The 237,463-nt window shown below is 35.8% G+C and overlaps 11 protein-coding genes across 13 annotated transcripts; 5 read left to right on the top strand and 6 right to left on the bottom strand.

Moving 5' to 3' along the window:
- Nucleotides 1-4,524: 4,524 nt before the first annotated feature.
- On the bottom strand, nucleotides 4,525-11,809 carry LOC137922362 (P2R1A-PPP2R2A-interacting phosphatase regulator 1). Of its 2 annotated transcripts, none has more exons than XM_068765346.1 (4): nucleotides 11,495-11,809; nucleotides 6,972-7,068; nucleotides 6,193-6,377; nucleotides 4,525-5,517 (listed from the first exon to the last, which is right to left on the bottom strand). In XM_068765346.1, the coding sequence occupies exons 1-4, from the start codon at nucleotides 11,599-11,601 to the stop codon at nucleotides 5,208-5,210; spliced, it is 699 nt and encodes a 232-aa protein (XP_068621447.1). In that variant the 5' UTR covers nucleotides 11,602-11,809; the 3' UTR covers nucleotides 4,525-5,207. The 2 variants fall into 2 exon arrangements, with proteins under 2 accessions (XP_068621447.1, XP_068621446.1); XM_068765345.1 differs by having other exon boundaries at nucleotides 6,972-7,071.
- A 413-nt stretch (nucleotides 11,810-12,222) lies between these two features.
- Nucleotides 12,223-16,892, top strand: Mppe (Metallophosphoesterase). Its single transcript, XM_068765378.1, has 6 exons — nucleotides 12,223-12,313; nucleotides 12,392-12,607; nucleotides 12,892-13,054; nucleotides 13,816-14,052; nucleotides 15,344-15,566; nucleotides 16,699-16,892. Exons 1-6 carry the CDS (start codon nucleotides 12,294-12,296, stop codon nucleotides 16,887-16,889), a joined length of 1,050 nt encoding a protein of 349 aa, XP_068621479.1. The 5' UTR covers nucleotides 12,223-12,293; the 3' UTR covers nucleotides 16,890-16,892.
- Nucleotides 16,893-19,988: 3,096 nt separating this feature from the next.
- Nucleotides 19,989-21,755, bottom strand: LOC137922292 (uncharacterized). Its single transcript, XM_068765265.1, has one exon. It carries the CDS (start codon nucleotides 21,551-21,553, stop codon nucleotides 20,231-20,233), a length of 1,323 nt encoding a protein of 440 aa, XP_068621366.1. The 5' UTR covers nucleotides 21,554-21,755; the 3' UTR covers nucleotides 19,989-20,230.
- A 9,818-nt stretch (nucleotides 21,756-31,573) lies between these two features.
- On the top strand, nucleotides 31,574-40,736 carry LOC137921990 (golgin subfamily A member 6-like protein 24). The gene is made up of 9 exons (XM_068764800.1): nucleotides 31,574-31,702; nucleotides 33,685-33,811; nucleotides 35,122-35,235; nucleotides 36,072-36,141; nucleotides 37,120-37,240; nucleotides 38,181-38,829; nucleotides 39,405-39,450; nucleotides 40,067-40,131; nucleotides 40,273-40,736. Exons 1-9 carry the CDS (start codon nucleotides 31,574-31,576, stop codon nucleotides 40,734-40,736), a joined length of 1,785 nt encoding a protein of 594 aa, XP_068620901.1.
- A 478-nt stretch (nucleotides 40,737-41,214) lies between these two features.
- Nucleotides 41,215-73,414, bottom strand: LOC137922348 (uncharacterized). Its single transcript, XM_068765332.1, has 6 exons — nucleotides 73,322-73,414; nucleotides 55,737-55,848; nucleotides 45,915-46,112; nucleotides 43,726-43,968; nucleotides 42,384-42,587; nucleotides 41,215-41,417 (listed from the first exon to the last, which is right to left on the bottom strand). The coding sequence occupies exons 1-6, from the start codon at nucleotides 73,330-73,332 to the stop codon at nucleotides 41,274-41,276; spliced, it is 912 nt and encodes a 303-aa protein (XP_068621433.1). The 5' UTR covers nucleotides 73,333-73,414; the 3' UTR covers nucleotides 41,215-41,273.
- Nucleotides 73,415-78,523: 5,109 nt separating this feature from the next.
- Nucleotides 78,524-79,352, bottom strand: LOC137921992 (uncharacterized). The gene has a single exon (XM_068764803.1). The coding sequence runs from the start codon at nucleotides 79,292-79,294 to the stop codon at nucleotides 78,524-78,526; it is 771 nt and encodes a 256-aa protein (XP_068620904.1). The 5' UTR covers nucleotides 79,295-79,352.
- A 417-nt stretch (nucleotides 79,353-79,769) lies between these two features.
- Nucleotides 79,770-96,422, top strand: LOC137922266 (TBC1 domain family member 20). The gene is made up of 9 exons (XM_068765229.1): nucleotides 79,770-79,975; nucleotides 80,130-80,258; nucleotides 80,970-81,076; nucleotides 82,188-82,325; nucleotides 83,310-83,512; nucleotides 84,036-84,252; nucleotides 85,388-85,497; nucleotides 87,261-87,461; nucleotides 96,358-96,422. Exons 1-9 carry the CDS (start codon nucleotides 79,825-79,827, stop codon nucleotides 96,392-96,394), a joined length of 1,293 nt encoding a protein of 430 aa, XP_068621330.1. The 5' UTR covers nucleotides 79,770-79,824; the 3' UTR covers nucleotides 96,395-96,422.
- A 3,585-nt stretch (nucleotides 96,423-100,007) lies between these two features.
- On the bottom strand, nucleotides 100,008-109,154 carry LOC137922311 (lysosomal phospholipase A and acyltransferase-like). Of its 2 annotated transcripts, XM_068765291.1 has the most exons (8): nucleotides 109,081-109,154; nucleotides 108,764-108,998; nucleotides 107,886-108,260; nucleotides 107,002-107,229; nucleotides 103,988-104,159; nucleotides 102,341-102,463; nucleotides 101,297-101,530; nucleotides 100,008-100,221 (listed from the first exon to the last, which is right to left on the bottom strand). In XM_068765291.1, exons 2-7 carry the CDS (start codon nucleotides 108,840-108,842, stop codon nucleotides 101,302-101,304), a joined length of 1,206 nt encoding a protein of 401 aa, XP_068621392.1. In that variant the 5' UTR covers nucleotides 108,843-108,998; nucleotides 109,081-109,154; the 3' UTR covers nucleotides 100,008-100,221; nucleotides 101,297-101,301. The 2 variants fall into 2 exon arrangements, with proteins under 2 accessions (XP_068621392.1, XP_068621391.1); XM_068765290.1 differs by having other exon boundaries at nucleotides 108,764-109,083.
- A 59-nt stretch (nucleotides 109,155-109,213) lies between these two features.
- Nucleotides 109,214-114,100, top strand: LOC137921993 (uncharacterized). Its single transcript, XM_068764804.1, has 7 exons — nucleotides 109,214-109,235; nucleotides 109,586-109,698; nucleotides 109,769-109,883; nucleotides 109,962-110,047; nucleotides 112,100-112,250; nucleotides 112,980-113,104; nucleotides 113,969-114,100. The coding sequence occupies exons 1-7, from the start codon at nucleotides 109,214-109,216 to the stop codon at nucleotides 114,098-114,100; spliced, it is 744 nt and encodes a 247-aa protein (XP_068620905.1).
- Nucleotides 114,101-117,737: 3,637 nt separating this feature from the next.
- LOC137921994 (cilia- and flagella-associated protein 43) lies at nucleotides 117,738-157,990 on the bottom strand. The gene is given in 32 exon segments (XM_068764805.1): nucleotides 117,738-117,879; nucleotides 118,696-118,832; nucleotides 120,183-120,335; nucleotides 121,139-121,282; nucleotides 122,331-122,444; nucleotides 123,497-123,655; nucleotides 124,133-124,238; nucleotides 126,063-126,188; nucleotides 127,723-127,917; nucleotides 128,342-128,469; nucleotides 130,733-130,906; nucleotides 131,804-131,971; nucleotides 133,259-133,377; nucleotides 134,238-134,358; nucleotides 136,963-137,236; nucleotides 137,986-137,991; nucleotides 138,397-138,515; nucleotides 139,692-139,838; nucleotides 141,574-141,785; nucleotides 142,568-142,813; nucleotides 143,527-143,680; nucleotides 145,072-145,235; nucleotides 147,482-147,617; nucleotides 149,070-149,321; nucleotides 150,446-150,548; nucleotides 150,621-150,808; nucleotides 150,883-151,011; nucleotides 151,913-152,123; nucleotides 153,130-153,292; nucleotides 154,941-155,039; nucleotides 156,497-156,660; nucleotides 157,929-157,990. Coding segments are annotated over 32 exon segments (4,815 nt in total).
- Nucleotides 157,991-158,304: 314 nt separating this feature from the next.
- On the top strand, nucleotides 158,305-227,036 carry tweek (transmembrane protein KIAA1109 homolog tweek). Its single transcript, XM_068765465.1, has 56 exons — nucleotides 158,305-158,393; nucleotides 158,488-158,717; nucleotides 161,553-161,696; nucleotides 162,841-167,973; nucleotides 169,397-169,542; nucleotides 169,619-170,103; nucleotides 171,422-171,602; nucleotides 172,419-172,580; nucleotides 173,518-173,643; nucleotides 174,586-174,685; nucleotides 175,527-175,583; nucleotides 178,861-178,953; nucleotides 179,531-179,676; nucleotides 181,651-181,831; nucleotides 182,429-182,620; nucleotides 183,088-183,299; nucleotides 183,959-184,088; nucleotides 184,827-185,033; nucleotides 186,246-186,471; nucleotides 187,687-187,818; nucleotides 188,233-188,400; nucleotides 189,207-189,384; nucleotides 190,251-190,508; nucleotides 191,542-191,688; nucleotides 192,138-192,416; nucleotides 193,013-193,135; nucleotides 194,688-194,831; nucleotides 195,943-196,042; nucleotides 197,059-197,318; nucleotides 197,559-197,663; nucleotides 198,884-198,991; nucleotides 199,901-200,057; nucleotides 200,790-200,906; nucleotides 201,787-201,872; nucleotides 202,791-203,014; nucleotides 203,889-204,023; nucleotides 204,687-204,826; nucleotides 205,743-205,890; nucleotides 207,096-207,263; nucleotides 207,695-207,887; nucleotides 209,714-209,942; nucleotides 210,790-210,997; nucleotides 214,084-214,343; nucleotides 215,218-215,389; nucleotides 216,200-216,279; nucleotides 217,378-217,483; nucleotides 219,234-219,391; nucleotides 220,520-220,676; nucleotides 220,808-221,010; nucleotides 221,465-221,593; nucleotides 222,094-222,252; nucleotides 222,549-222,743; nucleotides 223,898-224,113; nucleotides 224,777-224,907; nucleotides 225,291-225,400; nucleotides 226,850-227,036. Coding segments are annotated over exons 1-56 (14,223 nt in total). The 5' UTR covers nucleotides 158,305-158,391.
- The last annotated feature ends 10,427 nt before the right edge of the window (nucleotides 227,037-237,463 follow it).

A 237,463-nucleotide genomic window follows, 5' to 3' on the forward strand; every position in this document is an offset into this window, starting at 1 on the left:
TCCATAAGAGCATTATGGAGATTGGCGTTCCGGCGAACGACTACCCACATTGGAAAAAAATACACTTTGAGGGTAGGCCTGTGTTTCAAAAGCGGAGACGAAGTAGGCAATTGTATTGGAAACATACAATATTTTTAATAGCAACATTATCGCTAATATGTCGATTATCAAAACATTTCTCTCCCGTAACATATTTGGAAAGAAAAGGCTGCTTTTTATTCAACTCCACAAATTCCAGAGGTAACAAAAACTTCGCTTTTCAGATGGTAATGGGAGAACGTAATATGGAAGTCGTTTCACACTTGGGAACCTCAATTCGGACTGGCATATATAATTTTTAATATCAAATTTAGCGTGCTCTATTTTTACCAGTGTCCTGATGCAAGGGTCCTCGAAGGAGGACCTCGGCGAGGCGTGACACTTCGTTTTTAGCATTCTGACTAAAAGGTGCCCGAAATAGCCATAATGTTGGCACTGGCAGAAGTGGTTAATATTCAATAACGCAGGGATGTTCAACATGCGGCCCGCGTTAAACATGCTTATGTCAAATATTTCTAAAAATAAATTTATTTTACCGATTATCTCTCATCAATAAATTGTCATAAAATTAATTATAATAAAAGCGGTAGTACGAGGGCCAAACTGAAAGTTTTTAGAACTGGCAACTTAAAAGCATTATATTAAAAAAATAAGTTTAAATATTGAAAATAGAACTCTTTACCAATAATATTGAGTATACATTTCATTCATTTGTCATTTGTTTTACGATTTGGCGGCAAATTGAAAATTGTCTGTGCACGTCAGAATGAATTTAAGCCGAGAAAATTTTCGTGCAATGATTTTTTATGACTTTCGATGTCATATAAGTCAACAAGAAAGTTATGATAGACTTCGATTGGCTTTTCACGATGAAGCCCCATCTCGTGCCACAGTTTACAACTGGTTTAATGAATTCAAACGTGGTCGAACTAATCTCACCGATGATTTGCGTGAGGGACGGCCTTTTACAGCGACGACTGAAGACAATATCAGTGTTGTGCGGCGTATGATAGAGACTGACAAAAGAGTGACCTATCAGCAGATTCGGTCAAGTCTAGGCATAGGTATGAGTCAAATGCACAAAATCCTCCATGAACATTTAGCGGTCAGGAAGCTTTGTGCCCGCTGGATACCGCATAATTTGACCGAGGCTCAAAAACTCCGCCGTGTTGATTGGTGCCGAGAAATGATCCAAAAATTTAACGGAGGTGACTCAAATGCTGTGTTCGACATACTAACGGGTGACGAAAGCTGGATTTACTGTTATTATCCGGAAACCAAAAGACAGTCTGCTCACTTCGGTGTTTCCTTCCGAAAAGTTGCCAACTAAAGTGAAGAGAGGTCGAAGTGTTGGAAAAAAGATGGTGGCCTCGTCCTTCGGAAAGACAGGTCATTACGCGACAGTTGTCTTAGAGGATCAGAAAACGGTTAATGCAGAGTGGTACACTAACAACTGTTTGCCACTTGTCTTGGAAAAAGTTCGAGAGAAACGACCTCGCAGCAGGATCCTCCTTCATCACGACAATGCCTCGTCGCACATCGCCAGGCAAACGATCGACTATTTGGCGACCTCAGACGTGGAATTACTGGGTCACCCGCCGTATAGCCCCGACCTCGCACCCTGCGATTTTTATTTATTCCCGAAAATAAAAGAAAAACTTCGAGGAAAACATTTTATGGACGCCGAAGAAGCAGTGGCTGCGTTTCAAAACGCCGTCGAAGAGACCCCTAAGGCCGAGTGGGCAAGGTGCTTTTCTCAATGGTTCCATCGAATGCGATGTATTGATGTAAATGGACGCTATTTTGAAAAGTTATAATAAAACTAATAACTTGCTAGAATGCTTAGTTTTTGATTTTCTAAGAACTTTCAGTTTGACCCTCGTACATACTAAACCGAAACAATTTATTAAAATGATCATTGATCAAGACTAAGCAATGCAAGATTAGAAAGTTGCAGATGTAGATACCCCTCCCCCCCCCCCAAGAATGAAAATTAATGGTTTGTATTTTGCATTAAAATTTGTACGTTAAATATCTAATTTCTCACTTTATTTCTAAATATTATTAACAAGTGTTAGATTATGTGCGGCAATAAAAAAAAATAAAAGAAATAAAAAAAATTAATTGACCCGTTGAATAAAAAGGTTGCTCACCCCTGCAGTAATGCATATCTATAGTTATTGAATTTTGTCGTCTCCTTTAGTTTATAAGTCCTATAGGCTTGCTTTTAACTGATTACTAATTATATATGTATTGTCTTATTGTCGTCTTGTTGCTATATATATGTTTGTATGTAGTGGTCACTTCGAAATAATGGCCTATAACAATATTATCTAGAAGATTCCGTAGAACAAGCCTAAACTCCCTCGGAAAAAACTTACAAAAGGTCACATAAACACCTGGTCTGAACCAAAACAATCTTCACAAATGCAAATTGACGACCAAAAAACATTTTTTTTTCTTCTCTATATTCTTCTTTTTATATTCTCCTACTGAAATACATTTCAGGCTGTATAACATATAAGGTAGCGAAGCCTAACTTTACAATAGAATAACAAATCAAGTACGGCCTTCACTTGATAGAGAATCCAGAAAATATGTTCACAGCTGCATTACACCAGAAATATGTCGGGATACGTAGGGTTACAATTATATGGATTGATATACATGACAATGATATGAACTGATGCCAGAAATATATGCTGAAGCAGTGAACATTCAACACTTCATCACCCTTTGCATCTGTTTAGAGATATAGTGATGGCAGAAGTGACAGTTACCTTCTGAGAAATTGTAATATATATATATATATATATATATATATATATATATATTACCATTTTCCACCTTGGTATCTAAAGTGGTCCACGTTATAAAAAAGGAGGTTCACAATTCGTAAAATATTTTTTCCATACTGAAGAATTTGTTATTAATTCTCAGCAATTTGTTATTTGACAAAACTTGCATATTCCATATTTAGGGCCGTTCATTTTCACAGTTAAATATAATCTTTAAATTTTTGTCGAGTTTTGGTATATATATTGTACTAATACATTATAAATGAAGTTGCAGGGATTCCAACATCATTTTAAAATTGGTTTACGAGAGAAAAAGTCTAAAATCCTTCGCATCACACCAATTAACACAGTTAACTTTTTACTTATCCGGAGATTTATCTATTCTTAAATATCTCGTGTGCGTTGTCTTACCGACGTTTCTTAGACAGTAAAGAGCACTTCAGCGATCTCTGGTGAACGCACCGCTTAACGAACTTTAGTGGTCGCAAAAGTGCTAGTCAGCTCCTGAGGAACGGCAATAAAAAATAAACTATCCGAAGATCTATCTATTCAAAGACAACTCATGTGCGTCTTTTTAATCGCCTCTTCCCTAGTCTCAGGCGATGACAAGCACTTTTCCAACCACTATGACAGCTCCGGTTGAAACATATTTCCATAGCACCACTAAATATCCTTTACAGCTCAGGTACCTCGCACATCTCTGGAGCCGCAGCTTCAAGATCTCATTCAATATTCTTGTAATTTTACTAGCTTCAACTACCCTCAAACCGAACGACAATAATGTTCGGTTACAAATATAAAGATACAACTCTACCCGTTTAAATAGCTTCTTATAAGGTTAGTACTATAGTGCTACCGATACAGCTGTAACGCGCCTTAGGTATATGCGCGGGGAGACAGCAGGGGGGAGGAGATATGTTACGAGTGACAAGCCCAGTTGAACTGCCCGCCATCTCTGGGATTTTTCATCTAAGCGACATACGAACTTTTCTAATCTAGTCCTACCGAAACCTCTGTACCGCGCCTTAGGTATTAACGCAACGAGACGGGGGGGGGGGGAGTGGCTGTAGGTCCGCATAAATTTATCGCAACTGGTACGACACTAAAGAGCTATGACTCTATAACTCTATCATATTAAATTGTTTGCATAGACATCTTCGTTTCAGAAATGAATGGTCCAAAGCTGGACATAGTGGGCTTATCGACATAGGTCTAACCTGCGGATACATAATCTCTCAGGTAAGAGGAGTAACTTAATATCGGAGTGTATAAAGTATATCTACAATAGTAGTATAGAAAAAAATCATTGCAACACTAAATTTTACATAAAACATATGTAAATATACTAAATGTTGCCATTTCATGTCAAGACGAAAACGTCACATTAACATGTTCCAGTTATTATTATTTGCAAAGCTGAGAAAAAAAAATAGAAGAAGTGTCATAAAAAATATTAAATAACATAAATTGTTCTCATGCATTCATCACCTACAATCTACCGTGAATATGATAATAAATTTAAGAATTATCCAATTTGAAAATGTCAATGTGGCAACACTTCATAAATATCAGGAAAAAATATTGCTTTAATGTCAAAATTCATTTGTACTGTTATCAACCAAACTTTTTTGAGAAAAAAAAAATAATTGTTTTTTTTAAACTGGCTACAAATTTAATCTGTAATAAATATAAACATTTATTACACATCTAACAGAATTTCATTAAGTTCTAGGCGTTACGTACAAAAGAATACCTTAGGAGGATACTGGCCACGTGTATGTCTTATAAAGTGTTGCCACAAAAAAAAATTCCCTGCATCTACAGACGTTCCAAATTCGAATAACATAGTAGACTGAACAACAAACACGGGATGATAATTAAATTAAACGCTACAAATGTCTTATAAGCTAGGTTCTATGTACAGCCGACGCGGGGACCGGTCGTGTATATACAATATAAAGTTTTGGATGCTTTGGCTATCGACGGAGCGGACGCCCCGTAACTAGGTCTACGTTATCCAAGTCCTACTAGGAACTCATTGTCGTAGGCACGCACCGACTGAACTGAACCTTCGGCGCACGGCACACGGTCCAAATTTGCTTGCCGGGGCACGATTTCCATTCGCAGGCGGCTAGTAAAAAAAAACCGTAAGCCATCGAGCACTTGTCGATCACTTCGGTATTCAGTAAAATTATGGAAGCCCACATTCGAAAACCTCTAAAAACCCGCCTAGTTATATCGTTGTGCTATAAAATTCATACAAACATTATTATAGAGTTTACACACTATCCGGGATATAATGAGGTCTATAATTACGTGCATACGCGGAGGTATATCGCGGATGTAATCGTGTCCCCGGAGCGTGAGCTATTAGCTGGGGTTCGGCGACTTGTGGTTCTCGGGCTCTAGCGACTCGAGCATGGGCTGCGCGCGTGGGGACACGGGTCGGAAGGTACACTCGAGGGAGTCGGAGTCAGGCGTGCCTGGTGTTGAAGGTGTGAGGCGACCGGCGCACATGCGCTTCGAGTGAGGAGTCTCCGCGTCGTCGCAGCGCCTCTTGCCGGCGAGCACCGTGGGCCTGCTCACCGGGCTCAAGGTGGCCGCTCGGATCGCGATGGGTGATAGACTTCGTCGCGTCGTGTACTTTCGAGTCGGCGACGGCGACACCACCGGCGAGAACCTGCAACAAACGTACATGGTAAAGAACGTAATCATCATTTAACATCCACTAGACATAAACCTGCTCTGACCATAAGCGGTCTGTACCCAATGTTCTTCCAGCATGCAGTATAAGAAATAATACGCCAGCCTTTATTATATTAAAAACTATTTTACTCAGCAAATATGTGACATCCCATTGTTTAAAAACAGATGTGGCGAAAAGCCATGCCACATACCACTAACCTTATAAGTACATATGACTTATTTCACAACACTAGACTTTCTAGACCGAAAACTGTGTAAAGTGCTCTCAATAATCTAATGAAAAATTATATTAACACCTGAGTAATTCTAACACTTGAACAAACACATAAACATACTTCACATACGCATACAAACAATAAGGAATAATATTGTTTTACTTTTTAATTTTCATATTTTTTATGCAGAATATTCGTTTTATGAAGAATAGAGAAGCTGATGGCTATAACAATTTATAACTAGTTGCCAATGGCATACTTAATTTATACACCCTATAATTTAAATTAAATTAATAAATAAAATGAGTACATATGGCAAAAAAAAATGCAACACCCTACTAATAAAGGAAAAAAAATATGCTACATTGACTTGGCACGTGAGCATGTATGGCGAAAAGCTTGGCCACGCCTCTTACCTAAAAGCCACTACTAACCTGGCGAGCCGCGTGGGGGAATGCGCCATGCCGGCGACCAGGGTTAGGTCCTCGCAGGACTGGCCCATCTGCATGGCGCAGTGCACCTCGCGCTCGTGGGCCACCTCGCGCGTATTGCTCACGTCGGCGCATTCCTCGGCGCGCAGCTGGCTCACGCGTGGCGTCATACGCCGACCCCATACGCTCTGCGACACATATACACCATATTAAGTTACAAGTAACATCTTTGACACAGCCTTAAACAATAAAGTCAAGTTCAATATATTTGTGTTAATATCATGTACATGTATAATAATTATAAGAAACTAAAAAAATAGGATGTCCATAGAGTATTTACAAGGAAAGGGTATACCAAAGTTTTGACTGCAAAAACTCCAATTCATTTATCCACAAAACATAATTGGACTACTATTTATAAAATTCAAAAAATATATTAAAGTTAAATTGATGGTAAAAGCTTATTATTCAATAAACGATTATTTAAATGACAACAATCCTTGGCAGTGATGTCGCTTAATTATTTTGATTTCATTTAAACTATATCTGATAAAGTGTACATGTATAAATCTGTATCATTAAACATTATCAAAAGATGTTTTGTTGTGGAGTCTCCTTGCGAAGCAGAGTAATCAAAAATAAAATAGATTAAATAAATAATAAACTGATGATCAATAAGAGGTCTGTTATTTTATCATTATCTACATTATTAAAAATGTCCCTAAAAGTTAGGTTGTCACCCGCAACCTACTCGCTACAATGTTTCATACATTTATACTAACAGACAAGTTGATGGGGGCTGAAAGTGGGCTTGAACTACCGCTGTGTCTCCGCGTGCGCGACAGGTTGCTGTTTGAGAACATGCTGAAGAACGACGTACTCCTGGAACAACATACTTTTCAATTTAACTTGCAACAGGATATTTTTTATTACTTAGTCAAGTTATTACATAAGACAAGATTGATAAATGGTATGATTTGTTATAGATGTAAAAGCTTTAGACGAGTGAAGAATACACCTATTTACAATCACCCTTAAAGTGATTGATCTGACATATATTACATTACTTATATTCTTCTACAAGATTGTGGCATGCCTATAACTTCTGGCAGAAAAAAGTCTGCAGGGATGAATATGAAACAATAATTCATTTTAAAGTCACAGTCCAAAAAAAAAACCCAAGAAGTTGTGGCTGGAATGTGTAAAGGAAGATTTCAGGAGTATGGAAAGGTAGACATCTTAGCAAACAATGGCGAAGGATAGAGCGAGATGGATGAGAATCATGGAGGCGCCACAGGAGGAATAAGATGCCATAATCCAAATAATGAAAATTTTTTTTCTCAATTTAATATTATTATGTTTTCTTAAACCTGGAAATTTTGATTAGTCAACCATAGATTACACATCTTTAAAGATTTTACATCTATAACCAATCATCCTGTATATATCTAAAATTAAACATTACAATGTCAGCATGCATTATGAAAAGTGATACATAACATAAAACTGGAAAAAAATTACCTAATATTACTAATTATTATATATTTTTAATAAACACATTCATTGCATTAGATCTGAAAGATCCCTCGAATTTTGTTTTATTGCAACAAACAAAAACATTGTCATACCATGCAAGGCCATGTTCAGAGTTCCTCATGTATGATTGAATATGATTCAATAGCATAATAAAGTTATATAAGGGACTTATCAGATCTCATATGCAGTACAGAAAATTTTAGTTATTTTGTATTCTTCTAGAAACAACAAGCAAGCTTGTTTCAGTCATAAGTTGTCCACTGGTAGACATAGGCCTCTCTCTTAGATAACCTAACTTAAAACCTACTTCACATTTCTAAGATCTCATTGCAGACTGCCTAAAAACCAACCACAATCCAGTTGTCCTTCCCCTTGGAGGGCATGATAAACTGATCATACACTTCAGGTGGTGAACAAAAATATTATTATTACCATCACACATAACAAAGATAAAATGCTGTGAAAGATTGTATATTACAAAAAAATAGCACTTTATTATCTATGTCATTTATTTTTATCTAGGCTACACCATTTAACATCACATAGATCTCTGTCAAACTTTATAAGACAATACAGAAAACAAATGCATAATCTTAGGCATTTTAAAATTTAGAATCTTTAAATCTTTAAATTTAAAATGTCATTTCTGTCATCATAAGTTACAGAAAAACTGATCTATTTTTACAACTCTGGCATTGAAAATTTATTTATACTAGATGGCAAAAGGTTGTTGATAACAAAGGTGAATATATTGTTGATAAGTTATAAAAACTTGAAATGTAGTCGTGTGAATTTAACTTAAGAAAGTGACATTACTTTTCGGCCCCCCTAATACATCTAAATATATGGAACTTGGTTGTCTTATTTATATGATTGATATTGTTAAGAACGAGCTACACAGCCCTCTAAAATAATAAACACGGAACCCTAGGAACAAGAAATAAACACTCGTGACCTTTATTATTGATGATATGAGTTATTTATAGATATGGAAAATATCCAGTCTCCCTATTACAATAACTTGGTTCAATATTTTCACTGTTCGTGGCTGCAAGACCCTAGTAATTTTCAAACATTTGTATGCATATATGCATTGTAAAATGCCTCCTAGAATTATCATTACTCATATTTACTACAATCATTTTATATATTACAAAATTATATAGAGTTTACATTAATCTAAAATTATATATGTTAAAAACAATCCTTCAGTTTACAATTATTAAACTAAAATTAACATACACTTCAAGGTCAAACAAAAATCCCTTCTTTTAATTCTACCAAAATGCTTACTTTCCTTTTTGAGAACAACCTACATGTCATTGTTAAGTATATTATATATTTTAAAAAATATATAGCAATCAATAAGGAATGGACATAGTTCATAAGCCTGCTATTTTTACCCTAACCATTACCATAGCCATGAACAGTGGAGCCACCTAGGACTAAGAAACCAACTTGTATTGTGGTTCATCATTCATGGGGAATATACCATAGTTACTATGCTTAGGGATGGCGATAGCAGTATTATGTTAAGGTATGCAGAGTATGCTACCCTTCATCTTGAAACTGATTCCTATGTCACCTTACACAACCCTCACACAAGAAAATGGGCTGTGCCTATGATAATCCATACCCATATATCAAGTAGTATAGTATTACGTTACAACTATTCCTATTGTCAATGTATAAACATTACCTAAAATAAGTTTAAGGTTAAAGAAGGTGACAAACACTATTAAAGTTATTACTTGCTTGCAAAATATAAATATTTGTGTGACCGGAAAGTAATGTCGCTTTCTTAAGATAAATTCACATGACTACATTTTAACAAGTTTTTATTTCTAATTAACAATATATTCACCTTTGTTATCAGAAACCTTTTGCCATCTAGTATACAAGTTTTCAATTGTGGAGCTGTAAAAATCAATCGTTTCTTCTGTTAAATGAGTTAACAGATACTATATTACTTTCCGGTCCCCCTAATATATGTCTGTAAAAACTAGCAGAAATGTGAATGTCTACAACACTATCATAGATATATTTCTACAATGAAAAAGAAACATAAAAATTGGTTAAGTGTTATACAAGTTATAGCTTTAAAAAAAAAACGAATTTCATGATAAATGCCGGCTCAGGGCATAGTCTACAGCATAAAGTGCATGCAAACAATGTATCAAACTACTACACTAAACTTTTTCCACTAGCTTTTATAACCCTTGCCTTTAAATTACAAATATATATTCTCAATAGGTTTATATGGTAGAGAGAGATGAATGATAATCTTGGAAATGAATATAATGCCGTCATTTTAAGTTGCTAACTATTTTTACCACTATTTCATTCTCTAAATCACAGAGATGCTTGAAATTTTATCGTCTTCTTTGTTGTACAACAATTATTTAAGTTTTTGACTAATTTTCATCATTATAACAATCATATAATACAAAACATGTCAATAAACTATCAGATACATTACTTAATATAAATTTGCTATTTTATATATAAAATGATTACAATGTGTTACTTTATATAAAGTAAACATAAAAATAGGCCTTATAAGCTAATTGATACTGACTAATTATTTGAAAGCATACACAATAAAATCTTAAAAAAAAGTTGCTAACAAGTTATTCAAACAAAAATATGTATAATATTAAGTTTCATGTAGTTTTATGTTGCGCAGAAAAGACTCTGTTTCAAATAAACACTGAAAATGCATATTTTAATATTAAAAGATCATAACATTATGCTTTATGGACAATGATTATACCTGATGTAATATTTACAGCCAGTTATTCTCATGAAGAACATCAAATGATCAAAATCAAATGATCCTGTTAAAGTCTATGGTTAAGCAATAGCACTCATAAAACTATACTAAACAAAATAAAGCTTACAATAAATGATCAGAACTTTTGGATTTTTTTAAAACATAAAAAAACTAATTAAAAATAGTAATAATTGGTATAGTTCATTATTGCCTTAGAGCATGATTAGTTTAGTTAATAAACTAATCTTACTAATTTAGAATTTACACCTTAAAATATACTGATTATATGTAATTTTAATTGTATATCAACAATTAAGTAACTTAAAATTTATTAAGATATTTGTAACTCAGATTATAATAAAATTCTGATATTAATTTAAAACCTAAAAAATTTTAATTGTACTGGTAGAACATAAAAATATAAAAAAAATATAAAAGAAAAACTAAAAATTTTATTATTAACTTAAAACATTTCAATTAAGAGATAAGTGCACATAATTACCAATTAACAGACCAATTACTTCATTGCACTGTGAACTTTGAAATTTATTGGTAATGTAATAAATGAATGTGTAATTTGGATATATAGAAATCCTTAGTTAACATGCAACTATAATATTTTTATTGAAACTTACACAAAAAAAACTGATACAATGCAGTATAACATGTACACTCAAGAACATAAAATCTCTGCATTAAAAGCAGCCATAAAATATTGACTGTTTAGAAATAGAAATGAAAACTGTTTTGCAATTCAAAACACTGACAGACAGACAATACCCCTCATAAATCTGAATACAAAGAAAATTTTCATGAATACACTGAAGTCGTAAGTACGCAAACTCGGTTCTAGCGGAATATTACGTCCTAAAATTTGAACGACGCGCAAACATAACACTAAATACGGGCAAAGCATCTATTAGCGACCTGAGCAGCTGTCAGAAATAGTCAGCGAAATGACCGACTACCATCCCGTGGGAGTCGAGTCTACTTTACCTGGGCGCTGTGTTCGTTGTGGGCGATGTGACTGCGGTTGAGGGCGCCTCATTGATGAGAGGTGCGCTGCTGCACCTTTTCAATATGTTAGGTGCATCCACATCCATTATCTAGAGACAACATTCATTCACTGACGTATTGCCTAGGCATATACATACGGCTTGCCGACACGATTCAATATCTACTGTTTATGTAACACTGTAAGTGCACTTCAAAAAAGTCTAATATACAAACTACACTACCATTACGACTACGAACATATAAAATATAACGCGTAAATAAAATTATAACATAAAATAAAATTAAAATACGCTACTCGGGAAGCTAAAAAGAGGCTCGAAGCTGACCTGTCAAACCGCCGCAATAATAACGTTCAAAAATGTTTGTGTAAATTAATGTTGTTGGTCTAATTTCATTGAAAATATATTTATAAAAACTAAATATGTTTGTAATGATACTTTCTCTTAATTACAAACAGATTTTATATTTAAATGAAATAGAATAAAGCTTGCTAAAAGTTTATTACGTTCCGTAATAAGTAAATCAAAAGATTCGTATTATATTATATATCTATAAATATTGTTTCAATAATATAAATAACAAACGCTGCGTTTAACTCATATAAATGTATATATAAATATAAATATTTTTAGGATCCGTCGTAAAATATTCGTTGTCAGAAACGGAATATTCAAAACTTGTAGATTTTGTGTTTGTTATCGTATAGTTTTATCTTAATACTTCAAACTCTAAAAAATATCTTAATTTCGTGTATTAAACAAATAGTTATAATAACAAAATGATTATTAGGAGACGAAGGTATGAATATACTTATATAATGGGTGTGGTAAATTACATTTTAATAGAAATAATTGAATTTTTTTTCCAACGTTTTAGTGTGATGATTAAGTATTTCTTAGCGTTTGTCTTGGGCGCTGTTTTGTACAATGAATGGTTCGTTTACGCGATGCAACCTTATTACTGGCACAACATTAAGTGTCCCCAAGAAGATACGTCTTGCACCAAGATAATGTTCATCGCAGATCCACAAATACAGGGCGAAATGGCGAAACCACCACCCTTGAGTTATCTTTTTAATTGGGACAGTGATAGGTTTGTATAAGCTCATTTTTTTATATTTCATAAATTAAACTATTTTATTAATACGTTAAACACTAATGACATCTATCCTAAGTATACTAACCATATAAAAGATCGCCCGAGTAGTATTGAATCAAAAGTTCTAGAAAACAATTTTCGAAATTACTGCTAAAATTATTATTAACATATAAATAATAATGTTGTAATTTTGGTGTACATAATATAATTAATCACCTATTACATCTACGCAATAGATTTACTAAATGGTTTTTGCATATATTTAAGCCAAATTTCAGGTTCTTGAGATCAACATTCACAGTTGCATTGAAGCACTTCCAGCCTGATGTCCTTGTTTACCTTGGTGACCTGATGGATGAGGGATCTATTGCGACAATGGTGCAATTCCATTATTATGTTAAACGTCTGTCCAATATATTTGATGTGTCTTATCCTGTTACAGTAAGTTGATACATTAAAAAAAGTTTTAGTTCTGTCAAAAATAACTACTTGATAAAATAAAAATGGTAATAACATGATACCTATTTTCATTGGTACAATGTATTACAATTTTAAATACACTTTTATAATATTGGGACATAAACATCCTTCTAGTAAAAGCATGTGGGTTCTTTTCTCTCTAAAAAAAGTTTCCCTCGCAGGTTTTTTTTACTGTTTTTGCACAGTAAGCATGTTATAAACCATGATTTTTGTGGAAGCTTTGATAGGATGAATGTATAGCTCATTTCTAATCAAGCTTTAAAGCCTTTGGTTAACTATTAATAATACATTTCATATCAAGGTCAAAAATTGTTAAATAAGTCACAAAATATTAGTATTATTGAACATATTCTTTCTTCCACAATCATTTGAAGGACTTAGCTCTTAGCTTTCAAGATTTTACCCCTATTTTCAATCATGATCTTAAATATGTTACATTCATTAATTTTTTCTATTGCAATTCAACAGGCTATTAACTTCTGGCAGTTCTAAGTCTGCAGGAATATATAGTAATATAGTATATTTCTGTTTCTTTCTATACTATCATTACATTATGTATTATTTCTAACAATATTTAGTTCAGGATAAATGTATCATACATATATGGACAGCAAATGAACTATACATTCACCTCTTTGTTTCTCTTCTTAAAGTATTAGTAAAATTTATTTCTATTTCTTAAGTCATTGCCAGTTCATTAGTCTCTTCTATTTTGTTTATAGCAAGTATGGCTACCCGGAGACAATGATATTGGAGGTGAAAATGAACCGATCAGAAAAGACAAACTTGAGGAATTTGAAAAAGTGTTTGATCAACCCGCAGTAATCAATTTCAAGAATATATCATTTTACAAAGTGAATGGCATCACTCACTCTTTTCCGCATTCAACTGAAAATGATAATTATAAGATTGTTGTCTCACATTACCCTACTTTATGGAGGTCTCCCTTTGGTAAACAGGTATGTTGTTATAACCACAAACTTATTTTTTAATTATTAACCATTATTTTTTAATCCCAATCACAAGACCATTGACCCTGTTAAGATTTACAGAAAATTATGGATACAGGCTGCTTCCAACCTGTCTCTTTAGTGATTAGGACTATGTCCAGAAGTGGATGTCTTATGGCTAACATAATCATGATGATTTGTGGATCAACAGTATGTACTATACATATGCAAATATATATATATATATATATATATATATATATATATAAATATTTGCGTGTGTGTGTGTGTACATAACAGACTTTGTTGCACAGGCATCACAAATCTGCTACCTTCATAGTAGGTGAATCAGGAATTTTAGCACTGAGACACTATTCATAGCCATTGTGATATCAGTCAGCTAAGCATGGTGTTGAATAACTACTGAATAGTTTATTTATTCTTCAAAATCAATTTCATCACCTCTAAAACAATGCCTGTCTGATAAAACACACTTTTGCCAACTCTTTTTTCAGTTTGTGTAATATTCGGAATAGTATTTTTCTAGTATAGCTTTCAAGACCTTCATTGATTTTATTTCATTTCCTCATTCGTGTCATAAGGGCGTCCCCTGCATTGGCCTTTTGAAATTGTTGAACAACCAGAAGTTGCGCGGAGCCAAATCAGGCAAATACAGTGGTTGCAGTATGATATGAGTCGAATTTTTGACGCTTTTTCAAAAAAAATAAGCGATATTTGTACTAATCGAAACTTGGTGCATTCAAAAACATCTTTCAAAACGGTTTAGGCTGAGCCAAATGATATTCTAACTTTTGACAAACGGATACTTGGCAAATGTTGTAGACAGTCCTAAAATCTAGGAAAAGTTTTACCCGCATGCATTAGAAAGGCGGGTCACCTTACTTTTTGATCACACTAGTATTTATGACATCAAATTTAATTAACGATTTCTAGGTTATTGTAAATAGAGGGAGAAAATTAATATAAAAAACAATTATGTGGGAGAAATAGCATCAGTAACCTTAGATTAAGGGATTTATCATGGGATGCTACACTGTTATAGAGAGTTTAGTTTGTTACACTAACATCATCAAGCTACCCCCATTGTAACTACACAGAATAAACTTTGCTTAGTCAGTATCTCTCAATATCCTGGAACTGGTTCATCAGATATGAGTCTGCTGATGCCATTATATTTAGGTCAAGAATGTGTAGTGACACTCTGACCAGCTGTGGGAAGTAGTGACAAGAGGTAACAAGTACAAAGATAAAAACTATATTTTATGTAATTTAATTTCAGGTTAACGAAGCGATCCAGCCTAATGTTTATTTCTGTGCACATGAGCACAAGTCAAAATACATGATCAAAGACAAGGATTGGAGGAATGTAGCCGCAAGAATTTTGAAGCCCGGAGACTCTGTTTTAAGCATTGAGAAGAGTAAGGGTGATATTTACGAGATATATGTACCAACATGTTCATACAGAATGGGAACAGACTCTATAGGTTACGGAGCAGCAATCGGTGAGTTTTTATTAAAGTAATACTATTAAATTACAATTTCTTTAGTTTATTATATATATATATATATATATATATATATATAAATATATATATTTATATATATATAAATATAATCTGTGACAGACATTAAATACAAGATAATGTACTAACATAAAAATATAGTACATAAGAATTAGTGGTCTTATGTAATATCTTGCATACAACCTCTATATTGATTGGAATAGATTTGTATTTTAATTGAGAAGTCTTGATTGATATGCAAAAATAATATAAATAAATAGGTACTAATGTAACATTGACTGATAGTTTAAAACACACAGACACACACACACATATATATAGCTTAAATAAAATATATAATAACTAGGTGCACTCAAGAACATAATTTTTCTTAAATATACCTAATTTACCAGTTTCCACAACAATTTAATGTGCAGTTTTTTAATCTATAGAATACATACAGACACACATGAATATATACAGAGTATACATACACTAAATTCTAAAATACATAATTTGTTTTTTCAAATGAGACAGCAAACTACACCAAATTATATGCAGGGTTCTTAATCTGCTCTGCCCCCTCCATAATTCATTAGCGTAAGGTTGATGTGATCTAGATGAAGGTTTAAAAAGAAATTTAAATACCTTATAACTATCTATGAAATTTATAAACCTAATATGTATGTTCTGAATGTTCTGTTTCTAAATTTTTAAATTAAAAATAAACCTTCCATCAAGAAAATTTGATATAATACTGTTCAATGTTAAAATTTAAAAAAAAATTGTTTTCCCACTGATAATATGTAGCCAGCCAAGTTTCATCATTTTGACTTTTTTTTTTAATTATACAAGTCTATTTCTATTGTTTAAGTTATTACGAGTCAATTAGGGGACTCTGTGAGTCTAAGCTAGTATTCAGGTGAGCAGCAGTTCTCCTGGACCTAACTTGGTACTGCCCCCATTACCATCTGATGTCCCTTGTATTGTTCAATTGTTTTTATTCTAGAGGATATTGATGCTTACGCAATCTCTCTCTAAGAATTAGATTTTATCTCTTGCTTAGCTTGCACATTAATCAGCAATAAGCTATCTGCTTTATTTATAATTATATTGTAAACATTTGTTACAGTTGAAAACAATCAGCTAATGCGGTACACCGTGTTCTGGTCTCCGAGGAGATTCCCATACTTATATGTGTATGCTGCATTTCTTATAATCATTGTTATTTACACATTCATTTATTGTTTGGGAAAAATGATATATACATGTTCTTCGGTTCCAAAAACCAGCTCAACGGTTCCACTGTTACAAATAATTTAACAAGTTTACATGGAATATGATGATTATATATATTAGCATATATATCTTGAAATTTCTACTTGACAAAAAAATTTAATATATCATTTTTACTTTTTAATTAGAGCAGTGGTAGCACAGTGGTAGAGGAATGAAACTTGTAATCATAGGTCACTGGTTCATTTCTCGAACAATCTTATATAATTCACACTTTGTCCATTAATTATATAGGATTGCCACTGCCTCACAAATAAGTTTCCAGACGATTGGCAGCAGTGTTATCTGCCTGCCATATCACACTGCAATCGCCAACGCGCCTGCCAAGCGTCGCGATTATGATATATCCCCTATTGATATTTTTAGGGGAGTCTTGTAGTGGTCTAACAGCTGATATGATGATGAATATTCACTGGATTATTTTGATCACTTCCCTACAAAATCATTTTTAAGAGCCCACTATAAACAAAATTGAGATTTTTTTGCTTGTTTGTGATACCTTTAAAAATATGTCTCCTGCAGAATAACTTTTAAGAACATGTTAAAAAATTTTTATCACGAACTTTTATAAATATACTCAACTAATAGTATGGTACTGGAATTCATTCCTAAGCTTTATAATCACTTTTAACAACCCTTTACATTGTAATACGAAATTTTTACAAATTTTTGATAATAAAAAATTTAAATTAATTTCAATAGTATAGTACTAATTTTATGCAGACAATACGTAAGACTGTGTAAATAACAATAGGAAGGCATTATTATTTTTATATTATAAATAAAAAAAAGATACAGTAATAATTAACTTTGTTTATAACTGTCAAAGAAAATATTAAAAAATAAAATTTTTGAATTTCAAACTTATGATTTTACATTCCATGTTCATGTTTATATATGACGACAAAATCAAAGCTATAATTATCAGAATTTTGTTTATAACTTGAATAAAAAAAATTACTCAAGCCATACATATATAATATTTTTTATCTGTAACTGTCTGAAATTTTCAGAGATTATTGTATTAACCATTGTAATAACAGTAATTAATTTTTAACATATATTAACATTCCTTATGTAAATTATAGGTTATTTAATTATTTATTATATTTCAATGACAAAACAAAACATGATAATTCCATGATGTGCAATTAAATTCTATCATTTGTGTTAAAAAAATATGTGTTCTGATGAATTAACTAAAAATGAATGAATTAAATTGAAATAACTGTAAAAGGTTATAATGTTTTTTTTACTTTAAATATAATTAACGCAAATACGTTCTGATTAGATCTGACGAAAATATGTTGTCATCAAACCGTTTAGGAAAATCATGTTTTAAAAAATATTGCGTATTATAAACATGAAATGGAACTCTTTTTGTTCTGATTTTGTTTATTCCATATTTAAAAATATATCTCTCGATTCGAGTTCTAAAAATATAGAAACTACAATTAAATTTTTTATTTAAATTTTCGATTCCTTTTAAAACTTTATTCGGCCATATTTTTTATCACTGACATTACAAAATCAACGCCATCATAACACCATTATTGACAACACCGTTAGGATCAGGTCGCCATTGATTTACTGACATTAAATAAGCGCGGCATAATACAAAATATAATTATTAAAGAAAAAGTGTAACAAATATTTTGAAATATCATATTAAACAAAAAGTGTAACAAATATTTTGAAATATCATTATTTGCTTCAAACTTTCAACTTCAGAGGCTATTTACTACAGGAATAAGCATGATTTGTATCACAACAGCCTATATGACTACGTAATTTTTTGCCTTTTTTTTACATAAACTGGATTTATCATGTTTTGTACTGCCATTTCTCATATAATTTAAATAATTTTGCTTCTAAAAATGTTTAAGTAAGGTTTGTTTGGTCATGTATATTTTCGACATGAATTATATTTTAAAATTAATGCCTTATTAAAGTTCCTTATTTTAAGGTCATTGTATCAGATTGTTTTAGGCAAATAAAATAAATTTTCTAATATCATCGCAATATAATAAATTAGCTATGTATATTAAAAAAAAATACTTTTATGATATATTTACTTACACTGACAATAACAATACATGAACTATAAAATTGTATTTCTATTCTATGTTGTATATTGGTTTTGATAACATACTAAATTCTTGCAAATCAATGTATATCATAAGTAAAGATTTATTCACCTCAACTAGTATAAAGTTGATACCAAATTTACAGAGTGATTTGTTTATAGGAGTAAAAGCTTTAAAGGGTGTGAATGTATTTATCAAAATAAAATTTTTATACCTATTCACAATCATCCTGTATAAAATGATCACTCATAAATATGTTACATTAATATTTGTTTTACTTTTGGTATGCTTTAGACCAATAATAACAGGTAATAAACTATATTATTATTTATATTAACCTTAATTAATTTTAAAATGTAACTACGAATTTTGAAAAAGATTTAGGTTACTGTATAATTTTTATGTTATTTATTAATTCTGAAACCATTGATTTTTAGATAAGGTTTAGGATACATTAAGTAACAGCAAATCAGCTATACATTAACCACTTTAAAGCTTTTAAACTTACAACCAATCAAGCTATATACAGTGTCAAATTGAAATATCAACACATAGATAGCATACAATGTCTAATACTCCTTTTATTAAAAAGAAATTACACTAGCCAGTAAATGTTATAATCAGTGGTACAATAATAAAGAAATGTATTTTTGTGTATATATTATAATTTTAGGTTACTAATATTTTTCTTGCCAGTAGGACCAATTTTAATAGCAGTCAAGTTTACTACGAGCTATGATTATCTGTAATTTTTATAACGTTTTTTACTTTTAATGTACAATAAAATATTTACAACTTGCCAGGTATCTTATCAACTTAGATTAATAAAATATATTAATAGCAATATACCATAGAATCTTTTAATTTAATTGATGTTTATACATAAGTTATCACTCAGAGTGGCAGTGTGCCCACATTACTTGTGCAACTGATGGCATTTGGGGCAGACCTTTCTAGTGGTGACCATGAGACGGTAGACATGGTGTGGGTAGGATCCAACCAGGTGTACCTACAGCATAGTTAAGGTCACAGGAAGTCATTAGTTGTGGGCAGGAATGGTCATCATAGCAATATTTGTGAGGAAGCTTATACTTTACAGTTGGCATCTAATGGCTAAAAAGAAGGTAATATAATTCGTAAAAATAATCCAGAGAGATTAATAGTTAACTTTTATTTGTTACATGAATTAACAGAACAAACAATGTTTGTACAAACTCAATGATATTTTTTTTGTAACAATAACAAATTAAACATAATAAATTATTTTCAAGTTTGTTTCCTTCAAATCTTAATCCCGTTTCTCTTTAAATATACACTGAGTCCCAAGGTTACGAGCATATATGCATTTAATATAACAAATGTAGTGGCGGATGATACAAATAAAGTTCTAATTGATAAGTTTATAAATCCAGTCAACAAGTTGGCAACTATGAAATATATTAAGCCATTCTGGTTAATAGCTGAAAGTATATAGGGTATGTTAAAACTGAGTCCTCTTTCTTTATCTTGATATAGAATCTCAAAGAAGTATAAAACCATTACAACAGTTATTAGTATAGCATCCAAATAGATACAAAAGCCTGCATTAGCTAAAGTTCTGGATGTTGGTCTATAATAGTTGACAACATACAAACTACTCCACAGAACAAACGAAGTTATTGCAAACTGTAACAAAACCTTGTATCTATACAGAGAATTATTATTCAGCACTGATCTTACATGAACAGCAAATAAGTAGAGGGACACATAGCCCATGCTTGACCCAATCCCCTCGCGATTGGCATCAATTAAGGTTATTCTATCTTTGTCACTAAACACCCATTCCTGCAAACCATAATAGAGAAGGTATTCATGAAATATTAATGTCAAACAGCACAATAACAATGGCCTTTTAGAGTAATAAAGAATTATAGATGAAATTAGTTTACAAACAGCCAGTGTGAAAAAAAAATTCCAATGAACACCATATTCTGTTACATGTTCATGATAATCTAATTGTTTCACAGAGAAATATCTAACAAGCCCAAGTGAAATTAGTACAGAGACAAATTTTGAATTGCCTTTTATAATGGATGTGCAACTATCCTTATCAACGTCTTTGTGAACCAGTCCACTCATGAATATGAAGAGCCCCACTCCAGTGTCCATAAGACTGTAACCATATTTCTCTGTCTTAGCTAGATACCTCGGAAAGTCCTGGAAGTCCACAGCTAGAATACAAAACACTGTAATTAGATAAGTCAGACCTCGCATGCAGGTTATAGACTGAATTTTCACGGTTCCAAAGTTGTTATGCTTTGTGATTGCTTTCCGAATGTCTTCAATGCCATGTGTACATATGAGTTCACACATGATGAAGGAAAATACTATTAAATTCCATAAATATAAATGATCAACGAAAACCGTGTGCGCCGTTATCATTGATAGCACTATCGAAACATATTCGTAAGCGTATTGCTCGAGTTCGCCGTATGGTGTCCGAATTGAACACAATAACGCGGTCTGCACTGTAAAAAATACGCGAAAAAACGTATGGAGAACTGTTGTTCCATGGTTATCTTCCATGAAGGACTCGTGATATTTCTTGTACGTCGTGGCGTTCATTTTTCAACAATACATGAAGATACTTGAACAAAATTTTAAACGAAAATTTTAATTGACCATTTAGTTGACGTTATATTTTTGTTATAAAGTTTCAGTCATGACTGCACTAGAGAAAGTAATCGATTTTAATCTATATTCACATCTTTTACAAATTAACTCATTATAATACAGTTAAATATTTAACAAATATGATTAATTCACACGAAACAATTGAAGTTACAATTGTTTATATTTTTTAAGCGAAACGTCATGTTGGAATTGACAGTGACTTTTAACTTACAGATAACACATATCATAATTAATTACATGAAATAATAAAAAAAACATTTTGATAGCTTATAACTATTAACTAGTTTATGTAATTATGGAATTAATATAATATAACATAAAAGTACAAATAATTAACATTAAATAAGGAAATTCTTAATTACAGATAAAATAACATAATTTTGCATTTATGTGTAACATCAAAGAGACAGGTGATGTTAAAAATGGAAACATCAAGACCTAACATTTACAATTAATAAGTATCGCGATTTTTTTGTTACATTTAAAATCGCCTATGTTCAAATTAAAGTAATGGAAAATTACGTTGTAAAATTTGCTTTGGACTTACATCGCATAAAGTTGATACAATTTACGTAAAATAGGTAACCGGTAATATGTTTCAAGAAAATATCACAGATATATCACAAAATATGAAAAAGAAATCTTCGAACATCTTTGATCGGTTTGCGAAACATTTTTTTAAAAATAAATCTAACAATAATACATTTGTGTACAATATAGAAGCCTCTGGTTCTCAAGATAACAACAAAACAATAATTCCTTTAGAGCAATTGACAAAATGTAAGTTTACAAATAATTCTAACAACACAACGTTCGTGTACAACGTGCGACCTTGCAAAATACCTCGTGAAAGGACGAGAGTAATTGTTATCAGGGACGATAGAGAATATTTTCTACATCAGTACGCTAAATTAATTGGCACACCTTTAAGACCCGACAGGACTATTAATCTTGACCTGAAGAAACTTATTCGTAAAAAACGTTTTCGAGGAAGATCATATTCAGAACCGGTTAGTTCACTAGAATTACCTAATTATTAATAAAATTTTAACTCTTTTTTTAATTCTGTATATATATATAGCAATGATAATATTTTTTTACAGAAAAGCTTAAATTTTGTTTCATGCCATTTTTCGGACACGTTTGTTATATCTGCAAATGTATCGAAATACCCGCTAACTGCTTCGACAATAATATATTTAAATCATCTAGGGGTCGTTCATAAAATACGTTACGTGAAATTTCCTTTTTCTTCACCCCATCACCCCTTGTTGTAGCATCACTTTACATTTTCTGCGTCCCTCTAGAAATATTATATTATAAAAGCTAGAAAATGTCGTGCAATCACAGAATGTTTTAATAATTTTTGTTTACTTAATAATATCGAAAATTAAATAAATTATTGAATATCATAAAAAAAAAACAATTTCATTATTGAACGTATGTCCAAAGACTTCCTAAATATTTTGAGACACCTAAAATTGGCATTAAAATATCTTGTATATTCATGAACGGTCCCTTATGATGCTTTGGAATTTTCATCTATAAAATAATTATGACAATATAGCAAAAAAGCCGTTTATTATATTTTGTTTGCTGATTATATTTAAAAAAATACTAAACTAAACGGATATTAGTAATATATTTTCAGCACCCATAAATATAATTTTTTTTTAAGAAAACGAGTAGGCAATGATAATCACGCAAAACAGTCCGTCACTGGCAAAAAACTCGCACTAAACTTGCAATAGTTGTACTTTTCTTGGGTGGGGGATGGAAAAAAGGAAATGAGATTGTGTTATTAGAATCGTCATCATCATAGTCTCCTCCGAAGATCATCACGATGACCGGTGTTGCACTGCCAGCATCCAGCTACCAACATGGTCTCATGGATCTACCCACGTCGCGTCTACCGGCTTCTGGTAGCCACTTGAGAACCTTTCGGCATCAACTGCCGTCGGCTACACGAGAAATGTGCCGTGCCTCCTGCAACTTCAGACGAGAATTTATTTGAACAACGTTGGTGACTTGTATTTCTGTGGATTTCCTTATTTCTGATTTGATCTACGAGCATAGCTGTCTCCATTGCTCTCTGGGTGCTGGTGTTGGACTGCGTATCGGATCAAACTATTGTAATACATTAGAAGTAAATTAACAGCGTGATTGGATTAGGATTCCTACTTAATAATAGATTAGGGTTGCCACTAAAATATTAATTAATTTCAGGTGAATCCCAAAACTGAAGCTCGCTTATTGTACTGGCCAGACCAATTGACATTGATAAAGAAATGTTTGTGCAAAGAGGACAATTGCATTTGCACAGGATGCAGGCTAGCTCCCTGCGCGCCTGTACCTTATGGTGCGTGCTTTTAATTTATATATTTTTCATATAAGAATGTCGGATGCAGCTAAAACGCCGGTTTTATTCCACCGTAAATAGAAGGTTTGCTGGTTTGCTGGTTTTCTTCTTCCATTTCTTCTCTCGTAGGTAATTCATAAAATTTGACCGGACTGGTCCAAGTTCCGGTACTCTGAGGAGTTTTGGAGTGGAAATGATAAATACTTTTTGTGTGACATACAAAGTAAAATTTACTAACCATTCGAAGGTATTTCGTGAACGTTTAAGTCCGCTAAAGCGATCAGGACAGCTTCTCAATCCTGGCCTAATCTATATTAAAAAACATATTATGAAAAATCTGATATATATAAAGATAAAATTCATTTATTCAACATTGGAACTTTTAACAGAACTCTTATAGATCGCCAAATTATATTTTGATCAATTTTGCTTCGCAAAGTGTTATATTTTTGGAAATGAAGGATGAATAAACACTACAATAACACATCTTTTAATAGTTTAACAATACAGATTTTAACATATACACTTTATAAGATGTATCCTAAATGAAATCAAAATAATCACGCGACATCATTGCGTAGGATTATTGTCATTTAAATATTCGTGTATTGAATAATATCTTTTCTATCAATTGTCCTCTTTTTTTCTATTTTTTTTAAATTATTGAAATTAAAATTAAAAAAATATTCTCTTATATGTTTTCTGTAAATTCAATTGTAATATGCGGTTTGAATTTTACAAATGGTAGTCCAATAATGTTTTGCAGGAATATTATTAAATAATCTGATTTTGTTTATTACAAATGAATTAGTCTTTTTGCAGTCGAAATTTTGTAAATACACTATGGACTTACCCAATTTTTTTATTTTTTTTTTGTAATTATTGTAAACGTATAAAAGTATGCTAGATTCTGTACAAGATAAATAAAAATTACGAACAATTACAAAAATAAATTGTAAATATCTAGTTGCCCAAACAGACAAGTAATAGAGATACAGTCCTTGCGTAGTTTCAGAACTTTTATAATTTAACAGAGAGATCTTTAGCGTTTAAAATTCCAAAGCATTGTATTAAATTTTACAGCGACAAAACAAAACAAATTGCCAGCCGGCACGCTTATCGGCAGTCTTGAATCGGCATTGAGCGAAGCGGTTGACGCGTACAAGATAACTTTAGAAGACGAAACCAGTAAGTAACGTTTAGCATTTTGGTAATGTGACTACGTTATCGCCTATTGTAGCCAGCTATATTCCAGCTATATTGACTATACAGCGTAAAAGGTGGTAGATCGATTTAGAAAGTTCCGTAGAATCAAAATCACTAATATAGCTCGAAGAATTGCTTGCAGTGGCAATGAGTAAGATACAAAGCGTGTACTGATAGCGGTTGGGACTGAAAAGTTCTCGAATCTACTACGAGGTGGATCGAAGACATAGTTGACGAAAAGGGAAGTCGCTTGATGCGTACAGTTCAGGTCAGGTCATCTAGGCGTCTATCGGCTGACATGAAGGTCATAGGTTCCTCTTAAAATATTCCTTTTAAATGGCCTCCGTTTTGACGGCATCTCGTACTCCCCCTGTCTTGTGTACACAGTGGTATAATAACAATAATCTCCTATTTATATCCTCATTTTTCTCCCATCTTGATTTCAATAATTCTTTCTTCTTTTATTCCTCATATATTCTTTCATTTCTTTTTATTCTTTGTTCCTTTCACACTTTATTTCACTGTCGTTGCTTTCCCTCGACGATTTTACAGGTATTACGTTGCATCTGCATTACCTTTTTTTTTGGCCCCCGCTATTGGGGGCCTCTCGTACCCCTAACTTATTAGGATCAGGGACTTTATTATTCAATAAATTTTTCTATCTTCCATTCTTTACTTTCGTCCTTGACAATATCTTACGTTTTGCTCTTTTATACCTTCTTTCTTTCCTCACCTTTCTTCCATCATCTTTTTACTCTAAGGTGGCTAGGTACATTTATTTTATCTGCACTACTTTCCTCTCTATATGAACTTAACAAGAAAACACTCTAAAAAAATGTCGCATCATCTATCCTGTATGTCACTTTTAAATTGAAGGATGCCATCACAATGATACTAATTTTTATTCTCGTTTCTTTTAAATTGAACTCCTTATATAGTCTAAAGTACATAATAACAGACAACTTTGAGCGGTGGTAGCTCAGCGGTATGGACTGAGATTTGCGATAGTTAGCCACGGGTTAGATTTCTGATATACAGTCTTATATAACTCACACTTTGTGTATTAATTATATAGGATTGCCAATTGTTACAAACATTTTTCTCGAGGATGAACAGCAGCGCCCTCTACTCATAATACCAAACTGAGAACGCACACCCGCCTGCCATGCGTGGCGATCGATATATCTCCTTACAGAGATCTTTAAATAAGACCTGTACCTTGCATTAGGCGTTTAACGACTTAATAATGTTAAGAAATAATTAGGGCTGTAATTAATATTTTTTTTCCCAGTGGACCTCAAGTGCGCTGAATTCTGCGGAGCGCGATGTCTCTCTTTCAAGTATGGAGAACCTCTATCTGAACCTATGGAGTAAGTTTTTGTTTTTTTTTTCTAATATTATAAGCCATAGTTCGTGTGTCGTGATATTTACGACACACGTACTCGTGCGTGCATTACACGGATGAGACTCAAGATGCGATCGTATGATTCATCGATGTGGTGAGTATGGCGAACATTGCATGCTAAACAGATGGCTGCAGGTGCCTTGAGGTTGTAGAGTCGAGACCTTCGGCAAGGTCCTCGAAAGGCTCTGAATATAGGCCTTTTCCAATCAGTCTCATTGGAAATGTTGGTAGAGGCCCATGTCCTGTTTAAGACGTTCTATGTCCGGCTTGTTTCATACGAAATGCTTTTATTGACATATATATGGCAAGTTATACACCAGCGATGATAATATAATAAAGGATTCCCATAGTATTGTAACGTGATTGTCACATTGTGGTGATGTTTGTCAATGCGGAGTTCTGTTGGGTCTATCAATTGATGATTGTTGTCTTTGCTCAAAATGTGTCGTCGATCGGGATTCCCCGTTAGCTATTGGGGACTGTGTATAACTTTAACCCTTTCGTTACTAGCGCCGGAGTTAGCCGGCGTCCACTAGACGACCCGTGTGTACCAGCGCCGCAGTTAGACGGCATCCACCTTGTAAGCTGGGATTATGTGTGGATCCGTGTTATAAGATTTATTACAGCCAAATTAATTACTAAGAATTACTCTAACTTCTATTTTTAATTAATTTACCAGTAAAATGTTTAAATATGTAACACAAATGAGAAGATTCGAACATCAGCTTATCGCCATACAATGTGCGCACTTTGCGGCGCACATGCTCGGTTCAGGAGCGTTAATTAGGCAGAAAGGACTGCTGTAAGGCAAGGGTTAAATGTGGCAACAGTTTAGCATTGTTACTGTAATTCAGGGGTGTCAAACTCAAAAGTTTACTTGGGTCGAAGAAACTAATATTGTTATTTTGATATGTACATTGTAATATACATATATAAATTGAATTATTAACGTCCTAATAGTTGACATTTTATGTTGATACTATCTTAACTATTCGGGAGAAAATTTATCGGATTTTACTTTTAAAAATTAACCTAACGGATGTCTATGTGGTCTGCGGGCCTTTTTGGTTTCGTTTTTACATAATCACAGTGTGATTTTTATTTAAATTAATTGTAACGTAATTATTCTTAGGGCGAAATTATCAATGATAATAGAAAAGCACAGTGAAGTACTTAAGAAAAATAGAATACAGAGGCAGATCAAGTTCGAAGAGGAACACGCCGATGACTTTGAGATACGCGAGCCGGAGGAACCGAAAACGAAGGTAATTGAATTGAGGTATCTCTTTTATAAGGACCCCAAAGCTAGTACACAACCTACTAATAGCGAAGGCTTTATACTAATACTAGCAGATCCCGCAAACGTTGTTTTGCAAAAAAAAAATTAAGGGTTGATAGTAGAAGGGTGAAAATTAAGGGTTGTATGTATTTTTGTATGCTGTATCATAATAAAATAAAAACCAAAAAATTTATCTAAAAAATAAAAATTAGGGGTGGACCACCCTTACCACTTAGGGGTATGGAAAATAGATAGTAGCCGATTCTCAGACCTACTGAAGACGTATATAAAATTTGGTAAAAATCGGTCAAGTCGTTTCAGAGGAGTTCAAGTTCGAACACCGTGACACGAGAATTTTATATATTAGATTGATTTAAAACACCACGTAAGCTCATAGCGCTTTTGTGAAAATGTTATATATGTCGTGGGAAAATCATGTTACATTTTAAAAAGTGTGACGTCAGCTATGTTGATATAAAATTTCACTCATGTTTGATTTATATATGTCTATGTATGTTTATGAATGTCTATGTTCGTTTGTTTGTAAATATGTATTTTTTGTACACGTAAACTACCCATTATTAGTACTTTTACCTTTTCCATACTATGGTTGCCTGTAAGAGATTGCCTTGTATGATAAGACCGCCCGTTGTATTTTTTTGTATATTATTGTAAAACCTATTAAATGTATCTTAACGTGTACAATAAAGAATATTAAAATAAAATTATATCAATGCTTCGTCGAGTCCCTTTGAACCTTTGGGTTAAATTGCACCATTTTATGAAATGAGAATCTAACCTAAATAAAAATATAAATATTTTTTATCCCAGGACAAAAAAGCTAAAGTCCAAGTGCACATGATTAATGAAATAGAAATAACGGGTCGCGTGAAATTAAATGGAGGAGAGAGAGGTGAAAAGAGAACAGAAGATACGGGAAAGAACGCAGAAGTAATTGACATAGTTAAAGAGGAATTAGTCTAAATTGTTATAAATTTGTAAGTATATTTTAAAATGTTACATCGGTTTATCATGTAATTTCTTCATTAAAAATTAAACTAAATCAACAAAATATAAAATCTTGATTAAATTCATCATTCTGTGTATCAAAGGATGTTCACAACTGGACACAGTTCTTCACCATAGATTACCAATGGTACCGTTTACAAAGCCTGAATTATGTTTTCCCATTGCCTCAATATGCTCATATGTTCATTTTGTGAAGAATCATTTTATTTCATAATTTTTAATTGAAATTAATCAACTTTTTTTTAATAACCTCTGGTTTCTTACAAGTATATTTGTACTAAACAACCACAGTTGACTAATTTATATCATAGCATTGTTAGCCTTTGCAATGTGTTACAGTACCCGGCGATAAATATTGCACATCGACCTTTGGAAAGAGACAGTCCGCTAATTTGTAGAGCGTTATATGTCGCCCGAAATAAGACTGACAAAACGTCACATATGTAGTGTGTGACAGAGATAGTGCTCTACGAACCTGAAATTAGCCGATTGTCTTATCGCAGGGTATTGTATGTAACCGATAGAAAGATATATATATATATATATATATATATATATATATATGGTCATAAAAATTACATGACATGGGTACTATACATATAGTTAATTACGCAAAAGTGGTTAGAACTTTAGCACATATAAGTACCGAACCGAAAAATTAACTAAGACGTTTTTCCGTGTTACCAGCATTATAATTTTTTATGTTGCCAAACTTTCATTTAATTAATATAAAGAAAATCTAATAATTTGTTTCATGAGAACTCATGTGGTTTTCGATTACAAATAGTAAATAAAAGTGTAAATAATATTATTTATTATTTACACTTTTATTTATTTATCTAACACTTATGATGAATGATAAACGATTTATGGCCAAAATCAATTTCTACTATTTAACCATTTGGGCAGTGCAGAGATAAATTGATGACGGTAAGTGAAACAAGAAAATATCATAAAATACCAAAAAAAAAAGTAAAATCAAGTTGAGAAAGAAAATAATCACTAAAATGAAAAAACATTAAATAAATATATTAATGTCTGTTACTTATTATAATTACATAAATAAATATACCATAATATTATATATTTAAAAATCTACATAAAACTTATAAGTACATGTTATTTTTAATGTTGCCATAAAACTTGCACTTTTAATTAACTACGCTTAAATTTTTGTAATAGTCGTAAATTATTTTCAGATTTCTTCAAGAAAAATATAATTATTAATGATTATGAAGCATAAATGCCTTCCAAATTGCTAGTAGCGGTACATGTCATCTTCATAATTATTGGTTGGAAAAAAAAATATCTCGATTTCGATTAGAATCGATTAATATTCTAGGAAAATCGATTAGTTACATCAAAATAACATCGTGATGTTTTTAATTTATTGTATTCGTATTGAAAATATGCTTGATAGTTAATAAATATAAATGAAATTATTTTTATTTTTATTTAAACGCGACCTTAGTAGCTATATTCAGCATTTTTTATACTCGTATTCAGCGGTAAGAGCGGATTACCAGTTTCAGTTGCAAGAAAGAATCGAGAAGATTCCATTGTGTTACTAGTGAGCAATAAAGAAAAGTCGTCAGAGCTTTCTAGACCTTTCTGTGCGAGGGTTAAGGAGCTATAATACGAGCAAACAAATAAATGGTATCATTGAAATAATTTAAATATAACAAAAAAGAAAGAAAACTGAGATGTACTGTGATAATTTTATAAGTCCACTAAAAATAAAATGTAATATAAAATCTGAAATATGTACTTTGCATAAACCCATAAAAATAAAAGAAAATGTGAATGTGAAAGATAAGAAAAGGAATGAAAGATACCATGAAGAGAAAAAAGAGTAATGAATAGCAGATATTAGAAAGGATGAGAGAGAAGCATGAAAATAATAATATTCAGTGAAAGATTATTAATTGCATTGTAGGAGCCACTGTCAGCGGCGCATCAAAAAGGGAAATTCCACAGAAACAAATTCTTATATACAGCGGTATAAATATGGGCGAAGCTCAAATAAAATACACATTTCTACTTCGGCCATAGTGCTGTTATTATCTCAAGGCTTACTGGCCCTAGGAAGAATCCCACAGTATAAATAGCCTCTGCCGTGGTAGGAAAGAACGAGATATCCTGAGAAACGGGAGCCATACTTCGCAAGTTCCTTTGATATGATCCACCTACATGTATACCTGGATAAACCAGTCAACTATAGACGAAATCGTTTTAATGCGCGAGCGAGTAAAAATTTTATTAAAATTTTTTAACTTAATATAAGAGAAGCCGCGATCTTGGTTTTTAGTTCAACACCATTAGTATGTATTTTATTATTTATAGGTGTTACTTTCAAATATAAATAACTTCATAAATATACTCCTTTGTAAATCTGTATGTCATTTATGTTAAAATAAACATGACATTGAGTCATCGCAAATAATTTCAAAACAGCTAAAACACCACAGGACGACCCCAAATCATAAAACAAAACAAATCAATAGATATTAATGTAATTGAAAACAAAATTCCATCTCCAATATTTTACAGACAAAACTAACAGGTGAATAAAACAAATAATTTAAAACAATTATAAATGTGTAATTATTTATTAATGTAGCAATTTAATTTACTAGTTTCATATTCGAGTAAATACCAGTTTTTAAATACAATATGGAGGAAGAACATGACGACGTGTCGATGCAAGATACAAAAGAGAACAAACATGCGGACGCGATGCAAAAATTAATGTCACAGGCGAGACGGCGTAAGATCAAAGAGAGCTATTTGAATGCGAAAGAGGTGAAAATTTATTTATTTTATTTATAAATAATAATAATAAATAAATAAAAACTACACACCCTTGAGTATCGTCATCGAGTTGCCAGCTTATTAGTTTCCTATAGGATACACTTTGGAGACTGCTCGAAGGCACTTTTCGAACTAATTGAGCCATCTCCATTCCTTTATAGAACTACTAGGCGCAGGCAAAAGTTTCATCCATACGTTGTTGACATACCCAAAAGTCGAACTAAACGGTTTGACAGCTCGTTTTTGGTGAGAATCGCCAAGATTTGGAACGACCTACCTGGGTCTGTTTTTCCTGATGAGTTAAACTCTGGAGCCTTTAAGAGTAGAGTGAACAGGTTTCTTTTGGATGGGCGTGTACCACCTTCGTCTTCATCTACACTTTCCATCAGGTGAGATGGAAGACAAACGCCTATTCCATTACATCTGTATATAAAAAAATATTTCAGAATTTATTGAGTCTATAGAATATAAGTAAGTTAACAAAATTTACTTAAAGGCTATATTGGTTATGGATTAGTATGTCATACAATTTAACAATGACACTATTTTTTTTTAAAAAAGTCGCTTAGTATAGAAACTTACTAAACCCTTAATAGCCTAGAGTTTCAATTTTGATACCAATCTTTTAAACCGAATGTTCACATTACTATTAGTTTTTTATAGGTTGGCTGTACGTATTTTACTGTTGTATAATATTCTTTCTGACGAAATTAAAAAAAAATCTATTTTTCCCTTCATCTAGACCCTCAAGCAAACACAGTACAGTAATACCCCGCTTTACGCGACCCCGTTATACGCGGTTTCACTATAAAAAAAAAATGTCTCGAATTACGCGAAAGAATGGGTATAAATATAATGTAGTCATCAACTTCTCTATGGACGCGGGATCCCAATCCCCAACAGTGTTGGGTGTTATGAACGTATTTTACAAGAACGTAAACAAAACGTTACCCAAAAGACAATAGATGTATTTTTCCGTAAAAATAAGAGTATGTATTGCATAAAGTGTTCCTAGAATTAAAGTGATTGATAAAAATGATTTGTATTTTTTTGTAATAATTTTGGACTATGTTTAATCATAAATCCCGTTATACGCGAATTTCAGTTAACGCGATTTCTTTTGGAACGTATCCCTCGCGTAAAACGGGGTGTTACTGTAATATTAAAAAAAAATCACTTTCGTAAATCAGGCTACTAAGGGTTAAGATAATTTTAATAGTAACGATTATTTGCCGTTCACTCTTTGTGTAGGTATATCCAGTGGTGACAGAAACCACTTTTGTACACATCACATCATATAGGCTAAGTTTTTAAGATGGTCGAAAGTCGCTGGGTATAGGCCCCTTTAAACACGTTTTATAGTAAACATATCATCAGGCCCTTACCTTTAATATTTTTTCCACGGGCTTCATTATTTGCATTCACCATCTCAGTGTCATTTATTCATTCTTTTTTTATACATCACAAACTCTTTCATTCTTTTTCTTTCCTATCAACATTACATCACAGATTTTATCTCTTTTTAAGGTTTTTTAATTACTATTTATTTATTCCTTATGGTCTCTCTTATGACCTTCTTGCGTTAGTAAGAAAAGGACCAATATTTAGCAACTTCCGCACATGCAGTGGTTGTCTTGCAAGAAAGTGCACCGCCCGCCAGCCCGCTGATAAATGCGCGTGCGGCAAACAATGAGAATTACACAACCGCCACCGTCAAATCACTCAACACGTGTTTCACCCCTCCACGGGGCATCTTCAGGAGTTATGTTACACCGATTAGTGCCAAACACAGAGTCAATTCTTCTTGCGTTACTCCAGGGAGGTTCGATGATAAAGTAATATTGGTAACCGCTTAAAATCCAACAGACTGGCATGTCGTTTAAAAATCGCAGATCTTCAAAATACAAGCAAAGACGGTTTGAAAATTATTATTGTAACATTTTTATTCAAAAATATATGTTTTTACGTTTTAGGTGTTTCTAGGCGAACCAGATTTAGACCTGGAATGGCATGCGGCTCCGTACCTTAAAAAATGTTACTGCCCCGTTGAACCCTGCATCTGTCAGTCGCATCTGTTGAAGGCGGGCAATTTGCCTCAAAGTAAGATGTATACAAAACTATCGCATGATTAGAGTTAATTATAAATACACCAATACCTCGCTTTGCGTCGTTTTGCGTTTTTTTCGAAGTTGCGTCGCTGCTTAATTAGTACCAATTTTCACTGTGCGTCGTTAGATTTTCGAGATTGCATTGTTTTGGGTTCGAGTCATTAATTTTTTTTAATTTCCTTTTTTTTCTAAAAGATGGTAACACTTTTGTTTCTAATTGCGCCATACCATCAAAACTCGGGGATTTCCTTTCTAACTAAAAATGAACGCAATTTGAATACAGTTTTATTTTCACTTTGTTTTGCTAATTTTAAGAGTTCAGTTTCATTTAAGTAGATTGTTGTAATGTAGTATATTGTACTTTTTATTAAAAGAGAATAATAAATTTATATAAATTTTTACGTGTTGTTTCTAGTTACAAAAAAGGTAAATATTATTCCAATTTATTTATTGACAGAGTTATATTATTTTTGTTTTTTAAATGTTTACTTTGTTCAATTTTCTTTTAAAAAAGTAGTATTTTCGTAACCCTGGAACCTATCTTCGATCTTTACATGGCTTGCTATAGAAAATCTTAATTTCTTTGCGGCGTTTCAATGTGCGTCGTGTTTTTTTTGGAACGTAACCACGACGCAAAGTGAGGTATTGGTGTATATACAAATTCAATTAAAAACAGCAACGGGTTCGGCATCCGGGCTTACACTTAGTATTTACATATAAGTGCAACAACCATGGAGTTTTATAAATAAAGAAGAAGTATTAGTAATAATATAGAGAGAGAGAGAGAGAGAGAGAGAGAGAGAGATTGTATGCATGAAAAACATGTTTTTGCTGTCCTCTCTTTCTCCCTTACCATGATGAAGCAGGAACTATTTATACAATCTATAATATTTCATTGAATATTATTGTCATACCCCTCTCTCATCTTTCTTAATATCTTAAATTCATTTTTCCTTTTTTCACTTTACAATGTCATGCATTTCTTTTCTTATCTTACCTTTCTTTCCATCTCACTTTCATCGTCTTCTCTGTGGGATCCAAAATTTACATTTTCTTTTATCTATTTTTGTTTTTACATTTATTTGCCTTACCTAATACAATTAGTGAAGGAATTGCTCTAATGAATAATTTTTTTTTTAGAAGTGGTCGCCCATACGCCAATTGACATATTAACTTGAAGTTTCCGAAATTCAATTTAATTTGTGATAATTAACATTTACGATCGCGTTAATTCCGGAAATTGAGACTGGAACAATGATTCTTTAATGATAATAAATTGAAGACATTTAATTTTATATTCAGAGCCATGCAGCCGCAGAGGTCTACCGGAGAAGATTCCAACAACGAATCTGGTGCCGCGGCTGGCGGCGGCGGTGAAGGCCGATATTGAAATCACCAAGCAATTGGAGAAAAAATGTAAGAAACTATGTTTGCGGACAACGCAAGACCGGTCATCGTGGCGATCATCAGAAGAGGCTTTGGGCTGATGATGGTGGTGATAATCATCTAGTGATCACAGTGTGGACAGACAAACATGTTAAGGTTGTTAAAAGCTGGCGGCTTCTAATCGGTCCTTTTGGAAATCAAAGTCATACAGCTGATAACTAAAGAACGTTATAAGCAGGCCCGGAAAATTAGCTCGATCTAAACTAGAATCAAATTGAGACATATAGCTAAGATATTTCCCGAAAATTCCACGTGAAATAGTCGGGTTTTTGTATCATTGCAGCGAGTCAAGCAAATAAGACTTCGTACATAACGTGCTGTCGGTTGAAGTCCGCTGGTAAAGAATTGTGTAGCTTCTAGTGTTAAAGCTACATTCAATAACAGCTCATATTGCTTCGCTGAGAATACTTTTTTCTCCTTTTTGCACTGGGATTTTCTCCTAATTGCACTGTCTTAGGTGCACGGGAACTATTTTTAAAAACATTTCTTTTAATCATATCATGTGTTGTCATCTGTTTTTTCTTCTCAATGTCATTTATTTTTTCATATTTTATTGTCCAAATTCTTTCATTAATTTATATTTTTTCTAATCCTTTCATTCATCACCTACCTTCACCGACTTCTCAGAGCACTTACAGGTTTACATTATGTTCTGTTTTGCTTAATTTTTATTTACATTCTTTAACAATATGTTTTTTAATTTCTCATTTTTTTCTATATTTATTTTGACAAGTCTTATACCGATTTTTTTGGCTTGTGTTGTACTGGAAACTATACTTAACTAATGCTCTTTGGTCTACCTGCAGTGGAAGAGCGTGGAGCGGAGTTCTGCGCCTCAAACTGCAGGGCATTCCTTCATCCAGTTAAGGAAGGCGGGTGAGTTTGATGTTAAAGCTAGCTTTAAACTTGTTTTTATCAATATTTCTTTCAATGTTGTCCTCCTTGGGTTGTTTCCCTTCATTTGAGGGTTGTGACCATGACCAATCCGGCGCTACAAGCATCCAGTGACTTCTTGCAACTTTTACAATAGCGTCGGTTCCCTCAAGGGGGTGTCTACCTATGCCCGCGTCTACTGGCTTGTGTTCGCCACTCGACGAATCTTTTGGCTCCAATGGCCATCGGTTGCATGAGCTAGGTGCCTTGCCCACTGCCACTTTAGATATGCAATTCTTTGTTACCAACTAACGTAAGCTTAATCTTAAGATAACTTTTATTAATGATTGTAATGATCTGACCCACAGACGTAAAAGCGAAATTTCGAGAGAAAGTTGACATTGGGATTTTTAGATTAAATATTCGTAATGATATGTGACTTGTGTCCTGCCCGTGCCATTTAGTATAAAACTACATTTTTTTTAATGACACTCATTTTTAAGGGCCTCGGGCATTTCGTTCGCCCTACTTTGTTTAAGGCAGTGACGTTACAGTTTGGGGTTAAAATATTTTTTCGAATTTTGTATATATATTTTTAATCTTTCTCTACGATATCTTTTTCTCTTTCCTTGCATTCTTCACATTTTCTTTCATTCATTCCTTTCTAATCTGCTTTTACATATCACCTTTTCTCTCTCATTCCTATTCCTGGTACCATTTGGTTTTTTACACCTTTTTTAAATTTTTTTCTTTAATTAATATCTTTAATTAACAACTTTTTAACTTTTTTTCTCTTACTTTTATTTATTTCATTAGAAATTTGAAAGGAATCATGCCTGCTTGAACAGCTGTATGAATATGCCATGACGCAAAAGCTGTTCACGTCAGCTATTTAGCTAAATAAATAGAAGACTGTTTCTTTTTTGGCATTTTTATTTTTCAGCAACTAACACCGATTATGACAACTTTTTCTTCTTTCAGTTACCACGCAGAGAGGAAGAAGCTTATAGAGAAGTACATAAAGGACAATAGACTCGAGAAAAAAATGAGGCATTTCATGAAAGTCAAGGAGGACATTAGATCCGGCAAAATATCTTCTACGGTAATATATACCTTTGGCGAAAATATTATATATTACTACATATGATATTACTGCTAATCATTTTAAGTAAGGATTTGCACCAGATACGTGTGATGGAAGAAAGGGTCTTCCTTGATAACAACCTGGTACCCAATAGTAATATAACAAGGAAAATAAATGAAATGAGTAAAAATTGCAATCCTGAGTCGTTTGCTTGTAAGAAATCAAGCCATAATGTGAATGGATCACCTTATTAAAGTCATCAGATGTCATTGGATGCAAGCGAATGAGAGATTTATAATAAGACATCTACTAGGGAGGTTTTTAGGAGACTGTCTCTTGAAGTTAAAAGCAAAACTCGAGTGCTGAAAACAGACTGTGATCCTGTACATCCTTCTTTAACCAATGCTAGAACTAGATTTATTTATTTAACCAATCACAATCGCTTCTTAACTACTAATCACGCGATTCGTTTGTGTAAGAGCGAGGGAAGGTGTGTGCGACAGAGAAAGGTATATATAAATATGAATGCTCCTAGTTTTGTAGATATAATCTATGCAACTGGTTGTTGCCGTCTCACTGCTAAAATGCTGATGATGAATGATGATGCCCTTGTCAGAGCAGTTGTGTTTACGGAGTTAGTCGAAGGAGGTTTTATTATTTTTTTTACAGGCCGTATTACCTGTATTAGCAGTTTATACTTGATAAAGGAAGATGCTTGACGGCTTACTTATTCTGTATCATCAGTATTTGTATATGCCAAACAGTAGTGCTTAAGTAAGTATTACAGTTTTAGTGTGAGTGCGCTTTTATCGAGTGACGGACATATGTATTGCGCAGCTAGCTCCACATAAATATGCTGCACTGCATTCATGTAATATGCTTACCTACCAACAGATATTTACTCTTCCTTTTACACCATATACCAGTACAAAACATTGACTAATATTTTATATTTCAGCCTCAGCTTTATTTACTTAACGTCGATAAAAAGGAAGAAGAAAAAGAAATCAATAAAGTGGAATCAAAACTTGTGTGTGCTAACGAGGGAGTAAATGATGTGTGTGTTAACGAGGAAGGAAAAGATGTGTGTAGCAAGGAGGAAGAAAAAGTTGTACATACTAGCGAAGAGGAAAAAGTTGTACATGCTCAAGAAGAAGAAAAAGTACATGCACACGGAGAGGAAAAAGTACCTGCTCACGAAGAAGAAAAAGTACATGCTCACGGAGAAGAAACAGTACATGCTCACGGAGAAGAAACAGTACCTGCTCACGAAGAAGCAAAAGTACCTGCTCACGAAGAAGAAAAAGTACATGCTCACGAAGAAGAAAAAGTACATGCCCACGAAGGAGAAAAAGTACATGCCCACGAAGAAGAAAAAGTACATGCCCACGAAGAAGAAAAAGTACATGCTCATGAAGAAGAAAAAGTACATGCCCACGAAGAAGATAAAGTACATGCCCACGAAGAAGATAAAGTACATGCCCACGAAGAAGAAAAAGTACATGCCCACGGAGAAGAAAAAGTGGTACACACTAACGGAGAAGAAAAAAATGTGCCTATTCACGAAGAACAGAAACATGTGCACATACCGGTTCACGAAAATCAAGGTAAGAAAATTGTTGAAGCCGTTATAAATTCGTTAATAACGTTCGATATTCAAAAAACGGTTGCTCAGTCGATGGCATTGCGGGGAGCTAACTTATCTGCCTAACTACGACGCCAAACCGATCTTCTGTTTGCCTCAGCCTACGCAAAAGGTCAAAGTTTTTGTTTATTGCTTAACACCTGTCACAGTATACACGCAATTCCTTTACATTTTCTTGTGTAGTATGTTGTATTAGTTTAATACAACCGTAAGAGACTTTAAGACATAAATTAAGAATATTTTGTATCTGTCTCTGAAGACTACTGTCAAAAGTTATTGGTCGAATTCTGAAAAAAAAAAATCTAGAGTGATCACATTATACAGGTTGATAGGAAATAGGTGTTAAAGCTGTACAGCTTTTTGCTTACAAATGAACTGTATTTTTACGCTTTAAATCTTTTACATCTATAACCAAACACTCTTTATAATCTAGGGATATTTTTATTGGATCTGGTCGTGAACCTTCCGATGTTAATCGATGTAATATTTTAGAAAATGCACCAACGGCGTTACTAACCTGTGAAGAGTGTGTTACAGAGGGCGAAGAGTACAAAACCGGGTATCCACCGTCATTGGACGAAAGGTAATCATTTTATTTAACTACGGAACGGGGGTGGTTTATGACTTGTAGTGGGAGTGCTTCGGCTGACATGATGTCGATGAATTACAGAATATGACAAAAGTATGAGAAGAATACAGAATAGAGAAAGAGAAAAAAAAGAGAGCGCAATTTGAAAGAAACTACAATCAAATTGGACTCCCTTATAATGGTATCTTTTAACTTAAAAGCAATAGCAACCAACCAAGTCAAGGTTTGTCCTCCTCGGAATCCCTTGAGTGGGAATGCTAAATGCCCCATAACGAGTGTCTGACATAACAGTCCTAGCCGATGTGCCTTCTCGGAGGCCTCTGGTATTACATTGAGTGCCTCCTTAGCGACCTAAAAGCTCGACGGCTGCCTAATTCGGTAATATTGCGAGCGATAGTTCCCGAGCCAAGTGTTTTCGGCTTCCTGAAGCCAATATTTTTTTACAATAATGTACATCCATACCGAAAAAAAAATCACATCAGTTTATTTTATCTATAAAAATGTTAGCATTACAATCATTATTTTCTGATTTTATTATAGGGTTTTTATTCATAAATGATTAAAAAAGATTTATTTAAATTACAATGAAATATTATTATTTTTGTTATAGCCCCGATGGACAAGTGATAAGAATAAAAATCAATCCTTGCCTCTGCAATGAACCAGATCCTCAAGGTAATTTTTTAATTTAATATATGCTGTTAATTTTATTTATTTATATATTTAATATTGGGTTGATGCCGTATTTTTAGTTGTGATAGACTTTAATAGTATTATTAATACAGTAAAGTAATAAAGACAAGTGTATGTTTTAAGATATAATAGAAGAAATAAATTATCCTTACGAGCCAAAACCAAAGAAAGAAAAGGCAGGTACAGTACCACACACAGACACGTATACCAAACTTCCTCAAAAGGCACACGAAGGAGAAGGTAAGGATGTACACCTACTAGATGAAACAAAAGGGGTCGTCAAACCGGAACATACAGATTTAGACCATAAAGAGATGGAACTAAAACATGAAACCAGTCAACAAGAACACGATAAGAAAACCCCAACAACAGACCAACAAGTGAATGTGTTAGATAAGTCATATGCGCCGAGAATAGAGACATATGTGAAAATACCGACAAAAGATGGAGAAATGAAAGTCGATTATGAGAAGAACAGCTGTCTTTGCAAAGGAAGGGAATGCCGTCCAAGATGTAAACATCGGAAACAGCCGTGCAAATTTAACAAAGATGGACCTATAGGTCGCCAATATTATTCTCTGATATGATTTATCCAGTCCAGTCCACTTTAAATACCAAAAAAGCTGAAAAATATTTAAATAAAACGCAATATAAAGTACAACTCGTTTTATTTATCTTATCCTACATGAAAGACTAGCTTAAAACTAATTTGTAACTTAACAACGAATATTTTATTGTACAAGTTAATATAAATATGTGTTTTGTTTTCTAATTTATTATCTGTTTCAAATGGTCTGTAAATATTGTATTATCTTTGACAATAGCACCTGAAGAATTAAGTGATCGCCGCCATCTTGGAATAATTTTAATAAATAATGCTCATGTTTTCATATTTGATTTCGTGTAGTCAGAAGTTTTTATGAGTTAAAATAGTGTCAAGGGGTTATTAAAAATGGCGCGAAACTACATTGCGTTAATGACATTAGACGTGTAATCGATATTTCTTTATCGATTCAAAATTAATCGATTAGACAATCGATTGGGAAAATTCCCAATCGATAATCGATATTACAATTTACATTGTTTTTTGACTCCAATGACTAAGCGAATTAACTTTTGATGCGTTAAAAGTCAAATTCGTAAGGACGCTGTGGACGTCTTTGAGTCAACGGGATGTTGACTTCTTCAGCAGAGCGGAACACTTGCTGCTGGGGTCTTGGCGCAGGTCGCTGTTGTTGCGGGGCCACGGTGCGTTGTGTCTGTTCCTCCTGTTGATATATTTATTCATTATATCTATTTTGGATCACATATATCACTTAAATATGTCAATACAAGTATTTTGAAAGCCCAGTTAGATAGAAAGTGAAATCAAATAATGTTCCACTATTAAGAGTAACTGAGAAAATTCCGGAACAAATTTAGATGGATTTTAATACTACTAATACAAAAATCGCACAATGTTTTGTAATAAAATATTCTACAGCAGTGTTTCCCATCGTTTCACCCACGCCTTACAGTTGGGCAATTTGATTATTAAGGTGGACAATTTGAAAATAGAATCGACAAGAGTTTAACCCTTTCGCATTAATAGAACAATTATGTATATTATATAGCGGGGCGTAAGAATATTAAAAAAGCTATGGTGGAACATGGCACAAAAAGGTTGGATAACACTGTCCTACAGTATAAAAAAAAACTTTTATAATAAAACTGTCAGGGTATCAACTTTTTGATCTGAGAACAGAATTAACCCCCTGCTGTATTATAAACAATATAAAAGGTGACTTTTAGATTTACTTTTTAGGATATACATATCATTTGCGGCCATTTTGTTTTCGTAATGTCTTTTAGTTTCGAATTTGCAGTGGATAAACATGCGAGCTCTTTGGTATATTTTTCTTCCAGTTCATTGTTGATTTAAAACAATGTATTATAGTGGTATGTATCTTAATACATAGTATTAATTTTGTACATAGTGTATTATGCAGAACAGGAAGTTCGTCTACAAGATGGACGAACGTTGGATGCAAGATGTTTAGTTTTGGAAATCTAGGTGATGAAGAGGGTGGCACTCGACGGTGATGATTGGAATGCAACAGGTTAATAGCTTCTAGCAGTATAATGACTGTTGGAACTATTAGAACATTTTAATAAAGTATTTTGTATTTTTTAAATTAAATTTGAAAGAGAAATCAATTGATAATTTAATCTTATATATATTAGTTGTTACTGACCTCTTCTTCTTCCTCCTGTTCGTATCTGTCGTCCCTGTAAACCTCAGCAGGGTAGAAACGGTCGGAGTATTTGAGTGAAACATTAGGTTTACGGTCGACCTCCTCCTGATTGATGGGCCGGTAGAGGTAGTCGTTCACGAAGTGGTATTTCGAAGACCTCTGGCAAATGTTCTCTTGGGTCGCAGGCATGCAGATCAAGTGAACCTTGAAACGTGAAATTGATAAAACATGTGTTCAGGTTGATTTGATATTAAATCAGACGACACTTAGCATTTCTCAGGTTACTTTATTATAATAGAAGCGCGTTTCCAATCCAAAGGTGCTTGATAGGTTTGACTTTTTGATGCATAGACAAATGATTTTTTGTTTTTTTTTTTAAGTATCGAATGCCTTGAAATTCGATTTTAGCAACTAACCGAGATGACTTTTCAAATATGAAACGTAAAAAAATTATAGCAATTGTAATTTGTTGCTATTCGCAAATATATATATATATATATATATATATGTGTGTGTAGATATATATATATATGTATATCTGCCGTCTCCTTCGTGTCTCTCATCTTCATCCAAAGGTTGTCTGGTTCAAATTTACTTGAATGATAAGACCGCCTCTTGTACCTCTATAAAAAGTGTTTCTATTTTTTGTTAGTTATTATCTACAATATGATGATATATGATCTACAATAAAGTGTAAATAAATAAATTAATAATTAAGTATAAATAAATATGTGTCTATCTGTACTCAATAGATACAAAAACCATACATGTGAACGCCATAAAAATTTTGACAAATTATTAGATATATTGTTGTGGTATAAAAACTGCCTTATTAGTTCAGATTTTTAAACAGATTAAATATAGTATAATACATTAATTATTTACAGTGTATGTAATAAAAATGGCTTCACCTATTACGACGATTAAAGCTTGTAATTGGGCTTTTAAATTTGGGCAGCGAAATACCGTCAGGGTACCTTTCAGGGGTAGCTTTTTTATGGTCCCCTATCTTGTTTGAACAGGGACTATTTATTTCTAATGATTTATTCGTATAATTTTTTATTATTATCATTCTCCACTTTCATGTATCATATTATATTTCGTACTGTTTCTTTAGTTCTACAATTTTCCCAGTCTTTCTCTTTCATTCATCATTAGCCATACATCCATCCTCAACCACTACATTCTAGGTTTTCTTACAATTTTATTTATGTCACAATTTACTTTTTTTATTAACATTACATTACGGTAGCTTGCGTCTTCCAGTGCGGGTTCTATCCTTTGAGATGATGATAATATATTTTCACATTTCTCACAAGAATTGTACAGAGTTGATCCTTACCTGGTGGAAAGTGAAACCATCCGGACAGATCCAGGAATGCTTCACGTTCTCCTGGCAGTAGTGGAACACCTCGCAGTTGAGCTCCTCGTCCGCATAGTATCCTGTTTGTTTGCCGACACAGTTGAACTTGGACTGTTGCAGCAGTTCCGAGAGCCGATCGGGCTCCTCCTTCTCTTCTTCTTCTTCCTCTTCTACTTCTTGAACTTGCTGCTGTTGGTACTTTACTGGACGTTGTTCTTGTTGCTACCAAAAATTAATTAAAATTATTACAAATTATGTTTTTTTTATAAATATTTTATTATTCATGTTTATAATGTATCTCCTATTACGCTAGTATAGTTCTTCTGTGTCTCCTATAGATATATTTGAAGGAGGCATGTCTTGCAATGGGCTTCTATGAGTTGAAACGACTACCCGAGAAAAAAAAATTAAATATGATATATTCGTACATAAAAACATTCTTGACATATGTATATATATATATAATTGGTTGAGGTTTATGATTGCAGCTATTTCTTGATGAGATCTATAGCAATCGATATGAGCTCGCACGATATTGTGGTCTATTCCAATCATACTTTCGTCATATATCAGTCAGGAATGTATGTGGTTAATACATACAACTGTATTATCATACTTTCTCTAAAAACCTACTAGATGGCGCTAGTCATTGAGGTTCATATACGTAGTACTGTTTTACCGACGTTTTATTTTCTTTAAAACCACTATGTCTGCATGTATAAATAATTATATATCACAAAAATTGTGTTTCTATCTTTCTGTTTCTATCCTTGAAGGGTAGCCTAACATTGTCTGCAATATGAAACTGTATACAGTACCCGGCGATAAATATTGCACATCGACCTTTAGAAAGAGACAGTTGGCTAATTTCGGCTTCGTAGAGCGTTATCTTTGTCGCACGAAATATAAAGACTGACAAAACGTCACATAGGTAGTGTGGGACAGAGATAGTGCTCTACGAAGCCGAATTTAACCGATTGTCTCTTTCCAAAGGTCGATGTGCAATATTTGTCGCCGGGTAATGTATGTATGTACGGTCTAAGATTTTAGTGAAAATTTATTAGTTACACATAACTGGAATGTCTGGAGATTTAATTTTTATTGTAAGAAACCAGGAAGCTTACATTGTATGAGATAATGGAGAATATTTGTTTTTTTTTAATAGAAAAGAAATTTAAATACGTAACAAGAACATGACATTGTATCGCAATATTACAATGGAATCGATTCTATTTTATACGTGTAATCGATTTGTAAATGCAAATATCAGAATCGCGTGCAATTTTTATTTGTTTCGTGTGAAATAATCCGTGTCACAATTGTTTACAACTTGTAGGCAATGTGTAAAAAAAATTACACTTTATAATCTGTTCCGACTACCGACCGTTTCAGTGAAAGTTGAACGAATCGATTGGAACCGATATCAATTTCATTTTTTTTTTATTCGACACTATTCGATTTATTTTTAATCTGTTTATCATTTCGATCTTGATTCATATGATATAGTTTTTTGCAGATCTATCGCAACTATAGATAATTATAAATTATATTTATTTCAATAATTAAATTTGCATTTAACAAGCTAGCTGCGTTCGCAAAGATTTTTTACGTTCTCCTATGATACTGGGTTCTTTATACCCGAAAATAAACCCACTAAAGATGCGATACAAGGTCATTACAGCCTTGTATATTTTAATTGACCGAATATGATTTTTTTTTCTAGTAAAAACTTAACCGTATTTATTTTTCTCTCTGCTATTAGATCGCTTAGTATAGACCAAGTGTAGAAATTATGATAGGACGATAGTGTACCGATTTTTAGTCTTTTTAAGATCCGGCCATGGCTTCCTCCTGATCATATACTTTGATATCTAGGAGCCTTTTGTAACATATGACAAAAGTTAATAAGGGTCATGTAACTATTATTAATGAAGCAGTAGAAGATTGAGATTTGCAATCGTTTGCACACTTTGTGCATTAATTATATAGGATTGTAACTGCTCACAAATAAATGACTAAAGAATTGACAGCAGCGTCCATCGCGAACCATAATACCACACTACGATCTCGATTGTGGTATATTCCCCCATAGATATCTTTAGGGAAGTACCCATGTCTTGTAGTACTCGAAAACGAAACGACTAGGTAACTATTGCAGCTAAACTCACCTTCCTGTGTGGGGCTCTGGGTGGAGCTCTCTGCTCCTCGTACTGTGGTCTGTTGGAGACGACGACGTACTCCTGTTCCTGTGGTCTCTGCTGGTAGCCGGCCAGCTCGGCGAGAGATGGTGTTGGTCTGAATCCGCTCGGCAATGCGTTGGAGAAAGCTGCTGGGGTGTATGCTCGAGGTCGAAGGTTGCGCGTCTCCTAGAAAAAATTAAAAAGGAAATTTATTAGAATTGACTTAAAAAGTTATAGTAAATTAAGATCGCTAAACACTAGGGTTAAAGATAAGTTTGGAAAGGTTTTCGAGTGTTGACCACAAGTTGGTAGACGCGGCGTAGATATGCCCTTCACTAGGTGGACCTGGATGCATGTAGCGCAGGATCATCGTGGCGTTCTTGAGGGGAGGGGGGAGACCTATGCCTTGCAGTGGGCGTCTGTCGCCTGAACAGAAGAAGAAGAACCCTAGTGGTAATTTGCTAAGCTGGATGAATATATTTTTGATTTGGTTTACTTAATTTGACTTTACTGGCATTTACAAATTCCGCTAATTGGGATATTAATTCAAGTCTTGTTTAGTTAATATGCTCTAAGGCATGGATGCCGGTCTAATACTGGTGGCCCGCCGACAGCAAAAATAATACTCTCGTACATTCGAAAAATATTGAATTCTATTCCGGAATAAAACCATCAGTTCATGATTTGCCCGAGTGGCCCCTAGTCTTAATAAGTCTGTGCAACCATGCTTTAAGGACTATCACTAGAATTTTAACAAATTATATCACAATTATTTTTTATCGCCTTGGATTTAGGGAGGCTATCGGAGTATAAGAATTAAATCGTAATCTTTAAAAAATGTATTTTTTTTTTAAATATAAAAGTTGTGAGATATATTAGACCAGCATTTTCTTAGTTTTAAATCGAAAATTAAGAAAATATTTATGAATAAATGAAGTATTAGGGGGAACGGAAAGTAATGCCGTTTCTGTCGACATATTTTACATAAAAACCGATTGGTTTGTTACCGCTCCGACATTGAACATTTGTGTACTGGATGGCAAAATGTTGTTGATATTGTTGATGAGAAATAAAAACTTGTTAAAAATGTAATTGTGTGAATTTAACTTAAGAAAGCGACATTACTTTTCGGTCCCCCTGATACATATAAATGTATAGAACTTGGTTGACTTATTTATGTAATCGATATTGTTACAAAGCACGAGTTACAGAACCCTCTAAACAATAAACACGAAACCCTAGGATCAAGAAATGCCGTAAACACTCGTGACCTTGAAGTTATTTGTAGATTTTTGTGTACGGTTCTCTGACATTCTAACCGAGTACTATCTCGAACTTACTAGAACCTCCTCCGTTGTATAAATAGGTGTACTCCCCATGTCATACAGTTAAGTGTTGTTTTTCGAGATATAAGATTAAAATCTACGATCAGTGATATAAAGTGATTATTTGGTAAGTTATTTGGACAGTGATTTCTTGAGTTCGGAAGTTAAGTTTGGACTGAACGAAAGTATACTATGTATTAAAGTAGGGTGACCATCTGATTTGTGAATATAGGACTCCTTGTGAACCAGTGGCGTTTTATTACGAGTCAGAATCCACAGGAAGTAACAATATTATAATGTAGATATTAAACTGAACATAGTTTCTAGCCGACTCAACAGATCAGGACTCCGTGCCTGTGGTATTTACTACTGCGATGATTTAAAAGTGCATGTAAATGCCTACCTAAACAAAGATATTTCTAATTTGAATATATCTACAAGAATACAGGAACTTTTATTGTTTTAAGTTTCATGGAATCATTAGTTAGCCAATTTAGTCACCTTGACCGAATCGTGTTGAGTGTGGGCGTAATGCTAATCCTACCCACGTGTACCTGACAATAGGTGCATTGTTAATCAAGTCGTGCAATATAAAACTAGATTTTGTTTTACGAAATCATTTCTATTATCATTCAACTTATTTGTTTCGCTATCCGCGATCTTGAACGCAATCTCGCGCAAAATCGATTTTCGCTCGAATCGATTTTATTAGTGGAGTATTTTATAAAGTACAATTAAACCTATTTATATGTTGAATATTGCAATATTGTTGATAAATTATGGTGATATATATCTCTTATAAATCACCCACAGCTGGGACCCAAGGTTAGATGATAAAAGATGTAAAACCTTTTAAGTGATCGATAACTTACTACACTAAATACTACCACTACTCCGCTGGCTCAGTGACTCAAAGTGGGTCTTGGCCTCCGAACTTCCACTTTCCTCTATCTTGCGCCATCGTCTGCCATTGGTTGACATTCAATTCGCGCAAGTCTGCCTCAACGCGATCGATCCAGCGATACCTGGGTCTACCCACTGGTCTTCGACCCCTCGGTTTTTCCAGGTACGCTACCTTCACGCTCTGATCCGATCCCATTCGCTCCAAGTGACCAAGCCAGCGGATTCGTTGAGCTTTATATTCTTAAAATTATTCTTAACTTTGAAATATATTTATTTATTTAATATTCTTTCTTGTATACTCTAGGATACAATTAAATAGTTTCATAATAATAAACAAAAGAGTACAATGGTCGGTCTTTCACACAAGGTAATCTCTTACAAACAACTATAGTATGTAAAAGGTAGAAGTATAGATAATGGGTAGTTAACGTGTACATAACTTACATATATACAAACATACATACATATTACGGTATAATATATATTACATGTATAATACAAAAATTTATAAAAATATCAAATAATTTGGATCGTATTTGCCTTAGAAAGAATAAAGAAATAGAAAGGAAAATAAATAAACTAAAAAATAAATAATCATAAGTTCTAGTTAATAGTTTTTAACCGTTTTCTTAAAAACAGGTTTATTCATTATTTACTTTTTTTTACTATTGGAATACGACAGGACAATAACCTCTGGCAGTAGTCTGCAAATACAGATAAAAAAATAATTAATTTTAATATTGTAATCTGTATTTTAATTTTCTTTAACTACATTATCATTACGCTATTATATATAAAATTATTGATTTTCAAATAGAGTGTACCATACACTAATTGACAGCAAATTTTTACATCTATAACCAATCATCCCGTATAATGTTTACTAATTAAAACATCTGAGAGGCTTGGATTTGGTTGTTTAATCAGTAAGAGAATTTATTAGATATTTTGCAGTAAATCTAAATTGCCTAGGTCTTACGAAAATTCTTCCATCTTAATTTTAAAACTTGCAACATTTTCAGATTAGGTTTGGCTAATAGCTATCGTGGCAATGTTAATGAAAAATTGCTTTTTTAAAAGTTTTTTATCTGTACTCCTATATTCTATTCTCAATTTAAATCTAATTGTGTCTCTTTTTTTAAAGAATCTATTATTTCATATATAAGGAGGATCGGAAAGTTATGTCGTTTCTACGCATGTCGATATTTTATTGTCATTTGGTAGTTCATTACATATACGAAAGACGATTTATACCAGATCGCAAAAGGTTGTCGATAACGAAGGTGAATATATTGTAGATTAGAAATAAAAACTTGTTAGAAATGAAGTCGTGTAAATTTCATTTAAGAAAGCGACATTACTTTCCGGTATCCTTAATATATTATTATTCACTTAGATCATATAAAAAAGGGAAGAGCCCAATTTGAATGAAATAAGAAACAGATTGATCTCTATAATAACATCTGTCAAAGCTACGAATGTTCAGACGCCTCGTGATATATGAATAGCATACAAACTTAGACTTGTTATTGTGATCTTAGAGCATATTGGAATCTCGAAGGTTCTTTAATCAAAAACATTTCTCTTTTCAAGGTTTTTCTTTCCTTTAATATCTTCTAGCATTGCCGGGTAAAGATCCCGTATAGCTTCTTGCCATAGTTGACAGTACGTCTAAACGTTTATGAAGCGAATATAAAAGCAAATCATACGAAGAAATAAAGTAATTCATATATTTAATATTTATCTTCCTAACTTGTGAAATAACATCTAAAATATCTAATAAGTTCATTATTCTCTATGCAGCACCCGGCGATAAATATTGCACATCGACTTTTGGAAAGAGCCAAGCGGCTAATTTCGGCTTCGTAGACTAAGTCTGTCCCACTCTACCTATGTGACGTTTTGACGGTCGTTATATTTCGTGCGAAAGAGATAACGTTCTACAAAGCCAATATTAGTTGATAGTCTCTTTCCAAAGGTCGATGTGCAATATTTATCGCCGGGTATTGTACTTTTGTTTGGCGGTCATAAAAAGTTTATACGGTTTATTTATATGCTAAATAATAACTGTAAATTTCGTATTACATTTAAATTAAATGAAAGTTAACATCAATTAACATTATTTAGCAAAGGCTTCGTGTTGTGAATGTAATACGCTATTTATGTAATTAAAGGCAATCGATGAAGTATTTCCCGCCATCCGATCGTGTTCGAATTACGAACACGTATTGTCATTTGAAAAAAGAACATCGCGAACACGTTCGTGCGTTACCGTTCCATTATTCAACATTTTTTTTTGCTTTTCAATTCAAAACAATTAGATGTTGCATTATGATTACCGGATATAATTACCTGCCAGTTTTAATCAATCAATTATAGATTTTTTTAATGTACAATTAGGTGCATTGTGTTAAAAGAGGTAAGTTTAATTAAACTATTTTGTATAGTGAAATCTAAAAAACATTGGCCTATAAAATAATTCCTAAAAAATAATGGCAACATTTATATTGATGAATAATTACATTGATATGTAAATCATAGTTATAAAATTATATACAGAGTATGATATATTCGTACTTTTTCTATTTTTGATATTTTCAACCTTTAAAGCCTTTAAAGTATAGGCCTTCGTCAAAGAACGACATAATGAACGGTCTTGTGTTACTTGCATCAAAATTCCCAACTATATCGGTCCATCTAGGGAGGAGCTACCCACGTCGTGTTACTTAGGATCTTGCAGTTCTAAGTGAGAAAAGGACCCAATATTTAGCCACTTCCGCACATGCAATGGTAGTCGTGCAACAAAGTGCACCGCCCGCCAGCCAACTACACAACTGCCACCGTAAAATCACCCAACACGTGTTTCACCTCTCCACGGGGCATCTTCAGGAATTCTGTTACACCGATTAGTGTCAAACACAGAGACACTGCATGTGCGGAAGTGACTAAATATTGGTCCTTTTCTTACTTAGGATGGACTTCCGCAAGGTAACGCCTGATTCCATTAAATCTTCCAATTCTAACTGCTACTTTAGACGAATAATTCTTTCAGCTACAATGGTAATTCTCCTCATTCCTAATCCATTGCACCCTGGGTGACCTTGAGCCTTTATATAAGGCGTATCAGAAGAGATCACGTATCGATTCCATATATCTTCTTCTCCAATAATAATTTATTTTGTTGGAATTGTTTAATATAAAGTCTACTATGAGAAATAAATGTGTTTTAAAATTATACAGCGTGACTGTTTAAATATATATATTTAAAATTAACTTTATCAAGATCAGATTGGAATAATGTTTTTAATGTACCATAACGTCGACAACACGCGGTCGTTGGCCCGGCGGTTTGCGTACGTACGGTGAACTTGGGACGGCGGCAAGTGAAAGTGGAAAGGCGATACAATGTTTTTTTTTTTATTTCGCGCCAGTTTTTGCCACGATTTGTCTATAGCTCAAGAAACTTTGATATATCGTTGCCATTCTTTAGAAAGTAAAAATTGTTTTCATTCTTTACAGTATTATGTTTAATTTATAACAAAATTACGATTTCAAACCGTAGATCCGTACAGAAATAACTCTAGAGCAAGTATAAAGTTACAGGCAAGTTGAGCACCCGGCGATAAATATTGCACATCGGCATTTAGAAAGAAACAATCGGTTAATTTCGGCTTCGTAGAGCGTTATCTCTGTCGCACGAAATACAACGACTGATAAAACGTCAATAGATAGTGTGGGACAGAGATAGTGCTCTACGTAGCCAAAAATAACCGATTGTCTCTTTCTAAAGATCGATGTGCAATATTTATAGCCGGGTACTGTATAAAGTTTGTGAAGTGGAGACCACAGGCCGCTTCCAACCAGTCCTATTAAATTCCGAAAAGAGTCCTATATCTATAAATATACGTGATATGTTGGCGATGATTCGAAACAGTTTGTCCAATCCGTAACATATGTTCAACTGAGTCACACATCCATAAAATAGTTACGTATGTAGTTTCATTTCGCACAAACACACTTTCCCTAAATAAACATTCACTTGTATGTATTTAAATAAGATTACTATTAAGCTAATGGGTACTTCGAAGTTTATACTGTACTTAAACAGGCGAATGTGTTAACCCGAGGTCCTCTCGCTTTGCACAACGGTGTATACATATTTGTATTTCTGTGGACATAGACGTAATGTTATTTTAAATATTTAATATAGCAAGTGTGACAGTTATACAAGGAAATTAATGTTTCACTATCTTCTTTTGCAAATTCTAAGCAATTGTTGGGATTTGATAGAGATAGAATATTGACAGAAAAGTCCATCTGGTAGAAACTAACGTAAATATATTTTAAGTGATTTCTTTTAGATTTACGTCTGATGTATTATTACATTAAGATCATGGGTTCGATTTAGACATTAAATATATAGGACAGAGTTCCCCAAACTTTTTTGTGTCGTAGACCCCTTGCCATGTTTTTCCGTGTTGGGTAGATCCCCTACTTACCTGATATTGATTTCCTGTAAATTTCTAACTGTAGTGAAGTTTAGTGTTAAAAACTTTAAGCAAAAACACATGTTAATCTATACATTTAATATTTGAATTTAAATTAAAACTACTCAAAATAGAATTTTGTATCTACTATAACAACTAAACCAATCTATTATACCAACATCCTACAACTTACACAATTTTATAAACATATATAATAATTTTTTTGCTTTATAGGTACTTTTATAAATAATGTAAATGTTTTGATATTATAAGATAGTATGTAGATAGATAGTATATGTTTTGATAATATAAGATAGTCCACTGTCGTGGACCCCCATTTTCATTTCATGGACCCCCAATTTTTTTTTCGCTGACGTAGACCCCTTGCAGGTTGTCATAGACCCCTAGGGGTCGATATAGACCACTTTGGGAATCACTGATATAGGTAATCCTATCCTGCTAACATTCATTTTTCCAGAGGATTGGCAGCAGCGTCCTCTGCATACCATAATACCACAACGTGATCGCCAACTCGCGTGCTAAACGTGGCGATTATGGCGATATCTTTGGGGAAGGTCTGTGCCTTGTAATGGGCAGAAACTACGACGAATTTATTATAGGACATTAAGTTTAATTGTGCTCTATTTACGGAATCCATTGAAGTGATGGCGGGTGGAAAATGAAGAAAATGCATGAAACGAATCTTGAACTCAAAGTTAACTCCGAAAGGATATACCCGGGGCTGACTAACCTGCAGCTCAAGAGGAACATACGCCTCTTTGAAGGATATTTGTGGCTCTTGAAAAATGTACCAGAGTTCCCTTTTCATTTTATGGCACCCGAGCAGTACTAACTAACTGAACATTTGAAACAATTACTGAGAAGCTCTGTCAATAGTTCAACAGATTATAAATAATTATCAAGAAGTAAAATAGACGTATTTATTTTTTAATATCTATTACAATATACATTCTTTGTACTTTTATTTATATGCTGTATGAGTGATATAATTTCAGCATTTTAATATCTTTTTTCATTAATTTCACTGCTTGATAACCCCTGATATATAAAATGAGTCGATGTGAAGTATGGTGTAATAATAAAAATTAATTCATATATACAAAATGATTCGGGAATTTGTATATATAAGGTGGTTGAGCTTTTGACTTGTGACACTTGAGATATATTAAAAAACAAAATGTAGATTTGCAACGCTTTAAATCAACTGTCAAAACTTGGCTGTACAGGTTGGATTCCTTTGCCTTTCATCTGTCAGAGCGTATGACTGCAAATAAGGTGTTAGATTCAAATTGGTATTCACCGTCAGGTTGACAGAGAACGAGCGAAATACTTTCGACTGATTAAATCTTACGTGTTTATCGATTTTAGATTAGATGTGAAAGTGAATGTACCCGCGTAAAGTTTTATAGTCTGTGGAACGCATTATATTTAGACATACGCACATCTAGAACAACGGTTATAATGTACGGAGCACTTTTAGTCAAGTAATTGTAATATTTCTAAATTTAACTAGTTTCACATACACTTACCACATATTTACACAGTTACATACCACCAAATTCAAATATATTCCTAAAAAGAAATATCACGGCGCTTTGGAAATCTCGTCGCGTCATCACTGAGACATATTTATCTGCTACAAAAATAGATGAAGTCAAGATATCATCTTAGGTCTTAACTATAGACAGCAGTGGTAGCTTAGCGTTAGAGGACTAAGAAATGCAATTGTAGATCACAGGTTCAATCCCTGTGAAACTGTCTTATATAATTCACACATTGTGAATTATTTATAAAGGATTGTAGAGAATGGCAGCAACGTCCTCTGCGTATATACCACACTGCGATCGCCAATTTACCTGCCAAGCATAGCGAGTACGGTATATCCTACCATAGATATCTTTAGGAGAGACTTGTGTCTTATAAGCAGATAAATTTTCACAGGTGCCTCTTATAAATAGAACCTTTACTTTCACAAAAAGTTGACGACCCTTGTCGCGTCTCCCGTGGACCCCTGGATTACTTAGGAACTAATGATATAATAGGAAACAAGACGAAAGAGTACGAAGTTCCGTGTGAACCTCTCTTAACAAAATACACAAACGAGATAGCACGACTGTGATGTTTGGTCATTTCTAAACGTGACGTTCGACGACGATGTATTGGGAATATTTCAAGCGCTTCTATTTCTGAACGTTAAATCCATTCTAAAACTTTTCTCTTTAATACTACTGTAATCAAAAAGTGAGGTGAAATTGTCAATAAAACTCCCAGGCATTAGGACGACAGATAATTTTTTCCTAGGTTGGTAGAACTGTTATTTGCCAAGCGTCTGTTTGTCAAAAGATTTATTTATCTGTAACTTACACGTGTTTTAGTCAAACGCGTCAAGTCTAGATTGAGCCAAAACCAATATCTAAAAAAAAGCGTTAAAAATTCTACAGATATTGTTCCACCGTATTCGCCTGTCTTGGCTCCCTGCGACTTCTCTTCATTTTTCATTCAGCAAACTCAAAACGCCATTGCGAGGATGTCGTTGACACGATTGAGAAGATAAAAACCGATTCGAAGGTCTTCAAGGCTATATCGAAAAAAAACTATTCAGATTGTTTCGAAGACTGGAAAAAGCGTTGCCAAAAATTCATTTTATCGTACGAGAATCACTTTGAGGGTGATGAAATCGATTTGGAAGAATAAATAGAGAATCTACATTTTATAAAAAAATAATCATACTTTTTGGTCACAGTAGTATATGACGTAAATGACGATATTAATAACCTAATATTATATTACGATAATAGCTTAAAGGTATTTCATATTTCTTGATTCAAACCCGAGGGTACTTCAATAAGGTCACGTCGACAAACCAACAGGCATTACAGGTTTTCCTATATATGACTAAGATTTGTGCAATCGATGAAAATCTATGACGAAAGTTCTTTATTAGGATATTACCATTTATAATAATCTAAATAAATCTCCTGAAATGTCATCGATTAGGCCCATTATCGTCTGAAACACAGTGGGTTTGCGATGTCGATGTAGTGATAAGATAATTGTGATTATAGAAAACCTACCTCCTGATCCAATGACAGTTCATCTCCGTCAACACCTGCGTCTGGTACGCCATCTTCACTGTCTTCAGACGCAACTGCTGCCACCAGCATCACACCAACTAAAATACTCCACCTGGAACAAATGAAAAAATATTACTTTACTTCTATCAAGGTATGTTAAGCAATACTAGGCAACGAAAAATTTTAGTTTTTTGTCGTTTTAATATATACAAGATATGAATCTAGTCAAACGTTATCTATATATAATATTATTAAAAAAGTATATTATTCTGTCCAAGAATACTATACTGATGTTAATGCGTGGAATTAAATTTTATTGATGCTCACTCAGGAAGCTAATTATTATCGCGGACTCTTTATAAAACTGTATTTGTAAAGAGCAACTGTTGAGTTTCTAGCCGGCTCTCAGCAACACTGCCTTCCGAGCCGGTGGTAGCTTCCTGTAGGTACAACAATGCCGACATTTTATGTTGATTGACGATTCGAAAGTGCTTGTAACAGCCTATTCGAATAAAGAATGTTTTTAATTTTATTTTGAAAGATATTTCCACTTATGTATTGATTCATCATGATATCTTTTGAACTATGATTGATATTGAGTGTTATCTTTGTCGTACGAAATATAACGACTGGCAAAACGTCACATAGGTAGTGTTGGACAGAGATAGTGCTCTACGAAGCCGAAATTAGCCGATTGTCTGTTTCAAAGGCCGATGTGCAATATTTATTTTCGGGTACTGTAAAAAATTATTTACGAAAATTACTAGGATTTTTACAAGATTTTTTTTATTTAATTGACATTACGATACAACAAAATTGGATTTAAACAATCATAATTTATTTAAGTGTGAAACCATTCACATAATAGTATAGTTCATAATAATAGGTAATCAAACTGTCAAAATATCTTCGTTGCATTCTCTATACGTATTTCGAATGCTTCTGGAATGTTCCAAGTTATTAGTCATTAATGCAGTACTATGCGAATGTTTAGGTTTACGCAATAGTATCATACTCATAAAGTAAGCATCTTACAGTACATATTTGCATTGAATACCCGCGTTCCACTTAAAAGCTCTCAATTACAGATAATAAAATTTATTCGCTTTGCCTGTGATCCAGTTCACATACGCAGCACACTTCCTTATTCATAGACAACGTCGTAGTTATTTTTTTATAAATCGAACACTATCGATAACATTACTGACTTTAAAAAAAAAGGTTCCTCAATATTTAAAAATATTCTAAACACAGATTAATAACAACAGTAAACGAATTAAATTTCAGACACTATTTATTATCTGTGCCATTTCATGTTGTAAGGTAATTAATAATGTTGCTCAATAAAAAACGATTCGAAGATTTCAGAGCAGCTTTTTAAACGAAGATCAATTATTGAATTGGCCTTAATAAAATTATTATCAAAATGGCGTATTACATAATGGCGGCAATTTCACCAAAATGGTCGCCGTAACTCACATACAGGGCCGTTACGTAAACTGTCATGTGGTAAGTAATGCAATCGGTTTAATTTGACGATCTTGTAACTGGTTATGTACTTTATACACTTATTGGTGCAAGGGTGTGGACGGTCCGCTTTTTATCAGGTCACACTGCCGCAGTAAAAAGTTGCCAGCTCTAAAAATTCATGAATAGATCTCAACTACCGCAGATTTGTAATGATACAAAATGAAATAATCCTTATTTATATTACTAAGCATGTTTATTTAGTTAGTTTAAAATTCTGATTACTATATATTAAAGTTAAATATTATTTATTATCTGTACCTGCAGACTGTACAGCCCGAATTTTTCGACCAGTTACATTTCATATAAAAAATAAATTACTGGAAATAGTTCTAAAACCTTTTCGTTGACAAATAAAAAAACTACACAAGCTTTTACATGTATAAATAATAACACTGTATAAACTTTTATACTCGTATATATATACATTTATAGCTTTATAATATATTTAATTACATCTATATTTACGGTTGGTTGTGCCCGCGACTTCAGCTGCGCAGAATTTAACAAAAAAAGTTATTTAGTTTATTTTTTTCTTTAAAGAATTTTTTAAAATTCAAATCAGTAGCCCAAGTTACTCGTCTAAACACCAGCTACCTGCCAGTATTAGTCTCTCAAAATAGGTCTAGACATTCAGATTCAGATTTCAGAGATAAACCGGAACAAACAGAAATAAATTTTCAAAAATGTAATTTTGGTGTATGTACCCTATATTCATATGCATGTAGTAAATAGCGGTTATTTTCATATTACACACAGACAATCAAATTTTATTTATTAACAAAGATAAAAAGATTGAATTGTGAAAGAGTTCACAAAAAAAACAATTATTGCCGGCTCTTTTTAGTCCAGCGCTCTTTTGTAAATCTCATAGATTAAAAGTAATGTGAATAATATGAAACATAATTCCGGCAAAGTACATCGAGTGTTCTTAATTAAGAAGCGAGAAAATACATTACGAAACTGTGAAAGTGTAGCACCGAACACGACGACGGGATGTTACGTGTTGCAATTTCGGCGAAGTTCAAACCGTAAAATGTAATATTTACTTTTACAACATCTCGGTACGTTGCTATAGATACGAACAGGTAAATCTAGTTTTATTTACGTGTTAAGATCTATTATGGAATGTTATAACGAAGCTGGTAACACCTGTTATCAAACTATGGAAGTTACGAGTTCATTTTATTTATTGAATGCCGAAGTCATTCTCTGTGAGTACTATGTGTATATATATATATATATATATATATATATGACAGCTTTCCAACCTTCGCTTTGAATGCGCAACGATTCCTGTTCATCCTAATATCGAGGGGGATCACGTTCCGAAGAAGAATAGATTGTATTGAGGAGTGAGTAAAAACGGTAAATCGGGGAGAAATTAAAAAAAATCTTAATACAACGCACTATTATACCATTGCAGCCTTTTGTATGTGAAAAATATTACTCAATTTTATTTTGTTACTTTGTAAATATATAGGTATGTACATAAAGAGATATCCTTTCTATTTATTAATCGTTATTATTTTATATGTAAAAAGAATTATAGTTAAATATGACAATTCATTGAGAATATCCTTTCTAAACATAATAATTTAAATATAATGTTAAGAAAGGATAATAATAATACATAATAATTTAAATTATCTCTTTGGTTAATTTCATTTTTTTGAAAATGAGTTTTAAATTGAAACATAATATTTTCTGATTTTAAGGATTTTTTCATAAATATTTATGACAAACAAAATTTGACAGCTACTTCTTTTGTATTTTGACAAGTTTGACAACAGGTATGTGAAATTAAAAAAAAGTTTTTTTTTTAATTTATTTGTTGTGACGTATACAAAAAAAGAGAGCGGATAATGTTTTTATATAATCTGTCGGTTGTATGAATAATAGCGACGCATTATTACAACACATTCATCATTTTTATTATGGTAATATTACTTAAGTAAAATTGATGTAAGAAATGTAATATTATTAAAAAGAAAAATTTATGTTACGCAAAATGCGTTTAAAAATAAATGATATTTTACCTATGCTTCCTAACGGAACCATCGAGACGTGAAATAGAATCTTGCGTATCCATTTCGCGCGCTTTTCATTTCGCTGCATAAAATGCACAGATAAAAAATATCTGGGCCGTGACAATGTTGCCGGTTGATGTTGTGCTAATACCTAGTTGTGTTGAACACACCATTTCGCAAGCGCACTCCGTAACTCTTTAAAGAATTTTTCTAATTTTCAGTAAGTGAGGAAACATTGTTAATAATTATTGTTCAACCGTGCGAGAATAATTTCTAATTTTAGCTAAATGTTATTTTTTGATATTGATGTAGATTAATCGCCATTTTAGCATAATAAATTCCATTTTAAAAAAAAACTTGAACAATTCAGTTTTTACAAAAACTGGATTCTACCAATATTTTTGGAATTGTACAAAAAATTTAATATTGTATATATTTTAGTTCTGAACTAAATTATAATAAAAACATGTTAGTATTTCTCGAAGATTCGCTCGCCTATGGTACGGCAATCAAAATGCTGAATGTTTACTAAATGACAACCTATATCGTGGTCGCCTGGTCAAATACACACAAGTACACCCTCCTGAGCAACGGTAGAATTGGCGGCGGTGTCCTATCCAGTAAAACATTGTAATTTCTAGTGTCAAGGCTTCCGTGGGAATCCCCAAAAACAGTTATTCATACACGGTGATTATTAATAGGTAGCTTTGAGGTGAAAAATAATAACTAGCATATACTGGCCAATTACCTTCATTCACGCCTTTAAAGTTTTTACACCTATTTCCAATCAATCTGTATAAGAGTTAAAAGAAAAAAAAAATGCGTGCACAACGCTCTGCAGCGACCGATCTTTTTCGTAACTTGCGTCCACGAAAAAAAGTCTCAATCTTAAATATTTTACTTTCATTTTAACTTTTTCTGTCTTTTATTAATATAAGCATACAAAATAATGGTTTTCTCTTTGACCTTAAAGCGGAAAGACAAGATATTTTCCTTTGAATGAACATAATCGGTCACGACTTCTAACCGTACTCGAAGGTGAAGCTATCACTTTCAAACGATACATAAACGAAGAGTACGTACATACACATGCAGCGATCACGCTCCGTGTTACTGGCCACTATAAAGATGATACTTTTGTGTCAAATTTTGAAATTCGAATTCAAATTCGAACGCTATAAATTCGGATGTCGTCAGTATTGTAGCGACTGTCGTTGGGTTCGGACCTAATTGTAAATAATTTTTGTATACATGTAAATATATCATTTCGATCCCATTTCTTACATTACATTTTTGTCGCCTTTCAGAAACGAATACGTGCTTGGATAGTCATCTAAATCTATCACCACCAGCAAAAAGCGTAACTCACGATTAGTAAGGAACAGATACGTGATCAGGCATCGACATCGATGCCTGATCATCGACATCGATGCCTGATCAGGTACATACATAGGGTAGTAGTAGTAGTAGTACAGTAGATACAGTAGTAGTAAGTAGTAGTAGTAGATACAGTTACATAACTCGAATGATCGCTTGTCTGAAGTATTCAAAAGACCAAAAGATTCTGAAGTGGCGTGGGTCGGACGTGGGTGGACGACATGATATAGTTCACGGGAAGTCCCCGGATGTCGGCAGCGCTAGACCGGTCATCGTGGCTATCTTTGGAAACCTATGCCTTGTAGTGGACGTCTTTTGTGGGTAGATGAAGAAAAAAACACGCGTTCATTGTTTGAACGAAAACGACAATCGTCATTGTTCACGTCGTGGGATAGCGTATTGCGTTCCGTTTCATTATCATTTGACGCGAATCGTGGTCAAGTTCTCTCCGATTAATTGCATCTGTCGAAACTTCACGGTTTGAATCATTAATTTTTACTTTACCATTTGACAATCGCGCGGTTATTGTTTGCGTTTAGCAATATCCATTATTTATATAAATGTTTATATTTCTTATAAGAAAAGTAATAAAATATAATGAGAGAATATTTCATACTTTAGTCTCCCGTTGATATCTATATTGTTATTGATTATAGGTATAATACCTTTAACGGCTTTAGCAAAAAGCTTCCAAGTGTTCACACCTTCTTTCAATCTTCGCGATTTCTCTGAAACTCTATTTGACAAGAATGTGACAAGTCAGACTTCTGGCAGTTCAGTGTGCAAGGATAGATAGTAAAAAATAATTAATGTAAGTACTTTCATTACTATTCTTTATTATCTGTGTGTTATTATGTATATATAGTTATGGACTCTGAGATTTTACCATGCACCTACGGATGCCAAACTTGTACGTTTGGCCTAAAAACTAGGAACAGAATACAAACCACTCAGAGAAGAATGGAGAGAAGCTACTTGGATATCAAATTAAAAGACAAAACAAGGAATACAGCCATCAGCAAAAAAACGTGTATAACTGATGCGTATACCTATTCCCTCCAAAGAAAGTGAAGCTGGGCAGGTCAGGTGGCGAGGTTCGCTGATAACAGGTGGACACAAAAGGTTTTAGAATGAACGGGACCACGAGGTACAGAGAGGCAGACCTAATGCCAGATGGGCAGAAGAGATCGTGGCTGCGGCAGGTCACGGGTGGTTCCAAGTTGCCAAAGATAGAGTAAAATGGAAAGCTTTGGAGGAGGCTTTTACCCTGAGGGGGTCCATACAAAGTTAACACAAAATCATCCAATTATTATTTAAAATTACTAATTTTTAAGTTATTTGTTTGGTATGAAATAAAGCTTTTTCATTGATGTTTTAATAAGATGTACATTCATTTCTTTAAAGGTTTTATATATAAATCGCCAATTATACTGTATAAAGAGGATAGTAAGGAAAGAGCCGAAATTAGTCTATTGTCTCTTTCCAAAGGTCGATATGCAATATATTCGGTATTTATTTAAAACAATGTTTATTATTTAGAAATATATCACCAATCTATTTACCGATTGTGAGTTCAATGCTATTGTTTTTAACACATTTGGCGGTCAAAATGTATTGTCTATTTGTGATTATATTGCCAATCGCCGGGACATTTGAATTATTAAGGATACTGTACATTTGTTTAATGTTCTACCATGATTGGTGCTACCATATCCAACATACAAAAAATGTTTGATGAAGTTTTAAAGAAAAAGCAAACCTTTTGAATGCTAAGCAATATTTAATAGAACACATAACTGCGGGACACATATATATACTTCATAATGTCAAATAAAACACTCTTATTCAGACAAATATTAATTGATTTTGATACAATACCCGGCGATAAATATTGCACATCGACCTTTGGAAAGAGACAATCGGCTAATTTCGGCTTCGTAGAGCGTTATCTCTGTCGCACGAAATACAACGACTGACAAAACGTCACATAGGTAGTGTGGGACAGAGATAGTGCTCTACGAAACCGAAATTAGCCGATTGTCTCTTTCTAAAGGTCGATGAGCAATATTTATCACCGGGTACTGTAATTATTTTCGTAAGATTTTTCTTTAAGATGGATTCAAGCAGTGATATATAGTATTGTGGGGCCTCCCCCACATCTAGGTACTATACTAGGCACATCTAGGTGAACAAAGACACACTGAAACTGCATCACGGTTTTCAACAAAAAATAAGGGAGCGCTTTTTCGCAAACAGTTAAAACAAACATTATATATGTAGTTTTGTGTGAGAAAAAAATTTAGTAAAGCAAAACTTTTATAAATAAATGTGTAATTAATAAAGGATCAAGAAATGTAAGGTATCATCGATATACTCAAGATCACGGAAAGTCAAGATCGCAACAAAAAGTCGGTAATGATCTCCATTTTTGGAGAGGGCTTACCTTGCAGTGGGCGTCCATAAGCCTGCATGATGAAGGAATCGAAGACAGCTCAATTTTTTTTCTTTACATGGTATTTTGTTGGTTAATATAGACAGATGATGAACCATTAATAAATCACCAAAATTGTATATTTGACTTTTGAATGCCATTACCGTTGCCATAAGTTGTTACGTGTAATCGCGTGCCCGTGCAAATTACCTGCCGTGATTTCACTTGAGATGTTTGCGTAACTTCCTCCGAGTATGAATCTAATCCGAGTATGAATCCGAGTATGAACTTCTAATTAAAGTAGTAATAACTACAGCTGAGCACATACGAATATCTTTTCAATGTCGATTATAAGAGGAACTCCCATCCAAATTATTTCCAATTTTTAAAAATCGTGTCTCTAATAGAAACCTTGGCCATATAGTCTCAAGTGCTACAATGTTTGAACGTAAAAAAACTATAGATGTACATTATCCGGCGATAAATATTGAACATCGACATTTTGAAAGAGACAATCGGCTAATTTCGGCTTCGTAGAGCACTATCTCTGTTCCACACTACCTATGTGATATTATATCAGTCGTTGTATTTCGTGCGACAGAGATAACGCTCTACGAAGCCGAAATTAGCCGATTGTCTCTTTCAAAATGTCGATGTTCAATATTTATCGCCGGATACAGTACGATCAGCTGCGCTTGTTAATTTAAAAATGGAAAAGTTGCCGGGAATTTCCCATTTCAAGACATCGATTTAAGATTTGTATTTGGAATTGTTTTATCAATTTATAACATGTTTAAACAGGCAATTAGCTAAGATAGCATTAAACTATCAGTAGATGGCAGCGTGTATACACCTATTTTCCTCTTCCTTTCTATAACCTCGTATCTAATTCGATACGATCCGGTGCCCGATGTACTACAAATGTATTATTAAATAATTACATAGACGTTTAATAGTTGTTGCAACTTTTCCGATCTGGTATAATAAATGTAACAGCTCAAGTTGATTTACCCGTGAAAGCCTTCGAGCTTCGAGCTCGTGGTATAACCAGAGCTTCTTTAGCGCTATTCAACTGCCTGTAAATATCAACAGCCATTATTTTACTCATGTGTGTATCCTTCATTGAAGGTATTTAATAATTAAATGAAAAAAAATCTAATTAGGTACCTGATTCTTAAAAAAATTACATTTTTATGTGACAAACTCATATCTTCACTCCGTTGAATATGGATACCATTGCTTATTAACTTGGTAGTTGACTTCACAATGTTTAGTTTAATAAATGTATCGTGCACTATTTAATGTAACAAATGTTTGTGGACCAAAAAAAAAAATTCCGAGGGTAGTTTCAATTTTGTAACTTTCTGATCGTAATATAGTCTCCTAATCACTACAATGCAATGAAGGGCGATAATTGAAGTAATACTAAATGTTATCTAACTCTAATAAAATGCTATCGTTGTAGAATATATAAATGCATAGTAAATATTGTTGAGAAACATGCATAAATAAACATAGTATTTTTCTGCAACAATATGTTCATAAGTGGCCCGACGAAAAAACAGATATCAAGGTTGCGAAAAATCGTTGGATGCGGGCTGCGGATGACTGGTGATGGCGGTGATGATTAGCGAAGGTCTATATGCATTGCAGTAAGAGTCTATCATCTGACATGATGATGACCATGTTTATGCTTAAGCAAATATACTTGCAAATAAATTTCATCAAAGAATAGATGAAAAAGCGGTGAAAATTAATGTTTAGGTTTACATTTTAATTTAATAAAAATATAAAAAACCAAGGTCATACTTGAATGCTCGGAGAGAACTATGTCAAGTTGACAAACACCGAGACAAAACATTTGTCTATTATTTACAGTTAACTTTCGTTCACACTTCGTCACTGCCCTTATTTGTCAAGATGGCCGCCTTGACAGCTGTCCTGTCAAAAGACGCGCGAACGGATTGCGCAATGGCGAATTGATCGCATAATTGTGAATTAGATTCACACATGTACTCGAATCGTGCGTGTTTACATTTGATATGGTTGAATTGCGCAAATATGTCATTTTAAAACAAAATATACGGTGGTCTTGTAACTGAAACTGACTTAGATACAAACTGTGTGAATCGAAAAAGTCAATTAGTATCATAGTAAGGCATTATACACACTGCCTGTATGACATTTTGTCAGTTGTTGTATTTTGTGTGATAGAGTTAACGCTCAACAAAGCCGAAATTGGCCGATTGTCTCTTTCCCAAAGGTCGATGTGCAATATTTATCGCCGGGTACGTACATGACAATTTTCTCCAAATCTATAAGAAACTAGTAAAGTGAACGATATAATCACAAATATGAAAGGACACGACAAAATATATCTATCGATAGATAACAACAAGACTTCTAATATAAAACCAATAAAAGATACTCTTAAAAAAATTGACTAAAAATAAATAGACTATAATAATACGGTTATTTTTAATCTGTACGAAATGAAATGTGATTTGCCAATAAAATGATAAAGTAAATAAATACCAAATAGGTTTTGCCTATTTTTAAGGTTGGTTTAAAACAAATGTCTATTTATTACAGAACAAAGATAAAATAGGGTTTAAATTTAAAGTTTTGATAATTATCTGTGAAGATAAATTACGTAAGTTGCCAGTTTGATTGATCCAAATAAAAAATTGACGAATTTATATATGTTTTTTATTTATCAGGGCGCAGGGAAAAATATTTACAATCTCAACGTGCTGGTAAATACGCAAAACGGGTTACGAGACTGCGTAGTCTATGTTACGTAATACACCTGCACTGTGAGAAAATACAGAATACAGACAACTATATGCCACGTCTGAACATACCGACGCTTAGATATAAGTTTAGTATTAATTTTGATAGACACTACATCTTAAGACATGAAAGGAATGTTAATGATACGATTTCTAATGTATTTAATAGAAAATCTTCGGTTTCATTATAAAATTTTCTAATTCGAGAAATTTGTTTTTAATGCCCTCTCATTTACAAGCAATGCAAGTCATCGATGACACATCATCTTTTACATTTGGGTAAAACAAAATACTTGTGGGTGGACACGTATATTATTTTTTTGTACAGATAACCTTATAGAGTTGTTTTTGTATGTAGTTGTCACAGATAATATTAATAAGCTTGTAAAATATGAATTAGATTTCAGACTTCATCACCAACTTAGGCAGTAGACGCCCACCATAAGGTTCACCAAATCGCCTGGATGTCGGCCTTCTGCTGCCAGCATCCAGTGACTTTCCGCGACCTTGACCAGATCATTGGTTCACCAAGTGGCCGACATGTTTTGTGTTAATAACGTCGCCAATGCTCACAAATAATAAATAAAGAAACACTGTGTGTTTGGCACTAATCGGTGTAACATAACTCCTGAAGATGCCCCGTGGAAGGGTGAAACACGTGTTGAGTGATTTAACGGTGGCAGTTGTGTAATTCGCATTGTTTGCCGCATACGCATTTATCAGTGGGCATGTGCGGAAGTGGCTAAATATTGGTCCTTTTCTTACTTAGGATGGTTCCGCAAGGTAACGCCTGATTCCATTAAATGAAGAATTCGTGAGGATGCCAGCTTAGTGAAGTACGTGACATCTACTTACATTGTCAGAGTGCTCTATCATGTACTTAGAGTAGATTTGTAGGTATTCCAACATTCTTTTCAGAGGCACATTTTGGGCGCCAATTGTTTCAAGACTACCCACAAATTCGTATGAACTTTATACGTCGGACGTCGCCTCAAGGTAGTATGTCAACCTCCATACGTATCCTATATATGTATTTAAATAAACCTTAGATGAATTTTAAATTTGAATATCTTCAATATTTTCACTCTTACAGTCTTGTATTTATATTTAATCCACTTCATAGACGCCCACAGTAAAACATAGGCTTGCTCCAAAGATATCTATGGCGGGTTATGCCATAATTTCCAACCCTTGGCGGGCGTGTTGGCGATCGCAGTTTGGTTTGATAATACGCAGAGGACGCTGTTGTCCATCCTCTGGAAACTTGTTCCTGAGCAGTGGCAATCCTATATGATTAATGCACAAAGAGTGAATGATTAAAGATTGTATTTTGAAAATCGAATCTGCGACCTAACATACCAAGTCTCAGTTCTCTTTCGTTGAGATATCGCTGCTCATTTGTTGTAATATATATATATGATACAGTATAAAAAATAATACGTATTTTCTAGAAAGATCGATGTAAACCAACTTTAAGATATAACGCTCTTTATAGGTAAACATTTTATTATTATATACATTCTTGGTCAGTTTCAGATAGCACTTTAAATTCTTTGACGTCGACCAGATAGAATTTTAAATATCTCGAACCAAACATTCGCAGTTAAAACTATTTATTATATCTATAAAATGAAATAACTGAAACAAATTCCTGTTGCTACTTTTGTATATATTTCATAAGTAAAATATTTTGATATTAAATATCGAACAATTTAACGTGTCTTAAAATCAAAATATACAGGGTAATGGGTTATATGACTACAAGCTTTACCCACTTCGGTACGAGCGTCGTCTATAGCAGACGGCAACAGGTAGATGCCCACAGTAGGCTTTTACCTGCCGCGATACTGGGCGCGTCTTACTCTTTAACACTTGTAATGAGAGTGTTTTACATTACAAACTAGTACAGATATGCATTACGTTCACTTAAGGATATTTAAACTGTAACTGCAGAGATAGGTTAAAATTTCTTGGTCGACGAATAAAGTCGACGCTCGGCCGTGCGCGTTCATATTACGGCCGTCGACTATATTCGACGCTCGACTGTGTGTATGGTTTACAGGCTATGTGTATAGCTCAATCAACAGCCAAAAGATTTAAATCCTTTACGCTTATTTCCAATCATCCTGTATAAAGCGATCACTCTGAATTATGTTACCATACCATACCATATATTTTTCTATCATAACTTTATTTTTTAATATCTGTAATCTTTGATTTATACACCCACCGCTTAAAGATTTCACACATAAATCAATCTGTATATGATAAATATACATTCGTTTTTGTAATTAGAGAAATCGGAGAATTTTTTTACATACATAAGTGCTTTCCATACCAATCCAACACATAAACAACAGGTAAATATGGATACGAATATACGATCTCTGTAATAATTTTGAACCCGCACCTCTCACTTAGTAAGTAACGTAATAGATAATAAACAGTGTCTTAAGATTCACTAACAAACGCCATTAGAAACTATAATCGATTATGCAAACCTCCGACCTACCGCAACAAGATGGACCCGCGTACGGAACTAACACTACTTGGTCATTACAATTTCGTTTTGCGCAACAGAACCACTGTGAAAGCGTCTCTGCCCCCAGTTAAACGGCTTACTATATCAGCTGTCAAAACATGTAATGACAATGCTACTTAAGTAAGCTGCGAAAAAATCCAATTAAATCCTCTGTTGGGAATAAATACATTTAAAAAACTTTGAAGTTAAACGGTTTTTTGATACCCATATTGTGGTGGTTGTGGAAAAATATGTACCTAGTCCGCCATATTGGAACGGCGTCCATCTTGAATTTTAAATTTCGACATAATCATCGTATTTTACTAGTGTAGCCCTTTCAATTGATACTCATATTGAGGGGGTTAAGGAAAAATATGTAATCCGCCATTTTGTATCGGCGGCCATCTTAGATTTATAATGTTATTAATTTTATTATATTGTATTGTCATCTAAATTAAATGTGTGTACCAAATTTCAGATCAATCTGACTACAGGAAGGTGATTAAATTTCAATTTCTAATTTTGACCTAAACCAAACCGTTAAAAAAACTAAATAAAACCGTTTAAAAAACGAAATTACTTTCCGAACAACCCAATAGATTTTAAACTAAATTGAATAAGAACCTTCCAAGTGGTGCCGATCACGGTAAAACTAAATTCAGTTAAATTTAATATACGAGTACGAGTAATAAATAATTCAGTAAGGAGGTTATAACTTAAAACGACTAAAGAGGTCAAAACTCAGGCGTATGAAACACGCCTTCATTTAGATTGTAGAGAATTCGATTTTCAAATATTTGTGGCCAAACATGGTACATGAATTATGAAATTAAAGCACAAATAATATTATCAAAATTTTCGTTATCAAATTTGTGACGTCATCATCACCATTTCAACTACAAGACATCTACTGCTGGATATAGAAAATAGACATAATCTATTCAAAGGTTAATTAATGTAACATATTTCAGAGTGATGAGCGTAAATAGGTGATCATTATCTGCTCCGTTTTTAAAAAAATCGCCCACGATGCTTGCCTTTATGACGGCTCCACAGTACAGATTTTTCACCACTGAGATCAAAATTCAAATTCAAAAGACCTAACCACGTGAGCCTATGTGAAAATCTTAATATACCTCTGTTCAACTGACCGGACCTTATTAGAAAAAAATCTACGGTAGAATCTTTTGGTGAGTTGACCCGGCACATTGTCCTAAATCTCAAGGCATTTAACGGTCTGTAGCGCTTGGGCAGCGACTTGAAATAAAATAATGTACCAATTAATTGAGTGAAACTTCCAAATTGTATTGTTTATATGTATAAATCTAAGATGTATTCAGCCATAAGAAAAATTGAAAATAATGATAAAACGCTGTCTTGACTCGTGGCTGGGAGAAGAAAGATCCGTATCAAATAGCGGCAACTCTCTGCCAACTGCAAAAGTCTGCGCTTAGTAAAAGCGAAAAAAAATTAAAAAAAAAACACTAGCGATGCAAACTAGAATTATAAAAAAACTAATATAATCTCACCTATACATTCAATCACACTGTATGCGATCGTATATTTAACTTTATGTCAACACTATTATAGCTTATTTATTATTCCGAAAGTAAAATAAATTAATAGCTATTATTAAAAAAAGAAAGTCGCTCCGATTTTATAAATTATTAGCAAAACCAATTCAAATTTTAAATTATTATTAAAAGTCTCTAGACATTAATCGGCAGTCGTAAAAAAACAGGATTTATAAATGAAGTTCTCGGAACATAAATAACAATGACACATTAAAATTTAAAAATAGAATACGAAGCCGTTCTCTTTGTAAACAATCTGGATGTTTTTTTATAGGACCTAAAAATAAAATCGATTCTTACCTGCCAGTATGATTCGAGATAAGATTTGATTAATCGATATTTTAAGCTCATAATTCATTTTTAATTCAATGTAGATACGTGTAAATTGTTTTTTTAATACAACTATTGTAAGCATTCGAAAAAATTATTAAGGTCGCGAATGCGTATAGTGTTAGACTAGTCATTGTTGCGATCCTTGCGGTAGGTCAAGACTTGCAGTGGGCGTCTATAACCTAATTTGATGATGAAGATAAAAAATGAAAAATAAAGTCAAGGAAATCGAATTTATTGGTAAACAGAATCTGTATTTGAAAAACTTATCTCCTTCTGTCACTATTTAATACTATTTGTTGGTTATCATTTAAAGTGTTGGCTCCCAAAGTGGTCCAGGTGGACCACTGGAAAGACCCGAGGCGGTCTAGTTTACGTAACACAAAAAGGGGAGGTTTGCAATTAGTAAGCGAAGGGAGGGGGGGTACATATGGGTTCCCATTAAAAAACAGCTGTTTCATCATGGCCAGATATGATTCAGTACGAGTTGGAATGGCATATCAATGAAGAAATTGGCCCATGAAGGAATTGTAGGTTATGTTCTAAATGTTGTCATCAAGTCATCACTGTTCTCAAAAATGGTGTGAAACCACATTTACACAACCACACCAGAAAGAGATCGGACGGGGTGTCACATTTCGAATATTCCATCTGAATATCCATGCCAGTTTAATCGTGAAATTTCTCATTTACATCTAAGTGTCAAAGTAGCTTTAATATATACGATCATTACAATCAGTTAGTTCATAACGCGCCTCCTACTGAGAAGAAGTAATTAAGAACTCTGTGGATTTTATAATTTTTGTTTTAAATTATTGTATAACAAAAAAATCCCTTAAAATTAGAACAATTCATTTTCAAACATCTTGTTAAATATGCTGTGAAATAGAGTACCCAATATATCTTTGGAAAGAGACAGTCTGCTAATTTCGACTTCGTAGAGCACTATCTCTGTCCCACGCTATCTATGTAGCGTTTTGTTAGTCGTTGTATTTCGTGCGACAGAGATAACGCTCCACGAAGCCGAAATTACCTGATTGTCTCTTTCCAAAACTCGATGTGCAATATTTATCGCCGGTTACTGTAATATGGTTTTTGGTATAATCTGTGCTTAATAAACGATGCATTCGATAATGAAGAAGTAAAATGTTTGCTCGACTTATGTTTATTTAAATCATCGCTAGTATAAAAACATTTAAAACAAAATTGACAAAATGATAAACATTACATGATTTTAAAGTAACAATTTTGTAACATTGTTAAGGATTTATTTTTTATTTTTAAATCGATTTTACTGTTACAAGTACATTAAAATTAGGTCTGTAGATAAAATCGGAATCGAATTTAGTGATCACGTGATAAGTAAAGTATCGTTTCAGGTTTGGCATTTTAATAGATTTCGTATGATCACAGATTATATTAGACATTCATTATAAGACAACAACCATTTACAAATATTAAAAGTAATTATTTGTAAGTGTCCTTATTTTTTTAACTAAATCATCTAGAAAAAAAAAACAACAGTAACAATCGATAGGAAATGCGTGCCAGATTAGTATGAACAATTGGTTATCGATTTTAATTATTCCAATCTATCGAATAATCGATAATTACTTGATGTATATTCAATAGCTCTGTAATATGTTGATTATCGTACCTATTCCACTGTTACATATCTTATCGATACATTTTTTGTAAAAATAATAGATATTACATATACAATTGAAAAGTCGAAGTAGAAAAGCCTTATTAATGGCCGCTGGAGCCTTAAGGTTCTAGAGGTGAACCACGGACAAGACCAGAGTAGTGTTTAAACAAGGTAGGCATACGAACTTGTTAAGGTTTTGGAAATCTATGGGAAAGATCTATACCCAGCTGTGGGCATATGTCTCTTTTGAAGCGATCTCGAGAGTTCACACGAGAATTTTTACCTGTTTATTTTTAGAAAAGTTTTTGGTCTTTAAAATTTGTCACCATTTCAACCGCAGGATGCCCACAGATGGACTTGTAGAGATCTGTAATAGCGTCTTCGACGTTAACAAGTTTGTCTGTCCACTTTGCGAGCGGAGATCCACTTTAGAACCATAAGGCTTTAGCGGACAATTGTGGACTCTACGTGTATTGCTTCCTGCTACGTCTTGACAATTTCCTGAACTATGCCGGGTAAACCTCGTTAGTCAATGGACCTTATAGTTTCATCTCGTTGAGAAAAACTGTACTTAGCCCTCTCCATAGCTTGTTAAGCGACTGCAAGCTTGCCAATGAGGACTAGTAATAGCCCAGAGTTCAGTGCCGTATGTCTTTGGTAGAGTTTCCTCTTCAAGGCACCGAGGAATATTGGAGGAAAATATATGGTCATTAATATTTTTCATTGGTCATTATTTTACTAAACAAAACAATCCTTAATTATATTTAATTAAAACAATTTTTTAATTGATTAAGTATGTTCACTGTTTTAATACATAACTATAATTGTTCTATTTACTTGCAATATTCTTATAATCATATCTTTATCACTTAGAAAGTCTTTATATTTTCTATTATGTAATATTTTTTATCTAATGCAATTAAAAACTAACACACAAGGAGAAAGTGAAGTACGTATGATAATATATATTTTTTTCGCTAATTATCATCTTAGTAATAACAAATTTTATGTATATCATTGCTAATTTACTAATTAAATAAATATTTATGATAATACATTAAAAATAGTAATTTTAAGTGTTAAAAAAATAATAGCTCGTCGATTTTTGTTTTAAAAGGAATTTTTTAATATATTTGTTACTAATTTTATTGTTATAATGTTTATTTTAAAATTACTTGATTTTTGAGGAACATAATAATGTATTTAAAATAATCAATATTCTTAAAATTCGGTTTCCGGTTTTAGAAACTTTTATGTTACTTCAATTCATTCAAGCGTTGCAATAAATACCTGATAATTATTTAAATGCAAGACAATTAATTAATTATATATAATAATAATAGAATTATATTTACCTTATTCTCATTTTGATTAAATCACTTATATCCGTGTATTATAGTGACACAGCGAATGTCAAAAATGCGCGGGAAACGCCGGAACGCGAACTGCCGAGCGAGACGACTGCGCGGTTGGAGCTTTCTCCGCTCTTTATAACTTGTGTCGGCGCCAGTTCCACGATGGGGGGTTAAAGAAATGCAACCGTTTGGCAACATTACGCGAAACAGACGAATTGGATAAAATTTCGAATGGATAATTAAAATATACAATATATTCTTTTACTACTCATTTTCTTATTATTTAATTATACATCTGAAGACTATATGTTCTGTGACAAAATTTTGGAGGGAAATACATTTGTTTGTTTTTTTTTTAATTCAAATTCCATAACGGCAAAAGTAATCAATCTTAATATAAACAAAATTAACGACCAATAAAAATTAATTACTGTTTATAGAAAGTTATTTAAAACGAAAACATTAACGGTTCTGATGAATATATTAAAAAGTTAATTGTTTAGTTAATATTCAATTTTACATTATAAAGATAGATAAAAAATAGGAAATTAAAACTGCTAAAATTTATTTCGGCTGCCAATGAAGTGTGAAGTCGCTTCCGAATAGATCGTTTCGCCGCCGTCGATCAAGTCGAAAGTGACAATAAAGCAATTCAAATAATGACAATGCAAGTGCTTTAGATACTAATTTTTTCAAACGTTGTTTGTACAGAATTATTTGAGACCTGTAGCAAATAGAGCAAATGTAAAATGTTACATGATTTTTTTTATTAATTATATAATATTTCGTTGAAAGTTATGTACATTATTAAGATATTTTTTTTATTTTTAAATTGGTTTTACTATTACATGTACACTGAATCAGGTCTCTAAATAAAAACGAAATCGAAAGACAGAGATCAGATAATTACTTGCCACGTTGCACCATATTTAACATTCCTCCAATAAATTCTTTATTGTTCAGGTAGAAAAGTATCTGATATTAACTAAATTCGACAAATATTTTTATTTCAGATACAAGATTTGCGTAATTAAAAAAAGTAAAGTAATAAAGTAAAAAATTATTTTCGTAAGGTAGCTGCTTGTTAGCGGCATTTATTTGAACATGGGATTGTTCTAGAAATATTCGCGAGTATAAAAGCTTTTTAATTGGAAGAATAACTGTCCTGACAGTCTTTGACAGTTTTTTAATGTCTCAGCCATGAATAATCAAATGGAACCTTATATTAAAAAAAAGATTTACACTATGTTGATACACCATATTTAATAATATTATTTAATATTTCATACACATTATGATGGGTTTTATACACAACATTGTTATTTATTTTTACTGGTGCATCAATAAATAATTTTGAGGTTATACAAATAAAAACAAAAACCAATATCATAAATTTAATCACATCGCTGAAATTCAATGTGCATTTAACAAATTTTCAAAGTGTTTAACCTTCGTTAATTTGCTACGGATAAAGTGAACTATATGATTCATGTAGGTAATAAATACAAAAACAAATTTATATACTGTTTGCTTTTATTTAAACCATTATATCCTTATTTGTATGTTTTTATGGTCATAAATAAGTGAAATATAAAATGAGAATAAAATAAGACAATATTAAAACCTAACTTATGTTACGACTAAACAAATAAAAAATAATAGTCTGTTGGTTGAAGAATTTATCGATGAGAAGAATAAAACCCACAGCTTTTTTGTCTCAAAACACAACGCCATCTTTAGGTTGTCATATTTTTACAACAGATAATATAACACAATAATAAAAACCTTTATGGTTTGTTCTCTAAAATTAAAAAGAGTACATTTCGAAGTTTAAGTATATTGGCTGATCTCATGTTTCCAGGTCGACCTGACTTTTAACAAATTAAAAAAAAAGTAATGACAGTTGTGAAGAATAAATATAAAGGCGATGTCTCCTGGTCAAAATTATTCTGGTACTATCCAAGATTTTATCTAAATAGAAATACTTATGCCCTACGACGTTAGGTCACAATCTGGTTGTCAATGACGTCCAGCGTATATTCAAACTCTTCCTTCTTGCATTGTATCAATCACAACCGAGGGTCGTGACTCTTTTTGGAAAGTTTGTCGCGTATTGTATTACGTCATCTGCGCTGATCTTCGACGGAGTATATTACTTCGACTAATGAGGTATCAGGCGTGATTCAAACCTGATCATACAGTCCATCTTCTCCTGTGATCAAAAGTTTTAAGTAACATAAGTTCTATCCTTAAAAAACTTGGCAGTAATCAGTGTTTGTGTTTCTATAGTCCAAGCGGACTCTTATACAATCTTTTAATCCCGTATTTAGAAGCAATTTGTTCATAGAACACTTGGCTAAATGGTTATACGGATAAAATAGCACATAGATAAGATGGATCCTGCATGAATAGAGACGTAAATTTGGGCGAGTCACAAGACCAAAACAAACACGATCAATCAAAAAAGAATGTAGCTACGCAGAAGAAGTTCTGCCAATGTAATTAGTTGTTTTATACCATCTTTAAATAATTGCATATATTTTTTTAAACACCTAGTCTAAAGCGTTACAATGATAGAGCCAGTGACTTCTGTGTTCGTTTATGTATATTCTATCACGCGTATGAATATGAATATAGTTATAATTGTCTAAAATATGTAATAAATAACTACAATATAATGTCTATATTAGATATACCCTGTATATTAATGTGTATGTACGTATATCCAATTTCAACCACTTCCAAGTCGATCCAATAGTTGCCTGAAAGGAATCGTCGTGTGCGACAAAATCACCATTTATACTTCATCTTTTGCCTATTTGACCTATTTCTTTTTATTTCCTCTGTTTATGTATAATATTTATAATATTAATAAATGAACATACAGTACCCGACGATAAATATTGCACATCGAGCTTTGGAAAGAGACAATCGGTTAATTTCGACTTCGTAGAGCACTGTCTCTGTCCCACACTATCTATATAACGTTTTGTCAGTCGTTGTATTTCGTGCGACAGAGATAACGCTCCACGAAGCCGAAATTAGCCGATTGTCTCTTTCCAAAGGTCGATGTGCAATATTTGTAGCCGGGTACTGTACTTTCTTTGTTTTCCATCCACAGTTCTACAATATATGTTTATTATTTTAAAACTAGCTTACCTTTATCAACTTATTTATTATTAATTCTTATTTTCTGAATATTTATCCCGCACATGATTTACGTTTTTAATATCACAGCTATTTTATCATTGTTTAAGTAGGTTACCTTAAATATCTTTAAAGTGATTAAGTTTTAAATACTAGGTTGAACACAATGATTGTTACATGACTTATTTAATGGAATTGGGAGGTCGCCAAGCTTTTACGTCGGTTATGTGGACACTACGTGGAATAACTAAGTGTAAAGAAATCTGAGAGGATACATTCGATCATAGCATTTCAATTCTATGATGCTTCACAGTGTAGTCTCAGCTTTAAATCTATATTTAAATTTTTTTAACTCGTCTTCTTTCTTGGAGACCTCTGGTTCCTCCTTCCATGTGTGAGGAGTGGACATTACATTTAGGATAAATGGGTTTTTCAGGTTATTTAATTTTTATTTACATACATCCCCCTTCCTTCCTTCACAATATCTTTTATGTCTTCCTTATCAGTATCTACTTCAATTCGCTAATGACAATTTAAAATTACATATATACATTTTTATGACTCATTTTTATATGAGAGTAAAAAATCATTCTTTTTTAAAATGTTCATTATTTTGAACTTACTTAACTCAAAATGAAGTAAGAAAAGGACTAATATTTAGCCTTTTCCGCACATGCAGTGGTAGTCGTGCAACACAGTGCACCGCCCGCCAGCCCGCTGATAAATGCGTATGCGGCAAACATTTGTTCTATAACAGTTTAGTGGAATAAAAATGAAAGAATTTCATATTACGAGTTTATTATTATATTCTGTGGTATTATTTTTTTAAATCCTATATTCCATAGACATTAGCATTCGTGCCTTTGATTTTACAATTCCATTTTTTTAATTTCCGAATTTTAAAGCTTTTTCTTTGTTTACTAAGTCTTTTAAAGCATTTCTTTACTTAAATATTAGGTTCTTAAATCATTGAAACTCACTGCCCCACTAACACTAGGTCCCATTCCTGAAGGGACTGCTAGTGCCGTGTTGAAGCCATTGCGTTTTGAGATGCCTGAGGTCTTGGTTCCAGTTCTCGTATACGACTATTTCGTATTTTATAGACGCCTCTATATATCCCAAGTATCTAAGGCATCCACGCTAATCACTTTTGGGTCAAATTTCCTTCTTGTTTATTGCTTATTAGGATATTATTGCAAAGATAACAATTTTAAAAAGAAAACGAAAGGTAAAATCCTTAAGTCATCATTGGATTGCCCGTGCCCTCTCTTTTAGAGGAGGAACATTACAAGGTTAATAAAAGTGAAGGTAACTTTAACAATTAAATCACAATTTCAAGCCGCGAGTCAAACCGATTATTATCGTTAACACGTTTCCTGCTTCATTAATTAAGGTACACTGATGTAAACATGAACAGCGTCAAATGTTCAAAACAATTTTAATTTTATAGAATGTGTTTATACGCGTCCAACGCGAGGAGGTGATCCACCATTCGAGCACGTTGGCGAAGAAGATCATAGCCAAGGTTGATCGAAGAAAGTGTATTCACATATGTACAAAGATTATTTACAACTGACGCAACAGAAGCTACCATATTAATAATGGCGTCCGAATTTAAATCAGCGTTCGAATTAACGTCTAAGAATGATTCAACATAAAAGTATTTTGAAATGACGATAACAATTTAATTCACGTACCCTCATAAATTTAAAATCCTTTGGTCACGTTATGCGAAAGAAGGACGACGCTGTCAAATGACTTGTATTTCAGGTCAGAATTATTGGCTGAAGATTTAGAAATCTCTCAGCTTTTAGTTGGAAGGTTTAGGAGAGTGTCCTCATGGAATCGCCCCTTAATCACTGTCACAATGCCCTTAATCACCACACGAAACTTTCAAAAGTGCCGTGCATTTATCTCATTGTGTATCCACTGTTCTGTGTAGAGCATACGACTAAAATTTGATTACCAAAAGCAAACAATTTAAAAATTAGGACTTTTTTTAATAATAAAAGAAATTTCAACTTTTTTAATGTTTATTACAAAAAAGAATATGTTTTATGCACTTCTGTTGTCTACAAACGTAACTTTTTTTGTAAAATACGTCGATGGTTCGTTTTGTATGTTTTCTAATTTGTACAAACAGGTGCAACATGGACAAAAATATAATCGCAAAAATCTCGCCAGTTTTGACTTGATATTGTTTGGTATATTTAAGTTATTATCACTTAAATAAAATTTCTCCTGTCTGTCATCATAATGACTCGTGTCGGCTTCGTATCTCTTGAAACTTTTGTTAGAATTAGAGTTCCTCAGCTTTTCCCCTGAATTTTTCGAGACCGCTTTTAATGTTTGCTCCCATGAATTAATAGGCAACAGATATTCTTCGATGTTTAAACTGTGTTTTGATGGTGATTGTGAATGCACCATAAGTGTGGCTAAATTTATCATCGATGAACTATCCGGTTGATGTAGACCGTCTCCTGGTATGACATTCTCAGTTTCTTTCTTCAGAGCTCGTGTTAAATAAAGCTTCATTCTTAATACTGTAATATCAGAATCACTTGGCCATGACACCACATCAGATGATAAGTTTTTATTTGTTTTGTATCTTTGCTTCTTATTTTTCTTATTAAGGGTACACGGTTTTACTTTACATAAACCTGAATCTAAGCTCTTTACCAAATTTGCCGAAATAGTACTACCTTTTTTCGATGCTAAATCAAAAGCCACTTGTCGGACATTTATATTTCCGTTAGCCTTTTGAATATCTATAATATCCTCAATTTGTCTTATTTTTGAACTTTCCGTTACGGCATCTAAATCCATTTGTGGTAAGACGTGCAAAGCATTTACAATTTTATCTTTTTTAATTACTTTAGCATAATTTTACCTAATCCAGATGGTTACTGCTGTCATTGTCATTTTGATTACAGTTGAAATATTTTTTAAAAATTAATGCGTAAACTTTATAATAACAGACGTAAAGAGTTTAGTCTTTAAAAAAAACATTTTAATTATTCATTAACCAATGCGTAAAACGGGACATTTTATATTGTCATTAACGGAGCGTTCCAATACCTTATCTTTTTATGCAAAATTTTGAATATATTGTAAAGAGATTTAATTTTATCACAGAAAGTTAATCTAAACATAATATACGCTTAAAATAACTAAACAAACTATATAATTTATGTTAAGAATTTCTTTTTATATATATAGAAATAATGAACTGTTTTACATTGTGCATATTGTATAGTTCGTGTCATTATTGTAAAAAGTTTAAAACGGAACGTCATCACGTTCTCTGTAAGAGGATGGTGTAATGTTTTCGGTCGAATAAATTTTAATTTTCTACAATGGAAGTTAAAAATCCCGACTCTGACTTAGGCGACAGTTGTAATTTTAATGGCAATTGTTCTCCGCCTGCGAAGAATCACACAATTAACTTGAATAATGCCAAAAATATTGATGACATATCTACGCCTTCAGAGTTGAAATTCGACGAAGGTATTGTAAACAATCATTTTTTTTTATTTCAACAACAAGATTGGTTAGCTGTTTATACATTTCTGCTTATTGTCATGTACTTACCAATCCTTAGGTTGTTTACTCTTAAAGTGAAAGTCGCAAATGTTTTAATTTCACTCCATATATGTTCAAGATTTCGAATTCGAGGATCCCGATGTGACTATAAAACGAAAACAAATGGAAAAATGCCTTGAAAATCCCGATCTGGTTAACATAGATGAATGGGAAAAGTTTGCAAAAAGTAAAGGAGGATTAATATCAGGTAGGTGGATTCTAATTTTATAATTTAACATTCATTCTATTTAGTCAGTTATTAAGTAATTCCTTTTCATAAAATATAATTGATTTTGGCACTAACATATGATACTAATCATATTCTAATTAAACATCCCTTTAGATTTTCAAAACCTTTTTACCACAGACAAAATTAACCTGTCTATTTTAATGATTAGGAAAGTGTTTACTCTATATATAAAGTGATTTCAACTGATTGTCATTTGTTTCACCATAATTTCAATATCTAATATTGGATGTATGCCTCTCTCATAGATTTACTGTACTGGTTGTTATAGTTTCTATAGATATATATTAAGATCTGCACAGATTAGTACAGATATATTAGTGTACTACTTTCTAAAATAAATTATATCACTAATTAGGTGAAATCAGGTAGCGCTGATTTTAGCCTGTTGTTGATTTATGGGACATCCCATAAACACTTTCTTAGATACTAATTTTTGTGTATGAATGAAATTTGAATGTTCAAATGCCAGTACAGCACAGCAGCAGCAGCAGTGACAGTCCTGTCCATAAATGGATTTTCCGACTTCATCAAACACTGAGTTTCATGGCAATGCTTAGTGAGAGCAGCAAGGGCACTAGGATTAAACTGAGCATGACCAGGACCACTCTGACATGAGTGCATGAATGTAAAGTAGATTCAGCAGAATCCATAATATTATTTGTGTTACAGATCACTATAGAAGAAGAATCTGGCCACTGCTGGTTGGTGTGACAAGAGATGAGATGACTGACCCTCCTTCTCTCCATGAGTTATCTACTCATGTTGAATATAACCAAGTGTGTAGTATTTGCTTTATTATATGGTCTGTGTAAACAGGGTGCTCAGATTAAGAGCTTTAAAAAGATGAATGTATAGCTTGTTTATTGAATTATTTTATGGTATAATCTTCCAAATATATATCCTATATATTATGTGCAAAGGCATAATTTAATTCACCAGTGACTAATCACTAGTTTATCAATTAAAAAGTTAATTTACAAAAGAAAATATGTCATCCATTTTTTTGACCTTGTTACTTTTTTTTCTCTCCTTGACAGCTGTCATCTAAGAATTAAAAATTAAAATAAAAACTAAGGTTATAGAACATTCAGCCTCATTCCACATAATATATTAATAGTTTCAAAAATAATAAACGACTTAATGGTAATATATTAAGAACAAGAATTTTAAAAAATTGAATTACTACATATTAAAATTAATTATTCTTATTATCTATCCATGTAGAGTTTGTACTGCCAGAAGTATTAGACCTGTGGTATTGTTATAGAAAAAATTAATTAATGTAACTATTTTAGAGTGATCACATGAAAATGCTATACATTCATCTCTTTATAACCAATTACCCTGGCAATATTGTGGCTTAGTAGTTAGGCCTGCTGTTTATGGTCATGGGTTTGATTCTTGGAATATACACTAAGTGATATATATTTATTAAATAAGCATACTTGCTGCACAATTGTTCTGTTTGTACTGATTTGAAATCTTATCCAGGCTATTTTCAAAAGCATCCATTGTAGGCGCCAAAACAATCAAAGCCTATTCCACTCTGTTACTGCAAGGGTAATCATAAAATGATAGGTGTTTTATAATTATTATATACATAATGATCTGTCATTGATGGCCGGGTAAGTTGATAGATGAGGTATGGCAAGGCTCCATACTAGATGGTCTGAAAACATTGTTAAGGTTGTGGGATGTTGCTGAATGCAGGTAATGCAAGGCTGGTTACCCTTGGAGGGAAGGTCTATTGATTGCAGTAGCTGTCTATTGACTGATATGATGATGATAATGATAGCCAGGCTTTTGTAATGTTATCTTTTGAAATAAAACAAATCAAAGGCTACACTATTTTGCAGAATTAGGAATAAAAGGAAATTAAATTTTCAGGTAGTCCTAGATGTTAACCGTTCCTTGAAGCGGTTTCCTCCTGGTATACCATATGAGCAGAGAGTAGCGCTACAGGATCAGTTGACTGTCCTCATATTGCGTGTCATTATCAAATATCCTCACTTGAAGTATTATCAGGTAAGTCGGTGTTAATGAATTGGTTATAACGTCTTGTCCAATGGTAAAAGGTTTCATTTCTTTGTTCGCTATTTTATTTTAAAAAAAGCCATTGTAAATGTTGAAAAATATAGTTGAATCATAGAATAATAATATCATAAGCACTGGTAGAGGATTGAGACATGTGATAGTAGGTCGCGGATTTGATTATATATTTATGTATATTTCACAATTTGTGCATTAATTATTGATTGTCTGTGCTTACAAACAAGCTTCCAGTGGATGGGTTGCACCTTCCTCTGTGTACCATAATACCAAACTGCGATCGCCAATCCACCTGCCACACATAGCGATTATGGTATATCTCCCATAGATATGTTCAGGCGAAGCCTATGATTAAATATTTATGGATAAACTCTGGTTTCTCTATTATTTGATTACATTTATTGATGCTTTTCTCATACATGATATAATCAACAAAGATGTGTTTATCTTGTGCACATGTATATGTCTAAAGGCCAAACTTTTTAATTGATTAATTAACCCAGGATTTCCTACATTAACCTTAGAAATCCCTTGCAAAGTAAAAGGTTATAGTGTCTCCAGGCTTACCTTTCGAAATGACAATCAGTTCCATAAGTGTCGGCCAAAACAAAATTGTAATCTATCTTGTTTATATACCAAGTTATTATAGGGATACCGAAAGCTCTATACCATGCCTTATGAAAGTGCAGAGAAGTGGGGATCGACGTAAAAAGTGCATGTTTAACGCTCAAGGTCAATATCTATCTCCCAATATTCATATTGCCACACTTTTACATAGATTGGTACAGCAGTTTCAGTAGTATTTCATAAAGATTTTTTATTTGTAATATTAATCAAGCATTTAAAAATAGTATTAAGAACTGCCTTTATCCTTCTAATATCTCTTTAACAAATAAATTTTTAAATTGGCAACATTTCTTCAACAATTTAGTGGAATTTATAGGTAAATAAAATTTACAGGGCTACCATGATGTAGCGATCACTCTACTGCTGGTCTGTGGAGATCGCGCCTCCTTCCCTCTGCTGTGCCGTCTCTCGTATGGACCCAAGGCTCCGCTGGCACCGTTCATGCAGACCACCATGCAGCCAACTCAGCACCTGCTGAACTACATGTTGCCCGTCATACGACGAGCGGATGACAAGCTAGCAGACTGCTTGGACAAGTCAGTGGTCATTTGTAACAGTTTAAACAAAACCGGATATAGCTATGCCACATCTTAGCCTTTCTAAAATTCTATAGGGGTATGCCCCCCTATGTAACATATATAATTTTTATAATGGTGCGTGTCAACTCTGCTGCTAAGCAGTTTATGTTGTTTGCGGGTTTGTGGTCTCCATTTCAAAACCTTAAAGCTTGGAAGTGATTAATGAATGTGATGTAAACGAATGCTGTGAAAATGATTAAAAAATATCAAGTATGAAAAAGGGAGAAATTGAGGAATTGTGAAGGATGAGAGAGATAGAGAGAGAATAGGGTTATTTATATCCCTATCCCAAAAATAAGAAGGGAGAACGAGAGGCCTTCAATAATGAGGGCTATTTAAAAAAAACCTTAAGGCTTTAACAGCTATATGTCCTGCGTGTTATACTGTCCACTGCCACTAACCAGCTAATCCATTAGGCTTTCTTTATTACTTCTTCTTTTATTTATTTTCTAGCAATTATATGTTTCTGTTTATCATGAAGGGCGGGCGTTGGCACTATGTTCGCGCTGCCGTGGTACCTGACGTGGTTTGGGCACAGTCTCAATCGGTACTCGGATGTGGTGCGCCTGTACGACTACTTCCTTTGCGCTCCGCCCCTGTTCCCCGTGTACGTCACCGCAGCCCTAGTCCTGCACAGGGCGCCCGAGGTGTTCAACTGCGAAGTCGACATGGCCATGATGCACTGCCTCCTCTCCAGGGTAATTTGAATTTAATTATTATATATGAAGTCGGTTCTATTAAAGACTGGATAAGTTAATTATTTGTATAGTAACAAGATGTAACTTGTAATTAAATAATAAATTGTAGAGTTCTCTTTTATTATATATTGCACAAATAATTCTACATAAAATTAATTAAAAGTAGTATTTCATGTTTATTGTGTAGAACCGTGAAGTGAGGATATGTTTGTTTGAACGGAAATTGGGATTCATTTAATTATACATATGCTACTGTGATCAATATGTAAATTTATATTGTCATTTAAAACTCTCGGACATTAGGAAAGCAGGTAATTTTTATCTTAGGTTTTGGGACTGCCTATAACATTTGCCAAGCGTCTGTTTGTCAAAAGTTGAAATATCATTAAACACAAAGTATTTTAAAGTAAGTTCTGTGTCTCAAACACATAGTCTATATTGGTCAATGTAATATTGCGTTGGTTCTTTGCAAGTTTTTTTTTTTCAAAAATTCGAAACTTTTGGTTATGTACCAAACTAAAAAGTCCAATGTTGGGTTGATGTTTTGACACAATTGAGGAGATAAAAACCAAATCGAAGGTCTTGAAGACAATACCAGTAAAAGAATATTCCGACTGTTTCAAACATTGGAAAAAACGTCGGCAAAAGTGCTTTTTATCAGAAGGGCACTATTTTGAAGTGGATGAAACTGATTTGGAAGAATAAATAATTTATATATTTTATATAAAAAATCACCTTATATATCACACTGCACAAGAAAGCAAAGGTAGCTGTTAAAATCAGTTTAACTGTCGAATAACAGATGGCGTCACTTATATCAAAAGTAATCTTTTTGAAAATGTATGTTATATTACTTGTAGGTAAGACATAAGCTTTTCTTTTAAAGTTATTAAGGGGCCCGGAAATAATGTCAATTTTTTTAAAATTAAATTCACACGACTACATTTTTAACAAGTTTTTATTTCTAATCAACAATATATTCACCTTCGTAATCAATATCATTTTGCCATCTAGTATGAAAATTTTCAATGCCGGAGCTGTAAAAATCTATCGGTTTTTCTGTAAAATATGTACACAAAAATTACTTTCCAATTTCTCTAATAAATATATATTAAATTACTCAAATATATTTCAGTTACCAGATGACTTGCCATTTGAAGAGATTCTGGTGACAGCGAAAAGGCTTTACGAAGAAAACGACCCGACAGATCTGGAAGGTGAAGTCGCAGCCTTAGAGAGAAGAGAGTGAGTTTGATTTTTATAATAATTAAACATTATTTAAAGTAAACACTCATGTATGTCTTGAGAAGAACGAAGAAGACTCCAGCTAGATGGAAATAAGAATTATATTGACTTTGATAATGATATCCGTCAATATAAAACCTATGTGGGTTCGAAACACACTTTAATATTAGAAAAACCCAACTAAACTCAAATGGATTTATTTTTTGTGGTCACTTTTACAATATTCTTAATAAATTATTTAAACCATTTCATTTCCCAAGCTTGATATCCCAGCAGTAGCGGGTAGGATGGAATGCAAACATATATTTCACACAAAATTAATTATATATTTGCCGTTGCTTACAAATGGATTTCCAGAGGATGGGTAACAGCATCCTCTGCTTACCATAATACCACACTAACAGTTATGGTATATCCCTTCATAGATACCATCGGAGGCCTATGCCCTACAGTGAGCTTATATGGAACAAACATAATAATTCCCAAGCTTAATTATCACTATATTTGTCTCATGTTATATTAGAGATATATCAGAGTGTAATATCACTAATTAGAAGTACTATATGTAGTTGCACAAAAAAGAGTTGCTAATTTAAAGAAGCCAAGAGAAAGCCATTATAAGCAATTTTTATTTGTACTCCCCCATGGTGGGTAGACGGATATTTTGAAAGAAAATTTTTTGACATTACTATTATTTCCACACTCTTTTTTATCCATTTCAATGTAACGAATAAATGAATATTTAAATGACAAGAGTCCTTGGCAGCGATGTCGTCCGATTATTTAGATTTCATTTAAGCTATATCTGATAGTGACTATTAAAAGATGAGTGGTTGTGGAGTTTATTCCTGCTTCTTCTCCACAATTATAATATATATATATATATATATATATATACCATAGCGTAAAGGGTTTTGGGTAAGGCCTACTACATACATATACATATACAGCTTGTTGATGAAATGACAGGAGCGTTGATAGTCCACTGCAAGGATGTAGGCGTCATAAAAGAAGATATAACATGTTATCAAAAAAGTAATTTTGAGATCGGGAGAAACATTTTCAAAATACTGAATTCGATGTATTACGGTACTGGAAAATAATGTCAAAAAAATCTATTCATTTTTACCAGCATTGAAAATTTGTATACAAGATGGCAATAGACTGTTGATTACGAAGGTGAATATATTGTTGATTAGAAATAAAAACTTGTTAAAGATGTAGTCGTGTGAATTTACTTTAAGAAAAGGACATTATTTTAGCCTCCCTGATAGGCGGCGATGACAAACAGGCGTTCATATCCCTTTGTAAAGAGGCCAAAAGGGCGATAGAAAGAAATAAAACAAACAGAGCATAAAAAGATAAATAGATTAAAAATGTAAATAGAAACAAAACTGTGATAGAAATAATTATGTATGTGTAAAAAAAAATGTAAATAAAAAAATATAAATCAAAAAATGTAAAAAGAAAAAGGGAAGAATGATAGACGAACAGAGCAAAAGGGTAAGAAAGAAGAAATGTGGTATAAAAGAATGGAAGCAGAGAACGGAAATAAAAAAAAACTAAGTGAAAAAAATAAATTGCCCAAAAAAGACCCTGTCCCACCACAAGATAGGGGTACGAGAGGCCCCCAATAGCGGGGGTCATAAAGAAAGAAAGAAAGATAAATGACATTATTTTCAGGTCCTTCTAATACTTCTATACTATGTACATAACAATCTTTAATTGCATGTAATGATAATAAAATCAATATCTTATTGCAGAGAGGAACAGCGTCGACTTGACGAGGAACGCATGCGTCAGCGGCGTGTGGAGCGTGCGGGCCGGAATCGAGCTGCGACCGGAGCTCTGGCGCGCTTCCGGCGACTGCTCCCGCGGAGTCCATTCGCGCGGGGCGCCGCCCTCGCAGCTGCGGCGGCCCTGCTCGCTGTCTACGCTTACTACCGCCCCGATCTCTTCAGCAGGTAGCGCCGTGGCTATACACTAGTGTTGTTCGCGTTCTAACACGACAAGCAGAGACTGTTCGCAACCGTTACATATAGACCGCGATAAGCCTGCACATCACTAGTGTTGTTCCCATTGGTACAGCTTTAACACCGGTCTTTATCGTTCAATGTTTCACTAGTGGTACGTTTACCTTCTGGGCTTACATTAATCACTTCATTTACTTCCACCACCAGACTGTAGGGTGTATTCAATATTGTGTTCCAAATTAGGGACACCATAGCCAAGAGACAAGATATGTTTCCAAGCTATCATGGATGTAGTGTTGCACAGATAATACTGTGTAATGTCTATGGGCGTGTATTCGCTATAAACTAAAAGCCTTGTCCCTTCACTATAAAGCTTAAAACTCGCAACTAGTGATGTACCGACAGCTGTCAGTCATCCGTCACTTTGACAGATGGTCGCTGTCAGTAGTATTTGCAAGATACTAGCTTGAACAGAAGCATACAGCTGTATTGAAGCAAGAAAGAGAAGACTGCCTATCTATTTATACTTTGGAGCTACGTTATAAATTCTGTCATCGATTCATCAGCGTTATGGTCACAAAAATAATTATTTCCCTACATTCGGAAAGAAGAATGTGCAATGTCATGTTTTAAACTCACGATCGCTGTCAAATCGATTGTAAATTTGACAAATTAGCTGTTTGTATTATTGAAAGGACGGCATACGAACGAAATATATTGATTTTTAATTTCATAAAAACAGGGTGTCCCATAAATCAACGTCAAGTCAACGTATGATGGGATTGGTGGTAGGAAATCACAGAAAATTAAAAGAAATAATATCTAACCAACTTAATTTTAAAATGAAGGCAACGTTTTTTTATTGTGAAGTTTGACGTTTTTTGATAGTGGGTAACAAGTTTTTACATTTATCTATTATTTTTTAATTTTATATTACCGTGATTAATCCTTGTGCAGTAGATAAAAACATTTTTATTATCTATCTGTTATAAATCTTTGAGTAAATTGAAGCCTATCCCTGGTTATAAAAAATTTTATGTAAATTAAAACCAAAATAAACATGTATTTGGACTAAATCAAATATACAACGTATTGTTTCGCAAATTTCTTGAAAAGTGCCTATAAACCTATTTATATAAGTAATTGTTGATTTGAGCAGTCATAGCCCAACGGTTGAGGACTGAGACTTGGAATTGTAGGAACACAGGTTCGATTCCCGTGATACAATCTCATATAATTCACACTATGCATTAATTATATAAGATTACGACTGCTTATAAACAAGTTTACATAAGATGGATAGCGTCCTCTGCGTACCATAATACCTCACTGCGATCGCCAATCCACCTGCCAAGCTTGGCGATTATGGTATATCCATAGATATGTATGGAGGAGATCTTTTCCTTTTGCAAACGACAGATAAAAATCATTCTATGAAATTATAATAACTGGTCACAATTAAAAAAAATAAGTTTAGCGTATTTGTCCAATAACTAAATTTCGGCTTGACGTTGATTCATAGAACATCCTGTATATGTTCAATTGATTATACAATTGGACTATATATAACGAATAGCTCTGCGTTATCTCTCAGGGCTTACACGGATAATATGTTAAGTTGTACTAAATCATACACTATATGTGGTATATAAGTATATATATGCTTCTATCGGATAACATATAGCACTGCCATTGCCTGCTTTTAAGTGTACGGAATGATATATATATATGAAATGATTTAGATGTAAATGTTTACATATGGGCATATTGAAATGTATGCATTGATATACAGGTGACCCTCCTATAACGCGGTAGTTAGATTCATACAAAATGCCATGTTGTGTGAAATTTGTTATATGAGACATGGAGCTAGTACGAAAAAAGGGGGAATAAGTTCCAAAAACGATATTAAAAACTAATATTAATTATAAAACTGATAATAACTTATAAAGCTTTGTTTATAAGTATGGTTAAAGTCTTATATACATTTCCGCAAGGCTGTATCATTAGGACAGCGAGCCTTACTGTGGGTACAGAAGTACATATAATGTTGTATGTACAAAGTATTTGCAGTTTCTTTATTATGTTTTAGCGAAATCGTGTTATAGGGTACCGCGTTGTAGGGAGGTTTATATATGGACTATATAGTCTAGATAGATAGATATAGAATAGATGAACTTATTTCCAGTTCTTAATATCTATGCTTTTCCAAGAACTGGATGGTGGTAGAACTACGTTATTTTATAAAAATTAGAACTAGCTCGTAAAGGAGGTGTTGAACAAATCGTCCGGCTTGGTTAGTCCAACTTCTAGAAAGAGATCACTTCCTAAATTCAATTTGTCGAAAAAACCGCAATGTCTGAAGATGAAGGTTTTGACCTATGTGTGTTGCTGGTGATGATATACGAATCAAAGACGTAGTTGCTGAAGGTAGACCTCATGTGGTTTAATATCACACAGACATGATGATGGTTAATATTTTTGAGAGGAAACTTTTTTTTAATCGTTAATAGTGGAAGCGCCCTTTTATCCGTATTTTCGGGATTGTTTCAAAAATAAATAAATTGTTAAAAAAAATACAGAAGTACTGACCCTGATCTCTTCAAAAACTTAAAGGTCGCCCTCCTGAACCTCCTCAACCTTTAAGTAAAATGTCAGTATGTTAATGTAAATCTCTTATATATATGTAAAATATAGATAAAAATATTTTTTAATAGTCTGTATTTTTTTAACTTGTAGGTAGTTGTAAAATATTTTTTTTTTCATCTTTATTTAACTTAAATTTATTTTGATAATTTTAATCTTACTCACTTAACCAATGCAGTCTTAATATATTGTTACGTACTGTAGGTTCTGATTTGAAATGAAACACCACTGGTTCACAAGGAGTCCTTTATTTACAAATCAGATGGTCACCCTACTTTAACACAAAGTATACTTTCGCTTACTCCAAACTTCGCTTTCAAATCGCTCAAGAAATCACTGTCCAGATAATTTACCAAATAGTCACGTTGTCTCACTGATCGTAGATCTTAATTTTATAACTCGAAAAACAACACTGAACTGTCGACATGTGGAGTACACCTATTTATGCTACGGAGAAAGCTCTAGTAAGTTCGAGATAGTACACGGTTAGAATTTCAGAGAACCGTACACAAAGATCTATAAATAACTTCAAGGTCACGCGTGTTCATGTCACTACTACAACTTAGGGTTCAGTGTTTATTGTTTAAAGGGTTTTATAACTCGTGCTTTGTAACAATATTAAACTGTTGCCCATAATAATTATTAATATATATACGAAGTACTGCCACCATCTGTACATGTGCATTTTAATATACAAAATACATGTCTATCAATGTAAATTTTTAAAAATATGTAGTAGGTATTTCCTGCAATGTGACATTTGAAATAAGTTCACCTATTCAAATCACTGGTTACATTCATTTTGTATAAAAATATATTGCTTTATAATAATATTACTCGATAATTCAATTGCGGCTTGCATATATGTTGAATGTATTCAATTTGAACATGTGTCAACATATATATGTATTTAGTAATAAATTATATGTGTACCATATATATTGGATGTATGAAGAAAAATCAATTTAAACCAGTTTATATGTATATATATATATAAAGATGTACATATAAATATACATATAAACTACTTTCAAATTGCCCCTCTTAATAATGAAATTGTCTCCCTGTCGGGCGTAGGCTTCTTGTTGAGAAACACTGATTTAAATTATTCACATGTATATATCTGTGTATATTTCAATGTATGTATGTATATATATAGTTGATGGGTGATTTTGTATGATTTTATATGTAATGAATTTCAACGATTCCATTGTCGAGTTTAATGCAGTCATATATGTTATATTTACATATATATATGTTACCTTAGTTGTATATTAGACGATTTTACGAATGTACTTTAATCATATAATTAAGTTTTTATTAAAATAGATAATAACTTTAAAATGGAGGCTGTAATTATTAATGAAAAAAAAGTTTTTTTTTAATTCGAGTTTTTTTAAATAACAATTTAGATTTTATATCACAGGTGTCGGCAAATACATACATTATTTAAATTATTTTTATTGTAAATAAATACGAGACGTAAAAATAAATCAGAGTAAATAGGCAAAGATGAAGTACAATAGACGGTCTTATCAGTCGAGTCAATTTCTACAAATGACCATTGTATGGAAATAGAAGAAGTAGCGGATAGTCGAAGTGTAAATGGAATAAATATAATTTTACCTTTATAAACATATGTATGTCCCAAAAATGAACGACAAACCGAAAAGGTGATACAAACAGATAAGCAGAAAATTAAAAAAAAATACATAGCGTTTTACTTTAAAAATGATAGGCATTTTAAAAAATGTGCCTAATATAAAAGTCCAAGCAACTTTTCAAGACATACAAAGAACACTTAGAAATATAATTTTTGTATAGTTTGGAAGCTAATTTTACTTTGAACAATCATTGAATGTTTATATTTGTAAGAACGCTTTGCGTATAATCTTTTTATTTTTATCTGTACTTTATCTATGTTTATTTAGAGAAAAAAAAAGTTAACTTTGGCTGTCTTTTATGAAAAGAATTGACAAGGTGTATTGGTACTCATAGATTGCAAACATTTAAACTCATATCCGTTACATATATATATATATATATATATCCGTTATATATATATATATATATATATATATGTAACGGATAGTTACGGAAAAATTGGTTCAATGAGAATAATTAATAAGCAAAAAAATACTTCTCAGATATTTTAAAAATAGATAACACGTTCCATATATATGTTATATATTTCATCCCCCCCCCCTAAGTGGACCTTCGATATAGTAAAGGTCACTGGATGAGGACAGCGCAATCAATACTAGTCATATAATATCTTTGAGGGAGGCCTTTCCTTGCATGATGGTGTGGAATGCTCCGCCATTTTTAATCTCAGATTCTCTGATTTTAACTGTGTTTATGTTAAAAGTAATCAAAAGTTCCAAAAACACTATGTTTTGCCGATTCCTGTGCATACTAACGCATTCTTACTAATATATCTTTCAAATATATCAAAATAATAGTAAATTTTTAATTTGTATAGAGATAAAACATTAAAATATGAATTCATCATAGAATTATTCATTATTGTTCAGTATATATGGACTATTACATCAAATTGTTGATGCATTTAAGAAGATATGTTTTAAAATGTATGCAATGAAATATTTACGTTTTGAAAGCAGGCAGTGTGTTGGGTAAATAGCATATAGTCATAGCATATAGCATATATAAACTGCTATGCTTATTTTGATTTAACATCTGTGCGGTAGGTGTATTCGAATAACTGATGTATTTCTCGTTTTGTTAAATATGTGATATTAGCTCCCTTACTCATTAGTTATAAGTTAAGTATTTATTTTTTTAACTTATTAAAATCATTCCCCTTTTCGTTGTTATAAAATTTCCCTTTAACTTATTGGTTCCTAGATATTCGTAAATTATGAAAAAAGAAATTATGGAAAATGTCCTCCATAAGCCGACACTTTAAATTTGTCCGGATAATCGACTTAACATATACAAAATATTTAAAATAAATCGTCTTAAATATGCTAATTTATAATCGCCTCTGATAATAAAAAGTGCCAATAAATAATAAACAAACATATTCAATGTTGAAATTAAAAATAGAATTGACTTGGCTGAATAAACATTACCTTTGATTACCTTTGGCTTTATTTAAAAAAAAATTGTAAAATGTCAATCTTTTTTTTTGTTTAATGGATATCCCTAGAATTCAATGTATTAATGTAATCAATAATGAATATGGAATTATTTATTTTGCAATAATTAATATAATCTGGTTTTGTTGTTTCATGAAATATAATTTTTAATTTGTCATCTATTTTGACAGTATAAAGCTATTTTTTAATTTTTGTTGCATGAACTGTGTATCATCAAATAGGACTGGTAATGGAACTGGGGAAACTTATTTGAATCTCCCCAAACTGAATGTTTATGTTATACGGACATTGGATATGCATGGGTGTCCATGTGTGAATGTCTTAAATATAACTTAATTTTAAGCATTTATTACATGTAGGCGATGATGTTATAACTATATCTAGCTAAACCTAGAAGTAACTAGATTTAGTGGTTATGTTTGCACAAGTTTTTTCTAAATCAATATATGTTTGAAGTAACTATGGTAATTTCTTCACAATGTCTTATCCTTTTTGTACAACACATTTTTTTTCCTAAAAATATGATTTAATGGTTTGAAAAAGTTTTCATGACATGAATAATTATATGCAATGATTTCTTTTTATGATAAATATATACAGATAATATTTTATTTGGTATCATGGTATAAAAAAATCAAATTTTTCTTTAAAAAAATTTCAATAAATATTTTCTATTTACTGAAAACAAAGATTCAATATGGCAGATAAAATTTAGAAATATATAAGTGAATTAAAAAAAAATAAGTTACCAGCGCAGTACTGTTGAATGTTTCTGATCTTTATAATTGAATTTATTTTTAAAACATCAAAAATGTATGTATGTACCTAAATTATAAAATTAAAATTATGTTTTATAATACACAGGATATGCGACTTAATATTGGAATACACTTGATAATTAAATAATATTAATTATTATTTATGTTTGATCTTAGTATAAAGCATTTTTAAATGATTTAAAATCTTATTTAAAATCTTATTTCGTAGAGCGTTATCTCTGTCGCACGAAATACGACTGACAAAACGTCACATAGGTAGTGTGGGACAGAGATAGTGCTCTACGAAGCCAAAATCAGTCGATTGACTCTTTCCAAAGGTCGATGTGCAATATTTATCGCCGGGTACTGTACATATAGGTTATATGTCGTTTCACAATTGTTTATAATAATCATTTTTTCTTGTAAATATCTTACAATTTTTAAATTTGGATTTATTGTAAAAAAGAACTACAATTTTATTTTGCAATCAATTTAGTTTATGTTAAAATATATCTTGTTTCGATGTGCACTAGGGCAGACGCTTTTGCCCTCCAAAGTTCTGTATTACCCTCAGGCAAAACTGGCTCTTCGACACCAACTTTTATAACCCGTCCCTGGAGTACCAGCCTGTCACCCTTTGGTCCTGTTCTTCATATTTTTTTTGAGGGCATATCACCCGTCCATCTCCTTCATTGTAGATCAATGTCAGGACGTTGCTTACTTTTGTTCTTTCAGTGTACTCTCTGTTTATTTGTATTTTAGTTTTATCTCTAGAATACTGGATACATTTTTTCACGACTTGCTGATATATTGCCAGTTGTTCTATGGGAGTTTCGCAGCCATGCATGTATCATAAGTGATGCCCAGTTCTTAAATTTTAATTTTTTACCTTTAGTGTCCAGTATATCATCCATCCAGTAGAAATTATTTTGGCTAGTTTTTTAGACTACTCAACAAGTAAAAATTAATACAAAATAAATCATCTTCTATAAGGATAGTTTATTTATTTGCGCACAAAAATAATAATCAAAGTGTTAGCTGCCTATAAAGAAAGAGAAAAACTTTTTACTGTCACATTGCTAGACTATTCATTGGCGATAAAACGACTATATAGCAAGCAGTATGGATAAGTTTTTCACTGTTGTCACGTCGGAGTTATATTAATATAACAAATATTTACATTTCCATCTCATTTAATTATACCTTGTTTAATAATTGAAATTTTTTTCATAATTATTAAATTCTTAAATAAGTATTTTTAGTTTCTTATAAGAGCGTAGTAATGTCACTTTAACTAAAATGGTAGAAAATATAATTTCTACTATTTTGGTAGTTTAATGACAAAAAAAATATGACTGACTTCATAATTTTTTTTAATTTGTACAAGTTTATATTAAAATAAAAATTGGAATTTTTATTACTCGATGTTGATAGAGCAAAAATGAATCGATTTCATTTTCGATCGTGTACAGCACTACATTAGGTAGTTATCAGAATGAATGAGTCATTAAGGTGTGATACGTTACACAATTACAAAGTTTGTCTTTTATACTACTGTTTAGATTATAGTTCGTTTGCGTTAAGAATCTAATAAATCATTGTTCGCCGGCCTAACCAGGCCCTATTCTCATTAAAAAATTAATGTCACAGTGACCATTTGAAGATATACTTTTGAACACATTATATAGAGTAGAATATTTATAGTGATCGTGTAATTCATAAGAAGCAGATGATCTCAGTTTGATAGATCCTGAAATTAAATTCAATTCACCTGTAATAACATAATTTTAACGCTACAAAGGATCCCACGGACAACAGTTTTCTGAGGTCACTTAAATACAGTAGTAGAGCCTTTTTCATGATATATTGTCACTTAAAAATCCTTTACACTAATTGAAACGATTTCATTAGTTACGGGCGTGTGTAGGCGCTGCGGACAATAAATACAAACATTCATTGTCCGCGAGCCTGGACAAGTTCTGCGTACTTAACGCTTGGGATCTATAGGTCAAAATCTAATCCACTCCACAGCATATATATATATATATAGGCGAACATAGAAAATTTCTAATTTTAAAATTTACACGAAATATAAAGTAATTTTTTTTAATTCGTTTCGACTAGATTGTTGATTTCACTGTTTTTTATGTGATTTTTTAAAATTTGTTAATTATATATTAATTATTATTATTCTATTTCGGAGATTAATTCAAAAATTATAAAAATTGTTCCCGCAATTTTTGAGTTTCAAATACAAATTTGTTTGATATATTTTAAATTGGAAACATTTTTTGTATTTACCTTAAGTTTTCTTTTTTATTTTTAATGTGGAAAATTCAAATTAGTTTGTAATATTTTCAGAAAACACGCAGACGGCTCGGATTTCGAAGGGTTCTAGGCAAAATAAAACAAATTATCCGAATGAACATTTTTATTTCTTTTATTTTTTTTATTTGCTACACAACGACTTAGATCACAGATATAATGAAGGTATATTATAATATTTAACACAGTATAATAATCTTTATGTAATTTTTAATCTATTATATATATTACAGTTTACATATTGGAGTAAAGAATTTCATATAAGTTTTTATACTTGATTTTCTTATTTATCTAAATATTTAATTTTATAATGAAATTTCAATTTAAGTTTATAATTTTTTGAGCAAATTTAACTAATTCCCGATCCATACTAATAAAAGACATTGACATTGAAAACGTTTAAAAAATATGAGTTTAATTAAAAAAATAAAGTTGTGACCATATTAAAAACAATAACCACCTTAAATATAATGAATACAGACTATACATGTCACAACACAACTGGTCGAACCATCATGGACAGAACCCGGCGATAAATATTGCACATCGACCTTCGGAAAGAAACAATCGGCTAATTACGGCATCGTAGAGCGTTATCTCTGTCGCACGAAATACAACAACTGACAAAACGTCACATAGGTAGTGTGGGACAGAGATAGTGCTCTATGAAGTAGACTGTCTCTTTCCAAAGGTGGATGTGAAATATTTATCGCAGAGTACTGTATTGTCTATGGTCGAACATGGCTATCACAGCCGAAGACAATCGTTTAAGTTTAGGGATTCCCCGAGCGCGTGTAAAAATGAAATTCATTGGATTGTGTAATGCAAGAGTGAAGTCAATATTTGTGTGAGAGATGTAAGATGCTACGGGAGTTTTGCTACGTGCGAACGTCTTCTCCAGCTTTTTAGGTTTTTAAGTTCACGGGACCCTACAGCTCCGTGAACTCGGCTCTGGTGAAGCTGTAAAAGCCTTCTGGCTAACAACAACATCAACAGTGAATAAGTATAGAAGTTCATAGTGAAAAAAAATATATATTACATGCAATCCTCTTCTTTATTGACCTCTTAAAATAGAATTAAATATACCTGCACATGGGCGATGTTTTCATATACAATTTACTGTCAAATTATTTTCAAAATGTGTATTTTACTTATAATTAAGAACAAAGATATATGTGGACGCCAACCTTCGTTTTTATTACAGAAGGGTAGCTGCAGTTTCTTCCGCCATTTTTCCAGCGCTAACGCTTTTCCAAATGGTCACAATTTTAACCAGGTAATAGAAACCAACTATGTCGAGGTTCAGGTCTTTCGGGTCTCGTGTCGGATTACTAAACAAATGACAGACCAAGTCCTCGAAAAGGCCATTGAACCTGGTTTTACTCTAAAGCGTTCTTCATCTAAGAGAATGGCGATCATCCGGAGCCCTATAGATTCGCCATTTTAAGACATCTCAGGCTGGGCACCGTCGTATTTGCCACGTAAAACCAGAGTAATATGCAAATGCCATAAGAACAGCAGAGAAAGTATAGTCCAAAAACAGGATGTCTTAAAAGGGAGTTCAATTTTATTCTTTTTAATTTCAAATCTTGCATTTTTGGTATTCGCCTTTAGTCTATTTAGTAATGATATGTATAAATAAATTAGTAAATATACTAGTTGTGTTACGGGTATTCGTAGAGAGAGCATTAAAAAGAGTATTATAGCCGCCATTTTAGTGACGTCATCACAAATCACGCGCTCCAGACAAAAACAATATAAAAATTGAGGCGTCATTTCTAAATTTAAAATTTTAATATTTTTTTATTTAGTGTCAAATAGCAACACCTTCCAGCCATAATAAAAAACCCTATTATTCATATGTCATAATAATAAATTATTTAAATAGATCACCTATTAATAATAATGTTTTTGGCGGCCATGTTTTTTTTCGATGACGTAATATTATAAATAATCATATATAGAGTATTAATGTATAAGCGAATCTCGTCTAATATCTATTAAGTTTTTGTTTTAATATTAAATAAATAATATCATATGTTGAGAATTAAAAAGATATCTCTTTTCTTTAAAGTAATATTGACTGGATTTTTTTAATAAATGAATAACTGACTGTACTGATTTTTTTAAGAAAGGAAAAACGAATTGTACATGTTTGGTGACTTTTTTTTGGATTTTAAAGCCTTAACGAACTCTGAGCTAAAGGTTGAGAATCTGGCGCACTATTATGCAGATTTTCCCAAAAATCAACGTCAACGGTAATAAAAATCGTCAGCCAATCACAAGTCGAGAAATATTGTATCAGTAGTACAGTACCCAGCGATAAATATTGCACATCGACCTTTGTAAAGAGAGATTCGGCTTCGTAGAGCACTATCTCTGTCCCACAGTACCTATGTGACGTTTTTTCAGTCGTCGTATTTCGTGCGACAGAGATAACGTTCTACGAAGACGAAAATAGCCGATTGTCTCTTTCCAAAGGTCGATTGTGCAATATTTATCGCCGGGTACAGTATATAGAATTATATTTTTACGGAATTCCCCTTTTCGATGCGTTGCTGACGATGATGTAACATAGCTCTTATAAGTGTACCTGTTTGCCAAGTGTTGCCATCTCGTACAATCATTAATGAAATGTAATTTTTTTTCGTAATCGCAAACGAGAATAATCATTTTACTTTGTGTAAAAAATAACTTTTATACATATTGTTCTTGTTTGGAAGAGTTAATTAATAAAATACTACTAAGTTAAAGGTTTCTAACGTATTGAGCATATTTAAAATAAATACTCACTGTTCACAATAAATATTATTAATATAATGGCAAGAAAATTATTCAAATTTTATTTTAGATTTTTATGAACGATTTCTATTTTAAATCGTATCGATTTTCATCTCGATTTCTCGGCAGCGCATGTCACTTTAATGATTTTGAATTTTCAAAACAATTTTGCAATTTCGGAATGTTAGATATATCCATGTTAACATTTACGTTCTATATATTTCAAATAAATCCACCTTAGTAAGAAAAGGACCAATATTTAGCCACTTTCGCAAATGCAGTGGTAGTCATGCAGATTCTCTATCTGTGTTTGACACTGGTCGGTGTAACATAACTACTGAGGATACCCCGTGGAGGGGTGAAACACGTGTTGAGTGATTTAACGGTGGCAGTTGTATAATTCGCATTGTTTGCCGAATACGCATTTATCAGCGGGCTGGCGGGCGGTGCACATTGTTGCACGAAATATTGGTCCTTTTCTTACTTAGGATGGACTTCCGCAAGGTAACGCCTGATTTCATTAAATATTTAAAATCCACCTTATTTTAATCAAGGAATAATGAGTATATATAAAAATTATATATTTCAGCTATGTAATAGATGTAGGAAAAAATTCGAAACACATAGTATATAGACGCCATTTTGTTATATGACCGTTTGCCACGGTGTAGGTAGTTACCTAAAATCATTGCTGAAGAGTAGTTTAGGCAGTCCTCGTTTTGATGATAAGCTTTATTGTATTTCATACAATTACAAAACGTATCGATTTTTTTAAAGTGTCATTATAATCAGCCAGACACAAATAACACAACCAAAAAGAGTTTTTACACTTGTAGTCTATACAAACTATTTGCGATAAAACTTTTTTCGTGACCTTTAAATATATATATATACATATATATATATATTTATATATATGAGCATTGTGTTACGAGAGAGCGTCAAGATAGAGAGCATTTGAATTTCAAGTTAACTGACTCAACTTAACTTGGTCTTAAATAATACTTAACTACTAATACAAACCGGTGCATCGAACAACTATCGACGCAGGCTTGCATTTGATCTATTACAGCTAGTGTTACCGTAACCTCTTATCGGAAGAACGAAGGAAGCCCGATTCTGCAACAATCGAATGAAATATGTAAAGAAATTGAAAAGTATGTTTCAATTGTAATAATAAAGTGGTCTGTCTATCAATAAGAAAATAATATTATATATTAGAAAACCTTAAGTTTTATTTTATTGGACCTGGAATGAGATGAGTCTGAGCAATCTCTCTACAACCTCACACGCAAAAGTATAGCGCGAGGCAATGGACTGCTAGCGCCATCTTGTGTCACCGTCCGATACAACAGCGTCTTCAACGCCATCTTGTGTCGAGTTTCGTTTCAGAAACGGTGTAATAAATTAAATTTATGCGCCATAATTTAAATTCTTATACGATATATAGCGACAGACATGTGATAAATACAAGAAATAAAAATAAACTAGTAACGTATTTTCATGAGTCTGATTGTACCTATATATAATAAAGTTCCACGAGATATCTTAGACCCTATCTGAACATTCAAAATAAAATTGAATTATTAGATCAATCTTATTACAGCTTTCAATAATTTTTAGTAAATGGAAATGTGTGGAACATGGTATGTTGACTCATTTATATGATTGAACAACATCAGACTCTGCTCAATTAGAATTCCGAGTAAATTTAGGTCATTAGTTATATTGTTAAAATAATTATCAATTCAAAGGTGCGTGTAAAAGCCTATTGGAATTAATATAATGACGGGTTAGTTGCGCCATCTAGTACAAGAAAATGGAACGTTCCTTCCGGAAGTAAACGAGAATGGAACTGGCGATCGTAAGTTCCTACTAAAGTAAAACGTCAGAATCACCGTGCAGCCAGTTTGATTTTGACAGTTCAAGATTCAACATGGCGCGTAACGATCGGTGAAGACGGATCGCTTACGCCCTACCAAAATCCGATTTAATCCGCGTTAATTTACATTGTTTTGTGTAATTTATTATCGGAATTTGATTAAAGCCTTATTAGTGTGAAATCTAAGGTTTTATTTCGGAGTTTATGTTTAACTACGCCCAGATTAACTGTACAAGATGGATGAATCCGACGGTGGATCCGTAACGGATCCCAACCGTCGACAAATTCAATTTGATTAAATTGTATACATACATGCATTAGAATGCGAGAACAGTCTGCACGTACTCGATGACGCGCGGGTCGTGCAGGATCTTTAGGTGTTCTGCGTTAGGCAGCGGCAGGCTCTTGACGACGCGACCGAGGTTGCGCGTGCGTTTGGCCCAGTGCGCGCATGCGCTCAGCGAGCGGAGGTTGACTGTACCGTCTCCGTCGCCCGTGCGCAATGTAGGATACCCGTCCAGCCACGTGCCCGCCTTGTACACCAGCCTATGAACACAATACGAAATAATCCACCTTATCGATGATTTAGTCAATAATTTTTGGGAGAGACATATTTCTTACAGTGGGTGATTATTGGCTCACATGATGATGTGCTAACGAAAGCCTGAATATGGCTGGCCTGATAGGACTTGACCATTGAGTCTATGGCAATAGAACCTGTTTGCTAACTTGTGTCATATGTACTCACAGTCCAGCGAGAATCTATGCCAAGGTTTCTTGAGAACTGAAACTCTCTGGAGAGCCCTCGATCTTCGGTACCTCAAACGAAGTTTTAGGTCAAGCGTTCTTTAAACACTGTCCATTCGAGTCCGCAGATTCTGTTACACCTTGTTACAGTGTTTATAGTCTCTTAAACGTGGTAAAACTTAGACGTGGTCCCTTATGACAGGCCTCATAAGAGAGCTCAAGGTCAGAGAGCTATAGAGAAAGCTATGCTTGGAGTTTCGCTATGAGATCGAATCAGAAATAAAGAGATCCTCAAAGGAACTAAGATCACCGACGTAGCTCGAAGGATTGTTTGTCTGGGTGGCAGTGGGCGTGGCGATGGCGGGCCGAAAGGTTATCCACGAGCTGGTAGACTTGGCCTTGGTAGGCCTTCAACTAGGTGGACCGACGACATAGTTGAGGTTACGGGAAGTCACTGGATACCGGCTGCCCAGGACCAGTCTTCGTGGCGATCTTGGGAGAAAACCCGTAACTTGCAATGGACGTCCATCGATTAACATGATAATAAGGGTGACGGATTCGGGGAAGTCCCTTCACCATATACTTGTATGGCATATAAAAATCACTTACTGTTCGACGGTCGATATGTTGTAGCCATAGATGCAATGCACCTCCACGCCTGGAGCGCTGAAGTCCTGCGCGTACTTCTCCACGTCCTTACGCATCTCCCACGCGTTGGGCAGTTCCATGTCACTGCGAAACCAGATCCTATTACGTTTGTGAATCCCACTTGTATCATTTTACCTAAATCCTTTTATTATACCCAATTATTGTCATAAATATTTTGATGTATGTGTTATTTTAATATTACGCGTGTTATATTTATCTATTCTTTGAAGAATATATTCTTGACCAGCTCTAGGAATCCCCCGATATATGTTAAGTAAAAAAAGGTTTCGACGAAACTAGATATACGGCCAAGACATTGACTCTATGGCACAAGTGGCGTCCAATAAATTATCAATTTTTTTTAAAGGTTTGGCGGTACTTCATCTCTGAACAGCTCCTTAATCTTTACACTGCCCAAGTTACATCCTGCATGGAGTACTGCAGTCACATCTTGGACGGTGCAGCCGAAATCATCTGAAAGCTTTGGACTCAGTTGACCGTAGAGATCGTAGGTTAATTAACAACGAAAAGCTCTCAAATAGCAGACTACACACCCTTGAGCATCGTCGTCGAGTTGCCAGCTTATCGGTTTTTTATAGGATACACTTTGGAGGGTGCTAGAAGGCTCTTTTCGAACTAATTTAGCTATCTCCATTCTTTATCGGACTACTAGGCGCAGGCAAAAGTTTCATCCATTCGTTGTTGACATACCCAAAAGTCGAACTAAACGGTTTGACAGCTCGTTTTGGTGAGAGTCGCCAAGATTTGGAATGACCTGCTTGGGTTTATTTTTCCTGAGGAGTTGAACTCTGGAGTCTTTAAGAGTAGAGTGAACAGGTTTCTTTTGGATGAGCGTGTACCACCTTCGTCTTCATCTACACTTTCCATCAGATGAGATGGAAGACAAACGCCTATTCCATTACAACTGTATGAAAACGATATACAAGGCATAAGTTTTAAAGCTTTTTGCTAACAGATCAGCTATGAATTACTTTTAAAACTAAAACGGATATGAGCCAAGAGGCTGATAGGTAAGGATGCTTTGATGAGCTCTAAGCTTCAGAGTTTGGAGTATCGAAGAAAAGTTGCCAGTTTATCGGTGTTCACCAAACTGCATTTTGAAGAATGTTCAGCGGAATTATCCAAAAATTTCCCATCTTTCTTCCATCTGACATCAAGACGTAAGAATTGACATCGGCACACATGGTTGAAATTCCTTATACCCACATTAAGCGTTTCGGTAATACTTTTATAGTGCGAACAGCCAAGATGTAGACCAACCTACCAGCATCATTATTTCCAGACAATTATGACCCAGGAGTCTTCCAGATAACGAGTGAATAGGTTTATTCTAAGCAAACATATACCATCGTAGACCTCGTCATCGTTTAACATCAGACGAGATGGTCAAATGCATCGCTCGATAAAGGATTTTAAAAAACCTTATTTTTATATACATAGCTTTGTATTAACTTTAAATTCCTAGTATATTCCATGTATATTCCAATCTCCTACGGTCTTTGCTCCAAGATATACCTGAATTTTTCACTTTGTCGAAGATTTGATAAGAGCAAGTATTGAAAACGTGTAATACGCAGATGTACTCACGTGAACAGCTTCTCCAGGTGGCTGATGGTGTAGTTGAACTTGTCAGTCTGGACTAATACGTCGCCAGGCTTCCAGAACAGCGGCGAAGGCAGCAGCCATGCCAGCGAAGGACACGTGATCTGTTCAGCACGCATCGTGCTCTCGCGTAGCATTAAGGAGCCCAGGTCGTCGCCTAAGGTCGTGATGAGATGATAAAATAGCATAACATACTACTGTGATCAAAAACGTAAGATGAAATTGTCATTTATTACTACTCTAGCATTAGTAAGTGAGTATTTTTTTGCTAGCTTGGTAGGAATATCTATAACATTTGCCAGGCGTCTGTCTGTCAAAAGTTGGAATATCATTTGGCTCAGCCCTTACCGTTTTGAAGGATGTTTTTTTTCTAAAAAGGGTCAAGTCTCGATTGGTATTAAAATCGATAAATTTTTCGAAAAAAAAAATCGTTAAAAATCCTACTTTTATCAATTCGATAAAACTAAAGATAATACCTTGTGTCTCAACGTTGATTCAGAACAAACTCTAGGCTTTATGACGTAGTATATCCAGGTGTTCGTGGAAAGTGTAACGCGATACGACAAAGGGGGGGGGGGGTGTATAAAAATGAATATAGCACGAAAACTACTTCACTGATTTCACACATCTTATTAAAAAAATAATTTTAAAAGCTGCTAAAAACAATGACGTGTATCAAAAATCATTACAATAAACAATTTTATTTATTAAATTTCATATTAATTATTTACAACAAAGAAGTGCCGCAGTGGAAAAACGTACCAAGTGAAACAGAGGTATTCTAGCAATAGAGGACTATAGACTTGTGATCGTATGTGTGCATTAATTATATAGGAAAGTGATTCCCAAAGTGGTCTATATCGACCCCTAGCGGTCTATGACAAACTGCAATGGGTCTACGTCAGCGAAATTTGGGGGTCCATGGAATGAAAATGGGGGTCTACGATAGTGGATCTCAACACATACACTGATAGTACCTATTATACTATCTTATAATATCAAAACATTTATATTATTTATAAAAGTACCTATGAAGTAAAAAATTATTAATATGTTACGTATATTGTACATAACAGATACAAAATTTTATTTTGAGTAGTTTTAATTTAAATTCAATTAATAAATGTATAAATTAACATGTGTTTTTACTTTAAGTTTTTAACACTAAACTTCACTACAGTTAGAAATTTACAGGAAATAAATATCAGGTAAGTAGAGGGTCTACCCAACACGGAAAAACATGGCAAGGGGTCTACGACACAAAAAAGTTTGGGGAACTCTGATATATGGTTACCACTGATAGCAAACGTATTTCCAGAAGAAAGCCTGCAGCGTCCTCTGCGCACCATAATACTATTTCAATCGCCAATCCGTCTGCCAAACGTGGCGATTACGGTATATCGCCCCATAGATATCTCTAGGGAAGGCTTATGCCTTGCAGTGTGCATCTAAATATATAGCCAACTAGTCTATAATAATTAAAGTCCATAACATACAATGTTTTGTCTCTTTCTTATCTTAACTGCAGTAATACATACTTAATTGATATCGTAAAATTCATAAGTCTGTTATAGTTGAATCATTAACTATGATATGTATTATATATAAACATAAATAAATGTACCAGCCCTAAATTTTGGAATAATAAATATAATTATATATTAATGCAACAACTAACAGAACAATGTTAGTATTGTTCGCTAGAAAAACCGCCCACCGCGAAGAAACCGTAGATAGAGTTCGACCACAGTGTGACTTGCATATATACGACTTATTCATGCGCGTGCGCAGTAAACAAAACACGATTCACCATCGATCGTTTATTTTGAATGCTATTCCACTCTTGAATATCTATGTGGACCATGATTATTTAAATAACTTTGTACATATAGTGGAAAGGCGAGTGAACTAGAAACTCAATGGGTTTTTCTTTGTAATAACTCTCTCTTCTCTGTTCAGCTGATAGACGCCCACTAGACATGGGCTTCCTCCAGAAATTTTTATGGATATACCATAATTGCCAAACTTCACAGGCGGGTTGAAGATCGCAGTGTGGTATTATGGTAAACAGAGGCGTCACCCAAAGATTTATATAGAGATACTAGCTGATCCCGAAAACGTTGTTTTGCAAAAAAAAATTTAAAGTTTTTAATTAACAAATAAAAAATAAGGGTTGATCGTAGAGAGGTGAAAATTTAGGATTGTATGTATTTTTGTATGCTATATCATAATAAAATAAAAACCAATTTGCCTTAAAAAAAAAATTAGTGGTGAACAACTCTTATCACTTAGGGGTATGCAAAATAGATAGTAGCCGATTCTCAGACCTACTGAATACGCATATAAAATTTGGTAAAAATCGGTCAATCTGTTTGGGAGGAGTACGGTAACTAACATTGTGACATGGAAATTTTATATATTAGATGAGGAGATGTATCATAATCGCCACACACACAGGCGGACTAGCGATCACAGTATAGTACTATGGTACGCAGAGGAGCGTTCTCTAATAAATTTAGTGGGAATAAAGTTTGGGAGTCGTCATAGTTGTTCCATAAAAGCCCACTGCAGGGCATATGTCTCCGAAGATATCTATGGAGAGATTTACCATAACCACTAGTGTGGTATTATGGTACGCAGAGGACGCTGCTATCTATCCTCTAAAAATTTGTGAGCATTGGTAATCATATATAATTAATGCACAAAGTGAATTATATAACATTGCATTCCGGAATCGAACATGCGACCAAGGATTGCAAGTCTGTCCTCTACCACTGCGATAAGAGCAATTTATTGCCAAACTCACTTGAAAAAACTTTACTTTACCTGGTGATTTCTTTTTATTTTTGTTAAAATTTTAAATTCATTATATATCATATATTTAATGACTATTATATAGACATTACATGGGTGTTTTGTAAACCCGTACACGGTTAGGTATTAATATTAGATTTAGTATATTAAAAACATATATAAAAAAACTGATTGGATCAACTCACCTATAGCGAAAACCTTGAGCGCCTTCACAGCACCGCCCCAGGGTGTAGACAGAGAGATCAGTCGCCGGATGTACTGGTCCTTCCAGCTCTGCTTCTGCAGCCTAAGGAAGTGCAACGCCATAGAGCCTCCCATGCTGTGCACGAGGAGAGTCACCGCACTATTGTTATTCTTCACATATGTTTCTTCGACCAGTGTTTTTAACTTTACAAAAAATTCACCATTTTCATCTGAATCAAAGATAATTAAATAAGCAGTTGCTTCTTGCAATAACTTACACCACTATATTTATATGTTTGTGCTTTTTTCAACACTGAACTATTGTTAAAAACGATCTCCAGTATGAGAGGCCCCAACAGCTAACAACAAAGCAGGCCATGAAAAAAAATAACACAACTGACTGCAGGTCTACCATTACTAGTTTATTGTAATTATTGTAAACATACAAAATATTAACATTAATATATGTATAACAAAGAATATTAAATAAATAAAACTATAGGTTTTCTATATATATAGGTTAACTATAGGTTTAATATAATCAACCATTATTATCATCCTGTATATAGTTTTGTGTTCAGTTTTGAATTTCACTTTATTTTATATCTTCTTCACATAACTTACTAACTAGATACATATGTAAATTGTTCATAGGTTTTTTAAAATGTTTCAAATATTTCCAGAATAAACTATGAAATATATATGATTGGTTTCTTAATAAAATTAACCTAGAATAGGAACAAAAATGTTGAACAAACAATAATACAGACCAAAATAATGATAAAAATGCAAGTAAATTAATAAAATAATGACATAAGATAGCATTTTAACAATTTTATAGTGATGTATGCCTTGAATTATTTATTACAAAAATGAATATACTCACTTGGTGCTTTCCTAAAGTCATAAGGTGCTCCCCTTAAAGATACATTTCTCACATAACCCATTTTCACAAGGGCATCCCCTATTGTATTGAAATATGCTCCTGTACTATCATGTGATGGATCAAGCCACTCAACAGGCTCTGGATTCCCCCATCCTGGAACCCTTATCTCCACACCTTCTGGATTTCTGGTTGTCCTTGTGACATTGTCATACTCAAGTCTCGTATTGTCCACCCAACAATCAATGACAAACGGCACCAGTAACTCCAAATTCAACCAAATGTTGAAGAAGCCGGTTGAAGTTTTAGCACAGATATAATGCACTACATTGGTTTTATTTAACCTTGCTTCTAGTTGGCTTCCTCCGTCTCCAGGAACTGTAGACAGAAGATGTCTAATCTACAGTTGTTATTATAATTCAAAACTACTTAAATCTAACTTTACAAGGAAAAATTAAAACACTCTTCTATGTCTATGATACATATAAGGTCCACACCATCATCATTTTAGCTGAAGGAGATATACAGTGGACTTCAAATAGGGTTTAGCTTCCATTTTTTATCCCTAAAAACTTAATTCAACCAATTTATAAGCCACTGAATATAATTTTTCCCAATATTTTATTCATAACATTAAATTAGGTGGTTTAAAAATAACAGTATTTATTAATTCCATCTTAAAATCGTCAATTTATATAAATAAACAAAAGAGAGTTAATAAAATAAAATTTAAGCAAATTAAGTAATAAAATTGACCCACAAATATTCTCAATATTTCCTAATTAGCAATGAGAAATCGGATCTTTCTAGAAAACGAAACTTCTTTTAGACAATACATGTATTCTTATAAACAACAAAAAGGAATACATACAAGTACTCACTTAAAATAACTGGCGATAATCCCAAAGAGTTTCTCGCAAGAAAGCTAAATATTAATCCTAGTGCGAGTATTAATTTCATATTTATATAACGCAACGAGCAAGCAATTCGCTATCCGCAAAGTCTGCTTAGGATACTAATTTAACTTAATGTCCTTCTGTAAATTATACGCAACGATCGAGTAACTGAAGTGTTTCCATTCGCTGTGACGTTATTATCGTCCGATGTGGACTGGCGCTGGAGTGGGAAACATACAATTGATAAGAGACACTAGTAATTAGAAATAACGCCAGATTAATGTCTGTTTACAAAAACAAACCTCTTTACGTTATTTACGTAAGAAAACATCAAAATAAATCAGCGAATAACCTATAAAGTCAAACTACATTCCGTCTTACGACAAAAATGTGACATTTAGAAGTTTGTTTCTTTAAATCCAAAACTGTTTAAAAATGCAAACTGAAAAATATAACTGTACATATTTTAATTTTTTTTCTATAAAAATTAATAATAAAAGAATCATATATTAAAAATAAATAATAAAAAATGTATTGTAAAAATTTTAGTCATATTTGTTAAGAACGGAACGTATTTGATATATGCTAAATTATGAGAATTTGCATTTTTATCAAAATAATTAATTAATCAACAAGGAATTATGGATAAGTTTATTTAAATTATATTATAAGTATCTCAACACAAGTTTTTGGTAGTTTCGAACGTACAAGACGTTCATTAGCGCGCAGACGCGAAAATTTTTAAAAATGTGAAAGGAGTGGAGAGTTATCATTTTATACTCTAATATTTTAGCGTATTTTATATAGTTTTAAGTAGATTTTTGATACGAAAAACAGTAAAATGTTACGGGACATTAACACAAAGGGAACAAAAACAAGCGATATTCGCACCAGCATTGAAAATTGAAATGTTCCTGCAGGTACAACACAGAACTAAAATCGATAAATTTTTGAGGGCGATGAGTGAGTTGTCACTTTGTTTACTTTCAGGGTCGAGTTATAATTATTTGGTTGTCTTGGCTTGTCGGTGGCATTTGTGGTGTTGTTATATTCTTTATCATTATATGTTACTGCCGCCTCATGCCGCGCCATCAGAAATCACTCGGTTAGAAACGTAATTTTATATAACAAGGTTGTATATGTGTGTGATTGATATACCAAAACTAAATTAATTATGTTTTAGACGAGCAATACCTTAAAAATACTTACACAATAAAAGAAGACCATGGATTTACTCACCAGGACTATAACAGATCAAAACAGGCCGAGGTAAATTTTATTTTTGATTATTAATTAAAAAAAATAATAACAAATGTGTTCACATTACATACATGATTAAAAAAATGGTGAAAAGACGAAAAATAACATTTGATAAATTAACTATTTTAATAAAATTATTAATAATGATAAAACTAAGGACATTTAAAAATGACAATGTATTAATTTTCTATAAAATATTATTAAATTTGTATATTATTTAATAATAAAAATTCTACTTTCTGAAGATGCGCACTAAGCTTAAGATTTGTATCGCATATTCTTATAAACATGTTGAACAATAATCAAATTAATTATACTTCAGTTCAAAGGTTCCCACAGGTAATAAACTATTAATGTCAAAAACTGATTAGCTATATCTTTTAAAATCAAAAGAATGTTTTATCATTTTTGGAATCTCTGTTAAATGACTACAATATACGTATTTAATTATTTATCATATATAGTGATACTTTTTAGTTTCGCGACGTCATGTTTTAAATAAATTGGTGTTCCGACGGTTGCTTCTGAAGATATATTTTATAACATATATGTTTATGTATATATACGCACAATTTTATATAGTCTTATAAAAAAGGTACAGACACACGATAAATAGAAGAATAATAAAATTGAATAAAAATGAACTCGTAACACCTAAATTTTGTCATTACAAAGTTAATAAATCCTTGATGAGTCTGAGTGACTGCATACACAGTGTGTCTAATGTCAGATTTACATTTTTAATCTTAGTTAAAAATATGACAGTTTGAATAATATATTTAATAAAAACACGGAACGATGTAATAAAAATGCGCATTTTATTTTTTTAAAGAGTATATCATATAAATGTCGAGTTGAACACACTGTTCAAAAGGCAACTTTATGTTCTGCGCAACACGCTGCAGTGAACTTGGTTCAATTGAATTGATTTTAGACGAATTTTCAATTTTAAAATAACAAGAATTTTGTAGGGATTGTTATTGTAAACTCTCCCTTTGGAATAGTCCCGTAAAATATCCATTGGATTTAAGTCTTACACCTCGGTGACCACGAGATATCTGCGACTGATTATTTTTTTTCAAAATTTCACAAAGCAAATTCAGCGAAGCACTTGAAGACTGTGCGTCATCCTGTTGAAACCATACGTGTGATGAGTATGATAGATGAACTCGCAGTTCAGCAAAAAGAAATTCGTCATCGTGCGTCGATAATTCTCTATATTTATTCGTCACTTGGCCTCGAACATTCTCGAAAATTCTCGAAAACATAATGTTTATTTGAATCAACTCGTGGATAAGGAACACTAAACAGTTACTTTGTGGTAATGCAATGGTTTATGATCTAGGGTTGCAGCTTCTCGGAGACCAATAATGATAGTATAGCTTGTTGATGAAGTTCTAAGTGAAAATGAACATCATTGCTCCATAAAATGAGATTTACAGTTTGAAACCGCTGTTCTTGAATAATTTGAATTTTTAACAATGGAACTACAGTTCCTTTTTTGAAATTTCACAATTGATTGCTCTTGTAAGTCTCAGTAAGGTTATTCTTTTCCGTATTGAGAGTTGTACATTTAGTAAACTGTTTTCAACCAGTTCAATGTTTTCGGAAGTCCTTGAAGATCGACTAGGCCATAGTCATGGGGTGTTCACAGCCGAAAAGTGCTCGGAATCTTTACACCCGAGAACGTATTAAATTTACATTAGGTCAGCAGTTTCGAAAGAATAATAACTGTTACAAAATGCTTTAACGGCAAATGCGAGATGTTCACTCGACCAAAATAATCCGCATGGTCAATAAATACAACAGCATCACATTTATTGCGCATCAGTTTTTACCCTTTTTAACGATTGTATTTTAAAATATAAACCCGCCACCGGACACCGTATATAAAAAAGTTCCACAAGGTATCCTCTAACCTTCCTTTTGTTTATTTTAAAACTAAAATGAAGAGTACATTACTAAATACATTCTAATCCACTACGGTGACATTATTGAAGGGAGAACACATATCAAACGGTGGTAGTGTAACCATGATTTAAGTAGTGATTGGGACACCAGGTGCAGGTACAGAGGCACGGGAGGCCGGCCAGCTATGCTGGAGACGCAGAGTGGCGGCGGCCACGCGAGCCCCCGCGCCCTCCGGCTCATTGCTACGTTAACCGCGTACCGGAGCCCCGAGACAGCTCCACGCAGTACGCCTCCAGCAGCAGTAAGTCACCAGCTCCCACCATGTCATTAACCCTTAAACATTTTACTTTCAAAATCAAACATTAAATACGTATTAGTACGTATTAGTATTGTGCACTGGTTATATAAACGCTCTGTATAGCGCCCGGCATTTGATTTGGCATGTCAGATATATCTGCAGACGGAATTATTAATAGCTTATAAATCTATTTCTTTAGAGTAGTTATTAAATATAAGTTAAAAATATGAGTATATAATGTATAAATGTGTATATAATGATGAACTTTATGATATTTCGTACATCTTTCATCATCATCACAAAACGGAATTGTTTAATTATAAAATATAAGAATAAATAAAAATACACCATCCGTCACTGTAGGATACCATTTATCATAATAATTTTAAATATTTTTTTAAAAACTCTCTAATAATATTATAACAAATAAATAAAAAAAAAAACAAAACAAATTTTACATAACAGATAACACAAGGAAACCACTTGAGTTTATTTAGCAATTTGACGTAGTAAAAAAAAAAACAGCGTATAGTAATTTAAAATAAGGTTATATATGTAATCGGTAGTAATGAACGAGGACAAGAAATAGCACTACAAATTTAGGAGTATCAAAAAATATTTTTAAAGATAAAATCATTTGGACGCATGTTCCTTTTGACGTCTTCAAAATATTTTTTTTAAATTTCTACCTATTTTTCACTCACCGTATTATGTTAAATATTATTTCTTCAGTGTTAGACGAGATTGACAACGCGGTGAACATCGACGCGCTGAAGACACGATCCCTGCCGGCGTTCCTTCGCCCCAAACCACGTCCTCTCTCCACGGAGGACGACCTGCAGCAGCTTTATGCAAAGGTACCTTCAAGCTCACTTCTACACTCCTTACACTACCATCGTTACAGTTGACTACCTTTGCTGTGTTAAAATTATTTGTCATCATTTCAGTCCTAGGACAAATATCTCCTCTATAAATTTTTAATAGTCATTGGAAAGCAAACTACATCCAACGTCTTCCAAGGACTTTAATATGATCATCTGTCATCCTTATGTCAGTCTGTGGCATCTAGTCATCGGTCCTGAATGTTCTATGGCTGGTCCTTTGCCACTTCAAGTAATTTTCTGGGCTGTAAAGATTACATTCGTCAATCTCCTCATCTTAGAGAAATCCCGAGTGTAATCCTTTCCTGGGTCCGTTGAGCCTCTGTGAGATTGACTGAGAAACTACTTTTTATTGATAAATTATTATAGGTAAACCATGGAATGAGAACAAGTTTCGTTTTTACCTTAACTCTGCCTGTCCGAGTCGCATTAATTTGTAGCGAAATAATCGCAGATGTCAAAACGCTGTCGCTTATGCACTGCCGAACCTCACCGCCATTATTATCGGTCTATCCAACGTTCTGCGCATGCGCAAAATTCCAAGACGCGCGGTGATTGGTCGGTACGTAAGAGCGTACGATATTCAGTCTGTTGTCAAAACCGCGTCACATGCGTCTCAATATTTAATTGTATAAACTAAAACTATTGTTATTTTTTTTTGATAATTTCTCCACAAGTGCTCGTTAAGTGTTAAATCTCTTAAATTACCTACTAAACCTTTTAAACTCTACATATTATTTATTTACATCTTATTATAGTTGCATCTATTAAACTTTAACCAATATTGGAAATAATAAAGTAGAATTTGCCAGAAGCATCTAATTCAAAAGCGATTTTCAGGTGAGCTTGAGTAAGAAGCATAAGAATCGCATGCGCAGCGAACACGCCGCCATCATAGCGCTCAGCAAGTCACAGAGTCAGTTCTTTGACGCTGACGCAGTCATAGTGTATGACCAGAGAACCGCTCTCTAGGTTTCCTGGAGTATCCAGGAATAACTACTTCTTCCTCTACATATTTATACGCATGATTGTTAACCGGATAAAAGAATCGATTCGGACATACCAATAAAATCATCAATAGCAATAAATCTTTGAAAGACATAAATGCAGTGGGCATCTATTTGCTGACATGAGTGAATGAAACAAAACATTAATTGTACACTTTTACCTCAGAAATTTAACCATCTATGGCATTAATTCAAGCTGTAAATTCTTTATATATCAACAGCATTAGACACCAATAAATATAAACAAAAAATATTTAACTATTCACAATGAAAAAATAATAATAATTTTTATTGTAGCAACACTATAGAAATAATTTTTGTCGATGTAATCGGATATATCATTAATTGTCCCACAATTGACATTTCATATTCGCGTACAGATAAAAAATCTTAACCTCTTCCAATGTCTTTCTTATGTCTATCGTAATTTTAAAATTTCCTGGACGTGAGACCAAAAGTTTTACATAAGTTCAGCAGAAGTAACTGATTTAAAATATCTTAATTCACAATAAACTTTTAACTCTATCCTTCCGATAATAAACTTCTTTCTACATATCAGAGGTAGCATTATATGTACAATATGTAAGCACACACGTACGAGCGGTTTTTATGTAATTTTTATCCTAAAATATCATTGTAATACAGTAATGTAAGTCATGTGCATGTTTTATTAGCAAAGGCTTAAAAATATTTTTTAGGTTAAGAAATGTTTTCGGCTCAACAAACTTCGCATGTCAATGTAAGCGCCATTTTTCCCGCTAAAAGTTTTGACAGCTCATATTTGACATTTTTGCTAATAAAACATACATAACTATTAATGTTATTAAAAATAAATAAATAATTCGATTCAAATTGGCAAATTGTGATTGTAAACAATGTGATATAATTTAAAAATGAAATTGTGGCCTAATAATGTTTAATACGATAAATTCAAAATCGGTACAGTCGCGTACAAACGTTTTTCGTAACATTAAATGTGACATTAACCTATCGCTAACTATATGCAGTCTCTGTAAATTTAGATTTAATTTTTCCATTATTTCTTTCACCACTGTACCTACAGTTCACTTATTTCGGTGCTAAAATCACACTTAGAGTTCTATTATTTAAAGCTTCTATATATTGTTTGAATGAAAGTCTGTTACTTTATGAAATAAATTCTCTTCAACATCATCGTATATCTATAGATATTTAGGACAATTGAAGAGCTGAAAATCGGGGACGTATTTTTAAAGTAGATGTATATTATAGCTTATCCCTAGTTGAATTATAGTTGTTAAAGTGTTGTGTGTTTATATGTCTATGCGTTTGTTCGCGACTGGGCGTGTCAGTGCGTCCTTTTAAGTGTAATTGTTAGAGCGCCTTTTCCTTACCTGTTAGACAACATGTGCCCTCCGCGCATTCCAGTCGTGTCGGACGAGACTGATAGCTTTTATAATAATTTAATTTTATACGCTTTTATTCATGACTGTACTTTCACTACGAGCTCAAACTCTTCTAGAATTAATTCCATAGTCTTAACTGTAGTTATATTAATGCCGATGCTTTATACGCAAATAAATTTATTTAAAATTCTCTACGCATTGATTTTTACGAAGTTTATTTAGTGAATTATATTTTAATAAAATGAATTAATATAATTTCCTCCTATGATAATGTTTAAACAAAACGTATGTACTATTTATCTTAGTTATTTCATAAAAATAATTATTGATTATATGATTGTTTAGAATAATCTATAGTTGTAATGCGTTTTGCTGTTAAGAATTAGTGTTTAAAGTTGTGTCAGGCGATGTACTGAGCTCAATATATTTTATCGACAATAGATTTGTTTAATGGAAATAAAATTTTGTATGCCAATAAAAATTTATTTTATACACCTAACCTCACTCCGTCTTAAGCCATCTACGTTCCAATAATATTAAAAAGGCGCTTTATCATCAATTAAGTTTCGAATTAGCTGTTCATAGATAAGACATGACAGTCTTTTGGTACAGATAATACATAATAATTTTGATTTAACGATTTGACTTTTGCTATATATTTTTTAATTAATTGGTAAATAATTGTTAATCATTTTTATTATTTATATTTTATTTTACGTATATTTCAATCGTCAAATATTAAATATATATATAAATTATTATCGTGGCATTCTTTAGAAGAGATTTTTGCGTTGCAGTGAGCGTCAATAGACAGGATGGCGACATTTTTAAATCGTTTTGCAATAAATATTCTTTTATAATGATATTTTCTATTGATTGTTTTCTTAGAACTTCGTTTTACAATTTTTCTGTGTATTTTAATAGGAGGTTCCCATAATTTTTTTTCATAGGCCTCTTTCAAAATTAATCTAGTTCCTGTGGACTATACGACCTTCATTTATATCAAAACTTGCCACAAAATGTTAGGATAATATTTACCTATGCATGTTTGCTTTGTCTCCGAGTTTCAACCGTTCAGATCTTCACTACCAAGGTAGACCTGTCAGGTCTCTCGGAAACCTCTGCGGACCACCTGGGAACTAAGGATCTAAATCAGTAATTCCCAAAGTGGTCTATATCGACCCCTAGGGGTCTATGACAACCTGCACGGGGTCTACGTCAGCGGAAAAAAAATAGGGGGTCCATGAAATAAAATGGGGGTCCACGATAGTGGATCTCAACACATACACTGATAGTACCTATTTACTTACATTATACTATCTTATAATATCAAAACAGATTGAATTGACGCCAAATGTTGATAATTTATTATTAAAACATCAGGTTCATCCTTCTCACTAAAAATATTGACTTATTGCTTATGTTATTTTATTTATATTTTATGTTATGTTTATTTAATGTTACGTATATTTTATATAACAGATGCAAAATTTTATTTCGAGTAATTTTAATTTAAATTCAATTAATAAATGTATTATTATACATGTGTTTTTACTTTAAGTTATTAACACTAAACTTCACTACAGTTAGAAATTTACAGGAAATCAATATCAGGTAAGTAGGGGGTCTACCCAACACGGAAAAACATGGCAAGGGGTCTACGTCACAAAAAAGTTTGGGGAACTCTGATCTAAATAAATAAATTGTGAGCTACATCGTTTAGGTTTTATAATAAATAAAAGTGAAATTCATTTCATGTATAGAAGAAGCTTTAATCATATGTTTAATATAGTGCTACCGCGACCGGCGTACCGCGCCTTGGGTATGTAGGTGCGAGACGGGGGAAGAAATAAACACCATAACATTGGAAGGTATATAAACAGATTGAATAAAAAATATCCTTGGACTGTATATACTTGTACTGTTCCGTCAGTTCGCCGTCAACGATTGCGGCGGCGTTCTTCTTATTCCACGCCCCCCTCCTCTGTGCTTACCTAAGGCGCGGTACAGACCTTTTAATAGTAGTATAATGTTCTGTGAGAACATCTTTGATGACGTGTCCATATTAGAATAGGACTTTTGACAAAGGATGATAGATTTAAGTTGAATTCTGTTAAGATCGAAACTCCCATTGTCGAGTACTACAGTAATTTCTGTGTAAAGGAAAGAGAAATGGTTTTGCGTATAGTTCAAAAGGCGTGTGAGACATTCAAGTGTTCAGGGTATAGTGCGGAAGGAGGCGAGCGTGGGGTAGGTCTTCAGTCGAAGTAGCTCCAGCTCTGTTTGCAGCAGCACCAGCTGTGTGTGGTTTGCTTGCACCTCACGGATCAGCTGTCCACGAGCCACCAGCGTCTCCATTCTGAACAGATCAAATTTCTTTTTCTCGTATTTGTTTAAATGAAATCATAACATGTTTAAGCATTTAAAATTTTAAGGTATTTTTAAAAAAGATTGTCTTTTTTGTGGCTTCTTTTTCAACCCCTATCAGAGGTGAACAGAGTCTTTATTTATATATTTTTTAACAATTTTTTGGTTTTTATTTCCATACTTATCTTTCTAAATGTCTTTCATTTATTTACAATTTTACATGACCAGTGTTTCCCAGCTTGGAGCCCACTCCTCACAGGGGGCAATTTTATTATTAAGGGGAGCAATTCGAAAGTGGACTCCACAGTAGTTATATCCTTTATATATATATATATATATATATATATATATATATATGTTACATAGGGGGGCGTAAGTATTTTAGGAAGGCGTATGTAAGGTTGAAAAATATTACACAAGACCATAACAGCCAGTCTACTTCTTGTACCATTCACGGGATTTGTCATTATCATTTCAGCAGTAGCATGCCCACAGCTAGACTAGAAAGACCACCCCTATAGGTTTACAAAAGAACTGGTAGGAAGCGGCTTGCTACTCGACCACACCTTCCGACGACCTTAACAAGATTGACTGTTCAGCTTCTAGGTGGGCGGGTGTCTTATCCTGTGGTCTCCAATACAGAAGTTTAAGACTCCAGCAGGTGTTATTTCTGCTCTCTGTGCGGTCAATGCAACACTTTTTTTGGTTTCATAGCAGCCTGTATCCGGCGTAATTGGATGAAGTATCAATACGTTGGTGATGGTCTGAAAAACGAGTGTATGTTGTTGTACATATATGAAAGAGTAACCTGGACTTGATGATCTTGCGGTACCGTATCGGCTGCAGCGGGTCCTCTGCGATCCGCTTCTCCGACACCCTGAGCTTCAATGTCGCCACCAGCTTGTTCACCTTGTCCACTTCTATCGACAGCGCCGCGTTCTTCAGCTAGCCGTAGATTTATCGATAATTATTTAAAATTGATTATTGTAGATATATTTTGTGAACACCTGATTGTTACAAAGTATTTAATGGAATCAGGCGTTACCTCGCGGAAGTCCATCCTAAGTAAGAAAAGGACCAATATTTAGCCACTTCCGCACATGCAGCGGTAGTCGTGCAATTTACACCAGGTGTAACACCGGTGTGACATAACTCCTGAAGATGCGCCGTGGAGGGGTGAAACACGTGTTGAGTAATTTGGCGGTGGCGGTTGTGTGATTCGCATTGTTTGCCGCATACGCATTTATCAGCGGGCTGGCGGGCGGTGCATTTCATTGCACGACTACCACTGCATGTGCGGAAGTGGCTAAATATGGTCCTTTTCTTACTGTTACAAAGTAATTATTGAAGGTGAATATAACCGCTGAATATTCTGCTCTTTAACTGCAAATTCAGCTTGTCAATCCACTAGACGGTTCGTTAATTTGTTCGTCTTCTTATTATTTTCAACCAACACCTAGTGGGGGGGGGGGGGGCGTACCCACGTCACGTCTACCAGCTGGTTGCCACTCGACAACCTTTCGGTTCCAAGGGCCATCCGTTGCATGAGCAATGTACCTCGCTCGCTGTCATTTCAGACCAGCAGTTCGAGTTACGTCGGTAATCTTGGTACTTTTACAGATCTCCTCATTTCTTTTGGTCTACCAATATTAATCATATTCCATCTCGTGGAGAAATATCGAGTAAAGCCTGCATTCTTTACTTTTTATACCATTAAATAATACTTGAAAAGTTTTACAATTGTACACAGGTTATTTTATACAAAAGTTAGTAAATGTTTATTTGGAATTCAGTAAGTGAAGCCTGAATGGAAGTTAACAAACCCATGTATATCTGTGTGTACGCATATATAATATTTAATGGAATCAGGCGTTACCTTACGGAAGTCCATCCTAAGTAAGAAAAGGACCAATATTTAGCCACTTCCGCACATGCAGCGGCAGTCGCGCAATAAAATGCACCGCCCGCCAGCCCGCTGATAAATGCGTATACGGCAAACAATGCGAATCACACAACCGCCACCGCCAAATCACTCAAAACGCGTTTCACCCCTCCACGGGGCATCGTCAGGAGTTATGTTACACCGTGCCAAACACAGAGTCTAAATATAATAGTTATAAAACATATTTAACAACTTACTTTTAAATCAAAATTAAATGTGTATTATTAAATCTTATCACAGCATTCAATTGTTTTTAGTTTATCGAAATGTGTAAAACATGTTTGGTGACTTGTATAGTTGATTTGAATTTGAATTTAAGTTAACAAGTAACACTGTGTGGTGTGGTCGTTCACCTCCAAGTCCTCGTGTTTGCGCAGCAGGTCTGCGAGCGAGCGGTCCAGCGCCTGCCTGCTGGCCTCCATGTCACGCTCCAGGCGCTGGTGCTGCTGCTCGTCTGTGTATCCTAGCTCCTTGTTCTTCAGGTACAGCTGCAGCTCTTTGGGTATCTACACATTGTACGTAAAACATTCATCACCATTATATAAGCGGATAGACCCCCAGCGCAAGGTAAAGGTGACTCCCAAAGAGCACTATGAAGACTGGATTTCTTCTGCCAGCTTCCAGCTGCCTACCCACGCCTCGTCCATCGGCTCGAGGCTACCACTCCAGAACCATTTGGCTCCAAAAGCCAGTCAGTAATTAAACTTACTAGGAAATCGTACGTAATTTCACCACAATATATATATATATATATACATATATATATATGTATATATATATATATATGTATATATTTATTTATATATATATATTTATATATATATGTATCATATTCAAGCCTTACAAAACACTCCATCTATAAGGTTAAGTCAGGTGTAATCTTTAAAGTGGTGAATATATGGTCAGTAAAAAGCTTAAGGCTTTCATATCTATTTCCAATCACCGTGTACATATGTGACATTATTTTTTTTTTATTTCTATAAGAAGGCAAAAGGTGAATAGGTTCTTGCAGTACAAAATCTACAGGGACAGATTATAAAACAATATTTCGTTTTAATATATAGTTATTCGAATTTTGGATTTTTTTTTAATTATATTATAACAAAATGGTGTTTAAGTGACATAAATTATTTTATTATTTGCAATTAATTTTTTTAATACTCTAGGAACGTTTTATGATATAAACGTATACGTATGTATACTAGAAATGCGAAAACAAAATCAATATTCTACACAAATCGCTATAGAAGGCTTAATTTTATTTATTTATTTAACATTTTAGAGTTATTTTCTACGTAAAAATGTATACCTTTAGGCGCTGGTAAGAGTAAAGCTCTTGCTCCATGTGTCGCAGTTTCATTTTCATCTGGGCGTGCTCCCACTCCTTGGAGAGTATGCCCTTGCGGTACTCAATCTGCTTGCGCATCATGTTCAGTTTCATGTCACCAACTTTCTGGAACATTCGACGGAAATCGTTTTATAATTTCAACCATAGGTCGTCAGCGTAATACCCCAACGCCATCTATCGGCGCTCTATGACAGTTCAAATTGTCAACTGCGCCATGTCAGACACTTTTATATCCACAAATCTTTTCATTTGATCTCGTAGAGAAATTCAGAGCTAAACTCTCAGACAGTTGTTATGTATGCATTGTAATGTTTATATATATAGCAGAACGCTGTTATTCCGACGGCGATCCTAAGCTAGACATGAGTAAAGTCAATAAAGATTTAGAAAATAGGAAAATATAGTAAAATAGATATAATTTTATAAAATTAAAAATTACAACTTTGTACGCCAATAGATGGCGCTAGTAGTCATTTGCCCCACGCTATGAATAAAAAAATACTTCACAAATCCAACTACATATTTGTGCAGTGTAATCTCTAAATAAATCAAATACTACATATAAACAAAGTAATATTTATATGTAATATTGTATATGCAAAATAAAATAAAAGATTAAAACATCCTTTATGTGCATAAGATTTGTGAAACTAGGTGCATCGCTTTACAGACTCTGGCCATGCTTTTATTAGTAGAAAAGTCTTTGGACCATAGTTTCCTCGTGCAGTACCCGGCGAATATTGCATATCGACCTTCAGAAAGAGACAATCGGCTAATTTCCGCTTTGTAGAGCGTTATCTCTGTCGCACGAAATACAAACAGTCCGGTATCTATTAGGAGCTGTTACAACAAGTATCATTTGCTTCTATACAATACTATATAATAATGCTATCATTACTACTTTTATCTGTTTATTTGACCAACCTTAAAGTCACTACAAATTAAATCAACGTCCTACAATATATAAAACCGGAAAAGGTTATTTTAAAATGACTGGTGTTGCAAAGAACGCGTGAGGCCAGATCACGTCTACTTCCATGAAGCAACAAAAATATACTGAAATTTACAGCGCAAAAGCGCTGCACCGCAGTTTTCGATATAAAGTAATGGAGCGCTATTGCGCCGCGTAGCAATCAAAGGTTTAGTAACTTACAAGGATGACTTCATTGACCAGCTCAATGTCCTGGCGCAGGATGAGCGCGGCGTCGTCGTAGTCCTCGATGTGGCCGCTCGTAACGATCTCCACCTGTCCAGCCGGCAGCACCAACTGAAAATACAGGCAGTCAAACATCCACAAACACTTGCGGTGATTATGGAAGAAGACCAACAAGCCAGAGGAATGTGAGATATTGTAAAGAACAATTGAGGAATGTATGACTGACGTTGTAATAAAAAAAGGAGAGAAAAAAAAATTGTAAAAAAAATCCTGTCCGACCTAATATAGGGGTGAACGACAAAAATGAAAAAAAAAACCACTTGCAACTATATTAACGGCATTTTTAAATCCTAGCTATCGTAAACATTTTTCGATGTAACAGTATGCAGAGGGTGCTGTTACCCATCCTCTGGAAACTTGTGAGCAAAGCAATCCTATGCAATTAAAACATAAATTGTGAATTATATAAGATTGTATCCGTTAAATCGAATCCGATGATCAAAAGTCACTGTCTTCCTCCGCTATATGGACTATTATTGCTTACGTAGAAAAAATAGATAGTAAAAACAACGTGACATCTTCTACCCGCTTCTTTGATAAATCAATGACTTGACTCTACCCTTAGAAAAGAAGAGAATAAGTTAGCATAGAAAGAGCTTGTTGATTCTATCAAGGCGATACGAGATGGATACGATGTTTAGAATGAAGATATATTAATACTCTTGAAATAAAAAGACTTATGGAAAACAACGAAATATATGATTTTTTTTAATAACTTTATTGTAAATCTGTTTAACAAGTTCACTGCGGGCCCAATTTTGAAGAACTTTCAGCTGGTGCGGCTGAGATCGAATCAGCCTCAAGCTGAACTTCCTAGTAGTGCGGTTGAGGCCTTTTCTGCCTCATGTTCAACAATATTTTTTTACAATATTGAGTCAATGCTTCGCAGACATAAAGAATACTATATTTGTGTTTGTCATATCTCATACGGTTGAGTGTAAACAGCCGCCGCACTAGAGAGAAAACACGAGTTTTACGCGCCGCACCAGTGCAAAGTCTACCATGAGGCTGAATCGACCTCAAGCCGCAGTGAACGTGTTAAAAATCTTTAACAGTTGCCCAGCTATATGTTCGATCAAAATTAATATCCTGTAACAACCCACCTGAACGGTCTTGTTTCTGGACAGCAGTTCCACGCGGCGGCGGTGATCGGTCATGCGGCCGTGCAGGCCGGCAAGAACCGTGTGCCGCGCGCTGATCGCCTTGTCCCACGTGATCATCGTATTCTCCACGTACCCCAGCTCCAACACCACCGCTCGCATCTATCAACCCTCAACATTAGCTAACAAACTATCCATAATGTCACCTATAATTGAGTAGGCTTCAATATTTAATGGAATCAGGCGTTACTTCGCGGAAGTCCATCCTAAGTAAGAAAAGGACCAATATTTAGCTACTTCCGCACATGCAGTGGTAGTTGTGCAACAAAGTGTACCGCCCGCCATCCCGCTGATAAATGCGTATGCGGCAAACAACGCGAATTACACAACCACCACCGCCAAATCACTCAACACGTGTTTCATCCCTCCACGGGGCATCTTCAGGATTATGTTACACTGATTAGTGCCAAACACAGAGTAAACAGAGTATTTTCAGAACACATAGTAATAAAAAAAGAAACATATCCCATCAGAAATCCGTCAGTGTTTAGCTGTTTAAAATCTTGTCACAGATATCTTTGTACTATGATCTTTTTAGATGTAAATGTATGAAAGATATTGTATTTAAAATATAATTACATTCATTTCGTTTTCAATTTTTCCGCGTCGCAGCTTGCACATTGTGTTCCAGAGACCTTCGTCCATAACGGATGGCATGTTGCTAACTTGATCCAGTTGATCCAGCCTGGAACATTGGAAATTAAAGCCTTGGTTATATAACCAAGGAAGTATGGTATATACCATTAAATACGAGTGAAGTTAGAATTATATTTGTAAAGGAAAACTTTGGCTTTTGTACTAGACACTGTATACAGTTTTATATACGAACAGATTTTTTCCATCGTGAGCCAATTAAGCAATTTCAACCTTCCAAGTCTATATACAGCCGTCTGAGGCGCTATTGAGACATATAATACATGTACGTTGAGTTAGTAAAACTAGATAAATCATTTATGGCGCAATGTATATGTAAGTACAATAAAATTTGATTTGATGAAACAATAAAATGATTTGATTTGAATTTCAAACAATTTCAGATATACCACTGGAGAAATTTAAAATCAATATTATTGAAAAAAAACGTATATCATTCTATCAAAGAATACTATGCTGATGTTAATGCGTGGAATTAAATCTTACTCAGGAAGCTAATTATTGTCGCGCGCTCTTTTTAAAACTATATTTGTAAAGAGTACTAAAGAGTTTTGTGTCTTATTAAAAGATATTTGTAACACTTTATCAATTTATTTAACACACGAACAAATTTTTATTAGCGCTTGAGTGCGAGCAAAAAGGACATGCATTTGTCGTAGGACTCTGGGGCGCAATGTGCTCTGCGACCGAGTGAAAGCGGGCAATAGAACAAAAGCGCAAAGGAAACAAAAGAAACAAAAGAAACAAAAGGTCTGCGCCCGCGTCACCGGTGCGTGCATGTGCTCGCTGCACTAATTCGGCACACTAAGTTCGCCCGTCGGCTACGCTCGCCCACAAAATCTTACACCTATTATTCATTCAGACATCACATCAGTATATATACGACTCCCACAGTACTGTTCAGTTTCTCGCAGGCTTTCAGTAGAACTGCCTTACGAGCAATGTAACGTTGCTTGTTTTTTTATGGTCTCCGCTATTGGCTCGTATCTTTGGGAAGGACAGGGTCCTTTTAATTTCATCTAATCATTTTTTCACATTTCTTTAATTTGCGCGCTACTCTTGCATTCTTATAATCTTTCGTACTACATGATTCTTTCCACATTCCTTCTGCCATTCTCTTTCATTCGATATCATTAATTCCTCACCTCATTCTTCAGTTTTACATTTCTTTATTTTATTTTATACATTTTGTTCTCATTTTTATTTTGCTTTTTTTACTATTTTATTGTTTACACTTATTCTTATTTTTAACTTATATTTCTACTGATTACTCTTTCTGCAATTTTCCTGCAAAGTTCGAGGAATGTTGGTCTCTTTTCTTCATCCTTTATTATCGAGGCCATTAACACCTCGTAGAACATTATGACAAATGTATACATTAACAATTAAACAAATAAAAAGTAATATATAAGTGGAAGAAACGTCACATAATTTGTAATGCAGTAAAAATATTTGAACACTTGAAGGCGTACGGTACATCTCAAGTGGCGTGGGGTTGTGGAAGCGCGCTAGTGGGTCAGCGGACCCTTGTTTATCCAACCACAGGAGTGATGATCCATTGCCCGGGAGAAGGATCCGGGCCTCGGTCGCGTTCTTCATGTAACGTCTCACGTATCGACGCACATTCTCTGCCCCTACTATCTGTCGCTGCATTTAGACTTTGTACTACTAGAAGTTATTGACCTATCGCATTTCAATTAATGTTACATATTAAAGAAATACATTTTACACAGTATTGGAAATAACTGTTAAAACTTCACGTTCACTTCTATAAGGCTTTTGCAACTAATTACAGTATATAAACCCTTTAAAAATAGTTTGTCTGCTTAAAGTCGGACTAAGTTTAAGTTCTCACGAGCGTAGAAAGTCCAGTGCGTCGGGGGGTAGCAGTGGAGGACGGGTTCCAGCAAGAGCTGCCGCCGCCAGTTCATACAGCACGCATGCGCTGACACCCGCACGCTGCTGCCATTTCGGACGCTTCCTACAAAACGTCGTCACATACTTATGTTATGAACAGTGCGGTTATCTGAGTTCTCTACCGGATCAAATTAGAAATGAAGAAATTCGTAGAAGAACGAAAGTAACCTATATAGTCCAGAGTATTATCGGGTCTAAGTTGCAATGACCAGGTCAGAATATACGGCTGCTAGTGCCTTAAGGTTCTGGAGTGTAAACCACGAACCAGCGAGCTAAACGTGGGGTTTACCCACAAGGTGAACAGATGAACTTGTAAAGGTGTTCGAAAAACATCAGTTGCCAACCGCTTCATACTAGTCTTGTTAGAAATCTATCGTGGAAGTCCATGTTCAACATTAGACATTACACTTCTGAAGTGATGATAATATACACCAATACCTCACTTTGCGTCGTGGTTACGTTCCAAACAAAACACGACGCAAATTGAAACGCATCAAAGTGAATTAAGATTTTCTATAGCAAACCACGTAAAGATCGAAGATAGTTTCCAGAGTCACGAAAATACAACTTTTTAAAAAGAAAATTGAACAATGTAAACATTTAAAAAACAAAAATATTATAACTCTGACAATAAATAAATTGGAATAATATTTACCTTTTTTGTAACCAGATACAACACGCACAACACACTACATTACAACGCACTACCTAATTGAAACTGAACTCTTAAAATTAGCAAAACAAAGTGAAAATAAAACTGTATTAAAATTGCGTTGATTTTTAGTTACAAATGGAATCCCCGAGTTGATGGCATGGCGCAATTAGAAACAAAAGTGTTGACATCTTTAAAAAAATATAAAAAATTAAAGACTTGAACCCAAAACAACGCAACCTCGAAAATCTAACGACGCACTGTGAAAATTAGTACTGATTAAGCAGCGACGCAACTTCGAAAAAAACGAAACGACGCAACGAGGTATTGGTGTATAATGAACTGATGATACTGTAGTTATATGACTAAGATAATCTATCATCATTCTCTTCATCTTTTCAGCCGATGGACGCCCACTGCAAAGCATCAAAGATCGCCTTCATGACCGGTTTTATGCTGTCCGTATCCAGCGACTTTTCGTGATCTTAACAATCATCAGCTACACCATATTCGTTGAATTCAGGGCTAATTGAAAATCTTTAGTTAACGCTCATGTCCAAATGAACAGCATGGCTAAAATAGATATAGGTTAGTAATAAGAATACAATAGAGATATTTAATGGAATCAGACGTTACTTTGCGGAAGTATATCCTAAGTAAACAAAGGACCAATATTTAGCCACTTCCGCACACGCAGTGGAAGTGTGATAAAACTCTGTTTAGCACTAATCGGTGTAACATAACTCCTGAAGATGCCCCGTGAAGGGGTAAAACATGTTTTGAGTGATTTGGCGGTGGCAATTGTGTGATTCGCATTGTTTGCCGCATACGCATTTATCAGCGGGCTGGTGGGCGGTGCACTTTGTTGCACGACTACCACTGCATGTGCAGAAGTGGCTAAATGTTAGTCCTTTTCTTACAATATAGATAGTCGGATTAAACTCACTTTATGAACTTGTAGCACTGATCCACAACGATAGGAGACAATTCCCCGAAATGATTTCTGAAAGACTTCTCAAAGAACCGGTCCTTCTGGGCTAATGTCTCATACGCCGCCATGCACTCTTCCTTCTGATCCGATATCTTCTTGCTTTGCAACATTAGATTCTCCACCTCTGCTTCGTATTTCGCTATGTCATCCCTGTGCAAATCAAACGTGTTTCTCAACGTGTTCTATTAAGATACAAATGCTTTAGACAAACATTTATTTACACACTTTATTATACAACATAGATGATAACTAAAAACAAAGAAACAATTTATATAAAGGTACAAGAGGCGGTCTTATCACTAGAATTTTTATTTTCCTTTCTTCTTTCTTTCCTCACAAATTCTTTTTCCCTTCCGCTCACACTCTTCTCAAAATCTTTCTTCTTTACGTTCTGATCTTTTTTCTTACATCACCTTTCTTTGATTATCTACATTCAAATATTTACTACCTGCCCCTTTATTTTATTCCTTACTTTTGTTCCAACCAATGTTCCGCTGCACTACTTCTGTGGTATTTTAAAACATACGTGTACACTCGGAGCCATAAAAAAAGTGAAGTTCATAGAAATAGTTACCTCATCTTCTCGATTTCTTCTGCGAGCTCGATGCGATCCAAGTTAGTTCTTCGCAGGCGCATTAAGTTTAAATTCTCTTGTCCAATCGTCGAATCTATCTTTAACTTCAACAGCCACATTTCTTTTACCTAATTACATGACCAAATCATAGCTTTATTTATAATTATTTTATCTCTTTCTTATCGGATTCACAATGAGATGATGCCCATAAGTATTTAGTAAATTTTAAACGGTTTTATTTAGTTCGACCCGTACGGAATTTATTTGGATCAAAATTAGAAATTGAAGCACCTTTCCGTTGTCAGATTGATCTGAAATTTGGTACATACATTTAATTTAGATGACAATACAATATAATAAAATCAATAACATTATAAATCTAAGATGGCCGCCGATACAAAATGGCGGATTACGTATTTTTCCTTAACACCCTCAATATGGGTAACAAATGAAAGGGCTATACTAGTAAAACACGATGCTTATGTCGAAATTTAAAATTCAAGATGGACGCCGTTCCAATATGGCGGACTAGGTACATATTTTTCCACAACCACCTCAATATGGGTATCGAAAACCGTTTAACTTAAAAGTTTTTTAAATGTATTTATTGAAAATGTATATCTATATCATAACTATACAGTGTGATTGGTTATTTGTACAAAATCTTTAAAGGGGGTAATATATAGCTCATTTATCAGCTATATGCTTTAAAACTTTTGCAGCTCTTTTTAGTTACTCTATATAAAGCGATCGCTAATAATGCGACAGACCAATAACTCCTGGCATTATAAAGACTGCAGAGAGAGTAAACAAAAAAAAATGTTGTAAACGCTTTTTCTTATCACGAAGTTATTTATTAATTCTGACACTATTAATTTTTATATAGGGTGTATCATACATTAATAGATAGAAAATGAGCTATAGATTCAACCTTTTGAAGGTTTAACACCTATAGCCAATAATACTGCTTTGGTGGAGTCTAGATTAGTAGATGTTATGGTGTTCCCCTACCATAAACGGGGCCGTGAGTCGTGGGAGTTTAGGGTGAGGGCCCTAAACTCCCACTAGCTTCGGCGACTCTCAGGCGGACGATGGTTCGACGTGGTCATGAACCATTGTGATAGCACCACGAGGGTTTCGGGGGCAGCGTGAGCCATACACGCATACCCCGGGATGGGCTATCTAAAATAGCACGGCGCGAGGGAAGACTGCGTAGCGATCCCTGACCGGGAGATACCGCGGTCCTCCGTATAGCGCAGAGGGCGATCACCAGGAGGGTTTTAGTGGGTAGGAATCCTACATACCCCCTGTCCTCCCCCCAGAGGCGGGGCATCTTGAACATCCGGAAAATTTCCCCCCCGAAACAAAAGAAAGGATTAGTAGATGTTGACTTGTTTAATGTTACATACATAGATCCACAATAAAATCGAACAGCTCGATATATGCGGTTTAGCGGTACATCTAAAAGGGGAATACCCCAGAAATATAATTCTTTACATACATCAGACGAAAGGGATCGCGCTACTTTTGTCTGACGATTTTTATTGTTTAACCAATGTTTTCATAATTTCAAATCGTATAAATATGGATTAAGCTTCATTATACACACTTCTACTTTGAACTTTTTGTTGTTATTCCCTCCAAGACCTACCGATCCCAGGAAGAATCACACAAACTTACAATTTATGTCAGGAAATAGTTAAAGAGATAAAATATTGTTACAAAGCAGTTACAGAACCCTCTAAACAATAAACACGGAACCCTAGGATCAAGAATTACTGTAAACACGCATGACCTTGAAGTTAGTCATAGATTTTTGTGTACGGTTCTCGGAAATTCTAACCGAATACTATCTCGAACTTACTAGAACCTTCTCCGTAGTATAAATAGGTGTACACCCCATGTCGACAGTTTAGTGTTGTTTTTGAGTTATAAGATTGAGATCTACGATTAGTGATACAAAGTGAATATTTGGTAAGTCATTTGGACAGTGATTTCTTGAGCGATTTGGAAGCGAAGTTTGGATTAAGAGAAAATATACTTTGTGTTAAACTAGGGTGACCATCTGATTTGTGAATAAAGGATTCCTTACGAAACAGTTTTGTTTCATTCCGAGTCAGAACCCACAGTACATATTAGTTACAGGATATAGATCATAAATTGACTCTTTTAGTTATTTGCTGTTATACTATACATATAAATATTTTGCAAGTCATACACAGAATTTTTAATTGTTATAACATTTAACTTTATCATTTTAATGCATCTGTTTTATGTTGGCTTTTCTTAGTTGATATGTGATTAAAAAACATAGATGCGTCTATTGAATGCATTTTAATTCTTGAAGGGGATTCCCCTTTGTAAACAGGAGTATAAGAATGGTGGACTTACCTTTTGGTTGAATTTCACGATACCCTCGTTGAGAACTTGCGTCAGCTTGGCGTACTCCGCGTGCAGCATCTTCCTGTACTTCTCCCGTTCTTCGTTCCGGAACGTGACCTTCGCTTCGTAGTCGAATACTTGCCTTAGGTCGTCCTCGTTGAAGTGTTCCGGCTCCTTCTCCAACTATTTTCCGAAGATGTACAGTATATATATATATTTATATATATATATATATATATATATATATATATATATATATATATATATATATATATATATATATAAATAAAGAAGAATTTACCACTTATAGATATCCTTTAGTTCAATGGCAGACAACTTTTCTTAGTACAGAAATATTACTTCTATATGTAAAATATTTAAAGGGATAAATGTACATCTTATTTATTAATAAAAAGCTTAAAATATAATACAAGTATTTTCAATAATCTTGTATAAACTGAATACTCTGAAATCTGGTAATATAAAGCCTGCAGGGACAGATAGTAAACAATAATTAATTTTAATATGTGTATATATATATATATATATATATATATATACATATACATATTTTAAAAACCCTATCTTCGTACTATAATATCAATACGTTATTTATTATTTAAAGAATCATTTGATTTTCGCATAATGGTATACATTGGTGGAACATGAGCATTCACCTCTTAAAGCTTATATTTAACCAATACTACTGTATATGCATATATTACTGGGTGTCTGGTGGCAGATTTTTACATAAAAAAATATATTCGTTAAGAAATCAGCACAATTGTTTCAAGTTACCTGCGGCATGTGGCGCTGAATATAAGGCTCCGTTTTGTACAATGTATGAAATTCAACTGAAAATATTTAGCTAACTTATTTTTTTTTAAATTATCCGCACTTTTACTCTATCGTTTAATGCTTTTATTAAAACTATATGTTAAGTATTACAGTTTTTATTTAGATTTAATAAATGAAACCTGCTACCGGACATCTTGTATTATATGTACATATTATATACCGAAGCAAGATTTAATAAACAAATGTGGTTTAAATGGCGCTCCATGTATCACGAGTACATACCATACAAAGCGGTTTGGGGATAGGTTTTTTGATCTCCTCATGCCATAGCTTTTCAAGCACGCCGTCCATCATGTCGATTAGCGCGCGTTCGCGAAAGTCGTCGGGCGGGCCTGGTGGTGGTGGTGGAATGAACACTTGACTAGGGCTCACGTATGGTGGGATGCTACACTGTTGAAGAGAACAGATTTGGTTATATCCCATCTCTAAACTCCCAATTTCGTAGCACGAGTAGCAATCATCGAAACCATCATGCCATTTTCCAGCCTACGAGCGAGGAGTTGAATAACTAAGAGGATCTTTTAACTCATTTTAATGTAGGAGAAATAGCCTCAGTAGAGCTTTTGATAGAGATTTTTGTGGGATACTACAATATCGAAGAGAATATACTTTGTTACAATAACAGAACCAAGCTTTAAGGGAATCAGACGTTACCTTGCAGAAGTCCATCCTATGTAAGAAAAGGACCAATATTTAGCCACTTCCGCACATGCATTGGTAGTCGTGCAACAAAGTGCACCGCCCGTCAGCCCGCTGATAAATGCGTATGCGGCAAACAATGCGAATCACACAACTGTCATCGCCAAATTACTCAACACGTGTTTCACCCCTCCCCGGGCTTCTTCAGGAGTTATGTTACACCGATTAGTGGCACTCTGTGTTTGGTACTAATCTGTGTTTTGCACGACTACTACTGCATGTGCGGAAGTGGCTAAATATTGGTCCTTTTCTTAATAACTAAGCTCGTTACTAAAACCGGCCCTGGGTCCAAAAGATGTAGCTGTGATGCAGTCTGCTAAAGCCATTGGGTACGCGTCATGGGTGTATTGTGACACTCATATCAATTTCTTCTTGGTAGAAGTGTAGCTTCCATTGTGGGAACTGTATAAATCTACTAAAAAATGACAATACCGCCTTCTATCATCACACTATATATACAGCGTGATGATAGACGGAATAGATGATATATATATATATATATATATATATATATATAAAGATAGCGAATAGCGTATACAGTAGAAGTGTCATAAGAGAGACCATCAATGTGTATAAGACTAGTCAAAATAAAAACTTAAATCTATGATAATATGAAAATAAAGTAAAAATTAAATGAAAAAATACTTTAGCCGAATTGTAACGTCCCTGCCTCACACAAGGCATGGGAGAAAACGAGAAGTCCCCAAAAGAAGGAGCCATAAGGAAATAACTTCAGAGAATCTTATTATATTCGACTGACAGCGTAATTACGTCTTGAGTAATCGACGAGAAAACTCCATTTGTTCCAGCGACAACTGTCTCTCTCTCTCTGTCTCTGTCGGTGTGTTGTAATTTATGCCCCCCCCCCCCACAAGAAGAACTACAAATATTCCTCTACATAAATCTCATCTACTCTACAATTATTCTTTATTTAACCGATGATCAAAAATGAATGAAGATGATAGTTGATGAAGTCACCTCCTCCGGATCGACTTTGATAAGCCTGTGCGGCTGTTCCTCCTGACGCCACTCGGGATCCGTTATACGGGGCGCCAGGTGATGGAAACTGCCTCGAAGGTCAGACAACTTGTTCAGCTCTGGAAATTTACCATATCATGTTAATAAAACCATAATATATATTTGAAGGTAACGCTTATGAGGTGTTGCATTGTATTTTGATACAAAATTGTTTTCTAAAATTTTATATATTGTATGACAGACGTAGCCCTAATATATAAAGTTGATTTACTTACACGACTTATACAAGATGTGTTTTTATAGATATAAAAGCTAAAAAGGGGTCAATGTATAGAAGCTTTAAAAATAGAAGATAACGTTATTATGACATAGTATCAGAAAGCCTTTTAAAAATTCAGATTACTACCAATGAAAATTAAATTCAAGAAATTTATTAAGCAAAAACTCCGCCGCAAGGCATATCAGTATATTTCCGAGCATGTTTACAATAAAGATGTTTGTAAATGAAATATTTTCATAATTAAATTTTTTTTATACTAAAAAAAATACAAATCCCACTGAGTTGCTTGTTATATATGTATATATATATATGTGTGTGTGTGTGTGTAATAAGAAACACAGTAGGGTTTGTATTTTTTTATCGAACTCCATACTTTTATATATATTTAACATACAAACATATATAATCCATATATGTATGATATATATATATATTATGGTATTATGATACTTAGAGGGCGCTGCAGGGCATTCCATATATTCAATCCTAGATAATTAATGCACAAAGAACGAATTATATCAGATTGTTTCATCGAACCAGCGACCGCGATCACGTCTCAGTCTTACATCTATGTTATCACTGCTCAATAATTATATATTGTTTAAAATACTATATACATATATATAAAGCACTATATCTTAAACAAGTTCTTGGATATTTACTGTGGTAAAAATTATTAATTTGTTAAATTCTACTTACCATCAACGATAAATCGAAGTCGCGCGTTCCTATCCATGACGAGTCCGACTTCACGGATTTTGAGGTTCATGAGGTCATTGAACTCCTTGTTGAACCACAGCCGCAGGTTTTGCGAGTTGAGCTAAAAAAAATAATCATTGAAATAGACGCAGTGGTATTTCTTTAAATTACTACTACTACTAACAATACAACACGGGAGGAGTCAATAGCCTCCCTGATAAGCGAAAAAGACACCAAACAGTCATTCATCACCCTCTGCAGAAAAATCGTAAAAAATGCTATGGAAAGAAATAAAACGTAAATATTGCAAATAAATAGATAATGAAGACAAAATAAAAGCAAAATAATGTACAGTACTGTGATATAAAATAATTATAGAATTTAAGTTATAAAAATGTGATATAAAATAACAATGTAATTATGAAAATGTAAAAAGAAAAGAGGAATGAATGAAAGGTGATACAGGGCAAAAGGGAAAGACAACAGAATTGTGGCATGAAAGAATAGACCGAAAGACAATGTGAAGTATGAAAGAAGAGAAAGTAAATAATAAAAAATTATGTGAATAATTAAATTTGCTCGTAAAGTCCCTGTCCCACAAAAGATAGGGGGTACGAGAGGCCCCCAATAGCGGGGGCTAATAAAAAAAAAAACTATACAGTTACAAAGATTATATATTCGACTAACACGTTGACTGCCAACAACGAGATAACTCGTCGATTGGGTTTTCTAGGACGCCAACGACGAGTTATCTCGTCCTGAGTTTATTTGCAATTTTTGTGCAGCTACGTATATACCCGTAATATATCAGTGCTAATATAAATATCTAATAGATTCAGGCGTTACGGAAGTCCATCCTTAGTAAGAAAAGGACTAATATATAGCTACTTCCACTATGTAGCAGTAGTCGTGCAATAAAGTGCACCGCCCGTCAGCCCGCTGCTAAATGAGTAATCTCAGGAGTAATGTTACACCGATTAGTGCTAACAACGAGTCTACTCGGGTTGTGTTGTGTTGAGTGATTTAACGGTGGTAGTTGTGTTTCGCATTGTTTGCCGCACGCGAATTTATCAGCGGGCTGGCGGGCAGTGTACTTTATTGCACATCTACTGTTACATAGCGGAAGTAGCTATATATTAGTCCTTTTCTTACTTAATATAAATAGACGGCTTCTGAGAAAGAACAAAAAAATCAATGCTGTACGAAAAGATTCTTAAAAAAAAAACTTAAAATAAAATTGTCATTTTAGGCCAGATTTCTAGTATTGCCTTAACAGTCAACGTGTTAACTGCATAATGTATTTATTCATAGATCAAACATTCAAATCTCTTATACTGTCATTGCATCTCTATTTGAGAACAAGTCAATATTTAATTTATAACAATCAGGTGTTTACAAAATATGTATAGATATACAATAACCAATTTCAAGCATATCAAAAACTTTTTCTATTACACTTGCGTGCAAGCAAATCGACTCACCCTCCAAGCGTGCATTCGTAGTCGTTACATTTAAAAATGCAAATGTATTTAAAATATAAAATTATGTTTTCGTAAAGCTTAAAGTTGGACAGACTATATAGTTAAGGGTGCGAGAAGTCGCTGATTGCAGGCAGCGCAGGAACGATAATCGTGACGATCTTTCAGGGAGACCCATACCTTGTAGTGACCGTCTATCAGCTGAAAAGAAAGAAGGAGATAGCTTACAAACTTAAGTTTCCTTCAACACCATTGTTATAAAAGTCGGTATAGGGAATGAGAGGGCGGATCAGTTGGCCAAGGATGCGGCCCTAAAGAGTAAAAGAAGACCTGAATAAGATGCCCCGTTTCATTCGTCAAGCGCCAACTGAGACTGGAGTCGCTCGACGAATGGAACAGGAGGTATATGGAAGGTACGACGGCTTCAGTGACGAGGATATTTTTCCCGGACGCCATTTCAGCCTACCGCGTGCTCCGCAGTGTCGAGATGGATACGGTCTTGGCCCAGCTCTTCACGGGTCACGGGGGGTTCTCTGAGTACCTTCACAGGTTCAAGCTCAAGGAGGACCCCTCGTACTTCTGTGTACCGGGCGTGGGCCAGACCGTGGTCCACCTTGTGGCCTACTGTCCGGCGTTCGGAAGACTGCGCGCAGATTCCGAATGCCGGATGGGCAAAAAGATAGAGGAAAGTAGTATCTCGGCTATCATGCAAGACGAAGGGGAGAGAGAATGCTTCCTCAGCTACTGCAGGAAGGTGGTGATAAATGCAATAGATAAAAATAAAACAAACACTAAAATATAGAAATAAAAGAAATATAGTAGTACCAAAAAGAGTGCAATAAACAGTATAATATAAGATAATAATTATAAAGAAAATACGTGTTAAATATTTGAACAATAAATGTAAAGTTGCAAAATAAAATAGTAAGGAAACCTAGAATGTAGTGTTTGAGGATGGATGTATGGCTAATGGAATGAAAGGGAAAGACTGGGAAAATTGTAGAATAAAAGAAACAGTACGACAGATAAGATGATACATGAAAGAGAAGAATGATAATAATAAAAAATATGAATAAATTACACGAGATAGGGGAACGAGAGGTCCCCAACAGCGGGGACCATATAAAAAAAAAGTCGGTTTAATACTTGGAGAGCGCTTAGATAGTGAGCCAATTTATTTGCACGCGAGTGTACAATCGCGACAAGATAATACAATCAAGTAAGAAATGACCTGATGGGTGTCTAACCAGTGCCAGGTGTTGCAGCATGTCCATGTGGATAAAGGAGTAGGAAAGCGTCTGAGGTAACATCCCCGGCGGCACGGTGACGAACCGGTGAGTGTTGGTACCAGATAGAGCGTAGGGCTGGCCTTCCACGGAGCCCGATGCACTCGGCTCTCCTGCCGCCATTTGACTCTCAACACTCCTCAGACCAGAAGGCATTGAAGGCACCGACTCCGGTCCGGTCACTCTGCGTGACAATGAAAACAAATGATGAACGTATTGTTACGTACTGTGAGTTCTGGCTCAAAACACCACTGGTTCACAAGGAGTCCTTTATTCACAAATCAGATGGTCACCCTACTTTGACATAAAGTATAATTTAGTTCGCTTAGTCTAAACTTCGCTTTCAAATAGCTCAAGAAATCACTGTCCGAATAACTTACAAAATAGTCACTTTGTAACATTGATCGTAGATCTTAATCTTATAACTCATTGCACGGAATGTATAGCCCCCGGGATTCTTATAAAATGTTTTTAAATAGATACAGAATGTTATCATTGAAGGATCGACATTCTCTAATGGAAGCCACTACACTTAAAAATATTTGTGGTGGCCATGTTAACTGTTCGGAACTGTTGTCGGCTTTTTAAAAAAGAGAATAATAAATTTATATAAATTTTAACGTGTTGTTTCTGGTTACAAAAAAGGTATATATTTTTCCAATTTATTTATTGGCAGAGTTATATTATTTTTATTTTTTAAATGTTTATTTTGTTGAATTTTCTTTTTAATAAGTTGTATTTTCGTAACCATGGAACCTATCTTCGATCTATACATAGTTTGCTATAGAAAATCTTAATTCACTTTGCGGCGTTTCAATTTGCGTCGTGTTTTTTTTGGAACGTAACCACGACGCAAAGTAAGGTATTGGTGTATTTTATAATCAACATATAAACCGATAAAGGCACACTGTTGGACATAGTCATCCGCCAAAGTTCTCAAGCGGCATCTTCACGCGACCTTGTCTATGTCATCATCCATCTAACGGGGGTCTAACCACGCCGTGTCCACTGGCTCGGAATCGTTGCTCCAGAACCTTCCATCCCCAATTGCACGTCGGTTGCACGTGCTACATACCCCACCTACTGCCACTTGAGACGATCAATTCTTCTAGCTACGTCGGATCATAAATCTCATACCATTCATTAATTCTGGTAAACATGACTTGCAATTTTCATAACATCTAATTATACAGTAAGGTAACAAATATATTCACCGATTTATTTACATTTTTAGATATAATATATATCTTAAATAACATATGAAAAGTAAAAACTGTGCAGTACGTATTGAACTACAACAAGCCAGCTATGTTTTGGGGTATGCATAAATTCTGTTAGAAACATCGGAGTACTTACTGCAGACGTGTGACCTCCGGCGCCGGAGAGGGCGTGTGCTCCTCCCAGGGTCTGAACACGTCTGCCTCATTCTCCATCTCCAGAGCTCGCAGCGCTTCCGTCAGCTGCAACTCAGGCCACTGTTCGCGTTGGTTTGGCAGCACAGCGAAGTTCTCCGCCTGCACCAACGCTTCATAATATATAATTATACATATAAAATTGAATGTGAGCTAAAAATAGGTAAAGAAAGTAGACAGAGAGATCATTAAATATTTAATGGGATCAGGCGTTACCTCGCGGAAGTCTATCCTAAGTAAGAAAAGGACCAATATTTAGCCACTTCCGCCTTCCGCCTTCCGCCACTCCTGAAGATGCCCCATGGAGGGGTGAAACACGTATTGAGTAATTTGGTGGTGGCGGTTGTGTGATTCGCATTGTTTGCCGCATACGCATTTATCAGCGGGCTGGCGGGCGGTGCATTTCATTGCACGACTACCACTGTATGCGCGGGAGTGGCTAAATATTGGTCCTTTTCTTACAGAGAGATCATTGCCTCCCTTTCGTGCGACGATGAGTGTCGCCTACCATTTCTGAAGAATTGCAGAAAAACAATAAAGAAGGTAATTGAGAGAAATAAAAACTAGATCAAAACTATTACAATAAATAAAGGTTCGGGTAAGATGGAAGGAATACACAAATATTTAAGAATAGAAAAAAAGTATTAAAGTTAAATATTTTCAAAGTAAAGATGATAAATAATATGTAACACTTAGGGAATAGAAAAAAAAGATGAAAGGAGATGGTTGAATGACAATAATACTTAAGGAGTCGAAAAATTTTATGATGGATGAAAGAAAGAAAAAGCATGAAATATACAGTAAAGGAAGAAAGAAGATAGATGTTAATATGTAATTACATTTGTTTGTTTATTTTATTTTACCCCAACCTTTAACCACCAAATATAGAAAAATTGGAATATTTTATACAAATAATAAAAATATTTATCAAAAGAAGCAAATGATACTTGTTGTAACAGCTCCTAATAGATAACGTACGTCTGTTTGTATTTCGTGCGACAGTGATAACGCTCTACGAAGCCGAAATTAACCGATTGTCTCTTTCTGTAGTTACTGTAGTATAGTAAATACTACTTTATTAGTTACCTCAACATAAGTAATTAACTCTTTTGTAAAGGACCAACAAAAATTCACCACGAATTCTAAATTTTAAAATTAATTTTGTGACCATGATTTATGGGACAACCTTCGTATGTTCATATCATATAAAGTATTAAGCTGTTTCAGATCCAAAGTATTTTCAATAAATTACTTAAAAGCAAAATTCGATGTAATTACATAATAATGGCTGAAGACTGCGAAAATTTTGACCCTTGGCGAACCCATCGTATCCCAGCAGGTTTTCTTGATCCAAGCGGTCACTTTATCCTGAGCCCGGATTCGAGCCTCCGTGTCGAACTTGATTTCCTCGCGTTCCTTCTCAGCCTGCACAAAATACACAATTAACACGTTCACTGCGGCTTGAGACCGATTCAGCCTCATGGTATACTTTGCACTGGTGCGGCGCGTAAAACTCGTGTTTTCTCACTAGTGCGGCGGCTGTTTACACTCAACCGTATGAGATATGACAAAGACAAATATAGCTTTCTTTATGTCTCCGAAGCATTGACTCAATATTGTAAAAAAAATGATTGAAACATGAGGCAGAAAAGGCCTCAACCGCACTACTAGGAAGTTCAGCTTGAGGCTGATTCGACCTCCGCCGCACCAGCTGAAAGTTCTTCAAAATTGGGCCCGCAGTGAACGTGTTAATAGAAACTATACTACACCGCAGGCACAGGACTTGATTCGTAATTATAACAGCCTAAGCGGAGGTCCTTGAACAGAGGTCCTTGCGCCTCTTCTCTATAGTACGTACATATAAGAACTTGACTGTATTCTAAACCGGTAAAATATTTAAGTTGAGATGTAAGGGACGAGATAGGCTAAGCGCTTTCAATGCTCAGGAGTAATTGGCGGCATTTGATATGGCACGTCAGATATATGTTTATTCAGAATAATCTGTTATAAAGATAATGTTTTTAATGATTTTTTTAATCATACAAGATGATTTATTAGATAAATAATTTGCTGTCAATTAAAGTCCGATACGGCCCAGCCAGAAATTTACATTTACAGAAATAATAAACATCGAAACAAAATTTAATAATTTTATCAAATAAAAACTACAATAGTAATAAAAAAAAACTTCTAAGGTAACGGCACCAGTAGTTGACCACTTAAGAGCGCTGCTAAAATGTTTTTTTTATTGACCACATACATTCAAATTTTAGAATATCAGTGGGTGCTTAAAGGAAATTCTTATACCCTTTAGATTAAGTTTTTTTGTTTTTAGATTAAGCTAAGAAGTCTTTCAATTTAACAAATCGTAAACACTTAAATTTTTATTTGATTCATATTAAGTTTTTGCTTCAGTAGTTGACCAATCAAAATCTGAAAAGTATTAGTAATTGACCGTATTTAGCATCAGTAGTTGACCATATGAATAAAAACCTACTTTTATGGTAAATATGACCACACATATGTCAAAACTTAAAATTTTAATTTTCACATAGAAAAAATATAATATTCAGTCACGAAATCAAGAAACGTGCCTCACAGTTGAATCCTGTCAAAAACTTGTATCGGCTCCTGCTACACACAATGCGCTTTAGTTCTGAGCTTTCCGCAGTTGTAAATAGATGAGAGCAGCTACTTATAAATTAATTTTTTAATTAGATACGATAAACACAACGCTTATTATTTAAAATTTCATACAAACCGGTCAACTACTAGTACATGGTCAACTACTAGTGCCCTTACCTTATAATGATAAAGTTTCCATCTATGTGCGATATTAAAACTGGACAGATATTGTTCCGTAACCACCGTATTCGCCTGATTTGGCACCGTCCGACTTTTGGATATTCAGCAAAATTAAAAGATCAATGCGGGGACGCCGCTTAGACACGATTGTTGAGATATAAGCCGATTCGAAGAAGTTCTAGAAGGATATTCTAGAAAAATATTATTCTGACTGTTTCGAGGACTGGAAAATGCGTTGGCGAAACTATTATTGAATCGGCATTATTTTGAAGTGATGAAATTGATTTGGAAGAATAAATAAATAATTTACATTTTATTAACAAATGCTTGTTAATTTTTGATCACAGTATTATACCTGCTTGAGGCGCTCCTTCTTGTTCTCGGCGTGCAGGTTGAACTCAGACATGGACAGGCGGTGTAGAGGAGGAGCTTCCAGGTTCTGCTCCAGGAGTGCGACGACACGTGAACGCACTGCCTCCAGCGCACGCACTGCCTCGTCGCGTGCGCTTTTGTAGTCCATCGCCTCCGTGTGCACTCGCTTGTCCTCTTGCAAGTCCAGGTAGTTCTCTGGACAGTCATATATATCTCTTACTCTTTCTCTTACTCTTGTTAAAGTATTTTTAACACGTTCACTGTGGGCCCAATTTTGAAGAACTTTCAGCTGGTGCGGCTGAGGTGGAATCAGCCTCAAGCTGAACTTCCTAGTAGTGCGGTTGAGGCCTTTTCTACCTCATGTTCATCAATATTTTTTTACAATATTGAGTCAATGCTTCGCAGACATAAAGAAAGTTATATTTGTCTTTGTCATACCTCATACGGTTGAGTGTAAACAGCCGCCGCACTAGAGAGAAAACACGAGTTTTACGCGCCGCACCAGTGCAAAGTTGACCATGAGGCTGAATCGACCTCAAGCCGCAGTGAACGTGTTAATGAGCAATTCTGTTTATCAAAAATTCTGCTTCTTAAATAAATTCTGCTTCTTAAATAATTTCATTACAATAGATGTAAATTGCAGGGTATTGAACAGTTGTAGCTCAGCGATTGAGGACTGAGTCTTGCAATGTAGGTCGCGATTTCGACTTCCGGGATATAATCTTATATAATTCACACTTTGTGCATTCAATATATAAGATTGTTTCTGTTCTCAAACAAATCTTCAAAGGATGGGCAACGGCGACCTCTGTAAATAATATCAAAGGAAAATCTCCTTCGACCAAAATGTGTCGTCCCTACACCACACGGCAGAGAATACGAATGGTCCTCAAAAACAATGTCTTTTAAAAACAAAATAAAAAAGGGGTTACAGAACGTTACAAAATGGATGGAAGTGACTATTACATAACACTTACTATCAGAAATGTTAAAAATAATAATCTTCTCAGGATCATCCAGGATCTTCAACTCGGGCGGTTCTGTGGTAACTTCAGGTATCGTGTCCGTGGTGGCCAGTCCCGTGTCGGAAGGTTGTGTTGCGTTCAGCATGGTGATGGCGACCGTACCATTTCCACCCAGGTGAGCGATGTACTGATTCTTGGAGTCTATCAAAGCTTGATCAACTCCGCTTTCGTATCGATGTGATACAACCAGCTTCAATTCTAGTATGTAAAAGAATAGAAATAGATAACTTAAAAAAAGATTAGATTTTATTGTAATTGGTTCTCTTCTCTTGAATCATCAATCGTTTGTTGACGCATTTACATGTTAGCTAGAATAATGTAAACACGAAAAAATAAATTACGTTTCATTTGAAAGAGCAACTGTATAATTTCCGGCCGGCTATTCTCAACAGATCAGCGTTCCGGTGGTATCTTACTACTTATAATGTTAAAATAATCAACTATACAAACATGTATGTAAATGCCTACTTGAACAAAGATATTTTGAATTAAGAATATTTTTTTAGGTTTAAGTCTACACAAGAGTCCTGGCTCAAGCTTATGTGGGATTTCTATCTACTACAATTCAAAATATTAAAACTGATGCTTCATTCCAGGGCATAGTTTCGTCAGTAAGAAAGGGACCAATAAATAGCTAGTTCCGCTATGCAGCAGTAGTCATGCAATAAAGTGCAACGCCCGTTAGCCCGCTGATAAATGCGCGTGCGGCAAACAACGCGAGTTCCACACAATTGGTTCTTGCCCACACATCATCGAGTAATTCAGTCTATTGTCGTTTATGTAGACAAAGATGATTAAGTGTTATTTTGATGGGAAACGAACAATCTTACATTAACTATATATACTCGTAGTAGTAAACAAATATGAAAAATTGAATGTTGAAGTTATAGAAATCAAAGGTAACCTCTCACCGTACTCGACAGGAGCGTCTGGCTTCCTCATGATGACGGTGCCGTCATAGCTGAACGTGAGCAGAGCACCCTTGTTGATGAACGCCTTATACTGCTTCAGGTCATGGCCGGAATCGAACACTGGACCCATTTTCACCGACACAGTCACACCTTTCTAAAATCGTATGTGAGAAGTTCAAGCCAAATATTGATTTAATGAACTGTATTTAATTTACAAATTTTAGAACACTTCCTGACAGATAATAAAGAATAAATATTTAAATTTAGTAGGTATAGATATATATAAATATATACAGGTTAATACATATGTATATTTATATATATATCACAGTTACAATATGTAACTAATTGTATAGTTATGTACTTTAATTGTAATTTACATTTAATTCTTGAAATATATATACACAGTCATGACTTGCAGCGTTGGGGAAAAGAAGAGAAAGAAAGGAACAGGAAAAAAAGGAAGGTTTTATAAAAGTATAGAGAGACATAATAAATATACAGACGAAACGAAGATAAAACATAAGGGCACAGTTCGTGCTTAACGAATAATTATATAGGTATGTTTAGGAGTAAAGGGAGAGGTTCTCTATTCTAAGTCAAAAAGAAATCTGTTGTATGAAGTAAACTGCATATCTGCGCCATACGCAACGTCGCATTCCTCCATATTGCATGCCTTTTTATGCATCTGCTGCAATGATATCGTGTAGCTCTCGCATGGCGCATATATTACGATCCTAGTGCATTTCACTAGCACGAAATCTATTGTCAGTTATTTCAACATCGATATGGACTTCAGTTAGCAAGCGGGCAATATAATATATACATTAATGTGCACGCCACATATGTAAGTTTACCCGAGATTATGGTCAATTAAATTCTACCCACTATATTAGTTGAAGCAGGTACATTAGGTGAGGTTTCCTACTCCATGTTAATTTGTTAACATGTGCCAGATGAGATGGTCAAACACCAGACGTTGGTAGGAATATCACGTCACACGAACTCTTGCGTTTATTACGCGGACATGACACAAGATGCGGTCATAAGATTCATGAAAATGGGAAAATCAGCACGGATATGCGATCTTAAATATATCATCGGTGTCCCTAGACTGAAAACATAGTAAGAAAAGGATCAATATTAGCCACTTCCGCACATGCAGTGGAAAAATGGTACATACATGCAGTGGTGAGAAACTCTGTGTTTGGCACTAATCGGTGTAACATAACTCCTGAAGATGCCCCGTGGAGGGGTGAAACACGTGTTGAGTGATTTGACGGTGGCAGTTGTGTAGTTCGCATTGTTTGCCGCATACGCATTTGTCAGCGGGATGGCGGGCGGTGCACTTTGTTGCACGACTACCACTGCATGTGCGGAAGTGGCTGAATATTGGTCCTTTTCTTACTTAGGATGGACTTACGCAAGGTAACGCCTGATTCCATTAAATATGATAACATAGTCACACAAGATCGGTAATGGTGATGGCTTGCAGTGGGCATCCATCGGCTGATAAGAAGAGGAAAATATGCAAATCGGACGCACGTCTCCAGCCATACGCAGCACGTGCATCTGCGTGGTGAGGTGCGGCACTGCAAGCGCGGTGTCTTTTTGTGCTAGGGGCAGCAGCTCGGCGTATGGTCCTTGCATCTTGCCCGCGAATTTGTTGTCCTTACCGCTGAGCGCGTCGATGCAGATTATACGCTCCCCTAAAACATCATATTAGAGTAGCAGCGGTCATTAAAAAGAATTAAGCTCCTCTGATTCTATAGACATTCTTCAAAATAAAACTCCAAATGAATCTCGATTGTTAAAGCTGCTAGCCAAAGGAATTTTACAGCTTTACAGGTCCGTGAACAGGCACAGGATATATTTATAATAGAACAAAACATTACTCACCACACCACAGCACTGCGTACAGTGTGGGCGAACCGAGGTTGGATCAGGGTCCGTACTTGGCTCGCCTGTGGTCCACGCTACCGTCCCAAGCCGCATATACAACATCAGCAATACACAGATATACTCGGGTAGAGCGGTTTACTACGTGCGCAAGACTTTGTACAACTTGAACGCGTCCCTTCCGCTCCGTGAATTCAGCTCCGATGAAGCTATAAAAGCTCCCGGACTGACAGCATCAATATCAAGCGAGAATAAGAAGATTCGTGACCTTGAAAAGTATATTACTGGGCACTTGTACCTTATTGTGCGACTTGGGATGGCAGCGTGGATCTCTCGGAAATCTGAGGGAGGATCCAGATCGCCCATTCGCGGATAGGGGGCGTAAGGCCCCCGGAAACAGATCGTGCGGTTTGGTGTGTAATCTTTTGTTTTATTATGACGAACAGTGTACTATGCGATGTATCGCAAGTGCAGCGGCTGTTTTCTACAACGTATGTAATATGGTGCGTGGTTTGTGTAAACCTTGTGATAGGAGTGAGATCTATATCGGAGTTTTAATTGACCTCTTTCATATCAGAAAAACTCCAATTCACAGCACAGTAATTACTTAAATCCACTTTTAATATTCTTATAGGCCAACTAGCATAGTTTCTACTAGACAACTTATCACTTCGATGGTTATCGAACGAGTGATCGAGCTCCCGACACAATAATCCAAACGCTGTTTCAACCCCACCACTCTTAATTCTTTTACTCGAAGTTGTCACAAAAGAGTGACATGGTCGAATGGTGTTGCCATTTATGAAAAAAAACTACCATTTATAAAATTTTTACATTCAATTGTTTTTCTTTTTGACCTAACTCTCCTGACCAAGTGTTACTTGTAGATCTCGTAAGTTTAAGGCTGTAAGGCACAGGGGGCGACTAGCCTTGGACCTCCTTTAAGGTAGCGAAGCAAGAAGGCTTCCTCTAGAGTATCGACTTTGGCCGCTATCTACAACTATTTATTTCCAGTGATAAAAGTGAGGCTGACACTTGCGGCTGCATATTGTAAATTACGTTCAGTACATTTGTGTTCTAAGAGAGTACATTAGCTGTTTATACTAAATATGTCGGAGAAACGGACTCAATAGTGTTTTTAAAATGCGTATCTCCATGCGAATCTAATATTAGACTAACAGTAGACAATATCCTAGACATCATCAGGAAATCTAAGGCAAGAGTTCTTAGATTATTGTTTAAAATTGGTCTAAATAGTTATGGATAGAAATAAGACATAGATATAAGTATGATGATACGATATCGTGGAATGACAATAGAGATATATTATGTGTATCGTCCAGAGAACTATAAGGTTAAGTAGTAATTATTGAACTGTAAATTGTACTAGAACCGCCTTCCTTTATCGAGTAAGAAAAGGATCAATATTTAGCCACTTCCGCACATGCAGTGGTAGTCGTGCTACAAAGTGCACAGAGTGACTGTTTGGCACTAATCGATTTAATTCGCATTGTTTGCCGCATACGCATTTATCAGCGGGCTGGCGGGTGGTGCACTTTGTTGCACGACTACCACAGCATGTGCGGAAGTGGCTAAATATTGGTCCTTTTCTTACTTAGGATGGACTTCCGCAGGGTAACGCCTGATTCCATTAAATATTACTTTATTGAGTTGCGGAATGACTTAGAGTATAATATTAAAGTATTAATTATAAAATATTACTATTAAATATATTGTAACAGAGCCGACGGAGGGGGATTTTAGCCAGTAAGAGTTTAGCACTGCCTAGGCCCTCCATTCTCAGGCGTCCTATGCAGGATTTTCCCCCTTTGTCTTAAAACTTTATTTAGTGAAAACAGGCTCTGACTCCGTTATAGGTATCTATGTAAACAAAATACTAGACTAACAACGTAACAATGTCTTGAGAAAACCCAACACAAGGCCCAAGCCACAACCACATGCTGTGTCGTCGGTGTGTCAATATCAAATGGTTACAAAATATGTGACTACCCTACAAAAATAAATTTACAACTACTTTACTAAAAATCCCACTCACCAATGGAGTATTTGTCTGAGAAGAGGACCAGGTTGAAGGAGCGCATGGTGTCGCCCACATTCATGAGGAGGCAGTTGGCCAACCCGCGTCCCAGCTCCGTATACCTGACTAGGGTCAGCTTGTAGTCCTTGGACAGCTACTCATGAGGAAAAAGAATTAATATTAAAATTAGTTTGAATGGGACACTGACTCCTTGAAGGATATGTTCTAATCTTTCAAAAGAATAGATTTTGGAAAAAGTTCCTTCGTACAGTACCCGGCGATTAATATTGCATATCGACCTTTGGAAAGAGACAATCTGCTAATTTCGAGCAGACCCTGGAACCAAGACCCACGAAGGCGTCCTTCTTTACCAACGCCAGGTTGACAAAATAATTTATTAAATTTTAATTGCATGCTCTCTCTCTCTCTCTCTCTCTATCTCTCCCTTTCGGAGGCACAATCCGTACGGGACCCTATTTAATACTTTGATCTCAAAAGGTTGGCGAACTCTGCATATTGGGCCGACTCTACCCTGAACAATAAAATCATATTGCTTGCTTTGTAGTACAGTCGGCGATAAATAATGCACATCGACCTTTGGAAAGAGACAATCGGTTAATTTCGGCTTCGTAGAGCACTATCTCTGTCCAACACTGCTGTTTTGTCAATCGGATTTCGTGCGACAGAGATAGTGCTCTACGAAGCTGAGATTAGCCGATTGTCTCTTTCCAGAGGTCCATGTGCAATATTTATCACCGGGTGCTGTATGTAATTTTAAATGTACCAAATCTCATTATTAAATTCACTTATTTTGGTATAGAGAAAACAAATAAAAAGTGGTCCGAAGCAAAATTTTACAAAGTCATTTCTTTTTTTAATGTAAACTTTTTAGTTTAATTTATTACTTTTTATCGTACACACTAGAAAACATAAACATAGTTGCATACTAGTTCAAAAACGTACATTTGACCGCCATATTACACGAGACAAATTTTATACACAACCGTAATATAGAAACAGTAGAGGGATAAATAAAGGGTAGTTAACGTATATACGTATATACATAAAGACAAAACATACATTTACATTCGTACTTATAGACAAACATACTTTTTAATGCAGTCAAAACCAACCAGATACACATAGTACTGTCAATAAGATTTTCTTTCAAGTTTACGTATACTGTTTTTTTTTTGGTAAAAAAACTTTCAGATCGAAATAGATTAACCTTTTCAAACAGAAATAATGGTATAAAACAAACCATTAGGTATAATAAAAAATAAACAACTAAATTACGAAATAAATAAGTGAGACGATGTAAGAAAATGACCAATATTTAGCCACTTCCGCACATGCAGTGGTAGTCGTGCAACAAAGTGCACCGCCCGCCAGCCCGCTGAAAAATGCGCATGCGGCAAACAATGCAAACTATACAACCGCCACCGTTAATTCACTCAACACGTGTTTCACCCCTCCACGGGGCATCTTCAGGAGTTATGTTACACCGATTAGTGCCAAACACAGAGTGAGACGATGATTGCGATAAAATCTATCTAGTGTCGTCATTTTTTTCTGTTCTAGATATTTTTAAATAACATATTCTTACTTGAAAAATGAATATGTGTCCGGCAGACCTGGCGACCGCCATCATCTCTCTGCCGCCGGGCGAAAAGATGATGTGCGAGACGATCTGGTGCGTCAGGCACATGCTGCCGACCTTCTCCAGACCTGTCTCTGGGCTAAAGATGAACAGGCCCATGCCGTAGTTGGGGCCCAGTTCGCCGAATATTACTAGAAGCGGCTCTACTGGACTGGCTTGGAAGGAGACGTCTTTACCTTCAATTTGTCTTTTTAAAACCTAAAATTAAGAAAAAATAATCTCCATTTCCCTTACTCATGCTGTTACTTGAAAAAGAATTTACCAGTATTACTTATCTTTTTTGATAAATTGCCTTATACTTTCTAGAAGATTCTTATTGAATCGAAATATTATATTTATTTATTTTGTCTATTAGAATGCTACTAACTTCTGGCAGCTTCCACGTGAACTTATGTGAAAACCTTATTATACCTCCGTTCAGCTTACCGGACCTTCTCAAGAAAAAATCTACAGCAGAATTTTTTGATGAGTTGGCCCGGCACATTGTCCTAAATCTCAAGGCATTTAACGGTCTGTAGCGTTTGGGCAGCGACTTGAAATAAAATAATGTAGCAACTAATATGTAAGTGAGTATTCCAAATTGTATTGTTAATATATACAAATTTCAGCTGTATTTACCCATAAACGCTGTCGTGCCTCGCAGCTGGGAGAAGAAAGATCCGAATCAAATAGCGGCAACCCTCTCCCAACTGTCAGCGTTTAGTTTAAGCGAAAAATAAATATTGTAAAAAAAAACACTAGCGATACAAATTAGAATTAATAAAAAAAAACTTTTGGCAGCACAAATCCTTTAGGGACAACTTAAATACAGGATATATAACTCATTTGTTCTCAATTAATGTATGGTACATCCTATCCAAATATCAATGGTTTTACAAATAATAAATTACATTAAAAAACGTAATGCAGTAAAAAAAGCATTTATAAAATTTTTATTACTGCATAATAAAATATTGTTTACTATCTGTCCCTCAGACTTTTTTGTTTTTATCCAAAAAAAAAAGGCTTTTTAAAAACAACAATACCTTTCAGTTTTATTTATTATACACAAGATATACCACCTCCAGATAATAGAACACTTGACCTACCATCGCAAGCCAGTCCTAAAGCACATGACTGCTCTATAGAGTTAATATGTGGTTCTCATGAATCCGCATGAGAAGGAATCGCAGCCAAAAAGAATCTCTAGAAAAGGCGTGTCTCTCAACAGATGAAATATTACAGGATATACACATGATACATTTTACCTCGCTACTAAATCGAAAAACTGAAACTTTAGTTAAAGAGATATATATATATATAGCCTTGAATTTTGCACTCACCAAAGTTCCCGAAAGCGCTCCATAAATACACAGCTCCCCAGATTTATTCACAGTAGCAATATAATTATAATCGGGTGCGATTAATTGAATTTTAATTATATTCCTGAAAATATAAAAGAAATTATATTTATGACAATAAAAAAATATTTCCCTACGAAACAGAAAAAGCCCGCACCTTTGCCTGTAGGTGTAAAGAGCGACTTCTATCTTGTCCTCCGCCTCCCCGGTGATCTGGTAGACGCAGCCGCAGTCAGTCCACATGGCCGCCACGTCGCTCGTCATGTTCGACAGCAGCCTGACAACGCTGTCGTAAGGTACGAAACTCCATACCTCTTTCCATTCGCGCTCGAATTTCTTTAGCGACTGACCAAGATAAAAAACAATTCTATTATATCTCAAAGGTTTATTAAAGGGTAGTTGAATTAATTTGCTCCTACCCTCAGCTTTTGATCCGGACCGTAGATCAGCAGGCCGTTGGCGAAGGCGCAAATACTTGGCTTATCTGGACCCTTCAGGTTGTCCGACCACTCCAGATTTGTAACCATACCGATGCCATCAGATAGTATCTTAAACACCAATGTTTTACAAATTATTACATTAGACAGTGATGAATGACTTACACTAATAAGAGTGTAATTCAGTGGACGTCTCACAGCTCTTTATTTAAATGTATTTCTGGGTCTTCTCTTTCTCTGCTATGCAAGAGAATCTTGAAGAAGTATAAAGAGAGAGAGTTACGTGTCTTTAGCACCCGGCCACGTCAAATTTGGGTGTAATTGGTGACGTACAGACATAATTTGTAAATGATACTAAAAAAGAATATTAAATCCAGAGATACTGGTAGAACCAACGTATCGATGAAACTCGGACTATCTACTCGCCTTTTTACTATATGTTCGAAGTGAATTTCTGAGCTAATCATCTAGCTCAGTGATTTCCAAAGTGATCTATTTCGACCCCTAGGGGTCTATGATAACCTGCAAGGGGTCTACGTCAGCGAAAAAAAATTTGGGGGTCCATGAAATAAAAATGGGGGTCCACGGTAGTGGATCTTAACACATACACTGATAGTACCTATTTACTTACATCATACTATCTTATAATATCAAAACATTTACGTTATTTATAAAAGTACCTATGAAGTAAAAAAATTATTGTATATGTTTATAAAATTGTGTAAGTTGTAGGATTATTAAATTAACACGTGTTCTTACTTTAAGATTTTAACACTAAACTTCACTACAGTTAGAAATTTACAGGAAATCAATATCAGGTAAGTAGGGGGTCTACCCAACACGGAAAAACATGGCAAGGGGTCAACGACACAAAAAAGTTTGGGGAACTCTGATCTAGCTAGTAAAGACGGTCATAATTGAGAAAAAAACTTTTGATAGTAGAGAAAGACCGCAACCTTATGCGCTGAATCGATCAGATTCCCTCGATATCACAGTTAAGTTCAATACATACACTGTAGAGATTGGCGTCAGGGTCGATGGCATACAGCTGACCGTCGTTTGTCCAACAAACACCAACCAGCGGAGGATCAGATACCTCCCATCCGGTGACCTCCTCCTTTGCACGCCTCATCATGAGACACTGCTTGTAGCACTGCGCCACCTCCCACACTATCAGCCCCTCCCCCCAGCACTCGCACAGCATCATGTGTGTACGACTGACCCTGTAGGTAACTTCTTTTTAGTACAAATGGACAGGCTATAGGTGTAAGAGCTTTAAAGAGGTGAATTGAACATTTAAGAAAAGGACCAATATTTAGCCACTTCCGTACATGCAGTGGTAGTCGTGCAATAAAATGCACCGCCCGCCAGCAGAGACACTCTGTGTTTGGCACTAATCGATGTAACATGGCTCCTGAAGATGCCCCGTGGAGGGGTGAAACACGTGTTGAGTGAATTAACGGTGGCGGTTGTGTAGTTCGCATTGTTTGCCGCATGCGCATTTGTCAGCGGGCTGGCGGGCGGTGCATTTTATTGCACGTCTGCCACTGCATGTGCGGAAGTGGCTAAATATTGGTCCTTTTCTTACTTGGGATGGACTTCTGCAAGGTAACGCCTGATTCCATTAAAAAATTGAACATTTGCTGTCAATTGATGTAAGGTACACCCTGTACAACAATCAAATAATAAATAACTTAAAGATATTATTGTAAAGAAAAAGCGTTTCAAAATTCAGGTTACCACTGTAATGGCGATCGCTCAATCAAGCAATAGTACGTCCAACATTAATCGCTAGCGCTGTCTCGCTCGCACAGTACCTACACGTAGATCTATGCGGGTTCACACACCCACGAGTTGTACTACGCAGAATGTATACAGTGGCAAAATAAAGAAACCGAATGAAGCAAGAAAAGCAAAGAACAAAGAAGCGTGGGAACAAGACAGAAGAGATTCAAGAATCAAATCGATTAGCAACAATCGACTAGCAATGTTGAATACAGTGTTTCTTATACGTTCAACTAACTTTTGCTACCTTCATATCTGTACCTGCAAACTTCTTACTACCAGAAGTAATTAGCCTGTCGCATTTCAATAGAAAGAATAAATAAAAACAAACACTTCTCAAATAGTACTCTAATTAAAAGGGTATAGAAGCCAATAATTAAGTTCAAGTGCTTTAAATCCAGTATAATAAAACCATAATATGTAAATCACGTGTATTCCACTCACATGTATATCTGCTTCCTCCTCACTACCCCTGTGGGTAGTGCTATCAGCCGCTGCCGCGTGCGCCAGTTCCACACGGTCACCAGGTAGTCGGGGAATCCCGTAAAGGTAGCAATCAGGTCTCCATCCATCATGCACACGCTTTTATATCTATTTACCTCCATATCTGTAGGTGGACAAAAACTCTAGTAACTATATAAATGATATACCGTGACCCAACAAGAAATGAAGAGTTTCAGTAAACGTAGCAGAGTTATGTCGGGTGAAAGTAGAAGTGGGCAGGTCACATGATGCGTTGAACATATGGCCTAGAGCCTTAAGATTTTGGGGCGGAGACCGCGGGCCGGCAAGCACAGTTTCTGGACGTCCGAGAACATGGTGGAAAGACATTGTTAGGGTCTTCGGAAGACACTAGATATGGCTTGCAATCGGTCCGATTGGGAATCTATGAAAAGGTTCCAGTGAAAATCTTATGACTAAAATGATGTTGCTATTGTCATTTTTTCGACGACTATATTTCCTTTTGCTTTTCTTGTTCTCATCATCAGTACCATGCCATCATCACAGCTTGTACCATGAATTCCACCAACTTCCGATGCATGTCCTTGGTAATGAATTCAGGGGTCACCATCACGCATTTTGTTATAAAACGTAGACATACAACCCTATTCTAAACCGAGGCATAAAGACAGCGGATTTAAAACTACACTAGTACAGGTAGGCGTTCCAAATAGCTTGCCAACATTGTGTAATAGGATCGAAAGGTTTAAATATTTTTGGTAACGTGCGTCGGAATTACATCTTAGTCAAATGTAAAATACTAGAGCCATCCGGATGGACCGACGAAGTAGAAGTAAAAGAAGAAAGAAGAAGAAGAAAGTCCTGCTCGAAGCTCTGGACTCCATAAAGAATCGAGCCAAGAACCTGATTTGTAACAATGTCTTGAATGAAAAATAACCAGTCTATAAGTATTGTACAGACTACATTTTGAAGTGTGCAGCAGAGTGACACCAAATAATCTTTCCCTCGTCACCTTTCTTAGGACTAACGACATCTGTACACGGTTGAAACTCCTTCCACCCGCACTAAGCATTTCGCTAATACACCTATCCCCTGATTTACACGGTACTTGTTTTACACGTTTTCGCTTTTACACGGTTTTCCAAAAAAGTTTTTTTTTTGTTTTAATAACCGATTTTATTACCATCTCTCATAATGTAAATATTTCCGCTTCAAACATCTAATCGGCACAAATAACTTCGAGTGATGAAAGTGAATTCGAACCTTCGATTGCGAAAAAAAGAATGAAAGTAATTTCTTTTTTGTTCTTCCGTTTAATGTAAAGTGTAATTAAATAAAAAGACAGTTTTTCCATAATGTATTAAATGTTTTAATTTGTTAATGCATTTTATTTTCATTTCTGTGTACATCTAAAAATATTGAAAAAAATCGCAACTATTAAACAGCAATATAGCCACGGTTTTGACTTGAAAATTTTTAATTTTCGATTTACACGTTTCTCTCAGGAACGTATCTACCGTGTAAATCGGGGGATAGGTGTACTTTTATAATATGAATAACCAAGGTGTGGAACAATGTCATTGTTTCCAGTATTAAAGAGTCTCCAAGTCAAGGGTGAATAGGATTCTTCCTGCCCAGCATGGGGCATTGTAGATCTCGTTATCGCTTAACATCAGGTGAGACAGATGTCAAATGTTTCATCTATAAACAATTAAAAACCATCCAGATGCTTCATGTAGTTTTTTTTACTATATGAAAAAGTATATTTGTATATACTTTGCTATAAGTTTTACCTCTAAGTTGGGCCAATTGTGCGAATTTCGGGTACGTTACTACAAAGATTCTCGGATTCTTCACCTTCTCTGCGAACACGAAAATGTTTGATCTGTGACCTGAAAACATGGTACGTATGTTGTTCAATTATATTTGAAACTAGAGAATATATATATATATTATAATTATCCTCGTTTTTGTGGACCTCTTGGAGGACCTTGTGTGGGGCAGGGTCATTATAAATTCATCTAAAATGAGTTTTATATTTTTTGTTATATTCTTATTCTACATTTCAAATTCATCAATCAAATCTCGTTCTTATCTTTACTTATCTTTCATTCATTCCCTTTACGCTTCACATGATCTATCATTCTTAGCTTGCAGATCTTTTTTCCTGCATCTCCTTCCTTTCTTCATTTACATTCCCGCATCACAGTTTTTTACATTAATTATCACAGAATATTTTTTTGTTTTCACAGACTATATTTATTTCATTTATTTTCATTTCTTTTATTATTGGGCACTTTAGAATATTGGAGATCTCTATGGTTTTACATTGCGAGTGTTTTGCAGCGCTTATGGTCACTAGACATTACGACATAGTCAGCGGCGCATCGAAAAAGGGGAATTCCACAGAAATATTTTTTTTATATACATCGAACGAAAGATAGCGCTACATATTGTAATATTTCTCGACGTGTGATTGGCTTACAATTTTTATTAGTTGAACATTGTATTCGTAGTTTTGAATTTCTATAAATATTTGCTCAGCTTGATGAATATACACACTTCTACTACGGACTACGTGTTTTTATAACCTCCAAGATTTATCGATCCTGGGAAGAATCACACAAGTCATTATTACGCCGCGTCGCTGTGGGATTCCTTCGTAACTTTATTCTCGCTTGTGTATAAATAAGCATGTAACATTGTCAACTCAAGCAAAAACGGACCCCTCCGTTCCGTGAACTCACCACCGATGAAGCTGTAAGAGCCGCAAGGCTAACAGCACTAACTTCATACAAGAAAATACGGGTACGGTACGGTCAACTCAAGCATTCCGTCAAGACAACTAGACAAAACGTTTATATTTCTGATAGAAAAGAGAATCAGGATCACCGACGTAGCTCAAAGAATTGCTTGTCTGAGGTAGCAGTATGCGAGGTACACTCGTGCAATCCATGGCTGTTGGGGCTGAAATGTTCTCAACTGGTGACCATGAGCCGGTAGACGCGGCGCTGCTAAGCCCCCCTCCCACCCCACTAGGTGGACCGAAGACATAGTTAAGATGGCGAGAAGTCGCTGAATACGGACAGTGCAGTACTGGTCATCTTGGTGATCTTTGGAAGAGGTTTATGCCTAGCAGTAGACGTCCATCTGCGTAGAGAAAGAAGAAGAAGAGAATCTATAATATTTTTACTCTTCAATATCATCAACTCTTAAGGTTCTATATACCTAAATATTTATGTAGAACGATTCATCAACAATTCATAAGCTTGGTAGAGCTACTCCGAAACACTGGGACTAAAAATCCGTTGAAATTTAGTTTTATTTAATGAATTTTTGTTCAAATAACCTGAAATAACATCGACACCATCTCCATCCGCTTCGTTATTCGCCGTGTACACCGACTCATTGTTGGTCTTGAAGTTGTAAAATATTATATATACATCATGAGCGACCGCCAGCACGTATTTTCCAACAAAGGTCATGAAGTCCAGTCTGTTAGGGAGTGTCCATCTGAAAAATTATTAGTAATGTAGCTTGCTAGAAACTACACACGGTTTTAACGAAGTCCACTTTGAACAACCGCCATGTTTGTAATGTGAATCGCCAAAGAGAACGCCACCGCAGTGATCGATGTGTTCCTGGGAACACTACTGCAAGAAACGGTGTGCAATTTGACAGGCCGAACGACTGTCGGAACATTGACTGTTGGCGGCTGCTATTATAAGATTTTCCGACATAGTATTGTGTTGTAGGTTTGCCTTAATCACAAAAACAATGTTAGTGAAATTGGCAAATTTGACTTCAAACTTTTTAAAAACACTATTGTAGTACTGGGCAAAGGCTTTCATCTAAGATCACCACTATGAACAGTATTGCGTTGCCGACATCCAGTCAACCTTTGTTGTCGGTCAATCTAGTGATCGCGTCTACCGCATCAATCTAGCTTTTGGCTTCAACGTCCATCAATTATATAAAATTGTATAACTTGTATTATTACAGATCCACACCGAATTATACTTCCTTACGTAAATATTTTTAATTTTTTATTCATAGATTTATTTTAATTATTACGAACGAGGAATATTCAGTTTTTTTTTTTTTAAGAAAAAATTATACCTGATGTATACCAATTATTAAAAAAAAATTGCGTCAGAAAGTAATAACGTGCAAAACGCTCAACATAAGCTATGCGCATATCAATGCAATGTCTACCAAGTTTTTTCTCACAAATTTAAAATAACATAATATGCCTCATAGAACATAGAAAAAGGTTCATAGGTATATGATTACATGTTTATGTAAGACTTTTCATTGAAACCAACAAACCAAGTCTTCCAAATATATTCCTAAGTAATAAATAAGTGTATTTGTAATGACCTTATACAAATTTACCCAAACATCAATTAAACGCCCCGTTCATGGACTTGTTAAAAAAAAATCTATCCAAAGCAAATTACAGGAAACACAAAAACAATATCTAATTTTTCTAATAGGCGTGTGAATTATTTGAAACATATTCCATTTAGAATATGATAATATTTTGAGCTTCATAATAATTATTTTTTGCCAGGTGGGTATAAAATATAGTTCTTATTGTTTTTATTTAAATAAAGCTTTATTTATTCGGCTCAAAATAATATATCATAAGCGATTTTTCAGACAGTTAGCTAGTATTATGCAAAGACAAATAATTAAATAATATTTAAAATAAAGCGATGTACAAGTAATGTCTTCGGAAACTAAAGTATATATATTTTAATATGCGAATGACTTATTACCTCACTTTAGGATCATATTTTTTGTTTTGATCTAGAGCCGCTTCAGAGACACCAATATTCATTGTTTTGGTAATAGCACAATTTTTTATAGTTATAATTAAATCCTTCACCTCAAAAACTGATTATGCTTGTTACATAGCAACGAAAAATATTTTAGGACTAATTTTATGTTTAAAATTAAATTAAAATTATCTTTTTAAAATAAAGTCATATTAAGCATGTTATATTAGATACAGAGGTTTTTAAGTATGATTTTCCCTTATTGCAGGATGATTTAAACATTAATTCGTAATAAAAACGAGATTGTGTATAACGGAACTGTGAGCAACTGTCAAAACTATAGGGTCGCAAATAAATTGATTATAAAGATAAAATGGAAACGAATGCAGTGTACAATTATTTGTTGATTCCTAAAAACAGTTTAATATGTGAAATATGCTAGCGTAATATTAGTTAAATCACAATGTAAGTGCCGCGGTCGTGCATCACAATTTCCTTGTTGATAAAAGATGACACATAAAGTTTTATTATTGTTTTGTTATTTGTTTTGTGTTATTAGGAATAACGCGACTGGGTCCTTCGTCGACCCGGTGGCGGCGAGATGGAACTCATCATCGATAGATTTCGCAGAGATCACGATGGATCGAAACTTCGCCCTGTTACTGGTGTCTTTGATATCTGCCATCCTCTGGGTGGTTTATATAACTTACTACAATAGCCGTGTCCTCGGATACGTACTCACCCGGTTGATAAACAAATTCTATTTCCAAGATGAGAACTTCAAGATTGGTAAGTGAATCATTACATACTTTAGTGTGAAAATTAAAAAGTGAAAGTGAAGTCCAATAAAAATGTGTAAATCCTATAGTAAACGGTAATGGTTGTATTGTTTATAACAAAACTATTGTTTATAACATGTGGTTCACATTTGTTTGTTATGAATGCAAACAAATTTCTTTCATTTTTATAAGAGTATTGTAACAACTATTTTTGTTCATATTTTGTTTATAATGCAGGCAGTATTAATGGGAAATCATTTCAAAAAACTTACTTCTGAATAAGAATTTACAAGTGTGTATCTAATTAACATTAACACAATACAGGAATATTTTGTATAAGGTTTTCTCAAAAGGAATTTTTTTGAATAAACTTTATCAATGTTACAGTTTATGGTTTCAAAATGATATATTTATTGCTGTAATAAAATCCTTTATCTATCTTTATAGCATTTTACTACTATTCATTCCCACATATAAGGCTTTAAACCAGAAAGGTATAAAAAAATTAATAATCATTTTAACTTTAACATATATATATATATATTGCTCTAAACCAGAGTTCCCCAAACTTTTTTGTGTCATAGACCCCTTGCCATGTTTTTCTGTGTTGGGTAGACCCCCTACTTACCTGATATTGATTTCCTGTAAATTTCTTACTGTAGTGAAGTTTAGTGGTAAAAACTTAAAGTAAAAACACATGTTAATTTATACATTTATTAGGTTTTTACAAGTTCAAAATGTATTGCGACCACAAAGCAAATACCAACATCCTACAGCTTACACAATTATATAAACACATATAATTTTTTTTTTTACTTCATAGGTACTTTTATAAATAATGTAAATGTTTTGACATTATAAGATAGTATGATGTAAGTAAATAGGTACTATCAGTGTATGTGTTAAGATCCACTATTGTGGACCCCCATTTTTAATTCATGGACCCCCAATTTTTTTTTGCTGATGTAGACGCCTTGCAGGTTGTCATAGATCCCTAGGGGTAGATATAGACCACTTTGGGAATCACTGCTCTAAACTGTAAAAAAGTGGTCTTTATATTATTGCTTAGTGGTGATGGTAAATACATCATGGAGACATCAGAGAGATCAACTCTTTGGCAATCTATGAACTCACCATGTTGGATATGGGCTTGTATAGGCATGCCTCATTGATGTCTAATACACTGTGAAGTGAATTTGTTTTTTGTATATATGTACTAGTACAATACAGATAATCAGAGTTAAAATCTCAACATAGAAAATGTGTAAGTTATAATTATATTGTATAAAATAACACAAAAAAAAATTAAAGGAAAGACAAATGTCAATGGTCAATTGGAAGTTATTAATATTTAAAAATTGTTTTGAAGGAGGGGAGGAGATGTGTGAATGTAATATAAATGAATGCTGTGAGAATGGTAGAAAATATGAAAGAAGGAAGGAAGAGAGAAATAGTGAAAATAGGTAAAATTGTGAAAAAATCACAGTAAAATATATTCCTGGCATAAAAATATAATATAGGAATGAGAGACCCCAAATAATGAGAACTCTAGTTAAATTTAAAATTATCCTACTAATGCTACTTTAACTATTTATGGACTGAACGCTCTTCACTGTTTTGTTCAAGCAGGTACATACAGAAATCACTAGTCGCTTACCCACTTGTTTATTATGGGAAATATTAATGTTATAACATACTTAGAGTTAATTGAGATATAAAATAAAACTGGATAATTTTTAATAGAGTATTCTTTAGTTGTATTCTTGTTTAGTTTAATACAAAGCGCTGCAGAGTCACTCTCAACATCAGGTGTAGAAGGATGATAGGCAATGTTGAGCCACACTAGGGGCAGCTTAATCTATAGTGCAGGGTGTGCAATGTTAATAGATGGCAAAGTTAATAGTTATAGCCGCGAGAGGGGGGCTCAGGCCTAGGGGGCACCAATGCTTCATTGCACACGGGCGCTATTCGAGCTAGAGCCACCCTTGAGCCACATTCAACTTCTTACAGCAAAGGGTTTAAAGTTCATTGCAGAAATCAATTGATGTTCGCTTGTGACAGGCTCGAATCCTACAAGTTACAGACATACTTTGCTGTTACCGTTTGCTCCTATCTCCTTTGTATACATATTGAATACTAGTTTATTTTTAATTATTTAATTCAAAAAATTATAATACTTGTTCACATTTGTTTTATTGTCTTTGGGTATATTCATTTTCTCGGCAAAAGTAAGGAGATAGCTTTTGTGCAAACTGCTTCTTAATTAATGTATTGTTTCAAAATAAAGTACATGTAATCTGTTAATACAATTACTGTGGCTCATACAATGTTACTTTAATGTTTTTACTAGGCTTCTACTGAGTTACATTTGGTGTTAAGGAGAGATATCTATGTATATTTTAATTAACTTGTTACCCAACATATATTTTTTTAATTTTTCTACTATATTTTCACTTAAAATATTAGGTTATACATATATAATACACTAGCTAAACCCAGACTTCATCTGTACTTTTTTCGTTTATGATTTTTCTGATATAACGGTAGCCCTAGTTACTCCTTAACATACAGATAGACAAAAATTTTTTAAAATGTTATTTTTGTATATTATACATGTTATACATGTAGCAAAAAGCAGTTATTTCAATATTATAAACAGGCATTTCCATTTTACTTATTTTTATAGATAAGTTACTTACATTTGGGTCTATGTTTAACTACATTTTTAGATATACAATTGTTAGTTTTTTATGTAAATTAATGTTTTGATTTACTTTGACACAGATTTAGAAAGTGTAGGTGTCCAAATAAAGGTTTATTTTATGGATTCCTTTGTTAATTACAGGTTCATTCACCCTTAATGCTCTCTCCGGCAAGATTATGTTCCGTGACATTGTGTACATCAACTATGACTACACTTTACGCATACAAGATGGGTATCTAATATTCAGATGGTGGAGGTCCTATGTCCCTAAAGATGTATCTGAAGGTATAATAGTTTATTATTATTATTGTGGTAGTGTGAAAGCCACATAGAGGCGCTAAACAGGTGACTGAAACAGGCTTTAAGGTTTTGAGGCAGACAACCTTGTTAAAGTCATTGGAAGACATTGGATGCTAGCCACTTGGTCACAGTCCTATTAGAAATATATGGGAGAGTCCCAATGTCCAGTTGTGGACTTATATGTTTGGAATAACGATGATTTTTCTTGATTCAAATAGTCTATTAATAGTGTAAATAATTATTATGTTATACTAGCTGCCCAGACAGACAGACCTGTCATAGTCCAGAAAAAATATAAAAGTAATGTATATCAGAGTGATCATCTTATTTATAGGTTTAAGACTACCCACTATCTTACATGGTGAAATTCCCTTGGAGAAGTACTAAGAGTTTCTATTAAAAATTTCTTATCTGCACATTCCGAGTATGTAACAATGTGCTGGCTTCCTTATTTACTGAGAAATATAAGCCAGGTGTCTTAAAGGTCAAAGTAAATAGGTACCTACTGAATCTTCGTGCCTCACCTTTGACTATATTGTTGCTTTTTATCAGATGAGTTGGTGGTCAACTGGTAAAAAAAAATTAAATTTTTCGTAAACACTTGTTCATAATGTAATTATATTCACGATGGTTGAGGATGTAAGGTAGGATGTCCAGAAGGTAGACGGGCTATCTTGTTAATGGTGCAAGTCATTAACTGGCCTTATTGAAGAATTATAGGAAAGTCCATGTCTAGGAGTAGACATAAGGCGACTGTAATTACTATAATGATAATTTACATTACAACGCTTTATGTTCCACAAAATATTTGATTATATTCTAACACGCAATTCTTTTATTTATTTGATGTCACTAACAGATGTTTTAATTAATACTGTGTTTTGAAAGGAGAAAGAAATGTTGATTCTACATGTAATGTTTACATTTTTGTTCTGCATTAGAACCTTTATTGAGTCTTTATGAAAATGTAAAGAAAAAAACGAATTAATTGAATTAGTTGACTAGTACTTCAGATATGCACTTAAAAGCACTTCTGGAATTGTATTTGTACTTAAAATACGTTAGTCCACACAGATTTTTATAGTTTATGTTGTAAATTAATTGCGAAAAAATACTAAATTCATTTCAGATTTGTCGCATTCGGACACGCGTCTCTCTATAATGTTGAACGGTTTCGAATTACACTTCTACAATCGATGCGATCTGTACAACGAACTCGAAAAAACTTTCGGCCTTGAGCCCGTTATAAAGGAGCGAAACGACGACGACTCAACTGATCGGGACAAGGCCATGAACGACGCTAACGAGAAGCGAAGGCGCGCCCAGGACACAGTTCGCTCAGAGGCGGCCATGGCCAGGACCTGGCGGGACCTCATCCCGGTCATTAAAATCGACGTGTGCACCAGTCGCGTGGTCTTTGGAAACAAACTCGTCCCGACCACTTTGTCCATAAGCGTCGAAGAGGCACATCTCGTTTATAGCACCAAACCACCAGCATCCAGTTTAGATCATCTCATGCATTTCGTGAAAGCCAAGGCCGAGAACTGCAAAGTAATTTTAGCCCCAAGTCCAAATTATACGGCGATGGTCGACGAACCGCCCAGGTACATGGGAGAAGGCTTCGTAGTGATGAGCTCCAATTACATCGAAGTATATTTCTATATGGATGAACCAGGTCTCGTCCCGGAGCAACCAGTGCTTTTGCAGTTAGCGAATGGTGATATAGTGGAGTCGGCTCCACCAATTTGGGGAGTTGATATCAAATGCGGAAAAGGTACAGACTTCAGCTACGGTCCTTGGGCCGATAGACAGAGGGACCATCTATTCAAATTCTTCTTTCCCCCCAATTACAAATCTCTCGAAGTCACACCACAACCAAAACCCGGAGATCGGAGACAAATGCAATCATTTGACATCAGATTATCAACATTAAACGAAGCAACCATAGACATTCTGTTCACAAAGAATAAGGAAACAAATGCCGTTCACATTAACATCGGCGCTGGGTCGTACATGGAGGTGACTCTTCCATGGATCGTGCTGCAAGACGGCTACACCACAAAAATAACTGGTCAGCTGCTACATCTAGAAGCAACGACCAGTTTGCAGTACAGAAGTTTGGCTGAAAGCGAGACGTTGGAATACACAGTTAAATGTCATTATCCTTTAGTATGGAACCATCATCAGTGCTGGCAGCTGTCGCTAACTGGTTGCAAGGCCACAGCTCATTTCGTTTACACCCATATAGACTTCTTCCAGGACCTGACCAACGATTGGTCTAGCAAGGCACGACCAGATATATTACACTTCGTCCCCTACACCTGGAAAATATCTTTACTGTTAAAAGAGTGTGAAGTGCTAACTGTTAGCAACCAGCACAACTGGATAGACTGTAGTTCTACAAATCAAGAAAATAATCACGTCGCCTTTTGTGGTGATCTCCTGGATGTGTCATTTGATTTGCCATTCATTGATTTCCTACCAGATCTTATACCGTTGAAGATCTGGGTGCAAGGTGAGGCTGTAGACATGAGTCTGTATCTCCCCGAAGTAAATACTTCGCGATTACTTCTGCTGTCTATTGATAAGAATATGAAGTTGGTGCCATGTAGATTAAAGGCTTCGAAATGGAGAAGAAAATGTGTCAAAAGTCAGGGGTGGGTGGATTGTTGGTCGGTACCTATTGTGGCTTTGAGTGTTAGATACAATTACCATCCTATACCACCACTCGGACCCGAACCACAAGCGGATATAACTACTCCTGAAAAAGAAGAGATTCTTCTTTCACCGATGAGGATACCAAGAATGAGAAAGCAGCCGCAGATGAACTGGGTGATTGATGGAAATACATTTGATAGAACTTCCTTGCCTCCAGATAAAGTGAGTGTAGAACTAGAAGTAGGACCATCCGTGCTTCTTGCATATGGAACTATCATCACCAGTTTCATGAATTTACTTGAGAATATTTTCGGAGAAGATCAAAGGTTTACAGACATGCAAAAAACACCAAACGTGGAGAACATTTTCTGGTTTAGTGACAACCCATCGAAGTATAATGACAGAAGTAGCATCAATCAGCACGCTGATATATCATTGGATGGATCCAGTGATTCTGGGAAAGAACCATTCGACCCTCGCCGCTGCCGGCCGCTGGACGTTACCGTGTCTATAATCATTCACGATATTCAAGCGCATTTAGTCAAGAACTGTAGTGAAAATGAACCGTCCTGCCCGGTCGTGCTAATCGAAAGATTCGGTTTCGAAATGGACAAGAGATTCAGAGAAACTAAACTTCAACTCCTACTAAGTCCATCAATACTCGTGTCTTCTAATAACTTGGCAAGACCAAACGCTAATAACACAGGCGCACTGCAGCAAGGACATTTGATGCTCTCGTCGTTTCAATTGCGAGGTAACGGCTTCTTCAGTGACACCAACAGATCCGTGGAGGACGACACAGTGGAGTATGCTTGGATGATGGAGCTTCAGCTCGGCCAGTTGACAGGTCGTCTGACATTACCCCAACTTTACCAGATAATTTCATCACTCGAAACATTCCTTTTGCTCATATGCGATAGTGAAAACGAACTGGTACCACCGAACACAGTGAAACAATGCCACCATGGATTGAACACAGTTCTATGTCCAGAAACGGACTTAGGTCTTAAATACAGATGCCCAACTCCAAATGAAATCAAATATCGAATGATAAGAGTTGCGGTTGACCTGATCGATATATACGTGGCCGATTCAAACACAACACTACAGACTTGGATATCTCCAATCAGATTAACATTTTGTAATCTTCACGGATCTGGATTCGGTACAGGTGTCACCGGTTTGTTGCCGAACATAAAACTCGCGTTGTACACACAGACAAACATGCAAACAAACACACACCACCACTCGAACGGTAGCGCCAATGGTCAAAGTAAACAGACGTTAATTGAAAGTGAAAATTGGGTCGGAGTGGGTTCCGTATCACTTGGTCCGGTTTTGATCGAAGTGGCGTCATCGCTACCCCAAGCACCGAGGAACTTGCATCTTGTGCAGCAAAAGTTTCTAAAACTTCACGACGATAAAACGAAAAGGCTTTGGTTCTTATGGCCGAACGAGGGTAAGAGTACACAATGTGGATGCACAGGAGGCTGTGCATTTTTTGGCTCAAACAGAAATGGACCGAATTTCTTGAAGCCGACACAATCAGACATTCATGAAGGCATAAATGTCGCCATGTTTAACGTGATAGAGACATCTCCTGGTGAATATGGTTATGGGCAAAGCCTTCTACATCCAGGACAGCTAGTTTTCCACACACCTCCGTATAACAGTTTGAATGTTTGCTTGCAACCGACAAACGTTTCCACTTTGATCCCATCACCCCTACCACAAGCACTGAATAAATCACCACAAAGCGCTGAACGGCGAAGCCTAACCCGTCGTTTCTCTTACACGAGTATGAGCAAAGGCAGTAACAACGTACTCGTGTCAAGTACAAAAAGCGACGTACCGTACGCGCGCCTTGTGGACTCGACTGTACCTCTTGGTACATCAAAGATCGACAGCGATTCAAAACTCAATAAGAGCATTCTGAATGTTCCGCAAATGGAAAGCAGTGTGTCAGATTCTAAATTGGCTTTAAATTGCGCAGTTAAAGATAATACAAATGGGTTAACTAAAAAACCGGTGAATGAAAACGAGGCGTTCATCGCTCCAAAGGTACCAGTACGAAGTGTCGCTGTCTCAGAATCCCACTATTCACTAAACTCCCAACCGCCTCACGAGGAGTTACTGCCCCAAGAAGTCCAACGGACAATGTCTATAACAAGCGAAAATCATTCCGAAGCTTTCTTCTCTGCTGATGAGGACATGTTCCCGAGCAGGTCCTCTAGCTTGAAGCATTCGTTTGGCAGCCGCCATAGTAACACGAGAGAAAAGAGCTCTTTCGGCATGAATGAAGTTACCAGTGAGAAGTGGACTAACTCAATCCCAAGGTCTGAAGTAGTCGACGCTCCAGACACCATAAGCAATATCAGCGCAGGCGTGCAGCCTGACTCTGAAAGTGGATCCGTTTCTTCCACGTCCTTTATATCAGCGATTTCCTCACAGGAAGACATGACGCTTGTCAATCTTCACATGCAAACGAACAAACCTATAGTAGATTCTCCATTATTGATGGCCAGTTATATGCATAATCTGCCGCAGTACAAATGCTCCAACTGGTCCACCTGTTCTCTACCAACCGGAAGAGATGCATTCACATTGCCGCTTTTTAAAAGAGCAGATGACGGTTCTTTGGTATACGTGGGCCAGAAGTATTTACCCAGTTTCGAGCCGACGGGAAAAGTGAATATTTTAAAATTGATTTCAAAGAAAGAGGGGCATAATGCACAAAGCCAACACGGTCCTTTCTCTAATCTTACGCCGCATTTCAATTCACAAATCAAAGCTCACCCATATCCTCAAGGTTGGTGGGAGTTGCAGCAGAGTGTGCAAGACAACCAAGAGACAGTCACCGATAAGAGTACGACGTCAACTGCCACCACCACCAGCGACAGTAAAAGTGGTTTATTCGTTAAACTTCGAGGGGAAATCGATATAATGTTAACACCTTTAGTCTTGGAGAGTACTCAGAAATTCGTTGAATCCTTGACTCCTGTCTTGGCTAATATTCATCCCATAACCGTGATAAATCATTTGCGTTTGCTTTGTATTTCATCTGTGGAAAGCGCTAATGTCTTGAAACAGAAACAGTACGTATTGAACTGGCTTCCTCAGTTGCAGTCCAATAATCACTCAAGTATAATACCCGATAAAGATGATAAATATAAACTTGCAACTATACCACAGCCAAATGTATACGAGGAAACTATATGTGATCAAATACAGGCTACGGTCACTGTACCAAAAGTAAATGTGATCTTCATTCAGTCATCCGTAGTGGAAGATATGATCTCATTCTCAGCTTTAGACAACATACAAGATCTGACATGTGTCTCTCTCTTCGGATTGTCCATTGAAAATATAGTGGCAAAATATGTCAGTTCTAGAACGACATTGGAATCGATACAGTTGTATTATCGACCAACGTTGCGAGCTCTGGGAAGTAAAAAGTCTTTTGGGATAATGAAAGGACCTCGTGCATTGATTTCTGCTCAATCTTCTGGTTCAGGGAGAAAGAGAGGACCAGAGAAAGGGGAGCCGGTGTTCATAGAAACGTCTCAACAACAATGCGAGGATACAACAATCACACTTAATGTCGGTAAGTGTTACTCTATTTTTAAACGGTTTTATTTAGTTCGACCCGTACCGAATTTATTTGGATCAAAATAAGAAATTGTAATTTAAGCACCTTCCCGTTGTCAGATTGATCTGAAATTTGGTACACACATTTAATTTAGATGACAATACAATATAATAAAATCAATAACATTATAAATCTAAGATGGCCGCCGATACAAAATGGCGGATTACATGTTTTTCCTTAACCCTCTCAACATGAAAATCAAATGAAAGGGCTACACTAGTAAAACACGATGATTATGTCAAAATTTAAAATTCAAGATAGACGCCGTTCCAATATGGCGGACTAGGTACATATTTTTCCACAACCACCACAATATGGGTATCAAAAAACCGTTTAACTTAAAAGTTTTTTAAATGTATTTATTAATTGTATAATTTTATCTGTTTTGGTTAAAGTTTTAACAAAAATGTTCCGAGTTTATTTTGGCACAGCATTAACAACTCAAGTGCCGGTCTCGCGCCGGCGCGAAATGTCTACCGACCAAATAGAATGAGCCAGTACGGCGCCGGCATCGCGCTAAGTAACACGCTGTGCGCTTGAACGTTCCAACTAGTTATCTATTAGTACTAGAAATAATTTATATTTCGTGAATATACTCGTGGTAGAGATATTAATCTATCTGGATCCAGTACTGATATAGAGAATTCCTATCGCAAAGCCGGTCTCGTGCCGGTGCGAGATATTTTAGATTTTTTATTTTAATTAGTTTATATATGCATATTGTATTATACTTAATAACATTTGAATCCTTTAAAAACAACAACAATAATGAAAGTTGGCTTCTGACTGACTGTTCAGGACACTGGCAGTATGTTGAAGGGTGACATATAATTAAGGCATTCTTGTCATAACGAATAGAAACGATTCCAAAATATATAATCTTTTTTTTCTGTTAGAAGAAGGTTATTAAAATTTAGAGTAAATTCTTCATTGAGTATATCTTTACATTCAATTGGCGAAGGTATTATTCGCCCAAAATCCACCACCAGGTGCACGGCGAGTTGATTTGAATGACTTTCCAAAAAAATGGATAATGATATAAATATGTTAATAAAAGAAATTGTCAGGGTCTGGATCCAGGCACTCTTGAATGGTAATTGCGTATTGAGTGATAGCTCAATTCAAGGTCCTGTCTCGGGGATCCTTGCGGCTGCTTACTTCTTGAAGTGTTCACCCATGCGACCCTTAGCTCAGAGTTCACCCACTGCAGTCAAAGAAATAACGACTCGAAAGTGCATTTGTAATTTATTTACCAAAATTGAGGTTCAGGTTAGATGTCTTCATCGCCTGGACCGCAGAACCTATAATACCCAATAAGCTATAAGGTCGCCTTCTATCAATAAAAATGATAATGAGAAATTTTATCTGAATATTCCAGGCAAAGTTCACGGCCAACTGCGACGTATACGCAACGAGTCTTCCCAGCTTAAAGACGCAACCATAACAGGCATACCTTGCCAACACTCCAAGGTCTGTTTCAAATTTGCCAGAATTGATCCTTGCACCAAAGGCTGCGACACTGCGGTAAATATATATCTATTGTGTTTCGATATTATTCATAGTAAAGTCTATGTATTTACTAAACCTTGCCTTTTAACAGTGTTGCCAGAATGGTGCTACGGAAGGCCAAAAGGAGAGCTCTATAGGTTTCATCATGTTCGAATGTGGCATGGAGGGTGTGTGTATCAAGGTATCCCAACATTCTCAGTCCCACAAAGCAAACGAGGAGAAGAAACCCGCTCGGGACAACGAAAGCTGTCGCGAGTCCGTGAAATCAGCAGAAGAACTCAAATCGGACAAGGAAAGGACCTCAAGAGGATACAGGAGTTCGGGATTCGAAGACCTGTTCAGAAAAAAGGAATCCAATTCGAAACCAAGCACACCTAATTTAGGTGCATCCCAGCCTCCTCCGGTACCAGAGCCCTCGACACCTGGACCTGAAGACCCCTCTGACAGTACAGCGACAATAGTGCCCGTGAAAGACAATGGGAACAGGTCCTCCTGCGCCATAGACCTGAAGGTAGTCTGGTTCAATTTCGCAGCCCCGCCTCGTACACCCATAACAAAGAAGATCGACTATACTAGGTAAGTTTATGTAGTATATAAAATTTCCATGTCACAAAGTTAGTTAAGAAAAGGACCAATATTTAGCCACTTCCGCACATGCAGTGGTAGTCGTGCAACAAAGTGCACCGCCCGCCAGCCCGCTGATAAATGCGTATGCGGCAAACAATGCGATTCACACAACCGCCACCGCCAAATCACACAACACGTGTTTCACCCCTACACGGGGCATCTTCAGGAGCCATGCTACACCGATTAGTGCCAAAACAGAGTGTTAGTTACCGTACTCCTCCGAAACGGCTTGATTGATTTTTACCAAATTTTATGTGCGTATTCAGTATGTCTGAGAATCGGATACTATCTATTTTCCATACCCCTAAATGATAAGGGTGGTACACCTCTAAATTTTATTTTTTATTTTTTAGACCATTTTTTTTAGTTTTTATTTTATTATGATACAGCGTACAAAAATACATACAAACCTAAATTTTCACCTCTCTACGATCAACCCCTATTTGTTTCTGCAAAACAACGTTTGCAGGATCAGCTAGTTATTATATAAATTTGATTACTACAAACTTTAAGCTTAAATTATAAATACAAGGTTACTCATAAAAAGGTTTACTAAAAAGTTAATTTATTTAATGCAATTTAATATTCATATTTATTTTAAAGAGGTTAAGATTTACAGCTTATGTTGGCTTAAATCTGGTAAATATTTAAATGCTATGCCAACCGGCTGCCAGCATTATTTATGACACTATAATAGATAATATGTTGTACATATTGTACATAACATATAATAGATAATATATTATACATATATACTTATAATAAGAAATTGAACCGCATATGAAAAAGGTTGCAGTTTTTGACAACCATTCTACTTCTACTTATTAACTGATAATTATTAAAGAGATAGTACTATTTTTGATACACTTTATTCTATATGTATTTCTTATATATGTAGAATAAATGATGGGTTACAAATAGTTCAGTCTGATCACTCAAGGCGCAAGTTTATTAACAACAATAGTATGGAAATATAAGGGATAAGCAGGGGTTTGTCGACGTGTATAATGTACTAGATATTCTATTTATTATTTGAACAAATACATAAATTTACCTATATACACATTCACAGAGTGATTGGTAAATGTAAAAGTTTTATAGGAGTGAATGTATAGTTCAAAAAACTAAAAGCCCCAACCAAAAATTTTACACCTATAATAACCAAACATAGTGTATATATAAATTTATTCATATATACTAATAATAAATATTATAAACTTCATCTTGACGAAGTTCACGAAGATTATTATTATTCTGTTTTTTTCAGGCTGGACTGGAACCTCCTTAGTACGGCGTCGCCTGCCATCAACGCGTGGATGAATCCATGCAACAGGCTGGGCATCCGCGTGGTTGCGCTGTACAGGGCCCGCGCGCGACGCCTGGCTGCCACAGCCGCGAGCCTCATGGCGGCAGCCCTGGACCGCGCCCCCAGCCACACCCTGCCCAAGGTATCAAAACTGTGGAACTTTGAACTAACAAGTCCATAAAAGAATGACACCGGTATAACACTTAATTCGAGGGATAAAAATCATATAAAAAGCAATAAAGACAAAATAATGATTTATTTTTTTATATCTAATTGCTAAACTTCAAATAAACTGAAGTGATATAAAAATTGGCCGTAAAATTTGTGAGGGAAGGAAAGGAGTATGGCAATAAAAAATAATAATACTGTAAAAAACAATTTGCAGGAATTTAACTTGAGGGTCGTTGGATTTGTAGAAATAAAAATATAAAAAATAGAAATTAAATAAAAAAGAGGAAAGGAAGGAGACGAAAGAATTTGTGTAAAATAGAGAAATAAAAATTTTAACTGAAAAACTATCTATCTGAATACGTAACATCCCTGGCCCACATACAGCAGGGGAAACGAAGGGTCTCCAAAAGTAGGGGCCATAAAAAAGATCAATTTAGTTCTCACATTTACTTACGGATTAATGGTAAAGTAATTGGCTTTCAAGCTACTACTCCTGAAATAAATCGAATGAAATGCCTCGCTCAAGAAGAAATGTCGGGGGTCCGTGGTAGCCACACAAATTCGTGTTACGTGTTACCACTTCTTGCCAAGAGTAATTAAAACGCAAAGGTGGCGAAACTTTTGCGTGTTATTAATCACCGATGACTGACGCAGTACACAAAACATTACTGTCAGTCATCGATGACTGACATGACGGCTTGTTTATTGTAAATATTAGTGTCGACGTACATAACCTGAAACGGGGCTATATATAAAAATAGATATTATGTATTTGAACATTTTTCAGAGCCGGTATGGACGTCATACTCCGATGGCGAAGCAGCTGCGTGAGGAACCCTCGTTGCAGCTGTGCGGCGTGCTGCTCCGGTACGCGTTGCAGGCGGACGCGGCTGCTGTACAGGCCGACCTGGCCGAGCGACATCTGCCTTCGCTCTCCACTCTTCGACAGGTACTCTCGTAGCGCGATGTTCACCTGGAATGTTAAAAGTTGAGAAACCCCAGCGGCTAAGAAGCTGCTCGTCCTTGCCATCCTTACCGGGCTGCTAGCTCTGGACCTTCGAGTCCATAAAGCAGCTCGTTAGCTGATGGTAAAGGACGTGGAACAGTGTTGTATGGAGTTGTCCTGCCTGGGGAAAAGTGCAGAAGTCCAACTTGCCATCTACGTAATATCAGAAAGAGACAACATGAACATAGTGTTCAACTGATGGTACATAGTAAACATAAAACAGATTATTAATCTAATTCTGAAGAGAAAACATAACTTAGGAAAAATAGAGTTTCATTTTCTCAAGTTTTTTTTAAAAATAATCAAGCCATGTTCCGGCAGTTAATGTGTGTTGTTGTATTAGATCTTAAAGTGAACACGCTGTATAAACGTACCGGTTTTTATTTCACCCCTGGAGCTGTTCACAGTACGTTGCAAAAGTAGTTTTTTGTCGAATTTCGCGTAGCATAACTAAAATCTATAAATGTGCTAAATATTTGAAAGTGATCGTTTTGGATGATGAACTTCAGGAAAATGTATATAGTGTGGCGATGGGGGGAAAGGTTCTTGAGGTGACCACGAGCAGGAAGACGCGGCGCGGGAAGGCCCACCACAAGGTAGACCGACGACATAGTTGAGGTCGCGGGAAGTCGCTGGATACGAGCTGTGCAGGACAAGTCATCGTGGCGTTCTTTGAGGAAGGTGTATGGCTTGCAGTGAGCGTCCATGAGCTAAAAAGAAGAAGATAGTATGACCGAAACTGCAGTACCGCGCCTTATATTGCACGCGTTTTTAACACCCCGATTTTTAGAGACTTGGAACCTTCCTAGCTAGTTATTTCACGTTGAAACATGTCATATGACAGCTCTATGAAATAAAGTTGATTTTTTTTTATCTACAGGGTGTCATAGTGTTGAGTCGACAATGGAAGAACATACTGTACACACCGCTGTTGCTCGAACATAACTACAAGAGCAAAGTGATGAAACCACTTAACGTGACATTTGCGCTGCCGGATTTATTGGAGGTGAGTGGTATTCGAAATGAGAGTATGTAAGAGATCCATGGGAGAAGAGAGAGATTCTTTATCTTGAATGAAAGACTACTCCACTAGAGATGATTCTATGAATTTCTTATATTATTAAAGTTACATGGTTTATTTATAGAGTAAGAAAAGGACCAATATTTGGCCACTTCCGCACATGCAGTGATAGTCGTGCAACAAAGTGCACCGCCCGCCAGCCTATTAAAGCCGCCAAATTAGTGCCAAACACAGAGACTCTGTGTTTGGCACTAATCGGTGTAACATAACTCCTGAAGATGCCTCGTGGAGGGGTGAAACACGTGTTGAGTAATTTGGCGGTGGCGGTTGTGTGATTCGCATTGTTTGCCGCATACGCTTTTATCAGCGGGCTGGCGGGCGGTGCATTTTATTGCATGACTACCACTGCATGTGCGGAAGTGGCTAAATATTGGTCCTTTTCTTACTTAGGATGGACTTTCGCGAGGTAACGCCTGATTCCATTAAATATTTATAGAGCTTCTGGAGTCATCTGGTACATCTTGGTGTCGACATTCACGCTGCGCATGTTAGTTGTGTTGAACTTTAGTCGTTCGAAGTCCGTTGTTTGTCACTTTAAAGTGACATCTGTCAGAACTGACAGATTAGTTACCGCGTGTCCTCTCTAATTAAATTACTAAATTTTCATTCACTCGGTGTTTGGCACTGGTCGGTGTAACATCCCCTGAAGATGCCTCGTGGGTGAAACAGATGTAGAGTAAAATTAACAGTGTTGTTTCGCATTGTTTACTGCACGCGTATTTATCAGCGGGCTGGTGGGCGGTGCACTTTGTTGCACGACTACCACTGCATAGTGGAAGTAGCTATATATTAGTCCCTTTCTTAAGATGGACTTCCGCAAGGTAACGCCTGAATCTATTAAATACTAAGTTTTCATATCGTTTTCAGGATTCAGTTGAAGGTTGGCAGGAGTATCAGCTCGAGAACGAGGCTCTGGACGAGAACTGTCTCCTTCTAAACATGGAGGCGGAGAAACTGAATCTACCATGTAAGTAGCTTATGATAAATCATTATTTTAGTCAAGTGGGTAGATTTTCCATATTAAGGTCGCGGGCGACACAAAACCGGTCTTCGTGGTGATCTCTGGAAGACTTATGCCTTGCAGTGGGCGTTTTTTAAGTAAACATATATATGTATATTTGTGCTAGTATTACTGATTGACACTGCATTTGGTGCAAAAAGGTCACAAAATTTTTCTTAATCTAAAATTTTAAATCTATTCGAATTTCTTCACTTACTGTATATTTATGACAAAAAATAAAAACAAATGAAAAAAGAACAAAATAATAATTAACAGATTAGTTCCTTTTTTTAAATGTTACCTTTTTAATCTCATCATAACCAGCCAGATACAAATAGCATAGCTAGTGGTAATTTATTACAGGTTTATACATAATATTTGCGATTAAAATTTTCTCCGACCAAATATAAGTGAATTTTAAATAATAATAAATAAAATACCTGTTAATAAGGATGCTGTCTGTCTGTCTAAAGTAAGAAAATTTGAGTTTTTTTTTTATAATATGCTGAATAATTTCCCTTATATAAAAGGCCCCTGTCGCTATGCAGCAGAAGTATGAAGGCGACTAAAAAAAAATATAATTTAAAATACCAAAAGCCTAACAGGTTCGAATCCTGACTGGCATTTTACTTAAAAAAATTGCTATAAAAACCGTTGATGGAATAAGATCTCGAATATTCTAATAGCGAAAGATAAATCTTTCGCTCGTGATTAGAGCTAAAGCTCTAATCACGGTAATATATGATGATAATATATAAGTATATATGTGTATGTTTGTGTGATAATAACGTATGGTTTATGCGACAAGCGACAGCGATTCCGGCTAGCCCGCGACCGCATTCTTTCCCGTCTACGCCGCCATCCGGTTTGTACACGTTAATTGTTGCCTGTGTGTTTTCCATCTACCCACATTATCAACATGCATATAATCTCTTTGTTTCGTCAAAGCTCACCTAATTTAAATCTATAACTTCAACTATTGTATATTCAAACCTGTTTTTGTGTTTTGAAAAGGTTCTACATAAAAAAATCGATAAAAATACTTTGCGGGTAGTTTTAAAAAAAAAAAGGTTTTGGAACACAATTAAAAGCATTTTTGTGCTACATAAAAATTGTCTCACTAGAAATTAAACTGTCCGAGCGACATGTTAAAAGAAATGGAACATAGATGAAATTCATCGACAATTATTTTATTACGCGTATATATTTTGAATAAACGTGTACATATTAAAAATCGAATATATTAAATGTTCGAATAAACCTAGTATTTTTTATAGCTTCGTCAGTTATGTTCCAATTTGTATTTTACATATACTTCTAAAAATTTAATATATTTTTAGAAAATTTACATACTTCTAATAATTACATATACTTCTAAAAAAATTATAGATACTTCTAAAATTTTCATATACTTTTAAAAAATTTATATACTTCTATGAATTATATATATTCTATAAATTTTATATACTTTTAAATATTTTGCATAGTTTTAAAAGTTTTACATACTTCTTCTTAATCGCACAAAAACAGGTTCGATTGTGCATTAAATTACACAAAAAAAAACATTTTGGAACTTGGGATGATTTTAAATTGGTTTTCTGCTTATTGGATGTATTCATAGATGTCGCTTATATCTTCAGTGTTCGCAGTGTACATGATTTCTGTATAAGTTATTTGTGCATTTTGTGTATTTGTATCTTGGAATTATGTAGTTTTGTCATTTATTCACAATTCCTACCATTTTATCGTTATTTTATTGTCAGTTATATTGCTTTAAATTTGCTCAAATCTGTTTCGTAGAAGAATTCTGTATAGAAATTAAGACGCAATAAAAAAATGTTTGCTTCACAAATATAATGTATAATAAGCATCTCAAAAAAGTTTCACTTAGAAAATTTCTCTTACAACACGTTCAGTAACAATGTAGTTGGTGATGATTTTTTTGCGACGACTTTTGTCTCGAAAAACGAAATTTTACTTAGCACATTCCATGCTATCTGGGGCGTATATGTCCCCCGCTGCATTTTCACGTTCAGGCCATCTGCAGTTCTCATTGAAAAACAAAGGATTCTTAAACAAATGAATTGTAGGGTCGAATATAGGTAACTCACATCACATATCCGCACGTAATGCATATTAAAATTTATAACTTTTTTCCGCTGATTATAGCTTTGCAGAATTTAAAAAGTGTAAATCGTACGTCTTAAACGACTTTCTTTAATTTTTAAAGTGCGGATCATATACGTCCCTCGCCACCTGAATGGAAAATCTTCATAGACTGCCGTGGCATGGAACGTGTTAGCCGTATAAAAAAAGTTGCACAAAAATGTCGCACAAAAAAGTAGCACAAAAAGTAGCACAAAAAAGTTGCACAAAAACAGATTTGAGTATATAATAGTGTTATTATATTTGGATTGCAATGCTTTATGATGGTACACGATGTATTATTTTTGATTACATAAGCGGCCTTTTTTGATGTTCGTCAAATATCTGACAGCTAAGCATTGATGTTTTAATTTACTCTGTGATTTGTGGGGAAAAAGCGCCATTTGTAATATTTATTTGGCAATTTTCTCATTTTTTCTCTCCATAAAAATATTTTGCATATTTTAACAAATGCATTAGAAAGTTATTTCTTAGTTGGGAGTGTGTGCGTGTGAATATGTTTTGTCTCTTTCTTATTCAAACTTTTTTATGCTGCTGTCCTGTTCTTATTTATATTAAGCATGTATTTATAATAATTTATATTCAGATATTGTGAGCGGGGTTTGTCTCTCTGCAAATATGTGTTTAGAATTTTTTATATAACTGCTGTTATGGTGATAATCCTATACGCCCTATTGGATGTCATTATTAAGGAATAATGAAATAATAAAATAATGTGGAAGACATTATTAAGGAGTCGTTAAAAGAAATATGTCAGTGTGAATACTTTACATGTAAAAACGTGATTAAAAAATCCGAAACATTAAATGTAAATGTAAAAATAAAAATAAATGTTAAAACAAAGGCACGGACCCTAATGTCTGTGGAGTACTAAAAGATGTCGATCGCTTTGAATGAAATAAAAATTATTATATGCGTATTTTGATGTAACCAGGCGGTTAAATAAGAATCTGTACTTAAAGTATAAGTTAAGTTTGAATTAAGTTAGGAATGTATAACATGTGTTGATGGAATTTGCCAAGAATTGATTTACGAGAGAATTACTGTGGAAGCTCTTGAAGTATGATCTGTGCTGTGTTGGCATCGCGCAATCTATTTTGTCGGAATTCAAAAGTGGTTTAACGATTTTGAAGTTCGCATCTTGTCTCCACATTGATTCTTTGATCGTTTTAATGGCGAACATTCATGACAGTTATCAATGGGAATTACATGTAACAAGAATAAAAACCCCAATATGAAATCTTATGGAACTGAGTGGCTTCCTTGGTTTTGATTTATGTACAAGAGAATTATCTGAAATGGCAGCGGGCGGGTGCATATCTTTACACCCGAAGGCTATTGGGGCTGAAAGGTTCCTGAGTAAAGACCACGAGTTGGTAGACGTGACGTGGGTAAACCCCTACTAAGTGGACCGACGACATAGTTTAAGTTGAGGGAAGTCAGGACTGGTCATCGGGCCATTCTTTTGGGAAGAGAAAGATAAAGAATCATCTCCAGTGTTAGATGATAGCCGAGAGCCTGATCTTTCAGTATAGTGAGAGGATTTCGTTTAAAAGACGTCAATCTGCTAGAGGAACATCAATCTTACTAACGCGATGTAACTTTCATACTAGCGCCATCTATTGTTGTAATTGTACATTATATCTGACATGCTTATTGTGAATCGAAATTTTTTTTAAAAAATTTTCTCTTTTTAGTTCATTTTGTGTTTATTAAAAATTGTGATGAATTTTTATAAATTACAAATAACAATTGAGAACAATGTAGTCTTTTAATATCATATTTTAATACAGTCAGTCACTGGTGACTGACACGGTTTGAATAAAAGCTCAGTGTCAGTCATTGATGATTGTCGTGGCACTCAACGTGTTAGTTAAATATATTAATAAAATGTTATAATTTTTCTAATTCATGTATATTTGGGATCTGTCTTGTGTCTCCACACACGTGGCCTTATTGGGGTCTTATTTTTAAAGTGCGCGGCGCCCAAAGCAGCCGAGCCAGCTTGGTCTTCCCGTCGCTACCATTCTCCACGAGGAAAACGCCGTTCCAAGACGATGCAATCGCCAGTGAGTAGTAAATCGAACAAACAGACGTTTATACTTTAAAAAAATATATTTACAGATGAAGTCTCTAAAATTCCCAAATAATTATTTGATTTAGTAAGCTAACGTGAATGTATGATGTCTAGGATAATTACTCTGTATATATTAAATTGTCTCTATACCTCTCTCTCCATCTCGCTCTCCCCCTCTTCCTCTTTCTCCCTCTCTCTCTCTTCCTATCTCTCTCCTCCTCTCTCTCTTCGTTTTAAGAGCCGGGCAACGCAAGACTTATCGGAGGAGATCACTTCAGTGGATGATGACCTTAAATATTGTCCCTAAATAAGCAGGTTTTAATCATCCACGTCAGGCAAATCATAACTCGGTACACTTTTTAGAACTCAGACAAAGGTTACATCTTAGGCATCTTTTCATGTCCTATCATGTTCCAATCAGTTATGTCCTGTTCGAGTTGAATAACTCTAACAAAATTTGTTTTTTTTCTTAACAAATAATTTTATTTTGCAAAGAAAACTGTAAATTCTTAATTATAATGATAATAAACTGGTAGTTGCATTATACATGCGTTTCCATCTATATGCAGATTATGGAACTCTCAAAGAAGACTTGCCGACAGTGGGCTCAAATCCATCGCTGTACTCCCCCCACGGCAGCCAGGACGACGTCGCCAACGAAAGAGCTCGCGAAGACCTGTACCAGTGGATGGCAAAGCAGGAGCCCATTAAAGTCGTAAGATATTATCATTTATATCATAATCCTTGAGTTTCGATTTAAGTTTTTAAACAAGGTATCGGGTGCAATTCGTGTATTGAAGTATCATGTATCATAAGGACTTATTGCAATTCACGTCTTAAAGTATTGTGTATCGGAGTGACTTATTGCATTTTTGTCTTAAAGTGTCAAGAATCGAGTAGACATCTTGCAATTGGCGTCATAAAGTGTCGTGTATAGGACTTACTTATTGCATTTTCGTCTTAAAGTGTCGTGTATCGGAATGACTTTAGCATTTTCGTCTTAAAGTATCATGTGTCGAGTAGACTTCTTGCAATTTGCGCCACATCGTGTCGTGTATAGGACTTACTTAATGCATTGTCGTCTTAAAGTGTCGTGTATCGGAATGACTTTAGCATTTTCGTCTTAAAGTATCATGTGTCGAGTAGACTTCTTGCAATTTGCGCCACATCGTGTCGTGTATAGGACTTACTTAATGCATTGTCGTCTTAAAGTGTCGTGTATCGGAATGACTTTAGCATTTTCGTCTTAAAGTATCATGTGTCGAGTAGACTTCTTGCAATTTGCGCCACATCGTGTCGTGTATAGGACTTACTTAATGCAGTGTCGTCTTAAAGTGTCGTGTATCGGAATGACTTTAGCATTTTCGTCTTAAAGTATCATGTGTCGAGTAGACTTCTTGCAATTTGCGCCACATCGTGTCGTGTATAGGACTTACTTAATGCATTGTCGTCTTAAAGTGTCGTGTATCGGAATGACTTTAGCATTTTCGTCTTAAAGTATCATGTGTCGAGTAGACTTCTTGCAATTTGCGCCACATCGTGTCGTGTATAGGACTTACTTAATGCAGTGTCGTCTTAAAGTGTCGTGTATCGGAATGACTTTAGCATTTTCGTCTTAAAGTATCATGTGTCGAGTAGACTTCTTGCAATTTGCGCCACATCGTGTCGTGTATAGGACTTACTTAATGCATTGTCGTCTTAAAGTGTCGTGTATCGGAATGACTTTAGCATTTTCGTCTTAAAGTATCATGTGTCGAGTAGACTTCTTGCAATTTGCGCCACATCGTGTCGTGTATAGGACTTACTTAATGCATTGTCGTCTTAAAGTGTCGTGTATCGGAATGACTTTAGCATTTTCGTCTTAAAGTATCATGTGTCGAGTAGACTTCTTGCAATTTGCGCCACATCGTGTCGTGTATAGGACTTACTTAATGCATTGTCGTCTTAAAGTGTCGTATATCGGAATGACTTTAGCATTTTCGTCTTAAAGTATCATGTGTCGAGTAGACTTCTTGCAATTTGCGCCACATCGTGTCGTGTATAGGACTTACTTAATGCAGTGTCGTCTTAAAGTGTCGTGTATCGGAATGACTTTAGCATTTTCGTCTTAAAGTATCATGTGTCGAGTAGACTTCTTGCAATTTGCGCCACATCGTGTCGTGTATAGGACTTACTTAATGCATTGTCGTCTTAAAGTGTCGTGTATCGGAATGACTTTAGCATTTTCGTCTTAAAGTATCATGTGTCGAGTAGACTTCTTGCAATTTGCGACACATCGTGTCGTGTATAGGACTTACTGCTATTTGTACTTAGTGTCGTGTATCGGAATGACTTTAGCATTTTAGTCTTAAAGTATCGTGTATCGAGTGGACTTTGTGTAATTCGCGTCTTAAGGTATCATGTATTAAGTGGCCTTCATGCAATTCACGTTACAAGTTACTTATTAATTGTTCTTAACTTCTTAAAATATCATGTACACTTATTTCTTTGCGCCTTATTGCGTGATCCTAATTAAAATACCAGGATTTTCGTTTGTTAATGTATTTACTAAAAATATATCTGGGTCCGTATCTTTTTATACCTTTTATATCTGGTAAGTTGTGTCCATCATCGTGGCGAACTTTGCGAAAGGCATAGGCAAAGGCTCTGCATTATATATTTTGTATATGTATTAATAATACATTTTCAGGAACCGAAGACGAAGAAACCCATCATCCCGGCGTCGAAGATGAATCCTCGCGCTGTGGCGGCTTCGTTGCCGGCCTGCAGTCTGTACCCGCTTCAGGGATCTCTAATGCTACTGGACGCGCACCTCGTGTTCCAGCCACTGCTCGCTGCGCTTGGGGTTTCGCCCCACCAGGTACCACAAGGTAACTTGCCTCTTAAATATTGGCTATTATCTATCCACTGCCGAATCTCTTATCCAGTTTATTCCATCATATACAGTCCAAATCTCTCTAGTCATTTTGTACTTTAATAAAATTTAATAAATAATCATATATTTGACAAGGAAATGCGTCGTATATGTCTTTTTAATTTTTTTGGGATTTAAGCCTCTATTAATATAATTGAAAATATCAGAGAACTTTGGTGTTTATTTTATACACAGCCGGACATGCTCCACCATAGATTTCCAAAAGGGCAGGCTGGTGGTGATCTGGATCAAGAGCCTGCTGACGACCATAACTAGGTCATCAATCCACCTTGTGGGTGAACGTCCTTGACTTCCCGTTATAAGTTTGCCCCTCCAAAACTTTAAGGGTTACTTTCACTGAAATATCTACTTAGAAGATAGAACATCATGGGATGGTTCTCCTCTAGTTTATTTAAATTTTTAATTAAATCGTTTGTTCTTCTCGAGCATGAGGCTTTTCTCATCCGAACTTGTGGTAGACCAACTTGATGTCAATTAGAGATTTAGTTCATCCTATGTTGAGTAAAGAGTTTTGAATAATTATGTTTTGTAGGCGAGTCGAAGGGCAAGGGGTATGCGGCGGGGCAGGGGTCCGGCCAGGGAGGTGGGGGAGAGGGTGCCCCAGCACTGGAGTCGCTGGGCTCCAAGCTGTCGCTTCTGGCGTGGCTGGATGTGTTCCGAATTGACATTGTGGTCAGTGACCTAGCAGCGAGGGATCGACGCCATGCAAACGCTAAGGGCAAAGGTGATTTTTTTTAATACTAACTGTCACGGTAGACGTATCAGCAAACCTTTACATGTTCTTAAAGAGGTTTTAAGACTTATTGGCGAAAAAGTCATATGGGTTTAATATGCTATCATCATCATAGTTTTAAATCACCATATGACATATTTTGTATAAACCGTGGTGCATGTAATTACTTCTTGTCCCGTTAGTGGAAGGTTTAGAAGCTTGTAAAATTGGTAAAAGCATTGCTTGCCGCAATATCGCTTCTATTTTGGAGGAGAAAGAAAGCCGCAACACTTTCTTGCGGTTTTGTTACACGATAATAAGTTTAACGAAACTTTGTAATAAGAAATTTGGCGAGGAATGGAAGGTTATACGTGATTGTAATGTAAATGATAGAAAATATGATTGGGGAAAGAAAATTAAAAATATTACATAATATTATATAACAAAAAAAATCATATGTTGCCGTCTCTTTCTCTCAGGTCACCCAAGCCACATTGATATCCCGTCGGAGACGCCGGCGTTCCTCTGCGAGAAGGTGTCCATTGACGTGGACCTGAAGAAGGTGGCGGACATGACCGTCGACGACCTCATACAGCGCCAGAACGTGCTGTACATCTCCCGCGGGCAGCTCAAGAAGCACATCAGCACCATGCTGAACTTCAATATAAGCATACGCTTCATCTCCCAACAAGTAAGTTGCATCAAGAGGAAGCGAACACGTCTGCACTGTGTAAATGTCTAATGTATACTGATTTTTTTACTTCGTGTAAACTCATCCTTACTTCGTTATTACTAACATATGAGATAAACTTTGTATTCTCTGTATTAACAGTCTGGTTAACAAATTAATGAGTATATATTGATCTAAAATCTATAACAAGATAATGTAAGCTGTACTGTAATTAGTATTTTTAAACTTTTTTGTGACATGCTTCATTTTAGTCTTTTTAAAATTATTACGTCACACGCAAACATGAACACATACACGCACAGATACATATATATTAAAGCGGAAGGGTTATACTCGAGTCAACTTTCGAATTGCCCCTCCGTGGGACATGTGCCCGACGTTGGGAACTACTGATGTAGATAGTTCGTTTTATTAGACTATGTACACAACTATGTAAGGTATTGCAATACACTATCGTTTAATGTTTCTAATTTATATTTCAATAAATTTATGAGGACCATTAAACAAAAACCTGTAAATATTCTATCACGTGTGAAGAGTTTTTAAAATGATATTAAAGGTTTCTAAAGGTTACAAAGAAATACCCAGGAGCCGAGGTCTGGTAAATGGTGTATCTGATACAAAAGAACAGGTTACTACTAGATGCTTCTACTGTGCAGGTGAACATGCCGCTGCTGCGACTGCTGCATCAGATCAGCAACATGTACCAGAACGTGAAGGATACGCAGACGGAGCTCCGCAGCCAGACCAAGCTGAACCACCGACAGAACAAACACACTTCGTCATCAGGTAAACTCGACTCCTTCTCTCGTAAGTTCTCATTTCTCACGATATTTCGCCACCATTCGAAACATTTTGCACGTATCCATTTACATGGGTCATAATCATTAAATAGTTAAAATTTTAAAGTTACGATCTTTGGAGGAAGCCTATACCTTTCAGAAGGCGTCTATCGGGTGATATGATGTCGATAATATAGTTCAATACATATTTGTGATGGTTGAATTCAGATTTGTAATAGTTCAATACATATTTGTGATGGTTGAATACAGATTTTTAATAGTTCAATACATATTTGTGATAGTTGAATACATATTTGTAATAGTTGAATAAATATTTGTGTTAGTGGAATACAGATTTGTAATAGTTCAATACATATTTGGGATAGTTCAATAAATATTTGTAATGGTTGAATACAGATTCGTAATAGTTCAATACATATTTATGATAGTTGAACACAGATCCGTGATAGTTCAATAAGTATTTGTGATTGTTGAATACAGATTTGTGATAGTTGAATACGGATTTGCAATAGTTCAATACATATTTATGATAGTTGAATACAGATCCGCGATAGTTCAATGAATATTTGTGATTCAATACAGATTTCTAATAGTTCAATACATAATTGTGATTGTTGAATACAGATTTGTGATAGTTGAATACAAATTTGTGATAGTTGAATACAGAAGTTTGCAAATATTAGGTCTTTAGACAGGTAAACAGTTGTTAATGAAGTGAGTACAGTTTCAGAGTTCCGCGAGAACGTTGCGAGCATGTCGTCGTTGGACAAGGAGAGCGCGTACGCTGTGTCGGTGTCGGGCGCGACGGTGGGAGGAGCCGGCGATGCGGGCGTCCCCCCCACCGCCGCGCAGCCCGCCCCCCGCGCCCCCCGCCCGCAGTCATTCGCGCAGAAGCTACGCTCTACCGGCAAGAGCGTGAAAGGCAGACTTGGTAACATATTTATACCTAAACTAGCTGTTCCCGCAAACGTTGTTTTGCAAAAAAAAATGATATTTTAATTTACAAATAAAAAATAAGGTTTGATCGTAGAGGGGTGAAAATTTATGGTTGTATGTATTCTTGTATGCTGTATCATAAAAAAATAAAAACAAAAAATTTCGTTAAAAAATAAAAAAAAAATTTTAAGTGTGAACAACCTTTATCACTTAGAGGTATAGAAAATAGATAGTAGCCGATTCTCAGACCTACTGAATACGAATATAAAATTTGGTAAAAATCAGTCAAGCCGTTTCAGAGGAGTTCAAGTTCGAACACCGTGACACGAGAATTTTATATATTAGATTTAAGTCTTGAACTAAATCAAACTTTAGCTCTCTTAAATTTAACGATATTGTATTCTTCGGATTTGTGCCAACTACTGTGGAACCGGACTTTATAGAGTCCGTCATCTTTATATAGTAAAAGTTAATATATTAAAAAGAAGTTAAATAGCTGCTAATTGATATCTCAGTAAAATTACAGATATTACGAATTACCTGATGCCTGGCCTATAGATACACGTTTGAAATAGTTTTCATTAAAATCGATACTTGACGCATTTAAGACACGAAACATCTTTCAAAATGATTTGGGCTGAACCAAATGATATTTCATCTTATATATATATATATATATATAAAGTATTTATTTACTATCTGTCCTTGCAAACTTTGTACTGTCAGAAATTATTGGCTTGTCGCAGTGCAATAGGAAATATATATATATATATATATATATATATTAATGTAACATTACAAAGTTATCACCAATCATCCTGTATATCATTCAGAGGGGATAATAATGTCGTCGACGTCATTACAGCCTATATACGCATACGGCATAGGTCTCTCCAAAAGATATCTATGGCAGGATATACTATAATCGCCACGTTTGGCAGGCGGGTTGGTGATCGCAGTGTGGTATTCAAAATGGTACGCAGCGGGTGCTGCTGTCCATCTTATGAAAATTTCTCTGTGAGAAGTAGCAACTAATTATAATTAATGAACAAAGTGTGAATAATATAACACTGTATTCTAGATATCGAACCCGCGACATACGATCCCAAGTCTCAGTTCTTTACCGTTGAGCTACCAATGCTTACAATTATGATAATGTGAATTAAATAAATTAGTGTAATTTATTATTTTATAACTTACTTTGCAGGTTACAGTTCATTGAACGAAGGCGCTCACACGCCTATGTATAGTGCTGAAACACCGCCTACCACACACGTGGCCCCGCCCACTCACCCTGTTCTATCGCATTCGCCCCCCGGGCCTCCTGCTCAACCTGCACCAGACTCGCAGCTGGCGCCTCGCTGCTGGCGTACCGTGTATCTACTCCTGGACCTGTACGCCAACATGCCCGACGCAGACACCATCACCCACAGGTCTGTCATCATTATTACTGTCGCGGGATAGTAAAACAAGGAAATATACGCAAATAGTTATAGAAGAATTTCAAGTTGTCAGCTATTAAAGATTTTAGTATAAAAAATAACGGTTTATAAACTAAGTAGATCTGATGACGAAGGCATTTGGCCGGTATGTGTTGCCGGTGGTGACTTAAGAATATAGAAGGTTATTCTCGGCAGCGAATTAGAATTGTAGAAGAAAGAACGATTACAAATCATTTCCAATCAGTGTAAAGCAATATTTTACAACCTTCTATGTGACGTGCTCCACCTTAGCCTTTTCAAAATTTATTTATATATATATATATATATATATATATATATATATATATATATATATATATATAAATAAATGAGATCCGCAGAGGAACCAAGGTCAAGGGCTCGTCTGAAGTGGCAGTGGGAATGGTACAGTTCTTGTACAACCGTCGACCGCTGAGGCTGAAAGGTTTCCGAGTGGTGACCATGAGCCGGTAGAAGCGGCGTGGATACACCCCCCACTAGGTTGACCGACTACAAAGTCAAGGTCGCGGAAAGTCACTGGATGCAGACAGTGCAGGGCCATCATTGTGGCCATCTTTAAGGGAGGCAGTATGAACTGTCTCGTAAATTCGTCAAGTTCGGAACATTGTATAGACCGGGCACAGTAATCGGGGCTGATGATCCCGATATCAAGTTTAGGGAGGGTGCCTGGCAATGTATCATTCGCATTCTTCTTCCAGGATCTTCTACTTCAACGTTTCAGCCCGTAGATGCCTACTGTAAGGCATAGAGCTCCCCCATAGACATATATGTATATATATATATATGTAAATATATATATCATAATTATGTTACACAGAAGATGCTGCTGACCGTCCTCTGGAAACTTGTTTATGATTAATGGCAATATATATGTAATTAATGCAAGTTGGAATTATATAAGATTGTATCACGGGAACTGAACCTGATCTACAATCGCTAGTCACAGTTCTCTATCACTGCTCTCTAAAATTTTTAAGGAATTGTAGCGATATGTATATTGTTATAGTGAAATTCTATTTCATTTTAGTTTGTGTAATATCTGGTTCTTCTAATGACGTATACATCCATTAAAGGAAGTTAGAAGAAGAACGGGATCAAGTAAGAAGATAGAAATATGAATAAAGATGTTGTTTTGTGACTGTGAAAGTGACAGGTCTTCGGTTTCAGGTTCTCTGTGTCGACGGAGCTACCTGAACACTACAGACAGGCGCGCGCACGACCCAGCTCGAGGGAACAGAACGCGAGCAACTCCTCATCCAGCGCTGCGGGCATGGGTATCGTCGTCGTGGGTGGAGCCAGGTGTGTATGTATGAGCCAGGTGTCTGCCCATGAGGTGGGGCGCTTCTAAAAGGTTCTATTGGAAAGCTACAAGTCCGATTCACAAAGCTTCCAATATATATATATATATATAAATATATATATATAGATATATATATATATATATATATATATAAATATATATACAATTTTGTGCACGACCATTAATCGCGTTTTAATAGAAAAGACGGCCAAGATAGGATTTACATATACCTTCAAAAATAAATTATCAACAAATCGCTTATGTCACTAAACACATATAATCACAACTACATGTGTAATTTTTAAAAGATCATACATGTCCTTAACGATGATGGGCGGGGAGTATGTCCAGCAGTGGACAACTTAATGCTAAAATGATGAATAGATAATTATAGCGTGTCGTGGTGTGTGTAGGATTCACCGCACCCGCCTGCTGGCCTCGCTGTCAGGTCTGAAGCTGGAGGCGGAGATCACCTCCCTTCAGGCTTCACTCTCCGCGTCACGCACGCGGCAGTGGTCGCTGAGCGGAAACCTCGGCCGCACCATGATCGTGTTGCTGGAAGGCGTCGCACCCAATCAGCAGTAAGTGATAATTATAAAAAATTAACGGTAGGTTTTGGTAGAATCAATCCTACCACCACAAAGCATATTTCTACCAAGCAGACGTAGTAGTGTGTTTTGATTTGTAAAAGCGGTAGTTAGTAAAATTACTATACTATACGGATTTTCTACCGCATGACAAGACGCACACGAGACTTGAGAATAGATATAACTTTTGGTTTGAGCAGTGGCAGCCCTGCAGGAGAGGACTGAGACTTACGATCGTAGGTCGCGGTTTCGACTTCCGGGATACAATCTTACGTAACTCATTCTTTGTGCATTAATTATAATAAGATTGCCACTGCTCACAAACAAGTTTCCAGAAGATGGGTAGCGGTGTATTCTAATTACCATAATACCATACGATCTTGGTGATCGACCCGCCTCTCAAGCGTGGCGATTATGGTATATCCCCCATGGACATTTTTCAGGACTACCAATGCCTTGCAGTGATGTAGATATGTGCTTTAATGGTTGAATTATTTGAATGTGCTGGCTTAAAATTTTAATTAATTTTTTTTTTACTTCTCGTGGTATTGGCGGGTTTATCTTAGGATATTTATCTCATGTGTGTTTGGAGCAAATTGTATTGGATCAAAGAACACATTATTTGTGGAGTTACATCATATATATATATGATGTATCTCCTATATGATGTAATTAAAATTCACAGTATGCTATGTTGTAACGCGACCTATACTATGTTGTGGGTTGTCCTAGGATCTATTCATTTACCCATTCTCGTTTGCTTTTAAAATGCTTTTTTAAATAATTAATTAAATAAATAGGACTGTAGTGCGAGTGAGCGTCGGCAAGTCGCAGGCGCTTTACTCTTGGGAGGGCGGGCGGCAAGGCGCTGCAGCGTTCCTCAGCGTGGGCGGAGTTCGCGTCGACTTACCGCAGCATCCTGTGGCACTGCACGGAGTCATGACCCGCTCCAGTCGCCAGCTCTCCTCCACACTGCAGGTACACAAGACACTGTACAATAATGCCTCTTAGTATTACTCAATCTTGTACAATAACAAGAGATCACTTCGCGAAATATGTACCCTGTGAGCTATATTAGGATCAAATTTGTTGCCATTTTGAATGAATGTTTTATTAGGGAGACCGGAAAGTAATGTCGTATTACTAAGTTAAAATCACACGACTACATTTTTAACATGGTTTTACTTCTAATCAACAATATTTTCACATTCAATGCGGGAGCGGTAACAAATCAATCGGTTTTTCTGTAAAATATATCGACAGAAATGACTTTACTTTTCGGTACCCCTAATATTTTGCTTTTGGTATAAATTCGTTTACAAGTCGTGTAACAGTGTCATCTAGTAACGTCTAATACAATTTGCTAGACTGGCCTTCGACTTCCGCATGACTCATTTATTACAGAAAATTTACTAGATGGCGCTAGGTTACAAATTTTTTTACGGTAAAACAGCGTATACTGTTACAAGCGACGCAACTAGATGGCGTTGTCCTCAATAAGGTTTTCAATTTTAAGAAGCAGTAAATCAAGATGGATATGCGATATGCCAGGTGACGTTGTTAAAGTCGGAGGAAAACTCTGGATACAGGTCCAGTCGGTTGTATTGGAAATCTAAGGGGGAGGCCTATGTCCAGCTGTGGACATCTTTCGGTTGACTGCTGAAATAATAATCATTACAAGAAAAAAATTAGTTATGACCATAAAATGAAGTTCTTAAACCGACATTTTTCTTTTGTTATATGTTCAGCATTTATATATTTCTATAAAAGCACAGGGTATCCTTACGTAGAAAGTTTAAGCACCTTGTTCTGATAACACTTTATAAATGATGAGAGAACTGCAGGAGTTGGGTGTGACACGAACATCTGCGCGTCTGTCGCGCAACCCGCCTGGAGCCCCCCCTACCAACGGGCAAGGGGGCGTAGCAGCTGGCACGGGACCAATGCCAGGGGCGAACGCTGGGGTGACAGGCCCCGGTGTGAGCGAGACGGATGCAGGCGCCGGGGGCAGTCCTCCGAGACCTCCGCGACCCCCTCCACCAGCACCACGTCACGATCCCCTCCTACAGCCGCTACAGTTACAATTCACCATTCTACTACAGGTATATACCTGAAATATTAAAAAAGAGATTACGATGAATATAGTTTTCATGTTTTAATGTCATTTTAAAAAAAGTAAAGTTTACTTGTTTATGTTAAAACTTTAAGGGGTGAATGTATAGCTCATTTGCTGGCTATTAATACACCATATCTAAATATCAATGGTTGAAATAATAAATATATAGTAAGAAAAAGCGCTTTTGAAATTTACTAAACAACTACATATTAAAATTAATTATAGTTTACTATCTGTCCCTGCAGACTATTAGAAGTTATAGGCAAGGCGCATTTCAGAGTGATCACTTTATAAAGAGTGATTCGAAATATGCATAGAAGCATTTTCACCTATAACTAATCACTCTGTATAAAATTATTTACACGTTATACTAGTACCAAACTATTTGTTTATAATTTTTTTTCTACAGTTTTGCAAAGATTTTTCATAAAACTAAATTAACTATACACAAAACACGTTGTATCACCTCTACCTCGCAGAATAGAATGACTGATACGGCTCACTAAAGCCATCTACTGATAAAAGATCAAAACTTTTCATGAGTATTTATGTTTTATATTTACACCACTTAGTTATACTAGAAGGTGACGCTAATGGCTTTGCGGTCGAATAAATATTTTTATGTCTAAAATTTACCTGAATTTGTTTTTTTTTGTTAATATATACACCATAAAATGCCTTTTCCTTCATCTCTATCATCTCCATCCAAAGGTTTTTTGGTAGAGTTCGCCTCCAGTGATAAGACTACTTGTTATACCACTGTATCAATTGTTAAATTTTAATTTTTTATTTTAGTTTACATTAAAGTGTAAAATAAATAAACAAATAGGAGTTTTAGCTACATTTTTGACCAAAAGGGGATTTCCATAATCGTTTAAGTTAAGAATGCAGTTAACTACCATTGCCTAATAATTTAGGCGTTGCGTTCGAATATATACCTTATACTAATAATTTTAAATTTCACTTTATTAATACGTTTTCTTAAATTTTTATTGCATTAAATTGCCTCGTATTAACAGAGTTTGAGCATCACGGCGGCGCTACTGCCTTCGCTGCAGGCGCAGTACAAGATGGAACAGGTCCACAGCAAGGGCGTCACCGGTCTGAAGGCTCACTTCACCGTCGACCTGCCCACACATTCGCTCAGCTTCGCCACCAAATTACAGGTAACTAAGGGAGGGGTGGGGAGGGGGGTAAAATATCTGTTTTTATAGGCTTGCGTCTGGTTACTAACTTCTGGAAGTACAAAGTCTGCCAGAACAGATTTTATTAAATTATAAAGTAATACCTTATTCACTTAGAGTGTTATTTTTTCATTCTTATCAAAGAGAATTCCCCGTAATCTCTATTTTCAAATTAAGTGTACTAGTATTTAATATTCTTACGTGTAGTTTTATAATTATGGTGTTTTTTAATGCCCCCCCTTATTGGGGATGTGTCGTCCCCCCCCCCCCCCTTCTTCCTTCAAAGTATCTTTCGTTCTTCTTCTTTTCTTTCATCCGTCATAAATACTTCCAATTCTTCTCCTTTTTTCCCATCATTGCGCTCATATTTGACTAGTTTATGGTTTACATTTAAATTTAGTTCTATTACTACAATAGAGTTGTGGTGTTAGGTGACGGAGGCTAACATCCCAGCTGCGGCGTCTGTAGCTCTTCCGGCGGTGTCGTGCATAGCGCGAGTACTAGAGCGCGGCGCAGAGGGAGGGGCTGATGGGGGAGTTCCTGAGGGAGCAGAAGGCGGAGCGGGATCACGAGGGGACGGCGACGCGGAGGGCGTAGTACTCCGTGCTGGTCGCTACCTGGCCGCAACTGCAGATATCGGGCTGTTCGAGCACACGCTGTCCACAGACCTGCTCAACCATCTCGTCTTCGTCCAGAAAGTCTTTATGAAGGTTAGTCCACAATCGTATAAAGAATAAGGAGATAGGTACTAACCAAGATAGCTCAGCTGATTGACAATTGGAAGTGGGAAAAGGACCAATATTTAGCTACTTCTGCACATGCAGTGGTTGCCGTGCATCAAAGTGCACCGCCCGCCAGCCCGTTAATTCAATTAACACGAGTTTTACCCCTCCACGAGGCATCTTCAGGAGTTATGTTACACCGATTAGTGCCAAACACTGAGCCTGATTCCATTAGATAATTGGAAGTGGCATTGTGCAAGCCGTTAGAGTCTTGAGGGTCTGAACTGGAGGATCTTGAACCTGGCAAGCCTAATATGTCCACCTATAATATGGATAGACGACCTGTTAAGGTTGTTGGTATACTCTAAACGCAGGATACTTCCTACTGGTCTTATTGGAATTCTTTGGGAAGGTATACGTCCAGCGGTAGACTTCTTTTGGCTGAAACGATGACAATGAAATAAGCTGTACTATTAAGAGGATTATAATATTTTGATATATCGAAACTTAAAATACGTTGTACTTACTGCTATATTCGAAGATATTTCAAACTATGTAATGAAAGTTTGTTATTTCTTATTCAGGAAGTAAATGAAGTGGTGCAAAAGGTGTACGGCGGCGAGAAACCTGTGCCTCTATGGAACGAGGAAGAGGCTTCGACATCCGCCCTTAGCCGAATACTGTTCACTCTCATCATACGGATCAAGGTACCTATATTTTTTACTCCATATATACATATATAAATATGCCGATGTGGACTATACTGACACTATGCTGATGTGGACTATACTGACACTATGCTGATGTGGACTATACTGACACTATGCTGATGTGGACTATACTGACACTATGCTGATGTGGACTATACTGACACTATGCTGATGTGGACTATACTGACACTATGCTGATGTGGACTATACTGACACTATGCTGATGTGGACTATACTGACACTATGCCGCTGTGGACTATACTGACACTATGCTGCTGTGGACTATACTGACACTATGCTGCTGTGGACTATACTGACACTATGCTGATGTGGACTATACTGACACTATGCCGCTGTGGACTATACTGACACTATGCTGATGTGGACTATACTGACACTATGCTGCTGTGGACTATACTGACACTATGCTGCTGTGGACTATACGGACACTATACTGACGTGGACTATACTAACACTATGCTGATGTGGACTATACTGACACTATGCTGATGTGGACTATACTGACACTATGCCGCTGTGGACTATACTGACACTATGCTGATGTGGACTATACTGACACTATGCTGCTGTGGACTATACTGACACTATGCTGCTGTGGACTATACGGACACTATACTGACGTGGACTATACTGACACTATGCTGATGTGGACTATACTGACACTATGCTGATGTGGACTATACTGACACTATGCCGCTGTGGACTATACTGACACTATGCTGATGTGGACTATACTGACACTATGCTGCTGTGGACTATACTGACACTATGCTGCTGTGGACTATACGGACACTATACTGACGTGGACTATACTAACACTATGCCGATGTGGACTATATTGACACTATACTGACGTGGACTATACTAACACTGTGCCGATGTAGACTATACTGACACTATGCCGATGTGGACTATACTGACACTATGCCGATGTGGACTATACTGACACTATGCTGATGTGGACTATACTGACACTATGCTGACGTGGACTATGCTGACACTATGTTGATGTGGACTATACTGACACTATGCTGGCGTGGACTATGCTGACACTATGTTGATGTCGACTATACTGACACTATGCTGACGTGAATTATGCTGACACTATGTTGATGTGGATTGTACTATATATTGTTGTGGATTGAAATTGGAAACTGATGTGACGTGGAATGAAATGTTGTTGATGTCACTCGGGTAGCTAATTAATTATTTTCGCGCACCCTTTATAAAACTATATTTGTAAGCTGTTGAGTTTTTCGCTGGCTCTTCTCAGCAGAACTGCCTTCCGAGCCTGTGGTAGCTTCCAGTAGGATCAACAATGCCGATATTGTATGTTGATTGATGTTTCGAAAGTACTTGTAATAGCCTATTCGAATAAAAAAATATTTTAATCTTTACCTAGAAATTTCGAACAACTTTTACTATTTTTAATACATTTTTATTATGTTAGGTCCTATCACCCATTATTAAGTGTTCTTAATGTATGTGTATGCGTTGACACTTGCTAAGCTGTGTATCTGTACGGCAGCGTATCCAGCTGACGGCGACAACACCTAGCAGCTCGGCCGTGCGCCTGGAGACGGGCGCCGTGGAGTTTGAACTGTCCAACCGCGTTCAGAACGTGCCGCCTCCCGCCACGCCCCATGACCTGCGCCTCTTCGCTCGCGCCCAGGTACCTACACATCCCCACCACTATCATACATTCATTCATTCGTTCTTTCTACGATTACATTTATTCTTCAATATATGTCGCTGTCTCTAGGGGCGTTAAAGTCCTCGTACTTGGCTGCACTCAATTGCCAACCTGACTTGACCCCATGTACCGAACAATATCACATTTTAACATCTTTTAAGTAATTTGTAAAATAATTTTATAAGTATATACTCTCCGCCTAGGTTATATTAAAAGTCGATCAAGGGAGCTTACAATATCTATCATACTATTGTGAGTTGACCAGACCGTAGTGCACATTATAAGCAGTCCTGAGTTTGGAAGACTTCGCCATGATATCGAGGTCGAGGTGGGCAAGAGAGTAGAAGAGGGAAAAGTCGCTTTTCTCATGGGTGGAAGAGGAGACAGTCTCCTTCCTCATGGTGATAAAACAATATTTAAAAAAATATGTTCAAATGTCTGTGTTATTGAATAAATAAATAAAAAGTAAATGTAAAAATTGTAAATAAAGAAATCATAAACATGAGAGATAAGAATCTAGATTAGGAATGTAGATGAGGAAAGAAAGGAGACTTATGAAAGAGGACTAAAACTTAAAGATTTTGAGGAAAAAAGAGAAAGAATCTTTGAGGAAAGAAAAGAGAAGTAGCAATAAAAATAAAAAAAGATATTTACACCCGCATTGTTATGTCCCTGTCGCAAAACAAAGCAGTGGAACGAGTATTAAAAATATACTATACATTAGTATTAAAAAGTAAAGTGAAAATGTCAATTGAAACCGATGACGGCCACGTCCAAAAAATCTGAAATTTAGTTCTTGAATCTCATCAATTGACTATTTGAGGCCTCGCTGATAGTGTTGGAATATCATTTGGCTCAGACAAAACCATTCTAAAGTATGTTTTGTGTCTTAAAAGCTCGTCAAAGTCAAAATCTCGGTTGGTGTTATGCATTTAGTCTAATCCTAGGTTTTTCTATAAAGGTATATTATTTTTTTATATCTTAGGCACCGCATTTGTGCAGTTTTATTTTTATTTATATTACATTTGAAAGGTTTTTTTTTAAATTTATCTTTTTGTTTTTGTAATCCAGTTTATATATTCTTCACCAGGTGGACGTGAACCTGAGCTTGGGCCAGTTGATCCGCAACGCCATGTTCGAGGAAGCGGAGCCCGAGTTTCAGCAGTACGCGTTCTTCAACACCAGAATATGTAATTTCTATCTTCGTTAATATATATAGATGTTTTTTTTCCACCGCTGGACATATCGTTCTTAAAGAGCGTATGGGTAATACTAGGTAACTCTTGAGTTACAATTGCTTGTGTGTTTTAAAATTTCTCGTTACTCAAAAAATGGCCACTCACTTTGTGGGTTATCTTACATGTTTATGAAATTAAAAAAATCAAATTCTTAATTCAAATATAAACATACTTTTAATGTCAGATGATAAACAGACATGAGAATCTATATATTTGAAAATAATATAAAATAAAATATTTTCGTAACATCGAACTGCACATGGATGTGAACACATCTTTACCAAGTTGTGGTATCTTTATTAATGACATTATTTTTAGATGTATAAGAGGTTTCTGAACTGTTATCCGGGATTCTATTGTTAAAGTTCAAGCTCCGCACCGTTCTGAAACCGGGACACGTGCTTTAGTTTCCGAACGACGCAATGACAGTAACACGAGGCAACCGATCTCGTCGAAAACGAAGCCGGATCTTATATCATAGGGAAAGCTAATGCCAGATCATACTAGATAGAAGCGTTGCAGGAGTTTCTTCTGCCACTATTTCTTCCAGTGTTAACCCTCCGAAGGTACCAGTTAGAAGGTTAGCCAGGCAATAGCAACCGACCACGACCAAGCCAAGGTTCGACCCTCATGGGTATCCCTGTGCCGGAATGCTGATCAAGTGATACCGATGTGTGGCAACCCAAGCCAAGGTTCCAAGGTTACCTTTATTCTTCAGTCTTATTTCTCTTCAGTGTTACTGAAGGTTAATTTAGATCAGCTTGGTCAGACTACAATTACCCCGAGATACCCCTGCTTTCCTAATGTAGCAGCCTGAGCTGAAGCTCCTTCGAGACCTTCATTATCTTAAAATATATCTTAAAAATGGATCAAGTCGAATCTTATAGATACAAAAGTAGTTAGACTATGCAATCAAGTTTTTATTTAAGTGCACAGTAGAGGCTGTAATAGAAATATTTCTCCATCAGCTATGCGCAATGCATTCCAAGAAGAGCTGTCGGGAGGGGAGGAGAGCGGAGGTAGTGAAGAAGGTGAACGCGGGGAGCCGGAGGAGAAGGAAGTTGTGCTGATCACACTGAAGCGACCGCTAGTGTACGTGCAGCCTGTGGCCGTAGATAAGGCAATCCTGGTGTGGCTTAACTATAAAAACGCCTACGAATACTGGAACGAGAAACGGCTGAACCTCAACAAGGAGGTGCTCACGGCCACGCAGCAGCTCTTCGAGAAGGTATCGCTTCTCATTTTTTAATATTCAATGTTTTTTTTCTCTTTGTATGTTTTTATCATCATCATCTCAGCTACAAGATATCATCTGACTGCGGTCTCTACTCTGGAGTCTTATATCCTCAGGGCCTAGGCCTAGGTTTCGTTCACTGACTATGATATACTAATGAGGCTTTAGCGTGAGAGACCATGTTTCTGTGAGTAATAAATGATTTATTATAATAATTATTATTAACACTTTCAGGTCCAACTGTCGTCGCAAATAACAACTCCGCACCTCAGCACGCTGTTCCTTCAGCTGAACGTGGACGACATCGGAATCTGTCTACCTCTCAATCAACCGCCCGTCGTGAGTGTTTCTTTATTACCAGTCGGTTTATTTCCATCAGTCCCCCCCCCCCCTCGAGGGTCCTTGAGCTTAGTCATTTCACGGAGTGACAGCCTGGGGACATTCATTCCCGTAATATTGCATATGAAAAAAAAATCATTCTGTGATAAAATTTAAAAAGACGATGAATGTATGAAAAAGAATGGGAACAAATGAAAGATAATGTGAAGTGGAGAAAGTAGAACGAATGACATAAGAAGGATGTGAGATGAGAATGTAAATAAAAAGTTACGTATCAAAAAAATTATTGTGATTAAAATTTGGGTTTATATACGGTAGGACAGCACGGACGAAAAAAAAGAGTTGCATGTTGCCCGAGTACAAGAGAGTTACGTAATTGAGCTTTGCGACTTAGAAATTTAAAAATACACTATTTGCATATTGGGGAAAGGCTAGAACACACCAAGTTCCATTAGTATCCATATGTTGGTTCTATGAGCAGACCTTCGTATTTAGAGCATTCGCTTCGGGTAAATCAAAGGCCGAGATAAATGGTAAAACCATATCATTGAACGCGTACAGCTGGAGCTGGTGAACTACCAGCCGTGTATTCGTTGCTTCTTCATCAGGTGTGATCGAAGTGGTGTGGTGGTTGCTTGATTTGATTTCAGTTGAAGTTATGCTGTTGACCTGGAGGCTTTTACAGTTTCATCAGAACTGAGAACTGAGTGTCTCTCCTCGTTGTTCATAAGTGATGTGAACCGCAAGGCTTTGACCCTACAACTGGTGAATTCACGTGACCTTAAATATTTAGCCGTTTATCGGCTAGTGGTCGTCACTCTAAAACTCTGCGGCCTCAACGGCCATCAGTTGCACAAGGCGATCTGGCAATTTCGTATTCCAAATTTAAATTGACGTTATAATTTAAAGAATTACTTAAGTTTAAAAGTAAAAAAAGTATTTAAAAAGCATAATATAGTTCAAAAGAGTTTTTGATACGATGGTTATAATTGTGAATTAATTTATTGTAAGAATAATTTTTTGACTTCATTTGAAATCATGTCAAGTTTTTTTAATAGCGGCAGTTTAACTTTAAATATATTACATACTACTGCATTCGACAGTTTTCAAATCGCCGCTGACGACGATAATACCTCCTATAACTGTATTGTATTATTGGGGATACTATTTCTATATATCAGTCATAGAGTCTATAAATACGGAGTGTCATGTGTTCGCAGGCGACGTGGGGACGTAGCGTATATGAGGCAGACAGCCGCGGCGCCGTGGTGGTGACCCTGGAGAGCACCAGCATCTCCGCATGCAGTTCCGGTTCTCTCGTCAGCAAGGTATACTATTTACCCACTTCACCCCCCTCCTTTAAGCTTAATACTACTACTACTCCGCTGGCTCAGTAACCCAAAGTGGGTCTTGGCCTCCGAAGCGAGAGACTTCCACTTTCCTCTATCTTGCGCCATCGTCTGCCATTGTTTGACATTCAATTCGCGCAAGTCTGCCTCAACGCGATCGATCCAGCGATACCTGAGTCTACCCACTGGTCTTCGACTCCTCGGTTTTTCCAGGTACGCTACCTTCACGCTCCGATCCGACCCCATTCGCTCCAAGTGACGAAGCCAGCGGATTCGTTGAGCTTTATATACAAAATATATCTCATTTATAATTATATCATATTACATAACACGTCCACTGCTCGATATAGCCCCTTTAAGATTTCAAATAGGACCAGTTAAAATCAGAACTTAATCATGTCATATGCCCTTCTTATATATGAATGTCATGCGAGACAATACCCATAGACGTTGGCGTTAACAACCCTGGCTATTATTAAAATTAAAAAAAATGTAAAAAAAAAGAAAAAAATAATCGATTTAAGAATAAAAAAATCGATTAAATTAACTAGTAATTCTGATTTTTTTTGTGCTTAATTATTGATGTCGCGTTCTTCTCATTCATTCTTTCATTCATTCATCTTTTATTCTTCACAAATTATTTTATTTCATTCATCACCTCATTTTCATCGCCTTTCCATCAGGATACTACAGTTTTGAGGCTATCACAAGTCAGTAGACATGACGTACGTAGCCCCCCACTAGGTAGACCAACGACATAGGTCTTAGAGCGTGGACGAGGTTATGCCGATGATAAGGCACCTGAGCCATTAATAAATAATCTTACTTTTTATAACCGTGGAGTATAACTCTTTGTAAGTTAAATCGGATTCTGTGTGGTGCAAACAGGGTCGGTTCGTGGGACTCTGTCTGCGGTTCGCCGAGGACTTCGAGGCCTCGCTGGACGACTGGAAACCAGAAGCGGCCGAAGCCACCACCAATGTGTGCTGCGTGTCCGAGGGCACGTATGAGGTCTGCAGCCGAACGACTGCTGCCAAGCATAACGGTATACCATGCATTCTTTATATAAGAACCTGCTGTTTTCCACTTCCTTCGCGTGGCCAAGACATTGCTTGTGATAAAATTACAAATTCATAATTTTTTACTAATTTTAAGTGCCTTTAAGAGCTATCATCATTATAGCCTGTAGATGCCCACTGCAGGGTAGAGTTGTGGGAAATTAGGTAGTTTTGTAGCTTCTTGTTAATGTTGACCACACCTCCGCTCGCAGTTATAATGAGCGCAGAGACTCAACAGCGCGATCCAAACTTTTGTTGCGTCTACTGTGGCGCCATCTATCATTTATCCGTTTCATTACCGACGCTGCCGCGATGCGATCGGCTGCGCGGACACGTGGGTAAGAGCTCGTTGCTAGGCAACGCGTTTTTCGAGGCGCGGTCCAAAGGCGGAGCGTTTAGCGAGTGGCGCGCGATATGCACGCCACAGAGTAATTTATCAAAGATCGCCAAGTTGACCAGTCTCGCGCTGCCCGCATCTAGCGACTTCCTGATCTTGACTATTTCGTCAGTTCATCCAGTGGAGGGTCTGCCCATGCCGCGTCTGCCGGCACGTGGTCGCCACTCGAGAACCTTTCCGCCCTGCGCCATAGCCACTTCATACGTACAATTCTATGAGCTATATCAGTGACCTTGGTAAATAATAGCTAAGTTTAAGAACATCTCAACGCTCTTAAATTTGTTTTAACCCTCATATGACTGTTATTTCAACTTACCCGCAGAGAACGCCAAATGGTTCCTGAACGTGTCGTGGCAGATGGAGGGTGTTGATATACACCTGGACGTGAACGTGGGCAAGCAGCTGTCAGCGCTGGGACACACGCTCACAATGCTCACCGGTACCACACTCTCTATCTCTTGTTTCTATTAAGTTATTCTTAACCTAAATAAAATATTTAAACAAATCAACAGAACAGGTCAACTTACCGGTAATATATTGTTTTTCAAATACAGTATGTTTGTAAATAGGACTATTACAATTGTATCTAATAGATTCAAGCGTTACTTTGCGGAAGTCCATCCTAAGTAAGAAAAAGTCTAATATATAGCTACTTCCGCTGATAAATGCGCGTGCGGCAAAAAATGCGAATAACACAACTACCACCGTTAAATCACTCAATACGTGTTTCACCCCTCCACGGATCCTGACGATGCCCCAAAAACTTAGGCTTATTAGAGATAAAAAATAACAAATAAATATTAAATTATTGATAATAATAGATTCTAGAAGATTTTTAGATAAGAATATGTACTTTCAAACGTATACCAGTAATAAATATTGACTTTATTATCTTATTTAAAAATCAAAGATAAGCCATGGGGGCGTGAATTCACGCCCGCGGGTTGCAACGACTCTTGTTCTCAAGCGTGAATTAAAGCCCGTGGACATAGGAAAGTCCATATATCCATATATAACAAAGAAATCCATATATGCAACTATTTTATTGTACATACTATTTTTCTATGATTTCCTATAAAGGCGACATATTTAATTAATATTTATTTAGATAATGCATACGCTAAATATCCTTCTTTAACAAATATATGTTAGTAATAACTATGTATGTGCGTAACAATGGCGCGATTTACAAGACGCACACGTGAATTTGTGAACAGATGGTCTCAAGTTCTTCAGGTAGTCTGCCAAATTTCCAGTAAACGTTATCGAGTGTATATATTGCCTTGTATAAAATAATGATTCTTCATGTACATAACCAGGTTTTGAGGAGGAGGATCCGTTTCCGAAGATGGACCCTTACGAAAGTGATTTGGACGACGAGGCGGATAACAGCAAGGGATCTCAAGTACGATTTAATTTTTACATACATTTATTACATCACCCCCTTCCACTTCCCCTACAAATTCGATCAATTAGAAGTAGTCTACATGTGTCATCTTGCTTACATCTACGAGGTCGTCTGACCACTCACCAATCGGTCTCTGTTCTAGAACTTAAAAGCCTGGCATATTGGATTTCGCTTCTCCAATTCCAGAAGCACCGAACGCACCGGCAGTTTTGTAATAAATTCTTAGACATTTATTTTTCTCTAACGGTTTTATTCGGATAAACACATTATGAAGAAATTAATTATCAAAAGCTAATCTCCCTCCTTTCCCCACTATTATCACAAGACACGCCTTAAATACTATACAAATATATATTTGCAGATATAAAAACCAAAGGAGTGAATGTATGTGATACTTTGTCAGCAAAAAAAACTTTTACACCTATATCTAATCAACCTGTATAAAGTCATCACTGAAAAAAAATTATATATTAATGTTTTTTTTTATAGCAATGGAACTGGCCAATTACATCTGGCAATTTTTTTACGTATTACATAATTTTTTTTTCAGAAATCGTTTATACTTTATAAGGTATATTCACCCCATCTGTAAAGAAACTAGTTTCTTTAATCATTCTATTTTGTATTGTGCCGCGCTTGTTTTATGTCGGTAAAGCAGTGGATGTTTAATCTACACACCTTATAGATGGCGCTGTTAACAATTGTGTTAATACGCGTCCATTGCAGTCGCCTGTCGGTAAAGCAGTTGGTATTGGTGCAATATAAACTTAAAAAGAATCGATAATTTAAATAATAACCTTAAAGGTCGTTAAAAGCATTATTGTTTATTTGAAGAATATACATACATAGTCGAGAGAAATTGTCTTATATATCTATAAACAATCATCCTGTATAATATAATTTCTTTATGTTAAGGAGAGCATCGTGTTCCGTCGCAAGTACACGGAGCACCTGCCCGCGTTTGTGTTCGACGCAACGCTGGACGCCAAGAAGCGGTCGAAGCTGATCGAGCAGGAGATGACGGAGCAGGCGCGAATTATCAACGACCTGCGAGCGCTGGGCGCATCGCACGCCACCGTCGAGCACGAGCTGCGACGCCTGCACGACCTGGAGGCGCTCGTGTTCAAGGACTTCAGGAGGTACGCCCTTCGAGTTCATTCTGAACATAGATAGTTCCTCCATACATTTTCAATGAAACCAGTTCAAATTGCCAACATCCAGGTCTTTCGAAGACAGAGTAGTCCTTCCGGTAAGCTCGACGAAAGACACCCACCCACAAGGTATACAGACTACCTGGTTGAGGTCCTGGGAAGAGGCTGGATGCGAACTTGCTTTCGACCGGTTTTACTGTATTATATTATATAGGTACACTTTATCACTTGCTTTACCGTATTTGCAAGAGTAGACTGTTAGTTAGAGTTAGGAAGAAAATGAGTGTCGCCATATCTTTTTGATGTATTGCCTAAACGCTATAAAAGAACAATGACAAGATAACAAATTGATAATAAAAATAGAAAAATATAGAAATAATATGGCGAAAGTATTAGAGCCCTAAAAATAATCAAAATTGTAAAAACTCAACTATGAATGAAATAAATTCAAATCAAAATTAATCTCTACTATGATATACCAAAAAGGTGTGGCGATGGAAGATAGGCGAGAAATAAATGGAATGTAAATCAATCGTGAGTGAATGAAGGAATTTGTGAAGAATGGAAAAAGAGTAATAGAGATTGCATAGAACGGAAGAGGAGACCGGTAAGAAAAAATATTTAGAATGAAGAAGTCCATTTTCTCAATATTAGTAAGGAGTACGATAGGCTCTAAAAACGGGGCCAAAAAACGAGAGGCGCCAGTTGGAAGTCATGAAATGTAATTATGATTGATCGTTACTGTTCGGGAAACGAAATACAAAGTGGGTTGAGAGGAGAAAGAGTTGAGAGTAGAAGTGGCTTAAATAAATAAAAATGGCAGACCGCGAACTTCTCTTTACACTGGCTTTGCATTGCACAGGGATATGATCCAGAAGCTCCGGCGACAGAGTGTCCGCGCGAGCTCCATCACGAAGGGCAAGCTGGGACTGGGCTCCAACCGCAGCCAATCCTTCGTGGCGCCCGCGCCACCGCCCGACCGGCGGGACCTGGAAGGGTAAGTCTTATTTCTTTAACACTCACTAGATGTCACTAAAATCAATAATTAACGTCTCAACGAATTAAACGTTTGATTTATTTTAAACATACAAATGCATAACAAGATCAGCTAAAAAGAAAAGGAACATAACATTTACACAACTAGCAGATTATTCACTGAGTAATATTTGAAGGAGCGGTACATAGTAAAAGCGTTTATAAATTTATACAAGGAAAAATATACTATGCCATAATACATTAAATCTTTTTTTTCGATAAATATTTCTTTAGATTAATACTTCTTTAGACGAATTATTTTTCGATCAATTCGTTTTTCTGATAATTAATCATTCGATAAATATTCCTCCCGATAAATATTTTTTTCAATAAATACTTCTTTCGACAAACACTGTTTCTCATAAATACTTCTTCCGATAAATATCTATTTTGATAAATATTTTTTCCGCTAAATCTTTTTCGATAAATATATCATCTAATAAATCTTCTTTCGATAAATTTTTTTTTCCGATAAATCGATTAATTTCCTCTCAATAATTACTTCGTTTTGAGGAAGTTAAAATATTTGCCGTATCATCACTCATTATACACGGATGTAGTGTGTCAATAGTGCTGAAGCTTGCTTACAACAAATTAATTGACCTCTAAATTGTTATCTATGCAGAGTGATAGAAGCGAACCTCGGGTCGTCGAGCACGGCGGGAGACTCAGGCGAGACCCTGCTTCTGGCCGACGAGGACACGCGCCTGGCGGACATCATCGAAGGCGGCAGCTGGAGCTCCGTGGAAAGCGAGACTCTTACCGGTAACACCTCACGCTTATCTCTTGCACCTGGACCAAATCTCTCACTCGCTATGTTTGAAGCACTCAATATTTTCGGATTAAATAAATTTCTCACTATTTTGATATCACATCAGCAATACATATATATATATTTTTATATGGGACATGAAATTTGTAATGTAATATATGCAATGTTATAAAGAGAAGAAAAAAAAACATCTATTACTGAGAGGAAAGTCGTTGCGCATAAAAGGTCTTGTCATATTTTGTATTGTCTTTGAATTATAATGTGATATATTAAAAATATATATATTAAACAAGAATTGGAATAACGTTAGTCAACGGATTTCGTGCATAATTTGATGTTGTAGAGAAATTCCGGGTATGAATTTTTGGGTTGAAAATGCGGCTCGTTGAGCAACTATGACTTTGCTAATGCGGCTTGTTGAGCGGTTATGAGATTGCCAATGCGGCTTGTTGAGCGGTTATGAGCTTGCCAATGCGGCTCGTTGAGCGACTTAAGTTTGCAAATGCAGCTCGTTGGCAAGTTATGAGCTTGCCAAAGTGGCTCGTTGAGCCGCTATAAGCTTGCCAATACGGCTTGTTGAGCGGCTATAAGCTTGCCAATGAGGCTCATAGTGAGAGACGAGTCAATAAGGATTCGAGATGTAATCGCTTAACATGAGCCATTGGGTTTCCATTGAGTCTTCTTACAAGACTCAATGGAAACCCACAGAATATCAATGGTCAACGACTCAGTTCGAAAAAATGTAAAGTAGCAGTTAAGTCGATGCCCCATACTAGGTGGACGAACGATATCGTTAAGATCGTATCAGATATATGTATACAAGATCGTTATGGTGGCGATCTTTGGGAAACGCCAATATCTTGCAATTGATATCTATCAGTTGATATGACAATGATATGTGTATTCCAGGCGCTGGTCCGTCGCGCACTTCGTCGCTACGGGCGCGAGGATCTGGAGGTGGAAACGGTCCGGGGGGTGTGGGAGTACAGCGGCAAAGTTCCCTGCCCGCGCCCTGGCCAGAGCGCCGTGACACACAGACACGCCGCCGTCATGACGGGTAATAAACCTTTTTTTTGTCATATTTATTTGTATAATTTTCTAGTTTTATATATATTAATTTTCTAGTTTTGTTCTATTTCTATTTATAAATAATAATAGCTGTCAATCACTTTGCATATGCCGGCGCACTGCCTTTTGTGGAGATAAATTCATAAATATAATTATTAGTAATTTTAAACATGTCAAAGCATCTGACCAAGTTATATAGCTTATAGTTTAAAATTATGTTTTAAATTCCGTAAAATCCATTCATAACTGACCTCAATTCCACGAAAGAAATATTCCAAATGAATTTCGAGTCTCTCAATGTTATGGTTCTAGAAATATCGTGATGAATAATTTTAAAATTACATAGGTGGAACCTCATGTACTACTGTGATCAAAACGTAAGGTGAATTTGTCATTTAAAACCTCCAAGCGTTAGGAAGGTAAATTTTATTTCCTATGTTGGTAGGACTGTCTGTAATATTTGCCAAGTACCTGTTCGTCAAAAGTTTCAATTAATTATCTCCGAGTTACAAGTGTTTCAATATCGTCAAACACGTCGTATCTATTGGTGCCAAAAGCGTCAAAAACTCGACTGATATCGTTCCGCAACTACCGTATTTGCTAGTTTCGGCTCTGTGCGACTTCTGGCTTCAGCAAACTTCAAAATGTCAATGCATTCTCGATGTTTTGACACGATTGAGGTAATAAAAACTGAAGTAAGAAAAGGACTAATATGTAGCCAATTCTGCACATAAATATTGTTCTTTTTTTTACTAAGGATGGATTTTCGCAAGGTAACGCTTGATTCCATTGAGTAATAAAAACCGAATCGAAGTTCTTGAAGGCTGTACCGGAAAAAGATTTTTCCGACTTGTTCGAGGACAGAAAAAAGGCGTTTAGAAAATAGCGTTTTATTAGACGGAGCTTCCTTTGAAGTAGACGGAATTGATTTGTAAGAATAAATAAGTAATTTAAAATTAACATTACTTTTGATCGCGGTATTATATTTGTAAATAATTCAATTAGTTTTTATTGTTTTTAGAATAATTATAATAAAATTTTTAGTATTATTCATTATTAATTATTAAATAAACCGATAATTCGCTGCAACGGAAGTCAATTGAATATCTACGCTAGCAGCCGTAAGTCAATTGAGTGTCTGTAGGAGTCGTTGTAACGATACATAATAGTATTGTAATTACTGTCATATTTTAGGACATCGGAGACTCAGACGGAGACCAAGGAAGCCAAGGACAGCAAGGCAAGTAAAGCCAAGACAGCGGAGCCGAACATTGACTTCGAACTGGACGTGAAGGTTCACATCAACAGTGGCAAATGCGTACTGCACACCAAGGAGCCGGCGCGTGATGACGACATCAAAATGTAAGACACCTTATTCGTCGGCCATTAACAAAAATTAAAACGAATATTAAAATTAAAATGACGGAAAAGGCTTATTATTCAATAAACGAATATTTAAATGATGAGAATCTTTGGCAATGATGTTGTCTGATTATTTTTATTTAATCTAGGCTATACCTGATAGAGTGTATATGTATAAATCTGTATTAAACTTTCATGAAAGATGTGTTACAATAAAAATTCGTAGCCGTTATAATAAGGCATTTGTGATACGCGGAGTCAAGTCTGACTGATCGTTTCTGGTTAAGCCTGATACATGGTTGCCTTCCTAACGCCCAATGCGACGCCAACGTTCATTCTTCAAAGAATTTATCACAGCTGTTTTAATTTAAAATATCAAAAGACATACAATAAAATAACATAATGTTGTATTATAATGTATTCAATAGCAGTGGATCAAGAGGTCGTGTGGGTCGATCCGCGTCGGGAGGGCTAGCCGGGGCCGGTGCGGGGAGCGCCGGCACCGCGGGGGGAGCAGCTGGGGGCTGCGGAAGCGAAGCCAGCTCGCCAGGCACGCGTCGCAAGCCACGCCTTCCACCAGCTCCAGACCTCACCGTCTTCCGTGTACCCGGTCTGCAGCTCAAGGTATTCAAAGCACTTTGAAACTCGTGCACCAAACGAGTTGACAGTTCGCTGTGAACTTCGCACGTTTGACAGTTCACTCGTTACAACTTCACATTGTACATAACCATATCAGACAGTATTTATTTATATATTTATTCACCCTTTTCACAATCTTTGATATGGCGGACTTAATGCCTTTAGTTGTTATTTATTTATTTAATTCTTTATACTTTCTTGTATACTATAGACAATTACTAAAAAAATAGAAACAATTTATATATAGGTACAGGAGGCGGTCTTATCGTCTCTTGTTCCGTATGGATTGTTTCTTTTTTTGTTTTCAATTATTTATTATCAATGTTGTACCAAAAGTGTTAATAAATAAATGAATGAAATAGTTTTGAATTACAAAGCTAGTTATTTCACATTTAATCAAATAATTTGAAAGATTGTCTCAAAAAAAGTTAAAATTTATTGTTTGTTTGAAGTATGGTGGAGGCTTTTGTCAAACAGTGGGCGTCTTACCACTGAAATATTGATGATAGGATCTTAATGGCTTAATGTATTGATATTAACGACATTAGAAAGAATTAAAGATGGTCCAGCTATTTAGCGTTAGCTGTATGATAATTGAGGGACCTGAAAGAGGAAAAATCTGGCTCGTAGTGGACATATTAAAGTGTATTAACAACAACTAATGATATTTCTTAATTGTCTTCTTAAATGCTGCATGTCGTGCTTGTTAAAGAATCTTGTAAACTTATCAAAGATTATTAAAATATGCCTGAAGAATCATAGAATTTGCGACATCGAAACGAGGCAGACTCCTCCCTTGCGTTTTTGTGTTAGTGACAGCCATGCCTAGGTCCCCTGGGGGGGGGGGGCTTGAACTTAGTCACTCCATGGAAGGTACAACGAACCGATCTACCAAGCTCGGCCTCACAATCTGGTAAAATAGTAATATATGAGTGATTTAACCGTGGTAGTTGTGTAATTCGCATTGTTTGCCGCACGCGCATTTATCAGCTAGCTGGCGGGCGGTGTACTTTATTGCACGACTACCACTGCATGTGCGGGAGTAGCTATATATTGGTCCTTTTCTTACTTAGGATGGACTTACGCAAAATAACGCCTGAATCCATTAGATAATAATATGTAGAGGCCCAAGTTGAAGCTGCCCTGCAAGCTTTCGAGCTTTGCCACTTTAAAAGAGTTATTAGACTAGGCGCACTCTGCGCCATGCCACTTCATACCTGCGGAATATGGAAATGCCATTTGGGTAGCAGTGATAGTCCTAAATAAAACGACGAAGGAGAATGCGATCAACACGACGCACATGAGATATTCCAGATCAGATGGATGTTATTAAATATAGATAGTTTCGCTTTAATAATTTTATTTGATTAATTTAAGACAATTGTGCTTGGTTTTAATTTTGTATACCATTGTTGTTTTGTCTTATTACAGCAAATAAACTCTATTTGATCCTATCAGATGGCTTGACGTTTTTCTATGTCTCCACTTATAGGCTCATATACTTAAAGAGGGGACTACCGCTTGTCGGTATATTTCAATAATAAATGATGATATGATAAAAAAAGAATATTTACAAAAATATTGTTATTCACTAAAAATATGTAGCTGCCACTTGAACCTTCATATTTTATTGACGCAATAATAGACCCGCAATTCTCGACCGACGACAAAATAGTCGTTATATTCATATACTACAGACTTTAAGCAGATGTATAAATAACCATGAAATTCATAATTGCATTTTACTTCATATCAGTATTTAATTTGAATTTAGAACAGAGAACATGTCTCTCTAATTTGATTTAATTCAGGTTCATTACGAGTCCAAAACGCTTCCGGATGAAGTGGCGACACCGCCACTGTCACTTCCAATGTGCGCGGGCGCCCGCAAAGTGGGCACGAAGAAGGCGGCACTCTTCGCTTGGATCACTCTGCAGAGCATTCCAGAGGAAACCATCATTAGCCCTCACATACTTGAGTTCCTCGAACAGACCCTGGAACCAATACCCACCAAGGCATCATTCTCCACACCAACGCCAGGTTGACAATAATTATTTATTTATTTAGTATCGCATGCTCTCTCTCTCTCTCTCTGTCTCTGTCTCTCCCTTTCGGAGGCACGATCCGTGAGGGACCCCATTTAATACTTTAATCTCAAAAGGTAGGCGATCGACCTCTGAATATTGGGCCGAATCTACCCTGAACAATAAAATGATATTGTTTGCATTGTAGTACAGTACCTGGTGATAAATATTGCACATCGATCTTTGGAAAGAGACAATCGTCTAATTTAGGCTCCGTAGAGCATTATCTCGGTCTCACACTACCTATGTGACGTTTTGTCAGTCGTGCGACAGAGATAACGCTCTACGAAGCCGAATTTAGCCTATTGTCTCTGTCTAAAGGTCGATGTGCAATATTTATCGCCGGGTACTGTAATAAGGTTGGGTCAGGTGACACGATGCACCAGTAACAGATAATAAATAAGTTTTAAATATGACAGTATGCCATCGGTACAAGCCACCACTGAAGCAATTTGGAATATTTAGAATGTAGATGTTTCTGTTCTATCTCAGACATTTTTTCTGGTCATTACTAAAATAACTAATCTCTTCAACTAGTAAATTCAATAGCTAATAATTTAAACCGGTGTGCTGCACAAGCCATGTAAAAAATAAAACACCACATATATACCGTTCTTTATTTCATGTTATATGGAACTTTGTTACATGTTTTTGTGTTATTGCCTACGTTTTACATTTTTTACCTATAACCAATCACCTTGTATAAAATTCAGAAATACTATATCCTGTCAAGATCTATACATACATGATGAACACGTAACTTTTGTTGTGTGATGAAAATCATGTGACCACGTGTGTTGCAGAGGCGGAGAGCGCACCTCGGTCCCGTTCGAGCGAGTACGCGTCGTACGGGCAGTATGTGTACGCGTCTTTCCCGGTGGATGTGATCGTACACTTCCACACGCGGCCTTCCGCGTTCCGGTTCAGCTGCCTGCCCGCGTCGCGCGTCGAGTGCCTGCTGCAGCTGCCCAGCCTGCGCATCGTCTTCAGCTCCAAGCGCGCCGGCGACGAGTGAGTTGACACGAAGACACCTCACTCTACAACTTACACGAACGCATGTCACTCCGCAACGCACATGAACGCACATTACTCTACAACGTACATAAACGCCCGTCAATCTATATTAGACATGAACGCACGTCAATCTACAATGCACACCAACGCACGTCAATCTACAACGCACATCAATGCACGTCAATCTACAACATACATCAACGCACGTCAATCTACAACGCACACCAACGCACTTCAATCTACAACGTACACCAACGCACATAAACGCACGTCAATCTACAACGCACACCAACGCACGTTATTCTACAACGTACATAAACGCACGTCAATCTACAAAGCACATCAACGCATGTTACTCTACAACGTACATAATCGCACGTCCATCTACAACATACACCAACGCACGTCAATCTACAACGTACATAAACGCCCGTCAATCTATATTAGACATGAACGCACGTCAATCTACAATGCACACCAACGCACGTCAATCTACAACGCACATCAATGCACGTCAATCTACAACATACATCAACGCACGTCAATCTACAACGCACACCAACGCACTTCAATCTACAACGTACACCAACGCACATAAACGCACGTCAATCTACAACGTACATAAACGCCCGTCAATCTATATTAGACATGAACGCACGTCAATCTACAATGCACACCAACGCACGTCAATCTACAACGCACATCAATGCACGTCAATCTACAACATACATCAACGCACGTCAATCTACAACGCACACCAACGCACTTCAATCTACAACGTACACCAACGCACATAAAGGCACGTCAATCTACAACGCACACCAACGCACGTTATTCTACAACGTACATAAACGCCCGTCAATCTATATTAGACATGAACGCACGTCAATCTACAATGCACACCAACGCACGTCAATCTACAACGCACATCAATGCACGTCAATCTACAACATACATCAACGCACGTCAATCTACAACGCACACCAACGCACTTCAATCTACAACGTACACCAACGCACATAAAGGCACGTCAATCTACAACGCACACCAACGCACGTTATTCTACAACGTACATAAACGCCCGTCAATCTATATTAGACATGAACGCACGTCAATCTACAATGCACACCAACGCACGTCAATCTACAACGCACATCAATGCACGTCAATCTACAACATACATCAACGCACGTCAATCTACAACGCACACCAACGCACTTCAATCTACAACGTACACCAACGCACATAAACGCACGTCAATCTACAACGCACACCAACGCACGTTATTCTACAACGTACATAAACGCACGTCAATCTACAAAGCACATCAACGCATGTTACTCTACAACGTACATAATCGCACGTCCATCTACAACATACACCAACGCACGTCAATCTACAACGTACATAAACGCCCGTCAATCTATATTAGACATGAACGCACGTCAATCTACAATGCACACCAACGCACGTCAATCTACAACGCACATCAATGCACGTCAATCTACAACATACATCAACGCACGTCAATCTACAACGCACACCAACGCACTTCAATCTACAACGTACACCAACGCACATAAACGCACGTCAATCTACAACGTACATAAACGCCCGTCAATCTATATTAGACATGAACGCACGTCAATCTACAATGCACACCAACGCACGTCAATCTACAACGCACATCAATGCACGTCAATCTACAACATACATCAACGCACGTCAATCTACAACGCACACCAACGCACTTCAATCTACAACGTACACCAACGCACATAAAGGCACGTCAATCTACAACGCACACCAACGCACGTTATTCTACAACGTACATAAACGCCCGTCAATCTATATTAGACATGAACGCACGTCAATCTACAATGCACACCAACGCACGTCAATCTACAACGCACATCAATGCACGTCAATCTACAACATACATCAACGCACGTCAATCTACAACGCACACCAACGCACTTCAATCTACAACGTACACCAACGCACATAAACGCACGTCAATCTACAACGCACACCAACGCACGTTATTCTACAACGTACATAAACGCACGTCAATCTACAACGCACACCAACGCACGTTATTCTACAACGTACATAAACGCACGTCAATCTACAAAGCACATCAACGCATGTTACTCTACAACGTACATAATCGCACGTCCATCTACAACATACACCAACGCACGTCAATCTACAACGCACACCAACGCACGTTATTCTACAACGTACATAAACGCACGTCAATCTACAACGCACACCAACGCACGTTATTCTACAACGTACATAAACGCACGTCAATCTACAAAGCACATCAACGCATGTTACTCTACAACGTACATAATCGCACGTCCATCTACAACATACACCAACGCACGTCAATCTACAACGCACACCAACGCACGTCAATCTACAACGCACACCAATGCACGTCAATCTACAATGCACACCAAAGCACGTCAATCTACAATGCACACAAATGCCCGTCAATCTACAACGTACACCAACGCACGTCACTCTATTTTAGACATGAACGCACGAGTACGTACACTCGTGTGCGTAGTAACGTACCGTTATGTGTATGTTGAGAATCCTTTTTAGAAAAGTATTTAATAAATAAACAAATAATAAGCTATGTGTTTTAGGAAAAGTCTATCAATGAAAAAGAAATAGAAAATGGGTAAGCAACAGTTTGGTGCAAAATTTTATTTAAATTATCTCTGGTTCTCTATCTTTTGCCAGTACTAATATTTTTCAAATTCATAACAGACTTTTCAACATTTTTTAAGAATTGTGAATATTTTTTGCTCTCTTTTCGTTTAATCGATTTGAGAATCATATAAATATTGAGTTTAAATTCAAAATTAATACGCATTTGACTTACATATTATTATATATGATATATCAATAATATTTTAATTAATTTACACTTAACTTCATTTTTTCCTTTATATATTTATATATATATAAAGGAAATCAATATCAAATATTTCACATATCATATATTTCACATTTCATTGACTGTTATAGAACTGATACCTAGAAATTTATAAGTATCTTGTTACCAGGGAAATGGCTGAACCAGCCGTGGCGATGGGCGGGCTAAGCGTGACGGGCTGCCTAGCCGACTTTTCGGTGTACATTTTCCATCCTTACGGAGGCAAGAAGTCCAGCCTCAAGGAGGCGCAGTGGTCGCCGCTGTCCGACACGGAGCGCAAAGACTCGCTGAGCGTGAACGTGGAGTTCGTCAAGTTCCACCTGTCCAGGTCACGAAAGCTCGACTTCCAGACCGACCAGGATCAGTCCAAGGCGACCGTTAGGTTCTCCAGTGAGTTTGTTCAAATTTAAAATAACTTATTATTTATTAAAAATACGCACACAGAGAGACACACAAATATATATATATATATATATATATATATATAGTTAAATATACATACATATATATATATATATATATATATATATATATATATATATATATATATTCTATAACAAATATAGGGTGTGCTCAATCTGTACCCTCGCACTGGTTCCATGTGGATTTAGAGATGTCACGAAGACTTGATCTGAAAAATATATTATTCTATCCAAGAATACTATACAGATGTTAATGCGTGAAATTAAATGTCGATGCTCACTCAGGAAGCTAATTATCACCGCGCACTCTTTATAAAAATAAATTTGTAAAGAGCAACTGTTGAGTATCTCATCGGCTGTCAGCAGAACCGCCTTCCGAGCCGGTGGTAGCTTCCTGTAGGTACAATGTTGATATTTCTTGTTTATTGACGATTCGAAAGTGCTTGCAATAGCTTATTCGGATGCTAGTGTGTATATATTTATATATATATTCTACCGCAGTGGTGACCCAGCGGTAGAGAACTAAGCCTTGCGATTGTAGATTGCGTGTTCGATTCCCTATAAAATCTTATATAATTCACACTTTGTGCATTAATTATATAGGATTTCTACAGCTCACAAACAAATTTCTAGAGGATGGGCAGCAGTGTTCTCTGTGTGCTATGCTATCACAATACGATCACCAAACCGCCTACCAAAAGTGGCGATGGTATATCCGCTCATACATAACTTTAAGGCAGTCCTAGGTCTTGCAGTGGTCGTCTATGGGCATGGGCTGAAACTACTAATATATGTATATATATATATATATACAGGATGTATGAGTGGCATTTCTATCGCAGCGATCGTGGACGTGGGGTCTGCATCGTTCAAGTACGACATGCGGCGACTGAGCGAGATCCTTGCGTTCCCGAAGGCGTGGTACCGTCGCAGCATAGTCCGTCGCATGTTCCTCGGCGACGTCAGCGTGCACCACGATCGACACGACCGACACGACCGCCACGCGCATCCGGGGTACGAACACTTTTTTTGTTTTGGATCTAAATATTTTACGAGCTCCGACATCCACGAAGCTCTGGAGATCAAAACAGTAAAGAAGGAGATCCAGCAGTCATCGACGAATTATAAAAATCGGTTGGCTTCCGAATTGACTTGCATTCAGTACAGGAAACGTCTTAAACGCCATGACATCCAGAGACTAGACGCTCGATGGTGAACTAGGAGTGTCTCCCGCCGGGGAGACCAACTTCCAAAGCTATAACCTCTCAACAAATCCGCTCATAGTCCTGGGACTGATCGCAGATAAAATAGGAACACGAAAAAAAAAGATCTAAATATTCTGGATTCAATTGTTCACTGAACAGTCGAATGAATTATGTATTGAACCAATCGGTCATGGGCACGTAAACAAAATTAGTCTGTGGAAGCTGAAAGTTCCTCGAATGGAGACCATGACCCAGTAGACGTAGTGTGGGTAGATCGCCACTAAGTGGACCCACATAGTCAAGGTTCAGCGTAGAATCGGTCATCGTATCGATCCATGGAGGGGGGAGGGGGGGGCTATGTGTTGACTGAACCAAAAGTCAATTGAGTATCCATACTACATTGTTGTGCACTCAGGAAAATTATCTGCTGTTGTAGTTATATTTTCTACTCTCTCTTTCTATTTATATGTACACGCACAAAGGAGCAACAAATCCCAGTCAGCCAAGAAGTGCGAAAGAGAGATCCGACTTTGTATATATATCAAACCTACACAGTATATAGCAAAATACATCTAAAGGTGAACAAGTTAGAGTCGAATTTTGATTGTTCTTGTTTTAGGTCCGGTAACAACGCTCCCGTATCGCCAGTATTGCCGCAGAGAGAGAAGACAAAGACTGTAGAAACACCTAAAATAAAAGGTAAACTAGTATTAATATTCAGGCACGAATTTTTTATAAATAAAATATATATTGCGTAGTTAAGAATCATGTTCTAGAATCATTGGTCGCGATTTACGTTACTGATACACCTATCCCCCGATTTACACGGTAGATACGTTCCTGTGAAAAACGTGTAAATCGAAAATTAAAAATTTTCAAGTCAAAACCGTGTAAATGGAAAAGCTTGCAGAAAACGCACCATTTTGCTATTTAACAGTTGTGATTTTTTTCAATAATTTTAGGTGTACACAGAAATAAAAATAAAAAGCATTGATAAGTTAAAATATTTAATGTATTACGAAAAACTGTTTTTTTTTTATTTAATTACAATATACATTAAACACAAGAACAAAAAAAAATTACTCTCATTCTTTTTTTCGGAATCGAAGGTTCGAATTCACTTTCATCACTCGAAGTTATTTGTGCCGATTCGATGTTTGAAGCAGAAATATTTACATTATGAGAGATGGTAATAAAATCGGTTATTAAAACAAAAAAAAAATACTTATTTGGAAAACCGTGTAAAAGCGAAAACGTGTAAAACTAGTACCGTTTAAATCGGGGGATAGGTGTAGTTCCATATATACTATTGAGATATCTCATACATGACTGGGATTGGAATACTTAATGGTTTTAGTGGGATGCATATCATCTACGAAACAGCACTGGACTTACATGTGCCCACGCTCTGACACGAGGCCTTTATCTTAGAAATAAACTCATAAACAATTTTGTTTAAGAATAAATTTAAATATAGTTAAAAAAATGCGTTTTAAAATCGACTGTATTCTTTCTTTTTATGACCCCCGCTATTGGAGGCCTCTCGTACCCCTATTTATTGGTGGGACAGGGACTTTATTTGCAATTTTTTTTTTGCATGATTTTTTTATTTTCTCTCTCTTCTTTTATATTTTACTTTCTCTTTCGGTCTATTATCTATCTTTCATGCTACATTTCTACTTTCTTACCCTTTTGCTAAAATCGACTGTATGTAGATAGTGTGCAAAGAAATTCATCTAAGGGTAAATTATTTTAAGAGTTTAAAACTAAACTATGTTTGTCTGTGTGTAGGAGCAGAGAGCAAGGGCAGTGGCGCGGCGTGGGAGACGCTTGTACTGTTCGCTGTTAATTTCACTCGACTAAATGTACACATGAACATGGGAAACGTGATGGGAAACGTCAGGTCAGTGTTCCCATTCAACAATTTACTATTTTTTTATTCAATTGCATTATAGATAGATAGATAACATAGATTATAACATTAAAATACATATATATATATATATATATATATATATATATATCTTTAACTATGCGGATTCATGAGAACCACATATTAACTCAATAGAGCAGTCATGTGCTTTATGACTGGCTTGTGATGGTAGGTCCAGTGTTCGATTATCTGGAGATGGTACATCTAGTGTATAATAAATAAAACTGAAAGAAATTGTTGTTTGTAAAAAGCCTTTTTTTTTGGATAAAAACTTTTGTAATATGAAGCAAAGGTTTGATCGGGCGTTATTTTGCGGAAGTCCATCCTAAGTAAGAAAAGAACCAATAGGCTAGATAGTTCACAGAGTTTCACTCTGTGTTTGGCACTAATCGGTGTAACATAACTCCTGAAGATGCCCCGTGGAGGGGTGAAACGCGTGTTGAGTAATTTGACGGTGACAGTTGTGTGATTCGCATTGTTTGCCGCATGCGCATTTATCAGCGGGCTGGCGGGTGGTGCACTTTGTTGCACGACTACCACTGCATTTGCGGAAGTGGCTAAATATTGGTCCTTTTCTTACCTAGGATAGACTACAAGGTAACGCCTGATTCCATAAAACATTAAAAACCTTGCATAGTTTTACAAACACTTGCCAAGATCATCTTTGGTAGTTTTTATATGTTTTATTACGAAATTAATAAGCTTTGTTGGCTAAATATCTATTGATAATCGTTTTACTTACTTTCGTGAAACCAAAATAAATATATTCACATAAAGAACAATGTGAACAGGTGAGTTGAATGAAGCTATCCAATTGGTCCTATATGAAATCTATAGAAGTCTAAGTCCAGCGGTGGACGAATGATGTCCACTACTTTACACTTTTACATTATCCAATGTTTCAAACGATTTAAACTAGATGTGATATTAACAAATTTTTATTGCGATTTTCCCTCTCTCTCTAATTCTCGTTATGCTCTTCTCTTTCTCTATAAAACGGGTCTTGTCTCCTAATAACAAATTTTTTTTATAGTTACAAATATTTCACGTGGATTAAATTCTAAGGTACGCAATTGCACACAAATTGTGGTGCGGAAGTTTTTTATATCTTTTTGATATTAATTTTGGCAAAAAGGAGGTATAGATAGGCGTTATCAAGACGGAAACTTATATCTCCTTTTGCTAAATTTGGACTCTTGTATCAATATTTCTTTGGTTGAGTTTCCTCGGCTGTTCTTTTTTACTATTATCATTTATAATTGTAATGGGCTATGAAAGATAATTTGGTGGACCGGCTCAAGGTCACGGGAAGTCGCTGGATTGGTCACGAAGTTTGTGAGTCCTGTCTTGCAGCTACCGTCTATCACCTGACATGTATATATATAAGTAATAGTCGATGTTGTGATGATCAGCTGGCAGAGCCGGTCACTGGGCGCATCGGGTCGGCTGAGCATCGGCAGGATTTCCCTGGATTGGTCACGAACTTTGGGATTCCTATGTCTTGCAGCTACCGTCTATCGACTAACATGAATCTGTCAAAGTAATAATGGACGTTGTGGTGATCAGCTGGCAGAACCGGTCACTGGGCGCATCGGGTCGGCTGAGCATCGGCAGGATTTCTCTGGATTGGTCACGAACTTTGGTAGTCCTATGTCTTGCAGCTACCGTCTATCGACTAACATGAATCTGTCAAAGTAATAATGGACGTTGTGATGATCAGCTGGCAGAGCCGGTCACTGGGAGCATCGGGTCGGTTGAGCATCGGCAGCACCCACCGCCGGCACATGGTGGTGCGCGTCGAGCTGGGCGCCTCTGCCCTCGATGCGCGCGCCGGCATCGTGGGCGGCGCCATCTCGCTTGCAGCGCTGCGTGCCCACGGTTTGTACCCACATACATACCTATCCTTATTTATTTTGGGTGGACTTAATGCCTTGTGCCATATTCTTCCAGTCAATCTCATCACTAAATTTTGTGGCCGCATATGAAAAAACATATTGATGAATAATAAACATACTATAGTGCACTTATAATTATATATAGGTAATATAAACACACGTACTTTATATCACAATACACTTACAAGGATGTAGTAACACACCTTTCACTCTTATCGAATAAAGATTACATTGAAAAGAAGTGCCCACGGACCATCCTCTTGCAAGTGTTCAGGACGATGGTCTCTTAATTCTTCTGTTTTTTGCTTGCAGTTAAGACACGGGTTATTTAAGCTAACCTTTTAAATGTCAACTTAATCTAATGATGCTTTCACCGAGTAACTGGTCAGCGTGGTTGAAATGATTTACCTCGAGACACCAGGACTACATGTATATGTTTAATTTGCACCAATCCGCTTGTCACGATCCGCTCTAAAAAAAGGAAAAAGTAGCTATGGGCAAGTACGCAGAGATAGAATGTGGGCACTGCTGTCAGCGAAATGGTTCCAGGTCCAATTAGCAGAAGAAAAGATGATGTTACGGAAGTGACTGGGTAAATAAGCAAGACAGGGATGCGTGGAATATACTAAAGAAGGCCATTATGATCTATTTTGAAATCGAACCCTTGATCTACAATCGAAAGTCACATTCCTCTACCACTGTTCAGCTGTATTTTATTAATTATTTTACTTATATATTTGTATGTAATTTTAATTTTTTTTTAATCCCACATTTAATTATGATTGCAAGGAGCAACGACAGGCTAATACAAATTAAAACATGGTTCTATGAGTTAAACTTTAAAGTAGTACGTAGGTGAATTAAAATGTCCATTGTTGGTATTATTACTTAAACAATATCCAGCCTGTAATAATTATAATCATTTAAAGTATAATTTTCTTGTAATAACCCTGTAATAAATCTTTATTTTTTGTCACCAAACATTACGGTGAATGGAATGATTTCATTCATTCATTCGTTCATTAATCAATGAAAATAAACTTCTAATTTTTCATTCAATGAGTGTTACCAACGTCTGACATTTAAATTAATATTGGTGTTTTTTGTCCAGTGCATATCGAAGAGGAGCCAGGCTGTAACCCTGGTCATGTGTGCGGGGTCCAGCTGGCGGCGCTGGAGCTAAGGCTGGAGTACATGGGCACAGTGGTGCTGTTGGCCCGGGTGTCCCGCCTGCGCGCCGCGCTGCGAGACGAGTGGCTTGCTCGCGCTACCGCTCGGAAGGCACGAGCGCGACCGAATGCACGGTATATAGTAAACAATATTTAATTTTAATATGAAATATCAAATTAGCTACATATTCACTCCTTTAAAGCTTTTATACCTGTAACCAATCTCTTGATCACAGGCCGGCCATAATCCTCATCCACGGGACCCTGAGCTGGCACCAGCTGCAGATACTGATGAGTCGCAGCACCACGCCCGATCTGCTAAAGATGCAGTTGAAGCTCGAGGAGTTCTTCACGCAGCAGTTCAAGTCCAGCAAGAGAGTGTTCAGTTCCCTCCACCCCAGCTACGCGACCGCCAAGAGAGATAAAAGAGAACGTATGTAACTGTACCAGGGTACATGAATATATACTTCTTGGGTTTTTCCTCATGATTGAGGGTCCTGGCACAAATGTACCTCATGTAAAGAAAATGTGGTGTATTTTTATTCTGGTCCAGGTCTGGTGGTACTTTTAATCACTTTGAAATAAGTGTTGATGAGTGACGTTCGTTTTATTTTAGCAGTGTATTTAGTAAAATTACTAATCAAATTCGATGTAATATTTCTTAAACATGGAATTAAACGTATACTAGTTATGTGGAATAAAAAGTAGTTGTGATGTGCTTCATTTAATACGACATTTTCTTTGATCACAACCTTAAAATAAAAATAAATTAACGGAAAAAAGTTTATTATTCGATGAACGAATATTTAAATGACATCTGATAGTGTATATGTATCAAAGATGTAACTATGGTGTCAATATAGTTGATGGTCACTTTATTTGTTCAGCGAACGTGAACCCCGCTGCCGATCAGCAGCAGCAGGTGGAGCTTCGCCACCACCGGCACTGGCAGAAGGTGCTTCGCCTCGTGTCTGGCATGCAACTGTCAACGCTGCCCGCGCCTCTACCCGCCAATGGTAATCTTCTTTGTCTCCAATTCCTTATTGCTGAGGGTCGTGACTTCCCTCAGCTACTGATGAAGAAATCTCTAGAACAGTGAGATGCATGATTTGCTTTTATGGTTTGGGAGGGAACGAGGCTTTAGGTGTAATGTATATGTGATCTCTACCAACCGAAAACACGTACTGTGGTCTATTATTGTCTATGGTCACCGTAGTTGGGCACATAATTTAGTTTCGCCTTCGCTTTAAATGTTTATTCTTTAAAAATGCCAAGATATCTCTAGAAAATACTAATGCCAATCTTTATAGAAACTTTCCAAGGTATATATTACTATATACCGGGCCGGGGACACCATTGCTATTGTAATATACTGCTGAGATCAAGAAGTAATGTGAAATTGTCATTTAAAACTCCCGGAGCATTAGGAAAAATGGTAATATTTTTTCTATGTTTTTAGGTCTGTATATAATATTACACCATTACAAGAGTGAACAAAAAATAATCTTTGTTTCAGGTACCGTACTTGGAGGCACTATGGAGCTCCACGGCACCAACATCTCCCTAGGATGCTTCCACGGGAACAGCATGAAAGCGAAGTCCTGGGCGCTGTTCAGCCTCAAAGACCCTTGTATAAGCTTCGCTACAGAAGCCCAGCAGTTGGAGAACGATCAAGGTGCGTTGTGGGCGTGCGATATTATTGTTAAATCCTCTTTTTTAACTTAAAAATACCCACTTTATTATTTATTAATATATAGGTGTTTTAATACGAATCAATCAAACATTTGGTAAAGTAACAAAAAAGTATTTTTTAACCTAAGTTAATATATTTCTGTACATATCTGGCTTTTTAATATATGTGTAATAAAAGAATAAGAAATCAAAACTTTTAAGTTCTAGGAAGTAGACACGGCAGTGTATAAACACGGGTTGTCTTTTGGTTTCGGGAAGTCACGGCTTGTGCTGTTGCAGATGACCTGGAGGTGCAGGCGGTGCAGAGCCTGACAGCAAGTCTGGGGGGTGCAGGGGCGACTGGCGCTGTGGGTGGTGGAGGTCACCAGTCCGTGGCGACGGTGGTGCGAATGACCCGCTCGCTGCTCTTCCCGCCGCAGTTCAAGACGCTGCGAGAGTGGTTCCTATACGCATTCGCCGAGAGCGAGATAGACGGTGAGTGCGCATGCGCAGCTAACTCTACCACACTATACGCAGTTTTTTTCATTATCATCTCATCGATGATGTTGCGACTTTTGACTTATTCTCTTGTTGTTCTCATCACTCAGCTTAGCTGACTTATCATTTCATCCGCAGGACGTAAACCACTGTCTTTCCATAGACCTCCCTCGTATAACCAGGTTGATGATGAAATTGTGGCGACATAATCGCCGCTGCAAAATACATCACTCCCACAGAGACATTCTGATATTTCTCGTTCTTACGTCATTCATACACACATTGACACTTCACCTCTTCTCTGATGGGACAAGGTTCGCTTACATTCTGCATTTTATATATAATTGACAAGGCAATCCTTATGTCTGATAATAATTTGTCGTTAGTGGTATTGTGACTGTGTTATTTTATTAAACATTGGTGTCAGAATAAAAGGGATGCTTCTATCCGTATCACTTCCTAAAAGATAATGTATTTTTTTATTTGGTTCATTAGATAAACAATAAAGTTTCCAGAACACTATAATTATAATTCAGGAGGTTATAAGTGATGAACCTGCTTGGCCTTGTTGAAAGAAAATCGTGATGATGAAAGACATGATGAATCCTTTCTTCCCTAGCAGCTCCAACACTTTATCCAGTGTCCACTTTGTCCACTGTAATAAAAAGATTTTAAAATGAAGTAAAATAAAAGAAGATTACCCCAGCAATCCTTAACGCAATCGTATACTGAAGTTAGGTTTTTTTTTAATTAAGAACTTTTGTACTCTCTGTCTTGTTGTAGGACAGGGTTAGAACTTTTCCTTTTATATCTGCACTCTTCTATCATTCTCTATATGATATACCTTTCCTCTTCTTTCAATCTTCAATTTTTTATTATTCTTTTTCATACTTATTTCCGTTCATTCATCGCCTCACTTCCTTTGCTTCGTTCCTCCAATATTCGGGTTATACCACATTTCTTTATCTTACTTTATATATTATTTTGTGCTATCTTACATTCATATTTAATATGCTAATTTATTACGAATTACATATCATAATTTATTTTATTTATACCTAACATTATTTTCGTGTTTTATTATTTATTCCAAGTTCAATGAAGTTAGATTTGTGGTGGTTAGTATAGTTTATAATTTCATAATGTTACAGCGATAGAGCAGTTCCCGTCGCTGGAGAGAGAGGCAGGGGCCGCGGGGGGGAGTTCTGCGGCCGGGGGCGTTGGACCTGGATCGACGGGGAGCACGGAGCGCGAACGCGGCAAGGCGGGCGAGCGACACGTGCGCGAGGTGATCTTCGCTCTGCCCGCGCTGCAGTTGCACCTGCGCACGCGTCATCTGCAGCGCGCCACCACGCCCACTGAGAACGGTGAGATAGACACGCCCACTGAGAATGGGGTATACACGTCACAGAAACCTGCAATGAAAACAATTAAACACCTATACCGCATTTTGAGTCGTTTCGTTTTACGTTTTTTCAAAGCTGCGACGGAGCTAAATTACTACTAATTTTCACTGCTTCGTTAGATTTTCCAGTTTGCGTTGTTTTCGATTAGAATCTTTACATGATTTTGTTATAGAAAAGCTTAATTCACTTTGCGTCGTGTTTTTTGGAACGTTACGTAAATTGTGTGCGTGAGTGCGTGTGAAAAAAAATTCTATTAACAAACATTTAATACACATGTGCCATCTATGTATGTGATATATTATACTAGTCTAGTTTATCTTAAACTCATTTAAAATCAGTTATACGTATTTAATAATATCTACTAACAAATATACGCCTGAAAATATATAATACACATAAGTTCACATGAAAAACACTTTCACTATAAAAGCATAATGCTTATAGATATATAGATGTTATAGAACTGCAATCATAAACAATATCATCTGTGTTTATTTTTTGGTTTTGACGTGTGAAAGAGGTAGATAAATGTGGTAATGTACTATACACACATATATGGTCACTTATTTAAAACAGATTATCTAAAAAGAAGCTAATGCAAAATAAAAAATCTTTATTCAACAGACGAGAAGCCAGTAGTGGAGTGCAGTTTCATCACGGAGTTCGAGGATCATATCTTCGTGTCCGTGGACGCAGAGGCTTTCCTGTTCCTGCACGACCTCATCTCCTCCTACATCAAAGAGAAGGATCGAGTGGTTAGTTGATATTTATTTTTCTTCTTCTTTTCAGCTGGTGGACGCTCTGCAAGGTATAGGCTTCCAACCTTAACTATGTCTTCAGTCCACTTAATTGCCCTGCTACCCACGCCACATCTATAGGTTCGTGGTCGGCACTCGAGAACTTTCTAGACCTAACACCAATCGATTGTATAGGCCATGTTCTGCGCCCAATGTCACCTCCGACAAGCAATTCTCGAATAGACGCATGAGAGTGAGATAGAAATATAGGACACTTGCAACTGAGATCTTCTCTCCTCTCTAATCTTTGGTTTAATTTTACTCATCTCACTTGATGTCGTTTTCGAGAAGCAATTGATATATGTAAGTTTAGTATAAGTGATTATGTGAAACTATATCAGATGCCGGGCGGATCGCGGGCCAGTAGCGGCAGTGCGGCTACTGAGGCGGCGCCCCCACAGGACTACCGCGACTACCGCTGCGTCACCTGGCACCTGGAGCCCACCGTGCGGTAAGATACGCACAAACACACATATATATATATATATATATATATATATATATATATATATATATATATATATATATATATATATATATATATATATATATATATTTATATATATATATATATATTTGTGGCGTGCATATCGCGCGCCACTCAAACACCAAGCTCTTACCCACGTGACCGTCAATCGCATCGCGGCGGCGGCGGCAGTGAAACAGATAAATGACAGATGGCGCCATAGTAGACGCAACGAAAATCTGCATCGCGCTGTTGAGAGTCTCCGCGCTCATTATAAGGGCTAGCGGAGGTGCGGTCAACACACGAAGAAGCAACTGAAGATCAAAAAGCAACCGACGAACAAGAAGCTACAGTACTACGACCACTCTTACATATTATAATACTAGCTATGCCCGCAACTTCATCCACAAGGAATTTTACATTACACTTATTTAGTTTATTTTTTTTCGTTATAAAATTTTCTCAAAATTAAAGTAAATTAACCCTTAATAACCTAGAGTTTCAATTTTGATACCAATCTTTTAAATCGAATGTTCCACATTACTATTATTTTTTTTTATAGGTTGGCTGTACGTATTTTACTGTTGTATAATATTCTTTACAACGAAATTAAAAAATTTATATATTTTTACCTTCATCTAGACCCTCAAGCAAACACAGTAATATTAAAATAAGATCACTTTCGCAAATCAGGCTATTAAGGTTTAAGTTACTCCTTATTACATCAGCTTCAGATCTCTGAAATAGATAGATAGACAAAATTAAAAAATGTATTTTTTTGGTATATGTGCCACATATATGTGTGCATGAAGTAGAAAGCGGTCATTTAAATATTACGAACATACACTACAGTTTTATTTATTTGTATATATATATAAATAGCATGCAAACTCACTGAATATAAGTATTTACAATGCGATTAAAATAAGAATAGGACGGGCTCTCGGCTAACTTCACTCATATAAGCACGGTCAGCATTAAATATATAAAATAAAAAAATAATAGTACTTGTTTTTGTTGATTGTTTAATTTGTTCTACAATGAGCAAAAGAGGTAGTGTTTTACATCGGCGAGCTCGTGAGATTATCAGCAATGTTGATAAGTACTTCGAGGAAGAGAAAAAACGTGCCATTATGTTGTTGGACCAGTTAAAACAAGTAAGAATTGTACCAGGGCCAGATGGCAATATTCATATATCGCGTGATGTATTTGGAAGTTTCATTAAGCATTTGGAAACTGCTTCGAAGGTAACCGAGCGAGTGACTTTAGCCACTGGTATTATTTTTTAACATTGCTTTTTTGCACACTATACCAAGTTCCCGTTGTGACGTCACAACATAGCGCTAGGCCGGTCCTATTCTTATTTTAATCGCATTGTAAGTGAAGGACATCGTTAGAAGGCTTTTAAATTTGACTTTGCAAATTTGTGAACAGGCTGCTGTCGTGGGCGGGTAAATCGATCGAGCCTTACGGCGTGGACTACATCCTGCAGAAGCTGGGCTTCAGTCACGCCCGCACCACCATCCCCAAGTGGCTGCAGCGTGGTGCGCTCGACCCACTCGACGCTCTTCTATCAGCTGTGTTACTTCGCCTCGTAGCGCTCGTGCCGCACAAGTCCTAACCTTATTACAAGTAACATAAGATTCAAAATTCTTTGATCCATACACAACGGGGGAAATAAGATATATTTCTCTAAATATCGCCCCACCCCCTTTTCTAATACAAATAAAAGTAATCATTATACATTCGAAAGGTGCTCAACTATGAAAGTCGAATCAACATATATATATGCAGTGCTGTATGTATTTCGTGCACCAATGAACTAGTAAAATGAACACAACGTATTAACATATATAGATGTATAGACAATGTATAGTCAGTCATATTTATTGTAAATTTGTGTAGCGGGTAGATGTTGCTAGCTTGTAGGTATAAACTTTTCATATCCTCTATAGTGAGAGAAAAAAATTAAAAAATAAGCTGCGCCTATAAAATCCTATTAATAATTAATTATATGGTTGAACATATGACTGTCATATGTAAAAAATGTTCCACGATGTAGCACCATGATGGATCATCAGCTTTCAGCATCACCATTTTCATAAGATATCCACAAATGGGCAATAAGACATCGATGACTTGTCACGTATAAATAAAATAATTCACACATAATATACGGTACCCGGCGATGAATAATGCACATCGACGTATAGAAAGAGACATTCGGCTAATTTCGGCTTTGTAGAGCGTTATCTCTGTCCCACACTACCTATGTGACGTTCTGTCAGATGTGCGACAGAGATAACGTTCTACGAAGCCGAAATTAGCCGGTTGTCTCTTTCCAAAGGTCGGCATGCAATATCGACGGGTATTGTAAATAGCGAAATATAAAAAAAAATTACGCATCGTTCCAGTTTTATGCATCCACTGGTCGACTTATTCGGCGTTTACCTTCATAGCTGAAGGTGACACCCTTCCTGGAAAGCCTTGGTCGATTCGAGTTGACAACTTCCGTAGTCTCTTTGGTCTCTTTCTATTCTCTTTCCGCGATACATACGTAGGTTGCAACTGGAATTGGATTCTTCTCGATATATTTTTAATATAACTTGTTGGAAACTGCCGAAGGATCTTCCAAAGACTTCAAGGTCATCTGTCCACTTTGTTGTGTCCAGGAAACCTCAATGTCCACCTGTTCTACAATATGTGGTCTGACCTGCCACTTAAAACGCCAATTTACTGGACTACATCGGTTACACTTCATTCCTTATTCGATCTCGTGGAGAAATCCTAAGCATAGATCTCCATATGGAGCAGAAAGGTTTCCAATGAGACCTAGAGAGAGACCACATTTCAATAACAAGTGTTACCAGTACATTGGTGGTAGAATTTCCAAAATATTTCCCACGCGTGAGAACTATGCTCACAATCAAATTACAAGTAATTAATCACAAAACTTACGATTTTTTAGTTATATATTATTTTAGTATATACAGGGGATTATATATCCCGTATTTTCAATGCACGTATACACAATATATTTTTTTGTATATAATTCCAATGATTCTGTAGCGGAACTGTACAATATGATTTTTATAAATGATTTTATTTTTTAATTATTTATTCATGTTAAAAAGACATTTTTTATGTAAATTAAATAAAATATGAAAATCAAAATTAGAAAAAATACTTGTCATATGTGACCAAAGAAAGTTATAACATGGATATGACATTACGTATTGGTAAATAAAAATTGCATTAATTATTATTTATATTTTTATTACATTAAGTCCTGGCTAGTAATGTCACTATAACTCCAATTTTTTTTTTAATTTTATTTTAAAATTCCCAAAGGCATATCTGTATTAATATATATACACTTGAAAATATTTTTCACGTATCAGTCTATTACAGTATTTTCCAAACTTTTTTGTACCATATCCCACCTTACTCTAAAATTCCTACGCCCTCCTATGTAACATATATAATTATATATTAAAGCGAAAGGGTTAAACTCCACTTACAAAATTGTCCCCTTGTGGGCGTGGGCCCCACGCTAGGTAACACTGATCTAAAGTTTTATTTAACATCACATTTAATTGTTCTGATAACATAAATCTAAAAAGATCTCAAATAACAATCATAAACAATGCCAAAGTTCAACTCACAATTAATATAAATTAACAATTATTTGTCATTTATTTGACATTTATGCAAATGTCAAACCCGGTCTGTCAGTTGTGACACAGATAACATATAGTTTAATAGTACAGCATTTTTTTTACGTATAAGTTTTGACCGAGATATTGGTTATTTGCTTTTATAGATACGAATGGGTTATCGATTAAAATATAGATAATCAATCACTCGGTTTTGTTTAACAAAAATAAATATTTGAAAGTTCATCTGTGAACTAGAGAAGACATAGAGGGTAACCCCCGAAGAACAAGATGAATTAATTTTGTTTCATTTAATGTGTTCGATACTACATAACACAAGAAATTTGAAAAACTACTTATTTTAAATATAAAATGCAATGGATTTGGGATTTCGTAATTCCTCTTTATTTTCGTAATGATTTTATATTTTCTTTATGTAATAAAAAGTAGCATCTAATATGTAACACCCTTTATTACATAAATATGATTATATATATAGTATAATATATATAATGATAGGGAGTTTCATAACCCCCTCCCCCCCGCTATCTTAGAGTTCTTAGGCTAGGCGCCCTCTGCGTTATGCAACTTCAGAGGCCCTAAGCTAGGGGCCCCCTGCCAAAACGTTGATCTTTTTTTTTTAATGTTGTAAAGCTAATTAGCAAATGGGGAAAAACCTCCTTGACACCTGGGAATGTCGCCCAAGTAGTGTCGGACTCTAACCGACTAAAAACCCCATTTGCCAATCTCCCCACTTTTCAAATTGATCCATCGACATGGAGGTCAATGCCTTTTGTCCAGATCCTTCTATGTGTCTTCAGGTCAAGGTGTTTCCTCGAATCTTTGCTTATTGTTTATGTCTTACTTACTAGTATTAGTCGTTCTGGCAGTTTTTTTATTTTTTTTGTTTCCCTTGTTTTATTGTTATTATTTTTATTATTATTAAATATATTGCTTCTATCTTTTTTTTTCACGCCTTCTTTTTTATTATTTATCTTATACTTATTACATAGTTACTTATCACTACTCTATTATATGTTACCTGTATATATGTCAATATATACATTTTACATATCTTTCTTACATAGTTTTATTTCTACGCACGTCGTCCTCCGCCACCCGGACGCAGAATTCCGCAAAATCACTTCGAGTCGTTTCGCATTCTGGCCAATCTTTAAGCGCATTTTGCCCAATTTCCATTCCATGCTTTGCTTCCAGTTCTAATCTATGCCTGATGTACTTTGTGCATGCGGTTAATACATGGATTACATTTTCCTTCGCGTCCGGGTCGCAGATACACGTCGGGTCTGTTTTACATTTAAACCAACATGAAAGAAGAAACCGCCATGACCTGTCAACACTTGGACCAATAAGGGGTCCAATTTGGAAGTCGTTTGGAAGAAAAATTTTCGTTGATGTTTCCTCTTCCTCACTATCACCAGGGTAGAATGTTTCGGCGAGCAGTATCTCTGACTCTTTCGTGTTCAATTGTCTACCGTTTGCTACAAGCATTTGGTCACTTTATATTGTATGTGTTTTATTTAGTACCCTGTAAATTCCGTCCCACATGCTTTCCCGTTCTTGTTTCGTGCAGAACTCCTTCCATCCTGGTCTGTGCCTCAACTGCCGCCTCTTCATACTTTCTTTTTGCTCTAAGTTACTCTTCAAATGTCTGTGAAAAAATAAAATAAATGTAAACAAAAAGTCCCTGTCCCACACCAGATAGGGGGTACGAGAGGCTCCCAATAACGGGAGCCATAAAAAAGGTACTCTTCAATAACATATTTTTTCCTGCTAGCTGCCGCATTCCGTATGCGCTTCTGCTTCTTAATATTGTCCTGATTTAACTGCTCTATCTCCTGAGACCACCAAGGGACTGTTCATTTTCTAACAGGATTTTTCCTTTTTTGGATGCTTTTTTCACATGCCTTGGTAACGCAGTCACTGTATGTTTCAACTGTCGATTCCAACTTCGTGACATCCGTGATAACTTCTATTCTTTCTATAATAATGCCCTTGCGGTTAGGTTCTTATTAAGTTTTTCCTTGAAATCAGTAAAATTCGCCCTTTTAGTGTTGAAGATCCTAGTGGACAAGTTTTTTGTTTGACAGAGTTGTTCGAATAAGATGGTAAACGCGACTGCATTGTGATCCGAGCTTGTATCGCCTCTTATAGTTTCAAAAGTGGGATCTTCCCCTATGTTGGGGATTTGAAGCCCGATCTCTTCAAAGAAAGTCGACGGTTCAGCCCTTCTATGGTTCTCGGTTTTACTACCCCACCACGTACTCTATGCATCAATATCTCCTATGAGCAAAAATTTTTTTCTGATACTTGTCGTTAATTTTTTGAACGAGGTCGGGATATGGGGCCAAAGGGCTTGTCCTCAAAATACACCGAAACGAGGGCCAGAGTCTTAGTGCATGTCTTCACAACTAAGACCACTATATTTCCAGTGGTTAGCTGGAGGTCTTCTATTTGTAGGTCCTGGTCGAACACGATCACTGCCGCCTGGACCCTGCCTGTTTTGGGTCTTTTGTATTACCCTTGTTCTGGACTTCCGCTTTAGCTCCCCCATTGCTCCTACATAGGGCTTCTGCGCCAAAGCGAATTTGGCCTTCCTTTTAGTTGCCTCCTAAAATAATTCTTCCGTAGCGAGCCTCTTGCGTTGGAGGTTGGCTTGTATTATATTATACTTTACTTTCATTTGGACGCCTTTAGCAATAAGCTACACTACTCCTCGCCACCGCGTCCCATCTCTTTTTCACTGGACATTCAGAGTCGAACGCATTGTGGTTACTGGTGTCCATCTTAGCTAAGTTACAGTTTCTACAACTGGATCTATCACATGATATCCAAGATGGTCATTCTGACCTTAGGTGTGGACCAGAACAATGGCTACACAGACTCTCCGTTGATATTCATGTCTTTTTGCCATGGCCGAAACCGAGGCACTTTGTGCATTGGATCAGTGGAGACTGATCTTTGACCGTTCGTTTCTGGATGTCTATGTAGACGACGCAAAACGTTGATCTTAGGTTAGGTGTTCTCTGCCCCCTGCCAACACACGTCTTAGGTTAGGTGTCCTCTGCCCCCTGCCAACGTAGACGTCTTAGGTTAGGTGTTCTCTGCCCCCTGCCAACACAGACGTCTTAGGTTAGGTGTCCCCTGCCCCCCGCCAACGTAGACGTCTTAGGTTAGGTGTCTTCTGCCCCCTGCCAACACAGACGTCTTAGGTTAGGTGTCCCCTGCCCCCTGCCAACATAGACGTCTTAGGTTAGGTGTTCTCTGCCCCCTGCCAACACAGACGTCTTAGGTTAGGTGTCCCCTGCCCCCTGCCAACGTAGACGTCTTAGGTTAGGTGTCTTCTGCCCCCTGCCAACACAGACGTCTTAGGTTAGGTGTCCCCTGCCCCCTGCCAACGTAGACGTCTTAGGTTAGGTGTTCTCTGCCCCCTGCCAACACAGACGTCTTAGGTTAGGTGTCCTCTGCCCCCTGCCAACGTAGACATCTTTTTTTTTTTTTTATGACCCCCGCTATTGGGGGCCTCTCGTTCCCCTATCTTGAGTGGGACAGGGACTTAATCTTTTAATATAATTTTTTCACAGAATTTTTATTGTCTTTCTCTTCTATCGTTCTTCACATAATCTTTCAGTCTTGTCTATCTTTCATGTTACATTTCGTCTTTCTTTCTCATTCGCTCTATTCTTCTGACATTCTTCCCTTTTTTCTCCTTTTTACATTTATAATTTTAATTTCATTTAACATTGTTTAACATTGATCTTATACTATTATTTTACATTTTTGTTCTTCTAGCTTTTTATTTTGTTTTATATTTTTTATACAATGTTTGTTTTGTTTCTGTCGATGGCTTTTTTTGCGATTTCTCGACATAGGGATAAAAATGTCTTTTTATTTTCGCCACTGATCAGGGAGGGTATTGTCTCCTCCCTGACTTGAATTCCAGACCGGCACTCGAAGCCGAACCGGAGTCCCCCGAATGCGGGACACCGGGCCACAAGGTGGATCACGGTCTGGTCCACGCCCGGTTCACAGAAGCACGAGGGGTCCTCCTTGAGCTTAAACCTATGAAGGTACTCAGAGAACCCCCCGTGCCCCGTGAAGAGCTGGGCCGAGACCGCGTCCACCTCGATGCTGCGGAGCACGCGGTAGGCTGAGACGGCGTCCGGGAAAAACATCCTCGTTACCGAAGCCGTCGTTCCTTCCACATACCTCCTGTTCCATTCGTCGAGCGACTCCAGTCTCAGTTGCCGCTTGACGAATGAAACAGGGCATCTCTCGTACTCTGGTCGTCTTTTACTCTTCAGGGCCGCTTCCTTGGCAAGCTGGTCCGCCCTCTCGTTCCCCTCCATCCCCGCGTGCGCTTTCACCCAGAACAACCTTACATCCTTCCCTTTTTCTCTCGCTTTCATTACATTCTCCTTCACTCTTAACGCTAAGGGATGGAGGGTGTCCGATCTTGCGACAGTTTCGAGAGCGGACCGCGAGTCGCTCAGTACGGCGCAGACTTGCGCCGACTCGCCGGCCGCGTACCCTGTTGCCTCAGCTAGAGCCAGCAGCTCTGCCTGGTACACGGTGCAGAAGTTGCCCAACTTGAGTTTCTTTGTGTATGACTCTACGGCGCCCCGCTTGACGCAGAACGCCGCACCCACCTTATCCTCTATGCGGCTGCCGTCGGTATAAATTACCAGATCGGCAGCCGCGGTGGCAAGTCGGACTTCCTCCGCACTTTCCCCCAGACAGGAGAACTCCACACCAACTTGACCAGACGGGTGTGGTAGTCTCAGGTAGCTGACCGGTACCTCCAGGTCTCGGTCCTTTACCACCTGCCGGGAATGACCCTTTCTTATTTCAAATAAGCGGGCTGCTTCTTGGACCCGAAGGTCCAGGGGAAGCAACCCGGCAAGTAAAAGGGCCGAGTGCAGGGACGCGGTCCTGTGGGTCCTCGCGATCTTCTGCGCGAAGCCCCGCTGGACCGCGTCCAACTGCCTGCGGACCAGCAGCTTCCTAGCCGCCGGCGCCCATGCACTCGCTGCATACAAAATCGTCGGCTCACGTAGACATCTTAGGTTAGGTGTTCTCTGCCCCCTGCCAACACAGACGTCTTAGGTTAGGTGTCCCCTGCCCCCTGCCAACGTAGACGTCTTAGGTTAGGTGTCTTCTGCCCCCTGCCAACACAGACGTCTTAGGTTAGGTGTCCCCTGCCCCCTGCCAACACAGACGTCTTAGGTTAGGTGTCCCCTGCCCCCTGCCAACGTAGACGTCTTAGGTTAGGTGTCTTCTGCCCCCTGCCAACACAGACGTCTTAGGTTAGGTGTCCCCTGCCCCCTGCCAACGTAGACGTCTTAGGTTAGGTGTCCCCTGCCCCCTGCCAACGTAGACGTCTTAGGTTAGGTGTTCTCTGCCCCCTGCCAACGTAGACGTCTTAGGTTAGGTGTCTTCTGCCCCCTGCCAACACAGACGTCTTAGGTTAGGTGTCCCCTGCCCCCTGCCAACGTAGACGTCTTAGGTTAGGTGTCCCCTGCCCCCTGCCAACGTAGACGTCTTAGGTTAGGTGTTCTCTGCCCCCTGCCAACACAGACGTCTTAGGTTAGGTGTCCTCTGCCCCCTGCCAACGTAGACGTCTTAGGTTAGGTGTTCTCTGCCCCCTGCCAACACAGACGTCTTAGGTTAGGTGTCCCCTGCCCCCTGCCAACGTAGACGTCTTAGGTTAGGTGTCTTCTGCCCCCTGCCAACACAGACGTCTTAGGTTAGGTGTCCCCTGCCCCCTGCCAACGTAGACGTCTTAGGTTAGGTGTTCTCTGCCCCCTGCCAACACAGACTTCTTAGGTTAGGTGTCCCCTGCCCCCTGCCAACGTAGACGTCTTAGGTTAGGTGTCCCCTGCCCCCTGCCAACGTAGACGTCTTAGGTTAGGTGTCTTCTGCCCCCTGCCAACACAGACGTCTTAGGTTAGGTGTCCTCTGCCCCCTGCCAACACAGACGTCTTAGGTTAGGTGTCCTCTGCCCCCTGCCAACAAAGAGGTCTTAGGCTAGGGGCCGTCTACCCTGTCTCCGTGAAGGTCATAGGGTAGGTGCCCCCTGTGGTCCTACCACCTCACGTCTTAAACTAGGGGTCCTCTGTCCCCATAGAACCCACGTCAAGCCCGCGGAATTCGCAAATGCCATTTAGGCAGCAGTGACAGTCCAATCCAAAAATTCAAAGTAGATTCAAATGATAATTTATATATTTACTTCTTATCTCTACTTCCATTAAAAATTAGTTATAATTTAACGTTCAATTTTTCTAGAAAAGGTATCTATGTTCTTCGGGTGTTATAAATATATAATTAGAACAAATATCTTCGGGGATTACTTGGTAGAAATGAAACTACCCTCAAAACTATAATGAGGGTAGGTAACAATAATACAAAATTTTAATGCAACGGTTTACTGGTATATTATTTGGACAAACGGGTGGGTGGGTCTACTATATTCATTGTACGGATATAGTTTTAAATTGATAGCGTGTGTTTATTATATTCCAATGCTAGTGTATTAAAGTTTTTTGGTGTCCGATACATAAATTGTGAATTACTATGCGATTAAAATAAGAATAGGACCGGCCTAGCGCCATGTTGTGACGTCACAACGGGAACTTGGTATAGTGTGCAAAAAAAGCAATATTAAAAAATAATACAAGTGGCTAAAGTCACTCGCTCGGTCACTTTCGAAGCAGTTTCCAAATGCTTAATGAAACTTCCAAATACATCACGCGATATATGAATATTGCCATCTGGCCCTGGTACAATTCTTGCTTGTTTTAACTGGTCCAACAACATAATGGCACGTTTTTTCTCTTCCTCGAAGTACTTATCAACATTGCTGATAATCTCTCGAGCTCGCCGATGTAAAACACTACCTCTTTTGCTCATTGTAGAACAAATTAAACAATCAACAAAAGAAATTATTATTTTTTTTATTTTATATATTTAATGCTGACCGTACTTATATGAGTGAAGTTAGCCGAGAGCCCGTCCTATTCTTATTTTAATCGCATTGTACATGTTTATACATAAAATTTAACATTATGAAAAAATCTCTATATATATGTATTTATATCCAGTGTGCGGGATAGGTGGAACGATTTTTGGTATTTTGAATATACAATTTATTTCGGTATATACCTGATTTAGTGACGATAACTGAAGTATCAGATATCACTACAGTCTGTTGGATTTAATGGTGAAGGCAATTGTTCGCTCTCCTAATCTATTTATTTATTTATATAAAACATAAAATACAGACTATATAAACGCGTACAGACATCACAAATATATCTATGTTATTGCAAGGTTTTTTATTTAATTAAAAAAGGTATTAGCTGCATTTAAAATGCCTTCAATGGTCACTGTGAACGTGAATTTCTAATTATGAACCGTTAGGCCGAAAAACGACAATGATTCAGTACATTAGTATATAGTATTTATTATACATAAATTTAAATAAATTAGAAATACCATAATGATAATTATAAATTCTATAAATTTGGAGATATTGGTCATCATTGTAGTATTACTGAAACAGCTATACGACGCCTTAGGAAAACGTAGTGAGAGGGACGAGGAATAAAATAGGCGGGTCTTTACTCCCCCCACCCCCGTTTCGCCCCGCGCGTGCCCTAGGCGCGGTATAGCAGTTTCGGTAACACTAAAACATGTGCATTTTACATTTTTTGATAATTTGATCGTTCTATCTATTCCTATAGATGGTGAGTAGTGAAAAAATTACGTTTTTTCCAGTTATTATGTGGGGTTTACATATGTTTACTATATTGTATGATCGGCAATAGATTGGATAAATAAGAAGGGTCGTTTCGGGTTATTTGGTTCCGGCTACTATGTATATGTACTTTGTATTATTTTGTATGATACTTGTAGTGACGTCAGTCATGTCTGCGGGCACTATATGTTACGTTTATTTTGAAAGGTGGTTTGTACATAATGAATGTGATATGAATATATTATTAGCGAATTATTGAGTGTTTTATTGTCCTCGTCTTGAACTTTTGCGATTTCCTAAAAATTTTTGGTCAATTCATATGATGTACAATACCCGGCGATAATCTGTGGCACGAAATTCAAACAGTGTGTAGAACAGAACGAACGAAGCCGAAATTAGCCGATTGTCTCTTTCCAAAGATCGATGTGCAATATTTATCGCCGGGTATTGAACATCATTTGAATTGACCAGAAATTTTGTATATGGAAGGCTATGGAGGAGGCTTTTACGCTGAGGTGGTCTATACAAACTTAGTACAAAATCATCATGCTATTATTTAAAATTACTAATTTTAAGTCGTTTGTATGAATTAAATAAAGCTTTATTACTATTATC

The sequence above is a fragment of the Battus philenor genome, unplaced genomic scaffold, assembly GCF_028537555.1.
Source record: "Battus philenor isolate CCGP_79_NKW_IND1 unplaced genomic scaffold, ilBatPhil1.0.hap1 SCAF_2, whole genome shotgun sequence".
Classification (NCBI taxonomy): domain Eukaryota; kingdom Metazoa; phylum Arthropoda; class Insecta; order Lepidoptera; family Papilionidae; genus Battus; species Battus philenor.

Excerpts from the sequence above, each read along its gene's own strand:
- LOC137922362 (XM_068765345.1), bottom strand. The coding sequence starts at position 11,601 with ATGGATGTGGATGCACCTAACATATTGAAAAGGTGCAGCAGCGCACCT. Across the intron at positions 7,072-11,494 it reads ACAACGAACACAGCGCCCAG|GAGTACGTCGTTCTTCAGCA; the intron begins GTAAAGTAGACT and ends ATGTTGTTCCAG. Across the intron at positions 5,518-6,192 it reads TCCCCCACGCGGCTCGCCAG|GTTCTCGCCGGTGGTGTCGC; the intron begins GTTAGTAGTGGC and ends CGTTTGTTGCAG.
- Mppe (XM_068765378.1), top strand. The coding sequence starts at position 12,294 with ATGATTATTAGGAGACGAAG. Across the intron at positions 12,608-12,891 it reads TTTAATTGGGACAGTGATAG|GTTCTTGAGATCAACATTCA; the intron begins GTTTGTATAAGC and ends GCCAAATTTCAG. Across the intron at positions 13,055-13,815 it reads ATGTGTCTTATCCTGTTACA|CAAGTATGGCTACCCGGAGA; the intron begins GTAAGTTGATAC and ends TTTTGTTTATAG.
- LOC137922292 (XM_068765265.1), bottom strand. The coding sequence starts at position 21,553 with ATGAACGCCACGACGTACAAGAAATATCACGAGTCCTTCATGGAAGAT.
- LOC137921990 (XM_068764800.1), top strand. The coding sequence starts at position 31,574 with ATGGAGGAAGAACATGACGACGTGTCGATGCAAGATACAAAAGAGAAC. Across the intron at positions 31,703-33,684 it reads GCTATTTGAATGCGAAAGAG|GTGTTTCTAGGCGAACCAGA; the intron begins GTGAAAATTTAT and ends TTTACGTTTTAG. Across the intron at positions 36,142-37,119 it reads CATCCAGTTAAGGAAGGCGG|TTACCACGCAGAGAGGAAGA; the intron begins GTGAGTTTGATG and ends TTCTTCTTTCAG.
- LOC137922348 (XM_068765332.1), bottom strand. Across the intron at positions 42,588-43,725 it reads ATGGTTTCACTTTCCACCAG|GTTCACTTGATCTGCATGCC; the intron begins GTAAGGATCAAC and ends TCACGTTTCAAG. Across the intron at positions 41,418-42,383 it reads AACAGGAGGAAGAAGAAGAG|GAGGAACAGACACAACGCAC; the intron begins GTCAGTAACAAC and ends ATATATCAACAG.
- LOC137921992 (XM_068764803.1), bottom strand. The coding sequence starts at position 79,294 with ATGGATTTAGATGCCGTAACGGAAAGTTCAAAAATAAGACAAATTGAG.
- LOC137922266 (XM_068765229.1), top strand. The coding sequence starts at position 79,825 with ATGGAAGTTAAAAATCCCGACTCTGACTTAGGCGACAGTTGTAATTTT. Across the intron at positions 82,326-83,309 it reads CTCACTTGAAGTATTATCAG|GGCTACCATGATGTAGCGAT; the intron begins GTAAGTCGGTGT and ends TAAAATTTACAG. Across the intron at positions 84,253-85,387 it reads TGCACTGCCTCCTCTCCAGG|TTACCAGATGACTTGCCATT; the intron begins GTAATTTGAATT and ends AATATATTTCAG.
- LOC137922311 (XM_068765291.1), bottom strand. The coding sequence starts at position 108,842 with ATGAAATTAATACTCGCACTAGGATTAATATTTAGCTTTCTTGCGAGA. Across the intron at positions 104,160-107,001 it reads GCTCAAGGTTTTCGCTATAG|GCGACGACCTGGGCTCCTTA; the intron begins GTGAGTTGATCC and ends TCACGACCTTAG. Across the intron at positions 101,531-102,340 it reads AACATATCGACCGTCGAACA|GCTGGTGTACAAGGCGGGCA; the intron begins GTAAGTGATTTT and ends TTGTGTTCATAG.
- LOC137921993 (XM_068764804.1), top strand. The coding sequence starts at position 109,214 with ATGCAAACTGAAAAATATAACT. Across the intron at positions 109,236-109,585 it reads GCAAACTGAAAAATATAACT|TTTTAAGTAGATTTTTGATA; the intron begins GTACATATTTTA and ends TATTTTATATAG. Across the intron at positions 109,884-109,961 it reads GCGCCATCAGAAATCACTCG|ACGAGCAATACCTTAAAAAT; the intron begins GTTAGAAACGTA and ends ATTATGTTTTAG.
- tweek (XM_068765465.1), top strand. Across the intron at positions 182,621-183,087 it reads TGCAAACGCTAAGGGCAAAG|GTCACCCAAGCCACATTGAT; the intron begins GTGATTTTTTTT and ends TCTTTCTCTCAG. Across the intron at positions 215,390-216,199 it reads GACCGCCACGCGCATCCGGG|GTCCGGTAACAACGCTCCCG; the intron begins GTACGAACACTT and ends TTCTTGTTTTAG.